Raw genomic sequence first — 227,086 nt, forward strand, 5'->3', positions numbered from 1 at the left:
GCACTTGCAACAACAACTGAAGAGTTTAAAAGAAAAAACAATTCTCTTTGAACTTCTTTTCTGAATATACTCCTTCTGAATATACTCCTTCTGCACAAATTTAGTTTCCAGTGCTTTTCATGCTCTTTTGTTTGCCAGGCCTCCATCTCCAACCCAATACCAAATTACTCTTTACTGTGATATGTTCCCACAAGTAGCCCTGTTAGCAATTCGTTGGAGGAGGGCCCCCATCCTGTGGGGATCTCCCGCCTTTCAATTGGTCCATTGTTACAAAGCTGATTCATGTTTTCCCCATCCTGAACTCGGCTCTGGGCGACGGGTGAGGATTTGGGAACTCGATCCATCCCAGTCAGGGGGAAAATGCATCTGTTCAAGTACAGGTCATACGAAGCACGGGGTCAATGATCACACAAAGAGACCAACATTCTGAATCGGATGAATCTTTAAGGTTTCCAACTGTTAACATTGTCAATGAACCTTGAATTTCTGTTACTATTAACATTGTCAGTGTTGGTTGAATTTCTGCTACAGTTAATCTTGTTGATGTCTGTTAAATTTCTGTTACTCTTAACCTTGTCAATCAGATCTATGTTTAAAGCCATGCTGTGTGTGTATAAGGAGTTTGATCTATATTTAAAATGGGGAGCTGCTCTCCGCTCACTTTCTGAGATCAGTTGCTCTCTTACTGAGACTGACTTTGCGATTGATGGTGAGCCTCCTTCCTTCCCCATCAGCCCAAAATCCAGGCACCTTTCCAAGAATTCCCTCATTCCCTCTTCAGACACGAGTTTGCGATCAAAAGTCCTGCACACCGATCTGTTCAGAGATTTTTATTATAAGTTATTAAGGTCTCCAAAGAACAACAAAAAATAGAAAATGTATTTTTATTTAATAACACCCAGAAGTGCCGACAATTAATGTGGCATTTTAAAAAGTAACAGTGGAGAATCTATTGTGAACGTGGTGGCATTGCGTCAAGAGAGTGGGTCAGTTTGTCAAAGTGGGTTGCCAGAAAAACGTTTGAAAAAGCACCGTCTTACACAGTCCAAATGACAGATGAACTCGTGTGGAGATGCCACACAGATCAATTATTTATGGGTGGCACGGTAGCACAGTGGTTAGCACTGTTGTTTCACAGCGTCAGGGTCCCAGGTTCGATTCCCGGCTTGGGTCACTGTCTGTGTGGAGTCTGCACGTTCTCCCCGTGTCTGCGTGGGTTTTCTCTGGGTGCTCCGGTTTCCTCCCACAAGTCCCGAAAGACGTGCTGTTAGGTGAATTGGACATTCTGAATTCTCCCTCTGTGTACCCGAACAGGCGCTGATATGTGGCGACTAGGGGCTTTTCCCAGGAACTTCATTGCAGTGTTAATGTAAGCCTACTTGTGACTAGAAAGATTATTATTATTATTGCCAACACGTGTTAGTGTGCGAGTGCCAGAACTACCTCAAGAGGTAATGGTCTCCATCCTATCTGTGTAACTTCTCGTTCATCTACAGAAGAGATTGCACCAAAAATACCTGCTACTACCAGTCTTCCCTCAGAAAATAGAGACTGTAATGGCTGCCAGGGTAAAGATATTGACTGGAGAACCTGACAATACATCTAAAGTTGAGATAACAAAGCGCTGGAAGCGCGGAGGCAACCAGTGAGAAATAGACGCCCATCTGATCGTCTGTCTTATTGACTGTTATTAAAATGTAATACTTTGATGCCTGCACTTGTGTATACATGTAAATGACAATGTTAAAATACTCATTATTTGCTGTTTTGGAATTAGAAGTAAAGGAGGAGGGATGTTATGTGGGTTACTGTAGTTGTGTGTAATATCTCTTTAAGAACCAAGTCAAGTGGCATGTGTGACATCATCGGGTCCTTCACAGGCTTTAGTCCTTAGTATTGTACCACCTTTATACAATGAAGATCTATTTAATAAACATTTGTAAATGTTGCATTCAACCTATTTATATCTGCAATCTATTTATTTTGTCCTCTAAGTCTAAAGTACAACAGTGACCATGGAACAATCATTAATTGTCAAAAAAGTCCATCTGGTTCACTAAACTCCTTTTGGGGAAGGGAAGGAAATCTGTCATCCTTCCCTGCTCTGGCCTACATGTGACTCCAGACACAAAGCCATCTGGTTCAACTCTTAACTGCCCTCCAAAATGGCCTCACAAGCCACTCAGTTCAAGGGCAATTAGCGATGGACAACAAATGATGGCTTGTGAGAAACACCCACATCCTATGAATGAATTTTAAAAATGGTTTCAGAGTTAGCAGCACGTTACAGGGTGTTTGAGAAGAAAAGGAGATTGCAGACAGGGTTGTAATTTACAATGACTAAAGCGGTAAGAGTTGTTCTCTTTTCGAGGGTCGACAGATACCAAGGGAGGGAGGACAGAACCTGAGGTGAGAGAACCATTAACCAGGGAGCCAGAAAGGAAAATTGTGTGGGTGGCAGTTTCATGGGAATTGTGCTGTGGAGTTGGATCACATAGACAAGCTACACCCAGAGGGGGCGTGAGGGGAAATAGTATGCCAAATAAAGAAAGATATGAGGTCAGGACTGTGCAATAAGGAATATTGGCTGGGGTGCGGGTAGGGGAGGGGAATGGTGGTGACGAGGGAAGCAGGAAAATGGAGAGAGCTGATTGCATCTTCCCCATCTTTGTCACGAAGAATCCATGAGCTCCGGCATGTATAATCATAGAATCCCTACAGTCCAGAAGGAGGCCATTCGGCTCATCGAGTCTGCATCGACCCTCTGAAAGAGCAACCTACCTAGGTCTACCCCCACCCTATCCCACTAACCCTACCTAACCTTTTGGACACTAAGGGACAATTTACCATGACCGATCCACCCAACCTCTACATCTTTGAACTGTAAGAGGAAACCGGAGCATTCTGAGGAAACCCACGCAGACACAGGGAGAACGTGCAAACTCCACACAGACAGTCACCCAGGCTGGAATTGAACCCGGGTCCTTGGTGCTGTGAAGTAGCATGTGTTGGACATGAGGGTTATAGAGAGAACAAAAATTGTTTTAAGAAGACAGTTTGAAGGATGGAAAACAAGCCAAGGTCATCTTTGCATTGCAGGGTGATCCTGAAATACTGAGCAGTTCTGGCAATGGAGGGCAGGACCTAATACTGCTACATTAATCCAGGCCGATCTGGCAGTGAATAGTTAAACCAAAGACCTCCAGATCCATTGACATCTGCATCCTTAAGAGAGAGGAACTGAAGACCATACTGGGATAATGGTCATCTTTTTGATTGGGACTAGGGTATTAAAGGAAGAAGACATGAAGTGGTTAAATAAATTTGGGCAGCATGGTAGCATGGTGGTTAGCACAAATGCGTCACAGCTCCAGGGTCCCAGGTTCGATTCCCGGCTGGGTCACTGTCTGTGCGGAGTCTGCACGTCCTCCCCGTGTGTGCGTGGGTTTCCTCCGGGTGCTCCGGTTTCCTCCCACAGTCCAAAGATGTGCGGGCTAGGTGGATTGGCCATGCTAAATTGCCCGTGGTGTCCTAAAAAGTAAGGTTAAGGGGGGGGGGGGTTGTTGGGTTATGGGTATAGGGTGTATACGTGGGTTTGAGTAGGGTGATCATTGCTCGGCACAACATCGCGGGCCGAAGGTCCTGTTCTGTGCTGTACTGTTCTATGTTCTAGATTGGTAACTGCAGGAGTGCTATGTCGAATGGGGGTAGGGCTGCAAAGATTAATTTGTGATTGTGGAAGACATGTTGTACATCAGTCTATTGCCAGTGCATTCTACTTCCTTTCTAATGATAACTATATAGCAATGACACGAGATAGTCAATCATTAATTATGGATAACTTGGGCGGTATGGTGGCGCAGTGGTTCGCACTGCTGCCTCACGGTGCCGAGGACCCAAGTCATTGTCCATGTGGAGTTTGCACATTCTCCCAGTGTTTGTGTGGGTCTCACCCCCCACAACCCAAAGATGTGCAGGGTAGATGGATTGGCCACGCTAAATTGCCCCTTAATTGAAAAAACTTTTTAAAAGTTAAAAAAAAATTATGGATAACTTGGCACAAAAACTGGGAGGAGATAAGAAAAATATTGTTCTGACCTGGAACGTATTGCTTGAAAGGGTGATGGAAGCGAATTCAAAGTAGTTTTCCAACGGGATTTGGATAGACACTTGAAAGTGAAGGAAGAATTTCAGGGCTGTGGGGGGAATGGCGAGGGTGGGGTGGCTGTGTGATGACTCTTTCAGAGAACTGGGACAGAACACTACTGTGATATGTGACACTGACCTGTTCTTCCCAATTAAAGTGCTTTCCTAATCTTGTAAATTTGGACCACTGGGCTATTGTCTTCTTCAGCCTTCAAATAGTCTATTTACAGTAGTTTCCATACTTTATATTTCTCCTCAAAATTTCAACAACAATAGATGCTTCTTCCGAATTGTCTTTTAAGAAATTGATATCTGAAACTTGGTCGCTCACATCTTAAATGGTGAATTGCTGTCATGTAGCTCTCTGTATCTGCCAGTCTGAGTCAGGGGTCTACAGGTCAGACCTCTGACTGAGAGAAAGTCACCCACATGATTTACAATCCTTTGATGGTACTTTGCAGAAACACAAGCAATTGCAGCAGTAGTAGACCACATAGCTCATAACGCCTACTCCGCCCTGCAATATGATCATAGATCAGTGTTCTTCAAACTTTTTTTCTGGGGACCCATTTTTACCAACTGGTCAACCTTCGGGACCCAACCTGGCCGACATGCGCGACCGACCATTTTCTCTTACCTTGTTTGCTGCTGACAAAAATGGAGGAAATGGTTTTGTAAAACAAAAAGCTGTGACAGTTAAAAAAAAAAAGCGGCCACTGCCCGATCATTGGCGTGACGCACATAGTTTTGCACATGCGCACCGATGATCTGGCACACATGCACAGTGCGGCCGCATTCTTTTGACATGTTCGCGGCCCTTTTGAAGGCCGCTTGCAGCCAGCGTTTTTAACAGCTGGCTGCTGCGGCTGTTGCTCGCAGATTTGCGCGATCTGGAGTGCAGCGACGGACGGCTCCACGACCCTCCCGACACACCGCCCGCGACCCACCCACGTGTCACACCCCCGTGTTTGACAATGCCTGTCATAGATGATCTTGGGCTTCAATACCAATTTTCCACCACTCCCAATATCCCTTATTAACCCGACTATCCCAATCTGTCTATCCCAACCTCTAATGTATTCAATGATGTTGCATCCACCAGGATAGAGAATTCCAAAGATTCACAACCATTTGAGTGAATTAATTTCTCCTCATCCCAATCCTAACCGATTGACACCTTATCCTGAGACTATGTCCTGGAATGGGCAGCACGGTAGCATTGTGGATAGCACAATGGCTTCACAGCTCCAGGGTCCCAGGTTCGATTCCCGGCTTGGGTCACTGTCTGTGCGGAGTTGCACATCCTCCCCGTGTGTGTGTTGGTTTCCTCCGGGTGCTCCGGTTTCCTCCCACAGTCCAAAGATGTGCAGGTTAGGTGGATTGGCCATGATAAATTGCCCTTAGTGTCCAAAATTGCCCTTAGTGTCCAAAATTGCCCTTAGTGTTGGGTGGGGTTGCTGGGTTATGGGGATGGGGTGGAGGTGTTAACCTTGGGTAGGGTGCTCTTTCCAGGAGCCGGTGCAGACTCGATGGGCCGAATGGCCTCCTTCTGCACTGTAAATTCTATGATAAATTTAGATGCCCAAGAAACAATCTCTGCACTTCTACGAAAAACAATTGAATCTTTAAGAACAATATTAGGGTGGCTGCCATTCCCCATGTTGCCATGATCTAATCTTTATCTTTAAATTCTCATCCAGCAAATTCTACTGAAACACAAACATCAATGTTACAGAATGGGGAAATCCGTGTTGACTCGAATTATCATACAGTCTGGCTGAGCAGGCATCTTGTCAAGTTCCTAATTATTCCCTCCTGCTAAAACAGCAATGTTACTCTATGTAAATATAAAAATAGATGGAAGGCAATGAAATGTAAGGCAGTAACTTCCCAAGGAGTTTGGATGACACCGGACAATGAAATCAAAGTCAGCTGAGTGCCACAATTAGATCATAGCCTTTAAATGACCATCTGCTAACCCTTATTAAAAATAATATTGCATATATACTGGAGATTTTATTCAACTGATTTGGGATTCTTAACATTTTTATTCATGATTTCTTTGAGCTTGTGTGGTAAATTGACTGGTGAAAGTTGTGTGATGTAGCAGACATAAAAAAGTATGTGACTTCTAAAATCATTACAGTTAGTTCTTGGAGAAATCATTTAAGGTTGATCTGTGTGCAGCATGAGATTATTATAGACATGTGGGTAAGAAAAGTGACCCCCCAGGTCTGATGACATCATACACTATGAAAGTGAAGCTTAAATGGATTGTAGCTGTCATTTGAATTTCAAAGTTAAATAACAACTTTATTAATCACTTAGGAACATATAGAAACATGATTAGTTAATTTAGCCCATTGAGCTGATTTAATCATTTAGCAAGTTTATAGATAATGAGTAAGCTCACTCCATATACCCATGTTTGCCCCTTTCCCTTAATACCTATGGTTAACAATTTTCTATCTCAGATTTAAATTAACAACTGATCGATTATCAATTGCCATTTCGTAGAATCATAGAATCCCTACAGTGCAGAAGGAGGCCATTCAGCCCTTTGAGTCTGCTCTGACCCTTTGAACGACCACACTACACTTGTCCTTTTCAGGCAATCCCACCCTAAGGGACAGTTTAACATGGCAAATCCACCGAACCTGCGCATCTTTGGACTGTGGGAGGAAAGCTGAGCACCCGGAGGAAACCCACGCAGGCACGGGGAGAACGTACAAACTCCACACAGTTACCTGAGGTCGGAATCAAACCCGGGTCCCTGGCGTTATGATGCAGCAGTGCTAACCACTGTGCCACCGTGCAGAAGAGTGTTGTAAACTAAGGTCACCCTTAGTGCCGAAGTGTTCCCTGATTTCGACCCTGAAAAGTCTGACTCTCATTTTTTTAATAATACACCCAAGTCCTGTCCTCCACATCCAACGAAATAGTGTCAACCTATTTACTCTATTTGTTCCCCTTAATATCTTGAAACCTTTGTTCAAATTGCCCTTTGTGCCGAAATTCCAAAGAATAGTTTGTATAATTTAACCCTTGTGGTAAATTGGCAATAGATGTTTTCTAAGGTGGATTGCCCAGAACAACTGACAGCACTCCATATGTGATCTAATCAGGGCCTTGTATAGATGCAGCAGTGATTCTACCCCCTTGTATTCTAGTCCAGTGGATTTAAAGGCCAACACTTCATTATATTTTAATGATCTATTTACCTAGATTCCTATTTCTCTATGAGCCTCCATTATTTTTAACTTTTCACCATCTGCAAAGTGCACCGTTCTCCCATTTTTAGGTCAAAAGTGAACAACCCCATATTTACCTACATTGAATTCCATTTGCCACAGTTTTCCCCATTCACTTAACTATCGATATCTTTTTAGAATTCTTACACTTCAATCTACATTGTATACAAGAATATCATAGATCTATGATCTAAGATCTATGATCTAAGATCTAAGAATGCCTATCTCTGTGCCTTTGGCAGCTTTCCAAGGCCTGAATTTTCTCGAGAGTTGGTGGGGAATGTATCCCTGCTGACTCTGACAGGCAAACTCAGATTTTTCGGTCAAATGAGTGTTGATTGGCAGCAGGAGGGACTTCCAGCCGCTTTTGGAAGCAAATCCAGCTATGGAATTGGATTGGCTTCCCGACAGCTCTCCTGTCCCTCCAGAGCTGCGATAGCCGGAAGAGAGTAAATGTCGGGAGCCCATGTGAAGGAACGCTGGGAGGGTAGGAGATGCCCTGAGGGGTTGAGTGGGGTGGGGGCGGGGGCGGGGGCGGGGCAGGGGGGGGGTGGGTAATCGAGCGATCAGCCGGGGGAAGCAAGGATGAAGGTCCAGATGTGCCCAGTCCATGAGGGGATGTTTAGCACAGTGGGCTAAACAGCTAGCTTGTAATGCAGAACAATGCGAGTAGCGTGGGTTCAATTCCAGTAGCGGCCTCCCCGAACAGGCGCCGGAATGTGGCGACTAGTGGCTTTTCACAGTAACTTCATTGAAGCCTACTCGTGACAATAAGTGATTATTATTATTATGGGAGGACGCCCCCATTTATAAAGATGCTTCCGATGGAGGCAACCACCCTCTTCTCACCGCCCCCCTACCCCCTACCCCCCCCCCCCCCCCCCACCCCCCCCCCCCCGCTTTCTGCCTGGGATCGAATTTTGAAAGATTTTCTGTTTCCCACACTGAGACGTCTGGTGCTCACCAGCCTGTAGGTGAAGACTGGTTGGGAAAAGGCCCTTCAGTGGCCATTAGGTGGCCTCAAAATCTGCGGGGCAGGGTTGGGGTTATGGGTGGGAGAGTGAAAAACCTAAAATTCAGGCCTAGGATATTAACAAATACTGATTACAGAAGGGTGAACCGCACTAATGTGGCAGAAGATATTGAACAGGTCAATTAGTTAACCAATTAGTAGTGATGAAATTACTGCAGAATATAAATGAAACACTTTTAAGAACGCAATAAAACATGGGGAAGACACGTCCTTTTAAGTTTTAAAAATATCAAGAGGCCATCGAGTTGATGGCGACAGTTTTATTCCTTATTCATCTCTTTGCTTTGTCTGATACCTTGGTGCTGGTGGTCACAATCGGCTGATTATTCATAATAACACAAGAGTGATTATTTGTAAGTTTATGACACTACCCATCTGATAATTAAGAGGGCGATATTAAAAGGAATTGATTTGCTGTAGAATCATAGAATCCCTACAGTGCAGAAAGAGGCCATTCAACACACTCTGCCCTATACCCGTAACAGAACCATCCCCGTGGCAATTTAGCATGGGCAATCGACCTAACCTGCACATCTCTGGACTGTGGGAGGAAATCAGAGCACCCGGAGGACATTGGAGAAAGTGCAAACTCCACACAGATCGTCAGCCAAGGCCGGAATTGAACCCGGGTACCTGGCTCTGTGAGGCAGCAGTGCCAGCCAACGTGCCGCCCTATACATACTCATTTTATTATAAGAACAAACAACAGCAGTTTTGAGTCACCAAGCAATGAGAAAAAAATATTTTGTGACATTAAAATCCCACACAAGTTGAACTTGTGCTTCAGAAATGAAGCTCTTATGTACAAACTTGATGTGATGTTGTCAGCTCCCCTTTACCTCATGGCTGACATCAGGATGTATTTAGCAGGATACTGCTGCCTCCTATTTTGGGACATGGAGACATTTCGTGAGGCACCAGTCAGTCACCCTCCAAAGTTAAACTTGGTGCAATTGGCAGAGCAGGCAGCACTGTGAGTGACAGCTCGGTTAACCACACCCCTAGTCGAGCTCAGCTCCCAGCGGCTTGAACCAATGGTAGGCAGCGGAGGGCGGAGCTTTGCCTGAAGCTGTGAAATGAAGCGGCTGACTGCTTGTGGCAGGTTCTAGTCCAGGAGAGGGTAGTAGCCAGGCTAGGGAGGAACGAGGAGTTACAGCCCAGGAAACATTTAAATAAAAAAAGACAATCTATTTTTTAACACACACAAAACTAAAAATGAATATACCGTGTGCTCGTTGTGGATTTGGCGTATATCCCGCTGAGAAAGTAGTTTGCATTGACCAGGTTAGTAACGCAGACACTTTATTGAAATGCCAGATCTTTAAACTAATTTTTTGGACTGACGATGTAACAATCAATTTAATAATTAAACAGCTAATAATGTGTTTGTTTTGCTATCCATAGACATGGCACAAATCGTGTTTCCACTGTGAGGTCTGCAAAATGATCTTAACTGTCAACAACTTTATCAGTCACCAGAAGAAACCTTTTTGCCATGCGTAAGTCGTTTAAACATTAATAACAACTTTGTTGGACTATTCCCATTAAAGGGCTTTTACATCTCGATTGATATTAATACACCTTAAATCGAGACAAATCTGGCAATTAAACACGTTATGTTATTGGATATCAATTCTGTTTTGCTGTGTGCACTAGAAGTACCATTGGCTTTCCAATTTTAGATCCACAGATTTATACCATTGAAATTATTTGTAGTGAAGAGAGATTGAAGAATTTTGCGTATAACCCGGGTGGGATTGAGAGACTATCTGATCGATTATCTTGGTGCAAATTGGTGGCAATGTTTTATTTTAATTCGCAGGCACAACCCCAAAGTTAACAAATTCACCAGTATACTCGATACACCCCTGAATCTGAACGTGAAGAAACAAAGCCAGTCCAGTGAGGTGGGTAAACGAGCTCTATAAATGGACATTGTATACATAAGTTACATCTTCAAAGATCACTGGAGAGTTAGTCGCTCGATCAGTTGTACTTTATTTACAGTAGTCCTTGACTATTTCAACTCGTGCAATAAAGCAGCCGTTTGACCATAATTAATGCCCATGTTTGTGACAAGCTTCGCAGTAAACCTGCTTAGTTTTGGTGACAACCAAACATTGGAATGGATTCTGTGTTACAGCCACATCTATTTCTGGACGGCACTGCGATGTGACACCGCACTGCTTGTGCTTCGACTTCATGTAGAGGTTAAATTGTAGTCTTGAGCACTGCTAGCCGTCTATCTCTCACCCCCCCCCCCCCCCCCCCCCCCCCCATCGCCATATTCCCTGTTGCCTTCAATCACAAATTGTAAATAAACAAAATGTGCATGATATTTCATATTAAACTGACCCAGATTAAGCTATTCTTAGGGTATGAAAGTTGGGTAATAAGAAAAAAAACATTGTCTTAATTAGTTCAGCCAGCTACCATATATAAACAGACCTATATAAAATGGGTGTTTTAGTATTAAAATGACATCTTCAAGTCAATGATTGTTATTCTCTGTACATTAGCCTGATGTTTATCAAGTACATTTGTTCTTAAATCCTAACATAAAACTGCGTTTTACTTCTGTGTTGCTGAATTTAAAATTTTCAATTTTCCTTGGTATAATTTGTACTTCATCAGCATGAACGATTTTGTTTCAGTTTGTATGGGACTTTAACAGATATAAGTCTTTAGTGTTTTTAGTGATCCAGAAACCCAGGTTTCATTTGTGACAACTTAAAAAAAACCCCCACAAGAATTCAAACACGTTATTCTATCTACCGTGCATTCTGATTGATACCAGTAACTGATTATTTGGAGATTGGTTAGCTTAGTTGTCTGGGTGACCCACGTGTGGTGTGGAATAATATCAACGGTGTGAATTCAATCCTGACAAAGCTGTGCTATTTCTTAACCCGTGGTGTCAGCGCATGATGGGCCATAATTGGCAACCCTTGGACAACAAGGATGCTATCTGGAGGGGGAACAGGATATGCTGTGATTACAGAATGAACTGTGGATATTAAAAATGTAAACTGAGAAAATGATGTTCTTACAGCGTATTGAAAAATAATAATTTCTGAGTACTATCTTGCAACTTTTTATTCATTAAAAACAAGTGATTGTGTGCAGTGTTGGATACTATGAGCATGAGATCCGTTTTATTGGAGAGGAAGTTCTGACACTTCATTTTTATTAGCTGATGAATTAACTTTAAAGTCAAAACTTTAAAGTCAGTACATAACTACTGATAACAATTCTTTAGTGGCACTGTTTAACCCATTCTCTATTTAATCTGTTTACTCAAGAACGTTCATATCTGGATTTCCTGAGATACGATGATATACTCACTGTGATGCTAAAGTGGGCAAAATGATGCCGACTCTAATGACTCCGTTTTTCTGTGAAGCCAGTTCATCTTCCCTCACCCGGTTTGGTACCAGTATCATTTGAGAAGGGAAATACAACAAATAATCTATGGGAAGTCAGAGAGCAATGGGAAAATTATATCACTATGTGAAAGTATCCAAATTTGAGCTGCCGGCAAAGAAAAATGCAACAATTATTTATAAATATTCAGTAAAAAAGATGGGGAAAACGATGGGAAAGTTATATAGTGAGTGAGACATTCATGTCATTACTGATGAGTTGATCCCTCCAAGTAATGCAGTGCGTTCTAAAAATTCAACGTTATAAAATGTCCACTGAAATTTTGCACTTAGATTAAGTACCGTGAAGAAGCCGAAAAATTCAAATCAGTTTTTCACTGGGATATAAAGTCGAAGCAACTGGAACATGCCTGTACGGTTGGGCGACTCGCGAGTAAGGTAAGCAGCCTCAAGGACTTGTGTCATAAAATGCCATGCGCGACAACATTAATGCTGGATTACAATATGGCCCCGAGGATCCATGGGAAATCTCACTTCCGCCATAACCTTGGTGGGAAGCCATGACAACTGTCATCAAATAGTTTCTATGATGGCTTTGCGGGGTGGAGTCTTTACCCATTCTTTACAAACTATGGGCATAAGACGTTGAGTATGGTAGGGGGCCAAGGCTTGGAGCTCCCACATGACAAGTCTTTTCTGGAAACTGGCATATGCCCGGATGGGATCAGGGAGGGTGGATATGAGGCCCTCTTTGTTCAGTGGCTGTGATATGATGAAAGCTCCGAAATTGAGGGCCCTCCAAAATTACTCAACAAACCTTTGCAGAGTCAATGACAGAGCTATGGGAAGGTATGTTTCAATGGATTTCCAGGCCTCCTGGAGTCAGTGGAAGTAAACATTAGGAGAAATATAGAGCGGGCTGCTAACATGTGATCACAGTAAATCTACATACAGCATTTTTAATGACAAGTTTTATAAAAAAAAAATTATGGTTTATCTGAGATTATCCGGCCTCTCTGTAGCATGAAAGGCAAAATTGATTGTTACCCCTGTAATTTTCTGGTGCTTGTTCCGTTTAAGGAAGTTTCCCTTCTGACCTCTCCGCGATTGTCCTTTTAAATGTAAATAAATACAAATAAGTTCTGTCATTGAGCTCAAACCCTCTGGTTTACAGGTGCAGTATACTAAAGCATGGGATGAAACAAAGGAATCATATCACCTACCACCAGATATGCACTCTATTCTTCAAGCACAGAAAAATATGGAACTTGTCAGCAAGGTAGCATGCAACCACTTTCACTTGTTTTCTTTAACTCTATAGTTTATTTTATTTTACCTGTTTCAAGATCATGCATTAGTTATGGCAGTGTTTCAAGGGATTATATAATACCTCCTGTACTTTATTCAATGGAACTCTAATTTTTGACATTACAGAATGCTTACAAGGCTGCGTATGAAGAAGACAAGAGTTGGTATTCTGCCTGTGTTACAAATCCTGAACTTGTACGAGTTGCCCAGGCTCAAAAAGCTATCAGCGATGTAAGTGAATGGAAACTAAGTTAGCTTACTTTTTCAATGGTAAATGGTTTGATTGTTTAATTAATAAGTAGTTGACAATAGTATTATGTATGGCTGTAACGTGCAACAGGCATTTGAGAAAGTGATCCAAGAAAGCTACTGATCTGACCAGTATTTTCGCGGGAGACAGTTAATAGATGCCAGGCATTTCCACACACTGAGGGAGGGGAAATTGAGAGTTTTTAATCTCCAGGCTGATCGCAAACATCTCCAAGAAATCCATCCAAATGACATTAGGAAAGGCCGGGAAGCATTTGACTTACCATTACAACTCAAACAGGATATTCATAATAAGCAAAATCAAGATAAAGGAATGAAAAGGCAAAGAATCTTTAAAGGCAGCTTGGCCTTCAAGAATAATAGAGATCAATTATTTTATTTTGTTAACTATTTGAAATATTGTTGGAGACATGTAAATTTCAATTGAAGTATTGATTTTACTTGGGTTAATTTATAATGACATAAGAGTTCAAAGGTGATTATGGGGTTCCACTCACATCATAGTTTTCTGCACTGTGGTGTCTGGCACCTTTAAGGGGCAATTGGCTGATTGGGTCATATGACCCAGAGGGAACCAGGATGGGCGTTCACCTAGCAACTGGGGGATTTTGCCTCAGATCGATTCCACACATTGATTGGTAGCTATGAAGCTGGAAGACTCTATAAGATAGTGGGCTCGATTCAACGAATAAAGTTCTGAGTGTTATTTTGGGCGAGTCTTACGGGGCTGTTTCCTGCCAACCTTTTGGGTGAGATCCACACCGGTATTCACCTACACTAAATCAGTTTTTGGGGCCTTGGGGACTTTCTCCCTAGTCGAGCCCACACTTAGAATATTTTTCCTCAGTGGGGAGCTGAACTCGTTGGCTGCACCTAAGAGATCGGGGCACCATTTTGAAAGAGTTCCCTGATCTCTTTGAGCTTGAGGGTCCCCCCACTCATTGGCAATGCCATCTGCCACAGGCATGGCCATTACTCTCCCCCCTCTCCACGTGAGGCCACCTTGCTATGAGGTCACTGAGTGCCCCCCTTTTCAGGCCCTTCCCTTTTAATCTCCCATTTCAAACCCCTCTTCACCCCACCTCCAATACCAAGAAATGAAGCAGTTTGTTACCGGTGAGGGGGTAATCACTCCCCAGAATCTTGCAGATTTAAGGAAGCAAAATGCTATTCATGTCACAGGAAGGTGCACTTGAGGCTCCGGTATAAGAGCAAGCCAAGACTGCTCAGTGCTAAAGGCAGTAGCAAATCACCGTACGCAGTGTAGAAGATTTGCCAACAAATGGTTGAGTGTTCATTCACTGAACAATGTGAAAGTGGGCAAGGTAGCCCTCCCCATCACAGTGGTGCTTTTAGTTAGTGGCAAACCTATAAAGATGGAAGTAGACATGGGAGCATCCACTACCATAATAGGGGTACACAGGTACAGGTACTTGCGAGAAGGGGTTCGGCCTTTGGGTTTAAGGAAGACCTCAGCAAAATTGGTGGCCATCAAGATCATGGGTACTACCACCATACCAGTGAGATATCAGCAGCAATCTGCCCAACGCCCACTGATAGCTGTGTCAGGCCGAGGACCAAGTTGACTGGGCCGCAACTGGCTTGAAGAAATTACACTAAATTGAATAGAATTTTTTCAAATAAAAGGAGGCCTGTTAGAATTAATAAAGAAGTATGAAGAATGATTTTGCAATGAGCTCGGGAAAATTTAGCACCTGCAGGCATAGATCCATGTAGACCCAATGGCAGCCCCATGGTTTGTCAGGGCCAGACCCATACCCTATGCCTTGGTAGAGCAGGTGGCGGCAGAATTGGAAAGGTTAGAAGAACTGGTAGTTTGCAGAATGGGCAGCCCCCATAGTTCCTGTGATAAAGCCAGACCAGACCATCTGCATTTGTGGGGACAACAAATTGACAATGAATCAGGCTGCTAAGCTTGACAAGTACCCTATTCCAGATTGAAGTTTTGTATGAAAAGCTGACCATAGGCCAATCTTATACAAAGTTAGACATGAGCCACGCTTGTCAGCAGCTTGAGTTGGATGATGTTTCACGAAGTTATGTTATAATTAACACACACAGGAGTTTGTTTCAGTATATGTCCCTGCCTTTCGGCATGTCGTCAGTTTGTGCCATATTCCAGAGAACGATGGAAAGTTTGTTGCAAGGATTTCCACATGTGATAGTATAGCTGGATGATGTATCGATATTGGGATTGATGGAAGCCGAGCACCCAGCTAACTTGGAAGAGATGCTAAGAAGATTTCAAGAAGCTGGAGTTCGCCTCAAGAAGAATTGTACATTTCAGGCCAATGAAGTGACTTACCTGGGTGACTGGTGTAAAAGTTCTTCTGTTTATTTCCTTTGTTCCCATTTCTTTTCTTTTATTATTTCTGGTCCATGGACCCATAATCAGGATGCGCCTTTAAGCAGAAGACTCGATTGAAACAGCCTACTTGTCAGGACATTGTGTTCCCAGGTTTTGTTCTTGGAGCGAAGAGGCCAGACTCCTCAGCACCGGATGAATCTGAGGATCCGGATTTGGAGGATGCCAGTTCGATTGGTTAACTGGCAACCGGTGGGTTGGTCAGCCTAACAACAGTCAGTGATTGGTTCCTGCATGATGCCTCCTGAGAGAACTGGGCAGAAGTGTTTAGACCTTGGAAGTGAAAGGAATGCCCTCTCTCTCTCCTCCTTACTGAAGTGAAATAGCTGCTCAATTGTTCTGAAAGCAGTGAGTTCCCAGTACATCCTTTGCTGTGAACCTGAAATGATGCTGAGTCTGCAGAGAAGATAGACAACTTTGCCAGAGAAAACAATCTCAAGTCTAGAAGAAAGAGGTATCAAAACGAAAGCTGAATTTAGGAGAGACACTAACCGTAAATCATCCCAGTGCATCAAAGATCTTTATCTTTTTATTTTATTAATATTATCTTTACCATTCCACCACCCCTTTTCCCTCTGTTGTTTGTCTGTGCGTGTGTGTAGAGAAGGGGTGGTAGTTAGGAAGGGGTTTTGGGAACAGGGTATTACATAGTCTGTTACATTTTCTGTCCTTTTAATTGTAATACTGTACATTAAAAAAAGGTTACTTGTGTTAAAGTTACATACTTGACGACTGCAGTTTATGGGTTCAGCCAATATTTAGTTGGTGAGTTATCCCATGCATGTTGTAAGATGCAGCTTATAATTGCTTGGATTTTGAAATGAAAACTTTGAAAAGGTATACAATGTTAAAACATTCCATTTCCCAAGCTGTTTTAAGACAGTTCTGCATTTGAGATTTGAGGAGGCGATAAAGGCTCATTGGATTTACCAGGAAATTAGTTAGCTGAAAGCTGAGGCCTACACGCTGCAAGCTGAGACATCCTCTGTGATTCGCCACCATTCATATTGGTCACAACTAAACAAAAATAATTTCATGATTTTAATTATGACGCTTGCTGGGAGCACAAAAATAAATCGGACTGGCATGGAAATGGCAGTCAGTGATTTCCTATCAGGTTATGATATACTTCAGGAACTGACCTGCACCAGATATTGGGTTGGATTTTACAGCCCCCGCTGGGTGTGTTTTTGGCGGGTGCAGGTCAAAGACTGAAGGGTGCGGTGCCTTCCAACCCACCCCCTGAGCTGTCCCCCAGTATCTGATAGGTGGGCAGGCTCAAAATCAACAGTTTGCCTGCCATATGTAAATAATTTAAAGGACAATTGGGTCTCTTACCAGTAACCTAATTTAACAGGATGTTATGCTGACCATGCCATAACATGGTTGGTGTGGGCAGGAGAGGGCAGTCCATTTTTGAGGCCAATCGTAGAATAATCATAGAATTTACAGTGCATAAGGAGGCCATTTGCCCCATCGAGTCTGCACCGGCCCTCGGAAAGAGCACCCTACTTAAGCCCACACCTCCACCCTATCCCCATTACCCAGTAACCACACCTAACCTGTCTTTGGACATGAAAGGCAATTTATCATGGTCAATCCACCTAACCTGCGCATCTTTGGACTGTGGGAGGTAACCGGAGCACCCGGAGGAAATGTGCAGACTCCGCACAGACAATGAATCAAGCTGGGAATCGAACCTGGGACCCTGGAGCTGTGAAGCAACAGTACTAACCACTGTGCTATCGTGCCAAGTTGAAAGAAGTCATGAGGGAAGGGGGATACATTATTCGAGGAGTGCCCTGGGGCACCCCCCACCCAAAGATATGACCCAAATTTCACGCAGCTTGCCCTTTTAAAACCTGGCTCTCCTCCCCCTCTCTCCTTTCCTGGGCTCTTGGATCCCTGCCCGCTCCAAAAGCTGGGGATGCTCCTGTCTCTGGCAGCCATCGCACTTCTTCCAGCTCCTCCTGCACCCATTACTGAGTTCTGGCACTGCTGAAGGTGGGTCTTCCTGTCCACTGAGCAATGGAAGTCCCACTGTGGGAATATTCCAGCAGTGTGTCATGGCTGCAGGACAAGTTCTTCCCCAAGTGTGTCAGCTGACAGCCAACCTTCCTTCCCCAACAGTAAAAACAGTGAAAATTGTAGAGTTCTACTTGGAGGGAAAGTAAAGCTTCATTACGGGCATTTTCTGAAAATGCTTCTAATTGATAGAGGATGTTGAGACATAGCTACAGTAGCTGTAACGTTCCTGGATGTATGGCTTACGTATTAGTAGATATTTTGGTACTACTTCATTTCTGAGCCTGTGTCAGACTGACAATCTTACCATCTGCCTCAGTGTTAAACTTGGCTCCCCAAATCAGCTTGTGCAAACATTATGGATTCTGCTTCTCTGACTTCCGAAGCCTGGGACGGGTTCATGTCAAACAGACTCACTTGACGAGAACTCAGGATTGCCAAGGAGTTGGCTATTCGATGACGATTAGAAGGCAGCTCAGTTCACCTGCAATAAGCCTAAGCAGCGACTAAAAAGCTTTGGGTTTCAAGCTTGATGAATAAATATTTTCAGTTGTTTAAAACCTCTCACAACAACACCTTTTTTGTATTTCTAAATGAATGAAGGTGGAGTATAAACGTGGACATGGAGAGTTCATTTCTCAGTACAATTCCGTGGTGGACACTCCGCAGTTACTACATGCCAAAGCAGGAGGAATACTGGCCAGTGATGTAAGTACATTTCATAATGATGTTGTCGGACAGATCATTTTAAGAGAATGGAGTTTTAAAAAAAAATTTCTACTTGCCAAATTTCCTTATCATTCACAGGATGTGCACATCATTGACAAGGCTAACATTTATTTCCCATCCCTAATTGTCCTTGAGTAGGTGGTGGAGAGCAGTCTATTTGGACTTCAGCAGTTTGTGTGTTGTAGGTATTCCCCCAGTGCTGTGTGGGAAGGGCTTCCAGAATTTTGACCTAGCTATAATGAAGAAAGAGGGAAATATTTCCGAATGACATGGTGCGTGACATGTTGGGGAACTTGGAAGTGGCGGTGTTTCCAAGTGCCTCTGCCCTTGTCCTTCTCGAGGGTGCTGTTTTTGGAAGACCTTTCGAAAAAACCTTGGCGGTTTGCTGCAACGCATCTTGGAGATAGTATGGTGATGGTAGAGAAAGTGAATGTTCAACATGGTGGCTGAGGTGCTGATCAAGCGGGCTGATTTGTCCTGGAGGGTGTTGGACATCTTGTATTGTTGGAGCTGCATTCACCCAGGCAAATGCAGAGGCTTTGGGGGTGGGGGGGGGGGGGGGGGGGGGGTCAAGAGATGAGTTATTTGTCCCCAAAAATCTAGCTTCTGACCTACTTTTACAAACACAGTATAATGTGGTTGGGCCTGTTAAATGCTGCAGTATCAGACAGTCCTGATTACGTGTGAGGAATAGCTGCATGAAATGATTCAATCCGTATTCTTCCTAAATTTTATTAAAACCCTCCAGTAATAACTGTTTTAATTAATGTGGAATGCTGTGGTGAGAATCCTTAGTGAAATGGCCTGGGGTTGCTGCTCCGAAGGATCTGGCATACCTGCAACATCAGGCAGTGATAAGCACACAACGTTAGGGGCGAGGCCACATTGGATTTGGTACTGGGTAATGAACCCGGCCAGGTGTTAGATTTAGATGTAGGTGAGCACTTTGGTGATAGTGATCACAACTCGGTTATGTTTACTTTAGCAATGGGCAGGGATAGGTATATACCACAAGGCAAGAATTATAACTGGGGGAAAGGCAATTATGATGCTATTCGGCAAGATTTAGGATGTATAGGATGGGGAAGGAAACTGCAGGGGATGGGTACAATCGAAATGTGGAGCTTTTTCAAGGAACAGCTACTGCGTGTCCTTGATAAGTATGTACCTGTCAGGCAGGGAGGAAGTTGTCGAGCAAGGGAACCGTGGTTTACTAAGGAAGTTGAAGCACTTGTCAAGAGGAAGAAGAAGGCTTATGTTAGGATGAGACATGAAGGCTCAGTTAGGGCACTTGAGAGTTACAAGTTAGCCAGGAAGGACCTAAAGGGAGAGTTAAGAAGAGCGAGGAGAGGACACGAAAAGTCGTTGGCGGATAGGATCAAGGAAAACCCTAAGGCTTTCTATAGGTATATCAGGAACAAAAGAATGACTAGAGTAAGATTAGGGCCAATCAAGGATAGTAGTGGAAAGTTGTGTGTGGAATCAGAGGAGATAGGGGAAGCATTAAATGGATATTTTTCGTCAGTGTTTACACTGGAGAAAGACAATGTTGTCGAGGAGAACACTCAGGTTCAGTCGACCAGGCTAGATGGAATTGAGATTCAAAAGGAGGAGGTGTTAGCAATTTTGGAAAATGTCAAAATAGATAAGTCCCCTGGGCCAGATGGGATTTATCTTAGGATTCTGGGAAGCCAGGGAGGAGATTGCAGAGCCTTTGTCCTTGATCTTTATGTCGTCTTGTCGACAGGAATAGTGCCGGAAGACTGGAGGATAGCAAATGTTGTCCCCTTGTTCAAGAAGGGGAGTAAAGACAACCCTGGTAATTATAGACCTGTGAGCCTTACTTCGATTGTGGGTAAAATGTTGGAAAAGGTTATAAGAGATAGGGTTTATAATCATCTTGAAAAGAACAAGTTGATTAGCGATAGTCAACACGGTTTTGTGAAGGGTAGGTCATGCCTCACAAACCTTATTGAGTTTTTTGAGAAGGTGACCAAACAGGTGGATCAGGGTAAAGCTGTTGATGTGGTGTATATGGATTTCAGTAAGGCGTTTGATAAGGTTCCCCACAGTAGGCTATTGCAGAAAATAAGGAAGTATGGAATTGAAGGTGATTTAGCGGTTTGGATCAGTAATTGGCTAGCTGAAAGAAGACAGAGGGTGGTGGTTGATGGCAAATGTTCATCCTGGAGTTCAGTTACTAGTGGTGTACCGCAAGGATCTGTTTTGGGGCCACTGCTGTTTGTCATTTTTATAAATGACCTGGAAGAGGGTGTAGAAGGATGGGTTAGTAAATTTGCAGATGACACGAAGGTCGGTGGAGTTGTGGATAGTGCTGAAGGATGTTATAGGATACAGAGGGACATAGATAAGCTGCAGAGCTGGGCTGAGAGGTGGCAGATGGAGTTTAATGCGGAAAAGTGTGAGGTGATTCACTTTGGAAGGAGTAACAGGAATGCAGAGTACTGCGCTAAAGGCAAGATTCTTGGTAGATGAACAGAGAGATCTCGGCATCCAGGTACATAAATCCCTGAAAGTTGCCACCCAGGTTAATAGGGCTGTTAAGAAGGCATATGGTGTGCTAGCCTTTATAAGCAGGGGGATTGAGTTTCGGAACCACAAGGTCATGCTGCAGCTGTACATAACTCTGGTGCGGCCGCACCTGGAGTACTGCGTGCAGTTCTGGTCACCACATTATAGGAAGGATGTGGAAGCTTTGGAAAGGGTTCAGAGGAGATTTACTAGGATGTTGCCTGGTATGGAGGGAAGGTCTTACGAGGAAAGGCTCAGGGAATTGAGGTTGTTTTCGTTAGAGAGGAGAAGGCTGAGAGGTGACTTAATAGAGACATATAAGATAGTCAGAGGGTTAGATAGGCTGGACAGTGAGAGTCTTTTTCCTCGGATGGTGATGACCAACACGAGGGGACATAGCTTTAAATTGAGGGGTGATAGATATAGGACAGATGTCAGAGGCAGTTTCTTTACTCAGAGAGTAGTAGGGGTGTGGAACACCCTGCCTGCAACAGTAGTAGATTCGCCAACTTTAAGGGCATTTAAGTGGTCACTGGATAGACATATGGATGAAAATGGAATAGTGTAGGTCAGATAGGCTTCAGATGGTTTCACAGGTCGCAACATCGAGGGCTGAAGGGCCCGTACTGCGCTGTAGTGTTCTATGTTCTATGTTCTATGTTAGGCATGTTAACACACAGACAAGAGATGGCGCATTTGTTGGGACAGTCTTACACCTGCTGAAACACATTTGCACAGAGAAGGCTTGCAACAGTGATTGTATCAAACAAGCATAATTCTCTCCCCAACTTGTACATCCATCAACAATGTGTATGGCTATCGCATGAAAGACCTCGATTATAATCTCCCTGAAGGAGATTGTATTTTCTTGCTGCTCACCAGTGCCAGATTGCCTCAGTTTCTTCCGTAATGGCGACGATCTGCAATAAATGAATTACATATTGTGTGTGTGTATATATAAAATGTCATGTGAGAGTACCTTTAAGAAATGGGTGTTTATCAAATAGCTGTAGTGATGTCAAAGTGTGGGTGAAGCTGGGCTGTCTGTTCTTCCTTTCGTTTTTCAGCTGGCAGCTACAGCGTTTGTTTAGTTTCGTTTTCAGAGTTGGAGCTGCATCCAACCAAACAAGGTTTAAGCTTGATATCTCTCTGCCTCAAAAGAATGTCTTCAGATCACTTGCTAATTTAAAAGTGATAACTGCTCTCAGTAGAGAATTTAACCCTGTTGTCTTTGTTAAAGAGGGTATTTGTCTTATGGATGCTGGTAGGAAAGATTAAGGGTGACTTATAGAGTTCTGTATTCTTTTGGGGGAGTATTTGAATTGATAGTTGCTAAGATGTGTACTGTGTGTTTATAAAATATTAACTCGATTCATAGAATAAATATTGTTTTGTTTTAAAAGTACTTTAGGTCTCTGTTGCATCACACCTGTAGAGTGGGACCTTCTGCTCCTCATAACCAAAATCTATTAAAAGTTGTAGGTTAGGTGAACTCCATGATACACCTTGGGTTTCTCTAAATCCTGGTCTGTAATAATAAATTGTTACTGTCTGTTTCAGACAACGCGATTCAACCGGGAAAAAAATCATGCCTGGTTTTGGGCGTGTTTAGCTGGGTGTTTCACAGCGGCTGCAGCACCCAGAAACACCCCACTATTCACCGACACTGTCTTTTTTTTGACCTTGGGGAATCTCTCTCTGCACTGAGGCCGCACTTCGAGTCATTTCCTGCTGGCATACCCAGCAGGAAAGGCTCCTCGCAAATCGGGACACCATTTTGGAAGGGTGCCCTGATCTCACCCCCACCTTCAGCCCCCACATTTTCAGCCCCCCTACCCCGACCAATGTGGCACCTGGGCATCCTGACACTGCCAGTCTGGCACCCTGGCAATGTTTCTACCAGTCTGGCAGTGCCAACCTGGCATTACCAGGGTGCCCGGACGGCACTGCTAGGGTGCTATCATGCCCTGCCCCCAACCACTCGGGTGCCTTTAATGACCTGGGAGCCCCCCCTCAGGTGCCATTATGACTGGTCCACGTTAGTGGAAACCAGTACTAAATGGTACCCTGGCAAGGTCTCACATGCATGGCCTTTAGGTCCTGGGCACTGGGGGAATCCTGCAAATGCATTTTTAAATGAGCCTAATGAATCATTTAATAATGCAGATCTGGGTCACGCCCAGTGAGGGTGAGATCCAGATTGTGATGTCTTGCAAGATTTCGTTAAATCTCATGAGGCGTTTCGAACATCGCCAATCTCCCGAGAGGCCTCTCGCAAGATTCAACGACCTCACCTCGACACCACGTCGAATGCATAGAAAACAATGATAATCAGCCTTCAGTAATTCTAGGCCACTCCTGTTGGTTAAGTGCACTTCTTCTCAAACATCTTCATCATATTGTTTTACATTGGCAGCAGGCTGCTGGACAAATTTAGGTTCTGCCTATTATTAGCATCATATGTTGCACCTTTTAACCTCAATTGCTGTAAATGATTTCTCAAACGTAAAAGTTTGCCTACATTGCATCCTGTTTTGACATAGAAATCTCCATTGCGCGCCATAGCAGTTGTCTTTTGCGTTGAACAGCCTTTTCAGCATAATCGTCCAGCTTCTACTGTTGTAACACAAAGGATAGCAGTGACTGTATGTTCACAGCCAAGGATGATGGCCTTCAAGCCTTGCTGAACACTCTGGTTGCTGGGTGATTACATTCCTATCCTGTGTGGAACATTTTTTCGCATCTCCGTGCCATCTATTATGAGCTGTGGGTCATCATCGCTGAATTTATATTGGAATTTTCCTTCTTTCAGTTTCTAACTGGATGCTCCCGCAGTGTTTTAAATCATAGAATCGCAGAATGGTTATTGCACAGAAGGAGGTCATTCAGCCAATCTTGCTTACACCAGCTGTCTGAATAGGCAATTGAACTAGTGCAACTCTCCCGCCTTCTCCCCATAATCCGTCCTTTTCAAATAATCCAATTCCACCTTAAATCTGTGCTCTCTCGGAATCGATCCTTCCCCAACAGTGGGAACAAGTTTTCCCTATCTCCTTTGTCCAGAATTTTCAAGGTTTTGAATACCTCTTGTCAGATCTCCTCTCGCCCATCTCTTCTCCAAGGCTACGCTCTAATCTATCCACATAACTGACGTTTCTCACGCCTGGAACCATTCTTGTAAAGCTTCACTGCACTCGCTCTAATGCCTGAACATCTTTCCCAAAGCTTTCAGAACTGGACACAATGCTCAGTTGATGCCGAACCACTGTAAATAATAATACTGTATAATAATAATTATTATAATCGAATTAATTTAATAATCTTTATTGTCGCAGCTCGGCTTACATTAACACTGCAATGAGGTTACTGTGAAAAGCCCCTAGACGCCACACTCCGGCGCCTGTTCGGGTAGACTGAGGGAGAATTCAGAATGTCCAATCCACCTAACAAGCACGTCTTTCAGGACTTGTGGGAGGAAACCGGGAGCACCCGGAGGAAACCCACGCAGACTCGGGGAGAACGTGCAGACTCCGCACAGACAGTGACCCAAGCCGGGAATCGAACCTGGGACCCTGGCGCTGTGAAGCAACTGTGCTACAATGTCGCCCTCTCCTTGCTCTTGTGCGCTACGCTGAGGGGTTTCTCTCCATGTCCTTTCCATTGAGATAAATAAATATATAGACTCACACACGTCCTATTGGGGAGATTGTCTGCCTGTGTTGTCTCAAACGTAAATGACGACGAAGGCGGAAAGTCTCGCGAAAGTTGATTTTTCATGTCCCTCGCTGGTGATATAAATATATTTAAATTTATTTCTCATTTAAATATATTTTTTTGAATTTTAATATTATTCATGGGCCACCCCACCACAAGACCCCTCTCATGGAATATTCAAGCCTCTCTGATGTGACAACTTTCTAAAGACAGGAAACAGTCGAGGGGACCCTGCCGGGCAGTGCCAATCTGTGCGTACCAGGAAGTTTTAGCTCTGTGCTGATACGGGGAGGAATGGGGAAGAGCGCCTGGTGATCGTGGGGAGACGGTGGAGCGGGGTGGTGGTGGGGGGTGAGAGAACCCGCTGATCATTGGGGGAGGGGGGTGGGTAGAGCCCAGGGGGGAAGAGAGAGCCCGATGTTTGTGGAGGTTGGAGAGAGAGAAAGAGAGCTCAATGAATGTGGGAGAGGGAGAGAGAGCCTGATGACTGTGTGTGGGTGTTGCAGAGGTGTGGTGGTGAAGAGAGAGAGGATCCTGATGATTCTGGGACAAGGGCATGATTTTCAGTTCTGATCGTGATGCCCTTTAATGATGCCACCCTGATCTCCACGGAGCCGGCTTTACCAGCACTATCAGGTCTCACCCTGTTAGACGGCATAAACCCCACCCCAAGTTTATTTTTGTTAAAATGGCTGAAGATCTGGGCCGGGATTCTCTGACCCCGCGTCAGATCGGAGAATCCCCGGGGGGGACACGAGAATCACGGCCCGCTGACAGCTTCCCCATTCTCCCCCGCCGGTTCTCCGGCGCCCACGGGATTCCCGCCGTGCCGGTCGGGGGCCGTTGAAAGCAGACCCACTTGGCGATTCTCCAGGTCCCGATGGCCCGAGTTCGGCCAAGTCCCGCCGACGTGGGTTACTGGGGTCCCACACGGCGGGACCTGGAAGGTGTGTCTGCAGGGGCTGTCCTGGAGGGGGGGTGGGGGGGCGGGGAGATTCGACCCCTGGGGGGGGGGGTGCACGATGGCCTGGCCTGCTATTGGGACTGGTTCCGTGGGCAGCCTATGTTCCTCCGCGCCCAGCTTCTTGTAGGGCTCCGCCATATTTCCCGGGGGGCGGCGCGGATAAGGGAACCCCCGCCCATGCACGGAATCACACTGGCCCTAGCGCACATGCACAGAATCATGCTGGCCGTTCCGCAGATGCGCAAACTCCGCCAGCCGTTCTGCGCCGCCTGGAGTTGCAGGGACCACTCCGGCGCCGAACTAGCCCCCTAGGAAGGGGAGCATTCCCCATTATCGGGGAGCGTTGACCCCGGCGTGGTGAACGCCGCTTTTCACGCCGGCGTGGGGACATAGCCCCATTATTGGAGAATCCAGCCCCTGGTCTGAAAACTCAGTGGTACATCTGGGGAGATATGTACCGGTTTTCAGTCCGAGCCTAACACTCTGACAAATGATTAGAAAATTCCACCATATATAAAACACAAACACACACTCCAGTGAAGTGGCAGTTTAGCAACATTATTGCAGGTGTTTTTTGATTACTCAATAATTCATTAGTTTAACACGTTCCAATGAATCTTAGCAACCAGACAGTAAATTGTGTGCTCTTGGCATTGTGCTAAGCAATGTAAGCAACAAAAACATAAACACTTAGCACAGTATCCATTCTCTTCCAAGAATTTTACCTTAATTTTTAAGATGTCAAATCTTTTCAACTCGTTCCAATTGTGCCAACTGTCACAATAACAAGTAACATCTTTCAGCCAAACCCAATCTTGCTCAAAGCTCTATTAAGCTATCATCCCAGTTCCAACTGGCTTACGTTGTCTCCTTGCTCCCCAATACTTTCTGTTTAAGATGATCTTCCTCACATTTAATCGCTTGATGGTTTTGCATCTCACTTTCTTTGTAACCTCATCAACTTCTAAATCCCACCCTGAACTATCTGTTTCTCTTAGTCTTGCCTATTATGCATTCGCTCCCATCGCCTCATCGATTGTGGTTGTATCTCCAACCTCCTGACTCCAGGTTTTGGACTTATTTGCCTCGACCCTACTAATCCTCCACCTCCTTGCCTTTCTTTAAGAACCTTTTTATTAGGTGGGGGGGGGGGGGGGGGGGGAATTCTCCCCTCCCGCTGCAGTTTTGTCTGAGCACCAAATTCTCTGTCCTTGCGAGCAGCAGCAGTGGGGCGGTCTAGCAACGGAGAATCCTGGCCAAGTTTATGGTAATCCCTCTCATTGTCTCCTTTTGTTTGGCGTCCATTTAACCGTGGTCTAAATTTCTATGCCCAGTTGGTGGTGGGCGCTGAGTTAGGCAGGGGTGAAATTTCAGACCACTGGTCGACATGTCTATTCCTCAACAACATCCTTCCCTGGGCCATTTCCCCAAAGGTGAGATGGGTGTCTAGGCAGCAATAAGACAGATCAGGGTGTCATTGGCTGACTGGAACTTTCCAATTGACCTCCATGAAGGCACCTGGAGGTTTATAATCATAGTATCATAGAATATCCACAGTGCAGAAGGGGGCTATTTGGCCCATCAAGTCTGTACCGACCCTTTTTGAAAGACCACGTTACCGAGGCCCAAACGCCACCCTTTCCCGGAAACTTCCCTCCGGGCAATTTAGCATCACCAGCCCACTCAACATGCACATCTTTGGACTGTGGGAGGAAACCAGAGCACCCGGAGGAAACCCACGCAGATACAGGGGGAACGTGCAAACTCCACACGTGCAAACTCCACACAGTCTCCCGAGGTCAGAATGAACCCGGATCCCTGGTGCTGTGAGGCAGCAGTGCCAACCACTGTGCCACCATGCCGCCACCATCTCAGCTGTCGAAGGGAATCTTACTGTCTGTAGCCAAGAGGGCAGTGCTGCAGCAGGCTACAAGGCATTCCCCACCTGCCTGGCTTCAGCCGGTCTCACTGTGGAGGAGCTCCCCAATGGTGGACTGGGTACTGATTCTACTTTTTATTTAATAGTGTAAAAGGTTGGAGCCCGAGTGCTTCAAAATGGTGGCTGAAAAGTAGCCTGCTGCTTCTCCAGTTCTTGAGGGCGTCCTATTGGTCTTCCTGTTTTGAGAATCTGCCCACCATCCTTAGTTGGATGGCTGGCCCACCCTCTGACCAGTAATTAACCAATTCAGGGAAAATCACCGACTGTTCCCACACGGACAAGCTACTGACTCCATTTGACCCTAACATCAGAATCCTGAAGCCTATGGGGAATATCCTGCCTGAAGGCTTAATGAAGTGATTGGAGTTCTTCATTTTACATTGAAGGATATATTTCAATTCAACCAGTTGTTGCTTTGGGTCAGTGATGCGTTATCAATTGCACACAAAGACTCGAATCGGTATAAGAGAGGCTTTACTACCGTGAGATGTTTATCCTTCGATTGCAGCTGGTAGAATGGCAGCTCAGGAGAACTCATGAATATTTATACTGCTCCCTGTGGGTGGAGCTAGCCAGCAGGGGCTACCGACAAACCTGTAATACAGGTACTGCTGTACATCCCCTAATACGGGCACACACATATTTACACAGTGGTGGATCACCACATACACCCCCTGTTAAGAATGAGTCCGGCGGGGGTGACGTGGAACTATATACATAATCCGTGATTTATTTACAGAGGGGAGGGAAAAATAATTAAGTGTCCATCTTGCAACCCGGTGCCCGTCAGAGGTTGAGTCTGACGGGCGGTCTGACGGTTTGTTGAGAGCGACGCAGCAGTGGTGGCGACACCTGTACAGGTGGTGTCGGCGTCGACGGCATCGTTGCTGGCGCTGCTGGTGCTGGCCAGTGGCTGGACGACTCCGGGAGCGTGCCAAAATCTTCCATGTCCTCTAGTGTGGACAGAGGAATGAGGGATGGACCTGGTGGGGCTGATGTTGGGAGAGCCGGGGGAGGGGAGGGTGGCGCGTGGGTGGGGAGGTGAGTGGGATCGGCACCCGAGGGAGCCAGGTCCCTGAGCGAGACTGTATCCTGGTGGCCGTCGGGGAACTCCACGTAGGCATACTGGGGGCTAGCGTGGAGCAGGTGCACCCTGTCCACCAGAGGGTCCGCCTTGTGGAGTCTGACATGCCTACGCAGTAGGACCGGCCCTGGAGCTGCGAGCCAAGTTGGGAGCGACACCCTGGATGTAGACTTCCGGGAGAAGGTAGAAACATGTTCATGGGGTGTGTTGTTAGTAGTGGTGCACAGCAGTGACCGAATGGAGTGGAGTGCATCAGGGAGGACCTGCTGCCAGCGAGCGGCTGGGAGGTTCCTGGACCATAGGGCCAGCTGGACGGCACTCCAAACCGTCCCGTTCTCCCTCTCTACCTGCCCGTTTCCCCGGGGGTTGTAGCTGGTCGTCCTGCTGGAGGCAATACCCCTGCTGAGCAGGAACTGACGCAGCTCATCGCTCATGAATGAGATCCCCTGTCACTGTGGATGTAGTCGGGGAAACCGAACAGAGAGAATCTGGAATCAAGGGCTTTGATGACGGTGGCAGACGTTATATCCGGACATGGGATGGCAAAGGGGAACCTAGAGAATTCATCGACCACACTAAGGATATAGGTGTTGCGGTCGGTGGAGGGGAGGAGCCCTTTGAAATCCACGCTGAGGCGTTCAAAGGGACGGGACGCTTTCACCAGGCGCACGCGGTCTGGCCGGTAGAAGTGCAGCTTGCACTCCGCACAGACCTGGCAGGCTCTGGTGACTGTCTGTACGTCCTCGACGGAGTAGGGCAGATTGCAGGCTTTGACTAGGTGGTACAACCGAGTGACCCCCGGATGGCAAAGGCTATCGTGCAGGGCACGGAGCTGGTTCACTTGTGAGCTGGCACATGTACCTCGGGAGAGGGCGTCTGGGGGCTCGTTGAGCCTGCCGGGGCGATACAAGATGTCATAATTATAGGTGGAGAGCTCGGTTCTCCACCGCAAGATTTTGTCGTTTTTGATCTTGCCCCGCTGTGTGTTGTTAAACATGAAGGCTACCGACCGTTGGTCAGTGAGGAGAGTGAATCTCCTGCTGGCTAGGTAATGCCTCCAGTGCCGCACAGCTTCAACGATTGCCTGGGCTTCCTTTTCAACTGACGAATGTCGAATTTCGGAGGCATGGAGGGTGCGGGAAAAAAATGCCACGGGTCTGCCTGCCTGGTTTAGAGTGGTGGCAAGGGCGACATCTGAAGCGTCGCTCTCTACTTGGAAGGGCAGTGACTCGTCTAATGCGTGCATCCCGGCCTTAGCTATGTCTGAGTGAATACGGGCGAAGGCCTGTTGTGCCTCGGCCATGAGGGGGAATTGCGTGGATTGGATCAATATTATCAGCCTTGTCTGCATATTGTGGGACCCACTGGGCGTAGTACGAAAAGAACCCCAGGCATCGTTTGAGAGCCTTGGGGCAGTGGGGGAGGGGGAGCTCCATGAGGGGATGCATGCGGTCGGGATCGGGCCCCAGAAGTCCGTTTTGGACAACGTAGCCAAGGATGGCTAAGCGGTCTGTGCTGAATACGCACTTCTCCTTGTCATAAGTGAGATTGAGGAGAGATGCGGTGTGGAGAAATTTGGCAAGGTTGGCATCATGGTCCTGCTGGTCGTGGCCGCAGATGGTGACATTGTCTAAGTACGGAAACGTGGCCCGCAGTCCGTACCGGTCAACCATTCGGTCCATTTCTCTTTGAAATACTGAGACACTGTTAGTGACGCCAAAGGGAACCCTAAGAAATTGATAGAGGCGACCGTCCGCCTCGAAGGCAGTGAATGGACGGTCCGATTTATGGATGGGGAGCTGGTGGTAGGCGGATTTCAGGTCAATCGTCGAGAAGACCCGGTAGGGTGCAATCTGATTGACCATATCAGATATGCGAGGGAGGGGGTACGCGTCGAGCTGCGTGCACCGGTTGATGGTCTGGCTGTAGTTCACGACCATCCTGTGTTTCTCCCCAGTTTTAACTACCACAACTTGGTCTCTCCAGGGACTGTTGCTGGCCTCGATATTACCCTCCCGAAGCAGCCACTGGACTTCGGACCTGATGAAGGCCTTGTCCTGGGTGCTGTACCGTCTGTTCCTGGTGGCGACTGGCTTGCAATCCAGTCAGATTGGCAAAGAGGGAGGGAGGGTCAACCTTGAGGGTCGTGAGGCCACAAACGGTGAGTGGGTGTAGGGGTCCGCCGAATTTGAGGGTGAGGCTCTGGAGGTTACATTGGAAATCCAGGCCCAGTAAAAGTAACGCACAGAGGTTGGGGAGAACGTATAGGCGGAAACCGTTGAATTCAACGCCTTGTACGGTGAGGTTGACCAGACAGAAACCCTGGATCAGTACAGAGTAGGATCCGGAGGCCAGGGAGATCCGCTGGCTGGCGGGATGGACCGCGAGGGAGCAGCGCCTTACCGTGTCCGGATGGATGAAGTTATCGGTGCTCCCGGAGTCAAGAAGGCAGTAGGTCACGTGGCCGTTGATGAGCACTGTCGTTGAAGCGTGGGGACGGGATTGGTCGAGCGTCATGGAGGCGAGTAGCGGGCGATCGACCGAAGAGTCCGACGAGGAGCGGCAGCGACCCGGGTCCCGTGGTCCAGTCCCGAGGGAGGACAAAATGGCGGCTTCCGAAGTACCTGCGGGGAAGAAGATAGCGGCGCCCATACAGCGGATGTTGTGGGGGCAGGGCAAGATGGCGGCGACCATGGAGCGCACGTTGCGGGGCAAAATGGCGGCTCCACTGACCGCACGTGGATCCAGGGGGGAAGATGGCGGCGCCCATGGCGCGCACATTGCCAGGGCGGTGGAAGATGGCGGCGCCCACTGGCCGCACGTGGACCTGGGGGGGAGGAGGTGGCGGCGCCCACTGGTCGCACGTGGCCCCGGGGGCAGCGGACGGCAGCACCCAGTGCGCGATTGGCTGAGTAAAGGGGGAGAGGTCGGGCGTGATAGCGGCAACTGCGCGGGCCTGACACACCGCTGCAAAGAGGCCTTTCTTGCCACAGGATTTACAGGTCGCGGCGCAGGCCGGGCCGCGCTGGCAGGGATGCTTCTGCTGGCCGCAGAAGTAGCAGCAGGGACCCCCAGGGTGCGCGGTGTGGCGGGCAGCGCAGGCATATTGTGCAGAAGCGGCCCCCGTCGGGGGGGGGGTCGGTTGCGGGGTCCACGAGGGGTAGGATGGGTGGCCCACGCGGCGGGCGGGGTAGGACTGTATGTTACGTGAAGCGACCGTCATTGAGAGCGCTAAAGTCTTTGTCGCCGCTAGAACGAGCACGGCCCTTTCCACCAGTCGTTGCCGGATGGGGTCCGATGCAATCCCCGTCACTAATGCATATCGCATGAGGAGATTGGAATGTTCCATGGCCGTGACGGCCTGGCACTCGCAGTCCCGTACTAGGGGGATAAGGGCCTGCCAGAAGTCCTCAATCGACTCACCTGGTAGCTGGACGCGAGTGGCGAGTACATGCCTCGCAAACAAGAGTGTTCGTCGACTGGACGTAATTTTCTTTGAGAGGTTCCATGGCGCGAGCGTAGTTCAGCGCGTCCTGTATCAGCGGGAACACGCTGGAGCTCAACCTTGAGTAGAGGAGTTGAATTTTCTGAGCTTCCGATGGTGCAGGGTCCGCTGAGGTGATGTAGGCCTCGAAGCAAGCCAGCCAGTGGTTAAAGTCTTTTCTGGCGTTTGGCGATTGCGGATCCAGCTGCAAGCGATCGCGTTTTATTCTGATGTCCATGATGCGGAAAATCTCACGGTAATAAATTGATGCGCTATCAATTGCACACAGACTCGAATCGGTACAAGAGAGGCTTTATTACCGTGAGATGTTTATCCTTCGACTGCAGCTGGTAGAATGGCAGCTCAAGAGAACTCATGAATATTTATACTGCTCCCTGTGGGCGGAGCTAGCCGGCAGGGGCTACCGACAAACCTGTAATACAGGCACTGCTGTGCATCTCTTAATACAGGCATACATATATTTACACAGTGGTGGATCACCACAGCCAGATGACCAGCAGTTTCTCTATAATGGTTTATGTTAAAAAGTGGTTTCCCCATTGGGCATGCATTAAATTCTGGCACGTGGTGTGACCAGCAACCTCAGCTCTGACAGAGAGGCATGCAGACTGGAAACGTTAGCTGCGTTCTCTGTCCGCAGCTGCTCTCAGACCTGTTGCGATTTCCCAGCATTTTCAGTTTTTGTTTCAGATTCTTGCATCCACAGTCATTCACTTTTACACCAGGAACTACTTTGCCATTTGTCATGAACAGCAAAATATCCTAAAGTGCTTCACTTCATGGGACACACATAGATACCTTTCACTTCAACTTCAACATAGATGCAATAAATTGCAACCAACGCAAAACATTGTTTCTGTTAATATTACCAATAACGAACTGGCCCATTGGCTCGTTCCAGACACTTACTAACTGATAACCAGAGCTTTGAAACCAACATAATCTGCAGCAACGTGGCAATGTTTATCTCACTCTCTGAGAATGCGCACTGTAATTCTAGGAATCTTTAGTCGCTATTTCGATATTCTTCTGAAAGCACCTCTGGCTTTGGCAGTTGACCTTTATAACGCCATCTCCTCTGGTTTATGTCAATCTGAGATTACCCCGGTCATGACTTTTGTTTAGGTACTATAAATTATATTTTACATCACTGTATCGTTCTTGATGACTAATATGTGCACAGTTAAAATTCCGGTGGAATTTTCTCTCATGGCATTGCCGACGGAGAGGAGCGAGGTTTGGATGTGAATTTGTCAGGAGTACGAAAATCAGTTTCTCTTTGGTGCGAATTTCCCCCAGGATCTTCCAGTGCTGCCCAGCGTGACAGATCTGGGAACCTGCTGTAGGCTGGGGTGAAATTGATTTGTATCCTGCTGATCAGATGTGGATGTAGTCCTTCCACCCACACCCAATTATCCACCACGGCAGAGGGGCAACTCACACCAGTCCAAAACACATCTGGATATACAGATGTTGGGACTCACCTGAACAGGGCCTGGGGTTGCCACCGGAGTTCAGGTGTGTATGAACGCAGGATGTACAATGGAGAAATTATTCTAGCTCTCATGAAAGTAGGGGAAAGTTACAAAAAGTCAGCTCACTGTGGATATTTTTCTATGTCTATAGTTAGACCAGTTTGCAATGTTGCGCTTCGCAAAGAAGGTTTATTGATGTTCATTCATATTGTTCATATGTGCAGTAGTGTTTAGATTTTGAAAATACCTGGGGACGCCAGCAAAGAATACATGTAGAACTTCCTTAACTGTGGAAAAATCTAGGACATCAAACTGTGCTTTCCGCAAATTTAAATACATATTTAATTTTACTTCATTCCTATTTGTAAGCTTGTTAATGGGCTTCTGGACTGTGGAGAAACACGGCTGTAGCATTGCATCTTCTGAAAAAGGCAACACAGCCATGGAGTAACTGGGACAGTCACATGTAAAGGTCCAAATCTTAGCAAGGAAGGGACTTATGTGAATGAAAGGAGCAATGAAAAACAGAACTTGCTTTTATCTAATCAATTTCACAATCACAGGATATCTCAAAGCCAATGATATACCTGTGAAATGTAGTCACTGTTGTAATTCAACTGTTGTAAACACAGCTGTCGATTTGTACACGGCAAGCTCCCAGAACATGAATGCGATAATGACCAGCTAATGGCTGGAAATCTCCTACCGTTGCAGTTCTCTATTTCTGGCGGCAACGCACCCTCGCCCATGGGGTTCCCAGCGGCGTGGGGTGCATTCAATGGGAAATCCCATTGACGAGCGGCGGGAGTAAAGAATCCTGAAAGGCACGCTGCCAAAACATGCGGCTGGGAGACCAGAAAATCCAGCGCAGTATGTTTTAGTTATCCAGTGGGGATAACTCCACTGCTCTATTTTTAGAATGGTGCCATGTTATACATCCATCTGAGGGAGCCTCAGTTTCGCTGAAAGGCAATGCAATACCCCTTTGGGTCTGAGTGCCTGTTTCTACAATGCATTTTTACCTAGTAACGTTCCACGTGTGTCCCATTTCAAGTGCAATATCTGTCCCAATGGTCAGAGGAATGATGCATAAAACAAGAAATGGATGTATGTTTCCAAGGCTGGCTTTTCTCCCAATGAAAATTGCTAATTTTATGTTTAATTTTCTCTGCCAGCTTAAATACCATGAAGACTATGAGAAGAACATTAAGGGACAATGGAGCCAGGCAGCAGGAGCTCAAGTTGCCATGACAAGAGAGAATTCAGTAAAATACAGTCAGGTTGGTGAAATAGCAATAAGCCATTTGGCTGCTGAATCAGCTCTCTGCTCTATTATACATTGGTCACCTGCATTTCTGAATGATCTTCCTGTTGTTTTAACAAAAACTATTTCTGAGTCACCTAGTTAACAAAATTTGTGAAGCATTAATCATGAGTAAGAATATTTCAAATTGATATTTAATACTAATTTGTGTTTATTTGTAAGTGGGATTTGTAAGTTGCTCATCCCAACTTGCCCGTGAACTGAGTGACTTGCAGTTAAGAGTCAGCTGCATCGTTGTGGGCCAACAGTCACATGTAGTCACCTTCCCTAAAGGACGTCAGTGAGATAGATTTTTGCAACAATGGTTTCATGGACTTTGGGCGGGATTCCCCACCCCCCTGCCGGGTTGGAGAATCGCTGAGGGGCGGCGTGAATTCCCCCCCCCCCCCCCCCCCCCCCCCCCCCCCCGCCGCTCCGACGTCACCTGCCAAATTCTCCGGCGCCCATTTTTCAGTAGGGGCGGGGATCGAGCTGGTCGGGGGCCGTTGGAAGTGCCCCCCCCCCTTCCCGGCGATTCTCCGGCCCTCGATGGGCCGAGCGGCCACCTGTTTTCGGCCAGTCCCACTGGTGTGAAATGGACAAGGTCCGTACCGGCGGGACCTGGCTTGGAGGGCGGCTAGCGGAGTCCTCCTGGGCGGCGCGGGGGGGATCCGGCCCCCGGGGGGGAGGGGGGGTGCTGCCCCCATGGTGGCCTGGTCCACGATCGGGGCCCACCAATCTCCGGGTGGGCCTGTGCCATGGGGGTACTCTTTCCCTCTGCGCCGGCCTGTGTAAGGCTCCGTGATGGCCGGCGCGGAGAAGAAACCCCCCGTGCATGCGCAGGAAAGACGCCAGCGGTTCTGTGCATGCCGCAGAACATGCTGGCGCTCCTGCGCATGCATCAACTCGTGCCGGCCGGCGGAGGCCGTTCGGCGGTGGTTGGCGCGGAGCCAACCACTCCAGCGCCAGCTTAGGTGCAGAGGATTCCACACCTTCCGGGCGGCCCAATGCCAGAGTGGTTCACTCCACTCTTTGGCGCCGGTACGGCCCGCCCGCCAGTTGCAGGAGAATCCCGGCCTTTGAATTCCAGATGTTTCTGAATTTAACTGTTGGTGTCTGCCATGGTGCGATTTGGACCCGGGTCCCCAGAGCATCACACTGGGTCGCTGGATTACTAGTCCAGTGACAATACCACTACGCCAGCACCTCCCCTATTTTCTTCCTGTTCTCCTTCATATTCCTCCTTAATGGGAGCTGAAAATATTTTCAGTTCACCATTGCGTGAGTATCTCTTATGTACACCAGTCATCCAACACCATGGGCAGTTGCCACCCCTCTCCAGCTGAAAATAACATTTTAAAAGACACGCGATTGTATATAGACTTAGAATTAGAGCACATTGGTATAAATATCTCATGATAAAAATAAAGTGGGTAGAAATTGAACCTTGGTGATCCTGTTCAGTTGGTATAAAGCTGGTGTAATAACATCCATTTTTAGGGGTTAGCATTCTGCTTTCAAAGGTATCATGAAATGCAACCAACTCAGTGCTTGTCCAGGCCATTTTCCCAAAGTCCCCAGCAACCACGCAAGATAAAACCTCGGCCCACCATTTACATATTTTAGGATATTGTGGAGTGCGTCGGAGCTTACTCTGCTCTAGATGTAAATGGTTGCTTCATCTGAAGAGGTGACTACTCTCCAAATGGTACATTTTTAATATAGAAACCGCTGGCCAGAGAAGCAGGAGGGCTCCCCAGCTCTACAGTATTGATCTGATTGACCCAACATGCCTGCTCCTTCCCTCCGCCGAGACTTAGTTTCGCCTTCAGGTCAGTGAGGCAAGCGGCTGATATTAATTTCTTCAAATGGCCAAGCTGCCTGTGGAGATGCAGAAGAGCCTCATTAGTCCTCCTGTTTCAGGCATGCATTAAATCACATCACTTGTCTTGTGGCCAAAACCAGGTGCTGATGAATTTCTACATAAAAGTTTATATTGTCCTGCGCCCGCAGTCTTTGCGCTCTTCTGTTTAATTCGACATCGTGCTATATATGACTAAATTCAGAGTTACCTGAACCTGTTTTGGAGAGGTATCTGTCTAAGGAGCAATTTCCACCTTTGCCGGAGAGTCTCACCCTTCAAGAGAGCACATTGCAAGTTCTGATATGTTGTGAAAAATTTCCCAATCCATTGCTTTGAATGGTCAGAAAAACCAGGGGCGGGATTCTCAGATAATGGGGCTGTCCCCACTCCAGCAGCAAAACGTGGACGTTTCACTCTGGACTTTCCTGAAGAAAGTCCAGAGGGATTCTCCTACCTGAAGGGGGCTAGCAGGGCCCCGGAGTGCTCCTCGCAGCTCTGACTGCCGATACTGGGCCCTGCACTTCCTGTCGGGGATCTTCGCATGCGCACGCGGCGGCCTTCGGCTTCCGCCCCCGCGGGACATGGCGGGCTCGCACCACGGAGCAACCCGAAAATATAGTTCGCCCCAAGATTGTGTGCGCCCGCGGATCGGTGGCCCCTGATCACTAGCCTGGCCATCCCTCAGGCCCCTCCGCCGGTGAAGGATCCTCCTGTCCCCCACCAGGGCGGCCGCTGACTGAGTCCGCAGCCGCCACTGGCCATCCTAACCACGTTTTGCCTGTTGGGAACTCAGCCACTTTTCGACAGAAAATTGCGGGGGGGGGGGGGGGGGGGGGGGGTGGAGGGCATCTGGAAATGGCCCCCTACCCACGCCACATAGACCGCGCGCGAGCGATTCTCTGGGGACCAAAGAGTTGCATCAGATTTTGGCGTCAACGCCCATTCTCCAACCCCGCGCTGATCGCAATTTCAGCGCGGAGGCTCGGAGCATCACGCCCCATGTGCGCTCTGTGCTGTAATTCCTAGCCTCCTGGGGGCAGGGCTTCGTGCCACTAAATGCTCTTATTCAGAGTCCCTCAGAAAGTTTAGCAGGACTGCTGAGAGTCTACCCATTACAGCTGTTCTAAGAATCAGTTGTGGCCCTTCAGTGAGCTGAGCTGTATTTATCATCATAGAATCCCTACAGTGCAGAAGGAGGCCATTTGGCCCATCGAATCTGCATTGACCCTCAGACAGAGCACTCCATCCCTGACGTCCATCCCGTCCTAACCCCATAACCTAACCTGCACATGCCTGGACAGTAAGAGGCAATTTAGCATGGTTAATCCATCTAACCTACAGAGTTTTGGACGATGGGAGGAAACTGGAACACTCGGAGGAAACGGACATGGGGAGAACGTGCAAACTCCACACAGGCAGTCACCCAGTGCTGGAATTGAACTTGGGTCCCTGGCGCTGTGAAGCAGCAGTGTTAAGTACTGGTCCACCGTTACGCCTTTATGATTTATGATAATGAAGGCCAGGTGTGTGTGAGTTCCAGGATTGTGATTTTTGTGGGCAAAATGTTTTGAAAGCTTTTATTGCCATATTATTATTAGGTTGATTTTCAGGAGTGTCTCAGCGAAGTGCCAGATAATATGATCCTTAACAATAACCTTCAATTTAGGAATATTTTGCTTTTGATTGCTATAATTTTCTCCTACTTCTGCAGCCTGAGTACTCTGCTGATTCAGAGGAAACGAGAGGGAAAGGCAGTTTCCCTGCTATGATCACACCAGCATACTACAACGCCAAAAGAGCTAATGAACTTGCAAGTGATGTAAGTACCAGAGGAAATAACAGCTCTACCACTGATGTTGATGTGGGATGAAATTGACGATACTCCAGAAATAGGTGGCATGCTCTGAAATTGATGGAGAGCTGCACAGAAGCTGAAATGAATTTGTGTCCATGGTCACTGAAGCATCTCCCTCCCAGAGCAATTCCAGCTGGGAGGATTTGCTGTACCAGGACCTGACTTGGACTTGCTTTTATACTTTGCTCATAACGAGCTGGTGCTTAGCCTACCTGGTGAGCTCGTACTCCACAAGTCCCACGCGGAGATCAGTGATTCTTTCTTTGAGGTCCTCATGATGGTTACGCCAGTCACCAGCACTCAGTTCCCATGGAATCATTGAAAACCCACAGTGCAGAGGGAGGCCATTCGGCGCATCGAGTCTACACCGCCCCTCTGAAAGAGCACCCTACCTAGGCCCACTCCCCTGCCGTATCCCTGTAACCCCATAACATTTGGATAATAAGGGACAAATTAGAATGGCCAATCCACCTGACCTGCGCATCTTAGGGCTGTGGAGGAAACTGGAGCACCTGGAGGAAACCAATGCAAGCACGGGGAGTACGTGCAAAATAGACACAGACGGTCACCCAAGGTTGGAATTGAACCCTGGTCCCTGGTACTGTGAGGCTGAAGTGCTAACCATGTGCCACCCCAATCTCAGCCATGTTAGGGAATGGAATTACTGAGCTGTGGCCGGAATATTGCTTTTTTTTCACATCCTGAAACAGAAGCAGGTTAGTTTCCCACAGTTTTGCAATTGCCGCTTTCCCATAAAAATTACGGTCCTGAAATTCCATGAGGGCAGGCCTAGTTTCCCACTGTAATTCTGTTTGGAGACTGGTAGGGCCCCCAGTGTGGAAAATAAAGAGCCAGCGTCTGGCCATTTCATGGCCAGTGGCCCCACTCTTATTCCTTCATGGCCTGTGATTTTTGGTCGCACTACCTCTGTTGATGTCAAATGGGACTCCCCAGCTTTCCCCACTGCTAAAGCAGCTTTCAAAAGTTGGCTATTTTGACATGTTAAGCACCTCTGTTCTCCTCAACAACCTTTTTCATGTTTCACAAAGCCCAGGAACACCCCAATCTAGTGTGGTTTCCAAACATGAGCACTCAGAGAATCGTGAACCATGGGATTCTTTACCAGAGGGAGCTGTGGATGTTCCATTACTGAGTATGTTTAAAGCTGAGAGTTTTGATCTCTCGGGGATCAAGGGTTTTGGGGAGCAGTCAGGGAAGTTGAGTCAGACGATCAGCTGTGATTTTATTAAATGATTTGCTCCTGCTCCTAATTTGTATGTTCTCAATCCAGGGAATGTATATATAAACAGTAATGCACAGGCCTCTGCTCGCGGGATGAAGCCTTGTTTGCCAGGTGTAAATCATAGATAGTGCACCAGAGATACAGGGCGGTATTCTCTGATCCTGAGGCTAAGTGTTGCTGCCGTCCGGAAACTAATTTCTCGACGGCGTCAACACGGCCTCAGGATCAGCAATTCTGGCCTCTACTGGGGTCCAGCACGGCACTGGTGCGGCCCATGCCTCTACAGTTGCTGATCCTGGCATTAACTGGGCGCCGTGGGGTCCACGCATTCGCAGTGGGGCCGGACTGCGCATGCGCAGGGGCACCGGTGCCAACGCACGCATGCCTAGTGACTCCCTTCTCCGCGCTGGCCCCGATGCAATATGGCGCGGGGCTATAGGGGCCAGCGTGGAAGAAAGGAGGTCCCCAGCGAGAGAGGCAGGCCCGCCGATCGGTGGGCCCTGATCGCGGGCCAGGCCACATCGGAGGCCCCCCCCGGGTCGGACCCTACCCCCCGCCACAGGCTGTCCCCCCCCGACCCTTCCATGCCGAGTTCCCGCCGGCTGAGAGCTGGTGTGAACGGTGCCAGCGGGACTTGGGTTTTTTGACACGGTCGTTCGGCCCATCCCAGGCCGAGAATCACCGACCACGCCGGCGCCACAGACAATCTCAGGCCCGGCCCTGGGCTGAGAGAATCCCATCCACAATTCTTCAACCTATTCCCTGGTCTTGTGAACCTCCAAGCCAGGAACTGAAACTTGAAAAATACTCCCATGTAGTGGAAAGTAGAGGTTGTATCCTACGCTTTGCAGATTTCCCATCTTTACCACCACTCTGTCTCTTCTGTCTTCCAATCGGCTTCCGTGCCATGAATCTACTTAAATTCCATGTGCTTTAATTTTAACTGCCAATTTCTTAGGTTGAGCTCTATCAAAAGCCATCTGAAAGTCCATCTGTTTCATCTGAATCATCTGTTTCAGCCCCTCTATACACCACGTCAGGGACTGTCCAAAAACCCAACTGGATTAGTCGGACACAACGGGCGAGATTCTCTAGCCTCCCCGCGGCGTGTTTCTTGGTGGCAGGAGGTAGCCCGGCATTGGCCGGCAGCAGGTTCTACTGAATTCACCCCACGCTGCCGGGAAACGCACGGTGGGGGTGCACCATCGGCGGGACCGGAAAATCCCGCCAACCTGAACAGCAGGAAAATCTTGCCCAACATCTTTTTTACATTTTCCCCAAACAAGAGCCTGAAATTTCATGCCCCTTCCAGGTGTGTTTCTGGCGGGGCGGGGGGACCATGTAAAACAGGGTGGGTGCCCAGTCCACCACCTGCCCACTCACCCGAGCTCATACCCATAAAATGGGAGGTGGACGGGTGCCAAAATCGTTGGCCCACCCAACATAATAATTCGGGATCAATTCAGTTTGTTACCAAGGCTAGGAATCCTACGGCGAGTAACTCACCTCCTGACCCCACCAAAGCATGTCCACCGTCTACAAGGCATAAGTCTGGAGTGTAATGGAATACTCTTCACTTGGCTGGATGAGTGTAGCTCCAACAACACTCAAGAAGCTCAACACCATCCAGGAAAAAGCAGCCCACTTGATTGCTCCCCCTTCCACAAACATTCAAACCCTCCACCACCGACAAACAGTGGCAGCTTTGTGTACCATCTACTAGATATACTGCAGTAACTCACCAAGGTTCCGTAAACACCACCAATCAAACCCTCGAGCGCTACCATCTAGAAGGACAAGAGCAGCGAATCTCTGGGTATCCCACCACCTGGATGTTCCCCTCCGAGTCACTCACCAACCTGACTCGGAAATATATCGCTATTGCTTCACCGTTGCTGGGACAAACTCCTGGAACTCCCTCCCTAATAGCACAGTGGGTGTATCTACACCCGAAGGACTGCAGTGGTTCATGAAGGCAACTCACCACCACCTTCTGAAGGGCAACTCGGGATGGGCAATAAATGCTGGCCTATCCAGCGACGCTCACATCCTGTAAATGAATGCGCGGGAAGTCAAATGGAAGTGGGCCTTTGTTAAAGGCTTTTTCAAAGGGCTGGGAGGAAGGGGGTTACCATCTTTGAGGGAGAGCCTTTTGCGCATTGTGGGGTGCCCCCCCCCCCCCAAGATAGTAGCTCCCCTCATCTTCCTACCCTCCTGCTCCATTAAACATCCCTCGCCACTCCATTATCATCCTCACCAACCGACCCAAGGGCAGAAGTCCCACCTTGCCCCTATTCAAACTCTGTGCGGTGTGTTACGGCTATGGGGTGATCCCATGTGGAGCGAGCCTATTCCTTGCCGACTTTGCTTCCGGGCAGACGATCCATCCACCTCCCTCGTGATATGTAGCCCAAAGTCTTCCCTCCAATCTTTCATAAAATATACATTTATATGTAATTCTTTTCCCTCCTTTTTCTTGACGTCCTTGTGTTAGCTACTATAATCTACAGCTGCCAGCACTTTGATAAGTTCCCATTTCAACTTTCCTCTCTTGTCTTTTCAAAGCACCAAATGCACCATCCTGCATGCTATTCCTCCTGCCTACTCCCACACGTATATGAAGACATTTTGCAGTCTCCTAATCTAACCCAGGGCCTCAAAATATGGAACTTCTTCCTCCCAGTCTTCAAGCTGTTAAAACTCAAGGTTGTCAAAACCTCATCACCACTTCCTGGTTCATCTTGTTTCCAAAGTTTATTCTTTTCAAACCCAAAATGTATTCTGGGCGATGACGCTGTCTCTCCCCCCGCCCCCTCACCATCTCCATTTCTTAACAAAGGGAAAGGTGGAAATTGTACAAAATAGCTCGAAGGGAGATTTTTTATTAGCTCGCAAGATAAACAAGAAGAATTCAGGAATGCAGAAGTTTAAAATGTTAATGAAAGGTTGACTGACATCTCCTAAGTAATAGAATCATTTCAACATTTCCCTATTCATCAGCAAAAGAAGTAGATCAGAGGCAATTTTAATTTTAGAATCGTTATAAGATTGATGTTTGATTGAAGACTGGTTGATGCTTTAATTAAACCATGATAAGGTTTATCAGTTAATTTCCCATTTACATTTCAAGGAACATGACAGATTTAATCATGTTCGATAGATTAATCCCTGCACTAAATATGAATAGGAGAAAAATACAAACCTGCCCAAGATCAAAGAAAAGATCTGGTCAATAATTGAATTATCCTTCAGACTAAAAGAAAACATAAAAATACAGGAATATCTAATAGAAGACATTGCAGAGTAGTATTCTAAAAATATAGCAGGTATGTTACCTCCCAGCATAGAATCATAGAATCCCTACAATGGAGAAGGAGGCCTTTTGGCCCATCAAGTCCAGATCAACCCTTTGAATGATCACTTTACCCCATTTACACTCCTCCACCCTATCCCTGTAACCCCATAAACTAATCTGCACATCCCAAGACATTAAGGGGCAATTTGTCACGGTCAATCCACCTACCCCGTGCACCTTTGCACTGTGGGGGTAAACCGGAGCACCCAGAAGAAATCCACGCAGACACGGGAGAACGTGCAAATTCCACACAGACAGTGACCCAAGGCTGGAAATGAACCTGGGTTCTTGGCGCTGTGAGGCAGCAGTGCTAACCACTATGCCACAGTGCCGCCCCATGCAGTTAAATATCTGTTCATCCCACTTAGGACTAGATAAAGAATGAGTGCTGCCCTGAGTATGAATTTTGATATAATGTTTTAGATTTACAATATTTATTCCAATATGATATTAGCCTTTCTAAAGGTTACTTGTAATTCACATTGTTATTTAGTTTCTGGCTCGCAATTGGGAGTTTATTTACACACCAGGCCACATTTATTGCTACCTACTTTAATTTCTGTCATCATTTAAGAAGCAAAGAAATCTTCAGGCGGAATTTTCCTGTTCCTCCTGTGGCAGGTTTCATGGCAGGTGGAGGCGGAGGGGACAATGCGGTAGGAACTCCTAAAATCGTTTTCCTGACAATTATGTCTTCTGCTCGTCCCCCATGGTGGGTCGCAATTCCTGTCAGAGGCTGTCGTGAAACTGCTTTGCATTCCGCTATTGGGATAACAGATGAAGGCCCGACACGGTTTGCCTCCCCATGCCTGATTGCCCATGCTGCCAGCGGGATGTCATGCTGTCCAGAACACATCTGGCCCAACGTGGTTGGAGGCCTCCCACAACCATGGATGCTGGAATATGCAGCAAAAGCACCTATCAGGTGGATCGTCCAGCTTCAGTGTCCGTGAGGAAGTCCACCTTCCAGCTTCAAAGTGTTCCCAGAGGTCCATCTTCTTTCTTCAGCGCTGCATTGGTTATATCCGGATGTCTTTTAAAAATGCCACCCAGATGAGATTGTAGAGCAGGGGGCCATCTACCCCTCTCCACTGCCTGAATGTTCACAAAACACCCCAATGCATGTTTAATATGTCCAGGGTTGTGCGGTACAGCATACATTCTCACCAGCCTCCATGTTGCGAAACATTCCCCATTCTTGTCCCTGTCATGAGACTTGTCCCAGAAGTGAAAATCCCATCCTTGGACATTTGAAATTCTTATGTTCACTTCAGGGTTTTTGAGCACCTAGCTGACATCAAGGTCTCCAGTATTCAATGTATATACTTAGGCATAGCTTAAGACCCAAATTGTTTTATGATTGCAGATAAAATACAAAAAAGATCTAACAACGATGAAGGGATCAGCCCAGTACCACATACTAACGGCTGAAGAAGACTTAGCGATGAAGCATGCCAAGGAAGCTAACAAGCTTGTCAGTGAGGTAAAGAAAGTGTAATTAATTGCGCAAAGCAGATTCTTACAACTATTGGGAGAACTTTGAACAGTGTTTATAATTGCAACTTTTTAACAAAATTTATTGTCTTAATTTAAAGAATGAACTTTTTTGCAGTTTTATTGATTTATTGTGAATGAATTACATTTTGTTTGATTCATTCATGGGATGTGGGTGTCTCTGGCTAGACCAGCGTTTATTGCCCACCGCAAATTGCCCTTATAATGTGATCTAAACAGCATGATGTTTTTATCAGGTAGGTAGGTATGACTGGATATTCTACCCATTGATTTTGTGTGTGTGGAAATCTAACCCATATATTTGAGGGTGAATATATAATTATATATATATATTTTAATAAATTTAGTGTACACAATTCATTTTTCCAATTAAGGGGCAATTTAGTGTGGCCAATCCACCTAGCCTGCACATCTTTGGGTTGTGGGGGTGAAACCCACGCAAACACGGGGAGAATGTGCAAACTCCACATGGACAGTGACCCAGAGCCGTGATCGAACCTGGGACCTCGGCGCCGTGAGGCAGCAGGGCTAACCCACTGCGCCACCTTGTTGCCCAGTTATATATTCCTTCTAGTGTTAATAATTACAATGGGTTCCTTGTGTGTTATGCTTTGTCTCTGTAATTGTAATCTTTGTCTTTAGCAAGCCCATTATATGATAAAATTCTATGGTCTGGAATCTATTTTTGTAGTGATGGTGAAACTGTTGGTGTCATTACCGTGTAAAAGCAACAGCAGCTTCTGATCTGCACAGGTGCTAAATGTAGCAATTCAGAAAGTCTTTTGCTGGTACTGTTCTTCACAGGGTTCACTATTATACTCTTAGTGCAATCAACACTGAATCAGCAATGTGACTGGAAATTCAACTTTAAAACAATGGGCGTGATCTACTGGCTGTTCACGCTGGCGAGATATTCCGGTCCCACGCCAGCGCATGGGTTTCCCGGCGACAAGAGGTTCAGTCACCATGAAATCCCGTTGGCAATGTCAGGGTCTGAAAATACTGCTGGCAGGCCGCCTCTGCCACCGAAAAACACGTGGCAGGCAGGCGGGCTGGTAGGTAAATCCTGCCCACTATTTTCCCTTTGGAAACCAATTAATAGGTTAATCCTTGTTCAATCAGGAATAAGTGAGTTTTAATGGTGCACAAAGCCATAATTACAATGAATAACCTCTCTGGTCTTCAATAATGAAATTTTAAAGTGTGGAGTCTCAATCCTTCTGAGGAAATGTATAATTTTTAAAAGAATAAATATTAATTTTTCTTAACAAACACGATACATTTAAAGGAATAAACAATCAGATACATTTTATCTTCCCAAGGACCCATTGGTGATACCGGTGCTAATTGATTAATTCCTGAGGTTGACGAGAATTACTTGGCAGTGATTTGCAAATCTATGGGAGACATTGCATGTAACAAAGCTCTTGCCATTTTATGAGAATGACAGACGCTTTTAAAAGGGGGCATAGGGAAAAGTAATCTCTCTTGCCTGCCTTAAAGAACGAGTTCAACAGTGGCATTGACCGAGGCATTTGTCCAGTTTGGCTGGTCATCTAATCAGTTTCGAAAGAGTCAATGGAATCAGTTGCGAAAGAGTCAATAGTTTGCAACAACTTGGATGAAGACAGAATAATAAAGAATTAACGGGAAAGCAATACAGCTCGAGCCATGCTTATAAAAAAATATATTGAAATATTCATTCTGCAACATCAATAATTCCCCAGACGTCTTTAAATGAAGGTGGGATTTTGCAAGTCCTGTGGTGGTGGGCCTGAAGGACTGAGAGGACATTCACAAAAATCTGGCGCTGATTCAGTACGCCAAAGCATTTCAACCTCTGTGTAATCTTGCTGGAGGTGGGACATCACTGGCACTTATTTTGTTTGGCAGTGGTGGGTGGTGGCGTTGCCAATGTGAATAATCAATTGCCCAATTTTATGGGATGATTGGGAATGCCACAAGATTTTCTGGTGGTGGATGGGCTCCTCCACTGAGCCCAAAGCCCAAAGGTACCCGGGGATGGCTTCCTTACAACTGGCCGGTTCTAACCCCTCTCCACCAGAGCTGCATCCATCAGTGAGCAACTACTGTAGCCACATCCTCCGCAGGGGTGACCTGGTCAGTTGTTAGCCACTGTTTCGTTCATTAAAGTCAATGCCTCTTCAGTAGGAGCCTCAGGATGGAGGCAATGACTACCTCTGCCAGTGGGGTTCTCTTCCTTCCAAGATGGAACGTCCTCTGATTGGGCTTACAGATTCTGGAACCCTCAGGAATTCTTCCGTATAATTGATCAAAGCGTCCACAGCTTGTCAGCTTCACTGAAGAAGGTCTTCTCACTGTGTACTTCCTTTGGTGACTCTGGCAAGTTGTTCATACATTGGGAAACATGTCCCAATGGAAAATAAAGCATTCAGAGTCAAAGAAGGTTTTTATTGACTTCTTAACTATCTCAATAGTTTCTTAAATACTCATCCTACAAATCCAAGGGAGTTTTGACTCCCCTTCAATCCGCTCTGAGCCAAGTCAAAAGAGAATGTTCTGATCTTGGGATCCTGACTCAATGTCAATTTCAGGGACTTTATGACACTGCGTGTACCAGAACCTATCATCATTGGGCCAGGAAACAACTTCCTAAAGCATCTCACCTGATACTTCCTCATATTCCCGTTACTAACTGTTTTATTTATAAATCTTTCAGATAGAGTACAAGAAGGACCTAGACACATGTAAAGGTTACAGCATTAACTACTGCGAGACACCTCAATTCAAGAATATTGCAAAATTATCAAAATTTACTAGTGATGTAAGTTATCACAATTTTGTGTTGTTTTAAGTGCTGAGACTAATTAGTTCAGTTTGATATGTTGATAATTGCATTTATAGTATTTTGTGGTAATTGATAATTGTATATTAAATGTGTTAAATGATATGTAGGGGGTGGGGATTAACTGAGATTCAATTGTGCTCCTTTAAGTGGGAACGGACTGAAATTGTAGTTATTGGATTAGAAAGTGCACTGACCTAAATTCGATGTTCCACTCACCAATATCCCCACCCTAGATCAAATGTTCCAACTTATAATGTTACTGTCACTTGTAATTATTGACTTTCTGCCAATGATCATATGATTATCGGCTTAAGTGGGTCGGTGCAGACTCGATGGGACGAATGGCCGCCTTCTGCACTGTATGTTCTATGACTGACAGTTTAATTTAATCAGGTGCCCCTACTTTGTTCCGACATGGTAAATGTTGGGATAGAAATATTGCTGAGGCTTTCAGTGCTTGTATTAAGGAATACATCGGAAAAACAAGATCCGGAGGCCATGCTAAATCAATATCTTGCTGAGCAGCATGGAATTCATGCATATGGAAGAGCATAAACATGTGGTACTTTCTGAGTAGATAGACAAAAAACGTGCCAGAAAATAGTTAGAACTTGTTCATTCAAATGCAAGTGAATTTTTAATGATATTATACATGTTAATTACTGCCAAGCAACCTCTCTGGCATGGAAAATTTTACTTTTACAATTGCAGTAAAGTAAAGTAGTCCTGTCCACCTTATTTGTTGCATAAACTGATTTCAAAATACTGTCCACCTTATTTGTTGCATAAACTGATTTCAAATTATGAAAACAAGATCCAAATGATGAATGCTGCTTAAGAAGTTTGCAATCGGATAGTGCAGTGAATGAATTAACTTGTTCTATTTCCTGTGTAGCTCAAATACAAAGAAGCGTACCATAACCAAGTGAAAGGCCACTATGAAGGAATAGGTATGGACAGACGTACACTACATTGTTTGAAAGTTGGAAGCTTGGCAAGTGATGTAAGTAGAAATGAAAGTAGCAACGATAATACATTCACCTTTAAATTCATTGTTGTGGTACTTTTGGCTAGTAGCTTTTTTGATTCAAGTGAAGACACCATTCTATGTAGATAATAGAATGGCACAAATCAACTTCTAAAACTATGTAGATAATAGTGCTGATGGTTAAGGTGGGCTAATGGGATCCATTCCATGGTATGCGTGATCTTCTAGTGGTAACACTCCAAGCCTACACAGAATACAATTGTTCAGAGCACCAAAGCATTTTAAGCAGTCATTTTATGTATGAAGAGACACTCTTGGGTAGTTTTAGAAGTTGATTTATGGCATTCTATTATACAATGCAGTGACTCAGAAGTGAATTATGGTCTGTAGCACTCATGACGAATTGGCATTTGGGTAATATTTGTCGTTGGTAATACAATCAAAGTCAGTTTACAGTCGCAAATGTGAGTATAAATATTGCATTATTGCTGTTAAACTGCTTGGCTACATGGATTAAATATGATTAGCAAGCAAATACATTGTGGATCAGACAGCTTACATGCAACATCCTATTATTTATTTCTTATTATATTTAAGAAAAAGAGATTCACAGATATCAAACTCCAAACAACGTAATTTGCTATAAATGCACAAAAGTCTTTCGAAGAACACGTGATTCTGACCACACGTCTTACTTTCAGTTTAATAGTTACCTTCCCAAGCAATAATTCAACTCTAATTGACTGGAATCTTTCGTTTACTAAACAGTAATTACACTATATCAGACTGAAGGTCATCATTGATGTGTAATGTGTGCACTTGAATGGCTCAAATTTCATTTCATAACAGAGACAAATCAAAGCAGTTGGTCAAAGGTACTTAAGTGAGTAGATAAATATTCACACAGACTTTTAATGATGGAGGGAGAGTTGCCCTTCTGGTATCGAGGGTTTGGGTCCACTTGTGGGAACCAGTACTTTTTGGCACCTGCGTGAGCTCTCGCCGGTGCGACCGTTGACTCCCCGGATCTGGAAGAATGTGGCTTCAACTCGGCCACGCATATTTAGTTGAGCCTAATCGTTCATTTAAATATGATTATCTGGATCACGCCCAGCCATGGTGTGATCCAGATCGCGCTGGCTGCTGTGGGTCAGGTTACTGGCCTGTGGTTTTTGCCCGGCATGAAGCCTGTTTTGGGCCTCTCCTGTGACGCTTCCGTGCAACTTGGTGGGAAAATTGTGCCCATGAAGTTAAACACAGAAAAATAAGACATTTATTCCATGTTATATTGCTCCTATCCTTGTCAAATAGCATGTCCTCTAGCTTAACGGGAGCAGTAAGACTGAAGGCCAAGCAGCGAATGCATCAGATACTATAAGTATAGGACAAAGGAATTTATTTAATAAGTGATTTAGCATCAATATTTATAAACTTTAAAAGGAAAGCCATTAAGTGATTATGTTTAATGTCAAAGCCGTGTTAGCTTTATTTGGTGTATGCCCATTTCTACTGAGTTCAATATAAGTGTCATCACTACTCTTATCAGGTAAACCTGGTCTGGAGAGGTTTGTTGGAAGATTTCATAAGAGATGCATCAACATGCACTTCTGAAATAAAAGTCACGAAGCATATGTCTCTGCTGATATTAATTCAGCTTCATCAGCCTGAGTTACTAACTTCTCCGGGTTAATTTAAACTCTGAGGAGGGAGAACGAAGCTCTGGGTGACTCTGTCAACCCAGACTCGAATCGTCAGCTACGTTCTCTCTCCACAGATGCTGTCAGACCTGCTGAGATTGTCCAGCATTTTCTGTTTTTGTTTCAGATTCCAGCATGGCAGTAATTTGCATTTGATTTAAATTCTTGCCATTGGGAGGTGTAGTTTAAACTAAAGCATCTTTCGCACACAGTCTAAATAGCTTTTTAATGACATTTCCCAAGTCTGCAATGTACTTCAAATTTATCAGCAAAGAATCAATTTTGTTTCTTTATTTGAAGGTTTTAAGTGTCTGTGCTTTTTAATCAGTTTTTCCGTTTGTGTTATGCACCAGTCATATGACAAGGATTGGTTCTTCCACTTATTTTCTCTCCTAACGCACTTGACCAAAATAAATTCCTGTCAAAAGAAAGGTTCAGTTCAACCTCATTGCTGTAGTTGCCATGGTACTTTACAATGCAGCCACTATGTATTGCTCAAAAATAATGGTTGGAATGCTGTGGTGATCAGCTGTTCATCGCACTTTGACTTGCTTCCATGGACTTTTCACAGATTTTTGAACCAGCAGGTGCAATGATTAGAAACCCATTTCTACTGGGGCTCTGTAATGTGAACAAACTTGCATCTCTTTAACCAATCAGATTGAAGATTGAGGTGTATACAGTCTAGACCAGGGAGGCCAAGTTAATATGTTTAATTCAATGCCAAATCATGTACAGGAGGCAAAATCAAGAAAGGGAGAAAGTTGGGATTAAGTGGGGAGAGCGAGAGAGATATAAGGAAAGGAAAAAAAAAGTGCTTTTTGATTTAAAAAGAAATGCCCAACACCAATTAAAATCTGGGGGAACCAGAATCCACCCTTGTAAAAGTTAATTATCCGCGCAAGAGTTTTATTGGTAGTAATTTAAGATTTATCATGCTGTCCAGTTTTACTTACATTTGAATGGATTAGCCATAGGTTTTCCTGATCTGTCAGCAACTGCCAAATGGTCTCCTTCTGCACTGTAAATTCTATGATAATCTATGATTAATCTAGGTCAAAGGTTCGGCACAACATCGTGAACCGTATTGTTCTATGTTCTATGTCATGTAAATACCATGATGTGGAGATGCCGGCGTTGGACTGGGGTGAGCACAGTAAGAAGTCTTACAACACCAGGTTAAAGTCCAACAGGTTTGTTTCAAACACGAGCTTTCGGAGCACGGCTCCTTCTTCAGGTGAATGGAAAGGCTTGTTCCAGAAATGTTTATATAGACACAGTCAGAGATGCCCCGGAATGCGAGCACCTGCAGGCAATCAAATCATCAAAGATGCAGAGAGAGAGGTAACTCCAGGTTAAAGAGGTGTGAATTGTCCCAAGCCAGTTCAGTCGGTAGGCCTCTGCAAGTCCAGGCTTGTTGGTGGGGGCCGAATGTAATGCGACATGAATCCCAGATCCCGGTTGAGTCCGCATTCATGCGTGCGGAACTTAGCTATAAGTTTTTGCTCAGCAATTTTGCGTTGTCGCGTCTCCTGAAGGCCTCCTTGTAGAATGCTGACCCGGAGATCAGAGGCTGAATGTCCTTGACTGCTGAAGTGTTCCCCAACTGGAAGGGAACAGTCCTGCCTGTTGATAGTCGCACGATGCCCGTTTATTCATTGTCGCAGTGTCTGCATGGTCTCGCCAATGTACCACGCTTCGGGACATCCTTTCCTGCAGCGTATGAGGTAGACTACATTGGTCGAGTCGCACGAGTATGCGCCGCGTACCTGGTGGGTGGTGTTTCCACGTGTAATGGTGGTGTCCATGTCGATGATCTGGCATGTCTTGCAGAGATTACCCTGGCAGGGTTTTGTGGTGTTGTGGTTGCTGTTCTGAAGGCTGGGTAATTTGCTGCAAACAATGGTTTGTTTGAGGTTGCGCGGTTGTTTGAAGGCCAGTAGTGGGGGTGTGGGGATGACCTTGGCAAGATGTCCATCCTCGCTGATGATGTGTTGGAGGCTGCGAAGAAGATGCCGTAGTTTCTCCGCCCCAGGAAAGTACTGGACGACGAAGGGTACTCTGTCAGTGGTGTCCCGTGTTTGTCTTCTGAGGAGGTCGGTGCGGTTTTTTGCTGTGGCGCGGTGGAACTGTCGATCAATGAGTCGAGCGCCATATCCCGTTCGTACGAGGGCATCTTTCAGCATCTGTAGGTGTCTGTTGCGCTCCTCCTTGTCTGAGCAGATCCTGTGTATACGGAGGGCTTGTCCATAGGGGATGGCTTCTTTAATGTGTTTCGGGTGAAAGCTGGAGAAGTGGAGCATCGTGAGATTATCTGTGGGCTTGCGGTAAAGCGAGGTGCTGAGGTGACCGTCCTTGATGGAGACGAGTGTGTCCAAGAATGGAACTGAATTTGGAGAATAGTCCATGGTGAGTTTGATGGTGGGATGGAACCATGTGTCTATATGGTTGAAATATAAACATTTCTGGAACAAGCCTTTCCATTCACCTGAAGAAGGAGCCGTGCTCCGAAAGCTCGTGTTTGAAACAAACCTGTTGGACTTTAACCTGGTGTTGTAAGACTTCTTAATGTAAATACCAGTGTTGTGCTGTTCAATGAATCTGAATACCTAGTTACCCAGTTGATGTGTTGGGTAAGCTGGGTCTGCAAGGAGAGAGAGAGCAGTGAGAGAGACAGGCTTCCAACACTTGAAGAAATGCAACTCTATTTTATTGAACTCTTAACTATTAAACATACTTTAACTGTGGGTTGACACTATGCTGAGTTGACTGGAGACCTGAGGCTAACCTGACCAGACTATCTTACTACCACATGGTGGATGTTCTAGTTGTTGCTCACAGGCTCTGACTGTCTCAGAGGCTGTATTCCCAGAGAGCGGGAAAACTAGTGCCCTCTGGCTTTATAGTGGCCGTGTCTTGTCTGGTGATTGGCTGCTGTGTTCTGTGTGTTCATTGGTCATCCTGTGTGTCAATCAATGTCTGTCTGTGCACCATCATATACCTGTGTGTATATTATGATACCAGTGAGATACTGTTATAGCAGAGCTCCTGGAGGACCAGGCCACTTTATTAAACAATTCACTGATTTCCATGTTTAATTGATTCTTGTGCCCGTGTTGCTATGGCCTGGAATTTCACCGAGTTAGGATGACTTGGGAATTCTTTAAAAAAGAAGGGCGGGTTCTGATTCCGAGAATCCCAATCTTATTCCCAGACTGTATGATTTTTGGGACTGTCTTTAAAGGATGCAGGCCTGTACCTGTCAAATAACTCCATTTGGTAATCCTGACCTGGCTGGCTCCATTGGAGATGGGCATCTCCAATTTGTCTGTAATATTCATGGAGTCAGGGGCAGTTTTTAAATAGTCATGGCTCATGACCCTTCAGGGAAGTTGCAAACACTAGTCTGAAAAGCAGGGGGAGGGGGCTTTCAAAAGGTAATTTCAAACACTCCTACTCATGCCTGCCATGCCAAGCATAGCAAATCCACCTTTCCCATATGGCCTTTCATGCTTCCAATGCCAGACTCTGCCCTTTCAACCACTCCCTATCTCCCCTCATGTCCCTACGCCTGGCTGAGGCCATTCCATATCCATTTACCTCATTATGTATGCTTGGCCGAGAGCCAGATAACCATTCCAACACTAAAAGACCCGTGGCCCAGAGAAAAATTTAAATTTATTTGATAGCTCAGACTTTCTGATCCCTGCACAATTGCACAATGTTTATTTACATACGTTAAGGGTTTATGCTCTTTATTATTGATACTTTAAAGGGTCTGGATGACTGACACTTTTATTAGTTTGTAGTGAAATTACTTTGTTTTCAAGATAGGAGAAAATTATGAATGAATTGCTTTTTTTTTTACACATGCCACTATACACTGTAGAGTTCGCTGGTTCATGATGGCATCTAGTGAAGAATGTGCATGAAGTACCATAGCTAGGCAAAGGGGACATGAGGGGCCATAGAGGGTGTGTGGGGGGCATGAGGTGGCCGAGATGATGCATGGGAAGTGTTTGAGGTGTGAAGTGTTGTGTGCAGTGAGGGCTGGCGAGCCCTTGTGTTTTTATTTTAGCTCGTGCAAAGTACCACGGCACCGAGGCGCGCCTTTTAAACAGCCCACTACCGCACCCAGAAACCTCGTGGCTGCCCCAAACATCTCACTGTGTCAGTTCGCCTGACTCCAGCCCACACCTTAACCAATTATAAAGATCCCAATTTTGCAAGCACTTTCTCTTGTGGGCAGATCGAGTCAGACATTTTCTCAACTCCTGCTACCCATCTCGAGAATGAAAATTCAGGCACCTGTTCCTGTTTCTACTGTCCGTGTATAGTCACCAACGGTTACTGGCCAAATTTCTTACTAATAATCGTGAGCACTGGTAGTCTTGGCATTATTTCTACTGCATGCTCAAGTCCAATATTTATAACATAATCACATAATAAATATAATTCAGAAAAAAGTCAGTTTTATTTGTGCTATTTTCAAATTGCTTCGGCTATTTCTCCCCCTTTGCCTCTACCACTGCTCCTCTGGGTCTTCTACTTATTCCTGATCTTGAGCATCTTCTTCCCTTTATCATGAGCCATTCTGTTGATCCGAGGCTGAATGTCTTGATCTAAGCAACCACATTAACTTAATACATGCCAAGCATCCATAAAAATAAATGTACAAGACGCAACTGTACAGTGAGAGTGCTGTAATAGAATCAACCCATCAGACTACATCTGCCCCAGAATTATCATGTGATTCTTTTAATTCTTCCATGGGATATGGGTAGCACTGGCTGGGCCAGCATTTATTGCCCACCCCTAATTGCCCTTGACAGATTTCCTGCCCTGCAGGGCATTGGTGAACCAGATGGGTTTTTACACAGTCGACAAAGGGTTCATGGTCATCATTAGACTTTCAATTCAAATTAAATGGCTTGGATAGGATGGACGTAGGGAAGTTGTTTCCATTAGCAGGGGAGACTAGGACGCGGGGGCACAGCCTTAGAATAAAAGGGAGTCACTTTAGAACAGAGATGAGGAGAAATTTCTTCAGCCAGAGAGTGGTAGGTCTGTGGAATTCATTGCCACAGAAGGCGGTGGAGGCCGGGACGTTGAGTGTCTTTAAGACAGAAATTGATAAATTCTTGATTTCTCGAGGAATTAAGGGCTATGGGGAGAGAGCGGGTAAATGGAGTTGAAATCAACCATGATTGAATGGTGGAGTGGACTCGATGGGCCGAATGGCCTTACTTCCGCTCCTATGTCTTATGGTCTTATGGTCTTAAACTTCATCCTGCCGTGGTGGGATTTGAACCTGGGTGCCCAGAGCATTATCCTGGGTCCCTGGAATACTAGTCGAATGACAATACCTCCGATAACTTTCCCTCTGATAATACTTCAGCTCCAATTCCCAACTTTGCCATTCCCTCCTAATCTCTTTTATAACCCGTCTGCCTCTCGTATCCAAGCGTGCTCTCTCTCCCCTACTACTTACAATTCGCTACATGCAGGAATGAGAGCCCACACTTTTAATTGTTACAGCTATATCTGTTTTTATTTTGTACAATTGTTCAACTGTTCTGGGTCAGAGAGGTTGATTAGAAGTTATTAATAATTATCATGTGGTTAAAAGGGTACTTATGTTATTATTTATCAGGATTAACTTTCCGTGACGAGTGTAATGGGCAATTAATAGCTGATACAGCAATTTCATGAATTTAAAAGGAAGATTAAGTGCGAGATATTCACAAATGTAACAGTGGCATGGCGGAAATTAACCAGCAGCTGGTGGCAATTCACAATTCATAGGGGGTTATCTATCCCTTGTCATTAACTGTTGGCTGATTTGTGTTAATGATAAGTCATTCACACACTGTTATTTTTTCAGCAGATTTGTCCTCATAATTATAAGTGCTTTTAGCACACATTACCAGCAGGAATGTGAGAATTTTTAATATATGTGTTGTAAAATTAACACAGAATTTTCCCAGTGCCACACACCTAGGATGGATCCAAGTTGGAGAGCAGTTTTCACAGCACTCAATTGGAACCATTGGGCAGGAGGTGATGGGGTCTTGCCTGTTACCCACAGAGCTGGCCAGAGCCCTAAATTGTCTCTTATAGGGACTCTTTTAGGGCCATAAGTGAGTGATGGCAGGACTATGTTCACTGAGTGGAAGTTCTGGGCAGGTTGGGGGTGGGAGGGATTTGATAGCAAGGGTAGGAGGGAGTGGCTCTCGATGCCTGCCCACCTTTATGATGCTGGGTCCCTCGTCAGGCCATGAGTGCCTTTGAATGAGAGACCCCTTACCCCATATCCCTGCCCCCTCATCACCGACACCCTCCCCTCGCTCTGGAGTCCACAGACAACCCTGAACAGGTTTGCAAGCGGTGCTCCCCTCACGGTGAGCCACGTGCCCGCTGCTGGGTTAATACCAGCAGAAGCGGGATGCAGCCCTGAGGTTTCCTGATGAATGCCCACTTATGGGCCTCAGCTGATGGCAGGTGGGAAGGCCATCCATGGGCCTTGCTGCAAAGGACATAATCAGGGTAGAGGCAGGAATGTGGCAGGCTCCTAACCCACTAGCCTCCTGCCTGATCAAGCGCCCCTTGCCACCAGAACCCACCACGGGCACGGTCATGAAGTTCTACCCATTGAATTCAGTGGAATGGTTCTTACTTGTGGCTTGGATGTCTTCCAGAAGTAGGCTGGAAAAGTCCAAAGGAAGGATCATTCCTGTGCAGTTTCCTGCATTTCCTGGTGACTGGTTAGAAAGCAATTAGCTGCATGTCTGGAAGACCAAGGGAAGGGCATCAAAATGCAAAATGGAGAAAGCTTACTCCAAGTAACCCTTTAAAGCATAAGAAATGTCTGAATTCATCTTGAATCTAAAAATAAAAAAGAATGAATGCAGTGAGGCAGGTTTTTCTGCAGTGAGGCAGGTTTTTCTGCAGTGAGGCAGGTTTTTCTGCAGTGGGACAGGTTTTGCTGTAGTGGGACAGGTTTTGCTGCAGTGGGACAGGTTTTTCTGCGATGGGGCAGGGTTTGCTGTAATGGGACAGGTTTTGCTGCAGTAGGGCAGGTTTTGCTGTAATGGGACAGGTTTTGCTGCAGTGGGGCACTGTCTCTGCGGAGTCTGCACGTTCTTGTCATGTTTTAGTGGATTTCCTCCGGGTGCTCCGGTTTCCTCCCACAAGTCCCGAAAGACGTGCTGTTAGGTTAATTGGATATTCTGAATTCTCCCTCAATGTACCAGAAACAGGCGCCGGAATGTGGCGACCAGGGGCTTTTCACAGTAACTTCAATGCAGTGTTAATATAAGCCTACTTGTGACACTAATAAAGATTATTGTTACACAATCTGCAATTCCGCGGCCAATTTCTGATGGCTGCGTGAAAAGCGGCGAGACCCACTGGGGCATCAATGGCCTTCGATTGTCAGGCATACACCCCTTCCTAGGGAGCTAGGTCGGCGTCGGAGTGATCGCTGCTGTTCCAGCCAGCAGGGCACGGCCGATCAAGTTCGCGCATGTGCGTGGGTTCCTGTCTCTGCGCCAGTCCCCAGGCAATATGGCGGAGCCCTACAGGGGCCTGGCACGGAGGACCATAGACCCCCCCACGGAAATAACCCGCCCGCCGATCGGTAGGCCCCGATCGCAGGCCAGGCCACCGTGGAGGCCCCCCCCCCCCCCCCCCCCCCCCGCCGGGTCGGATCCCCCCCACCATGACTCCCCACAGACAGAACTCCGAGGTCCCGCCGTGTGGGACCATACGTGACCCACGGCAGCAGGACACGGCCGAACTCGGCGGGCACTCGGTCCGTCGAGGTCCGGAGAATCGGCGGGGGAGGGGGGCGCTTTCAACGGCCCCCGATCGGCACAGCGGCGATCCCGCGGGCGCCTGAGAATCGGCGGCGGAGAATCGGTGAGCCGGCGTTGGGGCGGCGTGGCGTGATTCTCGCGGCCCTCCCCCAGGGATTCTCCGACCCGGGTCATATCCCTGACATGTAGCTGACTCTGAACGCGAGCACATTTAAAAAAAGTTTTGAAAATGTGTTGCTCCAGTAATTTTACCTGCTGATTTTGTAAGAATTCACCTTTACTGTCAGAATGCTGACTTTGAAATATTTCTGACTTTCTTTTAGAGGAAATATAAAACTGATTTGGAAGGGGACAAAATGCTTTGCTTTTATGCAGCTGGCACTACACCTGTAAATGAGACACTGAAGAAACTCGTCCCATTGAAAGATGTAAGTCACTTGAATAATTCTTCCTCTAGTTTCTTCCTCTTTATCTTAACTCCCTGAGGTACTGTTCCTGCTGGGGAATAATTTTGACCACCCTTGTCTACCTCCCCAAGTGCACTGGATGTGCCAAGTGCTCATGCACCGAGGCGAGATAGTTATTTACATCAGGCAATTTCAGCCATAAAGGACATCATCAACGAACAAACTATGATTGGAACATGGGTATATAGGTGGGGGGGGGGGGGGGGGGGGGGGGGGGGGTGCTGGTTAACTCAGTTTCTGGATGGCTGGTTTGTGATGCAGAGTGATGCCAACAGTGTGGGTTCAACGGCTGGGGTCATCCATGCCTTCGCAACCCTGCTCCTCGCCTGAGGTGTGGTAACCCTCAGGATAAATCCCCACCAGTCGGCTCTCAAAGAGGAGAGCATCCTAAGGGACTAGGGCATCTTTTGCATTGTTACTTACATTGCTCAGTGCTGCCGCATGATTTGAAGTGGAGATGCCGGCGTTGGACTGGGGTGGGTACTGTAAGAAGTCTTACAACACCAGATTAAAGTCCAACAGGTTTGTTTTGAATCACAAGCTTTCATTCGCCATTCACCTGATGAAGGAGCTGTGCTCCGAAAGCTAGTGATTCGAAACAAACCTGCTGGACTTTAACCTGGTGTTGCATGATTTGAAGTACTCTATAAACTACTGGGTATGAGTTTTATGGCTGTGTGAACATTTATAGGGATAGGGCGGGGGGTGTGGGCCTAGGTAGGGTGCTCTTTCAGAGGGTCAGTGCAGACACGCTGGGCCAAATGGTCTCCTTCGACACTGTAGGAATTCTCTGCTTCTATTCAAACATCAAGTGGTGTCCTACCCAACATTTGTCACTTAGCCAACATCACTAATCCAGATTATCTGGTCAGTCAACTCAGTTCTCTTTGTGGGAACTTGTTATGTGATAAATTGGCTGCTGTGTTTTCTTCCATTGTAATAATAACTACACTAAAGAACTTTCAGACAATCCAGAGGAAACGGTGATACAAATTCAAGTCTTGCCTTTCTCTCATTTTGATTTCTGGCAAAGCATTCCATAATTTATCCATTATGTTCTTTCTGAAGAAATATACCTGCTTGATAATTCCTGTTTTTCTTTCTTTACTGTCGTATCAAAATCTTGATATGGAAACGAATAGAATATCTTTTGGAGTGGATGCTTTGTATTTTATGATAAATGCAGATCCGGTAAAGGTGGGAAAGCCACAGGGATGTGAGGGTGGGAGGGCATCCATGTGAGTGTTCCTAATGTAGTGTGTGACATGCTGTCAGAATGTCGTGTATTTTTAGCTGCCCGCAGTGTTCTTAACTTCTAAACAGACGAGGTGGACTATTGCAAAGGCACCTTGTTAATTTACATATAGAATGGGCTGTGGCCCAGCCATTGTTGCTCATGTATTTATTTGCTAGATTGGGGAAACCAGACATCCTGTTGGACCAAGAAACATGCTCGGATTTAAAATCGAGAATAAACAATGGACGGAATTGTCGTGTTATGTACTCTGGGATAACACAGGCTGCAACTGGATGCAGCTTTAACCAAAAGATACTCCAGACCTTGAAGTTAGTTCAATCTGATTTATTGAACCAGTAGCACAGTTAGCACAGTTCTCTATGAGTTCGACTCTCTGCTAACCTAAGTGTGGTTACTCTGTCTGACTGAACCAGACTAGCTCTTAGCCACGTGCTGGAGGTGTGATACTGTACATACATCCTGACTCACTCTGTAGATGTTCATCAGTGGAAAGAGGCAGAGCGTGAGTGCCTCGTGCCTTTAATAGTGAGATACCACCCCTGAGTGTCCTGCCTGCTCATTGGTCATGTCTTGTTCTCTGTGTTCATTAGCTGCGTGTCTGTATCATTATCTGCATGTCTGCATATCATGACAGGAATTTTATGGCCACTTCCAGACAGCAGGCCTCAAAATGCGGCAACTTGTTCAAAGGTCCATTGACGTCAGCCAGACCAGCAGATCTGGCTGCCGGGGGGGGTGCGTGGGGGTGGGGGGAGGGGGGGGGGGGGTGCGGCTGTAACATTCCGACAAATATAAAAGGAGCTTCCAAGTGGCCTGTGACGTGAGACAGAAAATTTGCAGTGTGCTGTTTCTCAACACCCAGTAGACCTTCGGACTTTTTCTTGATTTAGTGTCAAAATGTATTTTGGATGTGGCAGGGCAGGTTGATAAAGCTGCAAAAATATACAGTGTTTTGTTTCATAAGCAAGAGCGTAGCAAACAGAAGGATAGAGTTAATGTTAAATACATTCAAATGGTAGATCATAGTTAGAATCTAACTGCTAGAGCTTAAGATAAAATAACCCCCGCCCCTTTGCGGAATGTTTTCAAATGGGGGCAGCAGATCCCCATTGGCCGCTGATGGGATCTTCTGGCCCTGTCAATGTCTAGGGCGTTTTGCGTGGAAGGATGTCAAGGCCATGGAATAGGTGTCGAGCAGACTTGCTAACAGGATAGCAGGCAGGAGAGACTTTAGTTACCAGTAGAGATTGGAGAAACCATTTTGTTTCAACGGAACAGGAAGGTTAAGAGGGAATCAAAACGATGTTAAAACATTATGAGGGGCTCACAGGATGAATTCAGTAAAACTACATCCACTGGAGAGTGATGCAGCAACTGCAGAATAAAAATTAAAAATTAAAGTGAAGAGATTAAGAGATTTAACAAAAACATCCAGGATCTGAAATACTCTATACAGAAATAGTGGCAGAATAATATTTAAAGAATAAATATTTGGAAAAGGTAAAAATAAAGAAAGGGGGATGGGACTAAATAGGTAGATATTTCAGAGAGCTGCCACAGGTTTGATGGGCCTGCTTCTGAGTTATATAATTGTACGATTTCATAATTAATGCTTTGTTGTGACAAAGGGATGGTTTGGGTTGCGGAGGATTTTCATTAATTTTTATTCATCATTTTTAGCGGTGGCATCTGTTGTTACTGTTGCAAATTACTTTCCTCATCTTTATATTTCTTTGAACATTTGCTTGTGCTTTTAGATGTACTACAGGCAGCATGCAGAGAAGTCAAAGTACACATCGGTAACAGACACTCCGGAGATGGTACAAGCAAGAATTAATGCACAGCAGCTAAGCAATGTAAGTCTGAGAAGTAGCGGAATTGACATTAGGAGTCGGGGGTCCCGTGAATTTCACAGGATAACGCTGCCAGCTATGAGAATGCAGGGATTGTTTTAAAACTACTCCCTTTAATTGAAGCATTGCAAACATCCTGTTTCAGCACTGATTGATTTTCAACCTTTGGAAAAGATTTTCAGTAGAGAGAAGGCACAGAGGGAAAATGTACCACCATTATGTTTCAGTTTAGCCTGCTCTGTTCTGTATATAATTTGATTAACACGAATGTTAAGCCTTTACCTCTTTTTTTATTCACAGTTAAATTATCGGGCACAGTATGAAAAGACCAAAACCCAGTACACGTCGCCTCTGGAAGTGCCACATTTACTTAAGGCCAAGGCTAATGCTGATCTGTACAGTGATGTAAGTATCAAAACTCTGTAATAAATTGTTGCTCAACATTAGAACTTGATATTTAATTGCAAGGAGAGAATATTATTAATTTGAACTTTACTCAGGTACCTGATAAATAATACTGCGGGTGGGGGGTGGGGGGGAATTTCCACTCCCATTTTCAGATGGCAGGATCGTCGCCGGGAACAGGAAATCCCGTGGGAGTGCCAAAACGTGATTAACGTTGGTGGGAATTCCCTTTCCGATTGTCCCCGCCTCCCGCCATTGACGTAATGGGAATCCCGAAGTTCAATTTTGGGATCCATATTTGAATACATTTAAAAGTGCTCCCCCCCCACCCACAGAACCCTGTTATGTTGTCCATTCACATTGGTGTGAGGGCACGCAGGTATGAATGACAACAGGGGGCACCTGGTTGGCAGAACCGCCAGAGTAGTTCAGGTGGGTGTTTGGCTCATGGGGCCGAGGGTCATGCCCGAGTGTGATTGAATTTTGCATGAATCCCTTTTTTCACAGATTCAGGGTGAGAGTCCTTGAGACAGTGAACATGGTGGAGAAACCAGAGAACTGCACATGTGTGGCATTGGCAACAATAACAGGCCGATAAATAATATAAACTGTTCCTCACTGCTGACCTGTTTGGTGCAATGTCTTCTCTTGGGCAGTCCTTCAGCACCGAGGATGACCCGCTTCCACTCAGGGAGGTGGGTTCTGTGGTGGCTGAATAGTCCGATCCTGGATCCGCACAATCCACCACAGGTTTGTCCTGGTGCTCCAACCTACGAGGCTCGAGGTGATTGGCGCCTTCGCAGATGCTTTTTCTCTACTTTGTGCGTTCTAGAGCAAGTGATTCTCATGTGTCAATGGGGATGTTGCATTTATTTAGGGAGGCCTTCAGAGTGTCCCTCTGCCCTCCTCGTGATCGCTTGCCATTGCGGAGCTCGGAGTAGAACACTTATTTCGGGAGTCTTGTGTTCGGCATGTGAGCAATGTGGCCCATCCATTGCAGCTGGTCGAGCGTGACCAGCCCTTTGATCCTTGGGATATTGGTCTCGGGGAGGAATCTCACGTTGGTACACCTATCCTGCCAGTGGATTTGCAGGATTTTGCAGAGGCAGCGTTGGTTATATCTCTCAAGGGATTTGATGCATCTTCTGTACATTGTCCATGTTTCTGATGCAAATAGGGGAGAGGCGACCACAGCTGCTCTGTAGACCAAAGACTTGGTGCTGGATTTGAGGTCTTGACCTCGATCATTCTGTTCCTCAGCCATCCAAAGGCTGCACTGGAGCATTGGAGTCGATGTTGGACTTCATTGTTAATACCTGCTCACTCTGAGAGGAGGCTCCCGAGATATGGGAAACGATCCACATTGTCCAAGGGCTCACCGTGGATCTTGATGGTTGGGGGCAGTTTTGTGTGGCAGGAGTGGGATGGTAGAGAACCTTTGTTTTCCGGATGTTTAGTCTGAGGCCCATTCTCTCGAATGCATCGGCAATGATTTATAGTTCGGGTGCTGAATGTGCGCACACACAGGCGCTGTCTGCGTACTGCAACTCGATAACAGAGGTTAGAGTGGTCTGGATTCTGGCCTGCAGGTGTTGGAGGTTGAACAGATTCCCACTTGCCCAGTAGGTTAGCTTCATTCCAGCGGGGGAAATTCAGGGTGATGGGGTGGAGTGTTGCTGTGAGGAAGATGGAGAAATGTGTTGGTGCAATGATGCAGCTCTGACTCCAGTTTGCACTTGTATCGGGTCTATGGTGGTTCTGTTGGCGACAATCACGGCTTGCATGTCATTGTGGAGCAGGCGGAGGATGGTGACGAATTTCTGCGGGCAGCCGAATCTGAGGAGGATGCTCCACAATCCCTCACGGTTGACATAGTCGAAGGCCTTTGTGAGATTAAAGAAGGCCATGCACAGAGATTGAAGCTGCTCTCTACACTTATTCTGGATTTGGCGCTTGCTGAAGATCATGTCCATTGAGCGTCTTGATAGGCAGAAGCCTCACTGAGACTCAGGGACGAGCTCTTCAGCCACTGGGAGGAAGCAGTTGAGGAGTATTCTCCCGATGACCTTTCCCGTGGTGGAGAGTAGGGAAATCTGAGACGGTGGCGGGTAACATGTTGCGGGGTGTTATTGAGAACGCTTGTGTTGAAGGTCGAGTCTTGGTTGAGGAGGTCCTCGAAGTGCTCTCTCCAGCCGGCCCTGCCTGCCTGCCTCTCTGTCTTTGATGAGCGCCTCTCCATTTTTGGCTCAGTGGGGAAGGTCTCTAGGTACTCTGACCGTAGATGGGTTTTAATTGTGCAGAAGAAGCCACACACATTTATTATTGTAATACTAACAAGCGGCCAGAAGATGGCAGCCTTATTCTGTATAATCAGCACCTTGACGTTTGTTATTCCTGTTTAATTAGTCCCTGCTGCTACACAACATTGACCCATTTTCCAGATCCCCTCAGTCAGAAGGTGTTTCGTTGTTTAATTTATTAAAGTTACTGTAACGTCATTCTAAGCATTGTGACTCAGATTGTGTGTGTTTTACATTTAGATGTTTTCGGATTTGTTTTTCTTTAGAACTTGATATCATTTATTCGAATGTCTGTTTTGATTTCAACAAGACTTAAATTGCGACGCTATTTGTATTTCTGTCAGTTCATTAAATCTCTTTCGGAATTCTGGTTAACCTTTTAAACAGCTTTTAAAACCCGTCATTCCATCAAGTGGGTGCCAGCTATGGTGGCACTCCCTTCTCTGAGTCAGAAGGTTGTGGGTTCAAATCTCACATCGGAGCCTCAAACACAAAATTGCACCCGATACTTGGATACCTGACATTACTGAGGGAGTGCGACTTGTGTTCTAGGTGAGACTCAAAAGGAGGGCCTCACCTGCCTCCTCAGGAGGACTCGAAGCATCCTCGGGCAATTAAAATAAATATATAAATTTAGAGTACCCAATTCATTTTTTCCAATTAAGGGGCAATTTAGCGTGGCCAATCCACCTACCCTGCACTTCTTTGGGTTGTGGGGGCGAAACCCACGCAAACACGGGGAGAATATGCAAATTCCACACGGACAGTGACCCAGAGCCGGGATCGAACCTGGGACCTCGGCGCCGTGAGGCAACGGGGCTAACCCACCATGCTGCACCCTCAGGCAATAGTTAGAAGAATGGTTGAGGACTTCTCCCTGGTCCCCTGGTCAATATTTATCCGTAATCCAATATTGTGAGACTATAGATTGCCACATTATTTGTGGACTTTGCTGGGCACAATTGTAGCTGCTGTGATTTGCATCAGAGACTATGGGTTCTGGAGTCAGGCCGATTTCTGGAACCTGATATCACAATCGTCTGCAGTGCGCACTCTGCATTCAGCACGGCAGGTGGGTCCAATTCGGGGGTTGGGGGGGGGGGGGGCAGCACGGTTTTGGTAGGTCTGCTGGATCCATTGGGAGTTGTGGCTACTGTCCAGGCAACAAGGGGGGGGGGGGGGGAATCACAAAATGGTGGTGTTCTCAGGGGTGCTCATTAATTTAAAACATGATTGGGTTATGAAACCGGTCGGCCCCTTGGAGCAGAGGGGGAACCCGTCCCGAAGATTTGTTTATCACAAGGTGGCCATCCCTGCCTGCGGGCAGTGTCACTGAGACAGGCAGTGTCACTGAGACATGGAACCTCAGGCAGTGTCACTGAGACATGGAACCTATGGGAACGATGGCCTTGCGGCCTGCTGCTGGGGAGATCAGTTCCAAGGAGCTGCCGGGGTCGGCAGGAGGCTGCTCTGAAGTTGGAAGGATCCAGGTGGAGTTCTTCCCATCCCACAGGCCTTTAACTGCTCATGACTGGATACCCACTGCTGCCAGGCAGGTATCCGCTGCTGAGGTCCTCCCACCTCTGCCAGGATTGCCTAGGTTTGTTCCCGTACCACCTTCAAACGTGCCTTCGTGGGACCAGAAATATTCTGTTCTACTCTTTAAATGTATTTCTTTTGGCTATATAGCTCTTTGGAAAATTCTGAGGTTGCGAATGGCGCCATATAAATACAAATCTTTTAAAATACGGGCTGTGCCGGCATGTTCTGTAAATAACTTTTGCACTTCTGTCAATAGTAATGTGCATTGCTATAGTCCGAGTCCATAATTCATGCCAACAGGTTCCAGAATTTATCCCATTCAGAAGGGTGACTGCTGCAGCTAAGTGACATGTGGTTTGTTATGGGATTGTGGTTAAAAGTATTTTAGATCATCAATCAATATTTGCATGCTCAAATTATCCTGCCGAATACCTCCCTAAGCATCTAACAGATTTAAGAAGTGACCCCCCCCCCCCCCCCCCCCCCCCACAAATGCTGCATATTTGATAGAAAAATAAAAAATTGCTGTAAATGGTGGACAGATGTATCAATATCTGAGAGAGAACGATAGCTCAACTTTCTGAGTGTAATCCCTCATCAGAATAGTTCTGGCTGAACGACTGCATCTTTTCAGCGTTTCCTGAAAATGCAACTTACCCCAGATGAGCTGTAAACAAGTGAGCTTTGGATAAGCAGCATTGCATGGGCTAATTAAGCTCAAATTGCCCTTTCAGTTCTCTCGGTTGAGGTGGACTTTGAAGGGCCAAAGATGAATGATGCTGGGCAACCCTCTCCTATTTTGTAATGTATCCCTGAATTTCCGCTCCTGGGTCGGGACAATTCCTGGCTCTGCAAACCCGACCGGGGAAAAGATGCTCCGGAGATTAGGATTTTCCTGTGGGATGCAAGGGGTAGGGGATTGGTGATCCGGGTGAAAATAAGAATCATGGCGGGTGACCCTGGAAAGGGTTTGAAGCTGCCAGGTGCCGAGGCGGGCTGGGTGCAAGGTTGGTCTCGGTGCACTTGCACCTTATCAAAGATATCGAAAAATGAATAAAAGAAAATAAATCTTCCAGGCTTCACCCCTCACACACTCCTCATGTCCCATCCCTGCAATCACATGCCCCCCTCACCTACCAACCTTTGCCCTTTCACCTACCATGCCAGCTTACCCAGTATCCACCATGTGCAGACCTTAGGACACATGCTGAGGTTAAATAAAGTTCTCAATGTCTATTGATGAATTCACTAGTTAAAAAATCTCATTGGTGAAAACCCATTGACTGCATTTAACTTCTTTTAGTACCTTAAGTCAACAAGCATCTGTATTCATAGTCCCACTTCAATGAGTTTATATGTACCTAGAGCTGTCAATCAAACAGTGAATTGACAGGCACCACACTGTGATAGTTATAGGTTGTGAAATCAGTCATGCAGTTCTAATCCTGTAACAATAACTCTCAGGCTTATGTCAACAGACAGTGTGAAATAGTAAGCACTGATATTCTTAACGCTCCAGACAGTTTTTTCTAATATTTAAAATGCTGGAAATTTAAATACCTTGACAGCTCTTTTGAGAGTTCCAATGAGCTTGACAGTTCCAATGAGTTGATGCATTTTTCACATATTCATGTCTAATTTTAACAATACCAAAGGGCACTTCACCCACAATGGGCACATTATCTCTCTCAAAGGGAAACTTATCTCTCCCAAAGGAGGCCTGGTACCTTATCCTAAAAATTACATCTGCAGAGGCTTCTGGAAGCTTTAGACCCACCAGGTATAAATTGCACAAATCGTATATTGCACACCCAACTAATGACAATCAGATCTGACTGATCATGTGCAGCCACCTCCGTAAACTATGGATGTTTACATTAAATAGCTGCCATTTCTGCCTCGTTGTGAAAATGCCTGAGCCCTGGTTTTGGGGTGGGATTTTGGCATGGGAAAGCTTCTCCGATTGTGTGAAAAGTTTGGCTTCATTGTCAGCCATGCTCAGTTGGTAGCACTCTTGCCTCTGTGTCAGAAGGCTAGAAGTTCAAATTGTACTTCAGGACTTGGCGCAAAAAATGAGGCTGATGCTCCAGTGCAGTACTGAGGGAGTGCTGCCAGTTGGAGGCGCTGTTGGAGCGAGACATTAAGCTGAGGCCCCGTCTACCCTCTTGGGTGGATGTAAAATATTCCATGGTGCCATTTCGAAGAAGAGCAAGGGAGTTATCACAAAGACACGTCTACCTGGGCATTCTCACATTGTTGTTCATGGTATCCTCCTGTGTGAAACCCGGCTGCTGCCTCCACTACATGACAACAGTGACGCCACTTCAGAAATACCTCATTGGCTGTAAAGGGCTTTGGGACATCCTGAGATTATGAAAGATGCAACACTTTTTTTTAATTGGACAGCGAAGAGCACAGCAACATTGCCCTTGTAATATGTATCAAGATTTGACATCAAATGTAATAAAGAAAAATAGATACATCCGACAGAGAAGGAAGCCATTAGGCCTTTGCTGGCTCTTTGACCAAATTACTAATTAGACGCAACCCTGTTATTTCCCAAGAATCCTGCAACTTACAGGACTCATTCTTTTCTGACACATGGAAAACTGCCCTTATCTCAAGAATACCAATCTCGTACACATAAAAATAGCTGCACAAATATGCATAATATATAATCTGAATAAATTCTGTGTCCTCAGATCAAGTACAAAGAATTCTGGGAAAAGAATAAGGGCAAGGGGTTTCACATGAAGCTGGATTCAATAGCCCTGTTAGCTGCCAAAACCTCTGGGGACCTGGCAAGTGATGTAAGTAGCTGCTTTTCTTTCTCTCTCTCTCATCAGCTTCTGTAGCCTATGCACTGTACAGTACAAACCCATTTCCATAGATACTATAGGTTTCTTTCTGTCAGACATACGTGTAGTTGAGGTGAGTCGAAAAGTGGCGACGGTAGATGAAAAATAAATGAACGCTGGCAACTAATTGTTGTCCTTTCTGGTGAAAAAACTTCACGGTTACTGAGATTGAGTGTGGGAATATATTTCCACAGTGAAACACATTATGCATCCACATAAAAAGTCACCGAAGACACCGCGCAATGAAAAACCAGGTCACAAGCTTCTGACTATCCCAGTGCCGTGATAAATTAGAATTTAAGATGATGGTTTCTGAGTGAGTTGAAAGGGTTTAGGGATTATCTAATTAAGTTGTCGAACACTATAAAGGGATTTGTTTGTGTGCAGGACAATTCACAAAGGGACACAAATTAAAACATGGCCATTTAGGGGGGAAGTTAGGAAGCACTTGAAACACAAATGGTCGCGGAATCTAGAAATATCTCCCCGGAAGGCTGCGGATGTTGGTGTAGTTTAAGGTTTTAAGAATGTCAGCATTTTGTTTTATTCTGAAATGATTTTTCAAAGGATGTGGTTAATTGGAGTTGCGGTACAAATCGGCCATGATTTGATTTAGCGGCGGAACAAGTTCGGGAGAGAATTATTCAAAATCTTGGATTTCCATTTGGTCCTGAGCTTCCTCTTTGTCACAGAATGTGCTTACATGCCCCTCAGCAACATCGCACTTTTACATTCTTTCCTCAGCCCCATAGCCCATGCGCAGTTGAAATCCTCATCCATACTTTTGACATTTTTGGCTTCAACTTAATAGTGAGGAGGATAACCTAAGATACAGGAGAATATAGACGGGCTGGTCAAGTGGGCTGATCAGTGGAAAACGGAAATCAATCTGAATGTGTGTGATGCACTTGGGCAGGACAAACAAGGCACGAGAATACATGTTAAACGGCAGGACACAGGGAAGTACCGAGGATCAGAGGGACCTTGGTGGGCATGTACACTGGTCACTTGAGTAGAAGGGCAGGTAGATCAAGTGGATAAGAAGTCATATAGTATGTCATGTGGCGGCATGGTAGCACTGTTGCTTCATAGCTTCAGGGTCGCAGGTTCGATTCCTGGCTCGGGTCACTGTACGGAGTCTGCATGTTCTCCCTGTGTCTGCGTGGGTTTCCTCCAGGTGCTGTAGTTTCCGCCCACAAGTCCCGAAAGACGTGCTTGTTAGGTAATTTGGACATACTGAATTCTCCCTCTGTGCACCCGAATAGGTGCCGGAATGTGGCGACTAGGGGCTTTTCATAGAAACTTCATTGCAGTGTTAATGTAAGCCTACTTGTGACAATAAAGATTATTATTATATGGTATACTTGCCTTTATTAGCTAAGGCATGGAGTTTAAGAGCAGGGAGACTTTGCTGGAATTGTATAAAATGTTGGTTAGGCCACAGCTAATGTATTGTGTGCAGTTCTGGAATCCACATTACAGGAGGGATGTTATAGCACTGGGCAGGGTGCAGAGAAGATTAACCAGGATATTGCCTGAGCTGGAGAGTTTTAATTTTGAAAAGAGATTGGTTAGACTGTTTTTTCCCCCTTGGAGCAGAGGAGACAAAGTGGGGAGGGGGGGGGGGGATGTGTATGGTTGAGATGTATAAAATTATGAGAGCACAGATAGAGTAGGCAGGAAGAACATTGTCCCCTTGGTGGAGCGATCAATGACCAGGGGCATAGATTTAAGGTAAGGGGCAGGAGGTTTAGAGGGGATGTGAAGAAAAACATTCTCACAAAGAGGATAGTGGGAGTTTTCCTGATAGGATGGTCAAGGCAGAGATGCCTTGAGAAGTATTTAGATGTGCATTTGTGATGTCAAGGCACACAAGGATATGGGGCAAATGCTGGAAAATGGGATTGGACTGATTAGGTGCTTGTTTTTGACTGGCGCAGACACCTTGGGCCAAAGGGCCTTTATGACTCACCTAACTATCCTTCCATCGTCCAAGCTCCATGAACCAACTCATCCAAAATTCTGCTTCCCGCACCCAAGTCGCACTCATCACCCCATTCTCACTGACCAACATTAGTTCCCAGTCCTCCAGTGCCTTGAATTTTAAATTTTCAGCCTTGCGTTCAAATCCCTCATGGTTTTGCCTTTCTGCCTCCCTTTGTAATCTGCTCCAGCCCTCCAACTCTTCCCTTCCTCTGATTCGAGCCTCTTGTGCTTCTCCCCTTGTCTTTAGCCAGACCAACAACCTTTACCCACCTGGGCCTGAAATTGCCATCTGAAATTGCTCGCTTTCCTTCTCCTCCTTTAGTGCATTGTCGACCAAGCTTTTTGGTCACCTTTCCCAACCTCTCCATTTTTGTCTCAGTGTCCATTCTATTGCCTCCGCCCCCTCATAGAACCTTGTGAATTGCCTTGGGATGTTTTCCTATGTTGGAGGTGTTCTATCAATTTCAAGTAGTCATTGTAATAATTATTTCTATCAGGTGTGACTCAATTTCAAATGCACCGTATAAATTCTACAAGGGGTTTTGTACATTCAGGCAGCCTGCACACGGTACACAACTCAAAAGCCTCGGAGTGATAGTTTATGGCAGGGGTGGGCAAACTACGGCCGGCGGGCCGCATGCGGCCCGCCAAAGGTATTTCTGCGGCCCACCAAGTCATTAAAAAAAAATAAAAAAAATTTTTAAAAAAAATTTTTTTTTTATTTTTTTAAATTTTTTTTTAAAGTTAATGGGGGGGGCTGTTGGGTTACTTACTGGTATAGGGTGGATACGTTGACTTGAGTAGGGTGATCATTGCTCGACACAACGTCGAGGGCTGAAGGGCCTGTTCTGTGCTGTACTGTTCTATGTTCTATATGAGGCGCCCAGAATCATAACCGGGTGAAGTAATTATTTTACTTAATATACTATGCGGCCCTTTGTGAATTGTGAATTTCTGAATGTGGCCCTTGCACGGAAAAGTTTGCCCACCCCTGGTTTATGGTATTCAGATAGAACACTTAATGACTTTGCATGACATTTCCTCCGACACTATTTTAACTTGTTTTAAATAAATGAGTTGATGCCTTGTCAAAACAGCAGGCACAGGAATATCATAACAAAGGCAAATGATCGTTTCCAAGCTCACAAGATTGAGAAAGTGTTTAAATCATTCATTTTAGCCTTGTTATCACCAGCCGACTGCTACAGGTTTAATTTAATTCTATTTTTTCCCCCCTCTGTTGTTTGAAAGATAAAATACAAAGAAGCTTATGAGAAAACCAAGGGCAAAGCAATGAGAAGCAAAGTGTATGATTCGAAGACGCTGCATTCTCTGCGGGTTTCAAAGATGAGCAGTGAGGTACATTAGATAAGAAAAATCAAAATCCTATTATTTACTTCAGTTCAATATGCAATTTAAAATCATTATGGATTAGCACGTTAGCCATCAGAGGCTAAATATCCCTTCCCACGGACATTGCATCTTCCCGACTCGACGATCATTTATTTAAAAATTTCAACATATAACAGATTGAGGTAAAATTTTCAAAATGTTGATGGTTTTGTCAAGTCAATGTGCTGTTAAGTTAGAATATGTCTCTGAAAATGTGATGCACCTTATATCGGACAAATGTCGTTCATAATTCAATGCCCTCACACTTACTGTTTCAAAGGTGTTACCAAGATACAGGTTGTTGTTCTCCTTAAAATTGCCAACTATTCTTATTTAAAATAGGTAGAGTATAAGAAGAACTTTGTGGAGACAAACACCAAATTCCACCTCCCGCTGGACATGGTGAACCTGGCCCATGCCAAGAAAGCGCAGGCTTTGGCCAGTGACTTGGAATACAGGAAGAGGCTTCACGAATATACACTGGTGTCAGACGACATGAAAGTGAAATGGGCAAAGAAAGCCTATGGACTACAGAGCGAGGTGGGGCCAAGATGATGCAAGATCGTGTCTGCGTTGCTTATTTGATCTTTACACCCTAATGAAGGAACATAATTAATATTTTAAGCTGTTTGCTTTCATCTTGCAGAAGGGACTGAAACACCTTTTACAAAATAAAAACGGAAAAGGCTGTAAACGAATTCAGCAGGTCAGGCAACATCAGTGAAGAGTGAGAGAGAGAGAGAGAGAGAAAGGGCATGATTCAACGGAAAAAAAAAATCTGTGTCCGATAGCAGAGCCGAGAAAAGGCTCCTCGTAGATCGGGGCGCCATTTTGTTTGGCTGCCCTAATCTCCTCCCCCTCTTTCAGCACCCCCGCTTGGTTTCTGACCCCCCCCCCCCCCCCCCCCCCACCCTCGGGGAAGCCCCTGGGATCAGCTGCTCACCTCTCCTCCATCTGGTAATGCCTCCAGGGCCCGATCCCCGGCAGTGCCAATGGCACCCGGGCACCCTGATACTATCAGCCAGGTAGTGCCAGGGTGCCAGACTGGCAATGACAAGGTGCCCAGGTGCCAGAGGGAGTGCCAACATGCCACCCTGCCCTATCCATGATCACCTGGGGTCTCTAATGACCTTTGAGAACCCCCCCCCCCCCCTGGTGCCATTGTGATTGGTCCATGTTTGTGGAAACCAGTACTAAATGGCACCCTAGCGAGGCCTCGCATGCTGGGAGAATCCCACAAAAGCATATTTACATATGGCCTAATGGTTCATTTAAATATGCAGATCTGGATCATGCCCAGTGCGAGCGAAATCCAGATTATGACATCTCACAAGATTTTGTTAAATCTCATGAGTCATTTCAAGCGTTGCAAATCTTGCGATAGGCCTCTCATGAGACTCAACGGCTTCGTCCCGACACCAAGTGGGGCGTGACGAGGCGGCTATATGGCACCCAGAGTTAACGATTCAGGTCAATAACTTTTCATCAGAACTGGAAAACAGTTAGAAACAGTGGAAACAGAACAAAAGGGAAGATGTGTGATAGTGAAAAAAGAGTAAATAACAAAGTAGTTAATGATACAGGGCCTAATGGAGGGATAATGGACCAGTGAAAAAACAAAAGATACATCTGGAGGAGGTGTGAATGGCAGAATATTCTCTCAAAACCAATAGAATAGAACAATAGAATATTACAGCGCAGTACAGGCCCTTCGGCCCTCGATGTTGCGCCGACCTGTGAAACCAATCTAAAGCCCATCTACACTATTCCATTATCATCCATATGTTTATCCAATGACCATTTAAATGCCCTTAATGTTGGAGAGTCCATTACTGTTGCAGGCAGGGCATTCCACACCCTTACTACTTTCTGAGTAAAGAACCTACCTCTGACATCTGTCCTATATCTATCTCCCCTCAATTTAAAGCTATGTCCCCTCGTGCTAGCCATCACCATCCGAGGAAAAAGGCTCTCACTGTCCACCCTATCTAATCCTCTGATCATCTTGTATGCCTCTATTAAGTCACCTCTTAACCTTCTTCTCTCTAATGAAAACAGCCTCAAGTCCCTCAGCATTTCCTCATAAGATCTTCCCTCCATACCAGGCAACATCCTGGTAAATTTACTCTGCACCCTTTCCAATGCTTCCACATCCTCCCGAAAAGGCGGCGACCAGAACTGCACGTGTACATGAAATGTACATGATGAAGAATGTTGTTCTCGTATAATTAAAGGTTAATATAACCTTTTTATTAAATTAAATGAATATTCTCAAAAGTAAATATATTTTCCCACTGCTTCCCCTTTCTATTCCTGCTAGTGGCAGTGACTAAAGCTCGGTGGAACCCTGGCATCAGACCCCTCAGTCCAAAAATGTTTCTTGTTTAAAGCTAGACCTTGACAAATCACAGGAGGCATAAAACGGCGGCGCACACACCTTTCCAGTAAGGGTCGCAGGAAAGTTTTTATGAACTGGAAACTGTGCAAATATAGGGTTGCTGGGACCGTTTGTATTGACTTTATCACCACTGTGATTGCTGCTCAGAGCAAATAATGGTCTCTGCTTGGGCCAGTTCTATACCAGGAGGTGCCTATATCCTTTATAAATGTCTTTTTGGTAGTTTAAGTGATGGGCTCAATATTACAGCATGAATGCTGCATTTGAGTTCTTGTTGTCTCTTGAGAAATTGAGGCAATGATACGTTTGATTTTGTTTACCTTAACAGCATTACAAATGCTCATGGAGAAGCCTTTTTATTTTAAACTGCAGAATAAGTACAGAGCAGACCTGACCTGGATGAAAGGGGTAGGATGGGAGGCAGAACGAAGTCTGGATGTGGAACAGGCTAAGAAAGCTGGGAACATTCTGAGTGAGGTGAGAAAACAAACTGCCGAGGATCAAACATGTCATTTTCAGTCAATTGTGTGACACTCGTCTTGACCGAATCATTTTCTCCGATAGTGATTCTAATCAGCTGCTTGCTCATGGGAATTCACATGCAATTAATTCTCAATTTGCAGGCAGTTAAAACTATTTCTTCATAGCTAATAAATGGGTGGATGTTGTGCACGTACAGTATTGGTAATTAACACATTAATGCATTCACATAATTTAACAAATGTTAAAGGGCTGACTTTAAATGCATCGCTATTTTAACAAAATAGCATTCCCAGAAATTGTGTGCAAATGTATCATCAAGTTTGTTATTAATATTGCACAATGAGATATCACGCCACACAGGGATCACACTGAGCCCACTGGGGACTAACCCTGTTCTATAAGATCTGTCATGACCCAGCAACAATACTGATGTGACCATGTGACTCCATGCTACTGGAAGCAATGACTTACTGGCATTTATTTACCAGTTTTTATATTGGATCATCTTAACATGTGATGCAAATACAGTAATAACTTGGGAGCAGTGAGATTGGTAACAACTGAAACAGGCAGCACGGTAGCATTGTGGATAGCACAATGGCTTCACAGCTCCAGGGTCCCAGGTTCGATTCCGGCTTGGGTCACAGTCTGTGCGGAGTCTGCACATCCTCCCCGTGTGTGCGTGGGTTTCCTTCGGGTGCTCCGGTTTCCTCCCACAGTCCAAAGATGTGCAGGTTAGGTGGATTGGCCATGATAAATTGCCCTTAGTGTCCAAAATTGCCCTTAGTGTTGGGTGGGGTTACTGGGTTATTGGGATAGGGGGAGGTGTTGACCTTGGGTAGGGTGCTCTTTCCAAGAGCCGGTGCAGACTCGATGGGCCGAATGGCCTCCTTCTGCACTGTAAATTCTATGATCAACTTGTTGTGCCATATTTCTTATATAGAATTGATAGTCTCTGATTCCCTGAACCTGCTGTGGGTAAGGAAAACTCAGAACCTGCGAAATGGATGGCAACCACTTACATTATTGAGTACTAGCAAACCAACTCAATCCTACAAATTGCTGCATTGTCAACAGCTGGACATAAGAGTAGGAAAGTGAGTGCCATCAGGAAGCTAATAAAATTTGCCTGGATTCATGTCCAGTGTCGGTGAAGGATGGAGACATTTGTTGAAATGTCAGAAATCAGTGAATTTACTATAAAGCATGAAATTATGTGGATTAAATAGCATAGAATAGGCCCCAACAAAGTGTGGGAGGGGAGGTTTCAAACTACTTCTGGACTGTAAATCTGGCTTTGTAGCTTGCATTATCAGAATGCTATTGAAATTAAAACTGGGTAACCCCCAAAAGTGATAGAAGTGCGCAGAAAATCAGCCATTATGTGAGAGAGAATGATAAGTTAATATTTCCGATTGGATCCTTCATTGGAACATACGATGTGGATCCCATACAAGTCATATCCCAAGCTGTTGTATTATCAAGTCCAGAGTTGCGAAATGTCAGTCCATTGGGAAGTGGTGTCTTCATTTGAATGCCAACATCATCACGTATCGGATAATATTTAAAAACATTTAATGAGTTACTAAATTCTTCACTTTACCCGGATCCCGCTCAAGACGCATACAGAATCCTTAAAGCAATCAAATCATTGCATTAGCCCATTCACTGACTTAACTAAGAAAAGGAACAAGGACCTGATTGTACAACATGCTTTCATCTGGAAACAGCTAATGCAAACTGGGCTGTTTGATGAAGTGGGAGAATTATTCATAAAAGATGGAGTTTCATTCCATCGCCACGAACTGAAAAAGAAGAAACATATTTGTACGGGGTTGTGGAACATATTTTTGATTAAGATTTCAGTTTCATCCCAGAGAATTCTAAACATTTTATATCCTTTAAGGAAGAAACCTCGCAGATTTTTGATGCAGCTACGCAATGATTGAGGTGTACAAGGTTGTGAGGGGTTTGGACAGGGTAAATAGGAAGCAGCTGTTCCCTTGGGTTGAGGGGTCAATCACAAGGGGGCTTAGTTTTGGGGTGAGGGGCAGATGATTCCCAGGGGATTTGAGGAAAAGATTTATCACTCAAAGGGTGGTGAGAATCTGGAATGCACTGCCAGGCTGGAAACCTCACAACCTTTTAAAAAAACTTGGGTGAGCCCTTGAAACACCATCACATTCAAGGATATGGGTAGTTGGAATAGCACGAGATTATGGGTGGTTATTGTCGGTGCAGACCCGATGGGCTGAAGGGCCTTTTCTACACTGTATGACTCCGTGACATTAAGTTATTAATAATGAAATTAATTGTCGCTTGTAGCGCAGATAACCCGATCATAAAACTGATAGTTTGATTGAATGTTTTTTCTTTGGTAATTAACATCAGTGACACTCTGTCCTTTAGCAATCCCTCAGTAACCTTGGCCGGGATTCTCCCCTACCCGGCGGGGCGGGGGGTCCCGGCGTGTTGGAGTGGCATGAACCACTCCGGCGTTGGGCCGCCCCAAAGGAGAGAATCCCGCCCATGGTGTTGATAATCTTCAATCTGACAAAACTTTATAAGGTAAAAATGGCAGAGTTACTGGCAGATTAGCCTCTTATTCAGGGCATAGGCATGAATTAGTGAAATAACCCTTTAATACCCTCACTATTGCCAACATTACTTTGTTTTGATGTCCAGCTGTTCACACGTATTTAGTCTTCGCCAAATTTCTGAAACCAACTAAACTTTTCCCTTGCCTGCGGCATCCTCTCATTTCAATTTTGCTGAGTGTTTCTTACTTGTGTCCGCAATTTATAAGCTCCAGGTCTTCCATGCACACTGTTGGAAATTGGCTGTGGCAGTAAGGGAACTAACTGTTCTGCACCAAAAGGTTATGTTCTGTAGCATGGCCATAATACTTTCCTACTCACAGTAACCAGATGCAGGTGCCTGTGATTTCAATCTGATGTCAGTCGTTTAAAAAAAGACGATTGTCAAGGCTCTGATCTCCTAAATGTTTAAACTTAGAGAAGGATCAAGGCATTACAACATACAATAAACCACAATATTAATATATATGGCTATCCGAATTTCCACCTGCATTTATTGTTTTGAATATAAGCAAGTGGAAAACAATATTTGTTCTGTCTTTCATCTGCCACAGGCAATTAAGTACTTCTATCAGCAAGACAGTATGACAACTTTCCATCCCTGCCTGGCAGATAGACTGCTTATTATGCTGCAGTGGCAGCTGTGAAGAGGTGGATACGGAATATGTGTGCAACTATGTGGATAAAGTATTTATTTTTAAGTCGCATCGAAAAGAGAAAGTGGTGTTTACTTGTGGCAAATCAGATCCCATCTACCAACGTTTAATATTGATTCGTGATGAAAAGGCGAGATGACCAATCAACTCTGTGGGCACTTCAGACAGAAACTACTAAAACAAGACGGAAAGGAGCATGATTAATTCTGATTAATAGCAGTTCTTTTTAAAAATAAAACTGAAGTCTAGCATGCGTTTGGCTTCATTTGATTAGATATGCATTAATTGATGTTTGACAACAGTGAACTTGGATTTAAAGCAAGTCGGAGATTAAAATGCACCTTTTCTAACTGGCAGAAAATGTACAGACAGAGAGTTGATGCCTTAAAATTCACAAGTGTGGCAGACACTCCGCAGATTATTCATGCCAAGAGAAGCCAAGATTTGCAAAGCGATGTGAGTACGGCACTGGATGATGAGAGATCATTTGTGAAAGAAACATTGTATTTCAAAGAGTGATGTGTGACACCGCCACAAACAAAGCTGATCAAATAGGAAAAGTTTGAAAAAAAAAGTTGGAGAGTTTACTTCCAAACATATAATACTTTCTGATTTTGTGTTCTTTTCTTTTTCTCCTGAATGCTTCAAACATCAATTTTTTGTGCGAGACAAGGCACTTAGAAATGCATTTCTTCAGAACTGAGCTCAGCTCAGCACTAGCAGTGGGTCTTTATATCTGGAGGGTTAGAATACAAGGGGACAGGAATCGTGCTTCAACTATACAAAGCCCTGGTTAGGTCACACCTAGGGGACCATAAACAGCTCTGGGCACCACACCTTAGAAAGGATATATTCACCTCCGAGGGAGTGCAGCTTAACTTTACCAGAATCATACCCAAGGGTTAGATTATGGGGAAAGATCACACAAACTGCGATTGTATTCTGTGGAATTTAGAAGTTTAAGCAATGATTTGAGAAACGTTTTCAAGTTTTGAAGGGGAATGGATAAGGTAAATAGAAAGCAGCTGTTTCCAGTGGTTGGCCAGTCTGGGATTAGTCTAAAAATGAGACTCGTGCCTTTCAGGAACGAAGTTAGGGAAACACCTCTACACAAACAGTGGTGGTAAAAGTTTGGAACTCTCTTCTGCACCAGCAATTGATATTAGATCAGTTAATTTTCAACCTTAGGTTGATAGGTTTTTGTTAACTAAGGGTATTAAAGGATGTGGGGGTAAAGATTGATCAACGTAGTTAGGCCAAAGATCAGCCGTGATCTCATTGAATGGCAGAACAGCTGATCTACTCCTGTGACTATGTTCTTATGGTAACATATCATAATACAAGGTGGCACAGTGGTCAGGACTGCTGCCTCACAGCGCCAGAGATCTGGGTTCGATTCTAGCCTTGGGTGACTGTCTGTGTGGAGTTTGCATGTTCTCCCCATGTCTGCGTGGGTTCCCTCCGGGTGCCCCGATTTCCTCCCACAGTCCGAAAGACGCGCAGGTTAGGTGGATTAGCCATGATCAATGCTCAGGGTTACGGAGATAGGGTGGGGAAGTGGGCCTAGGTAGGGTGTTCTTTCGGAAGGTTGGTGCAGAATCGATGGGCAGAATGGGCTCCTTCTGATGGCCTCTTTCTGCACTCCAAGGATTCTATGGGCTGGATTCATTCCATCCGCCGTAAGATGCATGTAAAGGTCCATTGACCTGGGGCAGGAATTTCTGGTCACCAGGCAGGGGTGTCCGGAGACGTCCGTCCTATGAATGCTGAATGTCACAAAATAAAATGTATCAAGGTATTTAGAAAGCAGATCGCATTTCATATGCCCACAACTTTTGGAAAATTTTTCTTTACTAAATTATAAGAGAATTTAGTCATCACTGGTGCATACAAAGTAAAGGACACAACACAATGGAATGATAATTTCAGTACCACCTGGCTGCTTCTGGTGGAGGTACATGTAATGTTCTTGTCAGATGGCCTGATTTATTACAAGAACACTTGTAGCTAAGGTTATAAACAATTTATCAACTTTAACTGTGGTTAAACTATATACAAGACACCAGATGCAAAACAGTAAAATCATGCCAAGCAATCTCTCTCTTCAACTTCTTGCAGCCAGTCTTGAGGTCAGCTGACTTTAATATTCACTTATATACTAGTGAGACTCCTAGTGGTCAGTCAGTGAATTACAACACAACCATGATATTGCTGTGGTACAGTGGGCTGTTTCTGGTCTCATAGATGCCGTGTCATTTTAGAAATGATTATTCCAGGGATTTTAGGTGGTTTTGAAACTTTTGTTAAAAAGAAAGCATCTAGAAGTTACAAACTTGTAATTTTGGAAATGTAAAGCCAAAAATCCTTGAGAATGTTATTATAATAGGTGCTATATAATAGCTAATAATAATATAATAATGGGCCATAACTTTCTAACTCCAATTTTACAATGCTATTCTTTCACTTGACAGCTTGCCAGTTGTTAGAAATAGGTAATATAAAGTCACCATAGTCCCAGATGACCATGGGCTGCTTTCCCCTTTGAGGGGGAGAGCCGACTAGTGGTGGTTTAACCTGAGGATCACCACGCCTCAGGTGAGGGGCAAGGTTGAGAAGGTGGGACCTTCATGAATAACCTCAGCCAATACGGGAATTGAACCCACGCTGCTGGCCCTGTTCTGCACCACAGACCAGCTACCTAGCCAAATGTGCGAAGCCGGCCACCAGTCAGTTGTTAGAAGTGACAAGCTGGCAACTGGCATTATTTAATAGCCACTTGTTTTTCCCCCTAATTACAGCGCTGTCTTCACTCACTTTAGTGAACACAGACATAATGCAGGCTATAGCATTTCATGAGGCAATGTAAAGGAGCAAACAATATTCTTGCTCACCTTATGTTAGATTTCTTCATTTCCACAGAAGTCGAGGTCCGGTTGTAATTTCAATGGCTTTATTCAGCACCAAAAGGTGCGGCGCAGTTACACATCTTTAGCTGTTCCCAAGGTAAAAGAGAGAGAGAGAGAGCTGTTCACGGGCTTAGTTCAAATACCCATGATGCCATCGGTCATTGGTTCATTCACATTGCACTGTCAGGCTCTGATTGGTCTTCACCTGGTCTGGGGTTGAGGTTGTCCCTGATTGGTAGTCGGGGGCATATCACCGATGGCTATAATAGCTAATAATAATATAATAATGGGCCATAACTTTCTAACTCCCACTCATCACATTTGAAGGGTACTCCAGAGATGTGCTGTGGAAACCATATTGGAGTTTCCCAGGTAAAGGGTTGCCTAGAAGTGCTAACTTTTGCTAACTTTTTCTGGACAATTGGACTGGGCTGGGAACACCTGACAAAGCAATTTAAATTTCTAACTTTGGACAGTCCTGCCAGTTTTACCCTGGTAGTTATTCTGACAGAGTTAGAAGGAAAATAATCACTTCTAACTCCAGCCTAACTATTTTAAACATCCAGGCTGGTACCTGCACAGGGCACCTCCCACCCTCATGAAACCACCCCCCCCCCCCTTCCCACTGGCCCGACAACCGACCCCAAAGCCCTACCCCTCTGGCCTGTCCTGACTGCGCTGCCCGACCCGACTCTGGACACGCACCACACACCCCCTACCCCCACTCTGGCCCAGCACGACACCCACCAATCGACATCACCCCTGCCATCGATGTCTGTCTGAACCCCCACATCCCAATCACTCGCCTTAGAAACTTACCGTCTCACTTTCAATGGTCCCTTTAAACTTAACTTCATGGCAGCTAGTGTGGTAAAGAGGGGGCACGTCTTCCTTCCCTCCACTCGTTTTGCACCTTGCCTCAGCTGCTTCACTGAGTCGGGTGAGATGGGTTTTCGATTTCAAGTGAAGGTGTGTCTCTCCAGAGTGGCAGTCTGTCAGTCATTGCCACTCTGAGAAAGTTAAATAATTAGCACTGTCCTTTGAAGCATTTATAATTTATTTTGGTGCAACCATACTGTGATGTTCTACTCCACAAAATGTGATTAAATGTGATCAAATGTGCTCCTTCTATCAAGTGTACTGATTAAAAATGTCTATCACTGGTTTGAGTTTGCAACTGTTACAACTTTGGAATAATTATTGAAATGCTGCTAAAATCTTTTTCTTTTTCACAGTCTGGTTTGCTGACAAAGTCTGGATAATTCTATGTATTGGCATCAAGACATGCATCTATAAAATCAATCACCCGCCGGGTGAATCCCGCCCCCGCCGAATTCTCCGGCACCGAAGATTCGACGGGGGCGGGAATCGCACCGCGCCAGTCAGCGGCCGCTCGCAGGGGACCCTTCGGCGATTCCCCGACCCGCGATGGGCCGAAGTCCCGCTGGATCTTTGCCAGTCCCGCTGGCGTGGATCAGACTAGGTCCCTTACCGGCGGGACCTGGTGGCATGGGCCTGCTCCGGGGTCCTGGGTGGGGGGGGGGGGGGGGGGAGCGGCACGGGGCGATCTGGCTCCGGGGGGGGGGGGGGGGGGGGGCCACTGGCCCGCAATCAGGGCCCACTGATCTGCGGGCGGGCCTGTGCCATGGGGGCACTCTTTTCCTACGTGTCGGCCATGTCAGACTCCGTGATGGCCGACGCGTAGGTGTCCCCCCACCGCGCATGCGCGGGGATGATGTCAGCAGCCGCTGACACTCACGCGCATGCACGGACTCTCGCCGGCCGGCTGTGTCCCTTTGGCCCCGGCTGGTGTGTTGCCAAAGGCCTTCCACGCCAGTTGGCGGGGCGCAAACCACTCCACCGCCGGCCTAGCCCCTGAAGGTGCGCAGAATTCTGCACCTTTGGGGCAGGCCGACGCCAGAGTGGTTCATGCCACTCCGTCCCACCGGGACCCCCTGCCCCGCCGGGTACGGGAGAATCCCGCCCAATATTTTACATGCACCATACCTTAATCAATACAAGAATTAATATATTAAAACTAGAAAATATTTAATAAACAAAATCTATTCTATGCCATTCTTCCATATTATGCAGCTGACATACAAAATGACAGGTGAACAGAGACTTCATCAGTACAGCATCAGCAAAGATGAGCCATTGTTCAGACAAGCCAAGGAAAATGCCAAGTATCTAAGTGATGTAAGTAAACCAGCTATTTACAAAGTCGGGATTATAAGGCACAGGTTTAGTTTTGTTTAGTTTTGACATTGTGTTACCTTAACTGGATGTTACAGTTGACCCATGTGCGAGGAGAGTAAGCAATAATATTCCATACACATGAAAAGAAATGTTGAGTGTGTACTTATTATTTTCTCATGGGATGTGGGTGACATGGTAGCACAGTGGTTAGCGTGTTGCTCCACAGCTCCAGGATCCCAGGTTTGATTCCGGGCTTGGGTCACTCTCTGCGCGGAGTCTGCACGTTCTCCCCGTGTCTGCGTGGGTTTCCTCCGGGTGCTCTGTTTTCTTCCCACCGTCCAAAGACGTGCAGGTTAGGTGGATTGGCCATGATAAATTGCCCTTAGTGTCCAAAGGTTAGGTGGGGTTCCTGGGTTACAGTTGAGGTGCGGGCTTAAGTGGAGTACTCTTTCCAAAGGCTAGTGCTGACTCGATGGGCCGAATGGCCTCCTTCTGCACTGTGAATTCTATGATTCTATGATTCTGTTACCTTTTAACATTGCATATTGTCCCCATTCTTAGTTGCTCTTAGAAGGTGGTTATGTTGCAATACAGTGGCTTTCTAAACTACTTCAGAAGCCATAAACAGTCACTTGTGTGGCGCAGGTTCGCAGTCAATAATGGATGTAATAGGTTCCCTTCCTTATACTTAACTTGCTAACCCATCGAGTCTTTACAATAATCTGGTGCAAGCCCACCGTGGGATTTTAATTCATGACTTCTGGGTGCCTATTTTAGGGCTAGAACCTACTGCACATGATTTGAAAAGACAAATTTACATGTTACAGAAGCTCATCATAAACTACAATATGGATATTTCAGTCTGTAATTTGAAGTATCAAAGGAACAGTATGCTTGAAGTAAAAATATATAGATGAAAAACAGAGACAACGCTGACAAGAATATCTCTGTGAAAGGAGATGGATTGAGGGGAAGACAAACAGGAGGATTGTGAGAAGGAGATCAAAAAGAATTTTAATATTGGGAGGCAAGCACAGGGATAGTCACAGAAAGAATTTATTTTCAGTTTGCTTTTCCATGACCAACACAACGAGAGGTTAACAGGCATAACAATGAGTGCTACGTGTAAATTTACATTATATAGATACAGATTTGACACATTTTAGTGCACAAGAAAGTATTGCTGGAACACTGAACCGTAGACAAATTTATAAGTTTGGTCACGGATGGAATGTGGCACAGGGGGATCAGAGAATTAGCGAAAATGGGCGCGGTTCAACCGGAACAATGTCTGTGTCCGGTTCTGGGTGCGTTTAGCGGGGTTTTTCTCAGCGGCTGCAAAGCCGAGAAATACTCCTCTATTCACCAGCACTTTGCTGTTTTTATCGGCTTCGGGAAGTTTGTCTCCAGTGAGACCCCACCGGAATCATTTCCAGCTGAAGCTCGCCAGTAGTGAAGGCTCCTCGTAGGTAGGGGCGATATTTTGGAATGCTGCCCCAATCTACTGCCCCTCCCAACTTCATATTCGGCCCTCCTCCCCCCCAACCCTCAGGGAGGCTCCCTGGAATACCCCCTCAATACCCTGCACCTGGTAAGGTCCCCTGCGCCCGATACCTGGCACTGCCACCCGGGCACCTTGGCAGTGCCCCCTGCCAGCCTGGCAGTGCCAAGGTGTCCATGTGTGAGAGGGAGTGCCAGAGTCCCACACTGCCCTGTCCCCGACCACCAGGGGTATATAATGTACTGGGTGACACTGTCAAGTTCCATTACAATTGGTCTACGTTTGTGGAAACCAGTACTAAACGGTGCCATTGTCCGAGGGAATGTAAGATTTATGGCTTATCTGCCTTCGAAAGCATTAATGGATTCCATATTGCAGGGTTTCTTTTTTTTACATTACACGTGGCTATCCTAGGGAAAGCAAGTTTGTTTATTTTGACAGATTGATGAGCTTCTGAAGAGGATAATGGTTTTTCAGGTGCAGCCGTTAGATCCCAGATGCCAGAACAATCCTGTAAGCCTAAAGGCTCATTTAAATATGCAGATCTGGATCATGCCCAGTGAGGATCACCCCGCTATTCACTGGCACCTTGCCGGTTTTCTGGGCCTCGGGGAGTTTCTTTCCGCTAAGGCCACACTTTTGTTGATTTCCTGCACTGGCGAGCTGAGCTCCTTGTAGATCGGGGTGTCATTTTGATTGACAGCCTCAATCTCTGCAGCCTGTTCCCTCTGCTTTATGGAATCACCTTCACCTCTCCCCAACCTTCTCGTGGTCGCTGGAGTCCCCCCTAACTCCCCTCTACTGGGCAAGGCCCTCCCAGGCCTGGCCTCTGGCAGTGCCATCCTATCATCTTGGAACTGCAAACCTGACACCCTGGCGCTGTCACCTAGGCACCATAGCAGTGCCCATGTGGCACTGCCAGGGTGCCCACATGGCACTGCCCAGGTGCCAGGACAGTACTGCCCAGGTGGCAAGGGAATGCTAGGGTACCACCCTGCCCTGTTTCCGACCACCCTAGGGTCTCCCTCTGAGGTGCCATCAAACCTGGTACACTTTTGTAGAAATCAATGCTAAATGTTACCCAGTTGAGGTCTCGCAAGCACAGCCATTGACTCCCCGACACCAGACGAAAGCAGCGTCCGGGTATTTAAATGAGTCTAATGAATCATTTCGCACTGGGCGGTGTAAGTTGGGGGACTTGCGATTGGTCTGGCGACTGGCTGTGGCTGATCTGTGCCCAGAAACAGGCCAATGCCAAAGCAGCCAGCTTAAAAGGCCCACGTCCATCTCCAGAGGTAATAGCCCAGTACTTCACCCTTCTTAACCTCTTTATTTCCTTCACCTTCTTCAACACCTCATACCCCTCACCCCCTCATAGGGGCTTGTTTAGCTCACTGGGCTAAATCACTGGCTTTTAAAACAGATCAAGGCAGGCCAGCAGCACGGTTCGATTCCCGTACCAGCCTCCCCGAACAGGCGCCGGAATGTGGCGACTAGGGGCTTTTCACAGTAACTTCATTGAAGCCTACTCATGACAATAAGCGATTTTCATTTCATTTCATTCCATCCCACCCACTCAACCAATATCACATTTACAAGTAGAACTCACAAGTTCCATAATATCATTTGGAAGTAATTAAAGTGCTCACAAATCTGTCAAAGTAAATGAACATCATTTAAATAGACACTTGGAAAACTATTGTCCTCTTCAGAAGCTCATAAATCTGACAAAATAAACAAACTTGCTTTCCTAGGATAGCTATGTAAAAAAAAAAACTCTGCAATATGGAATCCATTAATGCTTTGGAAGGCAGATAAGCCATGAATCTTACATTTCCTGGGACAATGATGTAAATAATCCCTTACTGTCCTAAAATGCTCCCAAAAGTTCATACATCTGTCAAGGCTTTCAAACAGAATGGGAATAATGTGTAGAGTTTAAACAATTAGCTCTGCATCTCACACTTGGATAACCTTTCAATAATGTATAATGCAGAATACCATTTTATCCAGTGGATAATGTATTCTAATGCATCTGAAGACTTTTCCAATTTTACAATGCTATTCTTTCACTTGACAGCTTGCCAGTTGTTAGAAATAGGTAATGTAAAGTCACCATAGTCCCAGATGACCATGGGCTGCTTTCCCCTTTGAGGGGGAGAGCCGACTAGTGGTGGTTTAACCTGAGGATCACCATGCCTCAGATGAGGGGCAAGGTTGAGAAGGTTGGGCCTTCATGAATAACCTCAGCCAATACAAGAATTGAACCCACGCTGCTGGCCCTGTTCTGCACCACAGACCAGCTACCTAGCCAAATGTGCGAAGCCGGCCACCAGTCAGTTGTTAGAAGTGACAAGCTGGCAACTGGCATTATTTAATAGCCACTTGCCCCCCCCCCCCCCCACCCCCCCCCCCCCCCCACCCCCAATTACAGCGCTGTCTTCACTCACTTTAGTAAACACAGACATAATGCAGGCTATAGCATTTCATGAGGCAATGTAAAGGAGCAAACAATATTCTTGCTCACCTTATGTTAGATTTCTTCGTTTCCACAGAAGTCGAGGTCCGGTTGTAATTTCAACGGCTTTATTCAGCACCAAAAGGTGCGGCGCAGTTACACATCTTTAGCTGTTCCCAAGGTAAAAGAGAGAGAGAGAGAGCTGTTCACGGGCTTAGTTCAAATACCCATGATGCCACCGGTCATTGGTTCATTCACATTGCACTGTCAGGCTCTGATTGGTCTTCACCTGGACTGGGGTTGAGTTTGTCCCTGATTGGTAGTCGGGAGCATGTCACCAACGGCATGACTTCAGACGTCGGTGTCACTTGGGCCACAGGATTGAAATCAGGAGGAGGCAGTGTCCATTTTTATCGGGCGGTGAAGGAGGAGGTGGCAGCGGCCATTCCACGGGGAGATGCTCCTCAACTTCCTGACCGAGGATCGGGTGCTGGCGGAGGGTAAAGTCAGGTTTCACCATTGCCCCCAACAAAGATGGCTGTCGCTAACTGCGCATGCTCCATCACCTTTTATACTCTTTCCACCTCTGATCCATGGTTCATGCCTCCACTCTGCAGGGGTGATTTAGCAAAGCTTCCAAAATGCAGCTGCCTCACCGAAAGCTGCAGAACTTCGGAAATACCCATTTTCAGAATGGTGCCATCAGCTACTAAACAGCAATGTGCGGGGTTCCTGACCTGCTGCTTCCCTTTCTATCTGCGCTGAAAATAGCCAGGAACAGAAATGGAGACAGGACTTTTGGCTTTGCCTCTCAAGAGGCCATTTCTTTCTAATTCCTGACTCCGTACATTCTGGTACCAAGAGTAATGGAGTGTACTTGTGATTTCCTCTCTGCATAAACGTAAACAAAATTATAAGGAAAACATGACTTTGGCTCAACCTCAAAAATGGCCAATTTAATTATCATGGACCTTGGCTCCTGCATGAAAGTCAAATGTTAAGTTTTATAGTTGGAGCCAAGCTGGCACAAACACAACAGAGGAGTGAATTGCCCCAGGGTGCCCTCTACTCCACAGTAATTCCGGCAGAAAAACTGCAGAAGTCCAGAAGAAATGGCGTAGCCATGACTGTACAGCCGTTGCTATATGGGGCAATTGGGAGAATACCCATGGATGTTTTCCCCTGTGTTTCAGCTGAACCTGCACCCAATGCAAATCAGAAACCCTTATTATTTCCTTTCTGTACCCAAATTCTCTGGACTTTACTGAAGTTTTAGTTTAGGCGGGCAGCATGGTCGGCAGCAGCTTGGAGGGCCGAAGGGCCTGTTCCTGTGCTATATTTTTCTTTCTTCTTTGTTCTTTGAAGGACATTATCAGTTGAAACTGTTTTATGATTTGTGTTTTACCAAGAAACTCTACAAGAGTGACTGGGAGTCTCAAAAAGAAAAGAGTTTTGAACTGCGGCTGGACACGATAGCAATTTTAGAAGCAAAGGCGAAACGAGACCTTGCAAGTGATGTAAGTCATACAATTTCTGAACTTTGATGCAACATCAAAATGGCAAACAACTGAGGGTAATGGAGAAATATTGACAAATTTCGACATATACCTTCGATCTTCTATGAGTTTAGATATTCTGATCAGCATTATTATATCATCACCTAAAATGTATGGCTTAATGTCCAGATTTAAATAAACCTATTGGAAAATAAAGGTGATCACATCCCATCACATATCCCCATTGTGAGATTGTTTTTGCCTAAATGCCTAACGTTTCACAGGATTGTAAGTCCTTTGTACAAGAAGCAATTTCTGACAGAAAAAGGGCATAATGTCATCGTGACCAAGTGTCTCATACGAATTAGATGAAGGAGAAAGAAAACAGGGAAAATAAAAACTGTGAACATGGAAAATGTGTAATAAAAACCATAAAATCCAGAAAATAGTTGGTCATTCGGCATCTGAGAGATTTAGATTTAAATTGGAATAGTTGAGCAGAACTCTGAATTGATCGGAGTTTTGATAAAAGATGTCAACTGAAATATGAATCTAGCTTTCTTTTTAAGATTAGGGAAGATTGTACTTTCAGCTGACAAGTAGGTGAAGAACAGTAAGGAAGAACTGGGAGAATTTCTATAAAGTTATTTATACTTGAGAGAAGCTCTCCCTCCAAGTAATAACCTTGTCACATTGCTTCACAGCACAGAAAGTGTCATCTTTATGCCTGTAAAAACAAATCTCAGCTGTCAGTAGATGAACAATGGTAAGGGTGTCTCTAAAACTAGAATACTGTATGAGTTCACAGTTGCTCCATATTGTCTTCTAATTTCATTACATTATTGTACAAAATTATGAGAGGAAGAGATAGGGTGAACAGGATAAAATTGTTTCCCCTAGAGAAGAACTCTAGAACTAGGGGACATAGACTCGAGTTATGTGGTGGAAGGTGTCGAGGGGACATGAGGAAAAACCTGTTATTGCGGAGGGCAGTGGGAGTCTGAAATTTGCTGTCGGAGTTGGTGGTGGAGGCAGAGACCCTAAACTCTTTGAAAAGGTACCTTTTCTGCACCTTAAGTGCTCTTAAGCTACAGGGTTACGGACCGGATGCAGGAAGATGGGATTAGAAATGACACCTGGGTGTCCTAGGGCTGGTATGGACAAGATAGGCCAAATTGCCTCCTTCCGTGCTGTAACTTTTCTATTATTCTATAACTTTTCGATGATTGCTTTGCAAATACTTTTCCCAACTTACAAGATCCATTGCTCCTTTCTCAAAAGCTCACTATATTAGGCAGATAAGTGAGTTAAAGAACACATCTATTAACCTGTCCATGGAATGTTTTAACAGGTCAAGTACAAGGAGGCGCATGAAAAGATAAAAGGCAAGTTGATTGGGGTGAAAGATGTAGCCGGCGACTCTCAGATGGCCCACTCTGTTCAAGCATCGAAGATGCAGAGTGACCTCGAATACAAAAAGAAATCTGAGGCAACCAAAACAAAGATCCATCTCACAATGGACATGCTGGAGTTGGTACATGCAAAGCAAGCACAGAGCTTGGCCACAGACAGGGACTACAAGAAGCGATTCCATCAGTATACTGTCCTACCCGGAGATATGAAAATTGAATGGGCTAAAAGAGCGTATGCTCTGCAAAGTAATGTAAGCAGCATGCTTCCGATTCCATTTGTTGTTTTGTTTGATTATAGTAATATATTTCTATATAGTGTACATAAGTTTCATTTAAATTCTATCTCGTTTTGACTTCATAGAATGTCAGTGGGTTACAATGGCACGTTCACAATATTTCAGCATGAAGCCACCTATATTATTATTATTGACTCACATATTCTTGATATATTTGAGTCACATTGTACTAGTTACTAACTTATTATAACAGATCTGATGGAAAATAGGACCAAAAACATCCATGCCCATGGTTCTACATATAGAGGATCAGCAAAATACTCCAGAGGGAAAACTCGCTTGAATACATCTCTGATATATGCACATCATTACTGCAAGCAATATTCCACATTGCCTGATTTCTGTGAAGAATAGTTATCCCTCCTGTTTGAGGCCTAATTATATGTAACCTTTTTTGTTTGGCTCAGCTCACCACATATAACCAAAGCTCATAAATGTTGACGGTATTAAGATTACCCCGATAAACATGGATTCAATTAAATAAGATTATGGCAGTTCAGTTTATTTAGAATTTTCTGTTTTATTCCATTTTAAAGTCATCAAAATTAGTCGCTCGAAGCCAAATAAATGTCTGTTTCCTGCCTTGCAACATATTCTTGTCATCACATTATATGAAGAGTGCCAGAATATTAAAGGCAACTAATTCAAGAGCACAGCTGGTTATGAAGTGCTGATTATTATTTATACAGCGAGTTTTCTTAAAGCTTTTGCCTAAAGTCATGCCCATGACTCATTAACTACAGTCATGGATCATTCAATGCTGGAAAATAGTTACTTCATAAAGTTAAAATAAAACGATGGAGCTAAAGTTTGCTGTCTCCTAATGACACACATTCTCATAGTTGCAAGCTAATTCAATATTTGATGCTATCCTGTTTCGAAAGCTTAAGGCAAATGCCTGTACCTTTTTTGTCCTCGTAGAATAAACCAGAAAATAAAACATGGACTAAATGCATGGGGAGAAGGGCTATGGTAGGGTACAGGATAGATGTTATTCTTCTTTTTGATAATTTTAGCAATAAAATTGGCATGAGTGGAATACAGGAAATCCCATTTTTATATTTGTGCCAACCATTTTGTCCAGGGTGTCATGACCTGTAGGAATAACATGTTTGCGTTTGAACTAAAAGAACATAGGAATGTATAAGACATACTCTGAGTCACTATGCTAATCTTTGAAGCAGCATTTGAACCCCTCCCCCCCCCCCAGATTAGTTGCTATATTTATACAGTGTTTTACAATTCTATCAGAGATTATTAATGTGCTTTAATTTTCCAAAATTTATCAGAATCAATACAAGTCTGACTTGAATTGGATGCGTGGTGTGGGATGGATAACCAGTGGTTCTTTAAATGCTGAACAGGCTAAGAAGGCGGGAGAGCTGATTAGTGAGGTAAGTGTGATAATGCCCCCTTTTAATCCTGCCTCACCAATCAGTAAACAATTTTAGAGACTGTAGCCTGGACTTTTATGGTCAACTTGTCCCTGACCTTGAAGGAAGCTGCCCACACATTTCCAGCAATCTTACCTTCCCTGATGTTAATTTCCCAGTGCCAGTCATAAGGTATCCTTGCGGTTCAGTAACAAGGAAATCAACAAACAGATTGAGTAGTCAATCATGGTACTCCGAATTCTCAGAAACAGCCACAAGAAGTAAAAAGCACTGATTGTCATTTACCTTTTAATCATTTTAGAGAGCGTGTAATAAAGATCGGGATATGCATATTAAAGTTGAAGCTGAAAGATCATAAGCAAATTTTTTAAAACCCTCATTTTGAATATCTATGGATTTATTTCTTGATCACAATGGAGAAGTTTGACACTCCGCAAATACAAAGGAAAATTTCCTCTGCCAGAGAGTAGTAGTTATAACTTTGTATGCTGTTAAAAGCCAGTGACATCTTGCTCAACGAAGGAGAACATCTTCACAGATTTTTTACAACGCGAATAATAGTGGGCAGGATTCTCCATTCCCCCAGCCCCGTGTTTCTCAGCAGCGTGCCATTCTTTGTCGGTGGGATTCACTCCCATCGTGACTTGTCAATGGCATTTCCCATTGAAGCTACCTCGCGCCCCGAGGGAAACTCACAGGCGGTGGTGCGATGCTGGCGGGAACAGAGAATTCCCAACGAGTGGAGATTTCCAGCCAATGTAAAAAGTGGAAGTTCACATCAATTCAAGTGATTTCTAAGATTTCCACCGGTGAAGGACTTGTATGGTGCATCGTCGTGGATCGCTTTGCCATCATTACCAGGACAAACTCCAAGCCTTTGAGATTTAACTTCCCCTCCATGGTGCTTTCCTGGTGTGGGAAAAGGGGAAAAAGTGTACCATGCATTAATGGATAGAGATGCTTTACCGAATCCGAAACTGGGTGGCAAAAATGAAAACACAATCCATTCTCTCGCGTTGTCGTTGCTCACCTTATTGAAAATGTCATGAAAATTATAGTACTCGTGTCAAAATAATTATTTAATGAAGCCTTAATCCTTTTGGCCTGCCTCGCTGGTTGAAAAAAAATGATCAATTCTGGCTCAAAAATGTTGTGATCAAGCTGCTCTTCAGGGATATTGAGGGAGTGATTAGAAGAGCTGTTCTTTGAAAGAAACATTAAACTGAATTACCACGTGTCTATTCTTCAGCTTCAGGTTAACATTGATGGACCTATGGCACTTTGCAAAGAACAGGCTGTTTCCCAAGGGATTTAAATTTGCCCCCACTGACAGGTTTGAAGCTGGGGTAGGTGGCTGGGGACATATTAAATCCAGGTGGCTTCCCATCACCGATCAGCCCACCCCTGCCTCCACCAGCAGTGTGGGGGCATCAGTTAGCCTTTCCAGGAAGCGGACAACACAACCACTTCTGGGCCTGCCAAACATGCATGCCCGATCAACATTACATGCAGGCCAAACAGTGCAGCGCCCCTTCAGTACTGCACTGTAGCGTCAACTGGAATGAATTTTGAACCCAGAATCTCATGTTGCGGAGAGTGTCATCAACGAATGATGACTGATATTAAAATGCAGGAAATAGTTTTCGGGAACCTATTAAGCAGTAGCATCGATGTGTGTCAGCTATACTAACTCATTGTTTTAAATTTGAACCTAACAGAAGAAGTATCGTCAGCATCCACATGCCCTGAAATTTACAAGTGTTACAGACTCTCCTGAAATGATACAGGCCAAGCTCAGTTATAACCAGGCCGTGGATGTGAGTCTTTTCATGTTATTAATACAGTATAAGTTTCACTTATTAATTAACCACTTCATTCTTTTTTCACAATTTGTAACTTCTGAATGTAGCATATATTAGCACTTCAATGAGCATAAGAAAATCTTCCCAAGCATGGGACAGAGGAACTGGAATTGACTATTTAATACTATGTGCCTGTTCCATAATTCAGTGAGATTGTGACTGATCTATGAACTAGCTCCATATTTCCCTTCTCCCCACATTCCTTCATTAACAAATATCTACCACTCTCAGATTTTAAATCAATACATGACCTGGAATCAATTGATATTTGCAGAGGAAAGTTCCAAATGCTTAGCTGAATAAAGTGATTCCCAACTTCCTAAGTTCTCGAAGGTGTGGCTGGGAAGTACTTTGGGCTATGTTCCCTGGTCCTCGACTCCCCAGCCAGCTGAAATAGTTTCTACCTACTTTATATATTCCTCTTTGTTTTGTAAACTTCAATCAAATCACCCTTGGCCTTCTGAATACCAGGGAATACCATTGCACTTAATCTCTTTGAGTAATTTAGGGGCCTTACGGTAGCATGGTGGTTAGCATCAATGCTTCACAGCTCCAGGGTTAATTTAATTCTTCGAGTCCAGGCATTGTTCCAGTAACCCTGCACTCCCTGCAAGGCACTCCCTGAAAGTAGTTCAGTCCTGTTGATTGCTTATCTGCTGGGCATCTAATGGTCTATTGGCTTTTGAAAGGCTCATGCGCTTCTGCAACTGGTATTTTGTTACTGTTGCAAAAATAACTAATACTATTCTCTCCAAATGATGTATCTCGAGTTGACTCACCTGATCCAATGGAGGGAACTCTGGTATCAGCTTCTGAGTTGAGTATGACTAACAGCTAAAAGGAGTATGACCTAGTCAGCGCGTTAAAAATTAAAATTAACGTTAATTAAAAAGCAAATTATGCTTTGTCCATGAACCTGGAAGTTACTGTCAATAGTGTACTTGTACAAATGTCAAATGCATTCATATCAAATTTCTCATTCTGCGGTTTTAATGGGTGTTAAACTGTTAATTTGAAATGGGTTAACACACCTACCTTAAAATAGTGCCAAAAATGAAATCAGCACAAATGTTTTAAGCTTTTGCATAATAGCATTATTCACAGTCAATTTCCAGGTTTGTGGCAACCTATCCCTTGAGTTGTTGTTATTTAATTAATATATTGGCAGTGGGATGCGTACATTGCAAAAATGTTATCTGCATTTTCTCTTACAAGATCTGATACTGCTCCCACCCACCAAGAATGAGAGGTGGTGTTGCCCTAGATACATATTAAAATGGAGCTTATTCTTTTATTTGACAGAGACTGTACAGAGAAGATGGAGAAAATGTAAAACATCACTACACACTGACAAAGGACCTCCCAGAATTTCTGCAAGCTAAAATTAATGCCACGAACATCAGTGAGGTGAGACTCTGAATAGTCTAGTTTATGTAACATTAAGGAGCTGGTTGATCTGATTGCATGGGCACTACTAGCATTGCTTCCTACTGATGAAATAGTCATTTTTGTAACAGCGCAGACAACAAAGGCAGATTTGATTTTAAAAAACAAGTTTTCTTTTCAGCTTCAATTACATTTTCTTCAAACTTAACAGAAGAATGTGAAACAAATACTCTTCAACTGGCTGAAGATTAAAATGGATTGAACGGCCCACTTGTTGATCCACTATTAAAAATGTGTCCACAGCTTAGTTTGTAGAAACCAACAATTAAACATCAGAGTAGAATGAGCGATTGGCTAATTTAATGCAAGTAAATATGGTGGCAAGATATGCGAATCATGTTTTAGCTGCAGCTGTTGCATACAAATCAGATTTTAATGTCGTGGAGTTAAGGCACAAATACTTTATTTTGTTTGTATACGTGGCTTTTATTTGTCCGGATGCATGAATTCTAAATGCGGGGTCATTTCATATCTGGGACTGGATTCAAATCCATCTTATTCTGAATGTGCGAAGTTCTGTCTTGTTAGTAGAAAGAGGTTATGGTAATGTTTTGCCTATTTTAGCAGCAATATGCTGCATTTGTGCATATCAAATTGCATTTATGGAGCGCCTTTAACATAGTGAATCGTCTCAGGGTGCTTCACATTAGCCTAGTCATGCAAAGTTTGAAGCTGAGCCATATGATTGGGATAGGTGACCAAACTCCAGGCCTAAAAGGTAGGCTTTAAGATGCCTGAAAGGAGGAAATGTTAGTAGACCTAGTAAGAAGTCTTACAACACCAGGTTAAGTCCAACATGTTTGTTTCAAACACTAGCTTTCGGAGCACTGCTCCTTCCTCAGGTGAATCAGTTAGCAGACGAGCAGAGAGGTTGAGATAGGGAATTCCAGACCTTGGGGCATAGGTCGCTGAAGGTATAGCTGGCGATGATGGAGTCAAGAGGCCAGAGTTGGACGAGAGTAGAATTCGCCCACGGATCTTATGAAAGGTCAGCGCGATCTGTTTCTCTCCACAGATGCTGCCTGACCTACTGAGTTCTTCCAGCATATTTGCTTTATTGTCTCCGTGACGGGTTGTGGGGGCTGGAAGAGATTACAGAGACATGGAGGGGTAAGGAATGTTTGGAAGAGGGCAAAGTTTTAAATCAAAGCCATTGCTGGATAGGAGCCAGTTTAGGTCAGCAAGCTCAGGGATGATGTGCAAATAGGACTTGATCCAAGTTCTGGTATGGACTGTTCAGCTTTCGATGAGCTCAAGTGTATGTAGGGCAGAAGGCAGGAGACTGGTCAAGGAGAGCTTTTCACCATGAGTGGAATAAAACATCCCTTGGTGTCAGAAGTAATTGTCACAGCAGGTTTTGAGAATTGGAACAATGTCACATTAATAAATGCATCAGGATGTGACTTTTGAGGTTGGTGCAGGAGTTGAGGAGGTTTTATCTGTACCTGGCCCGAGTTCCCTTGATGCTGATAATGGAAATTGAAAAATCTCTCATTTCCCAACACTAACGTCTCTCAGTTTGATGAGCAAAGGATTCACAAGGGGAAGCATTTTTTTGAAATGACGTGAAGCTCGGAGCAAATTAAACAATTGCCACCGGTGTTCTAAAATTAATCATGACTGCAGGACAGTGAAAAACAACATTTAATGACTTAACAAATGAATAGAAGTGTTTGCTTGACACCCAGCTGTAGGTGCGATTAGGAGGATGCACAGAATCACAACAGAGCAGAAGGAGGCCATTCATCCCATCAAGTGCACAGCGACCCTCTGAAAGAGCACCATACCTCGGCCCACTCCCCCACCCTATCCACGTAGCCCCACCTAACCTGCACGTCTTTGGACTGTGGGAGGAAACCGGAGCGCCCGGAGGAAACCCATGCAGACACGGGGAGAACGTGCAGACTCCGCACAGACAGCCACCCAAGACTGGAAGTGAACCCGAGTCCCTGGCCCTGTGAGGCAGCAGTGCTAACTGCTGTGCCACAGTAACTATACTGTCGGCAAACTATTTTCCTTGTATTGAGTTATCGGCTCAAGAAGAAGCCACTGCATTTTTTTGAAATCCTCTTTCTGGAGCTCTTCATTGGGTAACTAAACATTCAAAAGCAGAAGATACTTTGTTTCAATGATTGGATTCAGATTTTAAGCAAAAGCCCCTCGCCTTGGAGATCCAGCCCACAAATGGGGACCAGATGGAATGGCACTTGTGTGGAGGTTCCAGGGGATTGGAGGCCCAGAGATGCTCACCCTCTGGACACGGCGGTATCCTGGCACTGCTCGAGGTACCTTGGCACTGCCAGCTTGGCAGACTGGCAATGCCACCTGGGTGCCAGCCTGGCACTGCCAAGGTGCTGAGATGGCAGTACCAACCGGCAGCAGTGCTTCCAGGCTGGCAGTACCAAGCTGTCAGGCTGGCATTTTCCCCGCAACAGGGATTGGGCCTGGGGGCGCCCTGTGTGGGAGTGTGTGCGTGTGGTGGGTGTGGGCACGGACCCCCTTATAGGTGAGTTGGGGCTTGGGGGAGGCATTTTGGGTCATGTCGGTGGATGGAAAGATCGGGACGCCATTTAAAAATGGGGACGCATTGCTTTGATGGCTATCCCCGCCTTGCAAATTGGCTCACACTTGTAACGGGTTCAGGAAGATGGCACAACCTGTCACCTCAAGTACGGTCCCACCCACTCTGCCTTTGTTTTCAATCGTCACCCCCAGCCCCTCGAACAATGATCCTACCCAACGTGCTCAATGACTCCTTCTGTGCTGTAAGCCTCAATTATTGCAACATTGAAAAAGCAGCAGTGGAAATGTGTCAAGTGCTTATTCCCAAAATCGTTTGTTGTCTCAAAGATCCGCTACAGGGAGTCGTGGACAAAGTTGCGGGATGGTGGATATAAACTACTCTTGGATGCAATCCCAATCCAAGCTGCCAAAGCATCCAGCGAAATTATTAGTGATGTAAGTACCATTCCAAGTAACAGCCCTGGACATGACTCAAGTTAATATCTGCCAGAGATGCAAACGGGTGGGGGGGGGGGGGGGTTATTAAACAGTTCATGTACTATTGAGTCATTGATAATCAAAGGCCATTTAATAACTGAGCAATCTCAGGCTCAGAATGAACTCCAGCCTCAACTAATTCTTGTTTTTTTGCTTCGTAATTTACATTTTGAAATAATTGAAAGGTTTTTTTCCTACTTGTACATCGGTCCTGATGCAGTTATAGGCTGTTGGGAATATTTCACTGACCGGTGATGCACTCAGCTCAACACTGTAGGGAATTGTACCTCAATTACAATGACTGTCAGCTAAATAATGGACTTTCTGCCAGTCACCATCCAGGCATCAAGGAACAATGGCTTTTAATATTTTAATGAAGTCCACTTCTGATTAAAATAAGTCTGTCAGCATTCCCTGACTTGACCACATTTGGTACCAAGTTTCGTTCCCCCATTAAATTCCTTTCAGTGTGCATATTTCAGTTAACATTTGAAACAACTTTATTGAGGCCTTTGGCAGCTATGCAACCTTGTTGGAATTCAATTTAAAATTCTGACATGTTTGACAGTGTCTCTTTGGGGACTTTGAACTCCTCGAAGATTTTTGGAAGTCACAAAACTTTCCAACTTAACAGAGCTGATTTCATTTTTAAATATTTCAGTATCCACTTCACAGAAATGCTACAATTGTAACTCTGTTTGCTACAGGGCAACTGGAGAACACCACTGAATTCCGCTTGTGAGTGGCTGCCTCTAATTAAAGATCCACTCCAGTCAAATCAGGACAAAAAGGGTTCACAGAAGGCACACCTGATCTGTATACCAATCTGACCTGTTTAAAAAAAATATATGAATGTAAACCTAGGGTATTTTAATTTACATTTGCATTCTTAAAAAAATTATACTTACAGTATAGTCTTGTCCACGTGTAGCATGAGTGCTGAATGTAGCTCTCAGAGGCCCTTGGAGTGATGGGGGAGGAAGAGTGAGCCTGGGGGCGGTGAGAGAGTGTGGGGGCGGTGAAGGAGTGGGAGGGCGGAGAGAGAGAGTGCGGGGGGCGGAGAAAGAGAGAGTGCGGGGGGGGAGAGAGAGAGTGTGGGGGCGGAGTGAGAGAGTGTGAGGGCGGAGAGAGAGAGTGCGGGGGCGGAGAGAGAGAGTGCGGGGGCAGAGAGAGAGAGTGTGGGGGCGGAGAGAGAGAGTGTGAGGGCGGAGAGAGAGAGAGTGCGGGGGCGGAGAGAGAGAGTGTGGGGGCGGAGAGAGAGAGTGTGGGGGCGGAGTGAGAGAGTGTGGGGGGGAGTGAGAGAGGGGGGGGGCGGAGAGAGAGAGAGTGCGGGGCGGAGAGAGAGAGTTGCGGGGGCGGAGAGAGGATGTGCGGGGGCGGAGAGAGAGAGTGCGGGGGCGGAGAGAGAGAGTGCGGGGGCGGAGAGAGAGAGTGCGGGGGCGGAGAGAGAGAGTGTGGGGGCGGAGTGAGAGAGTGTGGGGGCGGAGTGAGAGAGTGTGGGGGCGGAGAGAGAGAGAGTGCGGGGGCGGAGAGAGTGCGGGGGCGGAGAGAGAGAGTGCGGGGGCGGAGAGAGAGAGAGTGCGGGGGCGGAGAGATAGGGTGCGGGGGCGGAGAGAGGGAGTGCGGGGGCGGAGAGAGGGAGTGCGGGGGGGGGCCTGGGAGGGCGGAGGGAGGGAGTGCGGGGGCGGAGGGAGGGAGTGCGGGGGCGGAGGGAGGGAGTGCGGGGGCGGAGGGAGGGAGTGCGGGGGCGGAGGGAGGGAGTGCGGGGGGCGGAGAGACGGGAATGCGGGGCGGAGAGACGGGAATGCGGGGGCGCCGAGAAGCGGGACGTTGCGGGGGCGGAGAGAGGGAGTGCGGGGCGGAGAGAGGAGTGCGGTGGGCAGGAGAGGCGGGAGTGCGGTGGGCGCCGAGAGTGGAGAGGGGAGTTGCGGGGGCGAGAGATGGGGAGTGCGGGGGCGGAGATAGGGTGCTGGTGTGGGGGTAGAGGGGGTGCGTGGGTTGGGCGGAGAGAGGAGTTGGGTGGCTGGAGCGGAGAGGAAGTGGGGCGAGAGAGGGAGTGCTGGGGGTCGGAGAGAGGGAGGTGCGGGGCGGAGAGAGGAACGTGCTGGGGGGGGAGAGAGAGAGGAGGTGCGGGGGGCGGAGAGAGGGAGTGCGGGGGCGGAGAGAGGGAGAGAGCGTGCGGGGGCGGAGAGAGGGAGTGCGGGGGCGGAGAGAGGGAGTGCGGGGGCGGAGAGAGGGAGTGCGGGGGCGGAGAGAGGGAGTGCGGGGGCGGAGAGAGGGAGTGCGGGGGCGGAGAGAGAGGGAGTGCGGGGGGCGGAGAGAGGGAGTGCGGGGGCGGAGAGAGGGAGTGCGGGGGCGGAGAGAGGGAGTGCGGGGGCGGAGAGAGGGAGTGCGGGGGCGGAGAGAGGGAGTGCGGGGGCGGGGAGAGGGAGTGAAGGGGGCGGAGAGAGGGAGTGCGGGGGCGGAGAGAGGGAGTGCGGGGGCGGAGAGAGGGAGTGCGGGGGCGGAGAGAGGGAGTGCGGGGGGCGGAGAGAGGGCGTGCGGGGGCGGAGAGAGGGCGTGCGGGGGCGGAGAGAGGGAGTGCGGGGGCGGAGAGAGAGAGAGAGTGCGGGGGCGGAGAGAGAGAGAGAGTGCGGGGGCGGAGAGAGAGAGAGAGAGTGCGGGGGCGGAGAGAGAGAGAGAGAGTGCGGGGGGCGGAGAGAGAGAGAGAGTGCGGGGGCGGAGAGAGAGAGAGAGTGCGGGGGCGGAGAGAGAGAGAGAGTGCTGGGCGGATAGAGAGAGTGCGGGGGCAGATAGAGAGAGTGCGGGGGTGGAGAGTGAGCATGCGGGGGCGGAGAGAGAGAGAGAGTGCGGGGGCGGATAGAGAGAGTGCGGGGGCGGATAGAGTGCGGGGATGGAGAGTGAGCATGCGGGGGCGGAGAGAGAGAGAGTGCGGGGGCGGAGAGAGTGAGTGCGGGGGCGGAGAGTGAGCGTGCGAGGGCGGAGGCCACACATACCATCGTGCTCCCTCATCCATTCTCACAGTGACTGATGGTGTCAGATGTCTGAACCTGGGAGTGAGGCCGAAATGTACAGTCTCACCCTATTACACTCTAATACTCATCTTTATTTATCACTCTTTTTTTTCTGCTCAGCATGTTGTTTCTTTTCGTACCTCAAGTTTGTTTTTTTAAACATATTTATTGAAAGCAGATTTTGCAACAAATGAGTCAGGCTGGTTTTCTGAAGAGTTCCTGTTTTCTGCAGGCTGGATTGGGTCAGATGCCAACAACTGGCACTTTTGTAATTATTCAGGTTGTTAAGGGATTCATTTTCAGTGTTTTGGTTCCCCAGTGCAAGGTAACTTTGCTAATGTTGCATGTGCCAACACCCTGGAGAACTGATGACCACACAGTGTCCAGATCCACAGCAATGTGGTTAACTCTTGAATTCCCACAGGGGTGTCCCAGCCAGCAATGTTCACATACTATGAACAACTAAAAAAGATTCAATTGTCTTCAAAAAACAATGCTACAGGCTTGCAGTCTGCTGCGGGGTATTCCTTTTGAAATGTTTCATGCACTGGTTAAAATTCCTTCTCCAATTATTTTACCACAAAATGAGCTGATTTATTTTATAAACATTAGTGCCTCTGCTAAAATAACGGTGACAGAAATGACAGAGAAACATGTTGATTGATCGTACCTCGTGGTAGAATTGCAGCACACGTTTTGAACAAAATGAAGTATTTTTTTTACAAGCTTCACTCAACATAATTGTAATATTTCCTTGGCCTTTGGCTCCCAACATATGTTTTCCATCACAGTACAAATACAAAGAAGCATTTGAGAAGACAAGAGGTCGGATGGTCGGAACACAAAAGCTGGAGGATGATCTGAATATTTCTCATTCTGTCCACGCAGCCAGGCTCAACAGTGATGTATGTAGTAAAAGAAATTGAAGTGTTTTGAATTCATATACTTTTCACCAAATGTGTAGTCTCGCCTGCCTGTCTCTCATGCAGTCAATAGTGAGAACCTGTCATGGGCGGGGTGGGGGAGGCCATGCAGTGCTATGTCATCAGTATTGTGCAGTGCAAGGCAGAACACAAGATGTGGAAGGGATCACATTTTATATTTAAGATTAGAGGTTTCCTTTGGAAGAATCATTAGATGTCATTTTGGTCGCAATTTGTCTGATATTGAACAAATTCGTGGAGTTAACCATGTGATTCTAATCTGATACAATGCGAGACTTCATGGTTGGTCATCATTTTCCAAAACCGACTGAATGCTAAGCATGAGAGGTTTCTGGCATTCCTTTCTTTGATGTCGGGTGCACTTAAAAACTCTAATCTAAGGAAGCCAGAGTTTCAAGGTTGACCATTAGCTTCTCCTGTGCCTGGGCATCCTTTGCTTGGAGGATGAGAAGAATGAGGCAGAAGGGTTGGGTTTCATGAGAATGCTCCCCATCTGCCCCTTTGTGAAAATCCTGGTATTCCCAGGACAACATAAAAGAGCTGAAGACTGGATATCATGGGTCTCCGTTGCCTTTTCCTGTGGAAAAGAATATGATGAGTATGGCATTCTTAATCTGTTTGAGCAAAAATACTTTTTGCGTGATTAACAATGTAGCGTTAGTTTAGGGAACAAATATTCCAGACATCACAAATATGTTAATACAGAGTTATCGCTTGTTTCTTTCAAAACTAGCTGAAGTACAGGAAAGATTTTGAGGAGACAAAGACTAATTTCCATCTATCCCATGGATATGGTGAACCTTGTCCATGCGAAGAAAGTCCAGGCGTTAGCCAGTGACCAGAACTACAGACATACCCTTCACCATTATACAGCACTACCTGATGACATGAAGTTACAGTGGGCGAAGCACGCCTATGAGCTACAAAGTGAGGTACGTTCACAATGACGGTTCTGTGTTTTCTTTCTTGATTCTGTTTCTCCCATTTTCACCCTCCTCTCCTGAAGCGCTGAATAAAGCCACGGTCCAGTTTCATGGTGTCTATTATCCTCTGGTCTATCACCCAGGTGCACCTTTTCATGTGTGTGCCATTTCACCAGGGAAAGGAAGTTGAGTCAAATTGTGTGCTAACGTGATCTCCATGGACAAGTCGTCTCTCTGGGGGATAATGGTTAATGGTTGAGAGTTGAAAAGCTTGCTGATTTGGTACCTCCCTAATCCCGGGACTCCAATGCCAATTGTAGCAGCCCAGGCACTGATCCAGTTGGGGGACAACTAACAGAGCTGTAGCTGTGGAAATTTTAATCTCGTATTTCTGGGTTTATATGCCTGAGTGCCAAGATTGGAGGACGCTGTTCTGAATTTGTATAGTTGTGATGAACGGTATTAATAACTGCTGTAAACGGCACCTGACCTTTAATACCTTACCCCTTTAAGATGCTTGGAACCCTGGGGGACTCCGCCTCTGGCTACGCCCCCAGGAAACGGTATATCGGATAAGGCTCCATGTGGTGAGCACACTTCTCTCGGATGCTTTTCAGTTCTCTGTAGATTATAGCCTTTTGATTACCGACCTCGCTCTCGCATCGTAATTGAGGGTGCCTCAATAGTTTTCAATATCATTCTGTTCACAGTTTATTAATGCCTTTTCATAAGCACTTAGAAAATCAGCTGAACAATTTGTTTAGCCACAAAAGAGTATTTTATATGGAAAAGTGTAAAACTTCTTTGAGAAATGCAAAACAAAGGGAAGAATATGAAGGAGGTAAATCATTAATTCCTTATACTGCTACGACCAAGCCTGGTGGGGGGAATGGATGCCTCTCTTTCCCACACCTGAGGTTGGCTATAACAGAGTTTAATGCTTTTTAAATTATGAACACACACACGGTGTCCTGATGTTCCTTTGGTAGGCTAGAGGGATCCATTGGTGTTGTGATCAATGTAAGCTGGTTGTTTTTCTGGAGACAATCTGTTTTAACTGAAATCCATCTTTTTCTAAAGTGCATGCTATGACACTTGAAGTTCCTTTCAATCAAAATTCTCTATCCCTGTGATATATACCAAAATGTAACAGAGATAGGGTTCTGAATAACAGAATGGGAGAGAGAGACAAGGGGCGAGAGGTGATTCTGCAGTATTCGTCTCGATGTCGCTGGTGTATTCTGAAGACTTTTTCTTGCTGTACCAAACAGACAAACTTATTATCATAACTTCTCAGAAGTGGGGTTCTTAGGTACAATTTGCCAGTAGCCCACAATGGAGGGCAATCCATTTTAATGGACAAATGTTGATCTCCCATTGTCAAAGCTATCAAGATGCCATCAAAACAAATAGCAGCCCCCCTTGCATGGTAAATTCCATTAGTCCTTTATTATTCCCAGCACTTTCTGGAGTCGGGACGTCGGGTGGGATAACGTCCTTATGCTTTGCAGAGAGTTCAGACAGTTGTAGGTGTGAAGTCTATCAGGGGAACTGTCCAGACATGTTCCCTGCTAATCTACTTTCAGAGACTCCCAGAAACTTGGCCACTTTGTAGGGGAGGCGATTTCTGCGACTATTTTAAAGCTGTGGGTGGGATATTCCATCCCCGCTCCCTCCACGACATGTTTTACAGTGGTGGATGAGGCTCGCCATTGGCTGGTGGTAGCATCTTCCGGTCCTGTCGCTGTGAATGGGTTTTCCTGTTTTTTACACCCTCCGCTACTGGGAAACCCACAGCGGATGGTTACCATTGGTGGGAACAGCTGGAAAACTTTGACCAATGTCTTTGTAGTTTTAGATGTTTGTTTTGCTTTAATGAGCAAACCAAGGCATCACACTAGCCGGTGAAACAAATGATTAGCATTCTACATTACACATGACACATTGTCATGACAATACCCATAAGTAGAAAGGGGGCCGGTTTATCTCACTTGGCTGGATAGCTGTTTCGTGATGCAGAGCAACACCAGGTTCAAATCCCGTATCAGCTGAGATTATTCATAAAGGCCACTTGCCTGAGGTGTGGTGATCCTTAGGTTAAATCGCCACCAGTCAGCTCTCCCCCTCAAAGGAGAAAGCAGCCTCTGATCATCTGGGACTGTGGCGACTTTACCTTACCTCGGTGGAGAATAATAAGGAGAGTTTGATTGTTCCAGTGAGGTCAGATGCTTGTCAAAAAGTGCAGGTGCAGGGCCTGTGATATTCTGATTCTCCTATAAGGCCACTGGGTCACAGAGTCACTCCCAGGTGGGAAAATGCTGCTCCAACACGACCAGATGATGCCGTCGTAAAACGCTCCGGCATATTATCGGAGAATCCCGCCCAGTGTTTTCAGGCAGACTGTAGACGTGCTTGCTGGTTGCTTGTATTGAATGAATCTTTAATGCACAGTGCTAATTGTCTTTTAATAATGTGCTGTATTTTAATAGAACCTGTATAGATCTGACCTGAATTTCATGAGAGGAGTGGCTTGGATTTCAACAGGAGCGTTGGGAATTGAAGGAGTGAAGAGAGCAAGTGCTCTCATCAGCGAGGTAGGATTCTTTGCAGGGCATGAAATCTAAAGCTGTAACCACAGAGCTGGGGTGATGCAGAGGTGACACTGATTTATTGGTGTGTCTGATCATAAGCTGTAATTCAGAACTGTGTGATTTTTAAACATGACCTGTTTCCCTTCCCATCTTAACAAAACTGTAATAGCCCACACGGGGCCTACGGGGTGGCAATGATTATCTTCACCGTATTCATAGACTATAGAACATAGAACATGCTGTGCAGAAGGAGGCCATTTGGCCCATCAAGTCTGCACTGACCAACTTAATAGAGTGACCCACTCTATTCCCGTAACCCAATAACCCCTCCTAAACGTTTTGGACACTGAGGACAATTTAGCATAGAACATAGAACAGTACAGCACAGAACAGGCCCTTCGGCCCTCAATGTTGTGCCGAGCCATGATCACCCTACTCAAACCCATGTATCCACCCTATACCCATAACCCAACAACCCCTCCCTTAACCTTACTTTTATTAGGACACTACGGGCAATTTAGCATGGCCAATCCACCTAACCCGCACATCTTTGGACTGTGGGAGGAAACCGGAGCACCCGGAGGAAACCTACGCACACAGGGGGAGGACGTGCAGACTCCACACAGACAGTGACCCAGCCGGGAATCGAACCTGGGACCCTGGAGCTGTGAAGCATTTTATGCTAACCACCATGCTACCCTGCTGCCCCAAATCCTGCATGGCCAATCCTGAACACTGAACACATTTTTGAGGTTAACCATTACCCGTTACCACGTATCGAGGATCTGTAAGCAACATTGGCAGTACGTTTACGAAATTGGACACGAGCAGCACTTATCTACAACTGAAGCTCGATGAATCAACATGGAAGTATGTCACCATCAGTACAAGTGATTCTGAGTGCACCCGGTTTCCATGTGGGGTATCTCGGTGTGCGCAGTCTTCCACCGTGCCATGGAAAACATCCTACATGGATTGCTGCGCGTTGTGGTTTACTTAGACAACATGCCAGTCAATAGGACCACAGACCAAGAACATTTGCAGTACCTTGGGGTGGCGTTGAAACATTTTTTGGAATATGGAGTCTGTCTACGCCACACAAGGTGCATCTTTCATGCGTAGGAAGTAGTATGTTTGGGGTATCAGGGGGACCGAGACCGCCTGCACCTGGTGTGGGTCCTGCTGAGATGTTAATGGGTCATAGGTTATCTTGGACATTGGCACGAAAGTGCAAAGGTGCACTGTAACCAAGATTTGCAAAGGTGTTCCCAGTTCGACATCGACCTCTTCAACATTTCACAAGCGATAACGCCATGCCTTCAGCGACGGTGCTCTGTGGCTCTCTGGGAATGTTGTCTGCCCAACAGGACCAGTCTCTTACCAAGTCTGGGTCCAAAGGCAACCGATGTTATGCCATTTGGATCACATTCACTCAAGGTGGTTGCTCCCTTGTGAGATTCCTCACAGGAAACCTGTCCTGGATCCTCCTGCTCCATAGCCGAACTCGCCTGCTGTGATGCTTCCAGTCTCACGACATCGACATGCCTGACGTTGTATCTTCTGACTCTGAAATGGAGACGCAGACTTCTAAGATCCTGGACGCCGATCAGCCGCCTTCCGTTGATCGTGCGCCATGACGTCCCTGCTGCGGATGACGTTGGCCAGAAAGGGGGCTAGTTTAGCTCACTTAGCTAAATCGCTGGCTTTTAAAGCAGACCAAGCAGGCCAGCAGCACGGTTCGATTCCCGTACCAGCCTCCCCGAACAGGCGCCGGAACGTGGTGACTAGGGGCTTTTCACAGTAACTTCATTGAAGCCTACTCGTGACAATAAGCGATTTTCATTTTCAAGATATACTCCGACCAATCCGACTCATCAGCTGCTGGATGATTTGCCCGGGGCCAAAAAGAATCCGACGTCCTCTGGGGCAACCACCTTGAGTGAATCTGATCCAAATGGCATAGCATCGGTTGCCTCTGGACCCAGACTTGGTAAGAGCCTGCTCCTACTTCTCCGCCTCATCGATCGTCGGGGGGCGGGGGGGGGGGGTCTTCAGACTTTCAGGAGGAGGAATGTAAAAGGCCGCATGGATAATAATTCTGCCTTGGAGTAGAAATGATTCTCTTCCCTTGTGGAGTAAAAGCTACCCAGCTAGGGGCGGGGAATCCCTATTAAGGTCAGCTAGTAAGGCAACCTCCCAGTGTTGGGCCAGCTCTTATTGAAAATAAAAGGAACATTTTGGCATTGTGGGAGTGGTTAAACCCTTTGGGACTGGAACATAGGGGAGGTGCTGCCTTGAGATCAGCAGGTGGGTGGGTGAGGACGTTGAAGGTGGGTGGGGGCGTTTTTGGTGGAGCCATGAAACTATGTAGGTGGGGGTGAATCCTTCCGAGTGAAGGAGTGCACCCTTCATGGAGCAAGGCGATCCTGTAGACCTCTGGACCCCCACTGTTTGGCCTGATAACAAGTCGGGGAACTTGTATGTGTATACAAAGGGCCAAACATGATTGCAAATATCCGGGGGAAAACGCATCTCAGGAAGGCTTAGCTTGGGATATAGGACAGGAGCTCCCCACTACAACCCCCACCCCCATCCACACTGGACCTGAATCAAACACTTTCCCACCTTCCCCCTCCACTGACTTCTCCAAAGATTACACTTCACCACGTTAGCTGGTGCCACAGGGGCTGCCTGGCCATTGGAGAGCTACATCGTCACTTCTGATTCTACACCCTGAACCCTTGACAACACAAAGGAATCGGTCTGGGAGGTGCTGCAATTCGGGGAATGGGGGGTGTTGAGGGAGACAGCAGGAGGCGCCGTGCTCTGTGGGAAGGGGTGGTCGGAACTGCGACTTGGTGCATCTGGTTGACCAGGCTGTACATCCCAGAGAAACTTGCAAGCACCTGTTGGACATAGTGTAAGTCCAATCCTAATGAATAATAGTGGAATGAAAAAATAAAGTCTGTGATTGAGATCATGAAATAGACTTTTAATTGTTTTAGTAATATGGAATATTGCAAATGTAGGTTCACATAAAGACTGACTTTGTTCTCGACCTAATTAAGCTCAGGTGTACACTGCAACACGTGAATCACCATTCAGATTGTCACTCAGGTAATAAAACATTTTAAAAATGCAACAAATATGCCCCTAAATTGGATTTTCTGTAAGGGAGCACATCCAATCATGAAAAGAGACCGCAGAAAACAAAGGTTAGAGGGTGTAGGAGCAGGGGAGGTAGAGATTGGAGATGAAGGTTGGCTGTATATAATGGATCCTCTCTGTGCATATGTTGAGAAACCAACCTGAAATGATGTTTGGAAAATTTGTCCAAACTGTTCCTCGAGATCCTCGTTACCCCCACTACATGACTATACTGCTCCAATTGGGACGTCAATACAAACTGATATCTGCAACCTAGTCAATTTTTCTGTGATTGCTAAAACTATAGAATTCTTCCTCATGAACAAGCTCCTTGATCACTTTTGATGTCGGTTGAATGCCTTCTCAGAACTTGAATATTGCTAGATAACTGCAAATGATGTTTTCTGAGTTTTGATCTCCACGTCAGTCGATTGTCAATCATGTCATTTGATCACTATTTGATGTGGTGACTAAATGATTGCTTTGAACATAGATGAAAGTTTACAAACACTGTTAAACGCAGAATTATGTCAATATTTTCTGCAATCTCTTATGGCCAGTTTGGTTTATGGTCTAGTCCAATGATGGGCAGCTCCAACAATTCTGTCCATGCGGTTTGAAGTGTCGGCCTCGGCCATGTGCACAAATGCTCGAGTGGGGGGGGGTTAACTAAAATCTCCTGATTTGGAGAGAGAATTCCAACCAGGCCAAGCTGAGATTTTCAACAAAATATTCCCCCTCTTTTATTTTGTTGTGTTTATTTTCACCACAAGAAGTAAGCCACACCTTTATGTGGAAATAAAATGAACATGTTTGGGTAGAATGTGTTATAATTTTTCAAAAGCAATAATGTTTCCTTTTCAAGACAATTGATTGGAAGGAATTGCATGTGAAAACCAAACTGTTAAATGGTTTACACCTTAAAAGCAAGAGTCATTCAAACATTTCCGAAAAGTGACCATATGAAGAAATAATGACCCCAAAAATGTACCCTGTCGTATTCCTGGCAGCGACACTGGAATCACAAGCATTATATGTCCTCCTAGATTGATCCCTCCAGATTGGGTGTGGTCTGTGGCCTAGCAACTAAATTTACAAGGGTCCACAGTCACCCGTGGCACTATGGCCCCTCTCTGATATCTATCTTCCCGGAAACTTTGGTATCTTGGCCACCTCTTAGTGGTGGCTGGAGAGAGTGATGGGAGTCAGTGTCCATATAGACCCTTCTGCTAGGCCTCATGTGTGAGGGCTCTGATAGAAACATGAGAAACAACTCCTCCAAGATTTTGATCGACAGGGAAGCTCTTGTTCTTGGTAATGCACACCTCAGCCCATTCTAATTTCACCCCTCGGCATTGTTGTCGTTTATTTTTATTTGTTTTACGAGATGTGAGTGTCGCTGGTTGGGCCAGCATTTATTGCCCGTCCCCTAACTAACCTCTGAGGGCATTTGACAGTCAACCACATTGCTGTGGATCTGGAGTCTGGAGGCCAGACCAGGTAAGGATGGGAGGTTTCCTTCCCTAAAGGGGCAACCAGATGCATTTTTGCGACCCTCGACAATGGTTTCATGGTCATCATTTGACCTTTAATTTCAGATTTTTATTGAATTCAGATTTTGCCATCTGCCGTGGTGGGATTTGAACCCATGTCGCCAGATCTTGCTCTGGATCTCTGTATTACTAGGTCAGTGACAATATCAATACGCCACTGCCTTCCTTTAAAGATTTCCCCTTTGCAAGTCCCAGCAGGAAATCCCAGCACTTTTCAGGACCTGCAAATTTGGATCAAATATTTTGTATAATAATTGATGCAAAACTATTATTGTTTTATGTGAATAATTAATAACGACTTTCTGAACTGATTTCCTTGCAATATACTGCAGTAGAGAACTGCCAAGTAAGAGGGAAAAATGGAATTAAAGAGTGGTTAAAATGAAATTCACAATATTGTTTTGTACTTTTCCCAGAAAAAATATCGGCAGAATCCATATTCACTCAGGTTTACGCAGGTGACAGATTCACCTGATTTGACTCGCGCAAAATTGAGCAACATCATTGCCAACGAGGTAGGTTCTTAACAAGAATTTGATAGGTTCTCACAGTGGAAACCCAGTGAATCTCCCAGGGACTCTTGTGACATTTGTTATCAAAACATAACTGCCTTCCAAAGAAGAAATGTATGGCAACAGCTGGTCAAACTCAATTGCTCCAGTTTAAAAATAAAATATATCTTTAGGCATGCCATTACTTATGGATGAGACAAGCTTTCTTTTTTAAAATAAAAGGATTGTTACGCGAAGCAATATTCCTTTGAATCAGTGGCTCAGTGGTGTATCAATGTCAGGACTGGCTCTGTGACCTGGGTCAAGGGACCTGACATCTGATAGTGCTGGAACACGACCTATTGTCAGGCGGTATTTTATGGAAGGTATCCTGGTCTCAGTAGACTGACACAGGGCATCTCAGGGTTCTGTGCAGTTGGAGTTCTCTGAACAATCGAGTGGGTCTGTGGATCCGGGTGGATTGAAAGTGTTTCTGGGATTTGGCTGCATTGAGAGGTGCCTGTGAATGCTGAAAAGGTGGACTGGGATTATAGAGCGGAGGAAGGCATGGGGGTGGCGCTGGCATTCAACAGCACTGAGGAGGAAGTTTTAGAGCAATTGGGGGAAGTCGGAGTCTGGCAATACTGAGGATGACTGGCCTCTGACATTATTGGAATGAGAGGAGAGTGTAAGGGCGGCACAGTAGCACAGTGGTTAGCACTGTTCCTTCACAGCGCCAGGGTCCTGGGTTTGATTCCCGCTTGGGTCACTGCCTGTGCGGCGTCTGCACATTCTCTGGGTGCTCAGGTTTCCTCCCACAAGTCCCGAAAGATATGCTTGTTAGGTGAATTGGACATTCTGAATTCTCCCTCCGTGTACCTAAACAGACGCTAGAGTGTGGCGACGAGGAGATTTTCACTGTCACCTTGTTGCAGTGTCAATGTAAGCCTACTTGTGACACTAATAAAGATTAGATTAGATTAAGGGTAAAGCTTTTCAGCCCCGTCCATGGTGGGAATCGTCGAGGGCAGGATGGAACGTTTGATGGACCATTGACAAATCTGTTAACCTCAGGTGTGAATTTCCGGTCTCAGAGTGGACGGAACTGGAAAATCCTGTGATGCACCATCGATTGCATGCGAGGCGAGTGATTTACCAATGTCAGGCTTTAATTAACTAGAACACAGCCTGGCGATCGTCTACAGTGGAAAGGAACGATCGTCAGGCTTCTGAGCATTTATACCTCGTTGATAGAGGCGTGGTTAACTCAGCCTCTCGGCCAATCGGTCGAGAGGCACATGACCGACCAGGGCCAATGGTAAGCCGACGTTCTGGCCCAATGGCAGACGAGTATGCAGATCATATCATCACATTCTGCCCTCAGAGTCTTGTGAATGGAGGCCCAGAATAGATCAGAAAATCTGGCACAGGAAATAGACTTTGTGGACAGGAAGTGTACATCATATGCACATCTCTTAATAATAAAGACCGCTTGATCTACTGTGGTTTGTTCATAAGTCAGCGTTTGTTCACTTATAATAGTTTATTATGCTGATGCCTGTGTGTATTCTTTGTAAATATATGCCTCCCTTTTGAAATCTTGTTGTTTTTGTGAGATGTAAATCCCCATGATCTTTCTCTGTCACTGTCTCTTTTTTATGTTTCTATCTGTGGCTTGATCTTTTGTTCAGTTTTAGCAAGGTTCTCTGACTTTGTGGCCTGATTACTGTCACTCGGGTGTTTTGTTCCACATCTTCCTGATGTTTTTCTCTCTGTCTGCTGATACACTGCCCCCTGAGACCTTTGTCTGTGTCCCTAAAGTCATTCAGTCTGTCCCCTGCCTGTTCTTACTCTGATTGCCGATCAGTTTACCTTCCACTAATCGCTTTCTGTTTTTGTCCCCAAATGTTTATTTTTCTCTATGCTGTTTGTGCACTCTTAGAGCACCAATCCCCTCTTTCTATGTCCACGTTCCTGTCCGAATACTCACCATCCATTTAAAACTCTTTTGTCTCTTGATTCGCTATGCCCTATCTTGATCTTTTCTCCAATCTCTCCCTCTCTCAATTAACCCAATCTCTCCATAATCCTTCCTTCCTGTCCCATCCGTCTTCTGCCACTTTTTAGCTCCCTCTTTTTACATTTTTTGTTTTTGTTTTCCTAACCTTTCTCTGCCTCTGTGCTGGCAATCTCTCCACTGCTGATTGGCATTATAAACACTTTTGTTCACCGGCCACCCAGATATATCAGGAGAAGCTACCAGATAATGTTACCTCACAGAACCATAAAGGCATGCATGAAATTTGGAGATGTGTACACCTATTTTAATATATAATAAGCATTAATTAGTTACTGGAGTAGATTAGGCCTTTCAGCCATATACCTGACCAACAATATAAGGGCAAAGTTAAACGGTAGCTTTCTAATATTCTTGCTTTGATTGCATACAATTATGTGAACTTTCCAATGTCTTTCTTTCTATTGTCGTTAACTGTTGAATATCCCACATCTCCCAAGACCAAAAATTATTGTGTTTGCTCCAAGGTGTTATTTGTTAAATGCTTGTTATTAGACTCTAAATGTTAGTGAATACTACTGGGTGAAGGATGAACCTGACATACGGGTAAATATTTTGACTATTTGTCTTTCAGCGCCTTTACAAAGCTGCAGGAGAAGATGCGCGACATCATTACACTTCAGTTGTTGGTTCACCTGACCACGTTCTGGCAAGAATTAATACAGCCAATCTCAGTGAGGTAACACCTCCTCCTTAGTACTGTACTGGACTGATTCTCTTTAACTTCTGTTTGTTAAAAATATAAATACATGACCAATGGTAAATTCTTATTGTATACCTCTCTACAGGTGAGGTACAAACAGTCATGGCTCAACCAACAAGCTCATGGATATAAACTGACACTTGAAGCCATTCCCTTCCAGAGTGCAAAAGCTTCCAGGCAAATAGCAAGTGATGTAAGTGGAAATCTCGTTCGATTCTCACATGTAAATTATTTTTGCAATTCGCATTTGTGACCAGTTACGATCAAGAAACAGCTGGAGGAATTGTCAGATTGGATGCTGCATGTTCAAGGTGTCAGCAGTGTGCTCATAGTGCCAATCCAATGTGGTATTCCACTTTCATGCTCAGGTTTAACACTTTCAGCGAGCCATGAAACAGGCCCTTTGCTACAGCTTGCTTGTCTGTACTGGAGTAAAGTCAGCTGGTATTGCATGGGGGAGTATAGCAGGTAAGGGCTATTTGGGAGTGCAGGGTGAACTAGGCTGGAGTTCTCTAGTTGTTGCGAATCCCTGTTTCCACTGGCAGTACACCCCCACCTGTGCTTTCCCTTTGGCCTGCGGCGGCTTCAATGGAAGAGCAGAGAATCCAGCCAATAGCAAGCGACATGCCGCCAAGAAACACGCAGCTGGGGGAGCTGGAGAATCCCACCCCTAAAATGGGCCGAATGTTTTTTGGAGACCTGTTCCTCATAGCCTCTCTATTTAATAAAAAAAATAGCAGTGACCTTTTGGGAGAAGTGTGTTGTGGTTCCTTCAAAGTCTGAAAAAAATGTGACAGGCCTGTGTCGTTATTTCTTGGCCCATTTCTCCTTGATATTTGTAATTTGAGTTCAGCAGCAGACCTATCAGCCTAATGTACAGATCTGAATTGCCTGATTCCACCAAGAGTGATGGACACTCGCTTAACGGCCTGTCTAAGAGTTCACCTGGGGCAAATGTTGCACAAGGTTTCCACCAGGTTTTCAACTGCTGTGTGTCCATTTTCCAGGCAAGAGTTGAGTTACCAGCATTTGGAACTCTTTCCCCACTTATGTCCCCATTGATCTACAGAAAAAATATTTAACTATGTTAACAGCTAATATCCTAAAAACAGATTTGATGAAAAACGGAAATCTTGCTTTTTTCACAATTACCAAATTTGCTCGACAGTAAACAATCAAAGAATCATAAAATCATGGGTGCGATTTAACCTTCTCAGTGTCATTCCGAATGAGTTTGGTGGGGTGTTTCTCACCAGCCTTTTGGGTCTTGGGGTATCTCTGCTCCCCGGTCTAGCCAACACTTAGACAGTTTTTCAGCGTGATGGAGCGGAGCTGGACTCACCTGCAAGACTGGCTCCTCAGAGATTGGGCTGCTGTTTTGAAAGGTGGCCCAATCTCTAAGTGAGCTTGAGAGCCCCCACACACCCCACCCATGAGCAATGTCACCCTCCACATACATAGGCATTAGTCCACACCCTTCCCCCCCCAAGTGAGGACACCCCACTATGATGTCGCTAAGGACCCCTTTCCCCTTTTCAGGCCACCCCACCCCAACTTTGCACCCCCCCCCTCTTTCAGGATGCCCACCCTTCATCCCTCCTCCACCCTTCATACCCCACCTCATCCCCCGTTTCATGGGCATGGCCCTCTCATGACCCGATCCCTGGCAGTGCCACCAGGGCATCCGGGCACTCTGGCAGTGTTCCTGCCAGGGTGGCAGTACCAAGGTACCAACTTGGTAGTGCCAAGGTGCCTGGGTGCAAGACCTAGGATGCCACCTTGCCCTGTCCCCGACCACCCAGGGGGTCGCCAATGGCCTGGGAAACCCCAGAACACCTGTTATGCTTGGTCCACGTTTGTGTGGACCAGTACTAAATGGAGCCCAGTCGAGGCCTAGCTGGGGAAGCCGTTAGTTCCTGGGCGGCGGGTGAATCTGGAGGATGCGTATTTAAATGCACCTACGAATCTTGTGAGAGGCCACAGGCTCGTCACGCCACCAAGTCGGACACAATGAGGCCGGTAAATCATGCCGCATAAAATCACTACAGTGCGGAAGAAGGCAATTCAACCCATCAAGTCTGCACTGATCCTCCGAAAGAGCACCCTATCTAGGATCATTCCCTTCCCCTATCCCCTTAACCCCATATCCCACCAAATTTTGGACACTAAGGGCAAAATGTTTAGCAAGGCAATCCACCTAACCTGCATAACGTTGGACCTTGGGAGGAAACCAGAGTATCTGGAGGAAACCCATGCAGGCACAGAGAGAATGTGCAAACTCCACCTCGATAGTTACCCGAGGTCAGCAGCGAACCCAGGTCTCTGGTGCTGTGAGGCGATGTCTAACAATCAATTTACACCATAGCATCCACCATTGTTATCCTGTAATGATTTGAATATTTATTATATTAATGTTGTGCTTGGGATAGTGGTGTAAAATATCAGCAGTGTTGCTACAGGTAAGCATTTGGGCTGGAATTTGTGATTACTGCCAAAGGAATGGTGTCCAGTGAGCTACACACATCTGTCCACAGACTTTCTATAGATTTGGGAAGCAACTTCCTCTGATTAGAAATCCATATCCTCTATGCGATATTTGGGATTTGTGTGAACAAGCCAAGGAACTTTGTACTTCCGTAACCAATCAGTTTGAAGAATTCTTAATGAGGTTCACAGAGTCTGAAGCAGGAATCGTAAATTAGAGCATTTAATGCCAATCATGTATAGAAAAGTGAAATCAAGAGAGGAAAGAGAGGTGGGACTGAGAGAGAGAAATACAAAATTCAAAAAAAGATTTAAAACATTTATTTAAATTTTTATTTTCCAAAATTTTCAGCAAAAATCAAAATTTGAAGGAATGAAGCTCCATACTTGTAAAAGTTAGTATTTTGTCCCAGAAAGCATTCAATACCAGAAATGTTGTTTGGAAGTAATTAATAATATCACACAGTGAACCCTCTTGTGTATTTGAATGAGCAAGCCCTACTATTTTGTGAGGGTTTAGTGAGTATCCGTCACAAAAAACATGGTAATTTCATGCCTTCATTATGTTTCAATGTCCACTCTCCTGACAAGATACATTTATGGTGCTACTTTCTGATTTCTGCATTTAGCTGCATGAGTGCAGTCACTAGAGATTGGTTGTCCAATTTACTCCTCCATAACGGTGAGCACTGAAAGCCTCGTCATTATTCCTTCAGGAAAATCTGGACCAACCTTTCCACATTTGAGAAGGAAAATTTGCACATTTTGCTGAGCATAGTATTGTCCACAATGGTCAAAATAACCGCCTGCATCAATTAAATTAACTAGAGATTGAATGCCATCTGGCGACACACATAAATTCAGAATTGCCATTTCATTCTTTTATACCAGGCCCACTGCCACACTCAGTGTAGTAATCTGTAGCAATCAGACCATATGTATTATAATAATATTAATACATGATTATATTAATGTAAAGACTAAAGAATAAAGGCTTCCATACAGATTGCAGTTAGTGCTTCCAACGCAGTGGGGTTTCCCATGGCGGAGTAGGTTCATCATTTGCCATGAATGGGACCTTCTGGTCCTAACGCAGTCTATGGCATTTTGCATGTCACCTATCCTGTCACCAGGAACCCATAGCAGGGGTCAACCTCGACGGAACTAGAAAATCCTGCTCACCCTAAGTTTTTGCTGTTGAGGAGGTTTTGGGCACGTTGAATGTCTGTTGGAAAAATATGCACTAATTTCCAACATTTTCTTCATTGTTCAGTAACTCAGATTATAAAATGGTTATTTCATGTCTATAGTCTGCTAATGATAATTCAGTCGCATTTTGTGTGAAAATAATGGAACTATCTAATAACACGAGTTAAGCACTATAACTAATTCAGCAAAGTGGAAATTTAATGCTTAACACATTGAAATTATCCGATAAAGTGAACTGATTAATTTTGTCTGCTGGATGGAATGAAGTTTAGTAAATTCTTATTGTTCAGCTGTGTTCGTTAGTTGTTGGATTCACTCTTCATCTTGCCTTCTTTTGGGGAATTTCTGCCATATACTGATACACTGGCAGGGCATGCTGGCAATAATGGCTGAGCATGAATCTCTCCCACCTGCCATGGGCATATTGGAAGAGTCGATTGAGCATTAAACTGCTTGGCTATGACCTGAATGCTTGTTCTGGGACCAACAAGTCCTGGGGTGGGACTTGAACTCAGAGCATCCGGCTCAGAGGCAGGGGCGCTATCCACTGAGCCACAAGACCTCCAAAGTCGATTCACCATCCCGATAATGAAGATCGTAGCTTTCTGCTGCAGTAAACTAATGCCTAAAATAAAAATGTTGATTTTTACTTATTTTAAACTTTATAGTAAAGCCAAAGTGGTCACTTGAGTAGAAAAGCTTAAAATCCAACCTTAGGTACAGCAAGTGTTGACTTTCCCACCAGTAATCGTGGAAGATGTGAATCTTTCAATAATGGCATCCATTTTTCTTTCAGTATCAATACAAGAATGCCTTTGTCAGGGAGAAAGGAAAACATATCGGCGCTAGAAGCATTTTGGATGACCCCAAGATGCTGCATTGCATGCAAGTTGGCAAGTTACAGAGTGAAAAGTTGTACAAGAAACAATCGCAAGAAAGTAGAATGCACTTCCACTCATCATTGGACATGGTGAATCTGGTGCATGCTAGGAATGCCCAGGCCCTGGCCAGTGACTTGGGTTACAAGAAGTTGATTCATGCCTATACCACTTTACCATGTGACATGAAGATGCAGTTGGCAAAAAGAGCCTACAATCAGCAGAGCGAGGTAAACCAACAAACCAATGTTAGCATTAAATTGCCGCGTTTGTTAAGTCTTATTGGGGGGGGGGGGGGGGGGGGGGGAACAGGGAAGAGATGGACAGAAAAAGAAGGTTTGGTGGGTGCGGCAAGAAATTGGTCAACTTCCATGGAAAAGAAAATTGTGTGGCTGCCACTTTACGATCAGTTTGTTTTGAGCAATATCACCCCCTTACCTGACGTTAAAAGGTGGGACCTGATTTGCTGCTAGTGGTAGATGGAGCCAGGTTTTCTGGAGAAGCAGTCTACGTTGACAATTTTGCTCTTCGATTTACTGTCCATCTTCTGGTGGCCAGGGGTAAGAAATTCTGTGGTGAGTCAGTCACTGGGTTTTCTGCTGGAAGTGGCGGCAGACACTGAATTACAGGCGAGTACATCGAAATGAAATACTCATGGCAGGAGCACTAAGCAATGCAAGAAGTTTAAAAAAAAACTTCAAAAAATTTTAACCAGCGCCCCTACAACATTATCCTTAGCCAGGTGTCCCATGGCAATTAGATGGGGTCAGAAATAGAGTCAGGATCTTGAAGCTTAAAGGCTGCCTCATCATCGAGCTGATAGGGTTGCTGCCTGATTGGAAAAACCAGAGCCAGTGTTGTTTTTAAGGGGTGCTGTTAAATGTCAGAAGGAGGGTTTGAATCGTAACTTGTTCAAAAGGGGACAACTGAGTTGTAGCTTGTTTCAAAAGAAAAAAGTCCTTTTGCTTTCCAAATATTCTCCCATATAGAATGATGAGATACTAGAATATTGATTGTTTTAACTTTCTTTCGGAACTAATTGAACCCAACAAATTGAAAAATAAAGCAAAAGAGCCAAGGCCATTAAACGTTTATTTTTCTCTTCCTCCTTAATGCGTATTTCATATTAATGCTGTGTACAGGGATTATTGCCATGAGGTAACTCAAATAGTTGGACCTAATAGACTGAAAAGTAATTTTTTCCATCAGAATATGGAAAACTGGAAAGGATTTATTCCAACTAATGCAAAGTTCTTTAATTTCCCCAACTTTGAATAAGGAACTGTAAGAAGATAAAAACCTGGAAGATACTACAGTCTTCAAACTGGCAATATACAGGAAATGTCATATTTCAGAAAATCTGTCATACTTCCCCATCAAACATTTCTCCAAGTGTTTATGCTGCACTCCTTAATTTCCTGAGAATTATTCAACTCTCCCCAATTTGGAGATGGAATAGATCGATGTTCTAGTCCTTTCCCTAATCAGAACGGATTAGATAGAACTTTTCCAAACATTTATTTGTTCACAGGATGTGGGTGTCATAGGCCAGCATTTATTGCCCATCTCCAAATGCCTTTGAGAAGGTGGTGGTGAGCTGCCTTCTTGAGTTGCTGCAGTCCATGTAGTGTAGGCACACCCACGGTGTTGTTAGGGTAGGAGTTCCAGGATTTTGACCCAGCGATAGTGAAGGAACGCCGAGATAGTTCCAACTCGGGATGGTTTGTGGCTTGGACACAAACTTGCAGTTGGTGGTGTTCCCAAGCATCTGCTGACCTTATCCTTCTAAATGGTTGATGTCCTGGGTTTGGGAGGTGCTGCTAAAGGAGCCTTGATGAACTACTGCCGTGCATCTGTAGTTGATGTACATGGCTGCTACTGTGCATCGGTGATGGAATGAGTGAACATTTAAGGTGGCGGATGGGGTGCCAATCAAATGGATTACTTTGTCCTGAAATGGTTTTGGAGCGCACTCATCCAGGCAAATGGAGAGTATTCCACTCCTGACTTGTCTCTTAGAGTTGCTAGACAGGCTTTGAGGTAGGTTACTTGCCACAGAATTCCATGCCTCTGACCTGATATTGGAGTCACAGTATTAATATGGCTGGTCTAGTTCAGTTTCTGGTCAATGGAAACTCCCAGGATGTTAATAGTGGACGATTCTGCGATGGTAATGCCATTGAATCTCAAGCGGAGATGGTTAGAGTCTCTCTTGTAGAAGATGATCGTTGCCTGGCACTTGTGTGGCATGAATGTTACTTGCCTCTTGTCAACCCAAGGCTGAATGTTGTCCAGTTTCTGATGCATATGGACAGGGACTGCTTCAGTGTCTGAATTGTTGCTAATGTTGCTGAGCATTCTGCAATCAACAGCGAAGATCCCCACTCTGACCTTATGAAGGTGGGAAGGTAAGCAGTCAAAGATAGTTGGGCCTGGGTAATGACCTGAGGAACTCCTGCAGGATTGATTATACATGAGATCTGGAACAAATTGACTTAGTGTGCTCAAGGTTTTGTTTTAATTCCACACTTTTTCACATTCTCATGAGCATACTTTGAATCAATATCCTACAATGGTTCTCAATCTGCATAAACCTTATGTAAGTTTGTACATTAGTAATTCAGTTATTTTAGACCCTTGATTGATTTCTCTTGACTTGTTTCCTGTGCTGTTTATATCTCAGACTGACCAAAACCTAAGACATACTTTGATCTTGTTTTCATACAGATACAATACAAGTCTGATCTAAACTTCCTGAAAGGTGTTGCGTGGATGACCCAGGGCTCACCTCAGATTGAGACAATGAAGAAAGCTGGTGAACTTATCAGTGAGGTAATGTATGTATTTCAGTCAGGCCATTGAAGATTTTGCAAAATGGCTTTCTTCAAGACCATAGCCCTGATGTTCTGGTTGTTTAAGGCCTGGTTTCAGCAAGACCTGGCGCAGGCAGAAGTAGGAGACTTGTTAAGGAACTGTTTTAGAAGCAGCACTCCCCATTGATTATCGGCACTTCTGAGATCTTCCCTACAAACTAATTTGATACCAGAAAATTTGTCCGCGTAAACAGAGATTCAGTTTCCAAAGTTATGCCGGATTTCTGCCAAGGCGGAAAATCCCTGCTGGCTTTGTACTAATCAGACAATGAATCATGATTGAAAAAGGCAGCCCAATGTATACTTTGCATGATGTTGCAAGATATTGCTTAATTTAAAGAAATTACAATTAAACCATTGCAGTTTGGTGGTATTGAGACCACTAATTTAACTCTTCTAGGCGATTATTTTGTAAATGGATTTATAACAAATATATGAGAAGACACAATACTGTAAACATTCCTTGTTATAAATGAAACTTTAATAACGGAGATGGGGAAGAGAATCTCTTGTGCGCGTGTAATTTTAAACTTTTCTGTAGTCTTTAAAGTTGGTTGTTAGTACAGAACCTGAATACTGATGAAAAATTAGAGTCCACTTGCCAACCAATAACCATCCCTTGCTCATACAGTGTAAAGTTGTTGTTCCCCTGATATTGGTATTCTTTGGTATTGTCCTGATGAGTGCATGATGGAAAACTTTGACAAAATGTATTTGTTTCAGCATTACAGTGTATTTAATCTCATTTTCAATTTCTCTGTCCTGCAGAAAAAATACAGACAGAACCCTGATACCTTGAAGTTCACAAGTGTGATCGACTCTGCAGATATCATGCATGCCAAGAAAAGCTACCTGCAATGCAGTGATGTATGTTAAGGGTGAACGTTCAAGTATCCTTTCATACGGCAATAATGTATTATGTGCTATATCCAAATATCTCCTCCGACCAAAATAATATTTCTACATCAATATAAGGAAATGTTATTGGATAGAAATGCACTAATTAATTCAGGGAACATGTCACCCATCTCCTTTTCATTTGGCTGTAGCGTTGAAAACAGGTAAAACTCTCTGGTAAATTTGCCACGTTCATTGACTTAACCTACAGGAGTGGGAAGCAGGATTGAGACAGAAACAGAGCAATCATGCATCGTCAAATGTAGCGCTGCCAGTGGCTCAGTAATAAATAACCATTCAATGCTTCTGTTCTCAAAGAGTTACATGAAAAATCACAAGCCAATAAGCAAAAGACTTCCTTTCTCTCTCATGGCAAAAGTCCAGATTGAGCTGGGCTGTATAGTCCTGTGGTGATGAGTCTGACATAATCATCGGGCAATTGGTCTGAGGTTCATTTTAGACTTGGGGGTACATTGCATTGTACACCCACCTCTTTTTACTGATGGAATTTGGCCCTTTTTGTATATGTCTAGCCCTATGGCTTCACAAAGATTTATTCTGTAGTTTCAGGCTGCGTAGGTATTGTACATGTGACTTTAAGATTGAATTGAACAATTCTGTTAGTGTTGACATTGGTAGCTCCTTACAATAGTTAAATGATTGCCAGAAAGAATAATTTATTGCTGTAGCTAGTCACTCTTCAATAATTACAATATGCAATGTAGACTTAGTCATTGGCATAATTTTCTATGGGTCCTATAGGTTATAGACTAGTTAATGACAACCGCTTGGTGCTGGTCAGGAAAGTTTTAAAACTTTGTTCCCCCTACGATTCCATACCCTCTCAATTCTAGACAAAGTGCTGACCAGCTATCTGGAACATAGATTAAAAACATCCCGAAAATCCTAAATCTCGACTACAAGTAGTTATCATTCATTAGATAATTTAGTTAGTAAGCTACAACCAGATCTAGCTGAGTATTAGTTCTGTTATATCTAGAGCACTATTGGCAGTTCCTTGCACTTGTATAGTTCAGGTTTTATTGTTGAAATAAACACAACATTTGTATATTTAGAGAGCTACAGGAACATTCTATGCTCAAAGTGCATTTAATATGAGTTAACAATGAGCCTACCCCACAAATATACATATGTTTTCATACATTCATAGACATTTAGAGTATTGATAGAGGCCATTCAGCCCATCATGCCCACTCTGGTCTACAAGGAGCTGTCTGCACTAATTTCATTTTCCAATGTTTGCCCCATAGCCCTGGAGGTTACGGCAACACAAGTGGATATTTAAATACTTCTTAAATGCTCAACCACCCTTTCAGGCAATGAGTTCCATACTCTCACCACCCTCTGAGTGAAAAAGTTACGGCAAGATAAGAAAAGATAGAATGGCTCCCCTCTCCTTCTGCCTCTCGGTTGACTGCAACAAGTGTTTTTCAAAGAATTTGTTTGCCAGTGTATTGAGTGTTTAACTGTTTAACCATTGTGACTGCAAAAGGCACACTCAGGCAGGTTTTCTTGCTGGTTTTAATAGAAGAGGAAATAGTGATTGCTGTCCTTAACGTTCGTTAGTCAGAAAATAATAAATTCACTCCAACTCACAGTCATACGTGCATCCAAGAGATTGTCTCATACCAAAGTAGGATATAAGGAGGGAGGATAAGTTAAATTGTTTAAGAGAATTCAAATGAAAATCCATCATACATGGAGGCTGTGGTTGAGGTATTGGATGGTTTATGACTATGTTCGATGATTTTTCCAGATTCTTGACAGAGAGGATTTGAAGCCTTGATGGGCAATTTCATGCTTTTGCCAGTGAAGTCAGCAAATTGGTTTACATTGAAGCTGCTGCTTGGGGTGTTTAGATGGTCAGACACAGGCAGGGCACATGGTTGCAGAATGGCTGGAGAGTAAGAGAGCGGGGGACCCACTTGTTACCCACTCATGGCCTGTCAGACTCTGACCCTCTTTTTTAACATGAAGGGTTAGCTTGCTATCACATGACTTCCATTCGCAAACAACCCAATTTCCAAATACGGTCATAGCCAACTGGAATACTGATTCGAGCTCCGTTGCTTATGGTGATTAGATGGAATGGTTGGTGGCGTGCCTTTCTCAGCTAGGGTCCATTGTCTAAAGTGATTCGGCGGGATTCTCCGACCCCCCGCCGGGTCAGAGAATCTCCGGGGGTGGGCGTGGATCAGACTAGGTCCCTTACCGGCGGGATCTAGCGGCGTGGGCGGGCTCCGGTGTACTGGGGGGGGCGCGGGACAATTTGGCCCCGGAGGGTGCCCCCACGGTGGCCTGGCCCACGATTGGGGCCCACCGATCGGCGGGCGGGCCTGTGCTGTGGGGGCACTCTTTTACTACGCGTCGGCCGTGTCAGCCTCCGCAATGGCTGACGCGTAGGTGACCCCCGCCCTGCGCGTGCGTGGGGATGACATCACTTCCACGCATGCGCGGACTCTCGCCGGCTGGCAGAGTCCCTTCGGCCCTGGCTGGCGTGGCGCCAAAGGCCTTCCATGCCGGCCGGCAGGGCGCCGGCCTAGCCCCTGAAGATGTGGAGGATTCTGCACCTTTGGGGCGGGCCGACGCCGGAGTGGTTCACGCCACTCCGTCCCGCCGGGTACTCCTGCCCCGCCGGGTACGGGAGAATCCCGCCCATTGTGTTTAAGAGCTCAGCCTAAACCAAACTGAATAAACAGATTCTGTCTGGATATCTGTGAGTGGTACGAGGGATGGGCCATTCCCACTCATTTAAGCTGATTCTCCTGGTGGGCTACTTTCAGGCAGCACAACTTTCTGATAACTTTGTAATGTGCAAAATGAAATGTTCGGCCATTTTAAGAACTGCTGTTTAGGTCATTTAAAAATGCTCTTGTCAATCTTCTTAAAACCTATCCTGTGATATCAGCCCACTCAATAAATTATTTAATTATGGTATAAAGAAGGTTTTGTAACATATATAAGGCTAAATGGGTTGAAAATTTTTACCTCCAGCAAGAGTGAATATTTACAACTATCATGCAGTGTTACAATAAACAAGTTTGTTCCAGCTTCCAAGTGCAGCCACTGCCTGTACTGTGCCAACTAACTGCTGTCCAAATAGAATCAGTAAGATTAGTGAATTTTCAGTCACTGGTATCTTTCATCGTTCATGAAAAATCAACAGAAGCTGCTACAATTTTACAGAATGTAGCTTGAACTCCTGCACGGAGGATTTGTTTAATATCAATTAGATTTTTTTTACCAAGTACAAATCTGTTTGCTTTCATCTTTCATACTCAACAATGTGCTGATGGCAACTACACTTCTTAATAGGAAAATGCAAAATAGAAGATTACAAGTTCAAAAAGAAATCTAATGTAATGATTCATTCCTTCGCAGAGGTTGTACAGATCGCAATACGCACAGTCTATGCATCGATGTACAATACCACCCGATCACCCTGATTTCAAACGAGCAAGAATTAATGCCTACAACATCAGCGATGTAAGTTGTTGAATTGACTATTGACCGGTCATGACCATTTAATTTGATCTATTTATTATTTTTCTACCACAGAGGATCTATTTATGATTGCATTGCATATTAGCCAGCATTTGGCAGTTCAATGACACCCCCATGTGTCAGCACATGGATATGAAGTGAGACGATGGTTTAGCAGTAGCATTTCTACCTCAGAATCAGAAGGTACAGGGTTTGAACTCTGCTCCTCACAAGTGCAGACTGGAGCTGAATTGTGGGTCGATTTGACATCCAATCATTGAGTCATGAAGTCAATCTGGCACAGAAGCAGGCCATTTGGCCCATCGTAAGTGGGATGGCTGTGATTTCTTTGGCCTACTGGCGATGGGTCGTGGAAGGCACACTTGTTTTGATTTGTCAGTTATTCACTAATCTGAAAACCCTTGCGCTTTTTCTCATATTCTCCAGAGAGGATATGAGAACAACACCACCTGTACATATATGTGGATGAGCTGAATTCAAAAACTGAACAGCTGTCTTCTGATTGAAGAGCTGGTGTTCATTCAACTATAACCATATAGATACCGTGGAGCGTCAGCATGACTTATGCTTCCTGCTGCTTCAGTAGACACCTTTTGTATGATATGCAAACCAGAATCCAATTTCCTGTACTATTTACTTTACACAGCAATCCATTTTTGACGAGTATTTGTTGTGATTCGACATTGAGGTACATAGTGAAATTTGTCATTTTACTTTCGGCTATTGATGTTTAATGTTAGTTTGCTCAGTTCTAGTAGCTTCCTCATAGGAATGTAGGGATGGTTAGTCTAGGGCCACCCATTGGTCAACCCGTAGTATCCAATCCATGGGTTTGATTTTATGCAGATAACAGGCTGCACCGTAGCATAAATGTAATGGGAAAGCTTGCCATAACATAGCCGGCTCGCCCTCCTTTAAATTTTTGGAGCAATTGGTCTTTAAAGTATCGGGTGGGAACTCTGTCCATCTCCAGGAGCATGTCCCATCTCATAGAGATGTCAGTCAATCATAAACCAGCAGCTCTGTCCTTCCAGCAGCAAGCTAGAACAGTGGACACTGCTAGTATTGCAGTAGACCCGGGAGGAAGAGCAATAATGGATGATCTGGAACCCAAGTAAATCTGGGATTTTGCCAGGCCTTGGTTGGCAAACCCCAGCGGGGGGGGGGGGGTGATATGTTGTCCAGTGCAGTGATGGAGGGTGGATTTAGAGAGTCAAAACTCTGCAAGGGAACCTACAACTGGCATAGGAAGTTTGGGAAGGAGGCCACCCCCCTTTCACTGGTCAGCAGTTGACCTGTTGGGCTGCACATTGGGCACGTATCCTCTGTCGCTGGTAGCTAGATTGGAGCAGTGGCAGATTGAGAACCTTATGTGGGCATTAATTGCCCAGTTAGCGGCCTCAATTGGGCCACAGGTAGGCAGACCACTGATGGCACAGCACCATAATTTACAGATCCACCAGCCTGTTTTCCCACCCGTGGGCAACTCATGAAATTGGCCCTAGATGTTGGTGAAGGAATGGTATTGAATGGGAATCCAATGGGGTAAGCAGGTCTGGAGATGAGGTAAGGAAATAAACTGTCATTTTTATTATTACAGAAAGCTTACAAGACATCTTGGGAACAGATGAGAGCACTGGGCTATGACCTTAGATTGGATGCTATCCCCTTCCAGACAGCCAAAGCATCAAGGGAAATAGCCAGTGATGTAAGCACCAGTATTTTTCTGCAAAATTTCTCAGATTTTATCTTCATTTTACATCACAGTGTAACTAACCTGTCTGAAGACATGGACGACCAAAGGATTTTATTGATTAGCCCATAAACAGTCTCTTCAATATCTGTTTATAATGAAGTTTGGTTGTATTTTTAAGATTACATCAAGTATACCGTTGTGGAACTAATAAAAATTACTTTGATTTTACGATGCATTATGTTAGGTAGAATCTTCTCAAAATGCACAGCATTGGCTCAGGTGAGATAAGCAGTGTGAAGCAGGCAGGCATCTCAACCCGCGTTTCCCACTGTGTTGAACAGCACTCTGTGCATTTTAAAAGGGGAAGCGAGAAGTAGGCAGTCAGATGGAGGGCAGGGCATAAAGGCACCAGGAATCTTGAGATGGGGCGTTGATCTCCGACTTAGGAGACATCGGGACCCCAGCCTAATCAGTGCACCTCCAACCTCCCTACAACATCAGGGCATCTCCAACCTCTCCACAACATTAGGGTATCTCCAATCTCCCCCACAATGCAAAGATTGGGGTATCTACCTCTTACAATGCAAAGTTCGGTGCACTCCCCCCCCCCCCCCCCCCCCCCCCCCCCCCCGCTCCCCACCTCACGGGTACCAAGGCGGCCCTATTTCTTATCACTGGTACCACCCCATCATCACTAACACTGCTTCCATCCCATTCACAGACTTCAGCCCAATCGTCCCCCACAAACATCAGGGGGAGCCTCTCTTCCCCCATTCACAGGCACGAGTCCCCCCCATCCCAATATAGGTACCCCACCCCCACCACAATCACCACTCCCCCTCCACGTCTGGTAGATGAATCGGCCACTCTAAATTGCCCCACAATTGGAAAAAAAAATAATTGGATACTCTAAATTTAAAAACAAATTCATGATTGATTTCCGTTTTTGAAAACCAGTAATGATTTGCGCCGGGGTGACAACACGTTGGGTGGGTGGGAACATTCTGTGAGGATGGAAGTAGTAACTTTATTATAAAATATGCTAATCAGGTTTGCGCCTTTCATGGGCATGAACCTGATCGTATAATTGGCAGGGGGCAGAGAAAATTATGCTCGGGATTCTTGCAAATCCTGATTTTAACCTCTCACAAAATTTAGCTGCCATTACGGGATAGTGCTGCCGCTAAATCCCGGCTATTGTACTAATGTCACTGAATAAGTTAGATTTCAGGAATTCTTTGATGGACAAAAAAAGTCAGAAGCTATTTATATTTGCACATTATAAGCAGGGCATCTACCATTATACCCAATGCATAAAGACATTTATGAAAATCCAATTTTGTGATTTGCTAATTGGGGACGTAGCACTCATCGATAATGGAAGTTTTATACGGAGCTTTAATACTGTCAGTTGTTTGTAAATAGACTCAATTGAAAAGTTTTCCCTTTCTTATAGTACAAATACAAGCAAGCGTTTGTGAAAGAGAAGGGCCAACAGATTGGCTTCCGCAGTGTTGATGATGATACAAAAATGAAGCACTTCCTGGCCGCCAGCAGACTCCAGAGTGCCAAGGAATACAAGAAGGAATTTGAAGAGGGTAAATCCAAGTACAAATTGCACTTGGAGCAACCTGGTTTTGTACAAGCGAAAAAGAGCCAGGAGCAAGCCAGTAACATTAACTACAGGCAGTACTTACACCAGTGGACATGTGACTCTGAGCAGCTAAATGTGAAGCATGCCAAAGAAGCTTACAAACTACAAAGTGATGTAAGTACTAAGGCTCCATCTTGATTTTACCAATCATGTATTTACATTTTAACAGATATTGTGAGCTTTACCAAGGTTAGTATACACACAGATGAATTATGTCTCTCAAAATGACACATTGTCATATTGTAGTCAAGTTCTTTTAGAATACATTTACTATGTCACTGCACATAGCAACTCGAGGAACTCTTCTCCCCTCAGCATGCTCCTAGACATGGCTGGACCATCTGGAGAAGGTTAGATCAGGCACTTTTCCACAGTGAAGAATGGAAAGATTGGCTGGAATTTTCCAACCCCTCACGCCGTCCAGATCTTTTAGTCCCTCCGGAGATTTCAATGACTCACCTGCTCCGTTGGGGGGGGGAGGGCAGTGCTTGTGGAGTCCTGGTATCGGGCTTGTATCCCTGCTTTCCTTTTCAGGGAATTCTCAGCGATGTAGACTAATCTAAACATAACTGGGAAACATGATTCCAGTATATGAAGAAATCAATTTACAAACTCGGTATAAAGACAATAAAGATTTCCTCAGTTGGCGAGCCTAGATTTTCCAGCATCATTGATATTGAGTATAGTTTCTATTTTGGCTTGGAGCCCAACATCATTTAGCATCTTGGGCTGGATGGGTGCGACTGTGGAACAGTGGAGAGGTACAATTTAGGAAAGAATATGGATCCATAAGTTTTCTGTACCTCCCAACTTTCTCTCTAAATTGTGCTTCTGGTGTGGAGGTGAGTCCTTCTTCATAATTCTTGTTATGCCAATGATGACCCAGTCATTTTAAAGAGTTAATATTAGGAAAATCTCAGCTTACGTAAGTATTTTATTACTTCATGCTGAGTTTGCTATTTCCTTTATTTTTATACTTTGATCACATTTCCCTGCTATGTTCCCTATCCTTTAGACTCACCACTATTTTCTCATAGAAATACTATGGGATGAATTCAGACCCCAATGTAAGGACCAAGTGGGGGTCCTGAATTTGCATTTACCAGATCCCAGACAGACGGAGCTATTTCCTCGAGGAGGCCTATTGCTGATTCCTGGCTTGCTGTACAATTAAGGATGGTGGTTGGGTTTCCGATACCGCTGGTCCAGTCTGAGAGCTGGCAGCTCTGAAGCCTCAGTAACCCCACTGACAGATGCGGGTGCTGAAGAGTCAGATCAGGGGTTCAGAGGATGCCTTAACATAGAGGCCGCCTGGGAGTGGTAGGCACCACCAATTAGTAGGGAAACCCTTCTGAATGGCTCTTTGGGGCCATGTGGGGCATCCATCCCTGTACGTCGTCCCCTCTCTGGGTAAGGACCCTCTGGCTCTGATGGTTGCCTGGATTGCTGCTGCAGAAAAATTGCTGGTGAATCCAAAAATGAGCCCCTAATTGTGATCTTAACGCCGTGAATTCTGAAGTCTGTTTCCAGGAAACCTCCTTGACATTGGGAATGCATTGAGGAACCATCCTAATTCCCTGCTATTTACCTGGCACCACACTCTCTCAAATGCTATGCTGAGTATTTATTGAAAATATCACTCCACTAAATACATTTCTCTATTCATAGTTTTATTACAGTCATTAACCCACAGAAAAGAAATTGACATATATGGTTTATGGGCTTGTACTGCTGTGGACATCATTTTATTGAGTGCCAATCTGGGCTTCATGTCGTCCATGGGGTGTCCTCAGACGAGGATTATATGGAAAACCTGGACAATGTGGGGTCCTTCTGGGCCCAAGCTTTAATCTGTTTTGCTGGTACTGGCAAGGTACCTAAAAGATATAAAGTCATGACAACGTCTCCCAACTAAGCCTCTGCGCAGTGGGAGGTGACTCAGAGCATCCGCTTTGGCAATACGTGCTCTAGGGCATTGCTCAAGGGAGTATTCATAGGCTGCCACATTGAATCTGAGCCAAAGCGATGGGGGGAATTGCTTTATCTTCTTTGAAAAGGCCCAGAAAAGGCTTGTGATACGTTATGAGTACAAAATGTCAGCTGTAGACATGCTAGTGAAATTTTTTCACGCCAAAAGTAACAGCCAACCTTTCCTTTTCAATGTGTGAATAACACCGCTCAGCGTCCGCCAGGATCCCGGGTCAGTATGCAATGGGCTTCTCCGTGCTATCGTCCATTGATGTGAGCGGACTGCGCCCACTCCATATGGCGAGGAATCTCACATCAGTATTAGTTATTTTCCGTGGTCATAATGGGCCAGTATATTGGAGGAAAGCAACTGCTGTATTACGTTTGTGAAGGTTCATCCTGCGGTGTTGCCATCACCACCTTTGATGTTTTTTCAATAACGTGTGCAGGTGTGATAATAAAGTAGCTAAATTTGGGATGAATTTCCCAGAGTATTGGTGATTGTAGCATCCTTGCCTAAATTCTGCCCTTCGACAGCACATAGGAATCTCAGAATTAGGAGCAGAAACAGACAATTCCGCCCTTTGAGCCTGTTGCACCTTTCAATCAGATCTTGGCTGATCTCTTCCTGGTCTCAACTCCACCTCCCTACCTATTCCTCATATCCCTTTAACCTGTTATTTTTATCGGAAATATATCTATCTTCTTCTTGAAACCGTTTAATGATTCAGATTTCATCACACTATGGGGCAGCAAGTTCCACATATTCACCACCCTCTGCAAGGAGTAGTTACTCCTTATCTCAGTTTTAAATCTAGGCCTTTCAACCTATATCCGTGACCTCACATTCTAGGTTTCCCCACAAGGGGGAACATTTGATCTAGGTTTACTTTATCAATCCTTTTTAGTATTTTATATACCGCGATCAGATCCCCTCTCATTCATCTAAACTCCAGTGAGCATAAGCTCAAAGTGGTTAATACTTCAACCCCTTCATCCCCGGAATCAATCTGGTGAACCTCCTCTGAACTGCCTCCAATGCCACCACATCCTTCCTCAAATAAGGAGACCAAAACTGGACACAATATTCCAGATGTGGTCTCACCAACACCTTCTACAATTGCACCTACAGTAGCCCTGTGGCTGACATTTGTGATCCTGCGGCGAGGTTTGCTGGTTACCTGTGGGGTTATCTGTACATCTTTTAAAACACCAGGATATCCTTACGGAATGTTGGATTGATGGTGGGCAAGGGATGTGGGTGCTTTCTCGAGAAAGGCAGGCTTCTCTATGCAAAGGCCCTCCCAACCCCAACATGAGCACACTATTGTCCATCATCCCTTGAAGTTCTTGAACCCCTATCTTGGCATTCTCCCTTTCGAGTCTAGCTTTTGCTTTTGGGTTGTAACATTGTTAATCCCACACACTAGCCTATCGTGCAGCATCTCAGTCAGCGATGGACCAAATATGCAGTCCTCTGCCAATTCCGAAATCTAGCAACAAATTTCGTATTGGGTTCAACCGGGATCCTCCCAGCTGTGTTCAAACAGTTGCATTGGGGGATAATCGTCGAAAATGTTAGTATCAGGGTCTGCTGCGTAATTGAAGTTTTTGATGATGATAAACGTTGGGGCTCCGCATGCTGTCAAGAGATTACCTTCTGCCTCTCATCCCCTTCGTTGAGGTGAAGAAAATAGTAACATGCTCGGCATACTGGGCCCAGTCTTCCATATTTGCATCATACGCCTCAAGTCTTCGAAATTAAAGAAAGGTATTTCTGGCTTTTTTTTTCTTACGAGAGTTGGCTTCTCAAGCTTTGAAGGCTCCTCAGAATTCCATGCTTGATCCTTGTCACCAATGTAATAATTCCAGGAGACGCAGGCTAAAAGGCAAAGTAGGTTTATCCTCAAACACAAATGAAGCCACTGCTGAGTATGAAACAAATGTCCCAGCCCGAGACTATCGGGAATTGCCGGCCCGGGTGTGGGGGTCGATATATAAGGCCCCTCTGGTGAGCCCCTATTGGTTGGGCCTGGGCCCGCTTAACGCAGTAACTCATATCCCATAAAGCCCATGGGGAAATCAATCCGTGATCCCCTGTGGTCTCTGTGAGAGTTATACCATGTAGGAATCCAGCTAAATCTTCAATACCTGCTCATTGACTATTTACTTTTCCTTAGGTTGCGTACAAATCCGACCTCAACTGGATCCGTGGCATTGGCTGGACACCCCCAGGTTATCATAAAGTAGAAATGGTTAAACGTGCAGCTGATATGGCGTACGCACAAGGGCTGGACCCCCAAGATGCAGCCATTCAATTTGAACAATTCATGGTATGTACTTTAATCAGTATCTGTAATATACTTTACAGTGTGATCATGGTCTAATCCCAACATGGGAGAATGTGACTTTAATTGTTGCATGGTATAAATTAGTAAGCAATTACTAACTTGCTGCCGGGAATGGTTGGTGGGGGGTCGGATCACCTTCAGCGGGAATAAGGGAAGGTGGAGTTGATTTTTTAAAAATCTAAGTTATCTGTGGTTGGCGATTTATTGTGCTTGTTGATATAAAGTATAAGCAATTTCCTAAAACACTGTCTATTTAGTACTGTTTGCTTTACTTGACTCTTATATCGGAAAATTCATTTGCATTAACCATGGATTGTGGCTTCATTCTAGCAGTAAATTACTGGGTGTTTGGATTTTTCTTTGGGTCGGGGCCATGACAAATCCCTGTTCATGGTGAAATGGAGCAGGAGTAACTGTGAAAATTCCAGGCCTTAATTATTCCCATTGATAGATTTATACAAATCTTCATCAACATTTGTATGCAGAATCATTCTTATAACCTCTCCTTGCCTGACGTATTCAGCAAATAGAAGTTCCCTGGGCTTTACTGCAGCAATTGAAATTGCAATCTCTGTATCAGTAAGCATTGGAGCATTATAGGGAGTGTAACAAATTGATGGCGGAAAAGTGAATCAGATAATGTGTCGTCTTCTATTTTTAAGCAGTGTTCTCTGCATAACACTGGGTATGAAAAATGATGAGTTCACCAGAAAATAATGCTTTGATATGACAGCCACATTCAAAACGAAAGCATCAGGGACAGGAAGAATATGATACATGAACGAGGCACATGCTATCAACTGAATGTCTCAAAATAATCCCACCTTCAGGTTAAATTGCAATTATGCATTTGGAGTTTTACTGACCTGGATCCATTCCTGCAGGAATCTATTCATTGATGTAATGAAATATAAAAACTGGGAACTGTAGGGATCATCTTCTGAACTCCTCCCGGAGGGTAGTCTGTCTGTTGCAAATGCATATTGAAACATTCAGTGCACATCACATATCCTGGTCAGACTTTTTAAATGATTGGTCAGAAAACAATATGCACCCAAGGTTTCTGATCATCTCTGACAGATGAAAGTCCTCGTGGGAGTACCAAGTTAAATAATTACCCCTCAAGTACAGGAAATCATTTGTCGGCCTACGTACTCAGAACAATGTGAAGGGGTCTCAAATTACTGTGAAGGACAATTGGAAGTACCCTACATTTCTGAAGTTTTACCAATTGAAGCTATTCTTCATACTTTCTCGATGGTTGCACGGGAGAGTGATTGATATCTTACTGAATATGACTATGGCTGCAAAGTATTAACAATTCTTATGTATGAAGCTAAAGGCCTCATGTTCCCTCTTTATTATCAGCAAACGCAGGCAGACAGAAGTACAGAAGAACCTCAGTGGACAGATGTGATGCCAGATGCGACTGAGATGCTTCAAGTAAAAAAGCGCAAGATGAAACTCACTAAATAATGAAATGCTAACACTGCTAATTGCTGTTCTCGTTGTTAAACGGCACAATTTTCCCCAGATTATATATGAGCTACATTTACATTTTGTTTTAATTTTTGGTTTAAAAACTGCATACATAATTAATGCACCTTCTGTATGGCAAGATACTTTCCTTGTTCATTTTCTATTTACCCCTCTGTATTATGCAGTTTAACTTGCAACTTATTTGTCTAAGTGAAAATATATACATTGAAATTTATTGAAGTACTTTATATGTGCCTTTGGGTACAAACGGTAGACCACTATATTATATATGGTGGTGTAAACTAACTAAGCACCAGTTGATAGCACTGAATTGGCTCACTTTTGCATGAGGCCAGAATTTATGCAGAAAATACCCTCAGAAATGATGTGTTGGGGGAGTCGGAATTTTCTACTTGGACTTGGGTGCCAAATGATCATGATATGGAAAGTGTGTCAACAAAGCGGACAGACATTTTCATGTTTGGACCTGATTAACATTTTTGCCACCAGCTCAGGGTGCTAAATGGGTCTTCTTCTTCAGCTTGGCAATATTCCGAAGTCGAAAATCAGCTGCCGGTTAGGCTGTTGGGGGGTGAAATTGCTGTGGGGTAGGGGTGGGAAGGAGAGGTGCAGGGCAGCGACAGACTCGAAGATTTTTGTGAGGCTTGGAAGAATAGTTCTGCCGAAGGAAAAACAAAAACCTCGCCTTTGTTGAACAGGCCTTTAGCCATGCCTTTAAAGCTCACCAATTAATCTCAATGCCTGAAAAATGTGGGACTAGAAAGCATTGGGCATGCCCCACACTCCACCTATTCCCATAAATATTGCAATCAGGATCCGACAACGGGCAGGGGAGGCCACAGCTTAAACAACCTCTCACCTGTTTTGGACAGAAATCCAATTATTGGAGCAGGAAATTGGGTAGAATCAAGTATATAATCAATGATTTGGATTTAAATGTTTTGATAAGTTTTCAGATGAAACAAAAACTGGGGTTGTGGTTGCTAATCAGGAAGAAAGCTGTAGGACTGCAGGAAGATGTCAATGGACTGGTCAAACGGATGGAACAGTGACAAATGGAGTTCAATCCAGAGAATTGTGAGGTAATTTATTTTGGGAAGGCTATCAAGGCAAAGGAATGTGCAAGAAATGAGGTGTAGAGGAACAGAGATATCTTTGAATGCATCTACAAATCCATGTAGGTGACTAGACAGGTATTAAGGTCGTCAAGAAGGCATGTGGGGATACTTATATTCTATGCCTCTGCTAATAAAGGTAAGAGCTATGAGGAAATGCTAAAATTGTATAAAGTGCTAGTTAAGCCACAGCTGGTGTACTGTCAGCAATTCTGGTCACTCACTATCGGAAAGATGAAATTGTACGAGGGTGGGCCCAGAGGAGATTTATGCAGATGTTGCCTGGATGAGAGGATTTTAGTTATGAGGAATGATTGGACAGGCTAGATTTGTTGCCTATGGACAAAGAGGGTGCTGCGGGGAGAGCTAACGAAAATGTATAAAACGGTGACGCGTCTTGGTGGAGTCGATAGGAAGGCCCATTCCCCTTTGTTGAGAGATCCATAAGCAGGTGGGAAGGGCGGGGGTAGGGCGGAGGGGATTTAAGAGGTAGGAAGATTGGAGGTGACTCAATGGCAATTGTTTTCACGCAGAGGGTTGTGGGAATCGGAAACTCACCATCTCTATCACCCTTTCAGGCAGAAACATTCATGACATTTAAAAAGTACTTGGTATACACTTGAATGGCTGTAACCTATAAGACTACAGATAACGAGCTGGGATGTATGATTATGCTGGATGGCTCCTTGCCAGCCAGCATGGACATGATGGCCTACATGGCCTCTTCCTCTGTGGTAAATCTCAATGATGCTATAACAACATCCTCATCAGATTTCACCTTTATTGGTCACTCAGTTTTAAGGTGGGTGGCACGGTAGCAGTGGGCGGCAGGATAGCACAATGGGTAGCACTGTTGCTTCACAGCTCCAGGGCCCCAGGTTCGATTCCTGGCTTGGGTCTGTGCGATCTGTACGTTCTCCCCATGTCTGCGTGAGTTTCCTCCGGGTGCTCCGGTTTCCTCCCACATGTCCCGAAAGACGTTCTGTTAGGTAATTTGGACATTCTGAATTCTCCCTCTGTGTACTCGAACAGGTGCCGGAATGTGGCGACCAGGGGTCTTTTCACAGTAACTTCTTTGCAGTGTTAATATAAGCTTACTTGTGACAATAATGATTATTAAAATTAAAGAGAGATGGCCTTCAATTGAAAACTTAATAAGTCTTTTATGCTAAGTCTACCAGCACATGATCCTACTTTCCCTCTGATTTTTTCCCCCTTCTTTCTCAAATGTCTACTTTCTATCCTGAATTCTCTCTAGAGAATGAATTGGAGACTTGCTTCCCCAAGGGGAAGTGTGACTCAGGCTAATTCGCCATCTGATTGTTTACCACTTTTAGCTCTCTTACTGTGAGGAATAGGCCTGGCTCCTCTCAGAATTTATCCCTGTCAACATTTTGAGAGTCAACTCCCAGTGTCACCTCATCCTCCCATTCTGTGATACAATATAAAGGTGGTTCAATGTCCTGTCTATCTTGCCACTCCTAACTTGCCTCACACAAATGCACCGAATGTTTCTTATCTAAGGTATTTATAAACTGGTACAACTGTTGCGGCATATTCCAGATTCAAATCCCAATTCTGACAAGATGTATTAGCTTCACCAGCCTGGGGATGGTCGAGGGGCTTCGTACAGTTTGCACAATTGTTTACAAAGATTGGTTGTCTGACCTAAGTTTGTAAGAAGTTAAATGTAGAGAGATATGCATATTTTCCACAGATGGCAAAAATAAAAATGGTTCTAAATTTGTGCTCAGAATGAATTGCTGTCTTTTTATTTGCATCAGATTTCTTTTTTTAAAATAAATCATTTTTATTACCATACGTTGCATCTATGGGGTGCTTCTCGTCAGTGACACGACTATGTGCAACGGTAATTTCCTTCCTTGAGGAAAGCAGTGGAAATCAGAGGGATGAACCAATCTATGACACGCGAGTTAATTTCTGAGGAACAGGCTCAAGTGGCATTGGTAAAGCTGTGGCAGCAGGGGCAAAGGTGGTAGGGAGCCTGCTATTACTCTCCAATATTGCTTGCACATGGTATAGATGCGACCGAGAGAGATAGACACGCAAATAACTAGAAGATATCTGGCTGAAATTTGCCGGCCATTTCCACTGGCGGGATTATCTGGTACGGCCAACTTCAACCCTCTGTCATCGGTTACCCAGCAGCAGAGGGTGTGTACATTTGGAAAACCGGTTAGCGGTGGGACCAGGAAATCTTGCCGCCAGCCAATGGTGCAGCACCTCGGCTGGCGCAAACCACACCACAGGGTTGCGGGGGGGGGGGGGGGGGGGGGGGGGGGCAGAAAATCCTGTCCATAGTAAACAAAGAAGAGAACTGACCAAACATCGATAATGCGTTACAGATAAAAATTATTACAAGAAATGGTTGTTACATTAGGAAACCACTAGGCAGATCCAGAGCTTCACATAATTGATCATGAAATCAAATATCATTGTACCAATTACCCTTTATTTCTGAATTGCTCTCCTCACTTAAATAATCTCATAACTGTTTTTACTCATTGAAAAATTACTATATCATGAAACCATCAACTTTAGGATTTATTTTCAGATATTTAAGAAAATAACATGCATCACCCTTTGTCAGTCTTTTCTATTAACAATAAAAATGTCATTTTATGATTCTATGGTATATGTAGGGTTAATAAGAGGGCAACTGGAATTTGCTCCTGTATCAATCCTCAAATTGGACAGGATATCTAATTTCACTCCTCTCCATCCTCTGCTCCCTACAAAGCTGGGAAAGCTGCTGGCTGACCTTTTCTTGTCTGTTCGTTGATCCAGTATGTGTCTGATTAATGGTAACCCTCTTAATGATAATGTCACTGAAGGATTTAGCGACGGCAGTGCCACTGAATGTCAAGGGGCGATCGTTCCATTTTTTTCTTGTTCGGGATGATCATTGCCTGGCGCTTGTGGTCATCAATATTACTTGTCACTTACAAACTCTGAATATTGTCCGGTTGTGCTGCATATGCATATGCTGCTTGAAATTATTAAGAATCACGAATGGTTCTGAAGACTGAAATCATCAGTGAACATTTTCACTTCTGACCTTATGCCAGAGGGAAGGTCATTGATGAAGCAACTAAAATATGGCGCTTTTCCGAGGAACTATTGCAGGGATGGCTTGGGCAGTGATGATTGGACCCAACGAGCAAAACCATCTTCCTTTGTGCCAGGTATGACTCCAACCAAAGGCGGGTTTTCCATAATTCCCATTTACTTCAACTTTGCTCATAGTCCTTGTGGCCACACTTGTTTAAATGCTGCCTTGATGTTAAGGGCAGTCAATCTCATGTCGGCCCTGGAATTCAGCTCCTTTGTCGATTTTTTTGCCCACGGTTGCGATGAGGTGTGGAGCTGTAGAAACCAAACTGAGCATCAGTGAGCAGGTTATTGTTGAGTAAGTGACGCTTGACAGCACTATTGCTGAGAACCTGACCAGCTCTACCATCATTGAATCAAGCACCATCAATATGGTTCACCATTGACCAAAGGCATATAAATACTGCAGCGGCAAAAGAGTATCAGAAGCTGAACATTCTGTGCTAAGTAACTCAGCTTCTGACTTCCCAAAGCCTGTCCAGCTTCTGCAAGCCACAGGCCAGGACTGAGGGGCTGGTTTAGCACAGGGCTAAATAGCTGACTTTTAAAGCAGACCAAGGCAGGCCAGCAGCACGGTTCAATTCCCGTACCAGCCTCCCCGAACAGGTGCCGAAATGTGGCGACTAGGGGCTTTTCACAGTACCTTCATTTGAAGCCTACTTGTGACAATAAGCAATTTTCATTTTTTTCATTTCATTATTGAATACTCTCCACTTGCCTGGATTAGGGCTGGTTTAGCTCAGTGGGCTAGACAGCTGGTTTGTAATGCAGAACAAAGCTAGCAGTGTGGGTTCAATTCCTGTACCAGCTTACCCGAATAGACGTCGGAATGTGGCGACTAGGGGCTTTTCACAGTAACTTCATACTTGTGACAATAAAAGATTATTATTATTAATACAGTTTGAACTACATTCAAGAAGCTCAGTGACATCCAGAACAAGGCAGCCCCATCAATGACCTTAAGTATTCATTCCCTCCGCCAGCACATTCTCAGGTAAAATTAGGGATGGGCAATAAATGCAGGTCTTGCCAGTGTTGGTGAATGAATTTTTAAAAATTCCCAATCCACATTAGCCAACTTTGCCTTTGTACCTTACTTGGCCATATTTAAGTTTAGGATGCTAGTTTCAGCCTCCGGTTTTTCACCCTCAAACTGAATATGGTCTTCTATCACATTTGGATGAATCTTCCCTTGATGATCTTTCATTATGAGACATTAATTAATTCTGCCTCATTACACATTACCAGATTTAAAATAGCCAGCTTCTTGGTTGGTTCCATACATCTTGTTGTAAGAAACTGTTCTAAGTAAATTCAATGAACTCATCCCTGAGGCTAATTTATAATTTGATTTGTTCAATCTACATGAAGTTTAAAGTCATCTGCAATTATTTCAGTATCTTTATTGAAAACCCCCAATATTTCTTGACCTACAGTACGTCCTACCATATAACTACTGTTTGTGGAGGGAGTGGAGTCTACAGATGATTCCCATCAGTGACTACTTTCTCTTGAACTTGCTTCTCTCACATGGACTGATTCCATATTTGACCTTCCAAGATAACACCTCTCACTTCTGCAATCCCATCTTTTATTATCAGCACGACCCCACATTTCTTGTATTTCTGCCCATCCTTCCAAAATATCAAGTAACACTGAATATTCAGCTCCTCGTCTTGGTCACCTTGCAACCACGGACAGGATTTTCCAGCCCTACCTGCCAGCAAGATCCTCCTGTCCTTTGGAAGATGACCCCTATGGCAGCGTGTTCCCCTTTAGCAGAATGGGTGAGCAACGCAAAATGGCATGGACATTAGCAGGACCGGGAGATCTCACTGGGGGCTAATGGTGAGCCGTCGGAATACACAGTGCGGGAGGATGTGGGGGGTGGGGGAGTTTGGGGGGGAGGTTCGGGTGGGGGGGGGGGGGGGTTGATGGTAGTGGGACATCCCATGCAATGACTCTGATATGCAATCAAATCATTCCCATTTATTTATAATTATACCATAAATTCATCTATCTTGTTACATTTGCTGCATACATTTAGCTTAAGTGCCATAATTTTATCTTTCTGCAATTTTCCCTATGCTGACCCTATTTGCTGGTACACTCTTATCTTGCTACACTGTGCTCCTTCCTGTGATAATTTGGTTATTGAATTGAATTTGATTTATTGTCATGTGTACCGAGGTGCAGTGAAAAGTCTTATTCTGCGTACAACCCAGACTGATTGTTCCATACATGAAAAAACATAGGACGTGCATAAATACACAATGTAAATACATAGGCACAGGCATCGGGTGAAGCATATGGAGTAAAGTACTACTTTTACTACAGTTCAGACCATAAGAGGGTCATTCAGGAGTCTGGTAACAGTGGGGAAGAAGCTATTTTTGTTGTGTTGTTGCTGTGTGTTCTCAGACTTTTATATCCCATGCCCGATGGAAGAAGTTGGAAGAGAGAATAACCTGGGTGAGGAGAGGCCTTTGATTATGCTGGCCGCTTTCTCAAGGCAGCGGGAGGTATAGACAGTGTCAATGGATGGGAGATGGGTTTGCGTGATGGACTGTGCTGTGTTCTCAGCTCGCTGTAATTTCTTATGGTCTTGGGCTTAGCAGTTACCATACCAGGCTGTGATGCAGCCAGATATGCTTTCTATGGTGCATCTGTAAAAATTTGTAAGAGTCAACGTGGACATTACAAATTTTCTTAGTTTCCTGAGAAAGTTTAGGCACTGTTGTGCTTTCTTGGTCGTAGCGTTAACGTGGGTGGACCAGGACAGATTGTTGGTGATGTGCACACGTAGGAATTTGAAGCTGTTAAACATCTCCACCTTGGCACCATTGATACAGACAGGGGTGTGTATGATACTGAAGTCAATGACCAGCTCCTTAGTTTTGCTGACATTGAAGGAGAGATTGTTGTCATTACACCATGTCACTAGGTTCTCTATCTCCCTCCTGTACTCTGAGTCTTTGTTGTTCGAGATCCACCCACTACGATCATATCGTCAGCAAACTTGTAGATGGAGTTGGATTCAGATTTTGCCATACAGTTATGTGTGTGTATAGGGAGTATAGTAGGGGGCTAAGTGCACAGCCTTGCTGGGCCCCAGTATTGAGGACTATCGTGGAAGAGGTGTTGTTTATCCTTACTGATTGTGGTCTGTGGGTCAGGAAGTCGAGGATCCAGTTACAGAGGGAGGAGCCAAGTCATAGGATTTGGAGTTTTGATATGAGCTTGGCTGGGATTATGGTGTAGCTGTAGTCAATGAATAGGAGTCTGACCTAGGAAACCTTGTTGCTGAGATGCTCCAGGAATGAGTGTAGGGCCAGGGAGATGGCATCTGCTGTGGACCCGTTGTGGCGCTATGCAAATTGCAGTGGATCAAGGCATTCTGGGAGTATGGAGTTGATATGTGACATGACTAACCTCTCAAAGCACTTCATAATGATAGATGTCAAGGCCACTGGATGGTAGTTGTTGAGGCACAGTGCCTGGTCCTTCGTTGGTGGTCTTTTTGAAGCAGGTGGTAACTTCGGAACGGAGTGCGGAGAGGTTGAAGACGTCCGCGAACACACCCGCCAGTTGGTCCGCACAGGATCTGAGTGCACGACCAGGGACTCCTTCAGGGCCCGTCGCTTCCCCAGGGTTCACTTTCAAGAAGGCCGGTCTGACTTCGGAAGCTGTGATGGTAGGTATTATTACTCATATCACTGGCCTGAACTATTGCCTTCTCCTTTCACTTTGATCTTCTGAATTTTCCTTCACTATTTAAATTAAAGCTTTTTCTTAGGCTCTAGTTAGTTAACTCACCAGAAACACCTATTCCAGTGCAGTTCAAATGAAGACTATCCTGATATGTAGCTTCCTCATTCACCAGTATTATTGACTGTTCACCATGAATCTAAACCCATTTCTCCCACAGCGATCTTTGGGATTTTATTGACATCAATTTGCTCGTGGCTCAGTTAGTAATCCCGAGATTATTACCTCAATGTTTCTGCTTTTTACTTTAGCTTCTAACTGTTCAGACTCACTCAACAGAACTTATTTTTGGTCCTACTTACGTCATTGGCACCTATATGTACCATGGCAACTGGATCTTTCTACTTCCACCCCAAATTCCACTCTTGTCCTGAAGAGATGTCCATATCCCTGAGACTTCTACAATCCTACATTTTGTATCCCTATATCTGCCTCATTGTAAACATACTTTCTTGTCTCCAACAACAGATGACCAAATTTGAAATACTGAACCTAAGAGGTGTGACTGTGTCTTGGGACAAGGTGTTGAGGTAACTTTCTTCTTCTCTGATACATCTCAAAGTCTAAGCTCAGCCTCCAGCTCACCAATGCTGAGCTGATTGTTCTCGCGTGCAGACACTTACTGCAGATGTGGTTATTGTGGATCACACTGGTGTCCACCAGCTCTCATGTGCGATAAGTGCAACACATCACCTGCTCTGCCATTTCTATTGTATTTTTTATTTAACTAATTGGTATTCAAGTCTCGAAATATCACTCCGTGGTCTATAGTCCAGCGTTGTACGGCATTTAGAGCTTGTTTGGAGGCGGAAGGTGGGGTGAGCCAGGTGTCGATCATCTTCCCATTGCTATGCCATCTATCCAGGGGCAGGGAAGGTGGTGGATGGCCTTATTGTTTAGTACCCAATTAAGCCACTTAGGCGAGCGGGTGGTGAAGATCAAGGAGAAATGGGAAGCGGAGTTGGGTATGGAGATCAATTGCGTAGTATGGATGAGGCACTGCGAAGGGTAAACGGGGCCTACTCTTGTGCAAGGATGAGCCTGATAAGTTTAAGGTGGTGCACAGGGTGCATCTGACTCAGGCAAGAATGACTGGGTTCTTTCAGGGGGTAGCAGATGAGTGTCAGAGGAATGGGTGGAGGCCAGCGAATCACGTGCACATGTTTTGGGGTTTCGAAAAATTGGGAAGGTTCTGGGCCAGAGTGTTCGCGGTCTTAGCCAGGATAGTGGACGAGGAGGTGGACCCGCACCCTTTGGTGGCGTTATTTGGGATTTCAGAGAAGCCAGAGCTCATGGACAGAAGGAAGGCCGATGTCATGGCCTTTATCTCTCTGATTGCACGGCGCCGAATTTTGCTGGAGTGGCGGTCGGCATTGCCACCGAGGGTAGCAGTATGGTTGGATGACCTGTACAACTTCCTGCGCTTAGAGAAGATAAAGTATGAGTTCAGGGGCTCAGCGGGGGAGTTTGAGAAAAGGTGGGGGATATTTGTGACCGGTGACGTGTTTGAGGAGCTGTTCGTCACAGGGAGGTGGGGGGGGGGGGGGGGGGGGGGAATGGGGAGGGTGAAAAAGGGGAAAATTCTATACAGACGGTATAGTTGATTGTTGGGAAGTATGTTTCCCGGGGTGTTTACTTGCTGCAACCTGCTTTGATACGAGTTTGTAATAAAATACGTTAAAATTTTTTTTTAAAAATGAGGGTGAATGTCCATCAATGTGGGCTCTTCCTCTGTGTGCAGTCCCAGCAGTGGCCACTGCTCCTGGTGGCGCTGCTGAGCTCCTGACTCTCTGATTAGCTCACAGCTTTTGGGGCTATCCTGGCAGGAGGCAATTAATTGGCTGCTGCTGAAACGATGTGGCCCTCGGTCCTACTGGCCCCTCTACCAAATCCAGCCATATATTTTAATGCAGGTGACAAACTTCTTTAATTTGTTAAATTTCGTTATATGATGTTTTTACTCTCGTTTCACCCACAGTCCTAACTTAGTCTTATTTGTTTGTATTTGTGTTACACTGCCAAGCAGCGCTTCGTATCCCCACCTTTTTGAATTTCTTCCTTTGCCAAAGTCCCTTGCACACTGGTGAAATCTGCACTTAGGTGAAGTTGCTCCACGTTAACACTCTTAATTATTAATTCACTTACTGCCTTACCAACCCTGGTCAATATGTTTAATTTCCTAGCTCTTAGTTTAAATCAACATTCTTGTTTAAGTGAAAAGAAAAAGGAAAATAAATCATGACCACTGGCAATCTTCACTTTCCCAACAATAACACATCTTGTCCATAGAGATTCTTAGACAGTACATTACAGGGGCACACTTTGAGTTGTTAACCTTGTCCCAGTGAGCACAGTAAGAAGTCTTACAACACCAGGTTAAAGTCCAACAGGTTTGTTTCAAACACAAGCTTTCGGAGCACGGCTCCTTCTTCAGGTGAATCAGTGTCCCAGTGAGTGAGGATTCTAGAGTAAAGTCTTTGCTTATGATTCGAAATACACAACCTGGGGGAAGCATCTTCAAGAGTAAATTTCAGAAGGGGATTGAATACATACAGGCTTGAAAAGGGAGAAATATGTAGCACGACGGGAAAAGAGTAGGTGAGAGGGACAAGGATAGCTCTTTCAAAGATCACATACAAAGGACGGAATAATTTCCTGCATTTTCCTATTAGACAATCTGTAAGAGTTATGACACAACAGCAACATTTGGTAAAGGTGGAATCCACAACAAAGACTGGATGGAGACTCAGCAGAGATGACAGGCGCAATTCAGCCAACGCGTTACACTTGTGCAGAGCCGGGCGTAACAGGTGAATCCACTCAGAGCCCCAAATTGGGCTCCGCGCCGGCCGATTGAAAGTCACTCAACACGCTCCACCTGATGCGGTCTGCTCTCCCTGGGTGTGATCCAGTTAATGAGATTTAAATGAGCCATTACGCTCATTTAAAGACCCGATTGTCGTATGCACCCAGCAACTGGGAGTCAACGGCCATGTCTGCGAGAACTCAACCAAATGCCATTTAACATTGGCTGCCACAGACGTGGATCAGGCGTGGTGGTACTCCTGGGGATCTTGCCATTGGAAACCCTGGGTGGTTGGGGACAGGGCAGAGTAGGGCACTCCCCCTAGCACCCAGGCTACTTGGCATTGCCAACCTGGCAGTGCCAATCTGGCACTTCAAAAGTGCCTGGGTGACACTGCCAGAGTGCCATGGGGTACTGAAAGGGTGCCAGACTGGCAATGCAAAGATGCCCAGGTGCCAGGTTGGTACTGCCAGGTGTCAGGTCCTGTGGGTACTTGCCCTTGAAAGGGCGGGAGTGGGGTGAGGGAGGGTGTGCGGGCACACAAAAAGATTGAAGGGTGAAGGGGAGGGGATCCTGAAAATGGAGATGAGGGGACCTGAAAGACGGGGGTGTAGAGATTGGGGCAGCTGTTCAAAATGGCGCCCCGATCTACTAGGAGCAGGAAAAGTGCCTAAGTGTGGCCTCAATGGGGAGAAACACCCCAAGGCCCAAAAAACGGCAAAGTGCCGTTGAATAGTGGGGTCAATCGTGGCAGTGCAGCCACCAAGAAATACCCTGCCAAACTCGCCCGAAACAGGACATAGAAATCTTTTGGCTGAATCACACCAGACATCTGTCATTGAAGCAAAAACAAAAGCCTACCTGATGCACAACAAAGACCCAAAATCAGGAACACTGCACAGCTTGAGAATAGCCAATATAGTTGTACATAAAAACAGGGAGATACTGTGCAAATAATTCTTACAGATTGTCCAATAGAAAAGTGCCACTATGATAAAAAGTAACAAAGCACAGGGCAATATGAAGGTTCCAGGAGATGCTGAACTCAAGCAGGTAATGACCGAGCACCCTGCCTAACTCTCATGACAATTGTTTCCAGTTATACTTTCTGTCAAGCTGTTGCATCATAACTTGCCACGACACTGGGTTTACATTCGGTTAATATTTCAAAGATTGACTATCTGATGGCATCATGGGATGGAGGCTCCCACAGCGGAGTCCCAGGACAGAACAGAGACTGTCTTATCTACTTAAATTACAACACATGGTAAAATACAGTTGCCAAATGGATGAATACATTGGAGGAATAGGATTTACACCAGAAATTCAAATCAATCTTATTGGACAACTATGATACGATCTTTGCTGATTTGACTGCCTTCTCCAAATGGTAGCTGTTGCAGCAAGTTTCTGAAGTTCAACCATTAAATTAAGTCTTTGATACAGAAAGGAATCTAATTTAAATGCTACCTAGCATAGTTTCTCTGAGGGAGATTGCAAGCAACTGTGTTCTGTCCCACAAAAATGAGGCTTACACCAGATTGGCGCTGATGCAAAGTGCAGACCTAATGGAAGGTGGTCCTGTGGTGCAGTGGGTAGAGACCCTGGTTCTAAGCCAGAAACTTTCGGATCGAGTCCCACCCCAGGACTTGACTGCCAAGGAAGGTGCATTCACAACACGATAAAACAGGTTGAGTGCCAATCCTTCTAAACACACCAAGAGTAGGAGAGACTTAACAAGCTGTAAGCCTCTGGCGACAAACTGGCGACCTGTCCTGGGAATGGCTAGCTATAGAAACAGACAAAAACCTGCCTTGGCGCACCACTCGGTGTAGGAAGAGCATGGAAGAGTGCATCTGATGAAGGGGGTCATTATTGACCCAAAACGTTAACTCGTTTTCCATCCACAGAAACTGAGCCTCTCAGTATTCCCAGAAAGAAGACGCCCAGTATTCTTTCATTGCGTATCAAATCGTTTTCTGGGAAGCGAAAAACAATTTTCCTCGTAGCATGTGGAACGCAGAAAGAGGGTTCAAGAGATGAGTCAAATCCTGAAGTACAACAGATTCTGACTGCAGGTCTTATTTGATGAACGCCTCATTGACCCAGTAGAAGGTGGCAAGGTAGGGGAAGAATAGCAAAGCACAAGTGGTCACATGTGAAAGGGCAGCAGCAAAAGTGATAGACAGACCAGGATATAGAGCAGTTACTATCTGATAGACTATTTTAAAGATCTATGCCTCAGCAAACAGCCTTCATTATTGCAGCCCGCCTGACTGCGTGAGTACTAAAAATTGAAACATGAAAGAAACTGACACAGTAGACTTAATCCACAAGCAGATGATATTTAATCTTGCATGATGTTGACAATCCATGAAACAGGCAAAGAGATAATAAGAATCACCCCAGACAGGTGTGGATTGCTTCCAAACAGGATGAAACACATAAAACTGTTTTAGAAGTGTCATTGACCAGATTTAAACAGTAAGATCCTTTAATATCTAAGCATTTGAGCAACTACTGTAGGCACTGTGTGACGCTTAGGACTCTCAGCAGTCTATAAACAGGAAGGGGACTAGGTTTGCAAGCATTGACTTAAAAAGCATGTGGAACTGTGCCCATGCAGCTCCTGACAGAGCAAGGCAAGACAGGAATTGAGCTTCTACCCTCCAAATGGAAGTGTGCTTCATTCCCATAATGCTTGATTAATAATTTCTACAAGTATGACAGTTTGTTTGATCTTAATTAAAGGCAGCACTGGTATTTGATATTTCCAGCACCTATTGCTTCAATAATTATGCAAGGAACTTCAAAGCAAAGATAATCATGATTGGTATGCTGCACATAAATTTACCTTAAGTGGAGGACATGTTATGCAGGAACATTTCAACTCTCTTGATCCGTCAACAATCCAGTTCGAATGGCACGAGGAGGTATGTAACCACTGGAATCAGATTGGTTTCAATGGGTTGTCGTTGGCTGGTAAGTTTACCAGTTCATCGGGCAGCATGGTGGCACAGCGGTTAGCACTGCCGCCGAGGCCCCAGGTTCGATCCCAGCTCTGAGTCACTGTCCGTGTGGAGTTTGCGCATTCTCCCCGTGTTTGCGTGGGTTTCGCCCCCACAACTGAAAGATGTGCAGGCTAGGTGGCTTGGCCACGCTAAATTACCCATCAATTGAAAAATATTAATTGGGTACTCTAAATTTACTTTAAAAAAGTTAACCAGTTCATCTGCTCCTCCAGGAGGTCTTTCTTAGGCTGAAATATTCAGTCTTATTCGAGGTTGGGATTTTCTGGTGCCACCAAAAGTGAATGGAATCTTTGACTGGGATGCCAAATTTTCCGTTCTCACCTGCAACGGGCTCCTCCACGGAGAATCCCACCCTTTGAGTCTAATTAATCGACTTCCTGGGCAGCAGCTTTGGAATGACACCATCATCACGTATACCTGCTTTCTCAGAGTTGCCTTGTGAAGATTGTCCAGTAAGACCACCATTTATGTCAACGCTTGTAATGCTGCCTTTGTGTTTCATGTTGTTCCCTTCAGGGATCTAGCCATAACACAATTACAGTCTCAAATCATACTTACCTTGGAAGATCAGATGCATCTGGGAGGGTTATTCTAGGCACTAATAGTTATGGCAGAACATTCTGTTGTAGCCCATTGCTAAGAGGCAACAATTGATAAATGATTGCAGTTATTATTCATTTATAATTTCCAGTAAAGTAACTATCCTACGAGAATAGGTGGCAAATTGGTTGTAATCCTGACAAGCTGAAAGCTTTGTTTAACAATTTGATAATAACGGCTGCTATTAATTCAGGTTGCTTTTGAGTATAGTAATTGTAAGCGGCGGTTTGGTTGCCCTCTGAGTTTACAGCTGAAAAAACTGAAGAACTTTTCATGGCACTGTTGAAAGACACTTTAGTCTCAGTAGTTGAAGTCTTGAAGTCTCTAACAAAGCAATACATACAGTCAGTATCTCAACCTTCATTCCTATCATCCTTTGACACCCAGTTAAGCATTAATAATCTCTTTTGTGCAGGAGCTGACTTGTCATATCTGATTCTCAGGAAGTAGTGCAACAGAAACATTACATGAAAGGGTTTAAAAGCATTGTGGTTATCCAGAATGAATGATCAAAACATTGGTACCAGAAAAGATGACCAGACACAAGAGCATTTGCTGGAATGCTTATACTACTGATAATGAATGAGCGAGTCATAATAATCACACATAGATGTAAACGATATTAGCCTGAAACCTTTGTAAGTGTTTCAGCCCAAAGTGTGCAGTTTATTTACACTGCTTTGCAAAAGCAGCTTATTTTATTTAAGTGAGAAGTCGTTTCTAATATAATTAAAGAAAACCACCATTGCCCAGATTTTAGGGCAGTGGCAAAGGGATGGCCCATACTGCAGACCCTGAAAAAATCTGTCCACCAGGATTTAATAAGCACCTCAATTTTCTCCATTACAATGTGACTTTCAATTTGGGACGATCTGTAGGGGATCTGTGCTGTCCAGCAACAGTGAAGTCATCAGATACTGATCAGCCAATCAAATTGAAGAGTTTTCACAGACAGCAAACAAGGGGGTTAAAGAGCATGAATTATAATGCACTTTCTAATCATTTTACGGAGAGTGAATTTACAGAATCACAGAATTGTTACAATGCCAAAGGAGGCCATTCAGCCCATCGTGTCTGCACCAGCTCTCCAAATGACCATTAATAATAATCATTATTAGTGTCACAAGTAGGCTTACATTAACACTGCAATGAAGTTACTGTGAAAATCCCATGGTTGCCACATTTTGGTGCCTGTTCGGGTACACAGAGGGAGAATTCAAAATGTCCAATTCACCTAACGAGCACGTCTTTTGGGACTTGTGGGAGGAAACCGGAGCATCCGGAGGAAACCCACGCAGACACGGGGAGAATGTGCAGACTCCGCACAGACAGTGACCCAAGCCGAGAATCGAAACAGGGACACTGGCGCTGTGAAGCAACAGTGCTGACCACTGTTCTACCCTGCTGCCCATTATGACTGAGTGTCATTCTCCTGCCTTTTCCCTGTAGCTTAGTACATTGCTTCTATTCAAGTAATCATCTAATGCCCTGTTGAATGCCTTGATTGAATCTGCCTCCACCACCCTTCCAGGCAGTGCATTCCTGACTCAAACCACTCACTGTTACTTCACATTTGCTTCTTTTGCAAATCACTTTAAGCCTGTGTCCTCTCATTCTCAATTATCTTATCAGTTCCTCCCTCTCTATTCTGTCCAGCCACCCCATGATTCTGAACACCAATTCTTTGCCTTCTTCCCTTCAACATGAACAGTCCCAGTGTGCTAGATCACCAGACCCCATCTTTCTGATGGTCTCCTGATAGTTACTGCAGTATCATGCGAGTGACGGAAGAATCTGTGATTGTCTGCTAAGGCCCACTCTTAGTCAAGTTATTGGCTGTCTGCCTGGCCACCACATGGATGCCGTGTGTTTAGTCTGGATGATGGTTGACTAAAAAAGCCCACCATCGCCCACACCACATGGCTGAGTGGTGACAGCTTTGACCTCTCAACTTCATCTTGAGCTCTCATCTCAGGTGTAGGCATTGTCCTGACCTGCATACCAAGGCTTTGCGGTTTGCTTAGACAATGAGGGTATCTTGTCAGTGTCTAATTAAAGTAAGGATTCGGAGTGCGGCCCTTAGTCAGTACTGCGAGGCCTTGTTTGTTGTCTGTGAAAACTCTTCAATTTGATTGGCTGATCAGTATCTGATGACTAAGGGGATCTCAAGCTTGCCCAGTCACCCAATAGTTCTGCAGCGTCACAGCATTCATTGAATTTGGAAGTCTGTGTGCAAAGGGTTAAGTGCAGAGCAGCAATCATTAGCACTCTCAGGAATTAGTACATCCTGAAAATGCCGTTCCGGTGCCTTGGCAGATCTGGCGGAGCACTCCAGTGAACTTCAGACACTCTGCTCCCTCTCACATTGACACTGATGGAGTACAACTCCTGCCGCAGTGCGGGACTGATGTCCTGGATCAAGGCCTCTGTAGCAGTCACCAACCTACCAGTGTTGACCTTGGTGTGTTGGCACATTGACATTATCACCTCAGTCTAAAGGCAGATGGACTCCTCCATCGTGCCTTGCAATCTGAGGAGTACAGCAGACATCCCTTCCTGATTTTCCCTGTGGATTAGTCAGTGTGATGTGCTCACCAGATTGTGACCCCGAGGCTACTCTGGAACTAGGTTTCCCCCGGAGTTGTGTGTCTCTGCTGGTGGAGGGTTTTGGTCAGTGCTGTGACAGATCAACAGTGTTGGGGGTCTGTGGATTCCTCGTCTCTGCTGTTCTCAGGGCTGGTTACCAGAACCTGGCATGTCGCCTCCTTGGCTGTTTCCAAGATGTGCCTGCGAAAGAAAGGAGAGTTCATTAGTGCACCGCAAATGTCTGAGAAAAAGGAGCCATAACTCATAGTATGGTTGCCTGATGAATGTTGCAGCGGAGGATCCTCACTGAGTGCCGCTGATCTCACCATCAGTATAGGAACAGTCCACATCCTTGCCAGTCAGCGGGATTGTTCTGCATTCAATTACTGTGGGGACTGGATGTCGGACACTCCTCCAGTTTGGACCCCTTCCTTTTTTTGTAAGCTAGCTTGCCCTGCATGAAGACAGATGGAGGGAGCGTCCACTGGATGCTTGTCAGACAAGATGATAAGGATACGTGGCATGTGTGGGTGGTGAGTGGAGCCATAGATGGGATGAGGAGATGATCCACATTGGGAGATGAAGGTGTGTGTGTGTGTGTGAGCTGGCATTGAATGAGATCCCTGTTGATGTCTAATAGATCTGAGCGGTGAGAAGAGTGAGTTACACTGGCGGAACGGAGGAGATCATTCATCCTCTTTCGGCATTGGATGGATGTCTTCTTTTGGAAGGAGTTGGCACTGACCACATCGCTTGCCATGCCGGATTTGTTACCTTGCTTAGTGGTCTTCATCCAGAGTGGGGATGGAGGGCTTGGCGGGGGCCTCCACCATGTCTAGCAGGCGCTCAAGCAAGGTGTAGTTAAATTTAGAGGCAGCATGCTTCTGGGCAGCCATCCGTTCCCAGTGGCTTCCTATTCCTTGGAGAGTGCTTGCCCTGTGCAGGAGCAGCCTTTAAATATAGCGCCCGGATTACTGAAGATCTGACGTCATGACAGGGCAGGCGAATCAAAGGCTGCCCACCAGAGGTACTGGGATGAGAAACCTGATGCCTCTGCATTTTCAAAACATGTGCTGCACAATACTGCGGGAAAAGCCGCATTGGCGTGTCTGGATCAAACACCGCTTTCCCTGCCCGAAATCGGATTTGAACAATTCCTGGGACAATGCCACCCAAAGGGTACGATAACATTATAGACAGTAATTAGAACTCTTGTTATAGACTCCCCTCCAGCAAATTGTTTACGAGTGTTGTAATGATAAATGCAAATATGAAATTCAGTTTCGTTTGGTGTAACACGAGGAGAATAAATGAAAAGACAATTATTGTGCTTCAGTTTATTAAAAATACAATGTGCAACATTTTTCAGCCTTTCTATAATCAGTGTGATAGTTTATTTCATCTCATCCTTTGCCTTATGAAAATTGAGACTTTTAGTATCTTGGTTTTAGAATCATTAACTCATTTCCAGCTGAGATGATAATGACACACTTCTCTGTTTATGAACAATGTTTTCTGTAATATCTCGCACGGGACCTAAAGGTGGAAATGCTTGTCTTCCCGTGCTCCTTGCGGAGTACCCTGCTATGGGCGGGGTATCTCAATTAACCAATGTGTATAAGGTCTGTCAGTTAGGGACCAACCAAAGAGAAAGGAACCCATTAGGGATCTACCAGGTAGTGTATATATTGTTTGTGTAAATAAAGCTTTGTTCTTATTTTACACAGTGTGGACTCCCCGTGTCCTTAAACTGGCGACGAGGATGGGATGATTACAAACTACTTTTTGGGAGAAGTAATCATTTTAAAACAACTAAGAAACAGGTTAGGTAGCAAAGCCTGCAGTCATTTTCCTTGAGAATTATTTAAGTCCTTTCAACAGAATAGTGCAGATGACACTGAAGAATATTCAATTTAATTTCCATGTTGAAAAATTAGCCACTAGTATATTATTTCTTGAATCCAGTTGACGAATGTTATGACACGGGCATAAACACCAGGTTTATTTTTTATTCCACAGCGGTCACCCCAGCTCACTATTCCATAGACCTGGTACTGTCCATTTATCACGCATGACAGCGGTCCTCCAGAATCACCCTGTGACAAAACAGACACAACGAGTTAATTTGTTTCTTTTTGTTTCTTCCCAGTTGCTCCCCTCCCTGTGCTGCTGGTGCCTCTGACTCTTGCTGGATGCAGTGAGCCGGCAGCCCTCTTACTATCTCGCTCAAGTGGCCAACTCCATCTTGCGTTCACCTCGAAAGTGATCATTGGCAGCTCCGTAAATGTGTATGTGAAAGCTGGAAGCTGTCCACAAACACACACCCGGGGATATTTGGAATGTGACCAGGGGGAAGCTTGAAATCTCCCTCCTCTCCAAGCCTGGCGGCATTGAGGCTAAACGCCATGCCCTCGCTCCTGCTTCAGCCCAGATCAGTTGAGTCGCTCCCAATCTGGTGACCCATGGATCCTGCAACTTTCTAACCAGTACAGCTTCCGCCAACACTATGTGCTACTCAGCTGAGAAAAAAAACCCAAACCATTCATAAAAAACGCAGCATAATAATTAAAACAAATGGCAGTGTGTAGAAGGAGCTACACTGGTTCTCAGTGAACAGGAGTCTGCCTATGAAATTAATGGCACGTCTAAAATCTCCAGAACCAAACTATTTTAAAGCTTTTATTCTGCAGCTAGCTATCTCTTCCAACACTGTCAACTTAATCTGTTTCAGAACTGGGCCTATGATGCCTGACCTTTAGAAATGAGTCCAAATGGTCATAGTTGCGCTAATCGCACATGAGCTTCAGTAGCAGATGTTCAATGGGCGGATCCCGAAGAGAGGTGTGAAAATACAAATGGAAAATCCCACCGAGGCGGCTTGGGATGGTTTCCTCCCAGTAAAGCGTGAGGCAAGCAACTGGAGTGCAAGTTGCTTTCCATTTGATGCTGGATGTTGGTGAGCCACCAAGTGACTGTGTGCTGCTCCGAGAGGCCGGAGGAGCAGGTTTGGGAGGTGAGAAAGGGCCGTGGAGAAAATGAACTGAAAAACAACGGCAAAAATCAGACAGGAGGAAATGTGGGCCAATTGAAAACCATTCCGCAAAGGGGGGGGGGGGGGGGGGGGGGGGGAGTCTAATGTAAAAAGCAAAACATATACAACCTAATGGTTTAGTCTGAAAAGTTACGCTGAATCTAACGGTCAAGCAGATTTATTTTTCAAGGAATCAAATAAATAAGAGAAGGGTTAATACATAAAGTACCTCAGGGAAAATAGTATTAGAAAGCACAAGTAAAAGAGAAACACAAATCACAGAGTCCAGCCAGAGGCACTTAAAAATGTTTTATGACAATGTTGGTAGCAGAGGGAAGGTCAAGGAACAGATGGGTCCATTAAAAGATAAATTGGGTAAAACTATTACAGATGATTAGGATATGGGAAACATACTGAATGGATTTTTCACATCAATTTTCACAAATGAGTACTGTAGGCAAATTCCAGTCAGAGTGAATGGGGCTCAGTGAGCCACTGCATATATAAATGTTAGTTAAAAAAAAAAGTTACACAGAAACTGGAAGAATTAAATATCCATAAAGCCCCTGAGTGGAAGAGAATATATCCTGGAATCTTCAAGGAATTTAAGGCAGAAATTAGGAATGTTTTGGTTGATACTTTGCAGAGGTTCACAAGTCTTGGACAACTGGGAAATGTGGTACATTTTCTGAAATATAGTTTCAATATTCAGGAAAGGATGGTATGCACAAACCTGGGTTCCATTTTCATTCCATCATCAGGGCAGTAACACTGTGAAAATGGCAATGCAGGAGCCTGGGTCGCCATGATCTCAGAGCTTAGGCTTCAATTGGAAAAAGGCAAGAGCCAGATCTTGCCCCACGCTGAGGTATTTATAATTGAGCAAAGACGTCAGAATAATGCTAATTATTAACAAGCGTTCTCATATGATTTGCATTAAATATGCCCTGGGAACTCAGGAAAGCCATTGCAGCATTACAGAAATCTGACTGATCAGACTTTACCAGCATTACAAGAAGAGTGGCATCAAATACAGTGAACACAATGAGGCCAATGACATTCGTTGGGGGGCTGGGAGACCAACAAAGGCATTTTCAGAATGTGATCACAGTATCAAAATACTGTGCCGACAATGTCAGAGGCTGGAAATTCTGTGGCGAGCAACTCACCTCCTGACTCACCAAAGCGTGTTCACCATCTACAAAGGACAAATCAAGAGTGTGATGGAATACTCTCCACCTGCCTGGATGAGTGCACTCGACAGCACTCAAGGAGCTTGACATCATCCAGGACACAGCACCCCATTCGCCAACACCTTGACTGTTGCTGCAACAAAATCCTGGGACGCCCTCCCTCACAGTACTGTGACTGTTCCTGCAATACATTGACTGCAATGAAGGACTTGAACAGAAGATGGCTCACTAGTACCCTTCTCAAGGGCATTGAGGGTTTGACAACAACTGTCGGTCTAGCCAGCAATGCCCACGTTCAACGAAATACTGATTATGCACCAAATCTGCGGTACATTCTGTTTTATGGTGCAGGTATCATTAACTAATCTGTGCCCTCAGTTAGTGAGCAATAAGTTTGCAGCTTATTTTTGTTTACAAAGTTGGCAATGTTTTTCTTTGTACTTGCTTTGAGGATTTGGGGAATTGAAAACGAAGGAATGACCGTATGGTGGAGAAGTTCTTGCCTTTTTTTTTGGATGTGGAATCTCAGATGGTAAGAAACTTGCCACAGAGAATCTCTATCCTTAAATCATTAGAGGTACTTAAGAGCAATCAGATTGCAGTAGTCAGTTCAAGCATTAAGTATGAGACTAACCTGGCAAGAATCCACTTTTCCCTGTTCTAAATTTCCTGCGCAGATCATGGTTTCATCAATGACGCCATTGTAAGATGCTCCTTTATTACAAGCTCGTTGAGAGATGAGTTTTACAGATGCATCCAATAAATATTTTGAACTGTTTCCTGTAATGAGTAAAAAATGCATGAGCATGGAGTTTTAGTGTAGAAGTTTAACATTTTTTATTTCATGTGTTTTCGATATATAGAATGAACATGGTGGGTTTGCTAACCTGTTTCAATTGTGCCCCATCCTGCAATGTAACACTCCGAAGTGAGGGGTAAAGCAACATTTGGCAAACATATTGTTCTGACAAATTTGGTTTCCTTGCTGCACTGTCCTCCAACATTTTTCAATTTCAATAAGGCTGAAATATAAGCATCAAGTCAGTTTAGGATTTCCAGACACAAAGCCATTAGCCGTCTTGGGAGAGAATTGAGCCATTTGTAACGTTAGTAAAAATCTTCCCGAAACCTTCGCACAGCGACCAGCTGCAAACCAGAATGCCACCGCTGAAAGTTGGATTTTGAAATAGGCAAAGCGATTTTAAAAATATTCAATCAAAGCAGATTCAGGAAAAAGAATTCTGCACCTATTATGGAAGTCACTATTAACATGGAGAATCTTTTAGTGAATCTGCCTCTTCTTGACTGGAACTTTGCTTTCTGAGGTAACCTTTTTGCAAGCTCAGATGCCTTTGGGGTAGGAAAAACTGAGGAAGCACATGTCAAAGCTGATGCACCATCAATTGGACACGAGACGAAGATGTGTGCCCGGCTGCAGACGTACAGAAGAATGGCCGACTGCCGGGAAGCAGTGGTTCTTATATCCCGCCTTGTAGGCGGAGCTACCTATCTCTCAGCCAATCGTCTGAGAGGCACATGACTTACCTGGGCCAATGGGCAGCGAGTCCTCTGCACCGATAGCAGCTCACTTCTAAGGTACCACAATACCCCTAGTCATACTACCACATTCACCCCTTGTTGAAAAGGAAGCGGGGGGGGGGGGGGGGAAGAACGTGGGCATGAGGTGGGGGGTGGTGTCCCGTGAGTACGTGAGACTGGTAGTATGACTAGAGATGTTTAGGCCGTACCGTCGCATCGATGGCTGCCCACTGACCCGTAACTAATGTGCAAAAGGAAAAAAACAACAACTATGTACAGTGTACATAATCAGGGTGGGGAAAAATGGGTGAACAGGTAAGGAACAAAAGAAAATCACAACAGTCCATCCGCAGGCAGAAGTCCACCCGTAGGTCACATCGATTCAATCAGTCGAGTGGGCGCCTTCGATGCCCTGCTTGACCTGTGTAGTAGTGCTGGTGATATCGGAGCGGTGGTCGTCCGTGACTCCGGGAGCGATGATCTTGTTCCTGTGTCCGTACCCCTGGTCGGAGCTAGCGGGGGCCAGGCCGGGGGAAGGGGTCCCTGTCCGCTGAGCTGTGGGTGCGTCGTTGCTGAGGGCAGTGGGTGTCGGGGTGGGGGGGGGGGGCTGGTACTGGGGGGTGTGGCCGAGATCCGGTGGGTGCCAGGTCCCGGAGGGAGATCCTGTCCTGTCGGCCGTCGGGATGCTCCACATACGCGTATTGCGGATTCGGGTGGAGTAGCTGGACTCTTTCGACCTACAGGTCCGACTTGTGCACCCACACATGTTTCCGGAGCAGGATGGGCCCGGGGGTAGCCAGCCAGGTCGCTGCTCGGGACTGCAGCGACCGCCTTTCACTGGCAAACGGCCGCAAAATGGTCCTTTTTGCCGCAGCTTTTACAGGTTGCGGTGCGGGCCGGGCAGCGCTGGCGGGGGTGCTTGGTCTGGCCGCAAAAGTAGCAGCAGGGCCCCGTGGGTTTATCAGGGCGCCCTGCGGCGCAGGCCTGAGGGGGTTCCGAGTCTGCGGAGGTGAGGGTGGTCGCGTTCCATGCTGCCCAGGGGGCCGCGTTGCGGTTAGCGACATCGAGAGAGGAGGCGAGGGCCCGTGCCTCAGCGAGGCTTAAAGTTTCTTTCTCCAAGAGTCTCTGGCGGATCTGGGAAGATTGAATACCCGCAACGAAAGCGTCTCTAATTAACAGTTCGGTGTGCTCGGCCGCAGAAACTTGTGGGCAGGCGCAGTTTCTCCCCAGAACAAGGAGGGTCTGGTAGAATTTGTCTAAAGACTCACCAGGGAATTGCTGTCGCGTGGCCAGTAAGTGCCGTGCGTAGACCTGGTTCACCGGCCGGATGAAATGTCCCTTTAGCAAGTCCATAGCTGCGTCATAGTCTGTTGTGTCCTCTATGAGCGTGTACACGGCGGTGCCCATGCACGAGTGGAGGATCTGCAGTTTTTGTTCCCTCATCAGACGGTTTTCGGCTGTGCTCAAGTAACTATTGAAACACGCCAGCCAATGTTTAAATGCAGTTGTTGCATTTGCTGCGTGCGGGCTGAGTCGAAGGCCGCGGAAACTTGATACAAAGCTCCATCTTTTAAAACTTGTGCATTAAATTGATGCACCATCAATTGGACACGAGATGAAGATGTGATCCAAACAAAAGGCTCTAATGCACAAAATGTGTGCTCGGCAGCAGACGTACAGAAGAATGGCCGACTGCCGGGAAGCACGGGTTCTTATATCCTGCCTTGTAGGCGGAGCTACCTATCTCTCAGCCAATCGGCTGAGAGGCACATGACTTACCTGGGCCAATGGGCAGCGAGTCCTCTGCACCGATAGGTGCTCACTTCTAAGGTACCGTAATACCCCTAGTCATACTACCACAAAAGCCTTGCATCAGGATTGCAAATTTGTAAAGCTGCCCCTTATTTGTTCAAAGTGTGAGAGCATCCACAAATGGAGAACTGGTGTAGCTTCCCACATGGAGTTGGCATTGAGTTAAACAGACAGACAAAAGAAAAACAGGTAGAGAGAAAAAAGTCTGATGATTTTTCTGAAGCACATCCGGCCAAAGTGGAATCAGTCACTGAGTAAAATTGGGCTGGATTCTCCGTTGCGCCAGCACCACACGGATTTCCCGGCGGCATGGGATGTGGAAATCCCATTGGCAGGTGGCGCTAATGGAGAATCCCACTGCAGGCGAGGGCGCATCGCCGAGGATCTCGCAGCTAGCGGACTGGAGAATCCCACCCAATGATTATCAGCTTGCATCCCATCGACAGGTAGAAAGCAAATAGTTTCCTCACCAATATCACTACGCAAGGCAGTGTCTGTCTCTTCATAGTCTGGATGCATAATAATTTGCTCAATGTCGAACTTCTGTTCATTTAGTTCTGTTTCATCTATATTGTGTTTCCCAAGAATTATTTGATAATGCTGGGCTTCGCTGCTACAAGTAATTTGAGTGGTAAAATATAATTAGATACGCATAGAAAGTCAGTGCACAAATTAAATTCCATTATACAGTCATTTGCATAACAGCCCATGGAAAACTGCACAGATTTACACAGGCAGATAATTAACAAAACCTCATTTTAACTAGCAAAATGGATAATTTTATAACAATAATACTACTGAAATTTTACACAATAATTTAAATCTTACTCTAATTTTCTGCTTTCTACATTCTCTTTGCTAAATTTTCTGGTCTGTATTATTTCATTGCTATATTCTCCATTTCATTCCACTTTGTTCTTTTCTTTTCCACTAACAGGAATCTGCCATCAAGCCAAAAGGCTGTGCCTATCACACAAATGAATCATACATATATGAATTTCAGTGCCAGTGCAATGCCAGGTATGTTGGCCGTACTTCCCGATGACTGACAGATTGGATCAAGTAGCACGTCCCATTGGCTATTGTCAATAGACAAACTACTCTTCGTAACGAACTTGGCTATGCTTGCATAATTCAGAACGTAGTGTCTAATATTAGATGTGTTTCCACGGTTGTACAGCACTTGCTAAACAATCGCATTTCTATTAAGAATTACTTGAACAACCAATTTAAGATCATCAGTCAAGCTCGTAAAATGGTGCACTGATAATTGCTAGAAGCTAATATATTATCAGGAACCTGCAGCAGGATTCTCCCTTCTGGGGACTAAGTCCCCACTCCGGCGGGAGAACCGGTGCCAACCACTCCAGCATCAACAGCCCCAAAAGTGCGGACATTCTCTGCACTTTCAGGGGCTAGGTGGACGCCAGAGGAGTTGGCGCTGCTTCAACTCGCGGCGAAGGGATTGCGTGAATTCGCACATGGGCCGAAGGGCCGGCGTGATCTTGCGCATATGCGTAAACGCTACCGTGGTTCCGCGCATGCACAGACCATCCGGCATATTTTGGCGCATGCACAGGGGGTTCTCTTCTCCACGCCGGCCATGGCGGAGCCCTACAGGGGCCGGCGCAGAAGGAAGAAATTCCCCCACGGCACAGGCCCGCCTGCAGATCAGTGGGCCCGATCCTGGGCCAGGCCACCATGGGCGCCACCCCGGGTCGGATCCTCCTGTGCCCTCCCGAGGACCGCCCCCACCGACTTACCTGCCAGGTCCCGCCATGTGGGACCATGTGTAACCCATGCTGGCAGGACTGGCCAAAAACGGATGGCCATTCGGCCCATCAGGGCCCGGCTGGCATGGCGTGAATCCTGCCCCCGCCCGAAAAACGGCACCAGAGAATATGGCAGGGCAGGATTCGCGCCTCCCAGCGAGGATTCTCCGACCTGGCGGGGGGTCGGAGAATCCTGCCCCAGAACTCTGCAGGCAAAAGGAACATGGCCAGGTATTACAGCTGTTTTCAATTAAACAGAAACATGGAGGTCAATAGTTCTTTGGTGCATTCTCAATGGCAACACCTCAGCTAATCAGAGGTAATTTGACAACCTATCAGCACCTCGTTCTCATGCAGTATAAATTGTTGCTCCCTTTGAAAATTGACATTTGAGCATCTGTCCTAATGAGTGGGTGATGAAAAGCTTCAACAGCATGTCTCTTTTTTCAGTTACATCAGTTCTATTAATGCACAATTTATTCACTAGATAGAATGGACTCATGTATAGTCTGATTCAAATCCTAGTAGTGCTAAATCAGCAAAGAAAGAACTGTGACTAATTTCAGATAAAAACTCTGGGTAATTGTTCCCTTATCTAAGACAATCAGGCAAACTCCAGGAGGCCATAAGCAAGCTAGTGTCTGGGTATTTCCAGCCTCGCTAAGCCTGATCGGCCACTGAGGGTGGAGTGGGCCAGTCAAAAGCCTGGGACTGGAAGATCCTATTCTGCATATTGTATACACTGGGTTTAAGAATGATTGCCCATGCATTAACATAGCCTGGGAAATTGGCCAATGTCTGTTCCAAGTAGTATAAAGTTGTTAACTGGTAGTTGATTTAAGATTATATCTTATGAAAAACAGTGCATGTGGTTTGTTCCTGCTAATGCTATGAATCTTTACCTCAGTCTAACCAGAAAAATGCAAAACATGTGGGATTTTCCGACCCCGCCCACTACTAGGATCACGTGGCGCAGCGAAAGTCACAGCCCCACTGTGTGCGCTGCCACAACAGGGCCGGGAAATCGCAGCCAGAGAGTTGGACCACGCTAGTATTTAAACCTGCCATAAGTGGAACACACACAATGAATGAGGCTGTTCAGTCTCGTTTGAGAGCGCTGTGCCACAAATGGAAGGGAAGTTTGTCTTTATTCCAGGCTTGGCTTGGTAATGTTGAGAACCTTGATTTGGAATCAAGATCCTTTGAGGTTTCTTTTATAACTAAAGGACGTCTGAAGGTGAATTAATGGATTAATTCAGGATGCAATGTCTGTTGAAGATGTTTCCTTCCTGTTAGATAGCTTCAACAAAATTAATTTCCTACACCTTACATGGCCCTTCTTATTGATTGGTGACTTTCAGGCTAGTTAGAAAGACAAAAACGACCTACCATCATCATACAACCATTCATTAACAATTGCTAATGACAGCATGCAGTTGGTTTTGCCTCAAATTAGAAATAAAAACTGATAAGACTTGGCTCCGGAAAGGACCAACTTCCTAATTATCTGTAAGTGTCCAACAAAACATCTTGCCCATGCATTCTATCCAAAAATAACATGGATTGACTTTTTTAATGGTTATCTGCAATCCTCATTATTCACAGCAAATCGTAGCTATGACTCCCCAGCTCCTCCAGATAGGACTAAGACATTTATGATTTGTTTCTGAGGACATACCTTGCATCCAAGCAGTGGGCTGCAGTAAGAACCCAACAGGGTGCAATCAAGGCTCCTCCACATTGATGCCCTGCATCAAAAATACTTATTGGAACTTTTAGTTGCACAGATGCCTGCCACGGGTGCCTTCCACGGGCTGTCTTTGTCCCACCATAGATGCGACTTAAGGTGCTTCTTAAGCTTACTTCCCCACAGCTTTCGAAAGCCGTAGGGAGCACCGTTGTCGTGACAGTCTCGGGTGCTACTGTTGTTTCTAAATTAAACAAAGAATTATTCTGGTTACTGTCAAAAGGATTTAGACAGAAATTAAAACATACTGGTAATTTTTCTCTGAAACATCTCAAAGTCCTTCACCCATGCAGGTCATTATTAGAGCATTGAGGACAAGTTGCTATTCATTTCCAGGACAATTGGCTGATGCCGTGCAATAGTCTGGAATTTGCTGCCCGAGTTGGTGATGGAGGCAGAGATGCTAAACTCTTTAAAAACATGCGTGGATCTGCACCTTATGTGCTGTAAGATACAGGGCTGTGGACCGGGTGCAGGAAAGTGGGAATAAAAAGGGCACCTGGGTGTCCTCGGGCTGGTTTGGACAAGATGGGCTCAATTGCCTCCTTCTGTGCTATAAGAATTCTATGATTCTATTCTATTCTATAATAGGTTGGGGTTTTTAAAATGGAGGTGTGTTACACACAAACTGCTTGTGCCCCCCCCCCCCCCCCCCCCCCCCCTCCGCCCCACTAATCTTTTACGCGGTTCGTGATTCAATTTGCCTAAATCATGCCCCACCCAAAGAACTGGCCACATCTCTCCTGGTGCTAACTGGCATTGGTCTGAGAACGCCCTGAAATGGCATTCATTTTCCAAGGTGAATACGCAATGGTTGGCATATTTTAAAATATTTTTCATACAATAAAACATTTGGCTTGCTAAGAAATTGATCAGTGTATACTAATGATGTGAGCAGAAGTTTCAGTATAGCCTTTTCAAAGAGATTTTCAGTGATTGTGAATCAGGTTACTCCTAAAGAGAGGCCAGGATCTTTTTTGGCGATAAATCCATCTTCAGCTAATTAATAAAACTGCACCAGGGTTGCCAATCTTATGTATCCAAGAAAACTTTCAATGGAAAGAAAAGGTAGCTACCACATTCTATTATGCTGTGTGGTTGCATTAGTCAACGGATGATTTTACAGTTGTAACGATGCATTTCATTTGATCCAAACCAGCGCAATTTCAATGGCATTTTGAGAACAATTTCCAATTACATCCAAGGAAGAAGCTCTATCGGACAGTGGCCAATTTTGGTGTTGTACTTCACGGAGGATGTCAAGGCCATGAGGAGGCGGTACAAAAGATGCACTAAGGTGATGCCAGAGAGAAGTGATTATGTTTGTTACAAAGAGGGAGCTAAAAGGAATTGGGATTATTTTCACTAAAGCAGAGAAGGTAAAGAGAGGTATTTAAGGCATTTGAAACAAAGGAAGGTTTTGTTAAGGTGATGAGGAATAAAAGGGTGTCTTCTCCTAATTTTTGAGGCAAACTGCATTTTAGAAATCCCAAGCTTCGCATGAATAGAGATATTGTGCACTGAGAAATCACAAGCACTCTTGGTGCCTATCATTGCTGAAGGCTTAAATGAAATATGGAACCTTGCTCAACACCAGTTTAGCTCCAAATTCTGCACCGCCTCCCAAGTTGTACCGCAAAACTGCTTTGCCCATCACAGGAATTTTGGGGCCATAATTTGTTTATCATTTCTCAATATAAGCACCGGCTAATGAAGGCTGCGTAATTGCATACTTTCTGTCAGAGTCTTTCTTTGCCCTACATTCTAGGATTTCTGTCTTAAATAAAAATGAAGCATCACTTAAATCTGAAACCTTATCTGAAAAAGAGCTTTTGTAATTCAGTCCATGTTTTGTCTTCAAGTCTATAGAGGAGAAAGAAAAGGAGCTCAGAAATCCTGTTACCGGATAGGTGATGATTTGCTTCAAGTCATACACTGAGAGAATTAGTACAAGAAAAATTTTGAGAAAATTCTGCTTATGGCTCAAGTTGAAACTACTGCTTCTTGACAATTGCAGGTTAAGGACTCCCTTCATCAGGGTTATGGCATAAGGAGGCAACAGCAATGATTGAAAAAGGCATGAACATTTTGACGGTTTTGCTCAGTTACTTCATGGGTTCAAAGAGGATTCCACAGTTGGACTCCTCTGCACCTTTTATGCTGCTAGCCTGCATGGTTCTATTTTATTTGGGTTGTGACAAGAGAAAAAATCGATGCAGGGACAAGTGGCCTCACAAGGAACCTTAGCAAAATGGTATCCTTGAAAGCCAACTCAGTGAGCACATACTATGATAATACCACAAATGTTTTAGCTGTACCCACCTCTCGCACACTGAGAAATTGCACAGAAATCCCATTTCAATTTTCCATTTTGTTCTTGAAAAAAGCACCAAGGTTTATTGTCATCATCCGGATTCCTGATCAAAGATAAAAGTTTTGAAATCATGTCAGATTTAGTTACGTGGCATCATGCTGAAAGTGCAGATCCATTATTGTTTTTTATGACAATTGTTGTCATTTCTATTTCTCCCTTGTCATTCTCTCAGCACCAACTTTAAGGGACAGCAGAGGACGACAATCCTGGGCTCTCTCTCAGGCACATATTGCAATGCTCCACTAAGGCAGTGGAAGTGCATTTTCAGTAATCTGTGATTGCCCTTGCTGAGCAGTGGGCAGCATTGGTACATGTCTCCGTGGGGCTGTGGGGGTGATGCATTGGCGCTTTGAGCCAAGTCCTGAGGGGGTAACCCCTGTCACCCTGGAGCCAAACTGACACTTGGTCAAGAGGCTCAAATAGGTCTGGCAACTGGGAGTTTTATAAAATGCATGAGTTGTGAGAGCTCCCTGGGAAATGATCATATGCCTGCATAATTATTTTCCAGTGGGCACACAAAACTTGAATGCAACGGGAGTGACACCTCTTCTGATTAATGGAATTGGCTGTTCCCAGGGAACACTAAAGACCACACACGAGCAGTCAATCACACTCTGTACTTGTGGGAACCATGCAATGGCCCCGAAAACAACTGCCCCAGCAGCCTGGCTCTCATCGTCTTTTATAGATTCATTGGCCCTACTGAACAGGGCATTAGTTGCCCCCTGTATGCATCAATGTGTCCCCACCTGTGAAGTGCCACACCAGTCTCCCAAATAACCCTGGAATGAGGTTCTGGCACAGATATTTAGGGTCACATTCATCTTGACCGGGACTGGCATGGGGTTCCCTCCAAAGCCACTGGGCTGCAGATCTTGTTGAAGGAACACGCACAGGTGGATGACTGTCTCCCAAGCTCTGGCATAGTTCCCTCAGACACATGGAGGTAGGTAGTTGATGCACGTTCTGAACATGCACTGATGTGACAGTACTCTTTGGCGATGGTGACAGCCCTAGTTGCCTTCCTTCTGACCTTCCTCCCCCTGGGCTGGTGCCAGCTGGTGGAGTTTTTGTCTATGTTCTCACATGACTAAGGTCCTCCTCAGGCACCCATGACTATGCAGGTGGAACCCACCCACCTCCATCCTCTCTCTATCACCTATGAGTTTCCACCCATTCTCCTTCCCTCAATCAGCCAGGAGCCTCCAACCACCACTCGTGACCCAGAGCCAGCAGCTCTCGACCTTCCATCTCCCACTCCCACCCCTCGCTCCCCTCACCCCATCCCCACATCTGCCACCCCCTTCCCCGGCACCATGGAACCTTCTCCTGTCTTTGTTAAACTTCCCTCCATTATCCATGTTCTGCCCTCAGTCTCCCTTGACCTTCCCTCAGAGACCACTGAACGACATCCCCCCCACCCCCCACACCCCTTGCAGCTGGAACTGCCCTGTTTCAAACTTGATGTCCCTTCTTTGACTGTTGATCTGTCATGTGTCCTCACAGGATGTGACCGCAGCAATGGCGGACCCTGCCTCATCAGCTGGAAACTGGCTTGCTTTGGACACCTCTATACAGTTGCCCCCAAGGTGCCTTGCTGTGCTGCTGCTTGGGAATCAAACCACCACCAGCACCAATGATCAGCCCCAGGCCCACTTCCTTTCTGTTGGTAAACCATCCAGCATCCTCTGCCCCTCTCCCCGGGTCGCCGAGATAGACAGAGTCATAACCTTACCTCAGATCTAAAATTTGAACAACTTTGCCTGGTGGACATCACCTTCAAGTTGGTGGGAAAACAGGAGATATGGGTTTTTCATGTGCTGTGGACTTCACTTTGAAGGTAGGACTTAATATGGGGTGGTTCCCATATTAATGAACATGCATGGTGTGCAAATGAATGGTAAATAGGTTCCCACCACCAGGAAGTGTTATGGTCATTATTTACCTCATAAACTGAACCAGACGACAGGAAACTGAGACTTCGACTCCCTCCTAATTATTAAGTCCCCCTGCCTGCCCTGTTTCCTGCTCATACAGGCCCCTTTAATTACTGCCTGGAGTATGGTATATTATGGTATATTAAGCAGCACGGTGGCAGAGTGGTTCGTACTGCGCCTCACGCCATGGACCCGGGCTCAATTCCGGCCTTGGGTGACTGTCTTGGGTGAAGTTCTCTCCGTGTCTGCGTGGGTTCCTTCTGAGTGCTTTGGTTTCCTCCCACAGTCCAAAGATGCACAGGCTAAAAATTGCCCCTTAGTGTCCAAAAGATAAGCAGGTTAGGTGGGGTTATGGGGATAGGGCGGGGATTGGGCCTGGGTAGGGTGCTCTTTCAGAGGGTCAGTGCTGACTCGATGGGCTGATTGGCCTCCTTCTGCACTGTAGGGACTCTATTATTCTACATTTTTTACCTACAAAACCTGTGATCGCCAAGGCCATTTTCTTCAGCCTTTTCCCCAAATATATTGATATTTTTCCTCAGAAGCAAGTGTGAACTCCAGTATAAACACATTCTGCCCTGTTCCGTTGTACCAACATTGCCTCTGTAGTTTTCGCCGTTTTCCTCATAACAGTCATTGGTATCTGTAGAATGTTAAAGTCTAGGGTTACATGTAGGTAGATGTAACTTTAAAAATAATCTCAATTATTCACCTCGTGGGTGAATAGTTTCTAGATCAAAAACTCAGACAATCTATATTTGCCTGGTGAAAACCAAAAATCATACAAGATTATACTGTTATTGATGCAAAATGTATATCACACTATTATAGGACTTTAGCCATCTTCTAAAAATGTTTACATTACAGCAGAGTTTCTTCACCATTGGGTCACGTCCCATTATATTCTAAACTTCGGTCTAATTTTTCTGTTTTAAAAATCTGATCATAAAAGGCTACTAAAAGATGCCCAAGGTTCAGCTGACTTCTCTTGTGGATTGAAACCATCCCCTGTCTCAAGAGGGAACACAAGGAACCTTCCAGACTAATGTTTATTCAATGCCTGCCCTGAAACTAGTTTGAAAAATCAGATAAATGGGTATTTCAAATACAAAGGCTTTGGTTGTCTCAAAATCTCAAGGTCTGAATTCCACAACAGAATATCTAATCAACCCACCTTATTTGGAAAATTACTTTGGACTTGTATAGGTCACATGGTGAGACATCCATATTTTCGGTTTGCTTTTAAAAACAACAGAAGCGGTTCTCCAGACAGAATTCTGCTAAAAGTCATTCAATCACAAAGTGTCAAATGGTCTCCCATTTGAGATGGAGATGAGGAGACATTTTTTTCTCCCAGAGGGAGAGTGAAGTAGGATTCAGACTGAACGGTCGCTAAGTCCGCGATGCCGTGCTTCACGGGGCCCCGCTGCTAGCCCCGCCCGGGGGGAGAATTGGGTCCCAGGAGGGGGCGCAGAGGCTGCCGTGAAACACGGCCAGTTTCACGGCAGCCTTTACGATTCGCGCATTTGCGGAGAATTGCGCCCTTTGATTGTAAATCAGCAGGAACACACTCTTCTTAATTCCAGTGTGAGAAGAAAGCTTTTGGTTCACCAAGAAACCAGCAGGAGAAACTGTGATCAGAACTGTGTTCATAGCCTTTAAAGTATCTTTTAAAAAAATTTCGAGCACCCAATTATTTTTTTCCCAATTAAGAGGCAATTTAGCGTGGCCAATCCACCTATCCTGCATATCTTTAGGGTTATGGGGGTGAGACCCACACAGACACCGGGAGAATGTGCAAACTCCACACGGAAAGTGACCCGGAGCCAGGATCAAACCTGGGTCCTTGGCGTCGTGATCTTTAAAATATCGGGGCCAGATTCAAATGGGATGGAGATAGGAAAAAATACCTATCAAGGCTTCTTGGACTGAGAGGAAATAACGCTTTTTGCATCACAAGCTCCAAAAGGGAAATAAACACTTTTAAAGATACAGGGGGCAGGATTCTCCGACCCCCCGCCGGGTCGGAGAATCGCAGGCAGCGGCCTCCCCGGCGATTCTCCAGCCCGCGATGGGCTGAAGTCCTGCTCGTTCTATGCCAGTCCCACCGGTGTAAATTGGAGTAGGTCCCTTACCGGTGGGACCTGGCGGCGCGGGTGGGAGGGGTCATCGGGGGGGGGTGGTGGGGGGGTGGGCGGGCGATCTGGCCCCGGGGTGTGTCCCCATGGTGGCCTGGCCCGTGATTGGGGCCGTCCGATCCGCAGGCGGGCCTGTGCCGTGGGGGCACTCTATTCCTACGCACCGGTCGTGTAAGCCTCCGCGATGGCCGGTGCAAAGGTGACCCCCCCCCTTGCGCATGTGCGGGGATGACGTCAGCAGTCGCTGACGCTCCCGCGCATGCACGGACCCACGCCGGCCGGCGGAGTCCCTTCGGCCCCAGCTGGCGCAGCGCCAAAGGCCTTCCACATCAGCCCACGATCAGGGCCCACCGATCTGCGGGTGGGCCTGTGCTGTGGGGGCACTTCTTCCTTCCGCGCCAGCCCCTGTAGGGCTCCGCCATGGCCGCGGGGAGAAGAAAACCCCGTCCGCATGTGCCAGAATACTCTGGCCGGAGAACCATGCTGGCGGTTCTGCACACGCGCTCTCCCTTCGGCGCGACGCTAGAGTGGTTTGCGCCTGTTTTGACGCCGGCCTTGGGCCATCACGCCGGTCGCGAGGAATCCCGACCACTGTGTCCAGAGGGTCAAATGCTGGTCACAGAGACTGGGTAGACAGAAGGGAGCCAGACAGATTCTGTCCAGCAACAGTAAGCTGAAGGAGTCCCTAACATTCTAAGGGTGGGATTGAGCCGGTAAAGATCAAGGGATGAGAAGGAAACCAGAAGACTTTCTCGAGGTCAAGACGGAACTCCGAAAGGCTAAAAAAAAAATTCAAAACCAGGCAAATATCGTTTATAGAAGACAAAGCAAGGTTGGCGCGAAGAAGATAAATGGAATGTAAGGGCTGAACCAGAGATCTGGTTAGCAGTCACCGTCCATTAGGATTTAATTGGAGAAGTTGCCAAGCTAGCAGGCAGTCAGCAAGAGAGATACCTTATCTAGTCAAAGAGCCACCGGGCAGTACAGCAGAATGTTGTTTGCCAGTCACCTGTGGACAATAGCGTGCCAAAGGACACAGGGTATACTGGGGAATAGCCCATACTCAACATAACAGAAAAGGGATAGTCAATACTCATAATGGTGGGTGATGTGTTGTGTAGGCTGGGTCTGGATGGACTGCGCTTGATGCAGTTTAGCAAGAGTCAGACTTCCAACACTCGATGAGATGCAACACGATTTTATTAAACAGCTAACTATTTACATATCCGACTGTGGGTTGACACTATGCTGACTTGACTGGAGACCTGAGGCTAGCCTGACCAGACTTGCTGATTACCACATGGTGTTTGCCTTAACTAATGTTCACGAGCTCTGACTATCCCAGAGGCTGGATCCCGAAAAGAGGGCGAAAGCTGGTGCCCTCTGGCTTTATAGTGGTCGTGTCCTGTCTGGTGATTGGCTGCTGTGTTCTGTGTGTTTACTGGTCATCCTGTGTGTCAATCACTGCCTGCCTGCACTCCATTATATATATATAGATGTATATTATGACATCTCCCCCGCCTTTATTTTCTGTGGAGACAATAAATATTAACGTGCATGTGCGTGTAAATGTGTGTATGTGCGTGACTATATACATGATATGCTAAAACATACTTATATACATTGGAAGGTGTCACTAGCGCAGATGTAGGGCAGATGAAACAGCAAAAAAAATGATATGTACAGATATCAAAACGATGAAGCAACAAACATTTGCAAACATTGAGTCTATAAGTTCAGTCTTTGTGGTGGGCGCCGAATTCTGGTTGACCGCCTCAAGGGTGGATCAGGGGCCGACTGCACTTGGACGGGTGGGACTGCCGCCATGCAGCAGGTGCTGAGGTCGGCAGAATTATTGGCGGATCGGTGTCCTCGTGGCAGGGCTCGTCCAGAGGAGGCAGTGTGCGAGGTGAGACATCACGATTGGGTGGCAGACGTGGAAGTCTGCGCAGTGCCCGCCTGTTGAGTCGGAGGAAGGAGCCATCAGACATGCGGACGAGGAACGACCTCGGGACAACTTGCTTGACCACCACAGCTGTGGCGGACCAGCCACCGTCAGGCAGCTGCACACGAACTCGATCAGCCAGGACTAGGTCGGGAAGATCTGTGGCATGAGCATCGTACGCTGACTTCTGTTGGGCCCGAGACTGCTGCATCCTCTGTATGACCGGGAAGTGATCAAGGTTCGGAGTGTGGATGGCTGGAACTGTTGTTCGCAGAGTGCGGTTCATTAGCATCTGTGCAGGGGACAACCCAGAAGACTCTGTATGCCAGCAGCACCAGGTTGAAATCTGAGCCCGAGTCTGCAGCCTTACACAATAATCGTTTGACGATGTGAACCCCATTGTCGGCCTTCCCATTTGACTTCGTGTACAGGGGGCTGGATGTGACGTGGTGAAAATTGTACAGCCAGGCAAAGTCAGACCACTCCTGGCTGAAGAAACAGGAGCCGTTGTCACTCATCACCGTGAGTGGTATCCCATGTCTGGCAAATGTTTCTTTGCATGCCCTAATCATAGCTGCCGTGTGAGGTCAGATAGTCATACCTATGACTATAGGGTAATATATAGTCGGGTAATTGGAAAAGTAGTCCACCAGGAGGACATAGTCACACCCCTTGGCGTGAAAAAGGTCGACACCGACTTTGGACCACGGGGAGGTTACCATCTCATGCTGCTGCAACGTTTCTTTAGGCTGAGCTGGCTGAAATTTTGGCATGTGGGGCAGTTGAAATGAAATGAAAATCACTATTGTCACAAGTAGGCTTCAGTGAAGTTACTGTGAAAAGCCCCTAGTCACCACATTCCGGCGCCTGTTCGGGGAGGCTGGTACTGGAATTGAACCGTGCTGCTGGCCTGCTTGGTCTGCTTTAAAAGCCAGCGATTTAGCCCAGTGTGCTAAATCAGCCCCTACTGAGGACCATGTTGGAACGTCCTGACTGATGCCCGGCTAGTAGACTGCCTCCCGAGCTCCGCGCCGACACTTCTCAACCCCCAGATGGCCCTCATGTATTTGGCCAAGCACCATCGCTCGCATGCTCTGCGGGATCACGATGCTTTCAAGCTTCATGAGGATGCTGTCTACCACCGTCAGATCGTCCTTGATGTTGTAGAATTGAGGACACTGTCCCATCTGCCAGCCATTCGCGAGGCGCTGCGTCACCCGCTGGAGCAGCGGATCCCTGGCTGTTTCTTCACGAATCTGAATGACCCTTTCATCAGAGGCCGGAAAGTTCGAGGCACAGAGCTGCACCTGCGCGTCAACTTGACAGATGATGTCAGTTTGCTCACACAGTGCAGTAATGTATCTGGAAAGGGCATCCGCAACAATGAGGTCCTTACCAGGGGTGTAGACCAGGTCAAAACCGTAGCAGCGCAGCTTGAGAAGGATTCGTTGCAGCCATGGCGTCATGTCATTTAGGTGTTTTTGGATGATGTGGACCAATGGCCTTTGATCCGTCTCAACAGTGAATTTGGGGAGACCATATACATAAATCGTGGAACTTATCGATTCCTGTTAGGAGGCCCAGGCACTCCTTCTCAATCTGAGCGTACCGTTGCTCAGTGGGGGTCATGGCTCTGGAGGCATACGCCACCGGGGCCCAGGAAAAGGAGTCATCCCGTTGGAGGAGCACCACCCCAATACCACCCTGGCTTACGTCAGTGGATATTTTTGTCTCCCTGGTGGGGTCGGAAAATGCCAGCACCGGGGCTTAGGTGAGTTTTGCCCTTAGCTCACACCATTCTTGATCATGAGCAGGCAGCCCCTGGAATTCAGTTGATTTGCGGACGAGATGGTGGAGGGCTGTGGTATGAGACGCCATGTTGGGGATGAACTTCCCAAGGAAGTTGACCATCCATAGAAAGCGGAGGACTGCCTTCTTGTCCTCTGGGGTCTTCATGGCATTGATTGCCGATACTTTGTCAACATCTGGCTGCACGCCTCGCTGTGAGATGTGGTTGCCAATAAATTTGATTTCTGATTGACCGAATGAGCATTTGGCCCTATTGAGTCAGAGGCCATGTGCGTGGATCCTGTGCAACACCTGCTTGAGGCAATCAATGTGCTCTTGAGGAGTTGTGGACCAGATTATGACATCGTCAACGTACACTTGCACCCCCTCAATGCCCTCCATCATTTGTTCCATTATACGGTGGAGGACCTCTGAGGCAGAAATGCTGCCAAAAGGCATCCGGTTGTAGCCGTAGCGACCAAACGGGATATTGAATGTGCACAATTTGCTACCGGATGCGTCCAGCTGAATCTGCCAGAACCCTTTGGAGGCATCCAGCTTTGTAAAGAGTTTGGCATGAGCCATCTCTCTGGTCAACTCTTCTCGCTTTGGTATCAGGTAATGTTCCCTCATGATTCAAATCTTTGGGGTCAATATAGATTCGAAGCTCCCCTGACGGTTTCTTGAAGCAGACCATGGAGCTTACCCAGTCCATGGGTTCTGTGACTTTTGATATGATACCTTGGTCCTGGAGGTCTTGCAGCTGCTGCTTGAGGCGGTCCTTGAGGGGTGAAATGAAATGATAATCTCTGGTTGTCACAAGTAGGCTTCAAATCAAGTTACTGTGAAAAGCCCCTAGTCACCACATTCCGGCGCCTGTTTTGGGAGGCTGTTACAGGAATTGAACCGTAAAAGCCTTGGTCTGCTTTCAAAGCCAGCGATTTAGCCCTGTGCTAAACAGCTTCAGAACCGACGCTGTGCGTGAACCACAGGGGTGGCGTTTGGCTTCAGAAGAATTTTGTAGCGGTATGGGAGTGTGCCCATACCGTCGAACACACTCTGATACTGCACAATGATGTCATCAATTTGAGCCTGGAAGTTTTCATCAGGTGAGGTCGTTGCCTGTGAGGATGACATGGTGTGGACTTGCTGAACTAGGTTTAGGAGCTTGCAGGTCCGAGCACCAAGCAGGGATGCTCTGTCACGCCCTACAATCCCGAATCGCAGCATTACTTTAAGGGACTTGTTGGAAACTCCTACTTGGCAGGAGCCACTGGCAGCAATGGCATTGCCATTGTTGTCAAGGAGCTGGCAGGCCGGTGGAAGAATGCTTGGTTTAACGCGGATGGTGTCGAGATCAGATTTCAAAATGAGGTTCGCTGACGTGCCAGTGTCCAGCTTGAAACGGATGCGAGTCTTATTCACTGTGAGGACAGCACACCACTCTTCGTCAGGATCCACGCTTAGGACTGGGAGGTGTTGCACCATCTTTGGAAAAGGCAGCGCATGCCGAGTGATGATGCCCACCCGGAATGGGGATTTGAGGCATTCGGGGTCAGGATTCGCCAGGCTGTCAGGGTCAGGGTCTGACACGGCCTGCTGTATTGATCGGACGCTCCTGCGTCGTGGTTGGGTTCGCTGGATGCTGGGCAGTGGAGCAGATCTGCAGAGGGCTGCGTAGAGGCCAAGCTTGCCACACTGTAGACACCGTCGTGACTTCGGCGGACATTGCCGCTTTAAATGGGCGAAGCCACAATTCGGACACATCATGATGGCTACGTCAGCACGTTCCGTACGCCACCGTGCATGCGCGGAGCGATCGAATGACGTGCACGTCTGCGCAGGCTGGTCGTCAGTCTCACCGTCCCCTCGGTTGTGGCGCGCATGGGCCAGAGGTCGCGAAAAGCGCGTGAATGCGCACTCTCGTTAAGACTCAGGCCCTGCGTTTGAGCAAAGCCTGTACGCACTCCGTTTTGTGGGGGGGTGAGCTTTGCCGTTTCTGCCGCCCTGATATGGGAGTACCGGTTGTTGGCATGCTCATGGAGGACGCAATGGTTAGGGTGAGCTGCTTGATTTTCAGGAGCTGCTGGCGAAGGGAGTCGGAGTGGACCCCGAAGACGATCTGATCGTGGATCATGGAGTCATAGTTACATGACTGCGCGAGGATGTGGAGATGGGATAAGGATTGAAAAGGTTCATCCTTACCCTGAAGCCTCTGCTGGAAAACATAGCGCTCAAAAGTCTCATTGACCTCGATGTCGCAGTGGCTGCCAAACTTGAGGAGGACAGTTTTAAATTTGGTTTTGTCTCCACCTTCAGCGAATGTGAGGGTGTTGTAGATGTGGATGGCGTGGTCCCCGGCCATGGAGAGGAAGAGAGCAATCTTCCTGGCGTCCAATCCGGCCTCGAGGTTGGTGGCTTCGAGATAGAGTTGGAACTTTTGTTTAAAGATCTTCCAATTAGCATCGAGGTTGCCGGCGATGCGGAGCTGTGGAGGAGAGCCTACGTTTTCCATGTTACCGGATGGCTGGTGGCTGGTCAGTGCTGATTCACTTAAGGTAGGTCCGTCACTTGTCAGCTTCCAAAACTGGTACCATGATGCCTTGTGTAGGCTGGGTCTGGATGGACTGCGCTTGATGCAGTTTAGCAAGAGACAGACTTCCAACACTCGAAGAAATGCAACACGATTTTATTAAACAGCTAACTATTTACATATCCGACTGTGGGTTGACACTATGCTGACTTGACTGGAGGGGCGAAATTCTCCAACCCCCCGCAGGGTCAGCGAATCGCCCGGGGCCGCCGAAAATCCTGCCAGAAATTCTCCGCCACCCGGGAATTGGCGGGGGTGGGAAACACCACCCGCCGATTGGCGAGCCCACTGCGGCGATTCTCCGGCCCGCGATGGGCCGAAGTCCCGCTGCTGGGAGGCCTCTCCCGCCGCCGTGGTTTGAACCACCTCTGGTGGCGGCGGGATCGGCGGCGGGAGCGGGCCCCCGGGGTCCTGGGGGGGGCGCGGGGAGATCGGACCCCAGGGGGTGCCCCCACAGTGGCCAGGCCCGCGATCGGGGCCCACCGATCGGCGGGCAGGCCAGTGCTGTGGGGGCACTCTTTTTCTTCCGCCGCCGCCACGGCCTCCACCACGGCGGAGAATCCCCCAGCGCGCATGCGCCGGTGGTGACGTCAGCGGCAGCTTACGCACCGGCGCATGCGCGAACCGGCGAAGGCCTTTCGGCCAGCCCCGGCGCCGGGTGGCGGGCGTCAAAGGCCGCTGGAGCCAGTTTGGGCGCCAGTCGGTGTGGTGCGAACTGCTCCGGCATGGGCCTAGCCCCTCAATGTGAGGGCTTGGCCCCTAAAGGTGCGGAGAATTCCGCACCTTTGGGGAGGCCCGACGCCGGAGTGGTTGGCGCCACTCCGCTACGCCGGGACCCCCCGCCCCGCCGGGTAGGGGAGAATCCCGCCTAGCCTGACCAGACTTGCTGACTACCACATGCTGTGTGTCTTAACTAATGTTCGCGAGCTCTGACTATCCCAGAGGCTGGATCCCGAAAAGAGGGGGAAAGCTGGTGCCCTCTGGCTTTATAGTGGTCGTGTCCTTCTGGTGATTGGCTGCTGTGTTCTGTGAGCTTACTGGTCATCCCTTGTGTCAATCACTGCCTGCCTGCACACCATTATATGCATAGATATATATTATGACAATGGGAACATAATATGCTGTCAATGCCCAAAAACATCTGGCGTGGGCTGTCAGGCGGGAGTGAGCAGCCCAATTTTTGGAAATGGGATGTGGATCCTACCTAGGTAGATCCTAACGGTCCTAAGATTGAACCCTCCTTTCTTCACGCCCACCAGCAGCCTTAAGCCCATTGCCCCCAGCACCCCCACTACCCTGTCCCCTCCCCCACCCTTCTAATGTAGCAAACCATCCCCTACGAAGACTCCAGGCCTGTTTCCGAGGATCCATTCCTCCTTCTTCTTGTCCCCTGCTGCAGTACTGGCAGAGCCTACTGTTGTACTCTTGGCACAACAGGATAATGGAGCTTGCAGATGATCGGATTGTCTGGCAGTTCCCTAGGGCAGGACTTCCTCCCCAGTGAGAGCCAAAGTCCCATCAGTGCTTGTTTAGCCTGCCTGCAGCACGTTATGGCTGCGGGGTTGGCCCGTGTGGAGCAGGTGGGCTCCACACCGATATTGCACTGAGGGGGTGAGTTGTCCATCTCCCTGTAATATCCAGCCCAGATATCCACCAGAAATCCATCGAAGAAGCTGTGAGTCATTGAAGCAACTAAGGTACAAAACAGCAATGCCTTGAAAGTGGAAGAAAGACTCCCTTCCAAACTGTTCCAACTTCAACTTCACTTGAGAACCATTCGCCTGGAAATTCAATTATCGGAAGCTTTGCAGCTTACCGAGAATCCTCTGATTTACAATCCTTCACTTCAACTAAAGCATCAACTCATCTAAGAAAATACGGGCCTGCCACAAATGAGATTGAGACAATCATTAACTGCAATTGTATTGTTTTACCTTCATCTGTATCTTTGTTTTATGAATATGAGTCAAATGTGTTAAACGCAATGTTTAAATTAAAAAAAAAACACATTCCCCTACATACAAACATACTGACCATAAGCAGCAAAAGGGAACAAAAAATATGTCAGTGAGAAATCGTGTTTTAAACATCCCGGGCAAACATGTGATAATAAATAATCTTTATTTTGAAATTCACAAAAAAATTGTTGTCGCAATCATTTAATTGAGGTAAGAAAGCATACACCCCTTACATAAAAACACATAAAAGAATCACGTCAATTCTGTTCATGATACCAATTCAGTGAACCTTGTTACCTGTTTCACAATACTGTCCTGTGAATGATTTTGGACACATGCAGACGAAAGATCTTCTTGTTCGGCCAATTCTGCAGATTCCACCATTTTTACAAGGGTTTATTGAGCACGTGCGAATTGCTGAAAGGAGACGGCAGGGAAAAGTTGTTTAAACTTCAGAACATCACCAAAGACATCTGGAATTCAGATTACCATCTTTACTTTAGCTGTTATGATTCTTTTTCTACTTTGACACTGATGTTTGATAAAAGAAATGTAAACACGCAGAGAGAAAATAAGGAGAAGTTAGTCCTTGTTTTGCCTGATTTTTGAGGAAAATGTTTCTAGCCATGTTCTCTCAAACTTTATCTCCCCAAGAAGTGTCAATTTGTCAGCAGAGACATCCACATTTTAAAAAATAGCCCACTGAATATGTTAATCGGGGAGGAATGCCTCCTTTAGTTCCTTGCTGCTGAATTGGGCTGAAGTTGGGAGAATCATGTAGCACACATGCTCTGAATTGTTGCTCCATGTCTTCAGAGAGTACTTACATTAGTGTGGAGCCAGGAGAAGCAGTGCCTCCTCACTCCACAGTAATACCATGAGCGACAGCCACTCTGCATTTCCTTCTTCCTCTTCTGGTATTTATCCATGAGACGGCCCCATATCCAAACCGGCTGAATTTTACAATAAGCCAAACAGCAACCTGCATGAGATCACCCGACTGGCATCCACAACCAGTTTTGTAGATGAGACCCAAGGATCACTTGGAGGGAGTTCTGAGATTTCCTATCTGGTAGAGAATTGGTTCATCTGGTGCAGTGGTAAAAAAACCCACTGCCACCAATGACTATTCCACCAGATTTAGTTAATGGACTAGCCTGATTAGTTCATTGTTAACAATACCTCTGAACACGACAGATTGACCTGGAGATTCCCCACCAAGTCATTCACCGACCTGACTTGGAGATATATCGTCGTTCAGTGGGCTAAACAGCTGGCTTGTAATTCAGAACCAGGCAGCAGCGCGGGGTCAATTCCTGTACCGGCTTCCCCGAACAGGCATCGGAATGTGGTGACTAGGGCCTTTTCACAGTAACTTCACTGAAGCCGACTTGTGACAATAAGTGATTATTATTATTATTGTGGCTGGATCAAAATCCTTGAATTCCCTCCCTGACATCACTGTGGGTGTATCTACACCTCAAGGACTACAGTGGTTCAAAAAGGCAGCTCACCATCACCTTCTCAAGGGCAACATGGGATGGGCAATAAATTCTGGCCCAGCCAGCAGCGCCCTTATACCATAAATGAATTTTAAAAGAAAATGGGTCTGCTCAGTGAACCACAGTAGATGAACTCTGAACTGAGCTCCCAAATAACTTAGAGCCACTTCAAACCGAAATAGAACCCATTAACCTCCTCCTAAGGAAGATAGTCAATCGTTGGTGTTCAGGGGATATTCACGCATGGGCTTCAGTCTTTGATGGTAGGATAACAGAAGGAAAGAGCTCCTCACAAGTTTAATTTACTCCTCCACAGTATATTTACCCCTCCTGATTATAAACCCTCAGCTTGGTTCATAGTGCACCATGAGTTGTTGCAAGTATTTTACATGGAGACAACGAGTGCAGTGTTTCATATATACCAGGGATCAGGAAGTAGGTTTTGGTGGGCGATGATGTGGGCGGAGGTGTTCCGATGTAGGCCTGTTATGGACTACAGTATTCACCTCCTTCTTTTGTGATGTGGAGATGCCGGCGTTGGACTGGGGTGAGCACAGTAAGAAGTCTTACAACACCAGGTTAAAGTCCAACAGGTTTGTTTCAAACACGAGCTTTCGAAGCGCAGCCCCTTCCTCAGGTGAATGGAGAGGTATGTCCTTCTTTTGTGGCCTGGTCCCCCTCAGAATCATCATATACTTTTAAACTTCCTGTGGAAATTTATCTCAGAACATTTGTATTAGTTTTGTTTTGCTGTGCTTCAATGCAAAGGGTGATTCTCTGATCCAACCCTCTCAGATGAATAGGAAAATGGCTGCCAGAGGGACACTGGATTGCAGAATCATCTGCATGAGTTCCTCTTGTATAATGCTTTTGTCTTTGACAGATTTCGTGACAATAGCTCACAAAGCGGGTGCACTATGAACCCTATGAACTATAAAAAACCCACGAGCGTATATATGCATATTGAGTTGAAAAGTAGAAATGGTTACCATACGTTTTCTACAGTTTGGCGGTTTGAATGGGTAGTTGCATTTACACTTGAAGTATGGTTGAACAGCATTGAGGACACACTCTCCATGCTTGCATGTATTCTTCTTACACGGATTTTTCACTGCAAGGTAAATAACACAATTTTGAAAAGCGTCCAGCTGTTCTCATTCTGACTTAGCCTTTCCTGTTGAGAAGGTGGAAAGTGAATTAGACCTAATGCACCTGTGAGAATTAATATCAATCAACCAGGAGCATGGACCTAACTGGGGCATTGATGCTGTTGAAGAAAGAACTCTCCCAGCGCCTCCTGTTTCTTTACTGTGAGCAAAGATGGCTACTCACCTTCTCGGCTCCCCAAAGAAGCCCTTCCACCAGATTGACATTTTTAAAAAGGAGTACTAATTGGCTGGGGAGGCCGAAGAATCATAGGAGGCGATTGGATATGGGGTAGCTTCTGTTAATTGTATAAAAAGGGGCTTAAGTGGTGATAATTGGTTTCTCGCCACCCTAGAAGAGATCCCGATTTTGTCTAAGGACCGGGCTGCTTGCATCGCTAACTGGTGCGGTTCTTGTTTTTAGCCTCTCCCGCTATTTACCGGCCTCATTTCGCTCCAGTGAGAGTGCAACGAGGCTGGCGAATCGCACCCATAATTTCTGCATAGTGCCTATCAATTGTTGCTGTGGGCGCCGGGAAACACACGGCTAAACACGCTATGGGACATAGTTCCATTTAGTTGAATTGTGCCCTTTATCTTACACATTCTGCACAATATTACAGTAAATAAAATAAAGGAAGAGATGTAGCTGATTCAGTATACTATCTTATTTTTATGTGTGCTGAGAAGGTGAATGATGCTGACAAAACCACATCTAATAATATATCCTAAAATATCCTAAAAACCGTGGTGGTGCCTGCGCAGGGCACCCAAAGGGTTGTTGTTGGTAGAGTTATGGAGGTCAAACGAGAGCTGGGGAGATCAATTTGGTCTCTTGCAGCTTAAATAATGCACAAGTTAGGATTGAGTTACTGGAGGCCAGGCAAAGTAAACTAAATAAATAAAATAACCTTGAACATTGTCCCATTTGACACAAAACAAATTTGTGGAACAATGTTTGAAGTACTACAGCCCACGTTTTTGTGTCAAAACTATTAAAGAAAGTCAAGAAACGCGGAGTCACAAGCATCGCTGTTGTGCAACAAAAGCTGGGCCGTCTAAGTATTGAATCCATCACTCTACAACGAACACATTTCATATCCTGACCATGTGTTGCACGAAAAAGCTTTTCCTCATATTGCCTCTAGCTCTTTGCTTTAAATCTGTGCTGTCTGGTTATCAACCCTGAAGCCACTGAGAACAGTTCCTCTTCATTTACTCTACTTGTCACAAAACTCCATTCCACCCTTTGCTCAAATCTCTTCTGAGCCTTTTTGGCTCTTAGAACATCAAGCCCAGCTTCTCTACTGTAAACCCTGTCCCAGAGACCATTCCAGAAAATCTCTTATGAGCCCACTCTGAAGTCCACACGTCCTCTATCATCAAGGAAGAAATAGCGAGATATCGGGACAGAAATTGTCCCATTGGGCTATGGCAGCATGGGTTCATGAAAGGTGCTGCAAAAACGGCTGCTGCATAATATAAGGGTGCACAGCATTATGGGTAATGTATTAGCATGGATGGAGGATTGATTAGCTCACAGAAAGCAAAGAATGGGGGTAATGGGTGTTTTTCTGGTTGGCGATCAGTGGCTAGTGGTGTGCCTCAGGGATCAGTGTTGGGACCACAATTGTTTACGATTTAATTCGATGATTTGGAGTTGGGGACCAAGTGTAATGTGTCAAAGTTTGCAGATGACACCAAGATGAGTGGTAGAGCAAAGTGTGCAGAGGACACTGAAAGTCTGCAGAGGGAAATTGATAGTTTAAGTGAATGGACAAGGGTTTAACAGATTAGGTACAATATTGATAAATGTGAAGTCATCCATTTTGGTAGGAATAGCAGCAAAATGGACTATTATTTAAATGGTAAAAAATTGCAGCATGCTGCTGTGCAGAGGGACCTGGGTGTCCTTGTGCATGAATCGCAAAAAGTTGGTTTGTAGATAAGTAAGAAGGAAAATGGAATTTTGTCCTTCGCTGTTAGACAGATGGAGTTTAAAAACATGGAGGTTATGTTGTAGCTGTATAGCATGCTGCTGATGCCACACCTGAGTACTGTGTACAGTTTTAGTCTCCTTACTTGAGAAAGGATGTACTGACACTGGAGGGGGTGTAGAGGAGATTCACTAAGTTGATTCCGGAGTTGAGAGAATCAGCTTATGAGCAGAGACTAAGTAGACTGGGACTATATTCATTGAAATTTAGAAGAATGAGGAAGATCTTATAGAAACATATAAAATTATGAAGGGAATAGATAAGATAGAAGCAGTGAGAAAGCAAATTACTGCGGATTCTGGAATCTGAAAAGAAAGAGAAAATGCTGGAAAAACTCAGTAGGTCTGGTAGCATCTGTAGGGAGAGAAAAGAGCTAAGGTTTTGAGTCCAATGACTCTTTGTCAAAGCTAACACAGAAAGTGGGAAATATTTATACTGTGGAGTGACAATGGAAGATGAGTCATAGCCACAGAAACCCAGGGAAACCGGGTGCTAATGGCCACAGAAACCAAGGGGAAAGGGTGCTAATGGCAGTCCCCAGTGAAGAAGGGAGGTTGTTTCTACTGTTGGCTGAAACCAGAACTAGGGGGCATAGCTTCAAAATAAGGGGAACAGATTTAGGACTGAGTTGAGGAGGAACTTCATCACCCAAAGGGTTGTAAATCTGTGGAATTCCCTGCCCAGTGAAGTAGTTGAGGCTACCTCGTCGAATGTTTCTAAGGCAAAGGTAGACAGATTTTTGAACAGTAAAGGGATTAAGGGTTATAGTGAGCGGGCAGGTAAGTGGAGCTGATTCCACAAAAGATCAGCCATGATCTTGTTGAATGGCGGAGCAGGCTCTAGGGGCCAGATGGCCTACTCCTGCTCCTAGTTCTTATGTTCTTATGTTCTCCCTAATGCTTGGTGTCCAGAATGGGGCAATAGTTCAGCTGGGGACTGACTATTATTTCATATATGTACAGCATGACTTATTGATTTTTTGAGCTTTGTTTCTATTTATAAAGGAACGGATCCATTTGCTTTATTAAATGCTTTGTTAACCTGTCTGCCATCTACAAAGATTTGTGCATAAGTACCCCCTGCTTGGACCACTTTTAAAGATTGCACCATTCACCTTATAATGTTTCTGCAATTTCTGATATTGTAACAATGTGAGTGAGAGGATTTCTTTTTGACATTTGTACACGACACCGTACAGCAACACAAGCATAACTTGACTGCGCTTTAAAGATCGTTGACTCAGGTGCATTGAAGTATCTTCTACATTTAATATTCAGCCTGTTAAGGATCCTCAGCTACTTTGTATTCCAGGAAAAAAGAAACAAGCAAGAACTCATCAAGGATACACAAAACCCAGTGGGATTTGAGGTGCACTGTAGGCAGAATGCACTACTCAATGACGCATGAACCAGCAACAACAAAACAAGGAGGAAGGTGCAACAATATTGACTGAATAAAATTGCAGATTTCTTTACGGTTGCCTTGCTCTTTGTTTTTGATTAACTCATTGCTTTAAATTTAGCAGGTTTTTTTTCATGAAAGCCTCTCTTTTTAATTGCATTACAAGCCAAACATAGTAAATCAGTATTAAATGAATTATGAAAATCAACTTTTAGAAAAGTAATTACCTATTTGACAGGTCTTTCCTATATAGAGAGGATGACAGTGACATATGAAATCGTTCCCTTTCGCTTCACAGGTACCCTCGTTCTCACAAGGATTTATTAAACAAGGATCTGGAAAAAATATTTAACAAGTAGAGTCATAGAAAAGTTATGGCACAGAAAGAGGCCATTTGGTCCATCTTGTACTTGCCAGCCCGAGGACACCCAGGTTCCCTTTCTAATCTCACCTTCCTGCACCCGGTCGACAGCCCGGTAGCTTAGAGCACTTAAGATGCAGATCCAGGTATGTTTTAAAAGTGTTTAGGGTCTCTGCCTCCACCACCAGCTTGGGCAGCGAATTCCAGACTCCCACTGCCCTCTGCGTAAAAGATGTTTTTCCTCATGTCCCCTCTACACATTCCGCCACTTATCTTGAATCTATATCCCATGGTTCTAGAATTCTCCACCAAGGGAAACAATTTTATCCTGTCCACTCTATCTCTTCCCCTCATAATTTTGTCCACCTCAATTAAGCCTCAGCCTTCTTTCTTCCAAGGGAAATCATCCCAACCTATCCAATCTCTCCTCGCAGCCACTCTTTCCTAGACCTGCCAACGTTCTTGCAAAATTATTTGTTTCATCCATTTTAATTGTGGTGTTCACAGAGCAAACATTAAAAACTGGCATTCCAAAAACAACTGTTGGGTACATAAAACTTCAAAATGTGAAGCAAGACACAGTCAGGTGGGAACAAACTTTTCCAAGTTATTATTTTAGCCATCTATATATATTCCTGGTAGATGGGAGAAGAATAAATAGCTAAATGGGGGAGTGTATGGCGTTGGGGGTTGGGTGGGGAAATGGCATGGGAGGCAGGTGACAGCATGGTGAGGGAAATGACATCATATGGGGCAGCATGGGAAGCAAAACAACGTGGGGGAAGGTCAGCATTGAGGGATACGAATGCATGGGAGGCAGAGAATGTGGGTTTGGGATCGGAGAATATGAAGAGGCCTTGGAGGTGCGGAACGGGGGATTTGAAGAAGGGGTGGGATGGGAAATACGATGAGGGGAAATGAGATAGGTGTGGCTCGAGAAGGATGGCAGGAAAGAACGAAAAGGCATGGGATGCGGATTTAACAAAATACTATTACAATAATGATCCGAATGGTACTGCAAATGTTTTGTGGGTCTCTGCTACAATGCTAATAAAATAGTGCCATGGTTTCAGTTGTTAGCTGCCGAAGGTAGAGGGCAGTGCTTTGCTGTGAATTCCATACATGCAATGCAGAGTGTCATTCTTTTTGGCACAGTTGAAAGGCTCCGGAGCACCAAGAGGATTATATGAATTATCGCTTAAGGTTAGGAAAGGCCCTGGTAGAGCCTCCGAGAGAATCTTTTAAACGCAGCCTGGTAGCCCACTGGGGTTATACTCTGTGCAAAACTGGTCCAGGGTGGGTATGCGATTGGATCCCTGAGAGGGCGCTGACGTTAAGTGTACTCTGGATTTGGACTGCAAACATGTACATGCCATTGAGAAGAATGAATCTCCACATCGCAAAATAAGCAGTGCGCTCACACCAGACACAAGTGCCTCAGGCTCATTTTAAGTTTAGCTTCATCTAACTAAATCCCAGTGCGATGCAACTGGGTCTCATGAGGCTGCTCTGTGTAGTGATCTTTACATAGGTATGTACATAAGGGGTTAATGGGAAATTGAAAGATCACTAGGGGGCAGCACTGGCGGGTATAAAAGCCAGACGCAAGCAGCTCTCTGCCTCTCTTGGTGATTAGACTGTGACAAGAGCAGGAGCATAGATCTCTCTCAGGGCTACTAGTGTGGTCAGACAAAGCTACTGTATATAAACGTTGTAACCTTTCTTAGGATCTTTTGTTACGTTACTGTAGTGTGTTTGGTAGCACTACTGTATGTAACATGTGTTACTCAATCCAGTTGCGGAAGAGGCTTTCTGCACCTTGATGAAGAAGGCTCAAAGTCGTTCGGAGGTATTGAAAGGTTTATTGAGTAACAGAATTTAACAACTGCGTGAGTTCTTACTTTAAGATAGAAAGGTTACAACGTTTATATACAGTAGCTTTGTCTGACCACACTAGTACTGTAGCCCTGAGCTAGATCTATGCTCCTGCTCTCGTCACAGTCTAATCACCCAGAGAGGCAGAGAGCTGCTTGCGTCTGGCTTTTATACCCACCAGTGCTGCCCCCTAGTGATCTTTCAATTTCCCATTAACCCCTTATGTACATATCCAATTAAAGATCACTCCACTCTGCAGGTTCCTCTGGACCAATTTGGGTGTGTCATTATGCCAAAACATCCATGAGGTATATTCTGGGAGGTGGGGGAGGTGGCAAGGAGGAGGACGAGAGACGCAGCAACAGCCCATAGCATCCTGAGTAGCCAGAAGCAGCATTACTGCTCCTTATGGCTTCACATTTAGGGAAGGTTTTTAAAAAATATATTTTGGTGTTCTCCAATGATCCCTTTAATATTTGGTTGCAAAAGGAACCAAAAAGACAGTTTGTGACTAATCCCTGGAAGATGTCCAGAAAATAGTCATTGGGCCCTTCTTTACCAGTTTCAAGGGCCAAATCTATTTTGAAGGTTGCCATCAAGAAAACCATGTATCAGGCACACTTGAGGTGTCCCTTAGCCATGGCCACCAACATTGGATATTTTTGGATATTTTTGGATATGTTTGGATATTTTTGGATATTTTTGGATATTTTTGGATATTTTTCTCCCAGTTTTGTGCTCGAGGAATGGTCCACTAACCCCTCAGCTTTGATGAACCTGAGACTTCTCGCACAGCTTACTTAAATTACTATTTCCTTGAAATTCCTCAAAGTTGCTGCCATACAACTTGTAGTTTGGGGAAAACCCCATTTTTACGCCTTTGGCGCACTTTCAGAAAAGCAGGAGCAGCCCTGAAGAAATTCCTGGTGGTGGGGCAGATTTTTTAAACTTTATGAACTATCCCAAGACAGAGCTTGCTTCATCAAATACTTTTATAACTTTATATTGCAAAATAACAGTGATCAAACCTAAAGGTATTAAATGGCTACTCCATTCTGCAATCAGAAAAAATATTGACAAAACCTTCTTCCTCCGAATCTTCAAATAACCATCTGGAGTCTGTTGAATTTATGGTGTTCTCTTCATCCTGTAAATCTGGATCATCAGGGTCATCTTCATCATCTGTTTCTTGAGAAATGTTTCAGAATTTAGGAATGCAACAGTAATGTATCTATATGGCTGCATCACAGCCTGGTATGGCAATTGCTTGGCCCAAGACCGCAAGAAACTTCAGAGAGTTGGGAACACAGCCCAGTCCATCACACAAACCTCCTTCCCATCCATTGACTCTATCTACACCTCCCGCTGCCTTGGGAAAGCGGGCAGCATAATCAAAGACCCCTCCCACCCGGCTTACTCACTCTTCCAACTTTTTCCATCGGGCAGGAGATATAAATGTCTGAGAACGCTAACAGATTCAAAATCAACTTCTTCCCTGCTGTTACCAGACTCCTAAACGGCCCTCTTATGGACTGACCTGATTAAAACCGGTGTCTATGTATTTACATTTTACACCTTGTGTTGCCCTACTTTGTATTTTCTTTTTATTTCATTTCATTTTATTTGCATGTACTAAATGATCATGAATGAGCTGCTCGCCCTGGTACACGTGACAATAAACAAATCCAACAAACAAATCCAATCCCTCATTCATTCATTCTCCATTTGAGGTTGCTGAATTAGAACCAGTGTTGGAATTGGCATAGTTCGTGAATGATGAAGCTACTGAAGAGATATCCAGATTTCCATCACAAGTAGGATTAACAAGCAGCTGATAGTTTCATATGCAGTGTTCTATTTGAACTTTCAACATTTCTGTGGTATAGTTACAGTGCAATAAAATGGAACTATTTTGGTCCAATAAGGTGCTGACTGGTCTGATGCAGTATGAAGTTGTACTTCAGAATGCTTATGGACAGACATCGGTGCCATTCTTGATCTTTCAAATCCTCGACTCCGTGTCAGCAAAAGAACAAACATTCAGCACCCGCTGCTTTGTGTCAAATTCATTGTGAAATTATCTGGGTGTTTAGAATTTCCAAAGTGGTGCAGCACAGGTCCATTTGCTAGCCGACCTATTTCTCACCTTTGGCTCATCACTCACCAAATTAATCTGGCTGTAATCCAAACACAACCAACTGTTGGATTTTCCAATTACTGTTAATCAGCTTTTCAAAGACAGATATAAGAGAATGTAAGAAGAAGGCATGAAGCATGCATTTTGTAACTAGAAGGGTTCATACAAACGTGGGCGGGATTCTCTAATATGGGGCTATGTCCCGACGCCGGCGTAAAAACCGGGACCAACGACTGCGGCGTCAGCAGCCCCCGATAGTGAGGAATTCTCACCTTTCTAGCCGGCTAGAGTGCCGCCGGAGTGGTTCCCGCAGCTCCAGCCCGCGCGGAACAGCCGATGCGAGTCCGTGCATACGAGGAATGGCCGGCGTATTTCTGCGCAAGAGCAGGGGTTCCCTTCTCCGTGCCTGCCCCCGGGCAATATCGGGGAGCCCTACAGGTGCCCGGCGCTGAGTAAAGTAGGCTGCCACGGAACCAGCCCGCCCTCGATCAGTAGGCCCCGATTACGGGCCAGGCCACCGTGGGGGCCCCCCCCAGTGTTGGATCCCCCCGCCCACCCTCCAGGACGGCCCCCGCACACTCACCTTCCAGGTCCCGCTGTGTGGGAGGTGTATAATCCATGCCGGCGGGACTCGACCAAACTCGTCGGCAACTCGGCTCATCGAGGACTGGAGAATCACTGGGGGGAGGGAGGGGGGGGCTCTATCAATGGGCGCCGACCAGCGTGGCAGCAATCCCACGGGCGCCCGAGAAACAGCGCCGGAGAATGGTGAAGCTGGCATTGGGGCGGAGAATCCCGGCCATAATCTGATAATCTGCATCCCAGAGTGCTTAAGGAGGTGGCTCTGGAAATAGTGGATGCATTGTTCATCTGGACTCTGGAACAGTCCCTGCAGATTGGAGGGTAGCTAATATCATTCCAATATTGAAAAAGGGAGGTAGAGAGCAAACAGGGAACTATAGACCAGTAAGCCTAACATCGGTAGTGGGGAAAATTCTTGAATCCATTATCAAGGACTTTATAGCGGAACATTTAGAAAGCAGTGGCAGGATCAGTGAGAATCAGCATGGATTTATGAAGGAGAAATCATGCTTGACAAATCTGTTGGAATTCTTGGAAGATGTAACTAGTACAGTTGACAGGGGGAGCAAGTCGATATTTGAAGTTTGGAGAAGGCGTTTGACAAAGTCCCGCATATGAGATTATTGTGCAAGATTAACATGCATGGGATTGGGGGAAGTGTATTGAGGTGGATAGAAAACTGGTTGGCAGAGAGGAAACAAAGAGTAGGAATGAATGAGTCCTTTTCAAATCGGCAGGCAGTAATTAGTGGGGTGCCACAGGGATCGGTGCTGGGACCAACTATTCACAATATATATTAATGATTTGGATGAGGGAACAAAATGTAACATCTCAAAGTTTGCAGATGATACCAAGTTCGGTGGGAGAGTGAACGGTGACGAGGATGCAAAGATCCTACAGCATGATCTGGATAGGTTGGGCGAGTGGGCAAATCAATGGCAGATGCAGTATAATTTGGATAAGTGTGAGGTTATTCCCTTTGGAAACAAAAAAAGGAAGGAAGATTACTACTTGAATGGTTGCAAATTGGGAGAGGGGAGTGTGCAGTGGGATTTAGGTGTCCTTGTGCACCAGTCACTGAAGGTAAGCATGCAGGTGCAGTAGGCTGTAAAGAAGGCTAAAGGTATCTTGGCCGACATTGCAAGAGGTTTCGAGTACAGGAGCAGGGATGTGTTGTTGCAATTGTATGGGGCCTTGGTGAGGCCTTTTCTGAGGAAGAATGTTTTTCATCTCGAGGGAGTGCAGCGAAGGTTTACCAGACTGATTCCAGGGATGGCGGGACTGTCATATGAGGAGAGATTGACTAGGTTAGGATTGTTCTCACTGGAGTTCTGAAGAATGAGGGGGGATCTCATACAGACTTATATAAAATTCTAACAGGACTAGACAGGGTAGATGCAGGGAAGATGTTCCCAATGTAGTGTGTGTCCAGAACCAGGGGGTCACAATCTGAGGATTCAGGGTAAATCATTTCGGACAGAGATGACCGGCTAGATATAGCACTTGGGGCAACTGGGATCAAAGGTTATGGGGAGAAAGCACAGCCCCCCCCCCCCCCCCCCCCTGGAATGTGAGCACCTTGGAACTGGCAGGCTGATACCTTGGCACTGCCACCTAGACGCTGCCAAGTTGCCCGGGTGGCACCGCAACTCCAGTAGGAGCACTCCCAGGGTAGCAGTGCCAGAGTGCCCAGGTGCCAAGCTGGCACCACCAAGGGAAAGGCCTGAGAGGGGCTATGCCCATGAAAGGAGGTTTGAGGGGGCTACAAAGGGTGGTGGGGGCGTAGGCTGGATATGAAGGAGCGTCTGAAAGATTGCGGAGGGTGAAGGATCGGGGCACTGGAAGGGGCAGGGGGGCCTGAAAGGTGGCTTAGGAAGGCCTGAAAAAGGGGGACCCTCAGTGACCCCATAGAGGGATGTCATCACTTGGGGGGTTATGGGGTAATGCCCATGTGTGTAGGCATAGCATTGCCCATGGGTAGGGGGCATGGGGGACCTCAAGGTCACTTAGAGATCGAGGCACCCTTTTGAAAGGGTGCCCCAATCTCTGAGGAACCGGACTGGTCAGCCAGTTCAGTTCCCCAGTGATGGAAATAATTCCAAATGTGGGCTTGACTGGGGAGAAACTCCCCAGGGCCCAAAAAAGCGACTAGGGTGCGATCCAATGGCCACGCTGCGCCCCAAAAGCAGCTTGGTGCAGTGTGGCTGATAAAAGCGGGGAGACCCCAATCCCTGGATCTACAAGGCTCGTAATGCCTCGCAAGATCCAGTGCGACAATGGGCAGGATCACGTTTTGATAAATTTGCATATTTAAGTGTCAGTTAGTGCAGATTCCCAAAGTACCTGAGGCTTTGGGATTCAGCCCCTTCGCTTAGGAGACCTCAGGCAAGCAACGTTCAGCACTGGTCCTCACAAATGGGGACCAGATAGAATGGCACCTGTGGGGCTTTCCCAGTGGTTCAGAGGCCCCCAGCTGCATGCTCTTTGGGCAGCGTGGTGCCCTGGCATGTTGGTACCATCTGTGCAACCTGGCAGTGCCACCTTGATGCCAGCTTGGCACTGCCAATGTGCCCAGGTAGCATTGCCAGCAGGCATGGGCACTGCCGGGTTGGCACTGCCAAGCTCGCATTTTTTGTGCATGCACGATTGGATGGAGAGTGCCATGCGTGAGTGTTGGTGGGGGAGGTGGTCAGCGACCCTCCCATAGTGCTTTCGAGTTCGGGGGCCTCGGAGATCAGGATGGCATTTAAAAATGCCATCCCGATCTAGCACTATACCGGGGAGTTCTGGTGAATAGAGCTCGCCAGTGTACAAAATGGGTCTATGCATGGCCTCGGGCACGGGTTCTCTGCTGGGGCTCCTTATAGAATGTGAGAACTGTTGCAACGCGAGATGTAATGCAAGTCGACGCTGTGAGTGCCAGGAAACACGCGGCAAAGCACACTCGGTATGGGGCTTTGTTCCCAATTAGTTGAATCACGCCCTAAGTGTGGTTAGATAGCAGTGGGGAACTTGCCGACAGCCGGCGGGAAACTCCCAGCACAAACCACCACAAATGACACTTGGGCACGATTTAATAGCCTTGTTGCACTTAAGCGAGAGCGTGACAAGGCCGGTACATCACGATAGAGCCCCAGCGGCAATCTGTTAGCGATCTAACAAGTTTGCTCCCATTGGTGAAATCAGGATCCCGCCTTCGCGTGGCGCGATACCAATAATCAGCACGAAAAGCCAATCTCCACGCAACGGGAACTACCCCATATCCAACCGCCTCCCGTGATCTATTCACCTCCCCAGCAAGTGGTCACGTGGGCGCGAATTAGTACAGCTTTTTAAAAACGTGAAGCTGACGGAAGGACTGCTGTGGGGAACCAGTCTCTCACCCTCTCCCATTCCTGACAGATGTTACATTTTTGCACCTGGGCACTGAGCCCGGGGTGGGGCACTGGAGTTGCTGCCCCAATGCTCAGAGGGGGTTGGGGAGCCCCCAGAGTGGCAGCCTCGATCAGGGTGGTCCACCATTGGTAGCGGGGGAGTGGTTGCAGAGCAGGGAGGGGTGGTAGCCCATAGCCTTAGCTGTGGCAGGAGGAGGGGTTGGGGGGGGGGGGGGGGGAGATGTGTGTCCCAGTGCCTGGGGATCCGCCATGCCACCCTCTGGATCGTGTGTTCCCGTTCCTGGGCAACCCAGCCCCAGCCCACCAGCCCCAACTGACCACCCATAACTCCCACTGACCGTGGCGGCCTCTGGCCATGTGGCTGAAGGCTATTGCTAATTGGGAATTGGCAGTCGTAATTAAGTGAGCACTTTGCACCTCCCAAGTGGATCCCCATGGGTAGATGGGCCATGTAGCATGGTGGAATTATTGCCTACCATCCTAATCAGACCGTGATGCCTGGATACTGTGCCTGAACACTGCGAGAGGCAATACCGCACGCGCAGCAACCAACATCCAAACACCCAGGGGCTGGGCCCCTGCACCGAGGATATTTCGGTGACCAGAGGGTGGGTGTGTGAATTGGGGATGGGGCTTGTGAATATGGGAGCAATGGGGTATCAATGGGGGGATCAATGGGGGGAGGGGAATCAATGGGGGAGTGGGGGAGAATGAGCAATGGGTGAGTGGGGTAAGGGAGCAATGGGGTAATCTAGGTAGGGGGAGCAATGGGGGAATGGAGGAGGGGGAGAAAAATGGGAATGTGAGAGCAATGGAATGGGGGAGAGGGAGGCACAATGGGAGAAGGGGAGCAATGGAGAAGGGGTGGGGAGAGCAATGGGGAATGGGGAGGGGGGCAATGGGGAAATGGCAGAGCAATGGGGGAACGGAGAGTCCCAGGGTGGGGGACACCGTTGGTTATCAGTCTCTCACCCTCTCCCATTCCTTACAGATGTTACATGTCTGGGCCCTCTCCCATCTATTGTGGGCCAGGTTCTCCTGCGGGGACACAGAGGGGGCACCATGAGCAGCACGCATCATTCATCGTGGGGGTGGGGGGATTTGGTTGGGAGGGGGAGATGGGGTATGGGTGGGGGGCTGTGGTAGTCACCACTGTTTGTATATATCACATACATGAGATGTAATACGGTAAGGCTCCTGTACTACAGGTACGGGGGTAGATCCCTGCCTGCTGGCTCCACCCAGTAGGCGGAGTATAAATGTGTGCGTTCACCGAGCTGCAGCCATTTTGGCAACAGCTGCAGGAGGCTACACATCTCTGCTTAATAAAGCCTCGATTACTCTCTACTCTCATCTCATCGTAATTGATAGTGCATCAATTTATTAAGCAAGGATATTACAGCGATGGACCTCTGCATCAAGCCAGATCGCCTGCAGCTGCACCCACAAGCAGACAACGCCATGTCGGCCTTCGCCCACTGGCTAGCTTGCTTTGAAGCCTACATCGGATCTGCAACGGAACAATCCACAGAAGCACAGAAACTCCAGATCGTGTATCCTCCGCTGAGCTCCGATATCTTTCCCCTCATCCGGGACGCGCCCACCTACTACGCTGAGGCCATGGCGGTTCTGAAAGAGAACTACACCCAGCAGACCTACAAACTCTACACCAGGCACCTCCTGTCCACACGGCAACAACTCCCCGCTGAGTCTGTGGAAGATTTCTAGCGTGCCCTACACGCCCTAGCGAGGGACTGCGATTGCTAGGCAGTTTCGGCCATTGAACATTCCGAACTCCTAATCAGGGACGCTTTTGTTACGGGCATAGGGTCGGCGTACATCGGCCAGCGCCTCTTAGAAGGGGCTACACTCGAGCTCGTGGCGACCAAGAAACTCGCGACCTCACTGACGGTTGCCTCCCGTAATGTACAAGCGTACGCCCCCGACCGCACTGCGCCCCCCTCCTGGACATCGTGGATCCCACCTGCGACCACCCCATCATGGACCCCACCAGCGACTGACCCCAGCCAACCCCAAGCCTGCGCCGCGTGGCAGCCAGCCAACCCCGGGGGGCCCAAATGCTATTTCTGTGGGCAGACAAAGCAGCCCTGGCAGCGCTGCCAGGCGCGGAGCGCACTCTGCAAGGCCTACGCGAAGAAAGAACATTTCACTGCGGTGTGCCAAGCCTGGTCGATCGCCGCTGTAACCAGGCCCATTGTTCCTGCACCCCCACGTGCAGCCCGTGGGCATTGGCATCTTCCTCGCCCCAGGACACGAGTGGCCCATGGGCGGCGCCATCTTCCCCCCATCAGACCGCGTGCGGCCCGTGGGCGCCGCCATCTTCCTTGCCTCAGGACCCCTGCTCATCGGGCACCTCATCGGACTGCTCATCACCCGCAACTGCCGCCGACCAGTCCTACCAGCACCAGCTCGCCTCCATCCGATCGCTACTTGCACGGCGACTAACGAAACCCCCCATGAATGTCTCCTATCCTTCCCCAGGAAATCCACCTCCGGGGTTTCACTCCCAATGTGGCTGGCAGCTCCAGGACCCGTTCTCCTCCGCAAGCACGTGCAGCTCCACAAGGCGTACCCGTGGGTCAAGAGGGTACAGCTACTCCATGCAAACCCGCAATACGCCTATGTGGCGTACCCCGACGGCCGCCAAGACACAGGCTCCCTCAGGGACCTGGCACCAGCTGGCCCCAACCCCTCCCATCTGCCCCGGCGCCACCCATCCTCCCCCCAGCGCACCTCACCACAGCCTCCGCTCCAGGACGATCCGTCCTCCCCTTAGTCCCACCCGGGAATGAAGATGAGGTCTACACGCTCCCGGAGTCACCGGTGACCGAGCTGGCGCCTGCATCGCCACCGGGACTGCGACGCTCACAATGGAGGATCAAGGCACCCAACCAGCTAAATTTGTGAACTTTCCCCAAAATGTATACTTTAAAATGCTCACATACATGTAACTAGTGTTCCACCACCCCCGCTGGACTCTTTTAACAGGGGTGAATGTGGTAGTCACCACTGTTTGCATATATCACATGTGAGATGTAATACGGTAAGGCATAATACTAGAGGTATGGGGGTAGACCCCTGCCTGCTGGCTCCGCCCAGTAGGCGGAGTATAAATGTGTGTGCTCACCGAGCTGCAGCCATTTCAGCAGCAGCTGCAGGAGGCAACACATCTCTGCTTAATAAAGCCTCGATTACACTCTACTCTTGTCTCGTCGTAATTGATAGTGCATCAGGGGGGAATATGGGGTGGATGGGACGATGGGAAGACATGGGGTATTGGGGGTTGGGCAGCATGGGCGGTATTGCTGGACCGGGGGTGGGCTGGGATACAGAATGGTGCCAGGCGCATTCTCGGGAGGGGGTATTTCGGGGGTCCTGCGCCAACTCACACATGCGGCCCGGTGGAGGTCGCTGATCATCTTGCGGCACTGGGTACCGTCCTCCTGGTCACACTCTCTGAGATGACAGCCACCACCGTTTCCTCCCAGGCAGCACTGGCTGCCCTGTGGCTGACCCTCCGATTCCCTCGGAGAAATAGGGCACCCCGCCTGGCCTCTAGCATGTCCAACAATGTGCCCAGTTGGCATCCCCGAAGCCTGGGACTGGTCTCCTCGGCGCCATGGCTATGTCCTGAGTGGGGCTGGCTGTGTGGGGGTGGTTTAGGTGCTGCTCTCCCTTGTTAGCAGGGAGATGCCAAATATGGTTCCGGCAGGAAACCCGTGGGGCCGCGATAAGTGCCCCAATTAATGTTTTATAGCAGTGATAGCGTCTACGGTCCGGGTGTCGGGAAGCTCGCGGTAGTTCCCGATCACTACCGCACTTTGGTTAAATCGAGCCCTTAGAAACTTTTCCATCAGATTGTGCCCGTTGCTTCTAACTTCAACCTAGAAAGAGTCAGATGTATAAATGTTCAGAGCCTCGTTCACCTTGACAGCTGCAGACAGTCCAGTCCTTGTTCTGCTTTGATTACAGAAATGTCTACAGCAGTCGAGAAATTTCAGTCAAAATCTCTTCAGCGAAGCAAAGGCATCTCATGCGTTAGCCCCGTTGAAGTTCAGGGGCGGCATTCTCCCCTACCCGGCATGACGGAGGGTCCCGGAGTAGGGGAGTGGCGCCAACCACTCAGGGGTCGCGCCTCCCCAAAGGTGGGGAATTCTCCCCACCTTTGGGGCCATCCCCGCGCCGGAGCGGTTGCCACCAGAAGACCGGCGTAAAAAACCGGCGCCCCCGGCAGCGGGGCTGGCCGAAAGGCTTTTGCCGGTCCGTGCATGCGCCGGCAGTGACGTCAGCGGCAGCTGGCCGCTGACGTCACTGCCGGCGCATGCGCGATGTGGGGTTCTCTTCCGCTTCCGCCATGGCGGAGGCCGTGGCAGATGCGGAGGAAAATAGTGCAGCCAGGGCACTGGCCCGGAGTCTGAGCGGGGGGCCCCGATCGCGGGCCAGGCCACCGTGGAGGCAACCCCCGGGGTTCGATCGCCCCCCGCCCCCCCAGGACCCCGGGGGCCTGCTCGCGCCGCTGATACCGCTGTTCCAGAGGTGGTTCAAACCTCAGCGGTGGGAGAGGCCTCCCAGCGGCGGGACTTCGGCCCATCCGGGCCGGAGAATAATTAAGCCTCAATAAACAATGGCATCCCGCCGGCGCCAGCCGTTCTCCGAGGCGGGCGGCAGGATTTGAAGAACGCCATTTTATGGCGGGTGGGAGAATTTTGAACATGGCGGGAGCGGGATTATCGGCGCCCCCGGGCGATTCTCCGACCCTGTGTGGGGTTGGAGAATTGAGAGACTTGCTTCCTAGTTTTTCTGCTCTGCTCTTGGAGCAGCTTGTCCATCTCTGTGTGACCTCTCTTCATCGCCCCAGTGATGGAAAGATGTACATCTATTATGTCACTCTTGTCTTGGAGAAACATCTTCGAACAAAAGTCTCGATAAAAACAAAAAATAGATCTGGCACCAGCCAGACCACTCCCTATAGACTATTGAAACTCGAGAAAGTATCGGCAAAATCCCAAAACACATAAAATCTCATGGAGAAATAATTCATAGGAACATGGAAACATAGGCCATTCGGCCCTTCAAACCTGTTCCATCATTCAACAAGGCCATGTTTGATCTGGATGTCGTCTCAACTCCACTTTCCTATCTTGCCCCCATAACCCTTGACTCTCTTTTCTATCAAAAATCTGTCTAACTCAGCATTGAATAAATTCAATGACCCACTAATTTCTGCGGAACAGCATTCTGAGGAAGACCCTCTGAGGGAAAAAATTTCTTCTCATCTCTGCCGTAAAAAGGAGACCTCTTATTCGTAAAGTGTGTACCTTAGTTCTAGTGTCTCCCACAAGAGGAATCATCCTCTCTGCATCCTCCCTATCAAGTCCCCTCAGGATCTTACATGTTTCAATAATGTCATCTCTCATTCTTCTGAACCCCAGTGGCTATGGGCCCAACCTGTTCAACCTTTCCTCTTAAAATAAGCCCTTCATCCCAGGACTGAGTTGAGCAAACCTTCTCTTTACTGCTTCTAATAATTTATATCATTTTTCAAATCAGGAGACCAAAACTGTACAGAGTGTTCCAGATGTGGCCTCACCAAGTTCATGTACAGCTGCAGTAATACCTCCCTACGTTTATATTCAATTTCCCTAGCAATAAACACCAATATTCTCTAAACCAATATTTACATTGCCTTCCTAATCACTCACTGTGCCTGCATACTATCTTCCTCGTGATTCATGCACCAGGACATCCAGGTCTCTCTGTACCACAGAGTTTGGCAATCTCTCTCTCCACTGAAATAATATTCTGCTTTACTATTCTTCCTGCCAATGTGGACAAGTTCACACTTCCCCACATTACACTCCATCTGCCAAATCTTTGCTCACTCACTTAATTCATCTATACCCCTTTGGAGAGTCTACTCCCTTTTGACAACTTACTTTCCTATCTAACTTAGCGCTATCAGCAAATTTAGTTGCCATAGATTCTGTCCCTTCTTCCACATCATTGATGTAGATTGCAAATAGCTAACACTGATCCCTGTGGCACTCCACTCGTTACAGATTGCCAACCCAAAAAGGACCCATTTATTCTCACTCTCTGTTTCCTGTTCACTAACCAATACTTTATCCATGCTAATATGTTATCCCCTACACCTTATGTACACTTACCTTGTGCAGTAACCTTTGATGTGGCACCTATCAATTATCTTTTCAAAATTCAAGTACGCCTGGAATTCTCCGGGGGTTGGGATTTTCTGTTCCCGTGGGCAGTGTCCAGTGGTGACTTAAATGGGAAATCCCATTGTAATGCGGCAGGAAAAGAGAATCCTGTCTCACATCTACAGGTTTCCCTTCATCTACCTTCGTTGTTACTTTTTTTTCCCTTTATTTATTCATGGGAGGGGGCATTGCTGGCTGGGCCAAAATTTATTGCCCACCCCTGAGGGCATTTAAGAGTCAACCACATTGCTGTGGGTCTGGAGTCACATGTAGAACAGACCAGGTCAGGATGACAGATTTCCTTCCCTAAAGGGCGCTAGAGAACCAGATGAGGCAGCACGGTGGCGCAGTGGGTTAGCCCTGCTGCCTCATGGCGCCGAGGTCCCAGGTTCGATCCCGGCTCTGGGTCACTGTCCGTGTGGAGTTTGCACATTCTCCCCGTGTTTGCGTGAGTTTCTCCCCCACAACCCAAAGATGTGCAGGCTAGGTGGATTGGCCATGCTAAATTGCCCCTTATTTGGAAAAAATGAATTGGGCACTCTAAATTTATAATAAAATTTAAAAAAGAGAACCAGATGGGTTTTACAACAATCGACAATGGTTTCATGGTCACCTTTAAACCTTTAATTCCAGATTTTTATTGAATTTGAATTTCACCATCTGCCTTATCGGGATTCGAACCTGGATTCTCTGGATTACTAGTCCAGTGACAATACCACAAAGCCACTGCCTCCCCTACTTCCTCAAAGAACTGTAATATATCAGTTAACATAATTTCCCTTTCACAAAACCATGTTGACTCTGCCTAATTCCATTATGATTTTCTAAATACCCTGCTATAACCTCCTGAACAATGCCTTGATAAAGGCTAGCTGCCTTCTGTCTCTTTCCTTTCTTGAATGAAGATATTAAATCTATTATTTTCCAATCTGTTGGGACCATACTGGAGTGTAATGAATTTTGAGAGATTATCAGCAAAACGTCTGCAGTCACTTTTTCTAAGACCCTAGTGTGCCAGCCATATTATCCTGGGGACTAGTCAGTCTGTAAGTCTACTGGTTTACCCAACATCATTTTTCTGCTGATGGTAATTGGTTTAAGTTCCTCCCTCCTTTTCATCTTTTGATTTACAAGTATCTTTGTGAATTTTTCTACATCTTCTGTAGTGAATATAGACATAAAATACATATTCAACATCTCTGCTATTTCCTTGTTTTCCATGTTCAATTCCTCGGACTCTGTTGCTCGAGGACCAACATTAGCTTAATCACTTTTCCTATTTAAATACCGGCAGAAGTGGTTGCTGCCTGTTTCTTATACTGTCCTTTCTCCCTCTTTATTGCCTCTTTGAGTCATTCTTTGCTGTTCTTATTACAACTGTCAGACCAACAGCCAGTCTCTGCATGTTTGTACAGTGTTTCTTTCAATTTGGTACCATCCTTAATTGCATTATTCAGCTGTAGATCAGGACTCCTTCTCAAAGATTATGGGAGAGATTCTCCATTTCAGAGACTATGGGGTAGATTCTCCGCTGGCGGAATTCCTATTACTGGGGTCCCTGTGGGTGTCTCCCTATTACTGGGGATCCCTGTGGGTATCTCCCTATTACTAGGGCCCCCGTGGGTGTCTCCCTATTACTGGGGTCCCTGTGGGTGTCTCCCTATTACTGGAGTCCCTGTGGGGGTCTCCCTATTACTGGGATCATTGTGGATGTATCCCTATTACTGGGTTCCCTGTGGGGGTCTCCCTATTACTGGGGTCCCTGTGGGTGTATCACTATTACTGGGGTCCCTGTGGGGGTCTCCCTATTACTGGGGTCCCTGTGGGTGTCTCCCTATTACTGGGTCCCTGTGGATGTCTCCCTATTACTGGGGTCCCTGTGGGGGTCTCCCTATTACTGGGGTCCCTGTGGGGGTCTCCCTATTACTGGAGTCCCTGTGGGGGTCTCCCTATTACTGGGGTCCCTGTGGGGTGTCTCCCTATTACTGGGGTCCCTGTGGGGGTATCACTATTACTGGGTCCCCGTGGGGGTCTCCCTATTACTGGGGTCCCTGTGGGGTTCTCCCTATTACTGGGGTCCCTGTGGGTATCTCCCCATTACTGGGGTCCCTGTGGGGGTCTCCCTATTACTGGGGTCCCTTTGGGGTCTCCCTATTACTGGGTCCCTGTGGGGTCTCCCTATTACTGGGGTCCCTGTGGGGGTCTCCCTATTACTGGGGTCCCTGTGGGGGTCTCCCTATTACTGGGGTCCCTGTGGGGGTCTCCCTATTACTGGGGTCCCTGTGGGTGTCTCCCTATTACTGGGGTCCCTGTGGGTGCCTCCCTATTACTGGGGTCCCTGTGGGTGTCTCCCTATTACTGGGGTCCCTGTGGGTGTCTCTCTATTACTGGGGTCCCTGTGGGGGTCTCCCTATTACTGGGGTCCCTGTGGGTGTCTCCCTATTACTGGAGTCCCTGTGGGTGTCTCCCTATTACTGGGGTCCCTGTGGGTGTCTCCCTATTACTGGGGTCCCTGTGGGTGTCTCCCTATTAGTAGGGTCATCGTGGGTGTCTCCCTATTACTGGAGTCCCTGTGGGTGTCTCCCTATTACTGGGGTCCCTGTGGGGGTCTCCCTATTACTGGGGTCCCTGTGGGTGTCTCTCTATTACTGGGGTTCCTGTGGGTGTCTCCCTATTACTGGGGTCCCTGTGGGGGTCTCCCTATTACTGGGTTCCCTGTGGGGGTCTCCCTATTACTGGGGACCCTGTGGGTGTCTCCCTATTACTGGGGTCCCTGTGGGTGTCTCCCTATTACTGGGGTCCCTGTGGGTGTCTCCCTATTACTGGGGTCCCTGTGGGTATCTCCCTATTACTAGGGTCATTGTGGGTGTCTCCCTATTACTGGGGTCCCTGTGGGTGTCTCCCTATTACTGGGGTCCCTGTGGGTGTCTCCCTATTACTGGGGTCCCTGTGGGTGTCTCCCTATTACTGGAGTCCCTGTGGGTGTCTCCCTATTACTGGGATCCCTGTGGGTGTCTCCCTATTACTGGGGTCCCTGTGGGGGTCTCCCTATTACTGGGTCCCTGTGGGGGTCTCCCTATTACTGGAGTCCCTGTGGGTGCCTCCCTATTACTGGGGTCACTGTGGGGGTCTCCCTATTACTGGGGTCCCTGTGGGTATCTCCCTATTACTGGGGTCCCTGTGGGTGTCTCCCTATTACTGGAGTCCCTGTGGGTGTTTCCCTATTACTGGGATCCCTTTGGGTTTCTCCCTATTACTGGGGTCCCTGATGGGGGTCTCCCTATTACTGGCGTCCCTGTGGGTGTCTCCCTATTACTGGGGTCCCTGATGGGGGTCTCCCTATTACTGGCGTCCCTGTGGGTGTCTCCCTATTACTGGGGTCCCTGTGGGGGCCTCCCTATTATTGGCATCCCTGTGGGTGTCTCCCTATTACTGGGGTCCCTGTGGGTCTTTCCCTATTATTGGTGTCCCTTTGGGGGTCTCCCTATTACTGTGGTCAATGTGTAGGTGTCCCGATTACTGGGGTCTCTGTGGGGGTCTCCCTATTACTGGGGTCCCTTTGGGGGTCTCCCTATTACTGGGGTCCCTGTGGGGGTCTCCCTATTACTGTTGTCAATGTGTAGGTGTCTCGATTACTGGGGTCTCTGTGGGGGTCTCCCTATTACAGAGGTCTCCCTATTACATCGATCCTTTGAGAGGTCCCCCCCATTACAGGGGTCTCTGGAGGGGCGTGTGTGGAGGGCGGGAGATCTGGTAGAGAGAGTGGTGGGCAGGCACATGCATTGTGGGGGAGCTGGCCCTCGGTTGGGCTTGGATGGTCTCCACCAGCGATTCCCTGGCATGATGGACCTCGCGTTGGGCCAAGGGGTTAACTCCTGGAGAAAGCTACCCCCTTGGCCCACCGCGAGGTCCACCACACTAGGGCCATACTGGTAGAGATCACAAGTGATCCACCCTCATGTGACTCGCAGCCGGGAATGACAGAGGGCCAGAGCATAGGGTGCAGGGCCCGCTAAATGGATGCAAATGGGTCATTAAGATTAATTTGTACTCATTTACTTGCTCCCACTGGCACGCATCCTTGAACCTTTAACCTGCCGCCAGCAGGGGTTTGGAGCATTGCGTTCGGATTGGCACCTAGCGTCGATCCCGATTTTGCCCCAATGCCCGATTCTCTGTCCCATCGGGGAATATGGGCCGGGAATCTCTGAGCCCGTGCTGGGTCGGCGAATCGGCGGTGACGCCGGAAATTCCCACCACGCCGCTCTGACGCTGGGACGCGATACTCCAGCGACCGGAGAATCAGCAGCAGTCGCGCGCACGTGGTCGATGTACCGCCAGCCGGGGGCCATTGAAAACGGCCCCCATGGCGATTCTCCGCGGTCGAACCGCTGAGTTCCCGTCGTGTTCCGCCGGCCTGGTTCCAACCTGGTACCACCCGGCAGGAGCTCGGATCCGTGGCTGCGGTGGCCTCCTAGTGGAGGGGGGGGGGGGGGGGGGGGGTGGGATCAGACTCCGGTGAGGGGCCTGCACGACAGCCAGGCCCGCACCGGGGGCTGCCGATCGGCGGGCGTGCTTGATCTGGAGGGGGCCGACCTCTTTCTGTGCGGGCCCTCTGTGCCGCTACGCCATGTTATGTGGCGCTGGCACGGAAGCGGCCACCATGTTCATGCGCCGGTGCAGAAACTGCCGCCATGCGCAAAAATGGACCCACACCAACAGTGCAGAGCTGTGTATCATCGCCGGAGCAACGCGGAGCACTCCGGTGCTGTGCTGGCCCCCTGTGGGCCACTGAATCGCTGGGCCAAGAGGCCCATTGACGCCGGCATGAAATACTCCGGTGTTTACGCCGGCGTCAACACCTAGCCGGGATTCTGGAGAATCCCAGCCACGATCCGGATGTCCCGGGAAGGAGGATTCCCCCCCTTCACCCTTCCTGTAATGTAGCGCTAGAACTGCACACAGTATCCCAGCTGTGGCCTCACCAAAAGTTCTAAACAGCTCCAACATGACCTCCCTGTTTTTGTAATTTATGCCTCGATTGATAAAAGCAAGCCCCATATGCCTTTTTCCCCACCCTATTAACCTGCTCTTCTGCCGTCAACGATCTCTGGCCAAACCTGCCAAGCTCCCTTTGTTCCTCAGAACTTCCCTGTGGCATGCTGTTCATTTAATACTTCCTCGTCAAATTTCTCCTTCCAAAGTGTATCACAAAATACTTTTCAGAGTTACATCCATCTGGCAGTTAACTGCCCATTCGACCATCCAGTCCACAGCTTCCTGTAAACCAAGACGTTCAACCTCACTGTGAACCACCCGGCCAATATTGTGTCATCTGCAAACTTCCTGCTCCTAACCCCCACATAGTCATCTATGTTGTTTATATAAATGACAAATAATAGGGGGCCCAGCACAGAACTCTGTGGTACCACTGGACACTGGCTTCCAGTCACTAAAGCAGCCATCTGTCATCACCCTCTGTCTCCTAATTTTGAATCCACCTTGTCAAATTACCCTGTATCCAATGTTCATTTGCTTTGTTGAAATCCATATAAAGTGCATCAACTGCACTACCCCCATCTATAGGCCTTGTCACCTCCTCAAAAAATTCAATCAAATGTGTTTGACATGACTTCCTTCTGACAAAGCCATGCTGACTAAACCTGATCAAACTTTGCCTCCCCACGTGGAGATAGATTCTCCCCAGAAATTTCTCCAATAGTTTCACTACTACTGACATGGGACTCACTGGCCTGTAGTTCCCTGGTTTATCTCTCCAACTTTCTTCAATAGTGGGATCACATTAGCTGGGCAAAACCTGAATTTATGCCTTTTCCTTCTTTTGAGCTTGGGTATCGAACATTGGGCCATCCAACCTTGGACGAGGAGAAAACCTCTGATGTTTGGAAACACCCACAATTTGGAATCTCTGGGGTCAGAGATCGTAAACTCTCTGAATTAGATAGAACCTTCACCTTACTTGGATATGTTTTAGAGCACCCTAGTCCCGTTTCAGAATCCCTCGCACCCAAAACCTGTACTGTTAAGTAGGCATGGTGGCACAGTGGTTAGCGCTGGGAAGAGGACAACAATATATGAATGGGGAAACCTGGGCAGAGTTGGAAGAACCAAGAAAATGCAGGAAAGTTACAACCCAGTCTGGATCTCATAGCATCACCTTTTCAGCGTCAGGATGTGTCAGTGTCCGTACCCGAAGCTCACACGTTTGTTCTTTGCAGGAAAAACCACTGTGCGGGTATCAGAATCTTGTAATAGTTTTCTTCCTCAAGCCAGCACTGGTAAAAGGGGGAGGAGTTCCCACCGTGATGGTAAATGGCAGGAACTGGACACAAATTCCAAATGCGTCCTTCCGAATTTATTAGTGGGAGCTTGTGGAGGGAAATGGCTCAGACCGTCGACTGCAGCTGTTTGTCAGAGCTGCCCAAACATGGAATCCCTGAGCTCCATAAATGGCCATGTACGTCAAAGAGTGGGTTGAGTGGAACCTGCCCACAGCAGGCCACGTCACACTAGCATGGTTCTCGTGGCACACCAGTGTTCAGCGGCCCACCAGTTGAAAACCACTGACCGAGAGATTCCTTTACCATGTGGTATTAGTTAATCTTGTTTCATTCTCCAGGTATAGAGTGGCCTGCTCCCTCATTTGCTCCAAAATGTACTGCTCTTAGAAATTCTTTACTCAATTAACTATTTTGCAGGCTATCTTTACCAATCTGATTCATCCCATCTACAAGTAGATAAAGTGACCTACGATCATTGTGGTACCTTTCTTACATGCCCCATTTATTTATTTCTGTGTACTCTGTCCTACAGTGTAACTATTGTGACGCGGCTTATGAACTACTCTCACAAGTGACGTCTCATCTTTCCTATCTCTACCAAACAGATTCTACATCATGTTCTTTTGAGCTAAGGCCATTGCACACTACTGTACAAAAGTCATCCTTCCTTAACATTACTACCAGACCTCATTCTCCTAGCTTCGTGTCTTTTCAAAATGTCAAACATCCTTCAATATTCAGGTCCTAGCCTTGGTCACCATAAGCCTCGGATAATACATATTTATTTCTATCTCTGCTAAATATTCATCCATTCTGTCATCTACTGGAGATATATTACTTGAGAATATCACCGGCCAGACATACATATGTATTGAACCTTTTTGAAAACAACACTTTTTCTAAGCTAAGGGACAGTGGCTTATATCAGTTACTATGTTGTATTTGTGAAGCACATGGGCCATTTTAATGTCGACGCAAAGTTTATGGAGTGCTCAGAGAGAGGTCATTTAATTCAGCTCATGGATCCAGTGGAAAGATACTGGATTTAGAATAGTCAGAGAGATTGCCTACCCTATCTCTCTTTTTTTCTGAGATGACTCTCACCAGAGCTGAGCCTTTTGTGATTTCAAAAACCCACCAGAAGACCTCATTGCTGCAACAAAGAGTTTCAAATCAACAGGCAGTCTCCAGTGAGAAACCCCAAGGACCAACAGCTACTGTGGATGTTGGTACTTTAGCTGTGAATAGGCACCTGGACACTCAATGAATATTTTTTCCAGACTTTACTTGTTGGCCAAGTTTTTAATATTAGACACTTTGCAAAGTTTTATTTCCTTTTTACATGCTTGGCGAATTGTGTATGCGTTATTTTTGCATTAGTAGGTTATTGGACATAGTGATAAATTTTAAACCTTTTGTTCGTAATTTTGGTATCTTTACCTAAGTGAATGCTAACAATAAACCTAACTCTTTATTTATCCCACCCCGGTAAGCCCCTGCAGATGGTTATTCTGAGGACCCTAGTGAGTGCCTCATACATGCAATGCAATTCCCTGGTTACTAGGCAGAGTTTAACCAACTTAAGCTTTCAAGAGTTACAGAGCTGCTGCTGTTGGGAGTCCTTTTGTCTCTCCTCATACTGCATTGCTTCAAAATAGCTCCATTAAACAAGATTGGTTACAAAAAGACACATATAGTGATTCGAATGGCACTTGTTCATCAGTGCAATTTATAACAGTTTGGCATTTTATAACAGTTTGGCATTTGTATATAATAACCTTACATCAAAATATAGATTACTTTACACACAATGTATGTTGAAGAAACCTTAGTTATCATAAAATTATAGAACACATTGAGCCTGTGCAGGCTCTTGTCCATTAGTCCTATCCTAACTCCACAGCTCTGCAAGGTTTTCTTCTTCAAGAACATATACATTTTGCAGCATGGGTTTTCCTATCGAGATTACCCTTTTTCAGTCGTAACGGAGGGATTGATTGAGAAGCAATGACTTCACTCACTGTGATCCACTAACGAAGACCTGAATGAACTATGCTACCTTCTGCACAATGACATGAAGCCCAGGTCAAGTAATTGGACATTTTTTCTAAAGGTTGTTACGCTCACTACAGGTCTTGCCTTCGATGCCACTGGTTTCTTCTAAGCTGCTACACCACTCAGATTGCAGTACAAATCTGAATAGGAGTGGTCAGGCCTATTCAGGATAGGAATAGAGTCCTCTCCAACTTTTAGAGAGCCAAAGATTCATCAACTGTGGGATGACTCCTAGGCCTCAACGTGACAGAGCAATTTAGTTTGATTATGTTGCAACTTTTCTGAAGCTCAGGAGTCGATAGATAACACCACATTGCAGTGGACCCATTGAGCCTCCTGAATGGAAAAGTATTCCACTCCCACAATGTTCAAATTAGCCACACTCAATCTTGCATGTCAAAACAGTTATCACTAAACCACATGTATTGATGGCACAATAGAGGTCCTTAACTGACAAATTTTCACAAGTTGTCACAATGCTTTAGTCACTTATCTCCCATCTTCATTCAGTAAAGGCAGTGTTAGGGTGGCTTCTGGGAGACAAGACATAGTCTTTACTTCCGGAGCTCATAACACCGCTTCAACCGATAACCTCGTCAGTTTAAAAGCACTACAAGAAGGTCAACTCATCAAACAGAGCCATTGTTGATAGGACTATTGGGGTCCAGAAGTCAAGAGCTTCTTGTACCATGAATAGGGATTGCTAAATTACATCTGCACTGAAATCCCTTTGGGGAAATGAATTCCTTTGTGAGTTGGCATAGCGTATCATACACATGTCCTTTGTAAATACGTTTACAATTTCACCAAGGCAACTGTGCAGAGGAAATTCTCCATCAGAATATGACTAAATGTAAGAAGTTAGTGACAATTTTCTGAAGATTGACTCTCGTGTGGAATTTCATTAGAGGGAATTAGCCCGACAGTTTTGCAATTCTATCTTTGGCAGTTACTCATATTTACAGCAAGAGAAGAGCCTTGCGAAATTATCCCTGTTGAGTCTTTTTATCAGCTACAAAAAAAAACAGTTATCACTACAGTCACATGTTTAATAGCAGACTGACACCACTACAGAACGATACCATAAAATTATAAGTGCCCTCAATTGATTTAAAAAACAACACAAATCACTTTATAAACACATGGGTGAATGATACCGATCAAAACACTAAGTTGTCAAACCTTCCTCATATATTTGGAAAAATGTCTGATCCCTTTAAATCTCTAATGCAAGACCTACGGTAAATGCCTATTGCTGTTTCGTGGTCGCTGCCCTGCTGCTCCTCAACCTTTCAATGACTCATCATTCTTCTCAACTCGTTAAATAAATCTATTTGGCACAGAGAGAAAAAATGAAGGGCAGTCTGCAAAAATGGAAGTAATTAAAATAACAAATCTGAATAAATAAAGTCAAAACGGCAAACAGCATTAACAAATTCCTTTGACCAAGTGTAATCAATTGAACCTTATTATCTTTTTCATTATAATATGCAAATATTGCTGCTTGAACATTTCAGTCACCCGACATATTCTCCTGCAATGTATGTGCATCCTGTTTAACTAGTGTACATATTCTGATGAACTGTGGTTAGTGCTACATCTCTCTAAATGCCTCACCATCATTTACAGCTTCCTTTCCACAATTTTAATCCTTTTGCAGGTAAAAAAAAATTGATACTTACCACCGTAATACCAATCGGTGGATTTCTACAGAGAAGAAGACATTTCCCAATTTAGAACACATTAGCAAAATGCAATGGCAGCCTAAAATCTGCGCAAAACCACCTGCAAAATCTTTAACAAAAGTTGGACAATCTATGAATTTAAAAACTTCACGTTCTTTAAAATTTAGTTCCATGAACATAAATACATCACCTTTCCTTTGAACGAAAGGTTGAACACCATGCGACATTTCAAATTTCTAAAAGTTCTGTGTGAATAGATAGTGAGAAATAAAGATTTGTCTACGTTACTTACTGTTAATGGCAGAGCTGCATGCAAGATCACACAAACATAAACCAGAGCCATAACCCTTGCCATGCTGACAGATATAATGGTTGGACCTGGGATATTTGACGGTAATGAAAACCTTGATTTTATGCTAAAAAAAGCGAATTTACCAGAAGTCAAATTGTCAATGCATAGGCATGGAGGAAAAATGTTATCCAGACATCGAGTGTGGATTAATCTTTAACAGTTAAGGACCTGACACAGATAATTTCTAGTTACCGTCTCTTTTCACAATCCGATCAATATTCAACAAACCTATGCAGATAAGATAAACCAAGGTCCTATTTTGTAGAATTACAATATTTATTTGAAAACCGATTTATTTTATTTGCTTGCATTTCTGCATATGATTGACTTATTTAAAACAGGCTTACACAACTGTTAAGGTAGCAGTCTAAATAATTCCAACTTTAATGGGGGAAAAGCTTAGTTTCAATGAAACATTTGCAACAATTTAGACAATCTTGATAGCGGAAAGCTACTGTTTGTAATGGTGATGCTAAAGGGAGTGCTTCAAAAAGAAAAGATTGTTGTTTCAAATAAATTGACCTTTCCCATCTTTTCTGTTCGATCCCTTTGGTTTAGTTTCCATCCTGCCTCCAGCAAGACAACCCTGGTCAAAGCCACAAACATCATCCTTGTGACTGACTGTCGTGCTGTCTTTCCTTCTCCTGCTTGAACCCTCCGTTGCATTCAGCAGGTTGAGCATGTCTCCAATGTGATTCCTCTGTGGCTCAATTTGCGAAGTTCCATTCCGACCTGATGCAGGCTAAACCCTACAGTGTCTTGCCTGCCGGAACAGAGCTTCAAACTTACCACGAGATAGCTAGAGACCACATATTTCCAACTCTGCATCACCATCGTCTCCCTCTGCCCTTATTTCATGCACAGCCACTGAAACCTTTGTCCATGGCTTTGTGATCTCCAAACTCAATTGCTCCGATCTTTTCACCAGCTATCCAGACTCCACCCATTGCAATCTCAAGCTCATGCAAAACTGTCACCTCATCCTTTAATTGAAAAGTTCCGACTGCCTTGTCCCGTAGAACTCTTGCCAGCCTCCATTGACTTTCCATTGCTTAAATCATCTGACTAAAAAACCCTTATTCTCATCTACAAATTCTTCCTTTGTCCCATTCTTTCAATCGCTGAAAGCTTGCCTGCCCCTCTATATTTCTTTCTAGTGCATTTTGAAATGCAGAACGTTTAACTCCTTGGCCTCATAATCTGCAATGGTCTCTCTAATAATCTCAGTCTAGTTTTGTCTGCTTACTCTTTCAAAAGCTTTACTCAAACCTACTTCTTTAACCATGGGCGGAATTCTTCTTTGGCTGATGCCGAAATCGGAAACGTGACGGCGGGGAATAGGTTCCAATGCTAAAATCGCGGCGGGCGCCGATCTGGCGCCAAATTGCAAATCTCCTTCACCTCGACAGCGGTGTCAACGCGGTCCAGAACGCACGTACAGTAAACACGGTTTGTATATCTTTAGCAGGCCTGACCTGGTATTCTCCTGGGCCTCCGCGATTTTCCGCCTCCGATGGGCCCAGTTCCCGATAGCGCGGTTCACTTGTGCTTTTAAATATTGTGAAACCGGCGTCGTGGTTGCTGAGGGAGAGAGAGGGGTACGGAAAGTGTCCAACATCACCATAGTTTGCTGACAGTTTTGCCGTTTGCCGCAGGGGGGCTTCTGCCAGTGTTGGGGGGAGAGCGGGGAGTGGCCAGGAGTTGGGCAGTGGGGTCGGGGTGGACAGGCACAGAACACCATTGCCACAGCCGCAGTGGCGGCCAAGAACAAAGAACAAAGAACAATACAGCACAGGAACAGGCCCTTCGGCCCTCCATACCTGTACCGGTCATACCACCCTTGGCCAAAACCCTCAGCACTTCCTAGTGCCGTATCTCTCTATACCCATCCTATCCATGTATTTGTTGAGATGCCTCTTGATCGCGGTTAATGTATCTGCTTCTACAATGCCCCTGGCAGCGCATTTCAGGCACTCACCACCCTCTGTGTAAAAGACCTGCCTCACACATCTCTTCTAAACGTTGCCCCATGGACCTTAAACCTATGCCTCCTACTGACTGACCCCTCAACCCTGGGATAGACTGCTTGCCCATCCACTCTATCCATGCACCTCATAATGTTGTAGACCTCTATCAGATCACCCTTCTGGCACCAGACGACCCATCAGCTGTATGGGCGCGCTCCAGCACAACCAGTGCCATTTTATTGGCTGGGTGAATGTTCATGGGGATGTAATGTGTATATGTGGCTGCAGCTTGTCAGCCTCCTGATTGTCAATCACAGATCCGGCGACTCCCACACTGTTTTTCATTGGAATTGATTGTGTTCCACGTGGTGCCGGTGCTAGCCCCTCTACAGTCACTGAATCAGTCCAGGTTCGGAGCTAGTTTTGCTGTCATGGAATTCCACAAATCCGGTGTCACCAGTTAGTCTCAGGAACGGAGAATCCAGCCCCATGTCTTTGGTCATTTCCCTCAACCTATCTCCCATCTCTGCTCAATGCCTTGCCGCCTCTATGGAGCACTTTGGGACATTTTGCAATGTTAAAGATATTGGAAAAATACAAGTCTCGTCAATAGCTATTCAAATTGCTCGGTGAATGCTGGGTCTTTATACAAAATTATATTTAAAAAGTTTGACCCTCTTCTAACCATGTCAGAACAGAGCATTGCAAACTCCCAGTGTTTCCTCTCTCTGGTAGCCATGTAATCTCCTGGTAGAGGCAAGAAAAGATTTTTAAAAATCCTTGAGACCGTTCCCTCCGAGATAATCTAGTCCGCTCCTCCACCATCTCCAACTCCTCTTCCATCACCCATGGCACCTTCCCATGCAATCGCAGAAGGTGTAACACCTGGCCCTTTACCTCTTCCACGCTTAACATCCCAGGCCCAAAACACTCATTCCAGGTAATAATTTTTTTATTTCTTTTATTTTTAAATTTTTTTTTTAGATTATCCAATTATTTTTTCCAATTAAGGGGGCAATTTAGTGTGGCTAATCCACCTACTCTGCACATTTTTGGATTGTGGGGGCGAAACCCACGCAGACACGGGGAGAATGTGCAAACTCCACACGGACAGTGACCCAGAGCCGGGATCGAACCTGGGGCCGCAGCACCGTGAGGCAGCTGTGCTAACCACTCATTCCAGGTAATAATAATAATAATTGTTTATTGTCACAAGTAGGCTTCAATTAAGTTACTGTGAAAAGCCCCGAGTCGCCACATTCTGGTGCCTGTTCGGGGAGGCCGGTACGGGAATTGAACCCATGCTGCTGGCATTGTTCTGCATTACAAGCCAGCTATTTAGTCCACTGTGCTAAACCAGGTTAAGCAGCGTTTCACTTGCACCTCTTTCAATTTGGACTATTGCATTTGCTGCTCCCCATGTGGTCTCGTCTACATGAGAGAGACCAAACGCAGACTGGGTGATTGCTTTGCTGAGCACCTTTGGTCTGTGCGCATTCAGGACCCTGACCTTCCCGTTGCTTGCCATTTTACCACAAGACCCTGCTCCCATGCCCACATGTCTGCCCTTGGCCTGCTACAATGTTCCAGTGAAGTTCAGCGCAAACTGGAGGAACAACATATCACCTTCCAGTTAGGCACGCTCCAGCCTTTCAGTCTCAACATCGAATTCAAGGGCAGCACGGTGGCACAGTGGGTTAGCCCTGTTGCCTCACGGCGCCGAGGTCCCAGGTTCGATCTTGGCTCTGGGTCACTGTCCGTGTGGAGTTTCACCCCCACAATCCAAAGATGTGCAAGCTGGGTGGATTGGCCATGCTAAATTGCTCCTTAATTGGAAAAAATGAATTGGGTACTCTAAATTTTAAAAAAAACATTGAATTCAACAACTTCAGATGATTAGCTCTACCCTACCTCGATTCACCTGTTTTCATCCCATTTCATTTTACTATTTTTGTCTCTCTTGTCCTGTTTTTCTTTATACATATTTAACCCCCACATCTTATCCACCTTTCCTTACCCTTTCTCCCCTTTGCTTCCCCCTTCCCCTCCCCCCACATCTACATCTGTCACAGTTTACCCTCTGATGTTAGTTTCTCTGCAGTTTGGCCTTTCAAACCTTTTGTTCTCTCTGGGGACAGCCATTAGCACTCTTTGCCCTTGGTTTCTGTGGCTATTAGCACTCTTCCTTTGGTTTCTGTGGCTATGACTCATCTTTCATTCTCACTCCACAGTGTAAATATTTCCCACTTTCTCTGTATTCTAGGTTTGACAAAGGGTCATCTGGACTCGAAACATTAGCTCTTTTCTCTCCCTACAGATGCTGCCAGATCTGCTGAGATTTTCCAGCATTTTCTGTTTGGTTTCAGATTCCAGCATCCGCAGTAATTTGCTTTTATTTAAAAAAATCCTTGCATCAATTCAGGACAAAAATCAGAAAAATACCTCTCTGAACCCATTAGGCAATCAAAACCATGTTCCTGCAAATCATAGTGATCATGACAAAACCCAAGCCCTGCCCACCTTCTGTATGTAGTGATATTAGCAACAGTAAGGAACTTATTCATTTATTTTTTGAACTATGTAAACAGGGGGCTGAATTTGTAATTTGATCCGACAACTGGTGACCAGGCATCAACAACCCTCCATAAAGAGACACCTCCAGTCATCTAAACAAGTCTCCTGCTTGCAGGATTTACAGACATGACTCCTCGTTATTCCTAATCCATGTAGATCAAAATGTCAATCCGCACACAGTATAATTCATTCAAGACTTTGAATTTGTCAAATCAATCATCTCAAAATCTATATCGTTGTGCTGTAAAATGCCCCATTTTCTATTTTGGTCACTGTAAACTAGGGATCATTCCAATAGCTCTACTTAAGCCCTTTTAGGGACAATGAAGGGAACCAAAGCTGACTATGAAATTTCAGACAGGTATGGTATAAAGAGACCATACCGGATTATTTTACTTAGAGTCAACACATGTCAACCCAAGCCCCCACCCACCACTCTTTACCTTTACATTTTCCATGCCAACTCACCTTATATCTTTTGACAGTTCCTTGACAACTTTGACAGCTCTTTTGAGCTCTTTGACAGTTCCTTGTCAGCTTTACAGTTCTTAGAATTCTTTGACAGTTCTGCACCATATGTTTGAGTTTATGCACTTTTTCTGCATACTTAGAAAAGTACCTACTCTTAACAATTCTAAATGATGACATACCTCTCCCAAAAGTGTCCTGGGACCATACTTCAAGGGGTATCTCATCTCTCCAAAAGGTTTCTCAATTCCGAAGAAGAGTCATATTGGGATCAACATTCTACATCTGTTTCTCTCTCTACAGATGCTACTGAGATTTTCCAGCACTTTTTGTTTTTATCTCAGCCCCTCCCCCCCATTTCTGTAACCTGTTTCAGGCTTGCTAGCGTCCAAGATTTATGCTTTTGTCCAATTATGTCCTCTTGTGCATTCTGATTTTCTGCACCGTCTATATTTATTTCTCATCACAAGCAGAAAAGAAGGTTGTAAATTGTGACTGATATTTAAAATGCTGTTTAGGTTACCTCTGTTTTCTTTTTCAGAGTGTACGTATCTGAAGTAAAAGATTTCCCCTTTTTGGTGTTAGGTGACTTGCTTGTGGAGCAATGTGCAATGGACTTAATGACATTTGACCATCTGTTGCCTAACTACGTCTGGGTAATTTATAGAATGGCAGCATCATTATTATGCCTCTGGACTGGACTTGCAATCCAGGGGCTTGGATTAATGATCTAGAGACACAGTCCAAATTCCACTGTGGACTGGGGAATTTACTTTCAGTTAATAAATACATCTGGAATAAACATTCGGTATCAGCAATGTAACTATGCAGCTCCTGGATTGTTGTAAAGAACCATTTGGTTCACTAAAATCCTTTCAGAGAAGAAATCTTGCAGCCCTATATGTAATTCCAAACCTACAGCCATTGGTTGATCCTCAACTCCCGTTGAAAATGAGCTATTGAGCAGCTCAAGGGTAATCAATGAAGCTACTGTGAAAAGCCCCTAGTCGCCACATTCCGGCGCCTCCCCGGACAGGCGCCGGAATGTGGCGACTAGGGGCTTTTCACAGTAGCTTCATTGAAGCCTACTCGTGACAATAAGCGATTTTTATTTCATTTCATTTTCATCAGGAATGGGCAATAAAAACCTGCCTTGGAAATAATGCCCAGGTCGCATGAGTTGAAAAAAAGTTAGAATCATTGCTACCATTCCATGAATCCACCCAAGTCACAATTTACTGTCAGGGTTCAAGCTATAGTCGGGCTAACATTTTTACTAATCCGACCTTGGTGTTTCTTTTGTGCTGTAGATTATTCTCTTAGTTGTAAAGCAGGTATTGCATGGATGGTTGGTATAGTTAATGGGGGCTGGTTTAGTTATGTTGGTTGGACAGCAGGTTTGTGATGCAGATCTCCACCAACAACATGGGTTCAATTCCTGTACTGGCTGAGGTTATTCATGGATGCCCACCTTTTCAACCTTGCCCCTTGCCTGAGATATCATGATCATAGAATCATAGAGAAATACAGCACAGAACTGGCCCTTCGGCCCACGATGTTGTGCCAAACTTTTTTCCTAGGTTAATCATAGATCATAGAATTTTGGACACTAAGGGCAATTTATCATGGCCAATCCACCCAACCTGCACATCTTTGGACTGTGGGAGGAAACCGGAGTATCCAGAGGAAACCCACGCACACACGGGGAGGAACTGAGGGTGATCCTCAGGTTAAATCACCACCAGTCAGCTCTCCCCCTCAAAGGGGACTATGGTGACTTTACTTTATTAGAATTTATTGGAATATTTTGTCCCAGGTTTTATTATTGTGATGTTCACAATACTGTCTGGATATTAACCCACATTTGAATTGTGAAAGGTTCCTTCTGATAGCTTGGGGATAAAATGGAACTTTATTCAGAAACAAAGGCATCTCAAGTTTTGCGATGTAATTTTGGAGGAACAATATTCTAAGGATTTTGAGAAAGTTGTTTTATTTCATTCAGGTCCTGATATTTTAGTAATCTTTGTAATGAAGAATTATCACAGTAACTTCATTGCAGTGTTAATGTAAGCCTACTTGTGACAATAATAAAGATTATTATTATCAGTGCATTACATATGGGGTGGGCATTAGCAAACATGGAAGGCATGGCATTAAAGGTAATAAAAGAACCAATATTTGTCAATGACTCAGAGATAGGTGCAGAAGAAGTTGCAAACAATTAGAAGACACAATAAATATGAAAATTATTGTGCAGTATTGTATTATCAGCGAACTCATCGAGCCACGAGTCACAAAGAAAAGTAATAGAAACACATAGAAAAATGACAGTGAAATATTAAGTAGTGGTAAATATTACCACACTACCAATGCATTTTACTTTTGATCATTGCAAATGGAATCTTCCACATGCAAATCTGCCCCACCTTTAAACTAAAACTTAGCACCGCGTGCTAAATGGTATATTTATTACGAGGTTTAAATGGAAATAACAAGGCTGCCCAGCATTACATTCCTAGCCTTTCAAACGCAGCAACAGCACCAGGTTTCTAAACTTTGTATATCAAGCTAAATTATAAATTGGTGTTAACAGGTATTCATAAAATTAAGCTGAAGCAAAAATAACTTAGCATTTGAAATAGCAGTGCTATATGTTCTTCACTCTGTTACATAAACTGTGTCTGAGAGGAAAATAATAAATGATTTCAAAATTTTTATGGGGATTTTTTTCCAGGGGTCTTATAACTCTACTCTAGAAATTGATAACATGGGTATTACGTAGTCCACATAGATCTGTCTTGTTGTAGCGACATGGTGATGTGATTTTAAAAAGTGACGCAAAGAAACTTAGGCCTGAATTTTTCAGGTGCTAGGAACATATCCCTGCTCACTGTCTCAGAGTCAATTTATGCTCCAATGAGTGTTGATTGGCTGTAGGCAGGACTTCTGCTCTTCACTCAGGAGGATGTCCCACTTTAGGCAGCTCCTAGCCAATCTGATGAGATTTTTGTTGCGAAATGGCCCTCAAGCATCCCATTAATTGGCCACTTAAGGGCCTCAATTGGGGCAAGGGCAGGCTTCCCATCTGAGATCTCGCCTACCCCATTGTACAATCATTGTGTGGTCGGGTCAGGCGGCAACCCAGAGGGGGTCCCGCCCCTGCCAGTGGGAAGGCATAAAACCTTTGCCTAAGTCTTCAGTTCAGATAGATCCAGAGAGTTTTTGGCGTTTCAAACCATTTCAGAAACAATTAAAAGTCAACCACATTGCTGAAAGTCTGGTGTTGTACACGAGTCAGACTGGGTAAGAATGGTGGGATTTCCTTCCTTAAAGGATTTTAGTAAACCAGATGGGTTTTTACAACAATCAGTGGTAACGGTCATAGTCACCATTACTGAGATTAGCTTTATATTTCACATTTATCAATTGAGTTTAAATTCTATCAGCTGCTATGGAGGAATTTGAAATCATATCTGTAGAACGTTAGCCAGGGCCTCTGGATTACTATTCCAATGAAACCACCACCAAGTCTTCTGTACACAAACTGAATCTCCTACCCTCCTACTATACACTTCATTTTAATTGCTCTGCTGTTGTTGGCTGTACCCTCGGCTGGCTAGGCTCAAAGATCTGAAATGGCCAACCTCAACCTCTGTACGTCCTCATTCTGCTTGAAGAACTTTGATCAAATGTTTGGCTACATGCTCAAATATCTTTTTATATGGCTTGGTGTCAAATTTAGTTTTATAAAGCTCCTGTGAAGGATCTTGGGATGTTTTACCACATTAAAGGTGCTATATAAATAGTTGTTGTTGATGTTGTTATATTTTATTAATGCTATGAGACATCCTGAGGTCATGAATCAAGATATATAAATGACCCTCCCTCTCTTCATCCCTTCCACCTTCCTCCCCTCTACAATGTGTTATTTCTTTCTTCTAACAGGCTAGCGAGGCAAAAGGGGAAAGGAAACTAACAGAAAAGACAGTTATGATTTCCATTTAACGATCTTGGTAGTCTTGCCACAAGAAGAACTGACAAAGAAAATGTTTTAATTTGAAATGAACTGTATAGAGGCTTCCATGACAGTGGCAAACAAGTTTGTAGAAGTACATTCCAAAAATTCCACTCGGCATGCCATGATGGGACTGTATAAAATAATTTCTATGGTCAAATAAATATCTAATGGTCGGCCGGGAGGCATAGTGGTTAGCACTGTTACCTGATAGTGTCAGGGACCCAGGCTCAATTTCCGCTTCGGGTGATTGTCTGCATGTTATTGTATCTGTGTGGGTTTCCTCCAGGTGCTCCGGTTTCGTCCCACAGTCCAAAGATGTGCAGGTTAGGTGGGGTATGGGGATAGGACTTGGGTGTGGGCTTGGGTTGGTTACTGTTTTGGGCGGTCAGTGCAGACGATGGGCCAAATGGCCTCCTTCTGCACTGCAGGTACCACTGGGGCTGGTATAGCACAGGGCTAAATTGCTGGCTTTGAAAGCAGACCAAGGCAGGCCAGCAGTACGGTTCAATTCCCGTACCAGCCTCTCCGAACAGGAGCCAGAATGAGACGACTGGGGGCTTTTCACAGTAACTTCATTTGAAGTCTACTTGTGACAATAAGCAATTTTCATTTCAGGTAATCTATGGATTCTAAATGCTTCAATGGGCAAAGGTTAACTTGTGTATGATTGGAAGTCACATTACAGAGGAGGTGCTAAATCTGCAGTGATAAGACAACATAATTGTTGTGAGAAACGTATTTGAGAGACTGAGCTTGGATGGTGTGGCCTCTTGAAGGACGGAACAGCACCTGTGCTTGTGCACTATTTTATTCAAATATTTTATGATTTATACAAGATGTTACTCCATTTGTCTACACACACTGGTTGCAATCAACCATCTAGTTTTGTATGTGTCGCAAGTAGCACCCGAAAATTCAACCGAACATAATTTTCAGTGATCTGTGCTGGTCCCTTAAACCACTCAATGCACCTGAGACACCCCATTAATCAGCTCCCATAATGATGGCGGCAGCCTGGATGCCATCAGGAATGGGGCAGGAAGGTCTGGGGGCGGGATTCTCCTCTACCCGGTGGGGCGGGGGGGTCCTGGCACCGAGGAATGGCGTGAACCACTCCTGCGTCGGGTCGCCCCAAATATGCGGAATCCTCTACACCTTCAGGGGCTAGGCTGGCCCCAGAGTGGTTTGCGCTGCGCCGGCCGGTGGGGAACGGGCTTAGTGCCAGGCCAACCGGTGCCGAAGGGCCTCCGCTGGCTGGCACGAGTTGGTGCATGCACGGGAGCGCTAGCGTGTGCTGGCATCATCCCAGCTCATGTGCAGGGGGGGGTTCATCTCTGCGTCAGCCATCGCAGGGGACCACAGCAGCCGATGCGGCACAATAGAGTGCCCCCATGGCACAGGCCCGCCCGCGGATCGGTGGGCCCGGATCGCGGCCAGGCCACCGTGAGGGCACCCCCCTGAGGCCAGATCCCCCGAGCCTTCCCCAGAACCCCGGCAGCCGCTTGCGCAGCTAGGTCACACCGGCAAATACCTGGTGTAATATACGCCGGCGGGACTGGCCGAAAACAGGCGGCCACTCGGCCAATCGCGGGCCGGAGAACTGCCGGGGGGGGGGGGGGAGGGGCGCTGCTAGCGGCCGCCGACTGGCGCGGTGTGACTCCCGCCCCCGCCAAATCCCCGGCACCGGAGAATTCGGCAGCTGGCAGGGGCGGGATTCATGCCACCCTCCCGCGCTTCTCCGATCCGGACTCCGACCTCTTTCCGACCCCAAAATTGGTAAATAATTGGTCTCTATATAAAATGATATACGGGAGGATATTTATCCCATTATATCTATGTCAGCCCTCTTACAGGGCTATACACTGAGTCCCATTCCCCTGCCCTTTCAATAGGAATATTTTTCTTTTCAAATATTCTCCACTTCCCTTTGAATAGATTGTGATCCCAATATTTTTTCTGGTAGGATATTGTAATAACTCTCTGCGTTAAAATAAAATCCTAATCTCTGACTCCATTTTTTGATGATCTTAAATTTAGTTTCTCGATTATTGACTCAGCAATGGAAGTCATTCCTCTTGATTTACTTTCTTCAAACGTTTCACAATTTTGAACATTTGTATTAGGTTTACTTTTCACCCTGCTTGTTCTTGTGAAAAGACTCTCTTATTCCCTAATCTCTCATCACGATTGTCGTTTTCATTCAGGGTATCACCTTGAGTATCATCTCCTGTGCTTTCATATCTTCCTTAAAGTAAGGTTTCCAAAGCTTAGTGTAAAACTGGACCAAGCAATGTTAACCCAGAGAAATTCAGATCATATGCGTTAACACATTGGCAAACACATTCAAATAAAACATCAAGACTCTTGCATAACCAAACAATGTTTTGGGGCGGCATGGTGGCACAGTGGTTAGCAATGCTGCCTCACAGTGCCAGGGACCCGGGTTCAATTCCAGCCTTGGGTGACTGTCTGTCCGGAGTCTGCACGTTCTCCCCATGTCTGCATGGGTTTTCCTCCGAGTGCTCCGGTTTCCTCCCACAGTCCAATGATGTGCAGGTTAGGTGGATTTGCCATGCTAAATTGCTCCTTAGTGTCCATAGGTTAGGTGGGGTTACGGGAATAGGGCGGAGGCTTGACGTGCACTCGATGGGCCGAATGGCTTCCTTTTGTACGATTCTATGAAAATGAATTCTGTAATCTGTGGTGGTGCAGAGATTAAAGCATCAGAGTGAACAATCAAGCAGATCACAAACAGCAATTATTACAATTACAATACAGCCGGGATGCAGATTCCCGATTAACCCTTAGCTCAGACTTGACATGGCACCTTTCATATTTCTGACAAACTACTTCTTCAGCGACAGCACCAATATTTTATACTAAAGTTTGTGGTGGTATGAATAGAGCACTGCCATTGGTGCAGAGCATTGGTTTCCCATTGGCTCTGGCTGGTCATGTGCCTCTCATCTGATTGGCTGGGACTAGTCATGTGACTGCTCACCAATTGGTCGAGAGGCAAGTAGACCCTGCCTCCGAGGCGGGGTATAAGTACACAGGTTTCCCGGCGGTCGGCCTTTCTTTGTAGTCGACCACCGGGCTAACAACTAGCTGATTAAAGCCACAGTTTCGATCTTCATCGTGTCTCGCGTCCAATTGATGGTACATCAATTTAATCAGCTAGAATTTTGGAATGGAGCTACGCATCAAGCCTGACTGCCTCCACACCAGCCCGCATGCCTCAAATGCGCCTGCAATCTTTAAACATTGGCAGGCGTGCATCAACAGTTACCTGACAACTGCAGCCAGCAAAACCTCCAAGGAGCAGAAACTCCACATCCTCCACTCGTGCGTGGGCATGGTGGTATATTCAATGAATGAGGATGAAAGCGATTATGATGCGGCCATGGATATCCTGAAAGGACACATTCTCCGGCCGGTCAACGAAGTATACGCACGGCATCTCCTGACGACTAGACAGCAATTCCCTGGTGAGTCACTTGACAAATTCTACCAGGCCCTCACAGCTCTAGGGAGAATGTGCGCCTGTCCCCAAGTTTCGGCGACCGAGCACATGGAACTTTTAATTAGAGACGCTTATGTTGCCGACATGCAATCCTCCTCTATCCGCCAATGATTGCTGGAGAAGAACGCCCTCAGCCTAACTGAGGCACGGACCCTTGCAACCTCCCTGGAGGTCGCTGACCTGAACGCCCGCGCATACGCCCCCGACCGTGCAGTAACCCCCTGGACATCGTGGCACGCGCCACCCCCGTCCTCCGCTGACCCTGACCCCCCCCCCAGGCCTGCGCTGCGGGACGCTCCAACAAGCTATCGGGGCTCCACTGCTATTTTTGTGGCCCCTCCAAGCACCCCCGCCCGCGCTGTCCGGCCCGCTTCGCTCTGTGTAAGAGCTGCGGGAAGAAGGGCCACTACGCGGTGGTCTGCCAGACCAAGTTGGTCGCTGCTGTTCCGCACAGAGACCGTGGATCGCCCCCCCCCCGATCCCCCAGGGCCCCGCGCCGTGCACCGACCTCTCCGGCCCACCTCCCGGCCCCCGCAACAGCCCACGCTCCTCCCAGCCCCCGCTCCCAGCTGCCCTGACTGGCCCGCAGACGCCACTAACACTGCCCCCAGCTGCCACGAGGTCCCCACGGGCGCCGCCATCTTGGGCCCTGGACGCCACGTGCGGGTCATGGGTGCCGCCACCTTGGGCCAACACGGAAGGCCCTGCCAGCGATTACTCTGCCACCGAGGATGACCTGGAACTCTCGCCACGACTTGCTTCCATCACTCTCGACCAGTCGCGACCACGCTCGCTCACCAAGACTACGACAACGATCCTGCTCAACGGACACAAGACAAAATGCCTACTGGACTCCGGGAGCACGGAAAGTTTTGTCCACCCCGACACGGTAAGACGCTGCGCGCTCCCCATCCACCCAGTTAAGCATAAAATCGAATTGACTTCACGGTCCAGGGGAGGGTTTTCAAAAACTTCAAACACCTCATTCTCCCCCGTCTATGAGCTCCAGCACTCTTGGGCCTGGATTTCCAGTGCAACCTGCAGAGCTTAACCTTCTAATTCGGCAGCCCTATTCCCCCCCTTACTGTCTGCTGCCTCGCGTCCCTCAAAGTGGACCCACCTTCATTGTTTGCTAATCTCGCCCCAGATTGTAAATCTGTCACCACTCGGAGCAGATGATACAGTGCCCAGGACCGGTGCTTCATCGGGTCTGAGGTCCAGAGGCTCCTTAAGGAAGGAGTTATCGAGGCCAAAAACAGTCCATGGCGAGCCCAAGTGCTGGTAGTTCAGACTGGGGAGAAAAACCGGATGGTCATTGATTACAGTCAGACCATCAACAGGTTTACGCAGCTGGACGCGTCCCCTCTCCCCCGTATTTCCGACCTGGTTAACAGGATCGCGAAATACAAAGTCTTTTCCACGGTGGACCTTAAGTCCGCCTACCACCAGCTCCCCATCCGCGCGAGTGACCGCAAGTACACCGCGTTTGAGGCAGATGGGCGCCTCTACCACTTCCTCAGGGTTCCATTCGGTGTCACAAATGGGGTCTCGGTCTTCCAACGGGAGATGGACCGAATGGTCGACAAGCACAGTTTACAGGCCACCTTCCCGTACCTCGATAACATCACCATCTGCGGCCACGATCAGCAGGACCATGACATCAACCTTCAAAGATTCCTCCGAACCGCAAAACTCCTTAACTTAACCTACAATAAGGATAAGTGCGTGTTTAGCACCGACCTTCTAGCCATCCTCGGCTACGTAGTGCGTAACGTTGTGATAGGTCCCGATCCCGAATGCATGCGCCCCCTGATGGAACTCCCTCTCCCCAACTCCCTCAAATCCCTCAAATGCTGCCTGGGCTTCTTCTCCTATTACGCCCAGTGGGTCCCCAACTACGCCAACAAAGCCCGCCCCCTCATCTAGTCCACCTCTTTTCCCCTGTCGATGGAGGCCCGCCAGGCCTTTAGCCGCATCAAAGCGGATATCGCAAAGGCTACGATGCGCGCTATCGACGAGACTCTCCCATTCCAGGTCGAGAGCGACGCGTCTGACGTAGCTCTGGCGGCCACCCTGAACCAAACGGGCAGACCTGTGGCCTTCTTCTCACGAACCCTCCACGCTTCCGAAATCCGCCACTGCTCGGTGGAAAAGGAGGCACAGGCCATAGTCGAAGCTGTGCGATACTGGAGGCACTATCTGGCCGGCAGGAGGTTTACCCTCCTCACAGACCAACGGTCAGTAGCTTTCATGTTCGATAATGCACAGAGGGGCAAGATCAATAGCGACAAGATCTTGCGGTGGCGGATCGAGTTGTCCACGTACAACTACGATATCTTGTTTCATCCTGGGAAGTTCAACGAGCCTTCCGATGCCCTATCCCGCGGTACCTGCGCCAGCGCGCAGATTGACCGCCTCCGCTCCCTCCATACGGACCTCTGCCATCCAGGGGTCACCCGTTTCTACCATTTTATTAAGACCCGCAACCTGCCCTACTCCGTTGAGGAAGTCAGGACCGTCACCAGGGACTGCCACGTCTGCGCCAAGTGCAAACCGCACTTCTACCGCCCCGAAGGCATCCCGCCCCTTTGAATGTCTCAGTATAGACTTCAAGGGTCCCCTCCCCTCCAACAACCGTAACACATATTTCCTGAGTGTTATCGACGAGTACTCCCGCTTCTCTTTCGTCATTCCCTGTCCCGACATGACCACAACAACCGTCATAAAGGCCCTCCTATCCATCTTCTCCCTGTTCGGTTACCCCGCGTACATCCACAGTGACTGGGGGTCCTCCTTTATGAGTGACGAACTGCATCAATTCCTGCTCAGCAGGGGCATATCCTCTAGAAGGACGACCAGTTATAACCCCCGGGATAATGGTCAGGTCGAGCGGGAGAATGGCACCATTTGGAAGACCATCCTGCTGGCCCTACGGTCCAGAGATCTCCCTATTCCCCGTTGGCAAGAGGTCATCCCCGATGCCCTTCACTCAATCTGGTCTCTCCTCTGTACCACCACTAATCAAACGCCTCATGAACGTCTTCTTGTTTTCCCTAGGAAGTCGTCCTCAGGATCCCCTCTCCCGATCTGGCTGGCCACTCCCGGGCCCATCTTGCTCCGGAAGCATGTGCGGGTGCACAAGTCCGACCCGTTGGTTGAGCGAGTCCAGTTACTCCACGCCAACCCGCAGTATGCGTACGTGAAGTATCCCGACGGTCGGCCGGATACGGTCTCGCTCCGGGACCTGGCACCTGCCGGCATGCAGCCCTCTCCTCTTCCATCAACACCCCCCCCCCAACCCCAATTCCCTCCAGCGCCCCCACGCCCCCACGACCCAGCGCATATACCCCCCCTCCCCGATTACAGCGTCTCCACCACCGACCCGGGGTACGGAGACACATCTACGACCGACGCTCCAGGAGGCAAGGACGACCATCGGCCCGACGTCACCGGCTCCACTGCGACGGTCCACCAGAACATCACGGGCACCTGACAGGCTGATCGTGACCATCTGATGCAACCATGGGACTTTATTGGACTCTATTGTAATTTTTTTGTAGTATGCAGTATTGTTTATTTTTGGCAAGAGCCAGTGGGCAGCCCATATCTTCGATTATCTCTACTCATATCACCAGTCCTCGGACTCCCCCCCCCCTCTCTTCCCCTCACACACACCCCCCCAACCTTCTTTCTCCACAAGGGGTGAATGTGGTGATATGAGTGGGAGCACTGCCATTGGTGCAGAGCATTGGTTTCCCATTGGCTCTGGCTGGTCATGTGCCTCTCGTCTCATTGGCTGGGACTAGTCATGTGACTGCTCACCAATTGGTCGAGCGGCAAGTAGACCCCGCCTCCGAGGTGGGGTATAAGTACCCATCTTTCCCAGCGGTCGGCCTTTCTCTGTAGTCGACCACCGGGCTAACAACTAGCTGATTAAAGCCACAGTTTGGATCTTCATCGTGTCTCAAGTCCAATTGATGGTACATCAAAGTTACCAATCTAATGAACAAAAGCCTAATGAGAAAATCCCACCTTCAGAATTACAGTGCCACAGCTTCAGATATGGTTCATTTAACATCAAATGTAGGTTAGTTGTCAAATCGATATTAACACTGCAAGCTCACCAAGGCATAGAAACGTAAGATTAAAGGCTAAATTAAATGATCACTGCAGTTCCAGCCAAGGACTAAACAACATAACGGGTTACAAAGCGAAGTCGAGCAATATCACTGGCAGCAGCAGTAAAAGGTATTTACGTTAATACCTTTCCTGCAATAACAAAAATTGGGATAAAGGCTCACAATTGGTGTTCACAATTACAACAGTGTGATATTTTTGAGAAACCTTTTTGCATGCATTAAAATGTGTTTGCTTTGAGTAATTTCCACATACGTCGACAGAAACTATTTTGCTGGAACACTGGGAAAAGGAAAAATTATGGGCCGGATTCTCTGTGATTGGGACTATGTCCCCACTCCGTCGTAAAATCTGTGGACTTTCACGCCAGCAAAACTGGTGTGAAAGGGTCACATATTCCTAGCCCTGCAGGGGGCTAGCAGGGACCCGTCGTGAATCTAGCAGCTTTTGCAGCAGATACGGGCCCCCGCACATCCGGATCGGAGGCTGCGCATGCGCACGGAGGCGGGGCTCCAGTGGCCGCGCCGTGCTCCATGGAGGACTCAGACTGCGCAGCTGCTCACTAAAAATAGACCCCCCGATCGGACGCGCGCCCGACCCTGACCGCCCGCCCAATCATTGCCTGGCCACGTATAAGGGCCCCCCCCCGCCCTCCGATCGACCCGCCCCCGACCAGTGGGGCCGTGGACTGAGTCAGCAGCCGCCACGCTAGTTTCGCGACCAGCTGGACCACATTAGATCCACGTCATCCGGACGTAGGCTGGTCGGAGGTGGAGAATGGTCGAGCCGGCCTCCTGCAATGACCCCAGGAAGGTGCTATGCGGCGCGGTGTACTCGCCAAGAACGCCGCTTTTCAGGGCCCGCAGAATCGGGGAACCGGCGCTGGTCCCCGATTCCATGCAGGGGAATAGATTTTCCGTCCCTGCGCCAGCCGCGATTTCGGCATTGTGGTGTGGAGAATTCAGCCCTATGTATCTTTGGACATAATAATCTTTTACTACTCAAACTGTCAGGCTAAATTGCCATTAACAGGTATAGCTTCTCTCTTTTTCTTATTCTGGCAGAAATGCTGGAGATTATAAAATGGCGTTGCATAGGTGCTGACTGGCACTTGACTATCTTCCTTCAGTTTAAAGCAACTTTCACTTGTCAATGAGATGTCGAGCAGACCAACCTTTTTCCACAGACTATGCTGCATTTTGTAAAGTATCTGTCTAATATTTGAAAGCCATGGAATCAAAACTTTTGTGTCTCAATTTTACATCCTATTTATGCGGTGTCCCTATGAATAAACAAAGCTGTCAAAGACTCAAGGGGGGGGGGGGGGGGCTAGATTTTCACCTTCAAAATCTCAGAGGTAACCTAACAGGGTGGATCGCCTACCCTGTATAGAGTCCACCTAACTTTCAGTCCATTGATAGCAATGGAAAATGAAATGGGTTCTGTAAGTGGCAAATAATCTGTTCCGCCAGTTCACCTGCTGGACAGCAAAGATGAAACTTTACCTCTTTGAAAGGGAGGTCCTTGTGTTCTCCATGTGTTGAGTGGCAAATGCAAACACTGGCCAACAACAGCACAAAGGTCCTACCTACCATTTTGAATCTGACCTCTTTGCCAGCCACACAGACCAACTCTTCCGCTAAACGCA

The 227,086-nt window shown here is 46.1% G+C and overlaps 2 protein-coding genes across 3 annotated transcripts; one reads left to right on the forward strand and one right to left on the reverse strand.

The window, feature by feature from the left end:
* The first annotated feature begins 9,537 nt into the window (after positions 1-9,537).
* Positions 9,538-135,068, forward strand: LOC119979706 (nebulin-related anchoring protein). Its single transcript, XM_038822261.1, is given in 42 exon segments — positions 9,538-9,714; positions 9,835-9,929; positions 10,253-10,337; positions 12,147-12,251; positions 12,988-13,092; positions 13,248-13,352; positions 18,406-18,510; positions 34,920-35,024; positions 38,623-38,730; positions 44,731-44,847; positions 47,581-47,685; positions 48,605-48,712; positions 58,535-58,639; positions 61,694-61,792; positions 62,090-62,194; positions 68,739-68,846; positions 72,132-72,239; positions 72,615-72,812; positions 75,043-75,147; positions 78,764-78,862; positions 83,407-83,511; positions 88,880-88,987; positions 90,318-90,629; positions 91,964-92,068; positions 93,787-93,885; positions 95,233-95,337; positions 98,227-98,334; positions 102,182-102,295; positions 103,068-103,115; positions 103,117-103,266; positions 105,747-105,851; positions 110,965-111,063; positions 113,691-113,795; positions 113,905-114,012; positions 118,309-118,620; positions 121,118-121,222; positions 122,032-122,130; positions 125,563-125,667; positions 127,286-127,393; positions 128,838-129,149; positions 133,184-133,336; positions 134,723-135,068. Coding segments are annotated over 42 exon segments (5,112 nt in total). The 5' UTR covers positions 9,538-9,645; the 3' UTR covers positions 134,831-135,068.
* An 18,147-nt stretch (positions 135,069-153,215) lies between these two features.
* On the reverse strand, positions 153,216-208,905 carry LOC119950654 (hyaluronan-binding protein 2-like). 2 transcript variants are annotated; one of them, XM_038773270.1, is made up of 13 exons: positions 208,689-208,905; positions 208,394-208,418; positions 187,085-187,183; positions 183,993-184,100; positions 180,217-180,333; positions 178,018-178,137; positions 167,770-167,941; positions 165,310-165,404; positions 162,919-163,171; positions 159,939-160,081; positions 157,005-157,139; positions 156,752-156,897; positions 153,216-153,989 (listed from the first exon to the last, which is right to left on the reverse strand). In XM_038773270.1, exons 1-13 carry the CDS (start codon positions 208,749-208,751, stop codon positions 153,834-153,836), a joined length of 1,632 nt encoding a protein of 543 aa, XP_038629198.1. In that variant the 5' UTR covers positions 208,752-208,905; the 3' UTR covers positions 153,216-153,833. The 2 variants fall into 2 exon arrangements, with proteins under 2 accessions (XP_038629198.1, XP_038629197.1); XM_038773269.1 differs by having other exon boundaries at positions 187,085-187,189.
* Positions 208,906-227,086: the final 18,181 nt, after the last annotated feature.

Source organism: Scyliorhinus canicula, chromosome 16 (genome assembly GCF_902713615.1).
Source record: "Scyliorhinus canicula chromosome 16, sScyCan1.1, whole genome shotgun sequence".
In the NCBI taxonomy this organism is placed as follows: domain Eukaryota; kingdom Metazoa; phylum Chordata; class Chondrichthyes; order Carcharhiniformes; family Scyliorhinidae; genus Scyliorhinus; species Scyliorhinus canicula.

What these genes read in the sequence shown, in the direction of transcription:
- LOC119950654 (XM_038773269.1), bottom strand. Translation starts at nt 208,751, where the DNA reads ATGGCAAGGGTTATGGCTCTGGTTTATGTTTGTGTGATCTTGCATGCA. An exon ending in AGGACAGTATTGTGAAACAG is followed by an intron (nt 167,942 to 178,017) that starts GTAACAAGGTTC and finishes AACATTCTACAG; the next exon opens with ATACCAATGACTGTTATGAG. An exon ending in AATTTCTCAGTGTGCGAGAG is followed by an intron (nt 163,172 to 165,309) that starts GTGGGTACAGCT and finishes TGTTTAATTTAG; the next exon opens with AAACAACAGTAGCACCCGAG.